Below are 288,358 nucleotides of genomic sequence, written 5' to 3'. Positions count from 1 at the left end.
ATTGGCCCATTGTTGGTGGGAGTAAAAATGGTATAGCTGTTTTGCAAAACTGTTTGGCAGTATATGTAAAACATACAGTTGCCAAATGATCAAGCATTTGCATTCCTACCTATTTGCCCAAGAGAAATGAAAATATTCACACAAAACCCTGTACATAAATGTTTATAGCAGCAAGATTCATAAGAGCACACAACCAGAAACAACCCAAATATCTTTCAACTGGTGACTGACACACTGTGGTACCTGTATATAATGGAATACTTTTCAGCAACAAAAAGGAAAAACTATTGATACAGAAACCAACATGGTTAAATAGCACATGTATTATGCCAAGTGAAAGAAACCATTGGCAAAGGGTTACACACGCTGATTTTATTTAGAAGACATTCTAGATATAGCAAGCTATATATAGGAAGGAAGAACTGAGTAGTCGTTGTGTGGAGTCAGAATTTGGGAGATATAATAAAGAAACTTCTGAGATTTCTATATTCTGATTATATGAGCTTATGCGTATATTGAAACACATAGAAGTGTACTTCAAAAAGGAATTCTGGCTGTATATAAATTTAAAAGAAAACAAACATTTTTTAAAACAGTGAGATTCATTTTATTAGTTTACCCTAAATGATTAAAGTTAGCATAATTTTATTATTAACAAAACAAAACAAAAAGAACACAAATATAATGCTGGCAAGGATGAGGAGAAAAAGGAACTCTTATATAATGAAAATCATTTCTGATATATTATCTCTTTTGTCACTTTAACAGTTAATAAAGTTTAAAAGGAAGGAAATTCTGACATATGCTACAACCTTGAAAATAAACCAAGTTAAGTAGGACAGTCATAGAAAGACAACTGTTATAAAACTCCACTTAGTTGAGGTGTCTGGAGTAGAAAGTACATAGAGACAGAGTGTGGAATGGTGGTTGGGGAAAAAAAGATGGAGAGTCAATGTCTGAAGTGTTTAGAGCTTCTGTTGGAGACAATGGCAAATTCTGAAGATGGATACTGTAATGTCGGCACAACAGTATGCACATTATTAATACCACCAAACCAAACACTTAAAAGTGATTAAATGGTAATTTTGATGTTATATACATTTCATCTCAATTTTTAAATTATTAGGATGCATAATGTTACTTAAACATAGGTCTTGACTTAGAAATGCTGGGGAAAATGTTCAAGTTCATTTTGAATTCTTTGAAGAACAAAAAAGGTTAATCTATTAACTGTTTCAAATAGTCCTATATGATTTCTATATGATATGTTTCCATAGAATTTTTGTTATTCACAAAACAAGTGAAAATAAGCAGTAAAATCAAAAAACTTGCTTCAAATTCTTCCATAAAGCCACAGGAAGCAAGAAAAGCAGTTTCCTCTCATTACTGCAGGGGAATTACAAGGTAATAGCACAACTGCCTTCATTCTCATCCCTTGGTACAGGGGCTGTATGTTCAAGAAAGAGAGCTCTGTGAGACAGTTGCTTTGCCAGGAGTGTACCCACTTGTGTCCTGGGAGAACTAGAATAGAGCTTTAGAAGGGGCAGGTTTTACCCCCAGTTTAAACTAGCTTTTTAATAATAAAATAATTACATTATGATTTTTCCCTCAAGTCCTGTGCGGTTAGGCTGTTGCAGTTGTGCCAGAACTATCCCTCAAGTCAGCTTAACTCTATATAAAATGGAACAGGAGATGTTGAGAGCATAGTTAAAATTCCTTTCCATGCTAAGAAGGGCTTCAACCTGAGGGAGGGAAAGAGAGAAACCAGGAAATGGGATTTTTTAGTGGCTGTTTTAATATCAGTATACTGTTTGTTCTATTGGAAAATTTTAATACAAAAGGCTAATGACACATGATGTTGTACATGGACTTTGTTTTCCAGGCAGAATGTCACCATAGGACAAATGGTAAAAGTCTGCCTGTTGTGCTTTCGGTGACAACAATAAAACGCAAGCAAGACTGCAGTCTTACAGAAGCCTAATTGGTGAGTCACAAATGTGCATGACTTTATCAAAGTGAGTACTGGCTAAATGACACATCCATCTTTTTGGTGTGGTCTCTCCCTGATCATACCTCCAGGGCTGTTAAACATCGGTATGGCAAAAATGGCTTGCTCTGAGCAATAAATTGTAAGCACAAGAGACATATGTCACCTTGGAACAGAAGCATTAAGAACCAGCATCTGGTTAACCATGTCTTTTAGTCCTTTGCCACAAACCCAACAATATCCCAGGCAGAACCTGCTTCATGAACCTGGGTCTGTATGTGGAGCAGAGTTATCACTGATCTGTATAGACATGAAACGTGATGAGTAAATAAGCCTTTGTTTACCTGCAGTTATTTGTTCCTGCAGCATTACCTCAACCTATCCTGATTATTGCATTTTTTCCTAGTAAAATAACAGCAGCATTTTAAATATTTATGTAATTATATAACATTTTGCTTGGGCTTCTTAGTTACATCTTTACCCTTTCCCCAAAGCCAAGTTTACACAATTTTCTTTTTTTCCTCTTGAAAACAGAATCTCAACTTCATTCTAGCTACAACCCTAGCAGTGTGTCCAGCTCCAATTCAAACATTTTTAGTCAATCACTATTCAATTTCCCCCAGAAAGTAATTAGTCTAGGGGTGAACAACTGTCCTGAACAACCAGATCTAAGGGGAATATGCTCAAGAGTTCAGGGGATGTTTTCCTTTTCAAAAAAAAAATTTGTTCTTTTTAGATACACATGATCTTATAGTATATTTTGACATATTAGACATACATGGAGTATAACTTATTAGGATGCCATTCTTGTGGTTGTACATGGAGTTTCACTGCTGGTGTATTTATATGTGAACATATGAAAGTTATGTCTGATTCATTCTACTGTGGATGTTTTCCTTTCTGTTATGCAAAGGTAAAGCCTTTTTAAAATCTACTTCCCTCCACTTTCTGCTTTGCAAACTGTACTATAAGAAGTGATGCTTGAGCTCTGCCATGATGATAGACACTTGTACACCAAGAACAGTGGAGCTGAGGACTGAAACAGCTGCAGTCCTTGATATCACTGAAGCACCAAATCATCCTTGGGACTGCCTAGCTAGACCTCTTAGTGAACTGTCAGTGTCCTAATAGTTCAAGCTATGTGTCTGATTTTTCTCTTTCTTGTTGCCAAAAGCATCCTGCCTGATACATGTGTAGAAAAAGCATTACTCACTTGGTCTGTTTCACAAGGGTTCATTTTTATGACTAGATAAGCCTTGGATTCACCAATTCTTTAAACAGCCAAAATGAAAATCAAGGGAATTGCGGGGGAGGGGGGGTTGTTAGTTAATTTGACTACCCTGGCACAGCTTAGATGGAAGCGCTCAGCTCCTTGTGGTTGTTTGTGGTAAGTTCTTATATCTCTAGGTCGTTCTAGAAGCTCCCTTGGCCTGGGTTTTTCCTTAGGTGTCTATCACCAACTCCAATGTGCATTTTCTCCAACAGAGAACTGTGAGAAGAACTCAAGCCAGAAGAACTGCCAATGCTGTTGTCTTAAGCCTTTTTTTGTTGAACCCTAATGCTGTGGTATAAATGATTGAAGGGCGGCTTCCTGGCTTAAGCTCCAAATGCTGCTTACTATGTGTGTGACTCTTCTGAAGCAAGGGCATCATCCCCACGCTCTCACCCCTACTGTCACGAGCAGCAGCAGCTACCACAGGGAAAATCATGGATTCAGGCAAGGAGCTTTGCATCTAAATGCTCAACATAAATTTGGTCTTTTCATAACTTCTTGGAGCAGTCTCCATTTTGGCATTCTGTTATCATCCATTATTTCCAGATGTTCCTTGTTTTTTTCACACTAGTTTTCTATTTCGCAAATTACGTGTTGCTACTTTTAACCCTTTTTCTTATGTCTGTGCTTGTTGATCCTAGGAAAGAAATCAGAAATGTGATCGGTTTTTAATTTTTCTTGGTATTTTTTCCTTTGTTGTCATAACAGTGTGGTATCTGGACTTCATGCAGGAGCGTTACTTTAATTTCAGGTTTCTGGAAACATACAACAAATACCTCAATGTTCTAGCACGGCTTTCTTTTTACATATATTTTAATTTTGTGAAAATGTTCTTTGGATACTTGGGGTCCCTTTTTATTGTCTATGCCTTTATGTACTTTTTAAAACTTTATCAATGAAAGAGAAATATACAAAACTTGTCTTGCAGAGCATATACTGTTTCTTAAATCAAACTTGGTAGCTGCTACAAATTTCTTTTTCCCCTAAGAACAGTTAAGCTGCTGTTAAGGGAATATGGTGTTTAAATTTTCCAAATTGATCTTCGTCAAAATAACTTCTATCTTTAGTTTGTACTATCCCATCTTAACTTCTTTGGTATAAATTAGGTAGCAATTGATGATGAGGTTTTTGCGTTTTTGTCCACTTTGTCCATTTTATAGTTAGAACATCCCTATGTCAAGTTTTGCTGCTGCTGGACACCTATGAGTTCTTAGCATTCTTTCTTAGATTTATGCCTTGAATTAGAAAAACTTCACTACAAAAACCTGTTTCTGCACATTGCCCCGTAAAATTTTCTTTGGATGGACTAATGCACCAAGCTTTTACAGAGTTTAATAGTTATTTCAACTTGTTGATTTTTTTTGTGGGTTTTTTGGTTGGAGCATTTCCATCCTTCCATCATCTTACAAAAACCTTGAAACATCTGTGCTTGGGAGAAGGGTGGTGGTTACATGGAAGTGAAAAGCACATTTAACTGCTTTGTTGCTGCATATCATGTGGCATAGAAAGTCAGAGGCCCTCAATGTTCCAGGCAGCCCGTGGTGTACAAATAGCTGGATTCTAACAGTCTGTGTGCTAGCTGGTTATTTCAAATGCATTTCCCCATGGAAACAAGGTTAAGAGAAGCACTTAGGTTTCTAGGTTAGTTCATAAAAGCTTATTTCACCCAGAATATAACTAAAATTCTGTGCATTGCAATGAATAAAAGCAGAGTATTGTTGTAATACCCGTAACCCTTAAGTAGTCAAAAAGCAACATGAATAAGAAAGAAGCTTTAAAAAGCATATGTTGATGCTGATTGTCAAGGGAAAACAAATTTAACTAGATGAGGATACAGAGAAATACGTTTCTTACAGGGACAATGGGAGGACAAATGGTTCTAGTTTTATTTATTATATCTTGTTTCTTTTTAAATAAAAATAAGTAGCTTGACATAGTTCTAAACTATTCTTCAATAAGTATTTTTTTAAATAGTTGGGTGAAAGATGTTATTATTAATAAGTTTAAAGAAATGAAAAACATCCTGGTTTTCTTCTTGCTTGAGAAAGTTATATCAAAGACATTTAAATTTTTTTTTCATTTGGCTAGACACAGTACCTTTATTTTATTTTATTTTTTTTAAATTTTTACTGGTGCTGAGGATCAAACCCAGTGCCTCATACATGTGAGGCAAGTGCTCTGCCACTGAGCCACAATCCCAGCCCTCAAATACATTTTTTAATTAATTTATTTATTTTATAGTAGAACACATTTTGACACATTATACACAAATGGAGCACAACTTCTCCTTCCCCTGGCTGTAAGCAGTGCAGAATCACACCAGTAGTGTGCAGAGTCACACCATAGTGTAATCATACAAGTATATAGGGTAATAATGTCTGTTTCATTCCACCATCAAAGATATTTTTTTTAGATCCTTTATCAGCCTTGATGTCATTCTCCTTTGGTCCTTTCATTAATTGGTTGGGTGAATGAATATTGATTGTCTTCCGAGGCAGGTGCTGTTCTAGACTCTTGGTGGGCAAAGAGACCAAAGTCTGGCTGGTTAGTTTGTAGAGAGACTGAGCAACATCTGCGGGAGAGACTTTCCTGTGAAAATGCAGCCAGAAAGAAGATGAAGGAGGAAAGGAATTGCTGAAGAGGTGGATGAGAGAAAGAGTTTGTGAGAAGGAATGAATTGAGCTGGGTCTGGGAGCGGACTCAAGGGAGATAGCAATTCCAAAATGTTGGACTCACCGGGAGGAAGAAAACAGGGAGAATTAGGATCAGAGGTAACCCAAGCCAAAGGATGACTCTCCCCACCCCAAAACAACTTCTTGAGACCTAAGGTAAGACAAGTGAAGACGGGGTGGGGAGCCAACTTCAGCATATGGGAAGGGACCATTTGTCAAGATGGATGTTAGAAGCTACAGACCACAGTGAATGATCAGACTGATTTGGCAGAAATTTTGCTCAGATATATTCCATGCTTTCAAAGATGAAATTATAAGGGATAATTTGGGAAATGTGCAGGGGTTTCAATTCAGACCTATTTTTGCACAATAAAATGGTATTTTCCCAATTCTCTGAAAAGACACAATAAAATGCTATTTAATGTTTATTATAATGTTTATTATAATAATTATAAATTGTCTGATATATTTGGAGACAGAGTTAGGAAAAGCCAAGAAACCAGGACCCTAGAAGAGAGTTAGTAAATTAAGAAGTAGAGGTAGGAGATAGGCAGGAGCTGAGCTCATAATTGATACCTCATGCACTTCATTCCTAGTTTCCTTGAATTGCATGTATTTTCGCTGATATAGTCTCCTTTTTACTTTAAAGAGTTCTTGGCATTTGTTGTAAATGTGTTTAAAGGAATACAGATTCACGTAGTTAAACCTGTGCTCGTCCCTGCACCCCTAAAAAGATGCCCCATCGTGTAAAATTCCCACAATGGTTCAGAGAATCACAGGGATTAAGAACAGAGACTGGGGCTGGGGCTCAGCAGTAGAACACGTGCCTCACTCACACATGTGAGGTGCTGGGTTCAATCTTCAGCACCACACACACAAAATACATGAAGATATTAAAAAATATATATAAAAAAAAGAAAAAAGAAAGAATCAGGACTCCAGTGAAAATACTTAGATTTGAATCCTCGTTCAAATGAGGCTTTCCCTAGCTGTGTTTTGTGATATTGGATGAGTTATTTACCTTCTCTGAGTCCCAAGTTTTCATATTGAATATTATATAATAGTACCTAGATCATTATGTAATTTGAAAATTGAGTAGGTCAATAGATATGAAGCTTTTAGAAAAATGCTTGGCTCCAACTAGTGTTAGCTTTGAAAAGCAAAACAAACACAACAATATCTTTTAGTAAAATTTCTGTACAAGTTGCTCATATTGACAAAAATAGCATATTATATGTTGCCATAGGCATATTCATTTGCCTTCAGAAACTGTTATAGGTTAGATATTAGGTGTTCCCCAAAACTCATGGGTGAGACAATGCATGAGGGTTGAGAGGTGAAATGATTGGGTTATGGGAGTTTTAACCTAATCAGTGCATTAATCCCCTGATAGAGATTAACTGGGTGGGAGCTGTAGATAGGTAGGGTGTGGCTGGAGGAGATGGGTCACCAAGAAAATGCCTAGGGTATAAATTTGTACTTGGTAAGAGGAGAAGCCTTTCTCTTTCTGCTTCCTGGCACCACATTGTCCCCAGCTACTTTCCCTTGCCTCGTTTTTTCGCCATAATGTTCTGTCTCCCTCAGGCCTTGGGGAAAGGAGTTGGCCATGTTTGGATTGAGACCTCTGAAACCATGAGCCCCAAATAAACTCTTCCTCCTTGCAGTTGTTCTTGTCAAGTCTTTTGGACACAGCAGCAAAAAAGCTGATGAAAATAGGAATGTTCTACTAAATGCTTGCTATTTGCAAATGGTCAGAAGCTGGCTCAGCGGCTCTGGCTCAGCCTACTTCTTAGCACCAACTGTCTGAGGAGCTCTAAACCTGGCTCACTTCAAGTCTTTGATGAGACCAAATTTGTTGGTCACACTTTGCAATGGTACTTTTAGAAACTGCCTATGCAAGTGCTCCAGGTCTTCCTACTCCAAGATGGTGATGACTTTTATCTGTATGTGGATGACGCTAATTTTCTTTTAAGTAAGTCCATGGAAGGAGAAAGAAAAAAGGAAGGGAAAAAAAAAAAACTTTCAGAACTTTCTCCTTCTTTGGATGGCTTCCTTCTAGCAGATGTGAAGTGGAGCAAAAAAACTGTCTCTCTAGCCAGGTCTGGCCCTGCACAAGTCAATGATGTAATCAAAGTTCATCCTCGGGGCATTTCCTACCTGAGCTTTAACCTGTAGCCAGATCTCTGTCACTGCAAATACCAGTAACCTCCCTCACCCTCAGCTCTGTCCCAATGACATGTTTTAAACATTTATTATGTTAGAGGGCCAAGGTACAGCTCCCATGCTCTGAATAGTCCTGTCTCTTCCTCTTCTCCCATGGAGGGCTTCCTCTCCTTCCTGTCTTTCTACATTCAGATAAAATAGGCTTAATTTCAGAAGGATTTTTTTTTTGGAGGAGGAGTCCCCAGTAATGTGGCAAACATTAACTGGAATTTTTGAAAAATCAAAGCTGGGAGAGGAACAAAGATGGGAAAAAAAAAACAAGAGCAAAATAGAGGGGGAAGCCACAGTAGAGAAGCCATCAGAAAAGGAGAGGGAATGAGCAGGTGTAGAACAGAGAGCATGAGAAACAAGTTGTAGGACTGAGGGAAGGGTTCACTGGCAGGTTTAGGAAGTCTGGTAGAGAGGGTTCCATAATTTATTAATGTATATTTAATAAACTTATATTTAATTAATTACCAATAATTAATTACTGTGAGAAATAAAGCCAGAATTTAAACCCTTACATTCTTACTCCAGTGTCCTTACTATACTAGTTGTCTACGTGTCATAACAATACCACATAATGCCACCTGTGACAGATATATGTTTATATATATTTATATAGAGAATAGGAGGGACATTTGGGAAATACACTTAAATAAAAACTGGCTTTAGGAACAGGGGAGAAATTCAGGGAAGTCACGTGGCAGAAGTGGCACCTGACTTGAGTCTTGAACCAGGATAAATTAGTCATGGAGTGTGTATGGATGACACCACAAGCTTAATCTTGCAGTGCTAGGGGAGATCTGAGGTGCTCAGATACTTTCCCCTCTATTTCTCAGATTCTAGCAGGTAGATAATGGACTCAAAGATATAAATGAGGACCAGAGCGTGAGGTTTATCTAATTCTTTCCATTGCACAGAGCTTCCTGGTGGAATTTTAGAAAATGCAGTTAGCATGAGAGATCAGTCATGTTGCTTTCACAGTCCTGCATTTCAGAGATGACATTTCAGTTTAGATGCTGGATACAAGATCAATAGTCAATAAAAATACAAAATCTTTGATAAAATCTTTCCAAAATAAATCCACTAATGAATAAAAATACTTTAGAACCAAGAAGAATTTGTTCTAGCAAATTAGCATTTGAAAACTAAGCAATGTAGTTGGCCATGTGAAAAGACAAATAATAAAAACCATATGATAAGACTTGGGGTATAGCTCAGTGGTAGAGCATGTGCCTAGCACACACAAGGATCTGGGTTCAATCCCCAGAAACACCAAAAACACCCATATGATCATCTCAATAGACACTGAAAATCATTTGTCAAAATGAATTTATTCTTTTCTTCTTGCTATTATTTTAATTGTATAAATATATGGGGTATGGTGTGATAATCTGACACAAAGTATACACATATAATGATCAAATCAGGGTGGTTAACATTTTCTTCTTCTTAAGCATTAAAATTTTTTCACTAACACATAATAATTGGAACTATTTATGGCATACAAACAATACATATATACGTATATATATACATTTATATGCTGATCAAATCACATAATTAATTTTTTCACCTTTTTATTGTTATTTCATGTTTGGAGACACAGAACTCCTTTCTCTATATAATAGATTACTATGAACTGTAGTCCACTCATTGTTCTGTAGAACACTGGAACTTAATACTTCGTCCTAATTGTATTTGGGTACTAGTTTTCCAGCCCCCTATTCCATACCATTCCCAGTTACCAGTAATCAGTATTATACAACCCAGTTGAGTTTTTACACAACCACATAAGAGAGAGAATATCTGGTATATGTCTTTCTGCATCTAACTTATTTCACTCAACATATTGTCCTCCAGTTCCACCTGTTTTGCTACAGATCATATCATTCCTTTTTTTCCCCAATGTGTGGCATTTTTTTAATATTTATTTTTTAGGTGTAGAGGGACACAACACAATGCCTTTATTTTTATGTGGTGCTGAGGATTGAACCCAGGTCCCGCCTGTGCTAGGCGAGCGCTAATATTCCATTGTGTATATCTGGGTGTCACATTTTCTTCATTCAGTCATCTGCTGATGGACATCCATGTTTGAACTCTTGTGAATAGTACAGCAACAAACATGGGCACACAGGTGTCTCTTTGATAAACTAACATCATTTCTTTTGGCTTTATACCCAGGAGTGGGATAGCTGGATCATATGATATATCTATTTTTAGCTTTTTGAGGAACCTCCACACTGTTCTTTCTAATAGCTGTACTAATTTACATTCCCACCAACAGTGTGTTAGGGTTCCCTTTCCTCAAACTCTTTGCTAGCATTCATTATTTTTTGTCACTTTGATAATGGTTGTTCTAACTGTGGTGAGATGGAATCTCTTTGTGGTTTTGATTTGCATCACCCTGATGATTAGTGATGTTGATCATTTTTTCATAAACTTTGTGGCCATTTGAATTTCTTATTTTGAACAATTATCTCTTCATACTATTTGCTAATTTATAACTGTATTGCTTGTGGGATTTTTGTTATTAAGTTCTTAAATTTTCGTATATATTTTGGCCGTTAGTCCTCTGTCAACTGAATGGTTTGCAAGGCCTTTCCATTCTGTGGGGTTTTCTTCATCCTATAATGGTTCCTTTTGTTGTGAAGAAGCTTCTTAGTTTGATATAATCTCATTTATCTATTTTTTGCTTTTGCCTCTTATGTTTTGGGGGACTTATCCAAAAACCATTTGTCTATACTGATGCCTCAAAGTATTTCCTCTATGATTTCTATCAGTTATGTTATAGCTTCAGGTCTTACATTTGTATCTTTGATCCATTTTAAGTCTATTCTTTAGTACCAGGGTTTGAACCCAGGGGTACTTAACCACTGGGTCACATCTCCAGTCATTTTTAGTATTTTATTTAGAGACAGGGTCTCTCTGAGTTGTTAAGTGCCTTGATAAGTTGCTGAGGCTGACTTCGAACTTTCTATCCTTCTGCCTCAGCCTCCTGAGTTGCTGGGATTACAGCTGTGCACCACTGGGTGCCCGGCTAGAGTCTACCTTTGTATAGGGTGAGAGGTGGAGATCCAATATTAATCTTCCATACATGACTAACCTGTTTTCCTAACATCTTCAAAATATTTCCCCAACATCATCAAAAATATTTATTATTATTTGTATTCTTAATAATTGCCATTCTGACTTGAGTGAAATGAAATCTCAATGTAATTTTTATTTGCATTTCTCTAATTGTTAGAGATGCACATTTTTATTCATATATTTTTGGCCATTTGTGTTTCTTATTTTGCAAAGTTTCTCCATTTTATTATTTTCCCCATTTATTAATTGGGTTATCTGTGGGGTTTTTGTTTGTTTTGTTTTGTTGTTAAGGTTTTCAAGTTCTTTACATACTCTGGATACTAATGCCCTGAGGAGCAGGTGACAAAGACCTTCTCCCATTTTGTAGGCTTTCTTCATGCTCTTAATTAAGAGCCTGTTCTTTCCACAATATATATTTTTAGCACCTTTGTTGAGAATCACTTGTCTGTAAACAGAGAAGGTTATTTCTGGGCCTTCTATTCCACTGGTTTCTTTGGCTGCTTTTATGCCAATATCATGCTATTTGTAGTATACAGTGAAATCAAGTATCGTGATACCTCCAGCTTTGTTCCCTTTGTTCAAGATCACTTCAGCTATTCAGGTTCTTTTTTGCTTCCTTATGAATTTTAGGATTTTTTTCCTAGTTCTGTGGAAGAATGTAATTTGCATTTTAATGAAGATTGCATCAAATCTGTAAATTGTTTTGGGTAGTATGGACATTTTAAATAATATTAATTCTTCCAATCCATGAACATGGGAGATCTTTTCCTTTGTGAGTGACACAGTGTGTGTGTGTGTGTGTGTGTGTGTGTGTCCTTTTCAATTTCTTTTATCAGAGTTTTATAATTTTCACTGTAGAAGTCTTTCACTTTCTTAGTTAAATTTATTCCTAGGTATTTGAATTTTTATGACTATTATGAATGGGATTCCTTTTGTGACTTGTTTTCCAGTAATAATGATTGGTATATAAAAATGCTACTGGTAGCTGAGTGCAGTGGTGTACTCCTGTAATATCAGTGGCTCAGGAGGCTGAGATAGGAGGATCTTCAGTTCAAAGCCAGCCTCAGGAATTTAGTGAAGCCCTCAGAAACTAAGTGAGACTCTGTATCTAAATAAAATACAAGATAGGGCTGGGGATGTGGCTCAGTGGTTGAGTGCCCCTGAGTTCAATCCCTGGTATCCCACACCGCCCCCCACCCCCCCAAAAAATGCTACCAGTTTTTAATGTTGATTTTGTGTCCTGTAAGTTTACTGAATTTGTGTGTCAGTTCTATCATCTTTTAGTGGGGTCTTTAGGTTTTTCTAAAAATAGAATCATATTCACAAACAGGGATAATTATACTTCCTCTCTTCCTATTTGTGCATTTTTCATTTTTTTTCTCTTGCCTAATTGTTCAGCTAAGACTCCTAGCACCATGTTGAATCTGAGTTTTAAGAGTGCCATCCTTGTCATGTTCCAGATCCTAGCTTTTCCCCACTCAGTAAGATGTCCATAGCCTTTGCTATGTTGAGGTACGACATAACATAATTTAATTTGTTCCGAGTTTTTGTTATAAAAGGATGTTGAATTTTGCCAAATGCTTTTTCTGTATCTATTCAGATAATCCTATTATTTTGTTCTTTGTTTTGTCAGCATGATATATTGCCTTTATTGATTTGTGTACAATGGAACCATCTTTGCCTTCCTAGAATAAATCCCACTTGATCATGATAAAGGATCTTTTTAACATGCTGTTGGATTTGGTGTCTTAGTATTTTATTAAGGATATTTGTATGTATGTTTATTACAGTTTTGGTCTATATTTGTTGTATTCTTGTCTGGTTTTAGTGTCAGGGTAATTCTGGTCTCATAGAACGAAATTTGGAAGAAATATTTGAATCAGTATTATTTTTTCCTTGAAATTTTGATAGAATTGAGTCATGAAGGCATCTGGTCCTGGACTTTTCTTTATGGGGAAACATTTTGTTAGTGATTGAATCTAACTAATTTTTATCATTCTATTTAGAATTTCTACATCTTCAGGTTCAATTTTGGTGGATTATATGTGCCCAGAAATTTATGTATCTTCTAGGTTTTCCAGTTGGAGGTGTGTAGTTGTTTGTAAGAGTCTCTAATGATTCTTTGTGTTTCTGTGGTATCAGTTGTAATGCCTCCTCTTTCATCTCTAACTTTGTTTGGAATTTCTTTCCCCCCATCCTTCAGTTTAGCTAAAGGTTTGTTGATTTTGTTTATCTCGTTTTCTTTTTTATTTGATTCTTTTTAGTTATACATAACACTAAGATTCATTTTGACATAATATAAGGGCATGAAATATAATTTGTGCTAATTTAGTGCCCAGTACTTCCCCTGTTCCTCCTCTGCTCTTTCCGTCTTTTTCCTTCCCTGTACTCTACTGGTCTTTCTGCTACTCAATTTTGGATATACATGATGTTGAGATTCACTGTGGTGTATTCATATATGTACATAGGAAAGCTAGATCAGATTCATTCCACTATTATTCCCTTATCCCATCCCTTCTTCCTCCCTCTCAATCACCTAGTTCACTAATCTTGCTTCTATTTTAATGGAATTCCCCCACCCTTCTTTTCCCTTTCACACCACCCCCTTATTTTGAACCAGCTTCTTCTTTTCAAAGAAAACATTCAGCCTTTGACTTTTTGGATTTGCCTTATTTCACTTAGCATAATCGTCTCCAGTTCAATCCATTTACCAGCAAATGACATAATCTCATTCTTCTTTATAACTGAGTAATATTCCTTTGTGTATAGGTACCACATTTTTTGATCCATTAATCTGTTGAAGGACACCTAGGTTGGTTCCAAAATTTGACTACGGCGTAACTGTAGTATGCTGATTTTAGATCTTTTAGATATATACTGAGGAGTGGGATAGCTGTCATATGGTAGTTCCATTCCTAGTTTTTTGAGGAATCATCATACTGCTTTCTAGAGTGGTTTCATTATTTTTCAGTCTCAACAACAAAGTAAGAGTATACCTTCCCCGCCATATCCTCACCATTTATCATTATTTGTATTAATAATTGCCATTCTGACTTGAGTGAAATGAAATCTCAATGTAATTTTTATTTGCATTTCTCTAATTGTTAGAGATGCACATTTTTTTTCATACATTTTTTTGGCCGTTGTGTTTCTTCTTTTGAAAAGTGTCTCCATAGTTCTTTTCCCCATTTATTAATTGGGTTATCTGTGGGGTTTTTGTTTGTTTGTTATGTTTTTTGTTGTTAAGGTTTTCAAGTTCTTTATATATTCTGGATATTAATGTCCAATCTGAGGAGCAGGTGGCAAAGATCTCCCATTTTGTAGGCTTTCTTCATGCTCTTAATTGTTTTCTCTGCTGTGTAGAAAATTTGTAATTTGATGCCATCTCATTGATTTTTTATTTTATTTCTTGCACATTAAGAATCTTGTTAAGGAAGTTGGTTTCTGTGCCAATATGCTGAAGTGTTGGGCCTACATTTTCTTGTAACAGGTGCAAGGTTTTTTTGTCTAATTCCTAGGTCTTTGATTCACTTTAAGTTGACTTTTGTGCAGGGTGAGAGTTAGGGTTCAAGTTTTATTCTTCTACATATGGATTTCCAGTTTCTTTAGCACCATTTGTTGAAAAGCCTATCTTTTCTCCAACGTGTGTTTTCAGATAACTGCATTGACGTAGGTTTGTCTTGTGTCTCTGATGATCCTTTGTATTTCTGTGGTATCAGTCTAATGTCTCCTTTTTCATCTCTAACTTTGTTTGGGCTCTCTTGCTCCCCACTCCCACCCCACTGCACCCCCATGCACACAGTCTAGCCAAGGGTTTGTTGATTTTGAAAACAAAAACAAACTAACAAAACCCCCTAACTCTGTTTCATTGATCTTTTGTTATTTAAATAGTCTTTATTTGTTTGTTTCTGCTCTGATTTTTGTTATTTATTTCGCCTACTAATTTTGGTCTTGAGATACATTGTTAGTTGTTTGACATCTTTCTACTTTTTTTTTTTTTTGGTCCTGGGAATTAAACTCAGGGGCACTCTACCACTGTGCCACATCCCCAGCCCCCTATTTTGTGTTTTATTCAGAGACAGGATCTCACCGAGTTGCTCAATGCCTCGCTTTTTGCTGAGGCTGACTTTGAACTTGAATTCCTCCTGTCTTAACCTGCTGGGATTACAGGCATGGGCCACGCCTCTCTACTTTTCTAATGTAGGAGTGTAATGCTACAAACTCCTCCTAAGTACTGCTTTTGCTGCATTCCGCTGATCATTTAGTAGCATGTTACATCTGCATGAATTTGTATGATTTCTGAAGTTTCTTTTTTTATTTACTTCTAGCTTTATTCCATTGTGGCCAGCAAAGATACATGATATAGTTTTGATTTTTAAAAATTTGTTGAGAATTGTTTTGTGGCTTAATATATAGTCTATTCTAGAGAATATTCCATGTACTGATGAAAAGGATGTGTAGTTCTACAGCTATAAATGTCTTTTATATCCATTGGATTCATACTGTAGTTTAACTCTGATGTTTCTTTATTGATTTTTTGGTCTGGATATTTTGTCTATCAATAGAAATGGGGTGTTGAAGTTTCCCAATTTTATTATATTGGATTCTTTTTCTTCCTTTAAATCTAATAATGTTTTTTTTTTTTTTAAATTGGAGTGCTCTGGCATTAGGTGCATGTAGAGTTGTAATTGTTATATCTTCTTACTGAATCAATCCCTTGATATCATTATATAGTGAACTACTTTTTTTCAGTTTTTGTCTTTAAGTCGACTTTGTCTGTTATAAGAATAGCTATTCCTTCTCATTTTTGTTTTCCATTTATCTTCTTTCCGTCTTTGTGGAATATCTTCCTCCAGCCTTTCACTTTCAGTCAGCATGTTTCTTAATTGGTGAAGTGACTTTTTAAATTATTAATTTTTTTATTTGTATATGACAGCAGAATGCATTACAACTCTTATTACACATATAGAGCACATTTTTTCATATCTCTGGTTGTATACAAAGTATATTCACACCAATTTGTGTCTTCATACATGTACTTTGGATAATAATGTCCATCATATTGCACTATGATTTCTAACCCTATACCCCCTCCCTTCCCCTCCCACCCCTCTGCCTATCTAGATGAAGTGACTTTCTTGTAGGCAGCATATCACTGATACTCTTTGTGTATCAGTTCAGCCAGTCAGAATTAGGAAATTTGGTCCACTTACATTCAAGGTTATTATTGATAAATAAGAACGTGTTCCTGTCATTTGTTAAAATTGTTGTTTGTTTTGAATATCCTTTGTTCTTATCTTCTGTTGTTCATCTTTGTAGTTTTGTGGTTTATTGTATTGATAAGGTTTGATTCTTTTCTATTTCTCTCTATGTGTCTACTCTTCCAGTGGATTTAATGCTTTCATATGTTTTCATAATGGTAATATCTTTTTTTTTGCTTCTGAATGTAGGATTCTCGTAAGCATTTCTTGCGAAGCTGGCATACTGGTGATGAATTCCCTCAGTTTTTGCTTGTCTTGAAAATTATTTTTCCTCCATTTCTGAAGGATAGCTTTGCTGTGTGTGGTATTGTTGGTTGATAGCTCTTTTCTTTCAGAACTTGGATATGTGATTCCATTTCTTCCTGGATTGTAACGTATCTGCTAAAAATCCATTGTTTGTCTAATGGAAGGTATCCTTTCTATTAGATGTTCTTCTCTTCCAATTTTTGGAATTCTTTCTTTGATTTGTATTTTTAAAAAATATTTTTATTAGTTGTTGATGGACCTTTATTTATTTATATGTGGTGCTGAGAATCAAACCCAGTGCCTCACACATGCTAGGCAAGCTCTCTACCACTGAGAGTTTGACTATAACATGCCATGGAGAGAATATTTTCTGGTCATGTTTATTTGGGGTATTATGGACCTCCTGTACTTGGATGTCTATATCTTCCAAGATTAGGGAAGCTTTTAGTTATTATTTTATTGAGGTTTTCTACTCCTTTACCCTTTACTTTCTCTTTGGATATGTGAATATTTGCTCATTTGATGGTGTCTCTAAGGTTTTCAAAGCTGTCTTCTTTCTTTCTTTCTTTCTTTCTTTCTTTCTTTTCTTTCTTTTTAGTGTGTGTGTGATTGATGTTTTATTTTGTTTTTCTGAGACATTTTTAAAAACCTGTCTTCAGGGCCAGGTTTGTGGTTCAGCGGTCTAGCGCTTGCCTAGCATGTGTGAGGCACTGGGTTTGATCCCTGGCACCACATAAAAATAAAAACAAATGAAAAAAAAAAAACCTGTCTTCAAATTCATATATTCTTTTTTTCTGCTTGGTCTAGTCTGTTTGAGGCTTTTGACAGTGATATTTCTTTATTTGACTTATTGAACTCTTTGTTTCCAATATTTCTGTCTGGTTCTTTTTCAAGATTTCTCTCTCTCTCTCTCTCTCCCCCTCCCTCCCTCCCTCCCTCCCTCATGAATTTCTTATTCATATCATACATTTTTTCCTAATTTTGTTCAACTGTCTTTGTTCCCTTGAATCTCCTTATAATCATTCTTTTTTTTTTTTTTTTTTGGTATTACTGGAGATTGAACCTAAAGCCTCACTCATGTTAAGTAAATGCTCTGCCACTTAACTATATCTCCACTTCATTTAAAATAAATTTTTGTCAATATAATTTAATTCATCAATTTAATCATTTAATCAATATAATTTTCTTTGGCATTTGTAGAGAATTACTGTCATCTTTTGGATGCATATGCTATCTTTTTTTTCATTTTTCTTTGACATATTGAAATTTAAACATTTGATGGATCAGTTATCTCTACCATTTTTTAAAAATATTATTTTTGGTTGTTGATGGACATAATAAAGGTATTTAATACCTTTATTTATTTCATTTTTATGTGGTGCTGGGGATCGAACCCAGTGCCTCACGCATGCTAGGCAAGCGCTGTACCAATGAGCCACAACCCCAGGCCCTCTACCATATTTATAAGGTGGCTTTTGTAACAAATGGCTTTCTTCTGAAGACGATCTTGGGATATGCTGTGTTTCCAGCTGGGCACCATAGCGTAGTTTCCCTATATCTTCCATGGTTTCAACTAGTGGCTTTGGGTACAGTGCATGCTGGGATAGCATCAAAGAGACCCACTGTATCTGAGGGTCATGGGGGCATGGGGATACTCTAGTGGTCCCAGTGGGCGTGGTGCACACAATAGCTGGTTTTCTCTGGCAATGCTGGGGAGACCTCTGCTGCCTGCAAGAGCCTGTGGCACTGACAGCTCCAGCAGTTGTGGGGAGCTGCAACATCTGTCCTCAGTCTTGCCAGTGGCATGGGCTCACACAAAGTGCAGGAGAAGCTCACTCAGAGTGTAGGGGGAGGTGGCAGCAGGAAACGACCATGTCCACTCTACAGGGCTTACTCTCAATCCTGGTAGTTACACAAGCCCACACATGGCTCCAGGTCCCAGAGAATAACTGTCCTGTTCTCTTAGTTCTTAAGAATGACACCACTCATAACCTTCTGGGCTGAAGCACCTGTCTCCTATTGTGCAGGGCACCCTATGGGATTGGGTGCTAGAGTCACAGTTGCTCCTGTGTCAGGTTGGACTCAGGAGGCTGACTGCCCCTGTGCTAATGTGATGGACTCTCTGTGGGCTATCAGGAATGGGGATAGGGTTTCTGATCCCTAGAGCAGTGTGAATTTGTATGATAGTTCCCTCTGAAGATGGCGCCTAATTATAGATGCCTGGGTTTCGAGGTTTGACAGGGAGATAATGTGAATTCCTTCTCCAGAGCAAAGCTACTATGCAGGCTCTAGGTTGCTCCTAATTGGGCTGCAAGCCTGTGATGACCATGAAACTTTCCGGGGGCTAGAATTACCAGAATCTGAGCCAGTGGAATTTGCCTGAACTCTCCCATTCACCCTTTCTAGAGTTCCCCCAGTTGGGGAGCTAAAGTCACAGTTTCCTGGGTACTTTTTCTTCTTCTTTATATCTTGCTGTTCCAGGTCTCTGAGTCTTGCATAGTTCCTGTCTCTCCATTGCTGATTTCCATTATTTTCTCCCAGTTACTGACCACAAAATGCAGGTATCCACCTGCTGCTTTGTTTCTTCTTTGTGAAGAGGTGAGTGCTGGGTGGACTCTTCATCCATCTCTGAATCTCTGCATTTGTCCCAATTCAACATCCATTCATGGTAAAACCTTTCAGCAAACTAGGATTAGAAAGGAACTTCCTAAATCGGACAAAATGTATCTCAAAAAATATATAACTAATATTCTTACTTGTAAAAGATTGAATGCTTTCCCCGTGAAATCAATAACAAGGCAAGAAGGTCTGCTCTTACTACTTCTGTGCAATTTCATATTGAAAAATAAAAGGCATACTTATTACAAAGGAAGAAATTAGTAGGTGATGTAGCTGTCTTTATATAAAACCCAAAGGAATTTAAAAAAAAAAAAAACAAAAAAAACAACCCTAGAGCTAATAAGTTAGTTTTGCGAGTTTTAGGATACAAAGTCAATATACAAAAACCAGTTGTATATAATTTTACACAATTTTTTCATAAAAAGATAAAAAATTAAAGGCTAGTGCAATTTACAATACCACTAAAAATGAAATACTTTGGTACAAATCTAATAAATGTATACAATATATTTATACTGAAACTACTAAACATTTTTGAAAGAAATCAGTGGCCTAAATACATGGAGAGATGCTGTGTACAGGGTTTGAAAGACTCAGTATTGTCAGATGGCATTTCTCTCCAAATTAATCTACAGATTTAACACAATCACAACCAAAATCATACCGAGTCTTCTTGTACATATTGACAAGCTGATTCTAAAATTTACATGAAAAGGCCAATAGAAACTAGAATACCGAAACAAATTTTAAAAAGAACAAAACTGAGTGATTTGATCTTAAGGCTAGCTAGAAAATGACAGTAGTCAAGACAATGTTACTGGCAGAAGGACAGACACAGATCAGTGGAACAAAATGTCCAGGAACAGATGCCACATGAATGTAGTCAATTGATTTTAGACAAAATTACAAAGTCAATTTAATAGGGAAAGGATAATATCTTCAAGAATTTGTGCTGTAAAAATTGTATATTCGTTTTCCAAAAGACAAAAAGAAAAAAGAATTTACAAATACGTTACTCATGTCTTATAGAAAAATTGACTCAAAGTAGATCATAGTCCTAAATGTAAAACATTAAAATTAAAACTTAGAAGAAAACATAGGAGGAAGTCTTACGACTATGAGTTAGGTCAAGAATTCTTAGATATGATATCACAGCATGATCCATGAAAGAAAATTTGGGTAAAATTGGGTAAATTTGCGAGTTTTAGGATACAAAGTCAATATACAAAAACCAGTTGTATATAATTTTACACAATTTTTTCGTAAAAAAATAGAAAACTAAATTAAAGGCTAGTACCATTTATAATACCACTAAAAAGGAAATACTTATGTTCAAATCTAATAAATGTATGCAATATATTTATACTAAAACTACTAAATTTTTACTTCACAAATGAAATGGTTACATTTTACATTCCCACCAACACTATTTGAGGATTCCAATTTCTCTACCATCCTTGCAAATTCTTGTTATTTTCTGTTTTTAGAAAAAGTGTAACCATTGTAATGATGTGAAGTAGTATCTCGTTGTCATTTTGATTTGCATTTCCTAAGGCAAGCACTCTACCAACTGAGCTATATCCTCAGCCCCAGTGTATGTATATATATATATATTTTAAAAAGGTCTATTTTAATCCTTTGACCACTTTTTAATTAGCTCAGCTTTCATTGTTTAGTTATACATGTCATTTATATATTGTAGACATCAGACCCTTAAAAGACATATAATTTGACTGAGGGTATAACTCAGTGGTAGAGCATGTGCAAGAGCCTTGGTTTGATCCTCAGCACAAAAAGAAAGGAAGGGAGTAAGGAAGGGGAGGGAGAGAGGAAAGCATGATGGTGCCTACTTGTTGTCCTAATTATTTGGGAGGCTGAGGAAGGAGGGATCATTTGAATCTGGGAGTTTGAGGCTGGCCTATAACACAAAGAGACCCATCTCAAACAAGAAATAAATAAATTATATATATATATATATATATATATATATATATATATATATATATATATTCTGTAGATTTAGGAGTTTGGCTGGACTTTCCCAAATGATAGGAGATGTCATTGTTATTTATAGGAGGTACCTAAGGTCACACAATAATTTTTGCTCTGGAGATAATTCATGGTAGGCTCCTTAAACTAAAACAGACTGAATCACTTAGATAAAAATCATTGAATCAGATACCTTTATTATTATTAATGGAATTATATTCCTTCCCATTCTACATTCAGGTTCAGAGACACTATAAATTGTGTTTAAATAAAGGTTTATAATTGGCAAATATGGTAAGTTCATCACAGTCTTTTGGAAAAACCCTTTATATATCAAAGACAATTTTTGTCACCTTAGTCCAAGAAAAAGAAGTCAAACTCTAAAGCTCTCTTTCAATTTATTTAACTATTCTGCTATCTATTCTATTTTTGTTTGTGGTACTGGGGATTAAACCCAGGGACTCAGGCATCCAGGCAAGCACTCACTGAGCCATATGCCCAGCCCACGTATGTCCTTTTTTTTTTTTTTTTACAGGAGAAAAAGTTTATTTAGGACTCATGGTTTCAGAGGTGTCAATTTATTTTAAATAGCTGGCTCCATTCTTCAGAGCCCAAAATGAGGTAGAAAGTCATGGAGGAAGAGTATTGCAGAGGAAAGCGGCACACATGATGATCAGGAAGCAGAGAGACATGCCACCACCCACCATATACAAAATATATACCCCAAAGGCATACTCCCAGTGACCCACCTTCTCCAGCCACATCCTACCCACCTTCAGTCACCACTCAGTTAATCTCATCAGGGGACTAATTCACTGATTGGGTTAAGGCTCTTATAGCCCAATCATTTCACCTCTAAACCTTCCTGCGTTGTCTCCCAATGAGTTTTTGGGGGACATCTCACATCCAAATCAAAACAATTTCCCTGTCCTATTTTCTTGTCCCTTTTTTTCTGGAAAACTTTTTTTGGTCTGCTGATATCATCCTTGAAGGATATTAAAAAGAACTTTATAAAATATTTTTCGCCATAGTTTTAAGCTCGGGTAGAATAATATTTTTCTTTTTTGCCACAGTTATAATATTTTCTTTGGCTTTTTTATTACAACATGACTGCAGTGACTCCAAGAGAATCCTCTTTCTTGAATTCTAAAATTTTGTGAGGTTATTTAAAAGAATTTTAATTTGTCTGCCTCATCTGCCTTGGTAGAATAAAAATATTTTATTTTATTTTTTTTATTGTTGGTTGTTCAAAACATTACATAGTTCTTGATCCCCTCCCCTCCCCTCTTCTCTCTCTAACATATGTCCCTTTTTAAGAAAGAGCTTTGATGATTATCTCCTCCTCCTCCTCCTCCTCTTCCTCCTCCTCTTCTTCTTTTTTCTCTTCCCTTTCCCCTTCCCCTTCTCCTCCTTCTTTGCAGTTTTGGGGATTGAACCCGGGTCTCTGCACATTGACTATGTCCTTCTAAATTATAAAGACTGGCTATAATTCATATTATATAGGAATGCCTTAGTTCAGTCTGTTTTGAGAGGCAAAATATGCCTTTTTCATGTAAGGAAAATGTTGGTTTGGATTATAGGTACAATCATCCAATAATATCAGTAGGAAGCATGTATACTTGACCTTCTTCCATTTGCTTGTTAGACACTCAACATTCAGCAGGAATTGCTGTCTATAGAGGAAAAAAGCCTGTGGTTTATCTGGCGAACAGGACAACTTCACTGGGTTTTGAAGGACATTTCCTAGCTTGTGCTAACAGAGCCGTCTTCCTAGCTCTGCACTGCTGTCCACTCTGCCTACCCCCCCCCCCTTATTTTTCTTGTTACCTGGGCAACATGATTACATGGTTTTGAACATTGAGTCTTCCAGATACAAAGAGAGAAACCTTCAGTTTAGGTGCACATGGCAGTTTAGATTGATGATTGCAGTAGATTCTTGTGAATTTCCGATAGTTTGACTTTAATCCCTTTGCCTTCAAAGATCGATGAAACTGAAATAAAAAGATAGCAACAAACTGACCAAAGGAAAAGCCTGTCATTCATATTTAACATCTCTGAGGGATCCCTGTGGAACTATGATAATGTGAAGGAATTTAAGAGGTTTTCAAGTGCTTTATTGGTGCATTATAATTCTGCATAATGATGAGGTTTATTGGGATATGGTCATGCATGCACATAACATAATTTGCTCAGTTTTATTCCCCAGTACTTAACTTTTCCCTCCCATTCTCCCTTCCCTTGATCCTTTTCATCTATTCTACTGGTCTTCCTTCTATGTATTTATATGTAATTTAAGTTGGTGCATTATAATTGAACATAAAGGTGGAATTCATATTATACACTCAAACATGTGAAAGCATAATTTGGTCCGTTTCATTCCCCACTTCCTTCTCTTTCCCTCCCCTCCTCTCTCTCCCTGGAGCCTCCCGCCTCTACTGTACTGATCTCCCTCATAAACAGAAAGGAGTTCTACTCAGCCATAAAGAAGAATGAAATGATGTCATTTGCTGGTAAATGGATGGAAGTAGAGAACATGATGCTAAGTGAAATACACCAGACTCGCAAAGTCAAGGGTTGAATATTTTCTCTCATATGCAGAAGCTAGAGGAAAAAAAAAGAATAAAAGGGAGGGAGGGAGAGAGAGAGACAGACGGAGGATAGAGAGAGACAGGGACACACAGAGGGAGAGAGAGAGAGAGAATATGAGATCTTATGTGTTTTAAAGAGAGCTCTTTATTATTAATCAGTTCTTCCTAGGTAGTAGGTGACTGGAATTTTTATTTTATTCATATTTCTATACAATATTTTTTGTGATGATTTAATTGGGGTAAAATATAATAAACTTTTTTTTAATTAGATAAATTGTTTCAACTCTGGAATAACTGAAATTTTTATCCATAGGATAATCTTTGCTGTGATTTGCAACACATGGGGCGTGATGGAGGAAACACACTCTGGGGATCTTAACTGCTTTTTAAAAAATTGAATATGAAATCATGCTTTGTTTCTGGTTAATGTCCATATAACCTCTCACTCCCCTCAGTGTTTTCTCGGGTTGGTCTCTTAGCCTTTATGGATGTCAGTTTTCTGGTCTGTAAAATGAAGCAATCCGTACTTTGTTGTGAGGTTTAAAGCACTCCATAGGGTGCCTAACACATTACCCTACATTTCTTTTCACTCTTTTTTACTGTTAAAATCAAATCTCAAAATACTTTATTACCATGAAAAATAGACTGCCTTCCATCTCCCCAGTAGATGTTTTCATTTTGAATGGAGGTTGCTCCAATCACAAAAACAAGCATTTGTTGAGAAACTACTGGATTCAAAGGACCAGACATTGTTGGGGAAAGAAGGCACAAAGATGGGTCCTGCCCAGGCAAGATTTTTTTTTTCCTTTGAGAGAGAGAGAGACAGAGAGAGAGAGAGAGAGAGAGAGAGAGAGAGAGAGAGAGAGAGAGAGAGAATTTTTAAAATATTTATGTTTTAGTTTTCAGGGGACACATCTTTATTTTATTTTTTTATGTGGTGCTGAGGATTGAACCCAGCGCCCTGCATGTGCCAGGTGAGCGCGCTACCGCTTGAGCCACATCCCCAGCCCCAGGCAAGATTTTTAATGCAATGGAGACCGCAGCATACCCAAATTTACCTAGATTCAATGTCACTATGTAAAGAATAGATTAATGGATCAGTGTGCTTTCATTTTGTTGTTTTTAAAGGGGACTTAGAGAGCAAAGGGAGACTTGGATTGCTGTTATAGAGATTTTTTAAAAAAAATTCTGCTATCTACAATCACTATCATTTTCTATTAAAAGGATATCTTAATTCCTGGAATAGGAAAAGCAAAAAATGCAGAACAAAGGAGGACTCTTTAATTTTTTTCCCCCCAGTGCTGGAAGTTGAACCCAGGGCCTCACACATGCTAGGCAAGTGCCCTACCACTATACTACATCCCCAGTCCTTATATTTTAATAAGCACAATTATATAACAAACATACTACATCGTCCTTATTTTTCTCATTTCAGAGAGGACTACTGAAATTTTTTATAAACCAATTTTTTGAGAAGCATCATCTAAATGACTTCCTAAATGTCATTCCTGCAAAATGACATATGGTCACATTTTGATATTTTTGAAATAAAAGTACAGAGAAGTGCTACTGCACTTCATTGTCTGAGCAGGGACCCACCAGTCCACCAGTTACTCTAACTGGACTATTCCAAAGGTCCAAGCCTCAGGACAGGCTTAGAATGGTGCCAACTCTGGATCTGGGTGTGGCCCAGAAGTCCATCTATTAAAAATGCCTCTGATACAGAACTTTAAATAGTTTTTCCCCATTTTTTTTCTTGACTATAGAACCATCTAGGAAAGAAAATTCTCAAGGGATAATGTTCTCTGTCATATAGCAAAGTTAGCAAAAAAGTTCCAATAGGGGCTTATTATCTGGAAATTCAAAATTTCCTTACTTCTCAATATCTATTCAACTGTGCTGATCCTAATCAGCAAAACTCCCACTCCAGGGGGCTGTAGCTGTAGCTCAGTTTCAAATGGTAGAGCGCTTGCTTAGCACGTGTGAGGCACTGGGTTCGATCCCCAGCGCCACATACAAATAAGAAATAAAATGAAGGCATTCTGTCCATCTACAACTACAAAAAAGAAAATTAGAAAAACAAAACAAAACAAAACAAAAAAAACCTCCCACTTCAAACACACTGAAGCTCATTCTGTGCAAACTTGCACAAATCCAGCCTTTTCCCACATTTTGATTTCAAAGCAATTTCAATATTAATTTTCATTCTTTAACATAGCAGTGAGTATATTTTAAAAGTTCCCATGATATTTTAACTTATTCCCACATTAATCTGAAAAGCTACAGTAGCAATAGGAAATAAAAACAGAAGAACTAAAAATCAACTCTTTAACTTCATACAACGATATCATTAGAATTGAGAGTGGAGGCAATCATTAGAGTGGGGTATGTCTTAGTTGATTCCTGTTGCTACAACAAAATGCCTGAGACTAGGAAATTTACCAGCATTAGAAATGTTATGTTCCAGAAGCTGGGAAGTCCAGGTTAGCAGATGTGGTATCTGGTGAGATCTGTTCTCTGTTTCTAAGATGGCACTTTGTTGCAGTGTCCTCTGGAGGGGACAAATGTCATATCCTCACATGCTGAAGAAATGGAAGGGCATTAAAGGGTCTGACCAGTTCCTTTCAGCCTTTTTGTAAGGGCATCAGTCTGGTGTAGGGCAGTACCCTCTTGACCCTATCACCTCTTAAAGGCTCCAATTCTCACATTGAAGTTCATGTCTTAACACGTGAATTTTGGAAGGACTATACATTCAAACAAAGCAAGGAAATTTCTCAATTTTCCTTAGATGCTATTTAAAAGTAAGGCTTAAGATATCACCAAGATGTTTTGTTTTCCATAAAAGCAGTCTACAATCCAGCTCCCTTGCTCTTCCACAATTACAGTGCTTGCCAATTTGTATCTGAGATTAAAATAACATAAACATAGATGTACTCTGTGAGTGAAAACCTGCTGGGTTTACCAACATGAGCTAATTTTGTCAAAAAAAGTGATCACAGCGGTAGACATCAGCACCATAAGAGTCATATAAATAAACTCATTGGCGGTTAACTTCACATAACACATGCAAACGAAAAGCAACAAAAGTAACTAAAAATGTATATGTGATGCGGTATAAAAACTTTCAGGTTTGTACTTTCTGAAATTATTTCTTTGAGAAGCCCAGTGAACGTGGATTTCTGAGGCTTGCTTTCTAACTCTGGTTCTCATTGCCTTCTTAATAAAATATCACAAAATTTATAGGCTGGGTCAAGATAGAGAGATTGCTACTACACAGAGACTACCATTTTACAAAATGATGTGCATTTCAGGGCTAATTTTCACATTTGATTCCAGCTCTAAAGGAGAGCAGAGCTGTAATTTGAATGAAATATGACTATTGAATCCTACAAAAGAAAATGAAACACACTCCAGGTGCCAACTGCCAGGCAATGTTTCTGGCTCCAGAGGACAGCCTAGGGCAATGCCAGATGGTCCTTCCCAGGAAATTGAGCTTGTCCCCAGCATTGGGAACTTGAATGACTCTATCCCACAGGAAATGCTTTATTGTCTATTATCACCAACTTGATGAGAAATAAAAGATTGACGGCGGCAATAGCTAGAGAATGATCATAGAAAGAAGTCTGTTAAGAAATGATTGAGGACTTTGCTGCATTTCTTGGCATTTTGGCTAAGACCAGGGTTTGGGGGTGGAATAATGATAGTGAACTAATGTATACATGTTATGTGCCCAGCACTGTGTTAAAAATTTACATTCATTAATCTTTTTGCCAATGCTATGAGGTCAGTATCATTGTTATTATCAGTCTCATCATCGCTACTTGCCTTCAGATATGAACATCAATGGATGCATTTCCACTGAATGGTGAGGTGCCAGCTCACCATTGGTTGTCCAAAGTCTTATATCCAACTTTAAAGTCTGAGATTGATATGGTGAATATTAGCATCAGGACCACCCTAGTTCTTGTCTAAACCAATATGTCTAGGTGTGCCATCTTTACAGTGTTTGGTGGTTCCATTGTGATTTGATCTTGCTCAGATGACATTTGTTGGGAGTTTGTCTAACTTACTTTTTGCTTCTCAGATACTACTGAGGTGTCTCACTTAGGCTTGTCTCCTAAAGGTGCATCTCTATAACAATTCTGCCCACAGCCCTATCAAATTTCCTTGTGTCACTTTCCATAATAATGTATCAGGAATGCTGTCTTTAGGGCACCCCCTCAAATAAGCAAAGGTGAGATTAGAAATTTTAATTATCTGGTGGGCTTTGAGGCAGCTAATTTGGAGCCTAATTTATTAATATGATCAACTCTGAATTTATCTTTATTCTTTCATGTAAGACCTATTTTGATAAGTTCAGAGGCCCCTGGAAATGAGATCACATATCCAGAGTGCTGAGTTAGGAGAACGTGCTGTGGTTCAGCCAGCAGATTCTCTTGGACCCATAATTCCCAGAACATTCCCCTGCCTAGTCATTGGCACATTTTCCACATGCTGAGGGTGCACTTCATTCCCACCATGCTGTGACACTTAAGCTCAGGCAGAGAAACTGACATATCTGGAGTGGACTCACATTCAGGCTCAGGGGAATGTGGATTGTGGCCATATAGAGTTTCATTCACTTAACAGAAAAGGCTAATTTTTCACTGATTTCTAGCACAGAGATGAGGCTTCATTATGGATCATATAGTCAAGACATAAGATTCCTAAAATCTTTGCCAGATCTTTGTCACAAATATTACCCTATCCCAAAGAAGTGAAAATGACGTCCAGTTCAATACCATCACATAAGGAAGGAATTTTAGACTCAAAATCATCAAATTACTACCTGAATAAAAATATAAATGTCAAAGATTTTATTTCTCCTCCTTTGGCCTTCATTTCCCTTCTGACCCGACATCCCACACATGGCTTTAGTTTTGGATCTTCAATTCAAATGATATATGCTTTGTCTCTGCTAACAACAGGATTATGTCCACTTGTCATTTTTTTTCAGTGACTTCAGTGGTGACATTTCTCTTCTGTTGAAAGGGTCTTTTAATTTTCATGCTGCTGTAGAGGAGCCACAGTGAGGCTTGGGAAAATTAAAACATAAAGTGAGCCAAACCCTACAATTTCTAATATTATTTGGGCAACTGAATTCCTACATAAATTCTGAAAGCTGATAGGCAGGGTCAGGTCTATAAGATGCTCAATATGGGGTCTGCAGATGTAAGAACAGGGACTCATTTGAGTCATAGTCCCTCTGCCTTGCACTTTTCCCCAGCAAAGACCCTTTTCTCTCATGTTCAAAATCGGGTTCCTTCTCTGATGGTCTGAGACCTGTGGATTCTGGTGAACTTTAAAAAGCACTCTATAGTTAAAAATAAGAACAGGAAAAATAGTAAGGATAGCTACTATGCATGGTGCACTTAGTATGTTGGACTAAAGGTATGGAAATTATCAATTACTACACTTTCTGGAAAATTCTGTATTCAAGAGCAGTTGAGTAATTCTCTTGAATCACAGCTAGCAAATGGCAGAGGTGGAATTTGAACATGAAGCCTCAAACAAGAGCCATCTGCCCAAATCCATGTGTCTAAAAGTTTCTAAAGACTATGCCTCTGGTCCAGGTCCTATGCAACACCCTGTAAGGACAATAGATTCATCAGCTATGATCACTCTTCAAAATTCCACAATCTGGCTGGTGAGATAAACTATAAATACATAAAAATGATTGAATATTAAAAAGAAAGTTGTCATATTTTGAGATGTCGCTTGGAAAACAAATGGGCTTGTCAAGTACATCTTGCCCTAATTGCAATAGGAGTCCATAGGAGGCTGGGGAGAGGAATCGGGTTCAGGATAGGGATGCTTTGGGGGAAGAAATAGAGTTTCATCCACTTAACAGAAAAGATTCCATTTCTCAGAGTGTCAGGAGGTGGGGCTTCCCAGGTAAGAACAGAGCCAATATCAGGGGTCAGGTCAGTCAGAGCAGCACACTGGTGCACAGGGCTGGGGCTGGACTATAAAGATTCTTGCAAGATAGTTTAAAGAGCTTTAGTCCAGTTTCTGGACTAAAGTCCAGTTTAGTCCAGTTTCTGTTGCTATAATAGAGCTATAATTTATAAGGAAAGAAGTTTATATGGCTCATAGTTCAGGAGGCTGAATTCCAACATTGGGCAACCACATCTCGCAAGGGCTTTGTGCTACATCATAACATGGTAGAAAAGCAGAAGGACAAGCAGGTACAAGTGGAAACACAAAACCTGAGGAGCAGCTTTACTTTATAACCATTAAGTCTTTTTTTAAAATTATTTTTTTAGTTGTCCATGTACCTTTATTCTATTTATATGTGGTGCTGAGAATCGAACCCAGTGTCTCACACATGCTAGGCAAGTGCGCCACCACTGAGCCACCACCCCAGCCCTTATAACTTGTGGTAATGAATCCAATCCTCCAGGGGTGAGAAATCACTCACTCCCTGAGAACAGCATTAACCCTACATGCAGATGGAGCCTCTCTGACCTGAACACTTCTTAAAGGTCCCACTACCTTGAAACACTGCTACATTAGGGACATATTTCAATGGGGGAAAATCATATTCAAACCATAGAAGATATTATCCTTCTGTTTATCAAGGACCACTGAATACTTTGGTCAGGAGACAGAGTATGAACACAATGATTCTTTCGCTCAACTACTTTACAGAGAATGGCAATAAGAACTCAGTTATATTTATCATCTGCGTAGTTATACACACACATTGTAAGTCAATCTTTTATTGAAATATAACATGCATACAAAAAAGTGCACACACCATAAGCAAATAACTTATTGAAGTTTTACACCAAAAAAAATGTGTATGCAGCACCTATATCATTATTTAGAAGAATACCAATACCCTAGAAATCTGTCTCATGTAGCCTCCCAGTTAGTAATTCCCCAAAGGTAACTATTCAGATTCCCATTACCATACATTAGTTTTGCTTGCTCTTGGATCATACAGTACATTCTCTTTGGTGTTGACTAAAACAGGTGTTGGGCTTTTGTTCTTACCATAATGTTTGCCAGATTTATTCATGTTCCATTCATGCTTTCTATAATTATACATACTTCATTTCATTGCTGTATATTATTCCATTGTATGAATATACCATAATAGATTGATCTATCTGTTTTAATGTTGTTTTCTTTCCCTCTCCAAACTGGGGCTAGGATGACTAATGTTGTCATGAACTTTCTGTGCCCAGTGTATTTAGCAAATCCCTCTGCAATGAGGACAGTCCTGGGTTATGAGCATTGCCTCTCTAAACCTAATTGCCCACATGCTTTGCAGCACCAGCATGTGACCTAAGCTCTGCCCTTAAACGTGCTTGCCCATACTTTAGTTTGAAGAGAAAAAAAAAATCATGGGGAAGAGAGATGGAAAATGGCTAGGGGACCTTGCACTGGCTAGGTGTTTTAGTCTTTTTTTTTTTTTTTTGCTGCTGTGACTAAAAGACCCAAACAGCACAATTGTAGAGAGGAACAGTATATTTGGAGGCTCATGGTTTCAGAGGTCTCAGTCCAGGGACAGCAGTCTCCATTCCTTAGGGATCAAGGTGAGGCAGAAAACACAGCAGAAGTGTGCAGCAGACAGAAACAGCTAATCTAATGACCAGGAAGCAGAGAGACTCCACTCTCCAGATACAAAATACACACCCCATAACCACGCCCCCAATGAACCACCTCCTCCAGCCACACCCACCTGCCTGCAGTTTCCACCCAGTGAATCCCATCAGGGATTCATTCACTGGTTAGGTTAAGGCTGTAGCCCAATCATTTCTCCTCCAAACCTTCTTGCATTGTCCCACATGTGAGCTTTCGGGAGACACCACATATCCAAACCATAACACAGGGGTGGAATGGCAGTAGTGGTATCCTCTAGAGGCCAGTAGCAGAGGAGAATGTGCGTCCAGGAAAGCCTGGGAAGGCCCAACCCAGACCCCCAACCTAAAGCCCGATTCTATCACCTTCACCGGGATTCCTTCAGCCCCTTTATTAAATTCCTATTTTGCTAAAAGAACCTCGAGTGAGCTAGGTGCAGTGGAACATGCCTCTAATCCCAGTGACTAGGAAGGCTGAGGCAGGAGGATGGTTAAGTTCGAGGCCTGGTGGGCAACTTAGTGAGACTCTGTCTCAAAAAAAAAAAAAAAAAAAAAAAAAAAAACAAAAAAAAAAATGGCTGGGGATGTAGCTCAGTGGTTAAGCACCATGGGTTCCCCTGGGTTCCATCTCCAGTAAAACAACACACATCTATAGTGGCTCTCTTATTCCTGAAGAGAAGGAACTATGAAAACAGGTAAGCCCCATTTGACAATAAGGGAACAGGAGATGTAGTGTCCTTTCTGAAAGATGAACAAACCCCAGAGAGTACTTGAAAGCATCAGTTCTAGAGCCAGACTGCCTGGGTTCAAATTCTGATTCTATGACTTATGAACTGTGTGCTTCTGGGAAAATTACTCAGTCTCTCTGTGTCTGAGTCTCTTTACAGTAGAAAAGTGATAATAATAAAATGTAAATCCAAAAGGTTGTGAGAATAAAATGAGTTAATTTATGAAAGTGAAAGCTAGTTCTGGACAGCAGTATCTGTTTTCTGTACCTGAAATGAAGAATGGGCAGGGTGTAGCTGAGAGGCTTAAGGTCTTGCCCTATAATCTGGGATTCTTACAGGTTAGTTGAAGACATTATTTTTTGGGTCATTTTAAACACCCAGAGAAGGAAACTTCTTTGAGGGATACAAAAAAATTTGTTTAGCAGATTTTTGCCTCTGAGGCAGGAATGTCCTTAATTTTGTGGGTAGATGAGCTTGCAATAAGAAAAGTCAGAGAAAATATCAGAGACCCCTTGTTGTGAGCCAGGATTGGAACCTCCATGGTAGCGAGGTATGTGCTATGTCTTCAGAGATTTGAACAACAGTTCAGGTCCAGGATTTGGGGAGGAGTCTGTGTACTCCTGTCTCTGAGCTCCTCTCTCTGAAGTGAGCGCCTCTGCTCTGACTCAGACTCTCAGTCGCAAGTGAGTAGTAGAAATTCAATAAATGTTTGTTGAATTGACCTCTTAATGTTCTGGGTCACAGACTATAATCTTATTTCTAGTTTTGGAAGATTGGGTCAGGAATACAAGTTTTGAAGTTCAGGGCTGGAGTACTTCAACAGTCAGAGCTCACCACAGGGGAAGCAGGGCAGCCCTGAATGGGTCATGAAGCAGAGAAACAGTTGCTGGTGTCTGCAGATCTTGGGCTTGCTTGCTCTCAGGTCCGCTTTTTGCCCTCCCCTTGCTCTGGTTCTGTTTTCCAGTCATTGGCTGAGACCAGCCAATGAGAGGCATTGGAGGATAGGAGAGAGAGGCTGATTCTCTCCTCTTCTACATGCCATAGTTTGAATCATGAATGTCCCCCAAAGTTTCATGTATTAAAAGGTTGGCAGTCAGCCTAATGGAGGTGGTGGAACCTTTAAGAGGTAGGGCCTAGTGGGAGGAAGTTAGGTCATTGGGGGTGTGCTCTTGAAGGGGATATTGGGACTTCCCTTCCTCTCTCTGTCTTTGCTTCCTGGTTTCCATGAGAGGAACAGGCCTCCTCTGCCATGCACCCCACCATTATGTACTGGGCAAAAGCAGGCCCAACACAACAGGGCCAAGCAACCATGGAATGAAACCTCTGAAATTGTGCATCAAAATAAATCTTACCTCCTTATAAGTTAACTACCTCAGGTATTTTGTCACAGTAACAGAAAGCTGACTGACACCCCATTTCTACCTTATCTGGTGTCTGCAGCCATGGCCAAGTCTCTCTGTGGCTTCAGCTCCTACCAGACAAGTCTACCACGATTCCACCCTCTATCAGGTGACTCTGAATGCACAGGTATTAACTTTATCCCTTTGTCTCTCCTGTCTACAAGTTGCTGTCACACCTTGCAGTTCCTCATTTCTGAATTCCAACCCCAATTCCTTTTGGCTTCTTTGATCTTCCACCCTTGAATTAAGTTCTGTCTGTTTAAACACTTGACTGTTATCTGACTGCTCAAATTTCTCCTGGTCAATCTCTTCTCCCCCAGATCTCTCAATGACATTATTTTACCTTCATCTACTATTTCTCTGCACCTCTTTCCCTTCTCTCCATACAATTATCCCTGTTTTAGATACAGGGCTTTCATGCTGCTCTGCTCCTCTTGTTAAGAGAAACTTGAGCTGATAAAACCATTCTCACAAAGATGGGCATCCCTATGGTAAGTCTGCACTTAAAAGAATGCACAGCAACAGTGATATGCTTAAAATGGTGACTCCCACATGGTGGGATTTCTCTTTCCCTGGTAGGCTTCAGAGGCCTTCAGAGACTCCCATGCATACTGCCACTTATAGATTTTGTGTGAACCAGTGAGCCTCGCTCTGTGCCTCTATGGTGTTGTCTGGTCCAGATTTCTCTCCATGAAGTGTAGATGTGGCATTAAGTCCTTTTCTTGCACCGGAAAATCAACTCAAGGCATGTATTTTGCTGGAGAGGGTAATTTTCTTCAATTTTAAAATATGTTATCCTTTATACATTTATTTATAATTTGTTCCAAAGCATGCACAAAAAAATAATAATTCACCTTTTTAAAGTATCTTCCCATACTGCTTGAAAACTAAGACCACAGAGAGTTGTATTTTGTTTGCCTCAGGCAAACATATGCTACTCTGTGTGTATATGTGGCTCTGACACACTGCCTCAAAATGTGAAAAGTTTACCGTTCAAAATAAACTAGGGAAAGTTAACTGCATGACAATTTGATATTAAGCTCCAGCATGTAGATCTTAGGTCATCTGGGAACCTGTCACTTCTACCCTCAAGTGTTCAGAGGGATCTAAATCTTGAATGTGCTTGAAAACAGCTCTTGGAAACAAAGAAGTTATGCCTTGACACTCGGGGTTAGGAGTCCAGCTATCCCATTTGTTGGGGAACAAGAGGTTTTCAGGACACAGGATTTTCAATGCTAAAACCTGGGGTTTGCTAGAAGTCCTGGGCAATCTGAGACATGCTGGTTACCCTGTGATGACCAAATGGCAGCAGAGAAGTAAGGCTCTAGATTTCACGGGCGATGCACTATGGATGGCCAGGTGGCCATCTAGGAGTCAAGCATCTCTGATTGGCTGTCCCTGGCTATGGCGGAGTAGCCTTTTAGTCCACAGAGCTGGGGTCAAGTGAAACACCCCAGCCAAAGAGACCAGTGCTCACTTGAAAAGGAGTGGGTACCGAGAGAGGGTCAGAGGAGCAATGGTCACCAGACATCCTGCAGGGGCCCTGGCAGAGGAAGAAAGGAACTGAGGAGGAAGATCAGGAGGAGCAATGTGTACACCCAAGTTAGACAAGTGACTTTTTATAGCTCAGGAGTATATACCTCAAAGGCCTACAGCAGTGGTTCTTAACTCTAGCTGGTCGTTAGAATTACATGGAAACTTTTGAAAATGCAGCTGCCTGGATATACCCTATCTCAGTTTTAGTTGGAATTTTTGTTGGTAGGCACAGCCATCAGTTTTAATTATTTATTTTTTTAAACTCCCAGGTGTTCCTCAGTGGGGAATGCATTTTGATCTCAACCTAAAGGATGGCAATGGGCACACTCAATGGGCCTAAGTGTGTGGGGCTCATGATTGTGTGTATTTGTGTGTGTGTAACTGTATGTCTAGTTACTAACATCCAGGGGTGGTAAATAAGGAAACATGCCTGTTACTATTTGTGTAACTGCCATACTTCCACAGCCCCATCCAGTTGCCTGCAGGAACTTCACCCTCTCTAAGGGTTTCCTGATTATTGTTAAAAGGCCACGGGGTGCTTCCTTATAAGGGCTCTTGTTCCAACCTCCTCACTGAGTTCCCAGCTGCAGGGACTGTTGTCTGTTGCCCCCTTTCAGCTGGAATCACTTCCAAGCAATTCTGGGCCACTGTCCTCCCTCAGGCCAGGGGGAATAGGAATCAGCAATGGGGATCCCCTTCACCACCCCATTGCAAGCATAGAATAGGATTTTTCTTTAATTTCCCTCAGAATAGCAGAGCACTGAGAGTGCAGGAAAAACAGAATGTGGATGCTAAATAGGATGACTAACTCAGGAGTTTCCTACTACTAGAAAGAACTTCCCTCTTTCTTCAACCCAAGGCTTTCCTCTACAGTTCTTATTTCTTGTCAGAGAAGCAGCCACCTTGCAGGAAAATTTTTTGGAAGGAAGATTCATTCTTACTAGGTGAAAATGCATGCCTCACCCCTGGGGCTTGCTTTAAGGTTCCACTGGGACTTGATTATCCAACACGAGCCACCTAAATAACACACCTCAGGTGAGGAAAACATCAGGTGTGTCACAGGTCCTTTGCGGTCTCTCCTCCGTGTGGGCTTAAGGTGCCTGTTATTTACTTTGAAGATATCCCACTTACATTAAGGCAGCCCTTCATCGTCTGTGAGCAATGTCAAATAACTTCTCAAGAATAAAGACAGAAAGATCTCTTCTTCCCTTAAATGACTAAAATACAGGACAAAATATATGAAGTGATGCTGACAGACATGAGATTATTGGCAATAAAGGGACATGATTCTCGAGTGAGGGAAGCATTTGAGTCTTTCCAGGTGCCCCAGTTCACAGCCTGAAGAGAGTTGCCAGGCTGCTGTGCTGAGAGGGAGAACCCAGCAGGCCCTGTTGGCCTCCTTGGATGGAAGAGATTAAGTGTAGAGTCCCAGGAGGCCAGTGGCTGGAACACTCAGAACCGACTGCTGGGGAGGGGAGGGCTCATGCTCCATGGCTACAGAAGGTCCCTTTAGGCTTGGACTGAGTCCTAATCAGCTCATGCATACAAGGAGATGACGAATGCCAGGAAAAGAACCTCCAGAAAGAAGCAGGAGGAAGAATCTCCAGGGTTATATGACTTCCTAGTAGTCAGAATAGAAAGGTCTCCCAACACATGGAGTATGAAGTTGAGTCCTCAGACAGGGGCCAAATGAACCTGGACCACAGGCCGTTTTAATCCACCTAGTGAAGCTTAAAAGCAAAGCTCGAATGGACAAAGCCATTTTCAAGTTACTGAACTGAGTTTCAGAACCAAGTTGAAAATAGTTAACAAAACAAACAATAACACTTAGAAACCCCAAAGATAAAAATTCACAGTGTGTCATCTAATCAAAAGTGGCAAAGAAGCAGGAAATGTGGCTCGGAGTGAGGATAAAATACAATGCAAAAGAGCAAGTCCAGAAATGACACAAATGACAAAATTAGTAGACAAGGACATTAAAACAGCTATCGTAATTATGCCCTGCGTGTTACAGAAAGAAGCCAAAAGCATGAACATTAAGGGAAGAGAAGTGGAAAATAAAAAGACCCATACCAAACTTTTAGGGAGGGAAAAATAATGTATGAAAGAAAAAAGACACTGGATGAGATTAATAGTAGATAATAAACATCATAATGAAACCAAATTTATCCCTAAATTAATAGTTATTACTTCACCATACTGACAGGTGGAAAAAGAAAAACCACATGCACATTGGAGAATGCATTTGTCAAAATTCAATATCCAATCGTGATTAAAAACTACCAGAAAAACCAAGAATAGTAGAGAATATTTTTTTTTTACCTGATCAAAGGGATCTGTAAAGAGTCCACAGCTAACATCACACTTAATCATGGAAAGATTGAATTTTCTCCCACTACAGTCAAGAACAAGCAAGGCTGTGCACTCTCAGTACTTCTACTTAACATTTCCTGTTTTTTTTATTTTATTTTTTATTTTCTGGAGGTCCTAGCTGTAGCAAAAAGCAAGAAATAGAAGTAAAAGGCACACCAGTAAGAAAGGAATAAAGAAAACTATATTAACAAAAAAAAATAATGGTCTAGGTAGAAAATCTTAAATAACCTACAAAAAGATTGATAAGAACTTATAAGTGAATTGAGCAAGGTTGCAGAGTAGAAGATCAGTATATCAAATAAATTTTATTTCTGTATACTATCAAAGAACAACTATAAAATAACTTAAGACATACCATTTACTATTGCATGAAAATACAAAACCACACAGAAATATGTCTTGTAAAAGATAATGTAAGACATGTTTACTGTAAACTATAAAACAGAGCTGAGAACTTAAAGATGACCTAAACAAATGAAGACAGAAACTTGATCATGGATGGGAGGGCTTCCAGATTCAAGCCAACTCTGATCTAAAACCCCAGCCTGATTTTTCACATAGAAATTTACAAGCTGAATCAAAAATATGTGTAGAAACACAAAAGACTTAGAATAGCCAAAACAATTTGAAAATGAAGAACCAAGCTGAAAGTTTTAAACAACTTGATGTTAAGACTTTTTAGAAAGTTAAAATAATCATGGTACCATGATGTTTATATAAAGTAGACATCAAAGGAATGAAATAAAGTCCAGAAATAGATCACACATGTATGGTCCATTGATGCTGGACAAGGATGCCAGGGAGATCCACAGGGAAGGAATGATCTTTTCAACAAATGATGCTGGAATAGTCACATGCAAAAATAGGAACCTAGGAACTCATACCTCATGCCATCAGATAACAGGACTAAATGTAGGGCTAACACCAGAAAATTGAAAAAAAAAAAAAAAAACAAAGGAGAAAATCTGAGCATTCCTGGGTTAACACAAAGGACAAATAGGCATGGTATGCCTGGCTAATATATTACAGTACAATCACATACTATTCACTAGGAAAAGGAATAAACCACCAATATACTCATCAAGTTAAATAAATCTTAAAAATCATCATGCTAAATGAAGGAAGCCAAGCAAAAAGAGTGCATACTAAATATTTAAAAATCTAGAAAATGCAAACTAACTCACAGTGATAAAGTAGACCAGCAATTTCACAGGGTGAAGGGGAAGGAAAGGTAGGAAGGAGAGATTTCAAAGGAGAATGAGATTTTTCTGGGAGTGATGGAAATATTTCTTATTTTGATTGTGGTGATGACTTAGTGGGCATACAAATATGTTGAAACTCATCAAATAGTATTCTTTAAATATGTTAAGTTTATTATAAGACACGTGCACCACAATTAGCTTGTTTTTTTTTTTTTTGTTTGTTTGTTTGTTTTTAAGTGCAAAGAATGTATCAGGGGAGTGTGGCTCATTGGTAAACTGCATGTTTAGCATATACAAAGCCCTGGGTTTAATTTCCACCACCATCATCACACCATCAACAACAAAAACTCCCTAAGATAGAACTTATCATCTCTAATTTTGTGATAAGAAAGCTGAGCCTTGAAGAGATTAAGTAGTGGTTTGGTTAAGGTTCCATAATTAATATGTAACAGAGGAGGAATCTGACTCTACACATCTGATTCCAGAGCCATGATCTTATATACTCTGTCATTCCTATGATTACACATCTGAAAGGAACTCAGGAAGGTCTTCCTGGTCTTTAGTTCAGATCCTAGGGGGCAGCTCATTCTGGTGCAGCTGAATGAGGTGCCCAATCTTAGAACAATCACTGTGGCCATGTTAGTAGGATCTGTAAAAAGATGGCAGCTCCCCTTTGAACCAGGTGGTCTGAAAGGAAGAAACGTCATGGGCAGAAGAAAGAGGGAGGAAGATATGCAAAAATGCAAGACCACTATGCTTTGCTGTTCTAAAACCTTCTGTTGCACCATATTGATGTGATCTTGGTGAGATGGCTCCATCCGGCTAAGGTCAATTTCCAGAAAGGGCTGACTGCCAACAGACATTCTAAGAGCAAAGTTTAGAATGATGGGAGGGTGGGGAAGTGGGGAGACAGAATAAGTCATTCAGTCCCAAAGGAGGATACCTAGGAGTACTCCACAGTCTCTATTATACTCTGGAATCACAGGAACTCCAAGGAATGATCTAGATTCTTCCAGAGGCTAAACTTGGAGTGGAGGAAGATTGTGAAGTGTCCTGAGGAAAAGGGATAAAAGAAAGTCAAAAAGCAGGATAGATAGTATAAGAGCCAGTCCCAGAAAGAATTAATGGAAAAAAAATTTTTGATGTGGAAAAGAAGTTTCTTTTCTCTTCCCTGGAAGTTAAATATCCCCATGGATGTCATTCTGTCTTGATATTCATTCAAAGGATATTCATGGAAAGTTACTATCAGTCAGTGATGTTCTAGGTGCTGTTTGGGAGGCAGGAAATATTAACTATCAGCCTCCGTATTGGAATGTCTGGTGGGGAGGACCTCCAGAGGGAGATGAGGATAAGGCCAAGAGTTAAAGACGTAGAGTGTGCTATTGTGGGTGGGCTGGTGGGGGGCAGGCTACTAAGGAAGGGGTGCTGGACAGGAGCCAGTCATGTGATGGGGAGGGGCATTCCAACTCAGAGAACAACTAGGACAAAGGCCTGGGCTCAGGACAGGGAAAGTGGAATGTGGGGAGGGAGCCACAGGTAGGACTTGCAGTACTGTACAAAGTCTGAGTTTTAGGTGTATATGGTGGGGAGATGTTAGAAGGTGTTGAGCAGAGAAGAGGCTGGCAGCGATTTACATGTTCAAGGGTGCTCACCAGCTGCAGAGTAGAGAACAGACTGTAGGAGAGTAAAAATTAGCATAGGGAAACGAGTAGGACACAGCTCCAGGGGTCCAGAGGAGAGATGGTAATGATGGACTGGGTCAGCGGGTAGCCGTGGAAGTTGTGAGAAGAGGTTAGATTCAGAATATTCTTTGAAGGCAGAACTGAACTGGGTGTGAGAGGATGAAAGGATTTTTAGACGACTTCAAGATTTTTACTTCAGAAGCAGAAGGAAGATGAAGTTGCTGTATCCCGGAAAGGAGAAGACAGTGAGAAGAACAGTTGTTTCTTTACAGACAAGTTCAGTTTTGAATGTGTTGAGCTTGAGATGCCTACTAGATATCCAAGAGGAGACATCGAGGAGGCAGATATACAAGAGGGAGGTGGAGAGACTTAGTTTAACGCCATGGGATTGGGCTGGGGATGTAGCTCAGCAGTAGAGTGCTTGCCTAGCATGAACAAGGCCCTGGGTTTAATTCCCAGCACTGGGAAGGAAAAAAAAAAAGCCATTGAATGAATAATAATAATTTAAAAAAATGTAAAGAGAAGACAGCCCAGGAGAGGGCTCTGGGGCAAACTACAACTCAGAAGTTAGGAAGAGGAGATGAGAAAAGGAAGAGGTGTTAAGAAAGGCAGGAGAGTGTGGTCACCCAGAAGCTAAGGGAATAAAATGTTTCAAGAAAGGAGACAGAAACAGTGATCAGCTGTATCAAATGCTGCTTTGATGTCCAATCAGCGGCAGACTGAGAACTGACCACAGAACCTGGCAACATGGGGACTGTTGGAGACCATGAGAATAGTTGTTTCAGCTGGGTGGTGTGGCTCAGAGGACTGAATAGTGTGGTTCAGGAGGAATGTGGAGAAGGATCTGCATGTACAGATTGTTAATTCAAGGGAGAGTTTTGCTATGAAGGCGGAAGGGTGGTACTTTTACTTACCACTAAATCACATCTTAGGTCTTAAGAATTCCCTGTGTATCATAACTTACTTAACTATTCCTCCATTAGTGAACAGTTGGAGTGTTTCTAAATTTGCTGTCATAAAGACCATTGTAAGGAACATCATATGGTTGAACAAAGTATGGTACCTTTCCTTGACCATCATTAGGGTCAAGATCTTCTCATTTATGTTTAATAAGTTTATGTTTCACAAAGTTCTTTAAGCTGGGTGGTTTGGTCTCTGAGTCTTCAAGAGATCAGAAGATGACAATTAGAAGGTTGGGATGGAGTTAGGGGGAAGGAAAAGACTGTGTTTGTGAACAGGCCTAAAAATCCAGAGAAGACTGCCACTCACAGGCACTTGGAAGGACACAGCATCTGTCACCATGCTCGGTTGTTTAGGTCGGTGACCGCACAGGGCTTCCTGCACAGATCCACACCCATTCGGGGAAGGAGTACCTCTTACTCACACAAAGGCACCATCCACTTACCAGGTTCAGGTTTTCAGGGCTGTGTGTACACACAGGGACAGTCTTGCCCTCATCTATCATCCCAGAGGGTGTGCCTTGTTCTAATTTGCATAAAAGAAACAGGCTAAGGACAGTTCTGCTCTAGATGATAGTGTTAAAAACACTGACCTTAAATTACCAAGGAAATGCTAAATTATCTTAGCTTTTCAGTAAATATACATGACTTATTTATTTTAGTATATGAAAGATAAATTTGGTCTATCCAAAAGGTTAAGTTAGGTGAAACATCGTAGGCACCAGATTAAGTGGTTTTATTGGCTCTGAGTAATTCAGTCGAGTATTTTGTATCTCTGATAAATAAGGGGTTCTGCTTGGTTAAAAGAATACTAGGGACAAGGAATAGCTAATCCTTTTAGGTCATACATATTTAGGGAAGAACCTAGCTTTACAAATAAGTATAATAGACAACACAAAAATGGATCTGCCCGCCAGGCGCTGTGGCGCATGTCTATAATCCCAGCGGCTTGGAAAGATGAGGCAGGAGGGTCACAAGTTCAAAGCCAGCCTCAGCAATGGTGAGGCTCTAAGCAACTCAGTGAGACCCTGTCTCTAAATAAAATACAAAATTGGACTGGGGATGTGGCTCAGTGGTCGAGGGCCCCTGAGTGCAATCCCAGTACCCACCCTGCCCCCGCAAAAAACGTGGATCTGTGCAGAAGATGGCAACATGTAACCTTTAGAATCTGCCTGGTATCCTTAGTGATCCCGCATAACTAAATACCCTGGTTTCCACATTTAAAAGCCATCAAAATGACAATTCTGTAAATGACCTGTCAGGCCAAGAAAAGGATCTTGGTAATACTTTGCCTTTGCTTAATGTTTTGGGGGTGTAGCAAATGATACCTCCAAAAACCTGAAAAGGTCTTAAAAACAGGCTCAGGTCTGTAATCCCAGAAGGCTGAGGCAGTAGAATCCAAGTTCAAAGCCAGCTTCAGCAATTGAGCAGGTCCTTAAGCAACTTAGAGTGACCCTACTTCAAAATAAAAAAATAAAAATGTGTGGGGATATGGCTTAGTGTTTAAGCACCCCTGGGTTCAATCCCAGGAACAACAACAACAACAAAAAAAAAGCTTGCTTTGGAATTTCTGTACATGCATTAACATCTGACTGCAAGAGGAACACAACTGCCTTCCATCTGCACCTGTCTCTGGAGAGAAGCCTGAGGAATGTAACCACACCTGGATAGAATTCCTTTATAAGACAGCATCTGGGGGCTGGGGTTGTAGCTCAGTGATAGAGCACTTGCTTGGCATGTATGAGGCACTGGGTTCAATCCTCAGCACCACAAAAGAATAAATAAATAAAATAAAGGTATGGTGTCCATCTCCAGCTAAATAAATAAATAAAATAAAAAAGAAAGAAAAAGAAAAAAAAAGACTGTCCCTGGGCATATTCAAGTTTTGAAGATTGTTTCTGGAAACATTCATTCTGCTAGTAAATTTAGACCCTTCAAAATTGTCTACATTTCTCATTCTCTCCCTATCCTATAGACAAAGGGGGCACATAAGCTTCTGAAATATTTTGGGCTAGTGGTTAATGACACTATGTCATTGCCTATGTGCACGAAATAAATTTGTATTTTTTCTCCAATTTTTCTTTGTTAATTCCAGTAAAACTTCAGAAGGCAGAGGGGAAATTTCTCTTTGCCTGTAAAACATATTTCCCAAGGAACCCAGTGCTGAAGCATTTATGATTTACAGAAACCATGGGGAAAGGTCATTGCAAAAACTCGTACAGCCCAAAGTTCTACAAATAAAACAGTTTAGGAAAAGCAAAAAAATAAAAAATAAAAATTAAAAAATTAAACCTACCTTCTGTGTCTGAAAGATAAGGCTTGAGTTTGGGATTTTGAAAAGCTGTGGATTAGGTTGTACACTTCTCACCCAGCAACCTGAGAAGCTTTGGACAATTCAGATACAATTTCTCCTTCCTTCCTTTCTCCCTCTCCTTTCCCCTTTCTCACTGTCTTTCTCTCCTTCCTTTTCGTCTTCTTCTTCTTTTTTTTTTTTTTTTAATTTTTATTTTCTGTCAAATTATCTGAATTCTACCTTAATCTACAAGTAGTAATTAGGATTTCCAGACATGGCAACTCATTGCTATTTTCCCCCTTTAATTTACCTAGAAAAGGGTAGAGAGGATACCTTCACTGTTGTCAGTGAGAAATGCTTTGTTGCCCTGAAAAATGCTCTTAAACTGGTCCTCTCAGAAAACAAAACAATGACTTCACAGAGGAGCTTGTTCCCACCTACTTGGAACACTGTACCTTTTACCTACCAGCTTGATTAGCTGAGGGAAATCTCATTTCCATAACCACATGCCCTGTGTGTTTCAGGATGGCCCCATTCCAAGGATGCAGTTTCCATATGAAAGAAGGACAGAGGCCCACCAGACACTGGATATCATTTGTCTAGATTGTCCACAAATTTCTGGTTGTTTTAATCTCTTACCACCTTGCAGAACGATGTAAATTTGCAAATGTTTGTACCCTCTTCAACAATTTAATGACCAAATATTAAATTAATTTAACTACTAATTAAAATTTAATTTAATTTAATTCAACCACACAGGTGCCTACTTTCTTATGGTTGGTTCTCAGAACTGCAATGCACCCAGGAGAAGCGGGGGGGGGGGGGACGGGGGGGAAGGCCCCCTGAGCCCATCACCATCTCCCCTGCAATTGGCTCAAAACATTGTGCAGTCTCTGTAACTTGTCTTTCTTCCACAGAACAATCAATGTCAGATGCCAACTGGGGTAAACCCAAGCCAGCACAGCTCTGTCCTTTAGATATGTAAAAATATGTAAAAAGAATGACCACTGTTCTCACAAAGTCATTTCAAAATGGCAATTTTTCTATTATGCAGTTTTTAATAGTGAAAGTTTTTCTTGACAGTAAGATGCAAAAACCACTCAGCTGCTCAGTGAGGCAGAGTTAAAATATTCTGCAAAGGCAGCCTCTACAGAACAGGCAGAACCCCGCGGCTACCAATTTGTGAACACATAACTAGAGGGACAAGACAGGTGTATTGACACAGAGTCACTGCCCAGAAAAGCATTTTATTATAGTTTACTTTAAAAATAAACACTTTATGGCAAACTGTTTTAATGGTAAGTGACTAAGGGGAATAAAAATTGTGTAGCAGAATCAAACACCAGGCCCTCCTTGGGGTTGCACTAGCTTTCTCTCAAAGCTGTGGGCACATCATTTCTTTTTCCACTTATATATTATAGGGGTGGGGGTGGGGTGTCCTTGGTTCTGTAGCTATAGCTCTGAAATTTGTTAATCAAATGAATTTCTGTCCTAGTATCCAGTGAGCCTGATAGCTTGGCTTCTGGGGATGGATTCTGCCCCGGCCAGTCAGTAATGTCTCCCTTGGTGGTATTTTTTCCTGTTTGAAAACGCTGCACTGAAAATTTAGTTTCTTTTATTTTAATCCTGTAAAAAACAGGATTGCTGTGTCCAAGAGGAAGAAACATATCTGATGACTTTTGGGAACACTGGGCTGCTCTCATTAACTTTGCCGGTTCATTTAAAACACTAAAGTGCAGTTACAAGCAGAAAAGCCCAAGTTGCCATTTATAAAAAGCCACATTGGGACTCCTACTGCCATGGGAACATACCTGTGGGAGTGAGTGTGGGCATGTGGTGTACTAGTGGGTCTGTGTAAATTTATGGATTTGTGTGAATTTGTATTTATCTGCTATGTGTGTGTATAAGAATTTTGGGGTGGACGTGTTGTACATGTGTTTGTATGTGAATGCGTGTATGTGTATTCATTGTATATGTGTTTATGATTGCTTGTGTGAGTCTGTGTATAACAAGGTGATTGTATTGTTTGTGAATAGGTTTATATGTCTGTGTTGTTTATGTTAATGTGTATGACTGCAAATGTGTATATGAGTATATGTTGTGTGTGAGTTTGTGTTTGAGCCAGCATCTCAATGGAGCATGTGTGTTGTTACCTACATAACAGTGTGTATTTGTACTTTTGTAAAAAGAAGTGCACACTGTGGGTGACATTTTCTGTATCTGTATTTTGTGTGTATTCTTGTTTGTATTAGTGTGACCATTGTGTAAATGTGTATTTGTGCAAATGTATGCTGTGAGTGTGCATATGTATGTGTCTGTGCATGAAGGTTCATTTGTATGTGTGTATTTGTGTGTATGTGCGCATTGTGTTTGTGTGAATGTATTGGTCTAAGTGTGCATTTTGTGAGTATGCATTCGTCTGTGTGTATATGTAAGTGTATTTTTTTGTGTGTGCGCTCACGCCTTGTGCCTGTGAGCGGGTGTGTGGTGCCTCCTGGCTCCTCGACCTTGCAGCTTTCTGCCTTATCCGGGGGACGCTGGGGCAGAGGCCTGGGCCAGGGCAGGAAAGGGAAAAGCCCACACTGGGGTGAGCGCGCTGTGCCACCGCCGCCGCCACGCCACTGCGCCGACTTTGCCCTTTAAATCGGTCTCCAAGCCGATTACAGCTGATCTCCCACGTGACGTTTTACCTTCTGTCTCCCGGAGCGCGTTGCCCGAGGACAGTCCTTCTCTGCTGCCGCGCATCGCACCGCCCAGCCCGCCGCGGGGGCTCGGCTCCCGCAACTTTGGGCGAAGCGGCGGCAGGTTCCTCCGGGACCGCTCTCCACCCAGGCGTCCCAGTCTCGGCGACTTTCGTCTCGAGGGTAGGGCGGCGATCTGGGCGGAGAACGTGTCCCGGACCCTGCTCTGCGCCTCTTAGACCCGCGCGCGGCCGCTCCCCGGGGACGGGCAGGGTGCCCTGCGCGCTGTGTCTGGAAAGGGGGCGCCCTACGCCAGCCAGCACTAGAGCGGGCGTGCCCTCGGGGGAGACTGCCGAGCGATGGCCCTGAGGCTGAGGTGAAGCGGGAGGCCACCCGAACCTCCCTAGCCTTCTCACCATGCAGAAGAGTGTGCGCTACAACGAGGGGCACGCCCTGTACCTGGCCTTCCTTGCGCGCAAGGAGGGCACCAAGCGCGGCTTCCTGAGCAAGAAGGCGGCGGAGGCGAGTCGCTGGCACGAGAAGTGGTTTGCTCTTTACCAAAATGTGCTCTTCTACTTCGAGGGCGAGCAGAGCGGCCGCCCGGCGGGCATGTACCTCCTGGAGGGCTGTAGCTGCGAACGGACACCCGCGCCACCCAGGGCCGGCGCCGGACCTGGAGGGGCCCGGGACACTCTGGACAAGCAGGTACTACACACCCTCCCTTCTCAGTCTCCCAGTCTGGAACCTCAGCACTCCCAAGCTGTTCTAACCCTAGGGAAGCATGCATGTGTGTGTGGCTTCGGGGTGAGAGGGGGATTTAACAGAGCTCAGGGATGGTGCTCCAAGATCCCCCTGCAGAGTCTGTGGCAGGACATCTCCTAGCGTCTCCCCACCTGCATGCAGGGATTCTCCCATCTTCATCTCTCCCACCCCACCACCAAGTGATCAGTTGGAACAAGGTCCCGGCTTTTTCCCAATCCTGATGAAGGTCGGGTCGTTTCAGTTTCTCTGCTAACCATCCGGTGCTTTTCTAGAACTTGTTCAGAAGGATTTTGTGTGGTGATGTGTTTTGACACCTGTTGGATTTAGATTGGCAAGACCCAACTAACTTATTTGGGAAAGTTTGGTTTCTCCCTTACCCGCGGGCGCGTGTAGATTTCTTTACCTGCGGAGGATTGACCGCTGGCTGTGCTGGGAACTAACGGTGTTCTCAAAACCAAGAGATACTCCTGTTCGTCATTTTCAGTCAGTCCTTGTGGTTTAGGTCAGTTTACTTTGCTAAACATTTGACCTGATGGGGTCAGTTATGAAAGTAAATGTGTATCCATCCATTCTTCTTAGGGTTAATATTTGGTCGGCCACATTCTTGCTGTGTTTCAAAATGTGGGCATTTAAAAAGGACGCTTCTGTACTTTTAAATGAATGCTTTGAAATTGAGTGCGAGCTTTAAATTCTGGGTCACAATTTTATAAGTTTTGTGGTGTGCGCAGAGGGTGGGGAGGAGGGACCTTCTAGATTTAGTAACCCCTGTCCCCCATTTCTGCAAATACAAAATATTTCTTTTAAATCACCGTTTGGTTATTAAAATAAAAGCAGACTAATTTTGTGCTCCCAAATGTTCTCACTTTGCTTCTAGATCCAAACCTTGTGGGTAGGGGTGCGGGGAGACTGATTGTCTTAGCTGTTGAATAAAAATATTTCGTAGCTGAATTTTCCATGCAAGTCAGACCAAACTGTATCTGCTGCAGACCACAGAGGCTGTGGGAGGCGCTAGCCAGGAAATAATGCAGAAGATACTTACCTAACCTCTTGGGGCTCATAAAACAATGTGTAAAATGAAAAGGAGTTAAAACTAGATCATTCAGAAGTTTCATTTTTTTCCACTTTGATGTCACTGTAAATCATTAATGAACTTAACTGATTACACTTGTTATAACACTTACAAATCCGAAATTTTAAAAATATGCCCTTTGGTGGTTGAGGGCATGTTCAGAGTAATTTGAAAAACTGATTTCCAACTTGGTAGGTATAAGCACTGGAAATATAAACATAAATTTCAAGTTGTGCATTTTAGAATTTAAATTAGAAGAGTTTTTGAGGAAACAGATTTTTTTCTATTGATGAGATTCTTTTTTTTTTTTTAAATCGTGTATACCAATGCCCCACAGAAACCAAAACAAATGGGTTTTTAAGTTAATGTGTCTAAAATAAAATAAGGTACTTTAATTTCTCTTTTTCTTTTTAGCTCTGGGTGGGGAGCTGTTACTTGTTACAACCTATATAGCTCTCTAACCTGTTATCATTATATGTAAACCGGTATTTTTCTACTTGGAAAATACTGGATTCTTATCTTCAGGACAGTTTTTCTTTAAGTCAAACTTTAATAAAGAAATGAAATTCTCAAATAGTTTGACTTTCATGTGGAAGTTCTAAAGAGGTAATGAGAAGTTTTTTCTCTTTTTACAATCATGTGAGTTATGACCATTTCTCAGTCATTTTATGCATCTTTAATATGAAAGGTTCTATGTAAGAAATTAGAAGCTTTCATATTTGAATCTAAAACTAAGATGTAGAGCAGCCACCATTCCAGAATAGATTCAAAGTAGGATTGGGAAGTCTCTTAAATTTTGTCTTATGTTAGACATGCTTTGGTGACTTGGGTCAGCCCAGCAGACTAATGCTTAATCTCTATGTCATAATAAGGCTGTCTATCTGGTCGTGTTTGAAGAATTAATAAGATAATGTTGTGGAAATAAGAAAGAAGGAGAAACACTATATTAAATCTACAGTTTATGCCATTGGTTCCCTTTGGGTTAACTGTGTTTCTGTTATGATTGAATCCTCTCAAACTCTGAGGAGTCGTGGACCTGAGTGACTGGTGAGCTTGAGGGCGGATGTGATCTCAAGGTCATCTTCTCCACATATGTTTCTAGAGCTTTTTGTGTAACTGTATCCTCAACCCTATAACCCTAGTTGGAGGTAAGAACTTGAAATAAGATTTCAAGAGACAGTAGTTTTCCCCCACCATGTTGCCTAGTGACTCTTTTAGGCAAATCTCTTAATGTTTCCTCCGTCCCCACCCTGTGAAATCTCCATGTCGTAATATGTGAAAATTAAGCATTTGGAAATAACATGATTTTTAAACTGCCTTCCAATATTGGCAGTTTCTGTTTCCAAGGTTCAAATGGATGGCATGAGCTTTTTGCCTGTGGGGGATGTGAAAGGCAGTTTCACAGATTTAAAGATTATGGGAATCTGTAATAAACAGTGCATCTGAGAAGCTGAGGACAAGCAGGTGACTGAAACGGACATTCTGAAAAATCAGGTCAGCAGATATGCAGAGTTAGAGTAACATCATTGACAGAGATTTTTTTTTTTTTTTTTTTTTTTGTAGTACTGCAAGACTGAACCTGAGTACTCTACCACCGAACTACTTCTACAGCCCCTTTTATGTTTTGAGATAGGGTCTCTCTGTGTTGCCCAGGCTAGCCTCAAACTTTCAATCTTTTTGCCTCAGCCTCCTTAGTAGCTGGGATTACAGATGTATGCCAGCTGAGAGACATTCTTATCTTTTCCAATGGATGAAGACATATAGTGTCTTCAACAGTTACAATGATTGATGTAATTCCTGGTATACATTGTCTCTAAACATTCTTAAGAGTTTAAATTCTACTTCTAATTTTAAAATTATAATTAATTGTGTTTTTATGGTAATTACATGAAAACAGTCATTATTTTACTTTATTTAAATAATGATTCAAAGTAAATTGGTTGACCAAAGAAAAGAAAAAAATCCAAGGTTTTTTCTTTTTCTTTCTTTTAGCTGTTTGTCTAAAACTGTTTCCAGTTATGTGGGAAAACAAAAACAAAACAAACAAACAAAAAATGAAAGGTATTTGTCACTTTCCAAATATACACTGCTTCATGCATTTCTCAGTGTTTCAAGATTTCCCTTGAGACTCCTTGGCAGATTGCTAGGCTCTCTTATCAGCCTTATACGGTGACTACTTTTTTTGGCATAGTAATAGTGATATAATCACAATGAATTTGGTTTTCTAAGTGGTTCCTTTTCGCCAAAATGATGTTTCTTTTCTCCAAATGTGTCTGGATAGCACTTCTTCTTAAGAAAGCTCCATTTAATGGGAAATGAAAAACTTCCCTCTCATTATAGGTAAGGGTGTTAAGGAGAAAGGGAACATGCATTTCTTAAGTACCTTCTGTATGTCTGAGTTTGTGCTTGAAACATTATCCTCCTTCACTTCATCTAATTTAAACTTCACTTTAGCTCTTGGAGATTGTTGTCATCATCATCATTTTTATTTTTACATATGTTAATACTGAGGCTAGACCAATTCTAGGTAGCTAATTAAAGTCCAACTCCAGATATGAATGCTAACTATGCCATAGAGTGCCTTGCTAAGGAGATTGTATTTAAAACTGATTTTTAATTTTTTTTTTTAGTTGTAGGTGGACACAATACCTTTAATTAATTAATTAATTAATTAATTTTTATGTGGTGCTGAGGCTCAAACCCAGTGCCTCACACGTGCTAGGTGAGCATTCTACCACTGATCTTTAAGAAATGGAAAATGTGGATGAGATGGGAGTCGGGAATGTAATGTATGAATCACTATTTTGTTCATTTATATTGCCCTTTGAAAACTATTTAAATGACTATTGTTAATTCTTGAGAAATACAACTGTAGACCAATATATGTTCATAGAAAAATTTGACTTACTTGAATTTAAAAAAAATGTTTTTTAGTCATTGTAGTTATATATAAAAGTGGGGTTCATTTTAACATATTCATAAATAAATATAACATAGTTTTCCCCATTTCCATCCTGGTACTATTCCCTTCCTTGCCCTCTTCCCTCCCCCTGGGATTTACTTTTAAACAAACAATTTCATTGGGAATTCCTTTACTTCAAAGATGGACCTTTGTAGATACTTGTACTTGGTGTAAAAAGTACACATTCTGTGGCTGTGGCTGTGGCTGTGGCTCGGTGGTAGGGAGCTTGCTTTGCACATGTGAGGCACTGGGTTCTATCCTCAGTATCATATAAAAATAAATGAATAAAGATATTGAAAAATAGATATTATTTTTTTAAAAGCACACATCCCAGTTAGTCTGGTATGTTTAAGTAGTTGTCTTGCCTGCTAGCAAGAGATGTGTACAGAAACAAAGCCTGCTTTCTTTCTTCTTCTAGTGATGTTAAAGTTTCTATAGCCCAATTGCCTTGTTTGGGGTATCTCCTTAGCTCTGCAAGTGTGTCCTGTAGATACTTGTCATATTTGTGATGAATTAAACATATTGATTTAATCTCAAAAGGGATTCACATTTATATTATTTTCCTATCACCTCATTACTATTATTTCCTATCACCTTATTTTAACTTTCCTAACTTGATTACAAGAAAAAGATTTTAATCCTTTTATTGAATTAGACAGAGTTACATGCAAACTCTAAAATATTTGCAGGGGGTATAGAGTGTGGATGGTGGATTTTCATTTTTGTTCATGTTGTTTAATTGATGTTTAATAAACAAATCCATGTTTTCTTTTCAACCTTTCCTTACTAACCACAAATAAAGGGAAAATGGAATAAATTTATACGCTAAGTCATATAAGATGTTTAAAAATACAATCTGGAGAACCAAAATAACTTATTACTTATACTTTGTAATTGTTCCTCCATTAAAATTAAGCAAAGAAAAGAAATTCATTGATTAGTAAAATTTAGTTATTTTAATTTTGACTACACCAGACCTACTGTTTTCAGATTATTGTATTTATATTGAGAATTCAACATAGGAAAATCCATCTTTGATGTGATAGATGTACTCAAAACTATGTTTTTATTTGATAATTATTTTTCTGTGGGTTTATTAAGTAACAACTATTTCAAATTTCAGAGAAAAATTGAGTGCACTATTGAGTGATGAAAAATATGTATGATAACTTTTTTATTTATTTTGTAATTGAATAATAGAGACCTTACATTGGATAATAAACCTAGAGTATTTGTGATGGCCAAATGTTTTGTTGTTAGCAAGAAAATTATTTGTAGCTTATTATAAATGTTTTAAGTTGAAAATTAGAAAAATCATAGTTTACTAAAACAATTGTATTGCTATCTATGTAATACATAGTATATTTTTAAATTGATTTTATCCACATTCTCCAATACTACTTAAAAATGTAGTCAATATTATAGTCAATATAATTTAAATTTTATAGAAAAGAAAATCTTATTCTTTAAGGTTATTTTTTGATAAAATAAAGCAGATTGGCAAATGGATTTATTTGGGTCTTAAATCCTAATTTTTATAACTTTAAAGTTACTTGGTGTTTTTATGCCTATTTATTTATCCTATAAGAAAGGAATGTGTGTGTGTGTGTGTGTGTGTGTATGTTGTTTATTAAGATTTTTACATTTAATCACTGAATATTAAACTGTTTATGCAGTTACATATGATGGGGGTTTGCAGATTTTCTGTGTATCATTGACATTTCAAGAGGTGAGTTCAATCTAATCTGTATAGTTGAGGGAGCTTTATTTTTCAGGACTAAGGACGTGTAATGATTCTGTTATATTAATTACAGAAGTATAAATTCTTCTCTGGAATCTGTTTACCTTAAATAAGGCCCTGTAAATAGCCCTGCACTGCATAAAGACCGTTGAATCAATGATGGACTGCGTACCCCACAGTAACTGTAGCACACAGTGTGGGTTTGCGGTGGGCTATACCATCTAGGTTTGTATAAGCACACTGTAATGTCCACTAAATGAATTCACTGAATGATGTATTTCTCAGTAACATATGATTGTGTAGGTAACATCTTAGTAAATGAAACTAGAAATAATGTTAGGTATGGACGTAGCACTGTGTGAAATATTTGACTCTTTTGTAATATTTGGCCCTTCTAAAAACTCACCAGTCTTCCAGATTATTCATTATATTTCCATTGGTGTAACATTTAAATTTTAGTTGATTGAGTTAAAATACATTAATTTGGCACCACCAAAGGATATATGTTACTATTTTTGCCCAAGGAGTTGAAATATGATTGTGATATATATTTTTTTTGGGGGGAAAATAAAAGAACAGTAGCAGTTTTTGTGTTTTTTTAAAATTGTTTTTGCAGAAAATATTGGCATTGGTAGATGGAACAGAGATGCAGAAAGCACATGTTCTCATAGTTTTCCTTTTTATTGGCACTTTAAAAGCTTATGATTCAATGAAAAATAAAGGTTCAAATAATTTTCCCTGAAACTCCTCACAGTGACTGCAAAATACTCCAAATATAATTTTAAAGAAAAGGCAGAAAAAAACCCCAAATTTGAGTTGATATGTATTTATTTAACTATTAAGCTTTTTGTTGTTGTTCTTGATTTTGAACTGTGAAGGAAGAAACAATAAAGAAAGTTTGGGTTGTCTAGCTGGGTGCAGTGATGCATGCCTGTAATCCCAGTGGCTTGGGAGGCTGAGGCAGGAGGTTTGCAAGTTCAAAGCCAGCCTCAGCAACTTGGCAAGGCCCTAAACAACTTAGTGAGACTCTGTCTCAAAATAAAATATAAAAAGGGCTGGGGACACGGTTCAGTGTTTAAATGCTCCTGGGTTCAATTCCCCCCCCCCAAAATGTTGGGGAGGTTTATATAAAAACAATTATAGCATCAGACTACATTAAATAAAATTATAATCCTCATAAGATTTAAAAAGATACAAATAAAATGAGGTAAAACAATCTATGCTTAAAGATAAAACTTATTGATTATCTTGTACTTCATTTTAAAGAATGTGGTCCACGGTTTCACTTTTCCAATACTTGTGATAGGACATTGCTGAGACTTGTGATAATCATACAGCAGAGATGTGAAGGATTCTAGCTGCTGGTATTTAGCATTATTTTCGGGTTCCTGAGATGTTTTATTCTGTCAGTGTCTGATTTAATTTAGACAATGCCTGAATCATTTCCTGAACTGTGTTTATGAGCCCATGCTATTCTTGTGACTAATGAGAACAGTGGGGTTAGTCCTTGCAAGCCTGTTTGAGAGCTTGGAGCTTTCCTGGGGTTAGCAATGGGGGAACAGGAAGGTGATAACTTGGTCTCCCATTATGTAACAGTGTCACTCATTACAGAAGTATCATGATGAGACAATGCTAGTGATTCACAGGAATTGGAGGCCACTCATATCCAATATGAATTTGCTTTCTTTTACCTTTAAGGATATCCATGTCCAGGTGAGATGGAGGTTTATTCAGGAGTTAAAACCGTGTAGCTTTCAGTCTTGGCTCCACTACTTTCAAGAGACATGATCTTGAACAATTTCTCTTTCTCAGCCTGATTCTCAGCCTGGGGGATGGGGATTATGACCACACTGACCTCACCGGGTTGTTGTGAGGCCGTGGGCAATAATCCAGGCCAGGCTTCTAGCATAGGGCCTGGCACAGGGCAAGCAGTGAGCACATTCGTCAGCTAGCATTTTTGTTACTTACTTTCCAATACAATTCTTCTCTGATTTTCATATTTTTTGCTTTCATTATTAAGAACACTTAGGAAGTTTTTTCCATCCTTCCACTTTAAAAATTTCTTTAATACATACAAAATAGAATAGTTTACAGAATGCCATCATCCAGCTTCCAAACTCTTCAGCTTTCTGTCATTTTTTATTATGTCTGTTTCCCTCCACATGCACTCCCCCTCCCCATTATCTTAAGGCAAGTCCCAGACATTGTGTTATTTCACTTGTACATTATTTTTTTTTTCTTTTCCTCTTTGGCATAGTCTTGTTTGGCAATGAAGATTGCACTAGATGTAGTTCTGAATAGAACTCTCTTGGAAAGAGTTTGTAATGTGTTTCTGTTAGAATGAGTGTTATCATAATGGCAGTCATCTTTTTGTTTCTTTGATGCTATAATAAAGGAACAAACCAAACACAGTTGTTGTGAAGATATAAAATGGTAGAATTAACTTTCCAATAAATTCCAGTGTGTCAAATCCTAAAGAAAAGAAATGAAGAAGTCAGTTGTTTAACCAGGATCACAGTGAAAGGATTTTTCATAATTTGACCCCATTCTATGGGGCAATTAGATTATTGATGATCTCTCATTGAAAGATCTCTTCTTTTAACTGGAGTCTATTCACCAAACTCGTCGAGTTGTCTTCCATTTAGAGTCAAGAATGAGTTTTGGCCACTGTTGCTATGAATGCTGCTTCTCACTCAGTGCTTTGCACAGCTTTGCAACAGTGAGGACATTATCTATAAACCAATGTTTCATTCATTTTTCAGAATCAATCCTGAGGACCAACAGCTAGACAATGTTATTTTAAGGCAATTGCCAAGGCTTCATTTATCAAGAATGGAGTTCATTTTTCTAGTATTGGCACAGATTTTAGGGTTAATTGGTTTCTTGTATATGATGGATTGTGTTATGCCCTTTTGATTGCAAGGGAGAAATATGAACTTAGATTGTCTTAAATAAAGGTCACATCTCAGTGTGGGGGGACAGTGAGAAATATTGTAAAGTAATCTAAAGTGGTTCTCTACCTTATTGGGACTTATCTCTTCTTTGGATGATGCTCCTGATTGATCTGGTTTTCAGTGTATTGATGTCTTGTTAATTCCCGCTGTTTCTGTCTCCCCATAGCTTCTGCTTCCCCAGATTTCAGGTTGCCATACCCGCCATGGTACTGATTTCAACATTTTGATTCCATTTTTCTTGTCTTTTTGTTTTTTTCCTGGATCAGCAAGTTCTTCTTCCTTCAGTGGTGAAGTCAATCCGTCAAACACCTGATATGGCTCATTTCCAGGGAAGAAAATGGCCCTGCTTTTTTTTTTTTTTAATTTCAGTTTTTTACCGTAGCACAACTCTATTTATTTAGTCTCATATTCTTGTGAGATAGAATCTGATTGTTCATTTTATATGTTAAGGTCAGACAAAATCACTGGCCTCTCACCCATCCGTGAATCAACTGCGAGACAGTGGGTGCTGTGGATGAGGGAGTTTCATGGAAAGTTTGGCGGGTTTGATAGACATAAGTATTGACCCATCTAGTTCCTTCATCAAGCTAGTAATTTTATTTTCACCAACCTAATATTTGTTCCTCACGATAAACCACATTGTCTCCTTTCAGTAGCAACCTTACCCTCTCACCTTATCTGCACCACAATATGATTTCTGGCTTCTGGTCATGTAATGCCTCCAGTACTGTTCAAGGCTCATATTTCTAATGATTTTTTACTTTTTAATATTTTAGAGATTATTTAAATACTGTAATTTTAAAGTAAATTAAACAAAACTCTTTTTTTCTGAGTGTAGTATACACGCAGAAAAGTACATAAATCACAAGTGTGACACTTGATGTATTTTCACAAAGTCAATAAATTTTTTGTGATCATCATCTAGACTGAGCAATGGACATGATCAGCCCTCTAGAAACTAACCTCAGGGGTACCCACCATTCTTCCTTGTGACACCATTAGTTATTTTTTCCCAGTTATGAACTTCATATACCCAGGCCCACACTGCATTTTTTCTATGTCAGGCTTCTTTTCCTCAATAAGATTCATCCATATTGTTAGATGTTGCAGTTTGTTCCTTTACATTTCTTTGTTTCTACTGAGTGAGTATACAACACTTTCTTTATCAGTTTTACTGTTGATGGACATTTGGGTTGTCTTTAATATAGAGTTATTACAAATAGTACTATGAAAATTTGTACATAAGTCATTTGGTGTACATATATGTATACCTTTTGTTGATTATGCATACTCAGAAATGAAGTTGTTCAAAGGATATATATATTTATGGGTATATGTGTGTGTGTGTGTGTGTATATATATATATATATATATATATATATATATATATATTCAATTTCAATATTATGGATGAACAATTTTTAGGGTTAATTGGTTTCTTGTATATGATGGATTGTGTTATGACCTACATAGTTCTAAAGGATGCTCCCAGCAGCAGCATGTAAGAATGCCATTCTCTTGAACAAGACAAGGGTGTCCTGTCTCAGTAGTTCTATTCAGTATAGTATAGAAGTTCTAGCCAGAAATTATGCAAGAGAAGGAAATAGAATGGATAAAAATAGGAAAGGAAGAATTCAAATTATCACTGTTTTCAGATAATATGATCCTATACTTAGAAGACCCAAAAAGCTCCACCAAAAGGCTGCTAGAGCTAACAAATTCAGCAAAGCAGCAGGTTACAAAATCAGCAAGCAAAAATCAATAGTTTTCCTATTCACCAATAATGAACCTGCAGAGAAGGAAAACAATCCCATTAATAATAACCTCAAAAAAAATAAAACTGGAAATAAATCTAACCAAGGAGGTGAAAGACCTCTTAATGAAAACTGTAGAAACTTAAGAAATTAAAGAAGGCAGAAGAAGACAGAAAGACCTCCCATGTTTGGGTAGGAAGAATTATTATCATTAAAATGACCATATCACCAAATGCAATATACAGATTAGTATAATTCCCGTCTAAATACAATGGCATTCTTCACAGAACTAGAAAAAAATGGTTCTGTATTTTTTCTAGATGGAACAGTTCTTTTATTAACTTACAACAAAAGGCCCAGAATAGCCAAAGCAATTCTAAACCAAAAAAGTAAAAAAAAAAAAAAAAAACAAATAAACAAATAAAAAAAACCCCAAACAACAATACTTGGAGGTATCACAATTCCTGATCTCAAATTATAACAGAGCTATAATAACAGAAGCTGCATGGTACTGGCATAAAAACAGACACATAAACCAGTGGAACAGAATAGAAGATACAGAGACAAACCTGCATAGGTACAGTGATCTGATCCTTGACAAAGGTATCAAAAAGATATGTTGGAGAAAGGACAGTCTTTTAAAATGGTGCTGGGAAAACTGGTTATCCATAAGAATGAGACTAGATCCTTCTCTGATCCTGCACAAAAGTCAACTCAAAATGGATCAAAGACCCAGGAATTAGACTAGAAGTTTTTAAACTCCTGAAAGAAAATGTGTCTCCTTTCAGTAGCAACTTTACACTTTCACCTTATCTGCACCACAATATGATTACTGGCCTCTGGTCATGCACATACAGGTGCAAACAACAACTTCTTCATCAAGAAGCAACAGCTTAGGAAATAATACCAAGAATTAATAAATTGGATGGCATCAAATTAAAAAAGCTTCTGCACAGTGAAGGAAATAATTTAGAATGTGAAGAGAGAGAATGGGAGAAAAATCTTTGCTAGCTACTCTTCTGACACAGGATTAATATTCAAAATATATAAAAACTTAAAAAACATACCACCCAAAGAAATAACCCAATCAATGAATGAACAAATGAACTAAACACTTCTCACAAGAAATACAAATAACCAACAAATAAATTTTAAAAATTATTCAACTTCTTTAGCAATAAGAGACACAAATCAAAATGACACTGAGATTTTTATCATATTCCAGTTAGAATGACAGAAATCAAGAATACAAATAACCGTAGATGCATGGGTAAGAAGTTTTACTTTTACACTGTTGCTGGGATGGTAAATCAGTACAACCACTATGAAAATAGGTATGGAGGTTCCTCAAAAGATTAGGAATGGGGCCACCATATGACCCAAGTATACCACTCCTCAGTATTTGTCCTGAAGAATTGAAGTCATCATACTGTAGTGGTACATGCATATCCATATTTATAGCATCACAATCCACAATAGCCAGTCTATGGAACCAGCATAGGTGTCCATCAGTGGATGAATGCATAAACAAAGTATGGTAAATATACATAATGTAGTTTTATTCATTCATAAAGAAGAATGAAATTATGTCATTTTTAGGAAAATAGATGGAACTTGAGACTGTTATACTAAGAGAAAGAAGTAGAACTCAGAAAGTCAAAGGTTGTGTTTTTTCCCATATGTGGAAACTGAAGAGGTTAAAGGAAAAGAAAGATGGGAGGATAGGATTTCATGAAAAGCCAAAGGAGATCAGTAAAGAAGAAAAAAGGGACCAGGGGAGGGTGGGGTGGAGGGAAAGGGAAATACTGAGGAACAATTTTAACAGATTGTATTGTTATGTCATGTGCATGTACATATATGTAATGATAAATTAGATTCTACTATTATGTATCCAGTAAAAAAAATATGGAAAAGGGTCTGGGGATGTAGCTCAGTGGCCTAGCATGCTCAAGGCCTTTGGTGCAATGCCCAGCACCTCAAAAAAAAAAAAAAATCCAAATCCTTTACATTCTTTCAACTCTTGGTATTACTTGTTTACTGTTTGGCTATTCTCTGTTTTAAAGTGCTTATTTTTATCTTTATCCACTTTTTATTGAATTGATTTGTAGGAGCTATAAGTGTTAAGGTAATGAATTATTAATTTTGTACATCAGAAATGGTTGAATATTAGAATTTTACACACACACACATACATGCACACAAACACACTCATACACGCATACATATAAAATGAAGATATGAGTCCTTTGTCAATGATGTGTGTTAAAGATGTTTTCTCGTAGCGTCTTTCCTTTCTACCATCTCAGTGGTTGTCTTTGTTGTTGTTGTGTCTGTTTTGAGGGTGGGGGATTGAACCCAGAGTCTCACTTATGCCAGACAAGTGCTCTACCACTGAGACACACCCTTCCTGGTGTCTTTTGATGAATAGAAGTTACGAACTGTATGTAGTCAAGTTGTGTATCTTTTTCTTTGTGGCATTTGTCTGCGCATGAAATGAATGGGGATGAGGACGATGTCAGGAGCTGCCTTGTGTGGAAGATGCAGGAGTGGGTCCTCCCTGCTGCTCTGATATATCCATGTGTTCAAAGCCATCAGATAGGTCCCAGAAGACCCATGTAAATAGCATGTGTATCTTACGGCAGTTTGAGATTGCCACACCAGGGTGGATGTTTTCCTTATGGAGGAAGGCTCTCAGGGCTATTGAAAAAAAAAATTTATAATGCTCTTTCACCTCCAATCTTTTGGTGTTCCTTTCCCAGAGCCTGGGTTGTTGCTTTTTCCTCATCTCCCCCCAAATCCGGGCATTTTGTGGAGGTGGAGGAATGTGGGTATCTAGCTCCAACTTTACCTTCTTCTCTACTTACACCTAGACCTTTCATCTGGAAGGGTCCAGCACAAGAGAAACAAGGAAACTTCATGCAAGTTAACCAGAGTTAAATGTGAACCCCTGAAGCCTCTTTCAGCTATGCTGCCCCCTTGAGGGTGTGCCCACCAGGCTGGTCTGGGCGTGCTGTTAAGGAAAGAAGGTGGTTGGTATCCAGCATTGTTGGAGGCAGAATCCTCAGTTTGCAAAATAGGTCTTTGCAATACTCTGTAATCATCCTATAATCATTCTTCCCACCCCCTTTGTCTTGATCATTATTCAAAAGTGGCCAAGAAGAGGATATCTTCTCAGCGGAATTCAATGATTAAAATGCCTTACTAAAATATGTAGAAACAGATGAAGGAGAAAAAGTAGGGCAATCAGTCTATTGTTAGTTTCAAGGACCACAATGGTATGGCTGGACACAGATGACCAGTCACCTGATAAAGTATCAACAGTAGTGAGACAACCCCGAGAGCCAATCTCAGGAGCAGGAGGGTATTGCTTCTAGCAATATGACCTCTCCCCTTGTAAGACAGATGGTCAGCTTTTGGTAGGAGCCCTCAGTCTGTCACATAGTGGTGGCCCCAGCATTAGAAGGAGAGCCATAATGATCAGCAGCTTGATTTCATTTGGTCCCATCAAAGAATTGGTCCTTACTGGGAACATCTACATATACAGTTAGCAGCCATGATTTGTTTCCAGGATTGTTTTGCCTTGGAAGGGTCTCTTTAATCTGCCAGGCTGCAGTTTTCCACGTGGCAGACCAAACAGCCATGCCAATTGTCAACTACCCCAAAGTCTGAGTTTTGTCCTCTGAATGGAACAACAGCATCTGCTTTTGCTTCTGCATGGCCAGCACTGAGGCTGAATAGCTGTAGCACCCCAGGCAGCATCTCTGGTCTCAGCTTAGCCTAACCATCAGGCCCAGGCATTTAGGGAATCGATCTCCAGGAGTCAAATGGCTTTGCTTCCAGTACCAGAGTAGGGAATCCACTCAGAGGTACTCTTACTACTCTTTTTTTGCAGGGTGAGGGGCTGTTCCTACTAAGTTGCTAGGCTGGCCTCAAACATACAATTTTCCTGCCTCAGTAGCTGGGATTATTGGCATATGCACCATGCCCAGCTTGTTTTATAAAATGTAAAGCTGAAATGCTGCTGGGACCAACCCAGCTATATCCTTGAATATTTATCATTTTCTTTTGACAAGCAAAGTTTGGCCCTCCCACATTTGTAGATCTTTGTAGGAATTTTAGGACAGAGAGTCACAAAGTTTCATCATCAGTTTCAACAAAGGCTTAGCAGCAGACCTATAGTTGCTTGTATGCCCTGTGATTTTGATTGAATGCTGGACATTGTGTATGAACAGTAGAAGTCCTTTGAGGCCCTGGATGATTTTATTTTCCTCCAGAGAAGGTTTACTGTGCTTTCTTGCAAGCATTAGTGTGGGGGTTTATTATATTAATCCATTCTGAGATGAGCTGTCAGCTGGGTGTTGGGCTTTGTGAGAGCTCGTCAGCTGCCAGTTTGCTCCAGTTTCTAAAGTCAAGTCTTTCCAGTGTCCTATCTGGAATTCTAAGATGTTTACACAATTCTTCCTTCTTCCTTTCCTCAGCCCCGCAAGAGTGCCAAACATGCAGTGCTGGTTCCCAGCCTTTTAGCTACACTTTCTGCTTGGCTTTTAGCCTCCTGGCTTTGTAAACCTATAAGTTGGCAAATGCCTTAAGGGGAAGAACTTCCCAGATTGACGACTCAGTAGTTTATCTCCTTTCTCTCAGGTGGCTATTTCTCATGGCTTGGCTGTTAGCCCAGTGATACTTTCAGATACCTTTTTTTTTTTGAGTTGTTTCCAGCTTTTGAAATTATTCTGTGTATGTGTCGGGGGCGGGGAGAGTGGTGGTTTCTGTAACAAGCTACTTGGCCATTTACTACTTAGCAATGAAATTTTTTTACATTTTTTTTTAGTTGTAGAGAGACACATAATGTTTTTGTGTTTTATTAATTTATTTCTTATGTGGTGCTAAGGATCAAACCCAGTGCCTTACACATGCTAAGCAAACGCTCTGCCACTGAGATACAGCCCCAGCCCAGCAATGAGTTTTAATATTGAGTCTAACAATGTGTGAAACTCCTTGCAGAGCAGTGAAGAAATGATCTTTTTATTCCTCTGGAAACTTGTATGTTAATTACATTTAGTTCAATAGTCAAAAATTACTAAGAAGTGATAAATCACTAATCCTTATTTTACCAATTTAATTCAGAACATCTTTGATACTAGATATTTGAACCAAATAAAACAAATATAATTTTGTAGTTATAATATTATTTTTAAAGATGTTTACCTTCATGTTACTCACAGGTGGTGAGGTTTCTAGGTATACAACACATATATGTACACACACACACACATACACACACACACACACACATATATATATCTTTTCTGTGATGCTGTGTGGGGATCCAATCCAGGGCCTCACCCATGCTAGGTAAGTGCTCTACTACTGAGCTACACCTCTAGTCTAGCAAGGTGTCTATTTTGATGGTACCAAGGCACTGTTCCCATTCATTCTTCACACAATGAGTTTAAATTTTGCTTTTAGATAGATTGCTCATATCTGATGGCTGGCTGGCTATGTATATCTATCTGGTTTCTATTTTAGTTGGTGAACATGTATTTTAAAGCCATTATCTTTCTGCAGGTATAAGTCAGCTCTTCTTAGAAAGTAAAATAAAATTAAATGATTTCATTTAGGACACTAGCTTTTAGCTTTTTGTGAACATTGTTTTATATTATACTATTGTAGAAGTCATCGTTAATTTAATGCTAAGTGCTTTGCAAATATTATCTCACTGAATCTTCACAACCTTGAGATGACGCTGACTTGATTATTTTGCAGAAAGACACTGAGCTTGGAGTGGCTTAGTAATTCACCCAGATCAAACCTTTACTAAATGGGAAACCTGGTTAATAGAACCAGATTTAGTAAGTTAGTATTTGTTGAGCTTGAGCCTTAGCTAGCTAGGGGCTGGAAATATATGACCTGAAGAAAGCCTTAGAGCTAGTTTAAAAACCTCTGATTCCTGTGTTTCTGGGCCCCGTATTGAGGCCCTGAGAGTGGGGGCATGACAGGGAGTGGGGTGCTAGTGAATAGTCAGTGTGGAAGTACCCTCTCTGTTCCTCCCTTCCTTTATTTCAGCACTGGGGATTGAACTCAGGGTCTTGTGAACATTAGGCAACTGTTGTACCAATGATCTATATCCCAGCCTGAATCCAGTGCCTTTCTATGGTGCCTCTTGATTTGCAGCTCAGGTTTCTTTCTTGTTGTTTGTCCAGCACCATCGGCACTGAAAATATGGAAGACATAACCTTCTGCTGTTTTGATTTGGATGTTGAGGTATCCCCCAAAAGCTCATGTGTGAAACAATGCAAGAAGGTTTGGAGGAGACGTGACTGGGTTATAGCCTTAACCTAATCGGTGAATGAATCCATGATGGGATTAACTGAGTGGTAACTGGAGGCAGATGGGGTGTTGCTAGAGAAAGTGGTTCATTGCATGTGGGGCTATGGGGTATACATTTTGTATCTGGAGAGTGGAGTCTCTCTGCTTCCTGATCACTGTGTAAGCTGTTTCCCTCTGCCAACACTCTTCCTTTATGATGTCCTACATCACCTAGATTCCATCCCTACCCCCAGTAGAGCCTGCTCTCTATGGACTGAGATCTCTGAAATGGTGAGCCCCCAAATAAATGTTTCCTCCTCTATTAGTTGTTCTGGTTGGGTCTTTCAGTCACAGCAGCAAAAAAGCTGACTAAAACATCTGCCATCTCAGACCTTGCCTATGCCATAGAGCTCTTGACGCTGAACAGAAATTTTCTTACATTTTAATGCCAGTTTATGTCCTCATTGCTTTGATTGATGGTACCACTTTTCGGCCACTAGGGCTAAATAGATTTCCGTCTCCCCAGACCCAGAGCACTGAAGGCTGTTGCCTGGAATGTTGGGGAAAGAGGGATCATGCTTGCAACCTGTGCCTTTAGCGTGCATGAACTTTTGTGATATTGGGCCTTCCTCTGTGCACAGTCTTGCTGTTTTGGACCATAGTATCCTCTTGTATTGGTTTGGTTGGCAAGTTTTACCTTCAGTTTGGACTCATGCATTCAAATGGTTGAACAGTAACATCCTGTTGTTGTAGATCCCCAGGGAACAATTTTTTCCTAAAATTATTATTATTTAAGTCCAGTTTCAGTATGGCAGTTTGGGCTGAGACCATCCTCCTTCCTGCTCCCCTGTCTTATCCTTTGTTTTAACGGTACTGAAGACACACTGCAAATGCCCAGGATATCGAGGCCAAGTTCCTAAGTTCCATTCTAGATCCACCTTTAATAAGCTGTGGATCCTTAAGCTTAGTCAACCTACCAAATAGGGATAATATTTCTACCTCACAAAGAAAGTAAAAATATTAAACTAATTGAGGTAATTTATGTGAAAAGTGTTCTTTCGTAAGCTAGAAAAACCTACAAAAATGTTATTCTAAATATTTATTCTTAAAAATTGCATTTTTTCTTCATTTAAATGAAAACAATTTAAACAGCAAACTAGTTGAAAATTTTGTTACTGGGCATGGGTATTCTCTCATTTTATGAACCACTTGGAGAAGAAGATAGTTTATTTATCTACTTTGTTGGCATATTTTTGAATCTGTGGTTTGTACTTTTTATGGAGAATATTTAGTGGATTGTAAATTCCTTAAGAAAAAGTTGGAAGATTACTTTTACTAATCATAGTTAAATATCAGTGGGTAAAGGATACATCAGTGAAGGTTTTTTTTCTTTGTTTTCTTTTTCTTTGTAAATACTTGCGGTTTTTTAGACCCTTAGTTAATAAATATGTTAAAATGTATTAGAGTCAGAATTCTAGGTAATTTTTTTTTTCAGGAAAAAATGTGGCTAAATTAACGTTTGTGCTTTAGAAGTGCAATTTGTGCCAGTTAGAGTGGCATACGCCTATAACTTAGGAGGCTGAGGTAGGACGATTGCAGGATTGAGGCCAGCCTCAGCAACTTAACAAGACCCTGTCTCAAAATAAAAGATAAAAAGGGCTGGGCTCAATCACCAGTACAAATAAACAAATAAATAAATAAATAGGTGTGGGGGAGGAGATTTAACTTTACAGAGAATGTCTAAAATGTATACTAAAAGGAAAATTAGGTAAGTCCTTGGCTTGCACATGTTTTTCTTTTTTGGTATAGAGTGTTATCTTTAAAGAATCTTGAAAAGCAGTTTTTCATCTGTAAAAGCAGGGTTTATTGTGTAAAATTTGAAAATCACAGAGAACTATTAAAGAAAAATATCAAACTCTCTCTCCTGAAATTCCATCCCTCAGAGAAAACTGAATATTGAATTGTTGGAGAATTTCCTTCAAGTGTTCATTGTTTGTTTGTTTTTCTGTGTATGTGTATAATAAGTAGACATTTCTAAAAAGGCCATAATTGGAATCACATTGTATACTGAGTTTCGATCCTGATTTTTTACTGAACATTATATTGTGAGTATTTTACTTGCCAGTCAGTGAATACTCCCTTGGAAACATGATTTGTAACCACACTGCAGCATTCCCCTGACGTTGAGTGCTTAGGTTGTTTCTGTTTCATAACCTTTCACTTTCACAGGGAGCTGCAGTAAACATCAGGATGGCATTTGTGAGTGAAGTGGCAGGGTAGGTGGGGTGCATGCAGACAAAGGAGCAAACAGAAAAGTGGGAAATGAGAGTTTCTTTTTTATTTATTATTTATTTATGATGCTGGGCATTGAACCCAGGGCCTTGTGCATACTAAGGATGCATCTACCACTGAGCGACACCCCCAGCACAAGTGTCTTCCTTTTAATCACTGTGATAAGGGTAATTTTTCTAACTTCTTCACCTTAATAAGAAACTTTTATTTAATGAACACTCTTTGAATTTCGAAGTAGTTTTCTAACTGATTGAAAACCCAACCTAAAGTACAAATTCCTCCAATGAAAATGTCAGTTAGTCCGTGAACTAATATGCAGAAATAAATATGGCCAAATACAGTAGAGTAGTTTCTGAAAATAAAACTAGGTTATGAAGGCTTTCTGCAGAATTTGCTTTTCTTAAGAAGTAATATTTATTATGATTAAAAGAGTCCACAGTTTTTGAGCTCCATTTCTATGTGGAAAGTAGAAATGCCTAAATTTATCATCTTTCATTGCTAAGAATTCTTGCATTTTAATATTTTACTGGATCATGTCCTTTTTTAATCATTCTGTATGTTTCATGGATACGGTATTTTTTTCCTTAAAAACTTACTAAATATGTTGCATTTTACAAAAGCCTTTTAGAAACAAAGAAATGTGGCAGCTCCAGATAAGAGCTTGACATTTATTTGTGTTTACAAGGTTCATGTATATTTGGAAGGACATACGGGGATAAGACCGTGTATCTTGCTTCATAGGCTATGGGCTTTGACCTTTTGATCATTAAATCCAAAGATGGGAAAAATCATGACCATAAGAGAAAGAGGAAAATTTAGTGCTTGGCTTTTGAAGGGCTTCCTCTGAAAACCTACTTGGCAGATAAAAGTACTAGCCCAGTTTTACCCTGGTTGGTTTTTATCTCTTCAAGTAGCCCCTTTGGGCCTGAGAGCATTACTTGCTAAAAGTCCAGATGCTGCTGCTATTTCTTGATGCAGTTATATTATTTACTCATTTGCAGTGGGTTTTCACTTATTCATATCTTTCATTGTGGTTAGAAAATAGTAAATTTGACAGTTTGGTGAGTTTAGTTAGCCAATGTTTATATTTGGTTATGATACCTTTGTGATTTAAAAAGACCAAAACAATTAAGCTTCCCGGTGTTAGGGACTCATTCTCTCCGACCTTGATGTTGGTAACAGCTGCCTTGACTCCTTGGGCTGTTGTTGTTCTCTCCACCCAGAACATTGGGTCCCAGGGGCCCCACCAGCCCTTCCTTGTCAAGAATTTCCATGCAGCTTGTAATAATGAAGGTAATTTTAGCCACAAATGGGCCCTTGAAAGAATATTGCTGAACTTATGCCTCCACCACACCTCTGATTTTTAAAGCTTCTGCCCCACGATGAATTTGAATAAATGCAATTTCCAAAGTTGATGTTTAGACAAAACTTTTTATTTGAAAATTATTTTGTGCACTAGGATTGTGGCTCAGAGATAGAGCGCTTGTCTAGCACGTGTGAGGCCCTGGGTTTGATCCTTAGCACCACATTAAAAATAAGTAAAATAGGCATTTGCAGGTAAATGGATGGAGTTAGAGAAGATGGTGCTAAGTGAAGTTAGCCAGTCACCAAAAACCAAATGCCGAATGTTTTCTTTGATATAAAAAGGCTGACTCATAGTGGGATAGGGAGCAGGAGCATGGGAGGAATAGATGAAATCTGGATAGGGCAGAGGGGTTGGAGGGGAAGAGAGAGGGCATGGGGTTATTAATGATGGTGGAATGTGATGATCATTATTATCCAAAGTATAGGTATGAAGACATGAAGGTGTGAATATACTATATATAAAACCAGAGATATGAAAAATTGTGCTCTATATATGTAAAAAGAATTATAATGCATTTTGCTGTCATATATAAAGAAAACTTACATAAAAAATAAATAAAATAAAGGTGTTTTTTTTTTTAAAAAAAAAAAGAAAAGAAAAAAATTATTTTGTGATGTTGGAAGGCAGCCTTGTTTGAGGCATCTTTGCATTTCGAGTAAGGAAAGACAGCAAACTGGCTCTTCACCTGGCAGCCTTATTGGCTAGAGAAGCGGGATTTTCCCAGAGCCCACCCAATATACCCTCTGTAAGCCCATTCTCAAACTCCTTAGGATTGCTGCTAATGACATCACAGTGAAATCCAGGCAGGTGTTTTCTATATCCTTTGTGATCTCTTTTCCACATTTGTCTAAGAGCCACTTAAAGTTATGGAGCTGTTACCATAGTTTCAATAAACTAATGCTAATTACTTAGACAGGCTCTGTAAAGCAGTGAAAACCTTTTATTGTAGATATTATTAAGGGGGCTTTGGCCAGCCATTGTTACTATTATTAACATTGTTTGGCTTTTCATTGCTTAATTGATACCATAGCATAGATTCCAAGTTTTTCAGGATGATGTTGGTCTAAAATATCCTGTTTCTACAATCCCATACATTTAGAGTTTTTTGATCATGGTATCATGATTTGCTTTGGAACTTATAGTATATCTCTATTTCCTGATAGCTTTAAAAAAAATTTACAAATCCAGGGTTAGAATTCTAAATGAATTCTCAGTAATCCACTTGGTGCCACTGAGATGCAAAGAGGATTTCTTAAAGCAAAAGTTATTTATTTTGTTGAGGTCTGTGAACATGTGTGTGTGTGTGTGTGTGTGTGTGTGTATGCATGTAGCAGTACTTAAAAACTAAAGTCCTGTTTAGAGGTATTCCATACATTTTCCTTCTCATGCTAATAAGTGTTTTTTTAAAAGACAAAGCATCTAGTTTCATTGGGAAAACTATAGTGTATTAAATTTTCATTTAAAGAAAAATTATATGAATTATGGAAAGAATAGAGTATGTTGTCATTGTTGGTGGGACTGCAAATTGGTGCAACCACTATGGAAAGCAGTATGGAGATTCCTCAGAAAACTTGGAATGGAATCAAAATTTGACCAGTTATCTCCTTCCTTAGCATAAACTCAAAGGACTTAAATCAGCATACTATAGTGACATGGCCATATCAATGTTTATAGCAGCTCAATTCACAAAAAATAAGCTGTGGGACCAACCTAGATGCCCTTTAACAGATGAATGGATAAAGAAAATCTATATACAATGGAATATTATGGTATTTATACATAATGAATATTACTCAGCTTTAAAGAATAATAAAATTTTGGCACTTGTTGGTAAACGGATGGAACTGGAGACTCTCATGCTAAGTGAAATAAGCAAATCCCCTCAAACCAAAGGCTGAATGTTCTCTCTGATATGCAGATGCTACCACACAATAAGTGGAGAGAAGAGAAGTTCATTGGATTAGACAAAGGGAATGAAGGGAAGGGAGAGGAAGGAGATGGGAATACGAAAGACATGGAATGAATTGGACATAACTTTCCTATGTTCATTCATGATTACATGACCAGTGAAACTCTGCATCATGTACAACCACAAGATGGGAAATTATACTCTATGTATGTATAATGTGTCAAAATGCATTCTACTGTCATGTATATCTAAAAAGAACAAATAAAAATACAGAAAAAGAGAATAGAGTATGTTGTAAAAGGAAGCAGAATTTTGAGCATTAATTGATTAATTATCAGTGGAGTGCTACAGTGATGTGTCTCATATCCTAAAATGATGGATGAGCACAGGTATTGCTAGGCTTTTCTGCTCAAGAAGGTTTGAATGAATATCCTTACTTCTGGTGGCTTTTAGTAGGTCTCAATGTGCTCACAAGCTGGACTCACCAGTCAGAGCCTGGGCACTTCATTCCCTCAGGTATTCATTAAGCAAGTTTTCAGCTTTTTCTGAATATTAAGTGCTGTACTGAGGACTATGAAAGAATTTGCAGGTTTCATCTCTGCTGTCCTGAAGGCCTGAATCTGTGGAGATGTTCTCTAGTGACTTGAGAGATCGAGTAAAGCCTGCCCATGGCGCTTCTGGCTTTGTGGTCAGGCAGAGTTTCAGAGGCATTAAGATTATAAGGACCTGAGTTTAACTGAGATGATGAAGGAAGAAGTACACTTAATTTCGGGTTAATTTGGGTTCAAGTTGGAAAATGACATTTGGACAAGGCTGGAGAGGTGGGTAGGACAGCTGTGTGACTCAGGGTAGCTGGTGGGATTGGAATTGGTCCTGTTATCAATAAGGTTCACTGTGGGGAGTATTTTCTAACAACAAGGTTGAATAAAATTTGTAGTCAGTTGGGCCAGGTGTCCCTCAAAATACAGCATGGGTTATGAGGAATATCCACTTATATGTTTTGGTGCTACTTAAAATAGGTCCACTGCCAGAAATGTGTGGGAAAGAGCTGGGTGACACCAGGTAAGGAGGTTTTCTGTAGGGCAGGATTCCATAGAACCTTCACTATGCAAAGGTTTTTGTTGATCTTCTCTTATATGAGAGTCTGTTCTCAAAGCAGGGCCTGTCCTCTAGTGACCATTGATGAGCTGGCACAGGAGTGGTGGGCATGGGGCATCCCTTTGTCCTGATCCCTTTCTGTTCCCAGAGCTGTCCCTCAGGCCAGTGGCCACATCTTACTGCTGCTCACAGTCTGCCGTTGTCACCAACAACACCTTGGGGTCTCTACTCTGGCAACTGCAGGGTGCTGAATGGTGCAATTTCCACCCTGAGTCACAGTTGCCGAGTCACCTCCCTTACAGCCACATGTCCATGTTGTGGACAGTGGGCTCTCAGGAGAAGAGACAGGGTCTCCCTGGGATCCAAGTGACACTGACTGATGTGACTGATGCTTGTGCTTGGTCCAGTCTATCTTCATTCTGAAAACATCTTCATCTAGAGATTGCACACCACCCTGAACCTACATGATATCCTTGATTCTGATTTAGGGCCTGCAAAGCTTGAAACATTCACTGTCTGACCCCTTACAGAAAAGCATTGCCAACCCTTGCTCTAGACCTGTCAGTTCATTACAGTTGCCACTAGCCACATGTGGCTTTTCAGCACTTAAAATGTGGGCTGGTGTTAACAGTTAAAGATGCTAGAATTTGAAGTTTGTACAAAAAACAAAGCAAAACCAAGCCTGAATGAAGAAAAACTAAAACAAAACATAAAAGATCTCAATAATTTTAAAAAGTTTTAATTTCATGTTGAAAAGATATTTCAGATACACAGGGTGAAATAAAATGCCGTTTGAAACTTAATTTCATCTGTTTCTCTTTACTTTTTTTCTTTTGTGTGGCCACTAGCAAATTTAAAATTCCACATGTGGTTTGCAATTGTGGTGCATATTGTATTTCTGTCATCCAGTGCTGAGCCCTAGTACAGGACCCCTATTTATATCCCACTGAGTTCTTGCTTCAGGGAGCCTCTTGAAAAAACCTAGATGGTTCTTCGGGAAACACACGTTTAGTAAATGTGACCAAACCCTAAACATATTATAATTTGGGGTTTGTGTTTTATTGTCAGCTAAGTTATAATTTAATAGATGTAAACTCTTACCTTTAAAGAAGGATATATAATTTCCTTTGTGTTTTTCCACAAACAGATGTACTTGTCTGTTTTATTTATTTTTTTTACTTTTGGTTCTGACAATTGAATCTAGGGTCTTGCACAGTCTTCCCCAGTCCCAGAGCTATACCTCTAGCCTCTGTTTTATTTTAAATCAAGTGTTCCTATATTATGCTTCTATGATTCAAGTTTTTAAAAACCCTAGCAGTTATCTATTTCTGTATTGCAAAAATTGTGACCTTATTGTGTCTGGTCTTTGATCTAGCAACTCTACTTCTAGGATTCTGTCCTAAGGAAACATATGAATGAGTGTGTAGACATATGTCATGATAGCATTGTCCCTGACCACTGAACACCAGATGCAACCTCCATCCTGTCACAGTTTGGACCTCGAATTTCTCCCAAAGGCCTGTGTGTTAAAGGCTTGGTCCTTAGACTGGTGCTGCTGGGAGGTGGTAGAACTTTTAAGAGGTGAGGACTAGTGGGAGGTCTTTAGGCCTTTGGGGGTGTGCCCTTGAACGGGGATTATGAGACCCTGGTCATCTCCTTGTCCTCTTTCGCCTTCTCTTCTTCTCTTTATCCTCATTTTTTAACCTCCTCATCCTCCTCTTCCTGACTTGTGATTAATCAGATTTTGCTCTGCCACATGTTCTTTGTCATTGTCATCTGGAACCTCCACCAAAGACCTAAAAGCAGTGGGTTCACCTGGTCATGGACTGAAACCTCTAAAATCATAGGCTAAAATAAACCATTTTTCTTTTTAAGTGAATGATCTCAGATATTTGTTAGAAAACTGACTAACACAATGTCCAGCTATAAAGATTGGCTATTTAAAATGTGGAATATTTACCTAGATATATTGCCAATAAAAATCACAGCAAAGCATCACTAAGAATATTTATAGGTGATCAGTATTTTAAGGAGAAATATATGAATATATACTTTTAAAAACTGAACAGTTCTAACAATTCATACTAGTGCTCTTGGGAAGTTTTGGGTCTCTTTAATTTTCTTCATGCTTACTTGTGTGACTAAGTTTCTGTAATACACTTGTATATATTATATAATTAATTAAAATAATTATATAATTGTATATATGAAATAGCTACATGAAAAGTTCACAATTCCAAGTGCAGATAATTTTGTGTCATGGGAATTCATAAAAACATATTTTTATTGTCACATAATGAGGAGTGTTAGATGAAGAGTATTTCCCCCAATATTAGTCATATATTGCAGAGAAATTGTTCTGATAGTGATCAGTAAAGAGTAAAGGAGTTTGTAGTATCTAAACGATAAAGTCATTACTTGAAAATCTAAAATCTACCATGAGTTCTCCAGTTCACTACAACTGTGAAGGCTAGTGATTTTTCTACTAAAATAATTTCCTGAACTCTTGAGTACTTTATGGCTGGTTATTTTTAAGTGACCCAGCACAGGAAGGATGGGGTGGAGTACTATGGGAACTTTTGCCAGTTAATGGAAAAATGGTTTGAAAGTGAATAAAGTTATCAAAAAGAGTGTAAACAGCATTATATTTGAACCAAGGTCTTTATTATGGCAAATGAATGGAGATGTGTACTTGACTAAATAGATCTTCGGATTTTTAAAAAAAAAATTATTTATTTTCATGGTGAAATTCAATGCTAGGAATCAAAGTTGAAGCTTTCAAAAGCAAGGCAATGGCTTTCATCATAGTGGAGCAGAGCTCCAAAGAGGGATTCACCTTTAACTTTCATAACATTACACAAAATTTTGTAGAATCCATCTTATGTTCTATATCTGAAATGATATGTTTTTTGACATTTTATGTATAACTTCAGCTAAGCTAATGGGAAACGTCACTGGTAATATGTATACCATTTGAAAAATTAGTGATGGGTCTTCTAGATTGTTAATATTCATAGAGATTCTAGAGATTCTAGATTATTTTAGAGGTTATAGATTATGGTCGTAATGTTCATAGAGATTCTAAGATATTCATAGAGTTGCCTTTCCCATCCTAACCAGGACGATTATAGCCATCCTCTGGCGTCCATCTCCCCATATATACCTCCTGCAACACTGGGATGGTCGTGGGGTTATCTTTCTATGTATCTCTCTGTCTTCCATTAACCTCTGACCTCCTTGACCACCATAACTATATCCCACTTGATTTCATATCCTTAACTGGCAGAGGGCATGTGATTAGTGCTGAATCAAAAAAGGAAATAAGAGAGGACTGTTCTGGATAGTAGAAGTATTAATTGGTCCCTGCACTCAAAAGGCAGTAGACTGAATTGTTCCATGCTAGATGCTTTGTGGATGCAAGAAAATCCAATAATCACAAACTCAGGGACTTTAAGCTATACTTTTCAGAGAGAAATCTGCTAAAGGCTGAGCAGCCCTAATCTGAAACTTCAAAATCTGAATTTTTTTGAGCATTTGACATGGTGCCAGAAGTGAAAAATTCCACAGTACAAAGCTTTGTTTCATACACAATGATGAAAGATATTGTATTACATTATCTTCAGAAGATGTATTCAAAATGTATGTGAAACAAATGAATTTTGTGTTTAGACTTGGGTCCCATCTGTAAGACATCTCATTATGCATATGCAAATATTGCAAAATCTGACAAATTCAGAAACCTGAAATACTTTTGGTTCTAAGTATTTTGGATAAGGTATTCTCAATTTATACAAGTAGTGGATGAAGTTTCTTCTTTCATCTTTCATTTTAATTCCAGTTCTCATCAGCTGAAGTTCTTCTAGACCACCTCTGTGCCTCCTTCCTGTTCATTATCCACATATCTATCATGCTTGTTTCTCTAAATTAGTCTGGTCTTATTATTCTCCTGCTTACTGTCTGTAAACAGCTTCTTGCAATAGCCAGATACTCCATCTACTTTGTAGGACATTGGAGCGCTCAGTGGTCTCCCCCGCTTACTGCTTCTGTCCCCATATCTGGACCCTTGTTACACCACACAGAACCAGTTGGCATCTTTTTTGGTGTGTGTGTGTGTGTGTGTGTGTGTGAGTGTGTGTGTTCAATCTGGGGATTGAACTCAAGGGCACTTGGCCACTGAGCCACATTCGCAGTCCTATTTTGTATTTTATTTAGGGACAGGGTCTCACAGAGTTTCTTAGTGTCTCACTTTTGCTGAGGCTGGCTTTAAACTTGTGATCCTCCTGCCTCAGCCTCCCAAGCAGGTGCCAGTTGTCATCATTCTTTAACAGATCATGTGCTTTGCTATTTTCTTTGCTGGAAATGTTCTCCAGCTTCCTACTTTTGCCAGAAGAGCTCCTCTTCTATAGAAGACCAGCTCTCCAGCCCCTCCAGAGAGTTTGCCTTGCTCTTGAAGTAGTTCCTATCTAGTGCTTACCAGGTCTTTGATTGATAATGGCCTTGTGTGTCTGTCCTTTGCTTCTGGATTTCTGCCTCTCCCAGTTTCCATTGCTCTGTCTCAGTGCTCAAGGAATGGAAGGTCCCCTCTGTTGAGTGCCAGCCAGGTGCCATGCATTTGGTAGACTTGGTTCACACTGGATTAAAAAGTTTTGGGGGCCAGGAATCATGGTTTATCCTGGGCTGAGCATCTGATTTGGTAAGAGCTCTCTAAATAAAACATAATTGGTTGAGTTTGGACCTCTCCATGGCCATTTTAAGATGGACAGGTAGACTAAGTCACTTGAATTCAACACACATACACACATTTTATTCATTTTCATGCAAAGACTTTTTGAAAATAAATGGTGGGTAATCTGTAATGACATGATTTATTTAATTTTCTTGTTTTCTTTCTTTTTTAGCAAATCATCGAACACTAGCAGGAGGGTAGATCAGGGAGAGAACATAGGAAATGGTCTACTTAGTACTTAGAACATTGCAGAGAACACTGAGATGAAAGGCAACAAAATCAGAAGGGAGATGAGTGTAAATGTAGGTTCTTGATGAAAGGAAAGCCACGGTGAAATAGCTCATCAAAGTTTCATAAGACTTAAAATATTTTGTGGAAAACATTCTACTCTAGAGCTGCCATCTCCTTCTCTCCTGTTAGGTTTTGCCTCTGTTTTGATTGCCGTGTGAAATTCCTGTCTCCTGTTATTCTGCTGATCTATAGCAGTGTTTCCTTAGAAAGCTGCCTGGGGATCTCTTCCACTACACCTCCTATTAGAGCTGTCGTCTTTCCCTGTGTTTCAATTACACAACTTCATCAACTCATGTGTAGTTTTGAAATAAATATATTTTATGTATTTTTTTTGTCTCTGTAATTAGTTTTCAAATTCCTTATGGCCAAGGACTCTTATTTTCCTTTTAAATGACCCAGTGTGCTTAGTAACATTCTGCAAAGATTGTTAGCACATACCAGAATATTTCTGCATTAAGTCATTGTTAAGTATTTAAAATCTTAGTTGATGTGTACGGATACTTTTTACACTGTATTCAGCAGCAGTTAAAAGAGAAACACAGATTTGGCTTCAGATATTCACTTTGCTACATATTAGCAATTGAACCTTTAAAGTAACATCTACTTCACAGGGTTGATGTGGAGATGTTGTTGAGAGAAAGCATATGTAAAGGCCAAACCATGTCTGATACATAATAAATACTTGACAGATATTAGCCCTTATGTATAGTGTATACATTAAAACAGAAACTCTACAAAATGTGTATAGTTTGTACATATATAGTTTACTCTAGTGATAGGAAAATTTATTTAGTAAATGGCAGATGTTAGAAAATTAAGGTAATAGTAATTGTGCTAGAAAGTTGAACATTATGACTTTTTTGTTTGCTTATTTTGTTTTGAGTGGGATTGTTCATCCTGGGGATTAAACCCAGGATCTTGTATATGCTAGGCATACCTTCTACCTCCCAAGTGTGATTGTTATTTTTAAAAGAAATAAATCTTTTATTGTGTGTTGATATTCAAAATTATATCAAGTCCTTCAAAAATCCTATTACGTGTGCTATTTAAAGTCTAACTGAAAGACACTACATGTTAAAACAATCAAGCAAAAACATAGTTATGGAAATGCTATTCATGATTCTGTCCATATCTGTGCAGAAGTTTTAGTGTAGATTCCACTATAATGGGGGTTGCTTAAAGACTCCTCTCTGGGACATTCTGTACTGGAACAAGTTTTATCATTGAAACAACTAATAATGTTGTTACAGAGTTTGTAGCAATTATTGTAAAATGGTGAAAAAGTGTTTTCATAAAGTGCCACATGCCATTAGCAAGTGAGATCTGGAAGATGGAGATGGACTCTGAGCAGAGGGTTATCCTACCCCTCCTGTGCTGAGGTAAACCCTTCCACTTCTGAAGCATGGGCTTTATTATACTCTTGGAGTGTGAAATGTATACAGTTTCCGCCAGCATGAGACAGTGTAGTTATACTCTAGTTAATCATGCCATCAGTCAATTTATAAAGCTCAATATAATCATTTCGTGGCAAAATACAATTACAGTAAGAGTTCTAATGAGATGAGAGAGATGGGAGCACCTCTGGGAGACATTTCCTCACTTCCAGAATACTGTTCTTTGGGTTATTTGTTTATTGGATTCTGGGATACTTATGTTTTCTGTTTTTTTTTTTTTTCTTTTTTTAATTCCTCCTTCATCTACTCTCCCACTTACCTCAGAGGCTGCCGAGGTGGGGAGGGCATATGGCTCTGTGCATGAAGGTTGCATACATGTGTACACTGGGGGATGAGTGGGAGCTGTGTCTCCTGGAGAAAGAAGGCCCATTTTCTAGCACACAGGCTTTCATTTGCTTCGTTCAGTGCTCTGTCATCCCAATAAAGGCTTCTTACTGATTTGATTGCCAGTGGGATTATTTTCCTATTCTGCTGAGGGAAAAGAAAAGAAAAGAAAAGAAAAGAAAAAATCCCTCCCAGAGCATCATTGTCTAAATTGCACAAAGGCACACTGTATTAAAATGTGTTGCCTACTGATGGCTTGATTTCCAGGTCGGGTGGGAAGTAGGTGAGCTCCCTCCTGGCTGGAGTTTCATAGCCAAGCTACAGCCAGTTCTTGGAGCCCTGAGACCACTTGGGCGTGCTTAGTCTTTTTGCCAGTGAAAGGAGTAGGGCAGGAGCTCCAGGCAGGTGCAGTCAGGACGCCTGTTGCTGGGCCAAAGGAGTTCTGAGTTGGGACTTCCTGTTTGCTGGGGCATTTTCCCTTCTTTAGCTGGCTGGCACTAAGAGCTCTTTGCTCTCCCTGCCTTCCCTGCCCCCGTCCCTGCTGTCCCACAGCCTAAACTCTGAGCTCCCAGACATTCTGGGCTCCTATTTGGTGTCATCTCTTCATACTTCCTGGGTAGATTTCACATCTCTGGCTGACTGGCTGGCCAGCATTCCTGTCAGTATGGTGGTTTCTAAACTCTGTTCTGTGGGAATGGCTTGATACATATAGGTAAGTAGAGTGAGTTCAGCTTTCTATCAGACATTGAAAGTGCTGACTTCACAGAACATAAAGGTACACAAGTATCAGCTGTGTAACTCAGGTTAGAGATTGTGCTTTTGTGGGGCATAAGAATTTGTAAACCTGTAGGTTGAAGGAGTGTGTAAATTTGTGAGTCATTAAGTGTTTGTAAATTAGACTGGAGCAGGAAAGTTATTTACCTCAAGTCATGGAAAATCTAATTTTCACATTGCTGTGGATGCATAAGATCCCTTGTCTCTCCTGGTACCTCCTCATGTTCTGGGTTCACGGACAGAATAGCTGAACCTCAAGTATCCTCAAGTACTTTAGAACAAGGACTGGTGAACCTTACACGGGTCTATGAGTCACCTGGGGACCTGCGAAAATGCTGACTCAGGCAGGACCTGAGATTCTACATTTCTAATAAGTTCCAGGAAGACCTTATAAGACTTCTGTCACTCAATAGGAGTTTGGTCTTTTATACCTCTTTCCAGTTTTACCTCAAAAGTTCCATCTACACTCTCATTTTTATTTATTTTTTATTTTATTAAGAGTCCTTTCTGGTGTGTCTGTTTGCTTTGATATTATGAAGACGTATATCAATGTACATTTTTAAAAACTTTGCAAACTATTGATGTGTTTCCAAGATAATACACACCTTACAAGTTAGTTGCCTTTATTTTATTTTTTAATATTTTTTGGGGGAGGGTACAAGGGATTGAACTCAGGGGCACTCAACCACTGAGCCATATTCCCAGCCCTATTTTGTATTTTATTTAGAGATAGGGTCTCGCTGAGGTGCTTAGCATCTCACAGTTGCTGAGGTTGGCTTTGAGCTGGGGATTCTCCTGCCTCATCCTCCTGAGCTGCTGGGAGTGGTGTACACCACCGCAATTTTAAAAATTTTCCTGTTTAAGTTGTGAAGCCTTTTAAATTTTACAGAAATGTTTGAGCACCTGCAGTTTACACAGATTCTTTGCCAGGGATGGCTTTTTTTCTTCTTCTTTTTAACTCATTTGATATCATTGGTGTGAATTCTGGAGCCAGAAGGCTCTTAGATAAGTAAATGCTACCATGGCAGGGAATTTCACATGTAGGCAGACTGTATAGACAAGGGAATGACTCTGAAAGAGATGTACTAGGAAAAAAATTCCCAGTAGAATTGTCATAACGTACAACACAGTTTTCCGTCAGTGTCTGCTTCAGTTGTTTCCAATCTGTTCTTGCCCCACCAGGTCCCCACTCTGTACCCATCTTGGACCAGAGAAGTCTGGGAGCTTTGTTGGAAATTCTTTTTAACATAGGGAATGTCACTGCATGTGCGTGCACACACACACACACACACACACACACACACACACAGTGTCAGGGGAGAGGGTCAGAAGACCAAGACTTGTAAATTCTTAACTATTCCTTGGTGGGGTGCTGCCTCCTAAGGTCTGGAAGTTCCCTTTTGTTGCGGCTGCAGCAGGAAATTGAAATTGAAACACACCAGGTTTATCGGGGCCTCAGTGGCCTTCATATCCACACACTGACAGAGGATTGACTTTTTTGAGGGTTTCTGCAAGTTGACCTAATGTAGTCTACTATTTGTTTACACTTTTTTTCCTGATTAATACAGTGAAAATTTAGCATTCTAATTTGCATAGGGCATCAGGAGGGGGATACAGCTAGGATCTCACTAGGGAAGAAACTCTAGGAAGTTTCTCACTAGGAAGGAACTTCAGGATAAGAGTTCCAAGGTTTACTTTCCAGCCTAGACTTGTTTATGTTTTTTTTTTTCAGTTGTAGATGAACACAATACCTCTATTTATTTTTTAAAAGTGGTGCTGAAGATCGAACCCAGTGCCTCACCTGTGCCAGGCAAGCGCTCTGTCACTGAGCCACAACCCAGCCCTTGCTTATGGTTTTAGTGAAGTTTGAAATAGAGATTAAGCTTCACAGAGAAAGACACATGACTTCAATTTCAGTCATTTTTGAGAAGTTAGTTCTGAGTTATCTTTATTCCTTCCCTCTTTCAAAAGGATGATATGGCTCTTAAAGATTAAAAAATAAAATAAAGTATATGAGGAGATGTGGAGGAAGGAAAAGCAGCTCAGGACATTTTCTGGGAGATGCTGTTCCCTTGTTAGAGGTGAGTGGCGAATTTCGTCAAGAGCCTCCAAGTGCCCTGCACCTAGTGATGGGATTCCTGATGTCCAAAAGACCAGCATAAAACCATTTCCCTGTGCTGAGATTTGAAAGAAACACTGGTAAAGGGAGTACTGAGTATTTATGAACCCTGCTCTCAGCGACTCTCCTGAAATAAATACAATAAAGTATGTTGGGGGCTATTATTCAAAAGGATCTTTGATAGAGCCCAATGGTAAAAAGTCTATGAATAATTTAATGAAGGCCTTTTTGCAAGGGCCCCAAATGTTGAAGTCTAAGTAGAGAGCTTTTCAGATGTCTCCAGGGAAAGAGTTACAAAGTCTGAAGGGATGGATACACTGCCATTATGCAATCCTTCATGAGCATTTTTTAGCTTGACTAAGCTGTATTTTGAAATATGTTAAGTTCAGTTGCTCAAACAGAGAAATATTTTCATTTACTCAATGGAATACTGGTGACCAAAACTTTCTTTGCCAAAAGTCATCAGCTTTAATTTCAGGAAAGTTATATGCTGAGTTGATTAAATCCAGCCCTGCAACTCATTGTTTGACTTCCTAATATGCACAGTGAGAAGGTTTAAATAGGTCACTCAGGTCCCTTTTATCTCCAAAGTCCTCTGTAGTAGCCAGAATCTCAAACTAGGTAATTGAGACTATTTGCAAAGGTGAGAATTGGGCTTTGGGAACCACCAAGACATTGGTAGTGTTGAGCCGTGGCTGGAGTAGGAGCCATTTCACATTTAGGACTAAAGGCCAAAGAGGGCAGGGTTACGGGAGTGAGCGATAAGCTTTAGGGAGCTGCTGGACAAAAGCTATGAAGATGTGCAGCCAATCCTGATGAAGAGGGGAGCTGGCAGGATGGCTACTTCAACTTCACCCTTTTCTCCTGTCATCTCCTGGTGGTGGTCTCTGTGGGTCCAATGTGGTGCAATCCAGAGAGTTTCCATACACCTCAGCCTCCAAGGACACAGTGAATAAGGCTGGAGGGGCAAGAGGAAGACATCCAGAACTTTCTTTATCATCATGTTCCCAAACCAATACCTTTTTCCCCCCAAGGTAAACAAATCCTACATCAAAACTAGCTTCCTGGGGCCTTACCTCTGTCACTTACCACTGTGGCTTCAGGGCTCAACCCAGGACCCCTGGTAGAGTTCATTATCAGTCTAAAGCCCTGATGGGCAGTGAGGTGCACCTCACCAAGGGGGGAGTGTGGATCAACTGAAATGGTGCTGAAGCACCCACAGAAATGGTGAACCAATGGCTCTGTCAGGTTTCTTCAAGTTTTTGCTATTCTCAGTCTAGTGAAATCTGTTAAGACAACAGTTTTCAGACTATAGGACAGAACTAAAACCTTAAAATTTCATTTGCTGGGCTGGGGGTGTGGCTCAGTGGTAGAGTGCTTGCCTAGCATGTGTGAGGCACTAGGTTTGATTCTCAGCACTACATAAAAATAAATAAATAAAATAAAGGTATGTGTCCATCTACAACTAAAAAAATGTTTTTTAAAATTTTATATGCATGTGGTAAAAATAATCTGTTTACTATAAAAGGGTTTACAAGGAAAAGATGATTCACTGACTCTCTTAATTTTTTTTTTTCATTTTTTAAAAAGTATTTTTTTATCTGATACTTAGAACTTGTACATTTTATTTTATTTTTTTCCCATATTTATGCCTTTTTATTGGTGCATTATAGTTGTCATAATGATGGGATTTGTTGTCAAGTATTTGTACATGTACACGATAGAATAATATAATTTGACTAATATCACTCCACAGCATTTTTTTCCTCACTTCCTACTCCCCACCCCTTGATTCCTTTCTTCTGCTGATCTCTCTTTGATTTTTACAAGATCCACCACAATCTTTGTTTTCCTTTTTCTTTTTTAGCTCTCACATATGAGAGAAAATATAAGTCCCTTGACTTTCTGAGTTTGACTTATTTCGTTTAACATAATGGTCTCTAGTTCCACCCATTTCCCTGCAAATGACAAAATTTCATTCTTCTTTATGGCTAAATAAAACTCCATTGTGCATATGTATCACATTTTCTTTATCCATTCATCTGTTGATGGACACCTAGGCTGGTTCCATAGTTTGGCTATTGTGAATTGTGCTGTTATAAATGTGGGTATGCATGTATCACTGTAGTATGATGCCTTTAATTCTTCAGGATAAATACCAAAGAGTGGTACAGCTGGGTCTTAGGGTGGTTCCATTGCAGGTTTCCTGAGGAATCTCCATACTTTCCATAGTGGTTGCACTAATTTGCAGTCCCACCAGCAATGTATGAGTGTATCTTTTCCCCCACATCCTCGCCAACATTTATTGTTGCTTATATTCTTGATACTTGCCATTCTGACTGGAGTGAGATGAGATCCCAGTGTAGTTTTAATTTGCATTTCTCTAATTGCTAGTGATGTTGAAGATTTTTTCATATATTGTTGATCATTTGTATTTCTTCTTCTGTGAAGTGTCTGTTCAGTTCCTTTGCTCATTTATCGATTGGGTTATTTGTCTTTTTGGTGTTAAGTTTTTTGAGTTCTTTAGCGATCAGTGCTGTTATCTGAGATGCAGGTGGCAAAGATTTTCTCCCATTCGGTAGGTTCTCTCCTCATGTTCTTGATTATTTCCTTTGCCATGAAGAAGCTTTTTAGTTTGATACCATCCCATTTATTGACTCTTAATTTTACTTCTTATGCTTTTCAAGTCTTGTTGAGGAAGTCATTTCCTAAGCTGACATGTTGGAGAGTTGGGCCTACATTTTCTTCTAGTAGGTGCAGGGTAATTCCTAGGTTTTTAAGCTTGTATATTTTAATGGGATACCATATAATGTTTTAATACATGTATACCTTGCAGAGTGTTTAAATAATTTTAAACATAATTATTTTCTCAAACATTTATCATTTCTTTTTAGTGAAAACTTTCAAAATTCTTCCTTCCAGTTTTTGAAGTATAGTACAATATTCTTATAATTTTTTCTTGTTTCTAATACCATTTCTCACCATCGACAGCATCTCACTGTCCCTGCCAGTAGTTCTTCTGGAAGTTTTAATATACAATCCACAGTTTCTTGCGTTATCTTGATATTGTGAGGGAAGAGGGGATATTTTACTCATTAGGGTTTCTCCTCTACTCTCCCACCTCCCAGCCCCCTCCTCTCTCTAGTTATTAGTTAAATCAGTACATTTATTATTTATATTGCTTGGCTTTTAAACTTTAATATTTATTTTGACCTTTATATCTTAATTTAAATTAACACGTTGAGGAAGATATAATTCTTGGACTCAGTAGAATATCTTTCATGTAAAATAACTCTATAAACTATAAAAATCAGGAATGGGGATTCAATGTGGCCCAATGTTAAGTTACATTGCTATTCTCTGTGTATCTGTGTGCCTGTGTGTTAATTTATGATTAACTTCTGTTTTAGTCAAATATACATATTTCAAAGCAAGTTTCCTTATGACCTTGTGATGTTAAAACTTAATTTTTGTAGGTGTGATGCAGAAAATTCAGAAGAAACTGAAGGATGCTTGGTAAAAGCATTAAGGGTTGGTTTTACTTCTTTGGTTTGGTAAAGGAAAGTCAGAGGAAGTTTTCTCTGTCCAGTGAGAACATGAAGAAATTTAGCCTTCTGTAAAAATTTTATAACTAAAGGACTTTTTTATTTGGCAATTAACTGAATTAAAATATTCCCAGCTGATACTATATGGATAAGACCGTTGGAGGAATATTTATGAACATAAGCCTACTTTCTAGGCTCTTCTGTGAAAAATCATCTTTAGGACTACTGTGGATTTCCTCTGGTATGAGGAGTGGCAGGTGCAAACACGATGGTTCACTAACTGATCTTCTTGAAGCCTTCTTTAGAAGTCATGGGATTCCTCATCCAGCTTTTGGGTCCAGTTTGTGGGTCAGACTTCTCCATGGGCTATGCAAACTAGAATAACTTCACCAAGCCTAGGACCTCTGCTGTGATGGTACTAATGATTCTTATGTGTTTAAGACCTAAGGTGAGTAGGAAGAGACATCTTGATACAAGAACAGCAACTACATCTGTACAGCAACTAGCTCTCAGGAAATTTGTTGAATTAAAGCACAAGGCCATCTTAATGAGGGCCAAACAATAATTTCTCTTTCTCTTCCCCTCCCCCACCCTCTTCTCTGTCTTGTGTGGGTGTGTGCACGTGTGCACATGTGCTGGGAATTGAACCCAGAACCTCACTCATGCTAGGCAAAATATTCCACCACTGAGCTACATCTTCAGCCCCCATTTTCCTTTCTATGTATTTATCTAGCAAGATAATTAAAGTGGAAATTACAGTGCATATCAGGGAACTTATTGTTTTGTCACAAAATGAAAAAGTTTCTGTAGTTCATGTGAAGGTGAAATCAAAAACAGAAAAAAAATCAGCTAACAAATTTACCTTTAAAGTTGTCAAAGTTTCCATCTCTCCATTGACAACAGCTGCATTTTTCAAATGGAAAGAAGATGAGTGACACAAGTTACTGATGCTGAAGGAGGGCTCTGCATGACTAGAACCAGCGCACATTCTGTTCACTCACTGAGCTATTTCTTCCAGAAGCTCAAATGCCCAGGTGCTCACATGTTGGGCACATGTGTAAACTCCCCAAGGTGATTACCATTGTCCCAACTTTATGGCTATTGGTAATATTTGTAAATTTCTATTTCCTGTTTCATCCTCTCTCCATACCTTCATCCATATCTTTCGATTCGCTACTCTCTGTCTTCCTTTCCCCTTTATTGTGACATTATTATGATCATACATTCTGAAATTTAATTGGTCACCTATATTTTATATGTTGGTTGAATTTTGACAATAGCTGAAAAAAAAAATAGGTTTTGTTGCAGTGTACACTCTCAGTGATGTGTTTCTCCATGGTTTCAATGCTACAACTTCTTGCCTTAAATAAGTTTGAATAATTTTTTTCCAAGTGCTGAACCATACTGTGCCACATTTAGTGGGTTTCATATTTGAGCTGTGATTTTCTTTTGCATTTTCTTCCTCCTAAAGTTCCTTATTGTCTCCCCCACCCACCTCCTGCCTCCTTGGGAAGCACAGAAAATACCTTCTGCTGTGCCTCTGCACTTACTCTCTATACTTCTTTACCCTGCTCTCTGCCTCTTGGGTTGCATCAGCAGGCTGCCATGCCTCTTTGCTTCTGGCTGGGCTCAGCTGATGAGGAGCCTGATAGGAGGGGAGAGAATGAGGTCTTGGTATTCATTCTGCTGTGAGGTTGCTTCAGCCTGGCTATGTATTCCTACCAAAGATTACTTTTCTTCTTGTGGATACTTGACCCTTTTGACTTGGATGAATACTCTTCTTGGCTCCTTGGAGTTGGAGAGGGGCGACAGTCCCACTGTTGCTAGTGTTCAGTTATTGTACTTTCTCTCTTGTACTTCTATAAATAAATCAAAAATTTCCCTAATCTGAGAATACTAATGGCTAATGCAGTGGGGTTTGAGGAGGGGTCAAGATTTGCCCAGATGTTGAGGCTTGTTCATGCATTCCTGTTTAAGACAGGAGAACCAGGAAGGCTGACTAGTCCCTCTTGGTACCTGGTTGGGGTGATTTCACTTTGGGGTGATCAGATTTGGGGCTGTTTACCATATACCACATACCCTTCCCCACAAAGCCAAAACAGTTATAATTTTTATTCTGGGAATACCTATATGTCCATAACAGCTGCTTCAGTTCTCAGTTTGATTTCCTTGAAAAACAGCCATGTGCATGTGTGTGTGTGTGTGTGTGTGTGTGTGTGTGGTGTGTTTTATCTTGCTGACAGCCTGCTTGAGCTCTGTGGCCTGGGTGGGATTAGCAGAGAGGGTTGGTATCATAACAAAGTAAATAACTCCCATTTTCCTAAATAATAGCATATATCCATAGTCATTTTTTTATGTTTACAGATTCAGTAGGTTAGGAATTCAGCAAGGACACCATGAGACTGGCTCTTCTCTTGATGTCTGGGGCCTCTGCTGGGATGATTTGGGGTGGAAGCAGCTGGGGCCAAAGGAGCCATTTCCATGATGACTTCTTAATCCATGTGTCTGGTGCCTGTGCTGGCGTAGCTAAAGGAAGTACTTGCTTTTGAACTGCCATGTAAGAAATCCACCTGCTCTGCAGATGACATGTGGGAGAGGCTACATGTTCATGCTTAGCTTGGACATCCCAACATGTATACTCCGTTTTCCCTTTTGGAAAAGGCAGAATCTAGCTCTTACTTTTGAAAAATTTATTTAAAAATAATAATGCTTAGTAAGTGAGGCTCTCATATTAACTCATTAATGATGGTTTATGATTTTTTTTTGCTTAGTAAAAGTTAAGGTATCAAGGGCATATCTGACCTGACCCAGTGCGGCTGTTTGTCAAAATATAGGTATGGTTGAATACAGCGAGTTTCATAGGGTACCTTGCTTTGGTTCTCTACTATGCATCTCTGCATGCCAGTAATTTTAACAACAACAATAAAAAGTCTCTGTTTAATTTGGGTTTCTGCAACAGGATACACAAAATACAGAACAATATGCATAAGTGGATTCAGCAGCTTATTGCTGCATCTGGCCTCTATAACTAAAGTGACATTATTAAGAAATGGAAAAGCATGAATTATAAGGATGAATTGTTGCATAGTGAAATAATACACTAGTGAATGCTATCATGATCATTTTTATATATTTTCTCATTTGCTGTTTAAATAGATTGGTTATATCTACTAGATTCAAGGATGTATGCAACCTTAATTAAGAAAGTTAAGAAGTACTGGTCTCAAAATATTAAGATGATGTTTGTGATCCTAGGGGCCTTTTTTTTTTTCTCCATTGTTGTTATGTCTTCCCTCCTAGTAAATACATTTGTTTCCCAGACAATTATCTTCTAGCAGTAGTTTTTTAAAATTAGATTTACCAGTGAAGCTATTCTTTATTACATGAGTCTTCTCTTGAATAATTTTAATCAAAGATAAGACACTGTAAGCTAATGAAGGTTTGATCAGTGCATTACCTGCCTTTATTGGGCTTCTTTGTTGTCTGAGTTTAAGTTCACTGTCAGGTCTGTGTTCCTGAAGAGTCTCAAAGACTTCAAGTACACTATTTGGTGTCCCTGAAAAATGTGCCTCTGGAGTCTTGGTATGCTCTGTCCTTTCCATACATAGGCATCTCTGTTTTCACTGACATTTTTTAGGGCCTTTGGACCTCATTACTTTTCCCTTGGGATCCTGAAGATGTTTCTCAACTCTGAGGGTCAAGGGTTGTCCTTCTTGAGCACAGACCCTACTCCCAGAAAATTGGAAAAGTCCAGTAAGGATGCTTGGTGGCCAGAGAACTTTCTCACAGATGTACCCACATAGTGTTCTCCTCTTTTGAAACCTCAGAGAAATTCATATCTATCTATATATCTATCTCTATCTCTATCTATTAGTTGTAGATGGACAGAATGCCTTTATTTTATTTTTTATGTGGTGCTAATGATTGAACCCAGTGCCTCACACATGCTAGTGTGCTCTCTCCCTGAGCTACAGTCCCAGCCCAGGAATATCTTAATGGTGCTTAATAGTACCCTGGCTTGTATTTCTTTTGTTTTCTTACTTCTGTTTTACTGTAGGATTATATCCTCCTTGAAGGCTGAGAGGAAGTTTTTCTCATCTGTATAGACAAATAGTGCCCAATATAGTTTCTGCAATATGGTCGAAACCTGGAAATCTTTGTCAAATAGAAGGGAATTCTGGGTTTCTCCTTGTCCACTGGTTTGAATCAGATCTTTGTCTTCTGTGTCCCCTTAAAGGTGATAGAATTGGCAGTCTTTAGGGAATAAAAGAAGCCATATCAGATATTTCAGCTGGGAATGTGTTCATCTAGTCAGTTTATTTATGAAGAAACATCTATATGTAGAATTAGTTTTCTTATCACTGTAGTTTTTTAGCAAATGACTCTGTATCAGTCATTCAGTTGGTTAAATACTGTAAATATTTAGTAGAGTCTGTTTTTGATATGAGTATTAACCAACTTGAATTTCTCCTAATATATATATATATATATATATATATATATTTTTTTTTTTTTTTTCTTCTTATGAAGGGGGTTGTTATTTAGTAATCAATCTTATTGTCAGAGTGTTTTTTCTTCACTGTAATACATCTATTTATTTATTTATTTGTATTTTGGTTATTAAATTTAGTGCCATGTTTTGATCAAAGTACTTACCAGAATATCTAGATGGTAATTATGATGCCATTCAATTACTACCTGTTTTAAATATCAATAAACTGAAAAAACAAAAACAACAAAACCCAGCTATAATTGAGGGATAGTTATGGAGCATCTGGAAAATAGCTTGTGGAAGCCTGTCCATTCTCTCTCTCTTTCTCTCTCTCTCTCTCTCTCTCTCTCTCTCTCTATATATATATATATATATATATATATATATATATATACACACACACACACACACACACACACACGCACACACGCACACACACACACGCACACAAATATATATATATATATATATATATATATATATATATATATTTGTGTATGGGGGGTGTTCAGAAGATGGGATTTTTGTCATTGTAGCCAAGTGATACTAAAGGGAATGATATTTGATTTCTACCAGGTATATCTGCATCTTTGAAAGAAGTTAAAAAAGAAAAATCATCTTCACCATATCTCTACTTAATAATGATCTGGAGTTTAGAATATATTTGTACTTATTGAATAGTAAGACCATTTAAATAAGAGGGTGCATCATGCTGATCTGGAAATTTTTATTATTAAGCCATCATTTTCCAGGATATTGCAAGATGTTATCTTACCAGACAGAGTAAAATGGATTATTTGAAAATAAGATTGTAATTTCTTTGATAATAAATCATCAGTATTATATTATAGCTATTGTGGCAGTTCTGGCTTTGGTCATTGGTCTGTTTATGGAAAAAAATGCCTTTTGGATATCTTCAAACCTGATGTAAACTGTCAATGAGGGTCCTTTGAACTCTTTTGTCTAGTTGACATGAATTTGGTTAAAATAGTTGATTACTTATTTGGAGGGAGTAGCTATTACATATGAACTTTTTTTTAGTATCATAAAGTCAATTCTTTTAAAATGGAAGAAGAGTAAGTTGGCTTGGACTTTAAGATTCATTTGTAAAAACAAAGCTTAAAAAATTTTAGGTGTTAAAGCAGAAATCTATGTAACACAAGTCAAGGCTAAGACTGAACTATGGACCTAAAGAAACAGAATGTATGCTTTTCCTGCGTTATTTTACAACAAAGACTCCTGTATATACCTTTTCCAAACTGGTGATCCACGTTTCTTAAATGTCTACCATTGTGTTAGATCTTGGTTGAGAGTTCTGAAGATTAGAAGTGGCATCTCTGCTACAGAGGTGATCATCTAAATTACATCAGTGATACTAGCAAGGGTGCTGTTCTGTTCTACACATCCCTCCTGTTTAGCAAATCCTGCCTGCATGCAGGGCCCTCACCAGAAGTCTTGGTGAAATGTGCACTGGAAGTTGACTTTGGTACCTTGCTTTTGTGTTAATGTTGCAAGCGTGTCTGATTTGAGGTTCTCTGGAATGATTTGAGATCTGTAGCCAGAATAAAGTCTCACTTGCTTCTGAACTTTAGACACAACGAACAATTTCCTGTCATTTAATGGGATAGCATAATGCTCAGTAACTGATTTTGATGTACTTGGATGATGGTGTCCTTGATTTTGAAATGTGATAGGATGTGGCACATTCTCCCTGTACTTCTTGTTTCTGGGCAGTGGCCTACTTACTGAACTCAGAATTGTGTGTATTTGCCAGTGAGTTTATGGACTTCCTGTGGGTGAGATGTAGGGCTTGCTAACAGAATATTTTGGGTAAGTCAGAGGCCATGAAGCTGCATATCCAATAGCAACATTCCACCAACTTGTCTTGTGAGTGACAATCACCGGATACCTAATTATTTGGTCAAATCTTTTGAAGTGGATTCATTTCTGACATCTTAATAATGCACTGTTCTTTAAAGTACTTGGCTGTCTTGGCCAGTCCTGACTTGTTCCATGAGATGATATACACAGCTATTTAAGCTGGCCCATCAATAGAAATGGCTCTGGAGAATTTACCATCTTGACAGATTGTGGCAGGAGTCCTAGAGCCTGGGTAACAAACCAAATGCAGTGTGGCATATACAGAAAAGGTACAAATGCCCTGCCTGAAATGACCATCTGTGTAGCTGATTGTTTTCCTTTCAATGTGATGTCATCAGTATTGTTTTGCATTTGGCACAGAAATGCAATGCATGTTGATAAGTTTTTGGTATGTGTTTATTTTTAGCTGCACCCATTGCTGCATTGAATTTCAGAATATTTTTATTACCCAAAAAAAGAACTCTTCATCCTCTAGCCATTGTCCCTTTGCCCTTCCAGCTTCTCCCCAGCCCTGGCCATCATCAAGCTACTTTCTGCCTTAATAGATTTGCCTATTCTATAAATAGAGTCATATAGTATGTGATTCTTTGTGACTCAATTGTTTCACTTAGCATTTTGCTTTTAAGATTCACCCTAGTTATTGCATATATCAGTTTTTTATTCCTTTTAATGGCTGGATAATATTCCCTTGTAGGGGCAGACCATGTGTTGTTGATACATTTGGATGGTTCCCACCATCTGGTTTTTGTGAATGTTCACATACAAGTTTGGGGGTGGACATATGTTTTATTTCTCTCAAGTACCTGTTCAGGAGTGGTAATACCTTGTATTTTGCAATGTTTTTTTCCCCCTTTCTATCTGGCAAGTGGAGGAGGAGATTTTCTTGGTGGTATTGCCTCTGTGATGGAGAGGGCATTAATTCGGAGGCAGGAATTGTGGGTTAGAGTTCCAAGGTTGCCTCTGAATAACCATGTGAGGAAGTTCACTCTGTTTCCCCAGCTGCAGAATGAAGTGGTTTTATCAGACAATCTTTAAGGTCCCTTCCAAGTTAAAATTTTTTTCCTGCGTGGTAACCAAGGGCTTTCAAGATATGAAAGGAAACATTTCCAAGGTCTAAATAATAAAACCACACCCGCCTGAGTCCCTCCATGTGAGTTTTTTGTTTCCTAGTTTGAAAACAGATATAGACTTTAATATTTATTTATCTAGCTACATTTTATTGAGTTAAATTTTATGTGCTTTTAAATAAGATAAAGGCTTTAAAAATTGGATGAATATAGAACAAAAATGACTCACATTGGTGTTACCTAAAGATACCTACTTTAAGATTTTGGTGCTTTTCTGTCAAATTTTTCCACTTCACATTACTTATTGTTTACTGAGCTGCAATCAAATCTAACTCACTCCTTGGAATCCTGCTTTGATTGCCCTTCAGTGTCCTCTTGATTTCACTTACATGTTGCTTATGCTGATTGAAAGACCTTTGAGAGTGGAAGGAAGTCTTTGGTTGAAAAGGCTTTGGAAAAGCCACAACAGTTTTGAAAGTGTAAAGTGTTTCCAAAAGTGCATAATGTCTAGTTAATAGGAAGACTTGTGCACAGTAGGCATTGGTGAGACTGAATGAGTTAAAATCTAACCATTTCATATCCAAGAGTAGCTAATCCACTTCCCTCTTTTTTTTATTTGACAGCCATCAAATCGCTCATTCCTTTCCTAGGGTAGTCTGCTTGAAAAGTATCTGATGTGGTTTAAAATTGACCACATCTTCCCAGAAAACACACTCCCAAGATTCTTTCCTGTGTGGGAAGGAAAGTTGACCTGGAGCTTCCTTTGCCTGGTTGGTCGTTTTCAGACTTAGCAACTTGAGAATTTGAAGTGGCCCTTCCAGGTTCTGGAGCGACCATGCCATATGGTGAAACTGACGTTGTAACCCTGGGAAAGGGGTCTGCTCTTCCAAAACGGGTGCTGAGGCTGGAATGACGCCCCCACTGACACCAAATGCCTGCAGGACTCCATTGTCAGTTTCTAGAGTATCCTTGTTTCCTCTCCAGGTAGTAGTTAGCTATATTCCTTTATTTTTTCTTACTTGCATAGACTCTTTTTTTTTTCTTATTTCCATTTTCTTCATGCCATAAACACTTATCACATGGCGGTCCCAGTGGTTTTAGTAAACACTGTTTTGTGTTTATTCAGTCAAAGTTATTGAGTACTTATGTGTCAGGCACTATCAAGCACTGGGATTTAAGAGCTCAGTCTCAGTTTTTGCTTTGGTGACATTCAGCACCATACGTAAAGTCCTTAAAAATCTGGCTGGAAATACAAAACCCCATAAATGCTGGGTTTTTTTTTAACTTTTAAAAAAACTTCATTTAAAAGAATGTAGAGATTTCCTGAAGATGATGTATGGCTGCCAGGTTAATCCTTATAAAATACAGCTATCATTATCTCATGATTCTAGTTCAAGAAAATACAGTGAATCATATTGCCTACAGAATAAAGTTTATTTTACTTTGCAATAATTTTTGCAACTCTTTAAAATCTGATAAATGAATTGAGGCAGATTTATGTTCCTTCTGTTAGGGGTTTGGACACCTTTCTCTTCTGGGGCTATGGACCAGGTGCAGATGAATTGCCAGTAAAATGGGAGACAAAGCTCAATTTATTAATCTGAAATACCTCACTCACCATGCAACTCTGTGGAATTATGTGAGCTGTGCTTCATTTTGAAAAAGGAGCTTCCTATTTTCCTTGAATCTAGAGCTTTGAACCTGTCTACTCAGGCCCTACAAATAGTTAGGCTGAGACAAACCCAAGTTTGTTAGTGAAAATAGCTCTGTGAACATAAATTCTTTTTTTAAAAAAATATTTATTTATTTATTTTAGTTCTTGGCGGACACAACATCTTTGTTTGTATGTGGTGCTGAGGATCGAACCCAGGCCGCATGCATGCCAGGCGAGCACGTTACCACTTGAGTCACATACCAGCCCCAACATAAATTATTTATGTGTAAGAAATCATTTAATTCTCAAAATAACTATGTGGATAGGTATGGCAATTGCCCCATTTTTTTTTAGATGAGAAAACTGAAAAAGAGAATTCAACAACTTATTCAAAGATATATAAGCTAATAAGGAACATTACTGGGATTTGAACCCAGGGAGATTGGTATTAGATCAGGAAACTTAACCATTCGGATCTGCTGCCTCTCCATGATGACTACTTGCCTTGCTCACCTAATTGGGGATGCAACTGAAAGAGAAAGTTGATAACATATTTGGAGGGAAAAATGTATATTCTGCAAAGCAGTAATTCCACCCACAGGGGAAACCACCCAGTGAATGCAGCAATGCTGAGTATGCACATCAGGTTATACCTCCTCATCGACAGGGGTTGAATAAAGGATGGAGAGGTCAGTGGGAGAAGCATCAGAAGTGTTCACGCTCCTTGATCATGGCAGTAATGCAGGGGTTCCAAATGTCTCAAGCTTCCTCATGTCATCAAGAAGCCAACCTCTGCCTCATGCTTGCCCATCTTTTTACACCCACTGTTTTCATGTTCTGGGCCATCCTTCTCATCTGGGATGCTTCAGTCCTCTGGGACTCATGCTTTGGGAGTGACTCAAATGTGTTGTGATTTGTTTAGCAAACTCCTATAGCATTATTGTCTTCATCCATAGCAATCATTTTCTGATGGGACAAAACCAGGATGCATAGACAGATTTATAGGACCAAGTATCTCAAATGTATAAGAATCTGCAACAAAGAACAATGATGGTTACAGTTTTCATACAGCTTATTTTAGCAGGTTGACGCATCTTGTACTGTACTTAATCTTATATTGTCATTTAATTGCTTTATGAGTGCCCGATTTAGCTCTTTAGCTGAATTGCAATCTCCTGAACACGTGTGTGTGTGTGTGTGTGTGTGTGTGTAAAACACACAGCAGGACATTTGTAAAACTAAGGTGGTTGATAAATATTTGATGGATTTGTTGCTTTTTCCTTCTCTTCTTCTCTCCCTTCACCTTTTTTTTTTCCTTTTAATAGTACCTTCTCTTTCTTTAGCTGTTGATGTAAAGGTTAGAAATGATAGAATGACTAGGGTGGCATCTTGGACCATTATCATACTCATGAACAGACTAGAACTGTATAGACTTGATGATTTTTGGAAGTTTATTCAAATATATTTATTGTCTGTATCACTCCCAGCCCATCTATTCCTTCCTTCCACATGGTTCATCCTCTTGTAGATAGTTGGCTCAGCAAAGTAAACTCCTGTAGCAGAGTCTTGGGTTATGGATTCATTACACCTGGTTGGCTTTGCCACATACTATGTATAGCTTTCACAGTAGACCCTGGGGAACAGAATGTGGGTGGACCATGGGAACCCATTACTACTCTTGGGGCAGCAGCTTAGAGCACAGGCCTTGGTGGACTGGAAATTATTATCATGCCTCTGTAAGCCTATTTCTTCATCTGTAGGATGGAAATGAATCATGGAGTCTTTCTGAAAATTAAATGAGAAAATTCAGGATAAATCTTAGAAGAATGCCATGTATATATATTAAGCACTAAATAGATGTTAGCTGTTATTTTTATGGCTAGACATCTAGGTATGAACATCATCCTCTGCTTCCCAGGGTAAAGATGCTCCCTTGAGAGTATAAGCTCCTAGAAGCTAGAAACCTTTAGGGGAAAATGACAAGCTCAAATCTCCAACAATCAAAATGGCTAAGAATACCAAACTTCAGAGCTGAAAAAGAAAACTGACACATACACAAATGTTTTGCTTCTCTGAAAATCCTCAAAAAGCTAAAACTTCCTTTCTCTGGAGAGTATAAGCTCCTGGAGGTTAGAAACCACTCATTTGCTTAAAATGGCCTGTTGTATTATCATATATGCGGCATTTAATTGCTAAGATTGTGAGGAGTGTTTTTCAATAGCTAATTATCATGTCTAAGATGTAGCTTCACATCAACCACACTATTTCTCTTCCTCCTGTCCCTCCTCCTACTCCTCCCCCTCCACCTTCTCCTTCTCCTCCTCTTCCTTCTCCTCCTTCTTCTTCCTGTGGTGAGATTGAACTCAGGACCTCGTGAATGTAAGCTAAACACTGTACCCCTGAGTTACATCCCAGCTTACTACATTTTTCAACCAACAGAAAAGTACTTAAGTTATTATATGATCTGAAAAGCACTGGAATAACATTGCATCTGTAACATGAGCTTAACTATATTCAAGTGGTTTCAGAAAATAGCCTGGGATGACATACATCAAAACTTAACAGTGATTTGCTTTGGATGATGGTGGGATGGTGAATGAATGTTTAAAAATTTTTGCTTCTTTATTTTTCCTATGTATGTATATTATTTTCACAGACAGATAAATTTTTTTATAAGAGGTAGATAGTTTACACTAGGTGGGAGTCAGAAGCTATGGTGTTTGGCTTATATTTTTATGATTGGAAAAAATGTCAAACACATAAGGCACAAAACTGATACTATTTATTATATATTTCCCAGAAAGCAGTGAGAGTGTGACATAAGCAAAATTAAAGACACTATGCTGGAGCTGAGGATATAGTTCAGTTGGTAGAGTGTTTGCCTCAGATGCAGAAAGCCCTGAGTTCAAGCCCCAGCACCACACACACATACACAAAGATACTATGCTGGAGAGTTGAGGGAAGTTTTAGCTTTTAGAGAATTTTCAGAGAAGCAAAACACTTGTATATGTGTCAGTTTTCTTTTCCAGCTCTGAAGTTTGGTATTCTTAGCCATTTGATTATTGGAGATTTGAGCTTGTCATTTTCTTCTAGAGAGAATGGCCTTTGGAAGCTTTCAGCTACCAGTAAATGAGGTGAAAATGTATTTAATATTAAAGGTCTTAGGGAACGAGGCCCAGTAAAACCATCATTAGTAGTTCATGTTCAGATGACATTTTAACCTTCCTTCCTAGTCCTGCTCCTGTGGTGTTTAATAGCCAGGAATGCCCACTGGCTGTGTTCTAAGCCTTTTTATTTGCATGATGTATCCATCAATATATTGTATGTTTTTCTATTTGTAAATAAATACATATCAAATAGTCCTCTGTTACACAATGCTATGCTACAGCATTGTATTTGTTTTAAAGTAGCAAAATGTCTATAGTTCCTGATTATTTTCACATCTTTACCACACACAAAAAAATGCTTATGTTTATATTTTTAAAATGTGCATATGCGGACTGGGGTGGTAGCTCAGTGGTAGACCGCTTGCTTAGCACATGTGAGGTACTGGGTTCCATCCTCAGCACCACATGAAAATAAATAAATACAATAAAGGTATTGTGTTCATCTACAACTATTTTTTTCCTAAAAATGTGCACATAATTATTATGGCTAACTTGAAAAATGCATCAAATGTAAAAATAAGAAGATAAAAATTACCCAGAAGTAACTACTATTAACATTTTGAATGTTTTCCATTATATGAACACACCACACTTCGTTTGTCTGCTCACACTTGGGATTTTGCTAGACAGATTTTGGGACATCCTCTCTGTTGTTTCCACCTTCTCCAGCACATCAGCTGGGTCTTTCCTTCAGGAAAGGAGCTGCTGCCCAGATGGAGTGTGGTTGGCAGACAGCCTCGAGATAGCGCTGTTGATTCCTGCAGAGTGGCTGCAGCTGACCCACCCAGGGCTCCTTCCCAATCATTTCAGCCTGAGGGGGACAGCTCTGGCACAGATTTTACTCCTCACCTCCATGGCATCCACCCCAGTCACAGCAGCACCCCTTTATTCTCAGCCAATGCCTGTGGCTGTGTGGGGCATCCTGCACAACCAGATGAAGGAAGAGGAAAGAGCCCAAGCTTGGGTGATGGATAGTCAGCTCCATATGTTCTGGAAAGACTGTGAGAAGAGGAAGTCTACCAGGCTCTGTACCTGGTCATCTATCATATGTATGCAGAAAAGTGGCCTGAGGTTCAGATACCTACTGACCCCGGGGTGGCAGTGAATGGGTTGGCTGTCAACAAGGAAAGGATTAGAAGTTTGGGAGCAAAAAGCTGGGTAGAAGCATGTGGTTGGACCCTTAGGAGTGGGCCACACATGTGACAATGTCTGCAGCATCCACTGGAGAGATTTAAGAGATTTACATTCTGTTATTTCCCCCCCAAAGAATGGTTTTGTTCTAGCAGGCAGTTTACTCAGCACTACACAACCTAACCCCCACCAGCCTGGTCACCTGATGTTAGCTAACACCATTGTTGACTACCTCAGGCTGACACAGTGGACCTGTGAGGGAAGTGACCACGGTGGCAGAATGGAGGCTACACATTGGCCCAGCAGCATCTATTTCTTCTATTGTCACTGGTGAATGTCCACACGGACAGCAACAGAGATTAACACTGAGTCTTCCTGTGGTACCGCTCAGTAAGGAGGTCCATGGCTTCCTTCCTTCTAGAAGTTTGACTACATTTACTTCCATTTGGAAAAGTTGTTTCTGACCTACTATTAGGCTTCAGGTAGTTTTTTTGTTTTGTTTTGTTTTGTTTTTACATTTCAGATATTATGTTTATCAGGTCTAAAATTTACATCTGGTCTTTTAAAAATAATTTTTATTTCTCTGCCGAGCTTCTCCATCTATTAACTCATTATTAGCATCATCTTTTTTGTTTTTTTGCATATACTTAATAGCTACTTTAAAATCCTATCTACTAATTCCAACAACTGGATCATATTTTATCATAATTTATTATTTATTTTTTATACCAGGGATTTAACCCAGGGACATTTAACCACTGAGCCACATCCCCAGGCGTTTTAATTTTTGGTTTTGAGATCTCTTGCTAAGTTGCTGAGTCTGGCCTCAAACTTGTGATCCTCCTGTCCCAGCCTGCCTCAGATTTTCCTGGTACATTTTATCTTTTTCTGCATGATCAGGAACTTTTTTGTGTATTGGGACACATTGGATGATACATTTTAAAGAGTCTGAATTTTGTTATTTTCCTTTAAAGATTTGTTTTTTTTTTGTTGTTGTTGTTTGTTTGTTTCGTTTCCTTTTTTCCCCCCCTGGCAGCCTGTGTACTTGACTTACTTAGTCTCCGAATTCTCTCTTTTTTTGTAGTGGGCATTAATTTCAATCTTTAATCATTTTTTTTTTTCATTCTTTCAGCCATTGCTTTCCACTAGGCTCCTTAGAACTTAGAAGGGGAAGGGGAAAAGGTGGATATTAGGAACTAAAATTGATTTCCTTGCACAAATGAGTTTGTTAGGATGACTCCAACTACCATGTATAACTACAAGCTTCAAAAAATAAAAATAAAAAGATTTGGGTGCTGTGGTGCATATCTGTAACCCCAGCGGCTCAGTAGGCTGAAGCAGAGGGATCATAAGTTCAAAGCCAGCCTCAGCAACTTAGCAAGTCCTGAGCAACTTAGCAAGACCCTGTCTCAAAATAAAATATAAAAAATAAAAAAATAAAAGGGCTGGGGATGTGGCTCGTGGTAGAGTGCCTCTGAATTCAATCTCTCATACAACAAAACAAACAAACAACAACAACAAATTTGCATGCACAATTCAGGGGCCAACAAAAAAATCGGAACAAAGCTTTTAATGCAAATTTTGGGTCATCTCCTGTGTGGTTCCCATCTGTTTCAGTATTTTCTCCATTAACTACTTGTCTTGTTTGGATACTTCTAAATTCTGTCAGTTACTCCTAAAATCAGTCCTACAGTGGCTTTCTCCTAGATTTGTGACTGCCACACCACCTGGACTGTGGCACACTCTCATGGGAAAAGCTGTACAGACATGAATCTCATGTACCCTTCTCTTCCTTCAAGAATCAAATCCCTGCTTACATTTTTTTGTCAAATAGTTATATATGTTATGCTAAATTTGTTTTATATATGTTATGTTTTACATGTTATACTATATATGTTCTATATGTTATCCCAAATATATTTAAATTGTATATATTCTCTTAAATTTATAATTGTTCTAAGCTGTTAGATTAGTTTGATAAAAGCTAATTTAGAATTTTTGTTGTTTTATTCTAATTTGTTATAAATGACAGTAGAATGTATTACAATTCATATTATACACATAGAGCACAGTTTTTCATATCTCTGGTTGTGCACAAAGTAGAGTCACATACATGTACTTAGGGTAATGATGTCCATCTCATTCCACCGTCTTTCCTACCCCCATGCCCCCTCCTTTCCCCTCCCTCCCCTTTGCTCTCTTTAGAGTTTGTCTATTCCTCCCTTTCCCTCCCCTCCACCCCCCACAACCCTATTATGAATCAGCCTCCTTATATCAGAGGAAACATTCGACATTTGTTTTTTTGTGATTGGCTAACTTCACTTAGCATTATATTCTCCAGCTCCATCCATTTACCTTTAAACGCCATGATGTTATTCTCTTTTAATGCTGAATAGTATTCCATTGTGTTCATTTAGAATTTTAATAAATATTGTCATATGATTCTCCATAGTTGGTTTTATTAATGTTCTCTCACCATGTTGTATCAATGTTCCCATTTCTTCATATTGTCCAATAATTGTATTGTAAAGCTCTTTTCATAGAACCCTATTTGATGGATGAAAATGTTATTTCATTGTTGTCATTGGCATTTCCCCAACTTCTAGTGAGGTTAAGAATATTTTTATATGCATTGGAAAAGTAACTTACCTATTTCTAATTTTGCCCATTTCTGTACGTTTGTCTCTTTCTTATTAATTATATATGTCTGTTAAAATAATCAGTTATCAAATACTTACATTACAAATAGTTTCTCATAGCCTGTTTTCACCTTTGATCCAAGTGTTTTTTTTTATGCTACAGAAGCTTACATCTTTATGTAAAATTTGCCTTTTATGTATGTGAACAGTAGTAACGGATGTGTGCTAATGTGCAATTTTGTAACCTATTTGTAAATTTTAAGTAATATTCCTTGAAACATTCCCCAAAATATTCTTTAGGGACATAATTGTTAGTTTTTCAGAGTGCTCAGGTTTAAATATTCACAAATTCCTAACTTGTTCCATATTGTTGGACATTCTTATTATTATTAATAATAATAATATTTGAATTGGTGTATGTATTTCCAATTATTTCATTGGTATAGGTTCCTGGGGGAAAAAAGAAATATTTAAAAGTGTGTGATACAACATCTTCCCAAAGATTAAAACCATTTTAATTTCAAACAGCACACTAAGCTTTCCAGCTCTGCATTTTAATATTTTTTAGAAGTTGCAATTTGGCAAAATGATCTTAATGTAAAAATACACATTTCTTTTATTTCCAGTGATATTTTTTATATTTTTGTGTGCTTATGTAATTTTTTAGAATTTTGTTTTGGTTTGTGGGCAGTATACATTCTGTTCTTTTCCTCACATTTTCATTGGGATATTTGGCTTTTTCTTACTGATGTAGGAAGTTTAACTGTATCTATTAAGTACCTTAATGAATCCTTTTTAATTACCTACTTGTTTCTTCATGAGCATATGTCATTTTGGATATATATGATCATTCGATTATTACTGTATTATCCTAATGAAAGCTTCCATCTTCAAGGCTTGCTCAATGAATTTAAGTGTTACAAATTCTTGCTCTTAAATTCCTTAAGTAGTTAGCACTTAAGTAGTTAGGATTTTTTTTCATTCACTTTTGTAATAATAATGAACCCAATGCTTCTAGTTAAAAACCTTCAATACACTTGGAATAGAGCCGCCACATGACCCAGCTATTCCATTCCTCATTTTCTATCCAAAAGAACTGCAATCAGTGTATTCCAATGTTTAAAGTGGTACAGTTTACAACAGAGTTATGAAATCAACATAGGTGTCCATCAACAGATGAATGGGTAAAGAAAATGGGCTATGTATTCATGATGGAGTTCTACTTGGCCATAAATAAGAATGAAATTATGTTATTTTTTGGTAAATGGATGGAACTGGAGAACGTCATGCTCAGTGAAATAAGTCATATTCACAAAGTCAAGAGTCAAATGTTTTCTCATATATGGAAGTTAGAGGGAAAAGAAAGGAATTTTAAAAAGGGTGATCTCAAAAAATACAAGGGAGATCAGTAGAGTAGAGGTAGGGGATTGAGTGGGGAAGGAGGAGGAGAGAGAGGGAAGGATTCGGGAATGAAATCCATTAAATTATTCTATATACATGTATGAATATATCACAGTGAACCATCCCACTTTTAGGTATAATTATAATGTACCAACTAAAAAATTCACATAGATGGTAGATCAGCAGAGTAGTAAAAGGTGATCAGGAAGAAGGAGAAAGTGAGGGAAAGTACTTGGGAATAAAATGGAGCAAATTATCTACATATATGAATCTGTCACAATGGCCCCGCTGTTATACATAATTATAGTGCACTAATAAAAACCCCTTCAATATGATAGGATTTTCTAGTTAATTTGACAAGTTTAGCTGATGATTATTGATATAAAGCAGGCAAAACATCATAAAAGACTTTCTTAAAAGGCACTAATTATTTCTTTACAAATGTATATATATTTTTATGTATTTATCTATGCTTACATATGTATGTATGTTTTTAATTCCCATTTTGTTAAGGTCATACTATAAATCTTTCTTACTGAACATCAAAGTCAGAACACTGGTTCTACCATTATTTTCAATTTTTGGATTTTAAATGCATCTTCTATTGCACATCTTAATGGTAAAATTCTAAATTATGATTTGGCTATGGAAGGATTTAGTACTGTGGATCTCAGAGGCCACCTGGTTTTGTTTTCTGAGGGCAGGAGTCCTTTTCCAAACTGAGTCAGAGTCAACTGCTCAACTTGTCCCATTCTGTTTTCAGAAAGGTTTTTCAGATCTCTAACTTTAACCCATTATTCTTCCGATTTGTGAACCACACAGAATAAACCTAAAGTCTATCTCATAACCCACATTTCTGATGCCTACTGTTTTTGGCATCAACATGGTCCCTGTTGAAGGTGCCTCAAGTTTGCTTTCTGCAGTAGAGGAACTATGACTTGCTCAGTGCTTCCCTCAGCTAAGCCTTCTGTAAGTGGTATGAACTACCCTGGATGTTCTCAGCATACATCTTCATTGTAATTTTCTTTCCCCCACAAATGACAATGTGGTTAACAAATGAAAAATAAATAAAACCAATCGTTGAAATAAGAAAGTGGTGAAGATGGCATGAAGTTGAAAAATTTTGGAGGTTTCTTCCTTTAAAACCAGTGGAGTTAGAAATTCTAGATTAGTTCAGGAGAGTCCTGGGTTGACTTGATATTGGAATGGATAGTTTAGTCACCTTAATGTAAGAGAAACTTGAGTCACTGGTGACTGAATTCAATGTAAAAGAAGACTGAAAGCACACGTGTTCTCGGTTAGTGGCACTAGACTGATTAGAATTAAAAGTCTCTCAAGTAATGAGAGGGCTGGGGTGGGGTAAAGTCCATCCTATAGATCAAACATTATTTTCAACAACATCTGTCCCTATTTGGAGTGATAGTAGAAGAGAAAGATGGGGACTTGTTTGAGAACTTAATAAAACATGGAGAGGACCTGTTGCGTTTCCCTATAAGCTGGGGAGAATGAGTTAGACACCATGTAGCACACTTCCCTGTTTGCAAATTTTAATAGGTTTGATGACTTACAGAAGCTCAGATCTTGGTCAATGAAAGTTTCTCTGTTCCAATATTTATACGATGTAACCTTTCAGACACTGAAAGTGCAACCAAATATAGTAAGCTCTTTTAGCCATCCTTAAAATGACAGGTCTTCCAAACCTCTTGCTGTTCTTTTTACTCTCCAATGAGCACAATTTAATTTGATTCAGATTTGTTTGGTTGTTGGTGGTGGTGAGATTTGGAAGCCAGACTCTGTTTTTCCTGTTGTGGTAGAAAAATCACAGAAGGAGGCAATTAAACTCTTACTCCTTGATCTGGATTCTAAGTTAAATTCATGTCCACAAAAATATGTTTAATATTCTAAGGCAGATTGCTAAAGCTAATATTATAACATAGTGTGGATTATTTGTACTCCAGTGTTTTGCTTCATTCATAGTTTCAAATTTCAGCTCTATATGTTGGCTGCTGTTGTGACAAACCATTCAGCAAACTCTTCAAAGTACAAACACCTAAGGCTTTGGGAGAATTAGAAATATTTTCATTATGAATAGGCACCAAAATCTTCACAAAAACAACAAAAATCCCCAACCAACCCCCACCACAAAAGGAACGGTGTGACCTCTTCTTAAGAACCCAGCGTGCCAATCATAACTGTAACATGTCCCTTTCTTCTATCCCCATGCATTAGCTCTTTGTCTGAGGAAAGCAGGGTAACAGAGGAAGGGACACTGCAGTTTCTCTTTTTCAGTCTGAGAAGAGTCCAGTGTCCTTGGCAGCCTGGAAGTGATGGATTCCCAGGTGTGCTTTGGCAGTCCCACTCCCACAACAATGACAAAATACTTCCCGCTTTTCAGGGCACTTTGATGTATGGTACTGCATTTGACCTTCACCTTCTATGTTAGTAGGAGAGGTAGTCTAGTATGCTTTTGGACCAAAAATAAACAACAACAGGAGGTGCTAGAGTTCATACCATGCTCCCTAGGGCAGGAGAGAAGTCCTGATGTCCCCATCTTCTAATCTGGGGCTCCTTCTGCTGAATCACACTCTCTGCTCGGGGGGCAGGTGTGAGTCTGTGAAGCTGGTTTGTACTGAGTATACCCATGGCAAAGCCTCTGAATTGAGATGTTGAAAAAGTGAACTGATAGGGAGAAGACGCCTTCAGCATCTTAGATCATTTTTCTAAGACCTGGAGGAGGCATGTATTAATCTGTTTTTGGTTGTTGTAACTGAATACCACAGACTGGGTAGTTTATACTGAACAAAGGTTTATCAGATCATGGTTCTAGAGACTGGGAGGTCCAAGGTTGAGGGGCCATTTTTGTTGAGGGCTCTCTTGCTTATGGGGACTTTTTGTAGAGCCCCCACACACCATAGGCTGTCACATGGCAAGAGGGGTGCATCCAGGAGACAGAGCCTACTGGTATTTATAACAGAAAACCATTCTCATAACCCATTTGTGTTAGTCAGTTTTCCATGGCTGTGACAAATGCCTGAGAAAACTAACTTAAATGAGGGAAGACTTATTTTTGCTTGAAGTTTCAGTCCTTGGTCAGTGGGCTCCCAGGTTTCTGGGCTTGTGGTGAGGCAGAACATCATGGTGAGTGTGCCAGAACAAAGTTAATCATCTCATGGCAATCAGGAAGCAGAAAGAAAGGGGTCGGGGAGGAAAAGGAGCCAGGGAAAAGATATACCCTTCTATGGGACCCCCCCAGTTACTGACTTCCTCCAAGTATAGTTTCTACCACCTCCCAATAGTGCATTCAATTATGAAGTCATCAATGGATTAATCCATTGAAGAAATCGAATTGAATCCAAAGCCCCACCTCTGAACATTCCTGCATTGGGGACAAGACCATCAACACATGAACCTTTGGGGAATGTTTCAGATCTGAACTACAAAACTTATTAACCCATTAATCCCTGAACAAATTAATCTAGTTTGAGAACTCTGCCTAATCACCAGGTCCTGCCTGATGCCACCTCTTAACTCCTCATAATGGGATTCCATCTCAACGTGAGTTTTGTTGGGGTTATTCAAACCATAGCAAGGCAGTTGTATGATTTGACATCTGTTTTAAATATAAAGAATAAACTTTATATAACCATAATGGGAAAAGATGGTATCTATAAACCAGGTGGAATATCTGTTCCCTTTAATTTGCACAGAATTTTTCTTTGGAGCTAAATGATCTCATGTGATAGAGCTATGGTAAAGAAATAAAATGTTCCCTCTCTAAAGAAGCATGAAACTGTAATATTTTCTCTCTGAGGAACCAGTGAAGCTTGGTCAAGAGTAAAGCTTTAGATTTCTTCTTCTCTTAGTGTCTCACAGCGGGTGCAATTGTGACCACAGGCACAAGGCAAAGAAGCCCCTTGCAGCTAATATTTTCATAGCAGGAATGTGAATGGGTGAGAATGTGAGGAAGAGAAAGGGAGGGAATGGTATTAAGAAGCCCAAAGTCTTTCCCTCATCTTGTGCCCCCCTTATAGTTGCTTTCATTCTGTCCTCTTTTAGCTCTTGCTACATTTGCTCTCTTGCAATGGCTGCAACTCAGATTTAAAGTGAGCTGTTTGTACCCCTAGGGCCCAGGGATGCCATACAATGGACAGCCAGATTTACAAGGAAAGCATTATTTGAGGCTCCCATGAATGTTAAGATAGCTTAGTTGTCAGTTTGGATAAATTTTGAGGTAGGTGAAAGTTAACTCTTCAGGGTCAACATTAGTAAAAGGAACATAAGACTTAGCTTCAGCAATATAGCCCAGGTTTAAAATACATTTAATTTCTGCTCTATAAGTAGCTACAGAAAGAAGAATAAAAGGGGAAATTAGAAAGAAGAGGAGGTAATTAATCATAGGAGGACTAACCCACCCTTATACAGTATTTTATTACCGTTTTTGAACCCGGACTGAAGAATTGCTGTCCGTGGCTTGTGTCCCTCTCCACATCCTGAAGAACTCCAGGTGTCTCCTCTGCGGTGGATTGCCATAGCAACCCATGGGGCTGTTGGGGAGCATATATGCCCTTTCTACAGAGAGCCACTTAATACTTTTGTTCGAATTCTTGGGGAACAGGAGGGGCAGACTGTTGTGGTAGAAAATCAACAGAAGGAGGCAATTAAACTCTTACTCCTTGATCTGGATTCTAAATTAAATTCTTGCCCACAAAAATATGTTTAATATTCTAAGGCAGATTGCTAAAGCTAATATCGTAACACAGTGTGGATTATATGTACTCCAGTGCTTTGCTTCATTCATAGTTTCAAATTTCAGCTCTAGATGTGGGATGGCGAGCTCCACGGCCATGACATTGTCTCAGAGGCACTGCCATCCCAGGCGCTGTGTCACTATGGTACGGTAATAGAAAAACAGAGCCATGAGTATGTTGAAACAAGTCTCAGAACCAAGAGTAATTTGGAAGACACTCATTTCTTAGTCTCTCCAGCATGTGGCTTATAGGGTCAGAAATCTGGCAGCATGAGAGAAGACCACTCATGTTCCTCTGAGGAACTGCACATCTGTGTCTAGCAGGAGCCTCAGTGGCTGCAGGGAGAGGGTTGGTGTTTCTGTGAGAGGCCAGGCTTCAGATCGCTTAAACTAAAACTGAAAAACACAAAGGACGTGTGTCGTGATTGAAAACCCTACAGTATCATCCAAATACAATTAACCTTCCCCACCTTAAAGGGGGAAGTTTAATATATATATAGTATATATACATATATTATATATATATATTCAAAACTCCCATGAATGTTAAGATAGCTCAGTTGTCAGTTTAGAGATAGATGAAATCCTATGATTAATATATATTTACTATATATATTATATAATATATATACTATAATATATATTTACTATATGTATACATATATATAATATATATATATAGAACCTGATATATATATGTGTGTATGTATACAATATAAATATAATATTCTTTCCTATATATGCCTATCTGTGAGAAAGTTTAACTTATAAATTGGCTTATGAGATTAACAACCATGATGTGTTATACATCTTACAACCTCAGCATATGATTTTTCTTCTCTGTTGAGAACTTTTACCTTTTCACTTAAAGGAAACACTTGACAGCTTCTCTTTATTATATCCAAATCGCCATTATCATTACATTTGTCTTTGGGGATATTATTAAATGTTACCAGGCACTGTGATACTGCAAAGTAGATCTGATAATGTAGACAACTACAGAGTGATTTATATAGGTGGGTAGTGTATACAGCATGGATACACTGGACACAGGTATGATTCATGTCTTGGGCATGACTGATCAAGATGGTGTTGGGGGGGCTGGGTTGGTGGCTCAACGGCAAAGCGCTCACCTAGCATGTGCAAGGTCCTGGGTTCAATCCTCAGCACCACATAAAAATAAATAAATAAAGTAAAGATATTGTGTCCAACTAAAAAATAAATATTAAAAAAAAGATGGTGTGGGATTTCATCATGATACACGTAATGGCATGCAATTTAAAGCCTATGAATTGTTTATTTCTGAAATAGCCCATTTATTATTTTCAGATTTTTGCAGGTAACTAAAACCTCAGCAAAAACTGTGAATAAGGGGTGACTACTATAATAATTGTGTAAATAAAATAGCACATGTTTTAGGATTTTCTGCTGTATATTTTAAAGAAAATCGAAAGTGGTTTTTAATTTTAGTTTGAATATCACTATTTTGACTAATATCATTTACTTTCCATGGGTAAGCAACAGTAGACAGACCTAGATAAAGTTTCAAAAATGGGAACATTTCTTTAACACTGATTAGAAACCTGTACACGTTTATTGTAAATGATTGAAACAATATAGAAATGTAGAAAGCAAATGAAATCTGGTAATAACCACCCCCAAGATATTGCCTTTGTTAGCTATGAATTTGTTTCTAGCTTCCAGAAGCTAAAGGGCCAGAGTTTTAAGTGAGCTTGTCTCTTCATATTGGGTTACATTTGTTCTCTCTGTAATGACACATAGTATAAACAGCAGTAAGCACATTATGACAAAAGCCAGAAGACTGAAAATGAAAATTCATATTAAAGTTTTAGACACCAAAAGACCCTAAACCTTTACATTTTGTAGATATGTTCATTTATCATTTTTCTAAGGTCCCTACAGGTAAAATGTAAGATTCTTTTAAGAAATATTTATTATTGACAAATGATGATTATATATATTTATGGGCTACAATGTGATATTTCAATAGATGTTTACATCTGCAGAATGATTAAATCAGGCTAATTAACAAATCCTGCGGCTGTCTCTCTCTCTGGAGATAGCCTGCATTCTCTCGTAGGTGTATTCTCCAAAGGCATAAATCTGAGATTACCCCCGTTCTCCCTTGAATCTACTTTCCTGGGTAAACCTCTGTCTCAACCTTTGGAGAGGAGTTTTAAAAAAAAGCAAATCCATCATCTCACATGTTTATCAATTTTTATGGAGAAAACATTAAAAATCTAGTCTTCTACACTTTTGAAATATATAATGCATTCTTTTTTTGTTTTCTCTGTTTAGATATACATGGTAGTAGAATGTATTTTGACATATCATACATACATGGAGTATAACTTCCCATTCTTGATGTTGTACGTGATGAGGCACTTCACTGGTCTTGTATTCATATATGAATACAGGGAAGTTATGTCTGATTCATTTTACTGTTTTTCCTATTCCCATCCCCTCTTTGTCTACTACAGTGAATTTCTATTCTCTTCCCACTCCCCTTATTATAAGTCAGCATCCATATATCAGATAGAACATTTGACCTTTGGTTTCCTGGGATTGACTTATTTCACTTAGCATGATAGTCTTGAGTTCCATCCATTTATTGGCAAATGCCATAATATTGTTATTCTTTGTGGCTGAGTAGTATTCCATTATGTATATATACCACATTGCATTTTAAAAAATTTAAAATTTGTTCTGAGTAGTTATACATGACAGTCGAATGCATTTTGACACATCATACATAAATGGAGTATAACTTCTCATGTGTCTGGTTGTATATGATGTAGAGTTACACAGGTCATGTAATCATATATGAACATAGGATAATAGTGTCTGATTCACTCTACTATCATTTCTACCCCTTCCCCTCCCTTCACTCACCTTTGTATACTCAAAAATACCTTTATTCTTCCTCCTGGCTTATTGTGAATTAGCATCTGCATATCAGAGAAAACATTCGGCCTTTGGTTCTTTGGGGTTAGCTTATTTTGTTTAGCATAATATTCTCCAGTTCCACTCATTTATCAGCAAATGTCTTCATTTCATTCTTCTTTAAGACTGAGTAATATTCTATTATACATATATATATGTATAATAGAATGTTACTCAGCTTCTTGATCTGATTATCTGTTGAAGAGCACCTAGATTGGTTCCATAGTTTAGCTGTTGTGCTACTATAAACACGTGGCTGTGTCCCTGTAGTATGCTGACTTTAAGTTCTTTGGGTGTAAACTGAGGAGTGAGATGACTGGGTCAAATGGTGGTTCCATTCTCAGTTTTCTGAGGAATCTCCATACTGCTTTCCATAGAGGTTGCACCAACTTGCAGTCCTACCAGCAATGTATGAGAGAACCTTTCTCCCACCTCCTTGCCAACATATATTGTTACTTGTATTCTTAATAATTTCCATTCAGAATGGAGTAAAATTGAATCTCAGTGTAATTTTAATTTGCATTTCTCTAATTGCTAAAGATGTTGAACACTTTTTCATATATTTGTCAGTTGATTGTATTTCTTCTTCTGTGAAGTGTCTGTTCAGTTCCTTTTCCCATTTATTGATTGGGTTATTATTATTTTTTTGGTGTTAAGTATTTTTGAGTTATTTGTATATCCTGGGGATTAATTCTCTGAAGTACAGGTGGCAAAGATTTTCTCCCATTCTGTAGACTCTCTATTCATGCTTTTGATTGTTTCCTCTGCTGTGAAGAAGCTTTTTAGTTTGATATCATCCCATTTATTGATTCTTGATTTCACTTCTTTTGCTTTAGGCATCTTGTTGAGGAAGTCAGTTCCTAAGCCAACATGATGGAGATTTGGACCTACATTTTCTTCTAGTAGGTGAAAAGTCTCTGGTCTAACAAATGCCTTGGACCTTAACTCACTTTGAGTTGAGTTTTGTGCAAGATGAGAGAAAGGGGTTAAATTTCATTCTACTACATATGACCTCCTCAACAAGATCTCCAGTTTTACCAACAGCATTTGTTGAAGAGGCTATCTTTTCTCCAATGTATGTTTATGGAACTTTTGTGTAGTTGTGAGATAACTGTATTTATGTGGGTTTATTTCTTTGCCTTTCTTAAAGAAGAATGAAATGAAAACATTTGCTGATAAATGGGTGGAACTGTAGAATATTATGCTAAATTCCATTGGTATTCATGTCTGTTTTTGTGTCAATATCATGCTTTTTAAGAATTACTATAGCTGTGTAGTATAATTTAAGGTCTGGTATTATGATGCCTTCTGTTAGAATGCATTCTTATGTATTATAGTTGCCATTCTGTGAAACAGATCACTAAAGCTTATTTCTCCTATCTAGCTTGAAAGTTTAAAAAATTTAAAATTAGGTACATTATAATTATACATAGTAGTAGGATCCATAGTGATATGTTTGTGCATGCACATAACATAATTTGATTGATTTCAATTCCCTAGTACCTCCCCTTTCCCAGGTCTCATTCTTTTACTCTACTAGTCTCCTTTTTGTTTCATGGGAACCTCCCTTCCCTGATATTTTTCCTTTTTTCTCTGTAGCTTCTTCATATGAGAGAAATCATATGACCCTTGACTTTCTGAGTTTGGCTTATTTCACTTAACATAATGCTCTAAAGTTACATCCATTTTCCGGCAAAGGTTAGAACTTTGTTCTTCTTTATGGTTAATTAAAACTCCATGGTGTATATATAACTCAATTGTGTTATCCATCTATTGTCAAACATCTAAGCTGGTTTCAAGGTTAGGTTATTATGAATTGTGCTGCTATAAGCATGGGTATAATGTCTGATAACTTTAATTCTCTGGGATAAATACCAAAGAATGATATAGCTGGGTCATATGGTGATTCCATTGCTAGTCTTTTGAGGAATCTCCATAGTGGTTTTAATAATTTACAACCCTACCAACAGTGTAAAAGTGTTCCTTTTCACCCACATCATTTTTAGCATTTATTATTTGCGTTCTTGATGATTGCCATTTTAACTGGAGTGAGATGAAATCTGTGTAGTTTTGATTTTCTAGCTAAAACTCTTTGATCGATATCTCCTCTTTCCCTGTCCATCCCCTCTTCTAGCCATTGGTAATCATCATTCTAGTCTCTGTTTCTATAAACTCTACGTTTTTAGGTTCCACATATGGGTAAGATCATGCAATATTTGTTTCTATGGCTTATTCCACTCAATATGATGTCCTCTAGAGTCGTATAGCTGACAGCATTTCCCCCTCTTTTTATGGCTGAATAACACTCCATTGTGTACATACACACCAAATTTTAAAATACAATATCATCTGATGGTGGACACCTAGGTTGTGTCCCTGGCTTCATTATTACAACTGGTGTCACAATAAATGTGGGAGCACACATGTAAGAGGCCAGGATCTTTGGTGACTCTACCAACCTAGAGTACCTGCTCTTATTGCTCTATTAGAGGTTTATGAGATGATTGTGATGTTCTGTTTTTTTTATAGTTTATAATAAAAATATATTTGATAGCTTAAGTTGTCTTTTTCCTCAGAGCATTTCACCTATGTTAAAATTTTATGTTCAAATCCTTTTTTTCTGGATGACTACCTGGATGTGACTGCATAGTTATAAAACTGGTCATCATAGCTGGCTGTTTGACGTTTATTAGATCAGTTATACCTCATTTTTTTTTTTTTTTTACTGATGATCATTTATTCACCTGATGTTCTTAGGGCCTTTTTGTGTGCCTGGTGCAGTGCTAGCATTGAAGGTAGAATAGAACGAAGCTGACAGGGAAGAAAGACATGTAAACGGACAACTCTAAGATGCTGTGGAAGAAAAAGGTCCATGGGGGTGAATGAAACCCAGAGGAGGGAGTGACTCTTCTTTGCCAGAGGTGCCAAAGAAGGATTCTCTTAGAGGAATTCACATTTCAGAGACACAAGTCCACAAAGTTCAGTAAAAACATGTAGGTTGCAAAGGAGACTGGAGATAAAGGAAGAAACAAAGTATATTAAAGTAAGAGATACACTAATAGAAAAGAGAATTAACATTTGTAGTGCCTTTTGGATACGATTTCCTGGATGTCAGCTAATTCAAGGTGTGCAGTCCCATGTTGCTTAATGATGAGAAATGCATCCTTAGGCAATTTCCTCACCCTGGGAACATCATATAGTGTGTACTTAACACAAAGCTAGCTGGTTTAGCCACCTATACAACTAGGCTATGGATTCTGGCATTTTGCTCTTATGCTGCAAACCTGTATATATGCTACTGTACTGCATACTTCAGGCAGTTACAACATAATGCTATATATGTATGTTTTAAAACATAAAAAATGTACACTAAAAATGCTAGGTGATAGGATTTTTTAAAATTCCATTAGAGTTTTATGGACCACCCTTATATATGTAGTTAATTCTTGACCCAAATATCATGTGGCATGTGACTGGATATCATTGTCCTCATTTTGCCCATGAGGAAACTTGGGCTCTTCAGAAAGGTTAAGGAACTTGAGCAAGGTCTCATAATATGAATCACCCCCAGAGGCATCCGGATTCATACGCAGGTCTGTCAGCTCCAGAGGCTGCGCTCTGTCAGTCACAGCTTGAGGCTGAGGAGAGAGCTCACCTTTTGGGGGAACAGTATGTGGGTGTGGCTGGAAAATGAGGTGCATGAGAAGAAATAGGCAGGAATGAGGTGAAATGTGGAGAATGGGGCCAGGTGTGAAGGGCAAATTCAGTCTCCAGAAGATTTGCTCCTAAAATTGAAAATACCAGTGAAGGTTGGTAAGCAGACATGACAGCTCAGATTTATCTTACAGGGAGAAAACTCTGGCTGCCTTATGGGATACAAAGAGTTGGCAGAGATTGGATTCAGGGTCACCGATTTAGTTTGTTTACACTTACATGTGCAAACAAAACATTTTTCTAAATTGATCTTGCTCTGTAAGACTCCCTCCCTACTGAATAAGTGGGTAAAAGAAGAACCTGCCTTTGGTTGAGAATAATAAACACAGCTCAGTATTGGAGTAGTGAATCCAGTAATGTAAAAGGTTTTTGAGGGAGTTCATTTTTTTCGTCTGGGCCTCACTAAAATGCTGACTTGAGTGAAAAGAGGCTTACGTGTCCTTGAGGGTATGTGTATGTGTGTGTGTATCATGGAGTGGCGGGTCCTTGCTGGTATGCACGGGGGTCTGGTATTGTCTGGTTCTGCCTTGGACATGCTGTTGGCACCTCTGGTTGAAGTGTGTGGCTGCTGTAACTCATGGCACATTCTCTCTCAGGTTCCATTTGGCTTTCTTGATCCCCTGACTCTTTGTTGGGCTGCACGGCCCTGTGTAGTTCCAAGAGTACACGTCCCCTTCAGTCCTCCATAGCATGCTGGGCCATGTCCACACCACAGACAAGCTGGGGAGGCTCCGGGTAGCTAAATTCAGGCCCTTTCTTGACCTAGCTGCAGTGACACCGATTTTACTAATTTATACGATAGACCACACTGTAGAGTCACCACCCATGTTGTCATGAGGGTAGGAGTGGGACACAAAGATGTTCTGTGAGAGAACATCCCCTGGAGCCCTAGAAGGGAAGTGTGGCACAAGCCCCTTGATTCTGTTGTCAACACTTTTTAAATTCTCACCTTCTCTGGGATTTTAGCCTTAGGTGGGGAGAGGCTGCAGTTGAGAAATGCATCCTTAGGCAATTTCCTCATCCTGCCTCCTTATTCGGCCTTTTCTTCCTCCTCAGACCCCTTTGCCTTTCCACACTTCTCATGTTCCCGACTCACTGGGGCTTGCCCTAGGTCACCCTGTCCTCCGTCCTCAGGGCCCATTAGTCTCCCTGTAAGGGGAGGCCCTCACCTTGGGCTGTGCCAGCAGCTGGAGTCCAAGCGTGAGAGACACCAGTCACAAGGTAGGACAACATGAATGGGGAAGCCTTTCACAGCTGTCGTGTGTGTCCCTGTCACACAGCTGAACCACAGTCCAGGTGAGGGGTAATGCTCACCAGAAGAGATGACTGGGCGGGAGCTTTGCTGAAGCCAAACGGTTGGGGCTGAGAAGCAGAGGGAAGCTGAGGTGCCTTTGGGCTCCTACTTGTGGCAACTGCTGGGTACAGATGCACTTGACAGAGGAAAGACAGAAGGAGTGGTGTGAGGGCAGGGAGTGGGAGGAGGGGTGGGAGGCAGGGAGAAAGGGAAAGAGAGAAGTTTAATTTTGGACATAATTGAAATGCTGTCTAATAGTAGAATGTGGGCTGGTGCCGGGGAGAGAATTGGACTGGAGAAATGGATTTGGGAACAGGTGAGAACATTCAGGGATGGAAAAAAGAAGAGACACTCACTCACACAGTTGATGTTAAATTTAAAGAACAAAGTCATTACTCTGCTAATTCTTGCACTTTATGATGATCCAGGACTTTGTAATGTCTCCTCTAAATTCTTGCAGTGGGGCAGGTCAGAGGTCATAGAACACGCACAGATGGTTGGTTTGTTTGTTTTGGGTGCTGGGGATTGCACCCAGGGTCTCACACATTCTAGGCAAGCTGTCTGGGTGCTACCATTGAATCACACCCCCAGCCCCCGTACTGCTATTTTCAACACCCAAAGAGATTAGGAAGCTTCAGTTCTGAGACACAGATCCATGGCACACCAAGTTCATGTCCCAGCAAGGCCAGATGACACTAAAGGAGACTCTCTGATGATTGGCTGAAAATAAATAATTTGCAGGCAAACACAGAGGCAGTGTTTCATTTTTTCTGTGGCCTAGCTGAATTTGTTAAATCAACTTCTGGAAACACAGAATGTACCTCGCATCAGTCTCATCATCATCACGATGCCTGAGACACGGTTTAACCTTTGGATGTACTCTGCTAATGTAATTGCTTTGCTGCCTTTGAAAGGTGGCTTTTAATTGGGTTCTGAGCAGCAGCTGCTGTTGGGGTGCCTCTGCAGCTTGGCGATGTCTCAGGCCAGTTCACTGAGTATTCCTTCCCTTGCCTGGGCAAAGGGCTTGGCTGATCGCCAGCAGTTACTGAAATGCCATCGGTTATAGGATTGCCCTTTAAGCCACTGACTGGGTATTCTATTGAGTTTCCAGTCTTTTTCTCTCAAATGTAAGTGGAGCTTTATTGAATACAATGTTAAATTCAGAGCTTCCCCTTCTCAGCAGCCTTTTTATCAGGTTATCTCCCCCTAGTTTATGGAAGTTGGTCCTCTGCCTGGATTAGGGGTTTAAGAGCTAAAGACAGCTGTCATTTATAGGGTTCAGACTGTCATGGGGAAGTGTGATGGATCATCTCACAGGCTTGTCACAGGGTCCTTAATTTCTGATGACATGTGCAGGTCACCTGAGAAGTCTCAGCTTATTTTTCACTTTTTGGTAAAACTGTGCTGAACATTCTGTCTCTAGGACTAGAGGCGAATAAGATTATTGACCTGAAGATTTTTAATTTGTTTGGAGAAAATGTGTATGTAACGGTCCCACTGAATAAGCAGGTCAGGAGGAGGGGAAGGGAGGGAGGACAACAGAAAGAGCTCTTTTTGTTTTGGGGTGTCCTCTGGGGAGGATGATTCTTTTCATGCGCCAGGGTGAAGTCTTGGGCAGGCCCTGTGCATTTCTGATTGCTGTAATATCCTAAAAAGTTCTCTAGTCCAATTTTCCTCCCAGACCGTCTCAGTTGGTAATTAATATGTGCAGCCTCAGATAGAGCGGCTTAAAGGCCCCTGCCTGGATGGAGCTTGCTACAGAGCAAGACAGGCTCCGGCTGCTGCTCTCTCCCCGGCTCTCCTCTCTGGCTTCCTGGGTTGCTCCCACTTTTCCATGTTGGACCCATCTGGCATGGGTTTGCTCTGTGTGTGGTCAGAGTTTAAAGTTCAGTTTTTGATGATGCTCCTCTGTTTGCCGGGGCCTCTCCATGCTGGGGATTGCCTACCCCGCCAACAGGAAACTTATCTCCTCACCTCACCTCCTGTGCCCTTGGCTACTGGCCCTCCAGGCTGCCCTTGCCCAGCCTGTTTAGCTGGCTCTAAGATGAGCCCAGCCTGGCTCACTTAGGTGTGGCCAATTTCTGGGTCAAAAAAACAACCCTTCCCCCCCCCAAAAAAAAACACTCCTCATTGATTTTGCCCGTGGTGGGACTATTACTTCAAATGCAGCATCTGCTTCTTTGCTTTTATCCTCTGGCAAGCAGTTCCCAGATATTTGCCTCTCAGATTCTTATGCATGGCCAGGTACCAACTTGGGAAAACACAGGAATCTCTATGAGCAAGCTCCTTGGAGCGCCCTTACTATCTTGAGGTCAGGAGAGCACTCCTGCCTCTTCCCTGGGGTTTGCGTGGGGAGCAGGTAGGATGGGGTTGGGAGGCTCAGCACACACAATGCCTGTGAAGAAATCTTCTCTAGTCTCCAGGAGTTTGGCCATTCCACATGTAACCCTTTTACTGAGTGAATAAAAGTCAAATCAATTTTAGTCACCTTCTTCCCAGGTCTGATGTGGTGACCTCCCCTTGTCACCTGGGCATTGATTTTTGTTTGTTGAGTTGAGGTAGTAGCCAAAACACAAACACGATGACCCATCTTAACATTCGGCTACACTGGAAGACCGTTATCATATGATTCTTAGACACAAAATATGGCCTGCTGTTGTCAGCTGTAGCGTGGCCAGTGGGTTGGAAAGTGTCCCCAAAGACTTTTGCCATCTCAGATTAGTTAGAAATGAGGATTTCCCGCTCACCAACCTAGTGTAGCTATTGCTTTCTTTGCAAAATCAAACACACTCTCTCCCTCCCTCACTTCTCCTCATTCTCCTTCTCTCCTCTTCTTTCTCTCAGGCCTCTGCTCTTTCTACTGGCTGAAGAAGGAGACTTTCATGCTTCTGCTCTTTACTTAAACTTCCCTGATGATCTTCCAGGGCCTAGACTCTGCATTGAGTCCCCCTAGAGCCTTTGTCTTCTCATCCAAATCTTTGTGTAGGAAACTCTCGGCTAGACCCAGCAAGGGTGCATACACAAGCGCACACAGGAACATAGTCAAGTATGTTCACTCACTCTTGACACCACAGATACACATACAACTAAAAGATAAATAGACAGCAGTACAGCAGGGACCCGGAGAGAGAAGGCTTAGAGAACCACAGGTGAAGTAATCTCTGGCTGCTGCTGCAACTCCAGGCAGCTCTGCTATGTAGCAAATGTAAACAGGAAACCCAGGTAAGTTAGTTAAAAAGTATGCCTAATTGAATAAGTTGGAAGTGCTGCATATGTCTTTGTAAAGATTTAAAGGCCATTTTCCGAGGGCAGAAGGTAGGCCGGATTAACTTTCTTTATCCTTCACAAGCTTAGCACAGTGGTTTTGGGAGTAGTAGCTGCTAGATCAACAGTTACCAAATAAAGGGCAGATCAGAGCAAACCAGCTTGTGAAAGCTGAAAGATTTGGGGAAAAGATCTCAAAAATGGATAAGAATGACTAGGAACTGGTAATCCAAAGAATTTGCACATAGTTATTTCCCACACCCCCACTGTTTTTTGTTTTTGTACTGGGGCTTGAATCTAGGGGCACTTAACCACTGAACCACCTCCTCAGCCCTTTTTTATATTTTACTTAGAGACGGGGTCTTGCTGAGTTGCTAAGTGCCATCCTAATCTGCTGAAGTTGGCTTTGAACTCATGATCCTCCTGCCTCAGCTTCCTGAATTGCTGTGATTACAGGCGTGCACTACCATGCCAGACTTCCACTGTTTCTTACTGCTTATTTTTTCCCATTTAAAAGAAATTTAGATATAAATCATATCATAATATTCATAATTTTGAAGTATATAATTTAGTGAGTTTTAGTATATTCACAAGGTTGGGAAACCATCACCACTATAAGTGCTGATCATTTTCACTAGGCCCAGAAGGAAACTCAGTAGTGGTCAATACACAACATCATACATTTGTTAAACCCACAGAATGTGCAGCACAGAGTGAACCTGAATATACTTCGGATACACTACATGTATCCATATTTGTTCATCAGCTTTACCAAATATGCCACATACATGCAAATTGTTAATAATAGGAAAAACCATGTGTGGGGTGTGCAGGAGTAGGGGGAGGGACACTCCCTGTACTTCCTGCTCAATATTTTTGTAAACCCAAACTGCTCTAAAAAAATTCTTTTAATTAAAATAAATAAAAAACTCCACACCATTAGCAGTCAGTCCACGTCCTCTCTTCCCCTAAGCTTGTGACAACCACTTATCTCCTTTTCCTTTCATACATAGGTGCTTTAAAGAGGCTTGTAAGTATTTGTTTTGGTAATTACAGTTAATGTTAAGAGTTCATACATTAAAATATCATGTTTTTATAATCCCTTCTGCCCTTGCTCGAAACATCAATGAAATATAGGCTTTACGAAAATTAAAATGGCATAGCTATTTGTAAAAATAGGAAAAAAATCTTGGTGATCTAAAAGTATGACAAAAATACTTTCTGCAGTGGAAAACCTGAAGCTCCAGGTGTGAACTCCATAGAAAGCAGAGGCAGTTGGGAGTTTGAGAATCCCTGAAAAATCATTCCAGGAATGGATCAGAATGAGAATCAGGCTCAAAGCCTTGAGCTGGGACCTTTGGAGGGATCCCCCATGGAGCAACATGTATATGGTGTCTTTGTCTTTAGAATTCAGAGAAAATTAGAAGAAAAATCTGGTGGAGAGGCTCATTGACTATATCAGCAACTTCTGCAACATCACCACAGCAGAGGAAATCTGATATTCTAACCAAAGAGCTGGTTCTGGTCTGGGCATCTTGAGGGGGTCTGAAGATGTAACTGAATGAAAACTCACTAAAGTCCAATATAATGATGCACTTTCAGGATTGCTATACTTCCTAGTAAATTGATTCTTTTATTGATATAGGATCTTCTTTATCACATTTGAGATTATAGTCCAACTTTTGTCTTTTGACTAGAGTTTATCTTTTCTATCATTTTATTTTTAATGTTCACTTTCTGTATTTTAAGAATATCATTTTAAAGGTAACTCAGTTTTTTTTTTTTTTTTTTTTTTTTTTTTTTTTTTTTTTTTTTTACAATTGGTGCATTATGATTGTATATAATGGTGGGATTTGTTGTCAGATGGTTGTACCTGCACACAATATAACAATATAATTGGCCAATAGAATTTTTTTTTCACTGTATTTTAGTTTTTTTCTATAAGCTTAAATAATTTCAAAAACAATTAAAATTTAAGTTAATAAAAAGACCCAGTGTCATATTTTGTAATCCCAGCTACCCTTGAAAGTAAGGCAGGAGGATCAAGAGTTCAATGCCAGCCTCAACAACTTAGCAAGACCCTGTATCAAAATTAAAAATAAATAATGAATAAAGGGGTTGGGATATATCTCAATGGCATAGAACATATGGGTTTAATTCCTAGTGCTTCAAAGTCAACAATAAAAATTGAGTTACTGTATAATTAATACAGTCATGGAAGTTATAAATATTAGGAAATCCATATGAGGAGGCTAAGAAAAACAATCACATGATTATCTTTATACATAAAGGACATTATCACTTTTATATCAATTATACATATATTTCCAGTTTGTTACATGTCTTTATGCATTGTTTGCAGTGGTCTTGTTATGTAGACTTTTTAATGTAATTCAATCATTGGTCTTTTATCTTACTGTTTCAGGATTTTAAACCATAGTTAGGACAATTTTTCCTACTTAGAGGTACAGTTATCAATCATTTAAAAATGTATGTGTTTTGGTTTAATTTTTAAATTATTTTTTTAGTTGTAGATGGACACAATATCTTTATTTATTTTTATGTGGTGCTGAGATTCGAACCCAATGCCTCACACGTGCAAGGCAAGTTATCTACCACTGAGCTACAACCCCAGTCCCTGTTTTGATTTAATTTTTTCACCAAAATTTCTAATGCATTTGGAAATTATCCTGGCATACAGTGGACTTGGGGTGGAGTTTTTCTGGTTTCTGTTGTGCAGAAGTGTCAGCCTCTCATGTGCCCTGGTGTTATGCAGGGTCTTGATTCCACCTTGGTGTCTTGTACAGGCCCAAGACCATGTGTTTCAGCCCTGTGGATGTTAGAACTCTGTCTCTTGGATGAGAAGGTCTAGTGTGTTACCCCTCAGTTCCCATGCTTTCTGCTTGGCTTCGCCTCTTATCTTTGTTTCTGGAATCTGAGGATCCCTCTGTTTTCCTCCCTCCACTTAAGCTTAAATATGTATGTTTGGCTCAGCTTGGAATTTTCCTTTAGCTTGTCTACTACTTCATCCTGGGTCACCAATTTCATGGTGTTCAGGAAATTGGAGAGGACACATTCTAAGGGGCTTGGAAATAAAATGAGGCAGATGAACACTTACTCTAGAAGCACCCCGAGATTTTCTGGACCTCACAGCTATTTTGAAGCATTTCAGAACTTCATAGGCTAGAGCAGATCTTCAAATGTCCAAGTTAGTCAATCACAACAAAGACTTCTGAGATAATACTGATTCATTGTGATCTACTGAGTGTATTCTCACAAGTGCTGTCAAAGGACAATGCATCTTTGACTTAGACATTTGTTACTTTTTCTAATACAGAGCAAACTCAGTGCCAGATATGTATTTCCCATACTAATAGATTATACCAAGATTTTTAAAGAAATCTACTTTAGAACTATGGTCCATGAACTCTGTATATGGTTGTGAGATTCCCCATTTCACATCTGTCTTGGCTGGAGCACAAAGGGGTTTGGTGGCCCAGTGTGAGTTTGGGAGTCTGTAAGACTTATTCGTCTGATTACTTGTATTCTGGAATCCTCATGAGAATCTTGAGTAATCATATATGATTTTTAAAGTCTTTTAATCAACAGCATATGATTAACCTTCTTTGGTGCATGGTTCTATGACCTATTTGGATTTGTGTAACCCTCATAATGATGACACAGAACCATTCTATCAACCCCCAGACTCCCCCACACCATCCCTTTACCATCACACATCCCCACCCTGACTCCCCCAAAACACTGATCTGTTCTCTGACACTACTTTGGAAATATCAAAACAAAAGGAATCATTGCATACATAACCTTTTGAGAATGACTTTTTTGTGACATGACACTTTGAGAGGCATCCAAGTTGCTGGATTTATCAAGGGTTTGTTCCTTTTTACTGCTGAGTAGTATCCATTGTAAAGATGTACCAGCATTATTTAACTACTCACCTACTAAAAGATATGTGGTTGTTTCCAGATTTTAGTGATTATGAATAAAATTCATATGAGAGAAATCATTTTATCCCAATAAATGGCACTATGACTTTTCTCTACTTAATCCCAGTTTCTTTTGTCTGACAGTAACTTAGATTCCACTTCTACCAAAAAAAAAAAAAAAAAAAAATCTGCTCTTAACCCCAAGGATGATGATTAGGGTTCCTTCTTATATCAAGTATAATCTGTCTAGGAAAATAAGGAATAAGCAATGGTGATGTCCACTAAGATTGAAGGATAGGCAAATGGCAATGATTCAATATAATTTTAGATATATTTCTTTCCAGAATGCAGAATAGATGCAGAATAGAATAGATAATAGAACTAGCCAGTGCAGTGGTATGGACTTATGTGCCTGCCACTTTCTCACACCCCACAAAAGGGAAACATTTTTGGAAAAATTTTCATGATAACACTAATATATCTCTAAAGCCAGATTTGGGCAATGTTCTTCTTGTACTCGTATAAAAATACATAGTGCAGTAGGGTTGTGGGTTGACTCTTGCTGAGGGGTGTTAAGACGTGGTCTATGTTGTCTTTTAGCTGCAGTCATTGCTAACTGGGCCAGGAATGATATTTTCACTTTGAAATATGACTTACATAAAATCGATGTATTTTGTAAATACATACTTTGTGTAGGCATATACTGTGTTATTATGCTTTTATGCTCAAAAGATAAAACTAAACTTTTGTGTTTGTTTTTCTTTCCAGTATTACTTTACTGTTCTTTTTGGCCATGAAGGTCAGAAGCCACTGGAGCTGCGCTGTGAGGAGGAGCAGGACGGTAAAGAGTGGATGGAGGCTATTCACCAAGCCAGGTGTGGATGCAACTTCTCCCATGTGTGATACCTGCTTGTCTGGGTCTTGCATTGGGTTATCACTGTTGGCACGAGTTTGGAAGAACTTGCCATTCCAGGATGGGGTTTCCTTTGGACCTCCTCCTTAGCCCTCTGTGAGCTAATTATTTGAGTTTTCTGTGGCTATATTCCAGTTAAAGATTAAAGGTAATAGATAAATAATAAAAATAAATAGTAAATTCCTTTGTGCCCTTCACTAAGTGCTTCTCAATTAAGGAATTTATGAAATGTATGACTCACCTTTCATCAATCTGCCAGAGGCACATTATAATCATCCTCTCTTTTATAGACAAGGAAACAGGCCTGGCAGGTGAGTTTACTTGCCAGAGGTTGCACAGCTAATAAGTGACAGAACTGAGATATGAACCCAGCTGAGCCCACCTTTGTAAACCCTACCTCAGTTATTGAAAAGAGGCAATAGCAACCTCTATCTAGGGAAATAGAAAACTGTAATTTTCTTCCTCTTAGGAAATACCAGAAAGGTGCAGAGGCACCCACAAAATATTAAATGAGAGTGAGGAATCTGAAAGAGGCAAGACAGATCCCTCTTTGTTTTCCCTCTGAGTTCCCTGGTCCTATTCATCTTTGCTTCAGATGGTTCCCATGCTGACTACTTTTTGCCCTGGGTGCAGCTTGCTGTTGTAACTAGCCAGGCACCCTACTTGACTGCCTTTGCTCTGGCTGCTCTCTGTCTGAGGGCTTTGCTCCAGATTCAGGACCAATGTGGAATGAATTGCTATAGAGAGAAGGCCAGGTATTCAAAAATGGCAGATGCATCAGGCTGGCAAGGTAGAGCCTGGGGTCCTTTGCAGACACAGTATTTGTGGTTAATTCTATTCTTTTACATTTGAGAGTTAAAATGCAACACATAATTAAAAACATGTATATATACCTATTTTTTTCCATTCCAGAAGAACAGTCAGTTACCAGGGGTAGTATAAATGGCTTTTTAATTGCCAAGCAAATACATTGGTGAACCAAACTCAGACAGTGTGAATGACTTTGAAGGTGGTTGGATTTCACAGAAGAGGTCCTTCTTTCTTTATCATTTTTTTTTTTTGTCCATGTATGTGGATGTGGTCGGTCACTACTGTTATTTGGCATACGATGAAAACTAGGGCATATAAGATTTTTGTTAGGAGACAGACTTTAGAAGCCACTTGAGTGGATGATAGAATGGTGACACTTCTCTCTTGGATTTGAAGATTTGGTTAGTGATTGATCATTTTTCTTGATGCCTTGAGTCTTTTGTCTGTTAGAATTGTTTTTCCTTTGACTTGAGGTCTGGGATTGGATTCTTTGATGACTCCTTTTAATCTGACTGCTTTATATTTGATTTCTTATATTTGACTTTTTACACTGAGATGTTTCTGGAATCAGGGACAATAATAACTTGGATCTCTGAAATTCACCCTGACTTTTTTCATAGTTAAACAAAGCCAGAAAGTTAACAAAGCTGATTCAGAGAAAAAAAAATTGTTAGCCATTTTTGCTTGACATTGTGCTACTAAAACACAGTTAACAGGGATTGGTAGCTTCCCTTCGAGGACAGCTTGATGGCCTTAATTTGGTACTGCTGTCTGTGTATGGGCAGGAGCAGGGTGCTGGGAATTAACCCAGGGGAGCTCTAATACTGAACCACATACCCTACCCATTTTATTTTAATTTTTAATTTTGAGATGGTGTCTTGCTAAGTTGCTCAGATTGGCTTCAAACTTGTGATCCTCTTGAGTAGCTGGGATTTCAGGTGTGCACCACTGTACCCAGTTGCTGCCTTTTTAATAGAAAACTTTAAAATCCTAATAATTCCTCTCTTATTGATTCCCTTTTCTAAAGTCTGAGATTTTGATTGACTGATAACTATTTGAGCATGAGACTATTCTTTTCTGAGCTGCAGATCTTACTGCAAATTCTATATAGAAACAAAGACTGCTCAGAACTCCCTCTCTTGGTCTCTTCTGTTTTCCTGGGATGGTTTTTCCATACTAGCCTGGGTGTGCTGTCTTTGTCTGCCATGAAAATCACATTGTTGCACTGGCTTTTGCACCTCTGAGCAGAATCTCCTTGTCACGGTTTGCTTTAAGATGATCTTTGGATCATTTTCTGGGAATTCTAGTTGCATCTTTTCTCCTTTAGATCTGGTCCAGGAATCCTTTTTTTCTTTTGGAATTAATGCTCTTCATTTTGAACCTTTGACTTGGTCCAGATAGCCCCATCAGTAAGAAGATGGTCTTGGTATGGAAGAGGACCCAAGTTTTCATCTTCCAGGGTTCTTCCTGTCCCGACCTACTCCTAAGTCCTAGAATACAGTAGTCTGGAAGAGGAAGAGGAAGGTATTCCAGAGATGTTGGGGTAACCGATAAGGATCTTTGGCTATGTGGATATGGGAAATATCAGACCAGGATGGCATCTAAAACATCTCTTGGTCCTTAGCTTGGATGATGTCAACCACTGGGAGAAGAAATAATGGATGAGAGCAAGTTTGACAAGCAAAGTGGTGAGCAGTGACCAGGAAGTGCTCTGCAGGGAATTATTAGAGTGTGATTGATTACTGGGAAGGGACAATGGGAAGCTGTGGGAGAACATGTGGGAGAATGAGTGTACATTGGGCTACTCGAGAGGTAAGCTGTGTCTTAAGGACAGAGCTGGGTTTGGATTTTTACCCAAGGTGAGGTCTGGGGAGGGCTTGAGAATATTATGCCCAGTGTGGAGTACCATTAGCCTGCATAGTTGTACCCACTATGCAAATGTGTGGCTTAAGCTGTTGGCATTGGAGACTCTCCCACTATCTTTTGTTGACTTTCCAATTTCTTTAACTGAAACTCTGTTCCAACCTCATCTCAGTGTATATCTTGTGCAGATGGGTATCAGTATCTCCTCCAAGTGAGGCATTTTCAGGGAAAAAGGAGTTGGACATATGCTTTCATTCAGAAAAATTCATGTCAGATTGAGTTGGAAAGGTTTGACCTAACCTTTCTTTTACCCTGTCAGTCCCTAACATCATGAGCAGAGAGACTTAATCCTTTAATTAAATCTTTCATTTAAGCATTGTTATCTTGTTCGGTTTAAAAAACAAACAAACAAACAAACAAAAAACTCTAATGCAGCCTCTTGGGTTTCTCTTTTTAAAAAATATCTTTATTTATTTATTTTTACGTGGTGCTGAGGATCGAACTCAGTACTTCACACATGCGAGGCAAGCGCTCAACCACTGAGCTACAACCCTGGCCCTCTTGGGTCTCTTTTTTATTTATATATTTTAGATTACGTGTGCCCAAGACAGCCTGTTGTCCATATTCTCTCCCCTCACACCAAACACAAACACACACACACACACATACACACACACAAACACACACACACACACACACACACACACACACCCCATGTTAACTGCATGGAACACCAAATGCCTACTGCCTGCACCCTCGTTCTTCTTCCTTGGTTAAAGCTTAATTTAGAGCAAAGTATATAGAATCAAATCTGTACCACCCCAAAGGCATTGTGTGTTTCTTATCCCTATAAGATCAGCCCTCTATAAAATGTGCATGGAGAAATCCCTAACAAATCAGAAAAGAGTGATTACATAGAATAGCTGAAAATATTTTATGTGTTACAGAAACATCACAGAACTAGAAAATCAAGAATTGGCAGTGATGTTATAGCCTAGAGCAATCCCAAAGCCATATTTTATATTCTTCTTATAACCTTAAAGCTGAAAACATGGATTTTGTCCATCTGCAATATTATGTTTTTGGTAAGAACTTCTGTCTGGGATTTGCCTCCAGATTTGCCACAATGAAAGAGAATTCATTCCCCCTTACAGTGTGTAAAGTGCTAGTGAACTGTGAAAGATTTCACTTGATTTGATGGTTACTTGTTTTCTGTAGGAAAAAGCTGGGCTTTAGTTTCCTTCTTTTCAGCCCTTTGTCAATACCTTCATCTGTCAGTTGTCTTTCCAGCTCCTCACAGAGTCTTGCTTCACATGCTTGCCTTGCCCCTGAAGCACTGGGAGACACCACAGTCTACCTTTGTTTGTTCTTTTAACTGATGTTTATTTACTTCTTTATCCAATGCTAGCTGTGCCCTGCCTTCCCAGACACAGTGAGCCAATCCAGGGATGCCCCTCCTGAGCTCACCTCTGAGAACTTCTCATGCCACCTTTCCCCTTGTAGCTTGAGCTTCAGGTGGAGCGACCCCACCCAGGAATCTCACTGTGCTGGGATGACCCCTCCAGTCTGACTTACACCAACTTGTCTCTCAGAATGCAGCTCTCAGTCATACACATGTCTTCCCTGATGCTCTTCTTCTCTGCAGGAAGGGCTGACCATTCCGTTCTTTGATCCCACTGTCACCTCTTATTTCTCTCAGTGTAACTAAGAGATTATTGCTTGGTTTGCTCCTGTTTCTGTTTCTGTCATCCTGAATTTCTTCAAAGCAAATTACATATTACTTATCTCTTGTTCCCTTTTCCTGACTCAGTGCCCAATTGCTTTTCGAAAACACACATGCCAGTTTAATAACCTTCACTAGAATAAGAGAAAAGCTGGAATCATTTTTTTATAAAAAATCTTTATATATTGATGGATGGATAAAAATTGATATCTTGGGGTAATAAGCATTTTCTTGGTTATTGACCACGTTTTGCAACTGTTAAATATTTGTCTGTATTTCCCATATGAATTGTCATCTCATGTCCTTTCCCCATTTTTTCTACTGGTGTTTTTCTACCTTTCCCCCCCCCCTTCTAAATGAGTTCTCTGTGTGATGGATATACTTTGTTTTTATATTCATTGGATATTGCCTACACCATTTTTTGGTCTTGAAGTTTTATCTATGGAATTTATTTTGACAAAGACTCTTTGAATTATGATGCAATAAAAAATATATTGTTTTGGGGGAAAATTGCTCTACTGCATTTTGTAAAGTTTATCTTTTAATTGAGTTGTATTTCACACACAGAAGTCATCGTCTTTTAGTGTAAAATTCAGTATTTTTTTCTAGTACATTCACAAGGCTGTACAGTCATCACTACTAATTCTAGAATGTTTTCAACACCAAAAAATAAACCTTGTATCAATTAGCAGTCATTCCCTACTCCTACCAGCCCCACCCCTATTCAGCTTCCTGTATCCAGACATTTTATATAATTGGAATCATATAAACTGGCTACTGGCTTCTTTTGCTTAGCATGTTTTCAAAGTTCAAGTTCATCCATGTTGTATCATATAGCGTTACTTTGTTCTTTCTCAAGGAAGAATTATTTTCCATTGTGTGAGTAGATCACATTTTGTTTATCCCTTCATCAACTGATGGATGTTTGGATTATTTCCATTTTTTTCCTCTTATGATTAATTTTGCTATGAATATGTGTTTGGAAGAGGAGTTTTAGTCTTTTGAATTTGTTCCACTTTTTGATCTCTGAGACACTTGGGTTTCCATTCACTATACAGAGGACAATTCAGGAGAAGAGAACCTGTAAGAGATGAAGGAGAGATTGAGGGGGATGTTAGTATTAGAATCTCAAGCTAATGTGATACCTAAAAAATATTGATTAGTCAGTAGAGTGGAGATACTGATATGAGAGAATTTAGGAACCAAAAAAAAAAGTACAGTACTTTCCAAAGTGGCCATGAGCAAAGCTAAGGAGGTGTGTTAGCTTTCATTTACTGTATCAAATACCCGAGAAAATTTACTTCCAAAAAGAAAAGTTCCTATTCTGGCTCATGTTTTTGCTGGGCCCAGTCTGTGATCATTTGACCCTGTTCTGTTTGGCCTGCAGTGAGGTAGCTACATCATGACATGAACATGTGGTAGTCAAAACTGCTCATCTCATGACTGGAATTAAAAAGTGAGGGGACCAGGGTCCCACAAGCTCCTTCAAGGACACACCCCCAAAGACCTAAAGACCTTCTACTAAGCTATATTTCTTAAGGTCTCATCATCTCCCAATAGTGCCACTCTAGGGAACCCAACCTTTACCACATGGGCCTTTGGGGCATTCAAGGTTCAAACTAAAGCAGGAGCCTGGCCTTGCTTAGATACAACTGCTGCTGCCAGTGCTCAAAGGCTTCTTAGGTAGGAACTGTACCATGCTAACCAGGACCGTATTCTCCCCATTCCCAAAGACATTATTCTTTCAACATGAGGAAGCTGGCTCTGAACAGTTCTCCCACCTTCCTTCCTTCCTTCCAACAGTTTTCTTGATAAAACCCAGCATAGCTCTAGAGTTAGTTGGAGTTTTTCTTTAGGTGATCTTTTATATGACTTTTTCATCTTGGGTTTTGCTATGGTTCACTTCAAAATACATATTTAATCAAAATAATTGGAATGAGACTCTGGATCATATAACAACTTCTTTCTAAGCTAATTTTTTTTTTGCCATTCTATAAAAATAGTTAAGAACTATAATTCCAAACTGTGCATCTTCTCTAAATTCCTTCAGGATTTTATTCGAATGTTCCCTTTTCTCCTGTATGGAGTGGTGGTGGTTTGGTTTTGATTATAAATATTACACACTGATATTTGACTCATATATATATATATATATATATATATATATATATATCCGAATCTTGCCATCTGTTGATAGTCAGCAGATGAATTTTGAGTTTTGCTTTCATGATGTTGATTTTTTATGGCTTGATTTTATTATTTCCTTTTTCTTCCTCTGTCTTCCTTTTCACTTTCTCTTTCTCCTTAAAGCTCTCCCCCTTCTTTTGGTAGAAGTCAAATAAAAAACCAAAACCTTTTAAATAGTGGAAATAATGAATAGTACAGATGAGGCAGAAATTCTAAATTTGAGTAGTATCTAGTAAATGGAAAATATAATCAAATAAAACATGTTGAAAACACAGTAAAGAGAAATACTGTTGCTCTGAAGAATTATAGAAAGGAAGCCAACAATCATGGTTGATTTGGTGCTATCTTGGAGTAGACATTCATTCTAGTGGGACCTATAAAAAAGCTTTTTGATACCCCAGGAAGAGTAGAGATGAGTTGTAACTAGAAAACCCAGTGAAGTAAGTTGTGTGGCTTGAAAATTATTACATGAAGAAGAAGAAACTGTGTAAGATAAATCATGTTAGATAACTTTTGTTTTGACAGCAACTCTTCATTTGAGTAACTGTTCTGTGCCAGGTCTCCTGCTGGATACTGGGCTGATTTTTAGCCTTTTTGCGAGGATATTTACCATAGTCTCTGGTTCTACCACCTTCCCTTAGGCCTCACTTCCCCCTGACTTTCCCATCACAGCAACCAAAATGATTTTATTAAAAAGGCAAATAGTGTCACACATTCGATCAAAGTTCTTACCTCACCTGGGGTGGGGGCGGAAACCTGGGGCTCTGAATTGCTTTACGTGCTTTAGAATCCTGTTTCCTCTTTTACCCTCCCCACTGAATTCCCCAGTAAACCTGTTACTCGTCTTGCTCAGCCACACCAGGCTCACGGCTAGTGCCAGGCTTCTGCACTTGGGGTTCCCTTGTTCTTCCCCCAGTCACTGTGGCTCACTTCTGCAGGCCACAGACACCACCTTCTCTATGGGACCCTGTCCTCACACCCTGGCTAAAACTGTGACCTCCTGCTTCCCACTTCCTACTTCCGGGTCTATATCCATCTTTCCCTCTCTGCTGTACTAATCATCAGGTAACACCGTGCATATTTTTCTCATTACTTTTATCTTTCTTGTTCTACTACTGTGTAAGTTTTGCAAGGCCACAGTTGTTGTTGTTGTCATTTTGCTTATGCCTGTGCCGGGTGCTTTGAGCACCTGAGTGAATATACACCAACACTCAGTAAATATTTATTGAATCAAAAAATCAATTTGGATTCATAAGAACATGCAAAGAAGGAAATCAATATTACTTACAATCTTCTACCCACTGATCTTCCCTCTACCCTTGTGATAACCAATCCTTTCCCCCACTGCCTTCTTTCCCTTATTTTGCTCTAGCTTCCACATAGGAGAGAAAACATTTAACCTTTGATTTTTTTGAGTCTGACTTGTTTCACTTAGCATGATTTTGTCCATTTCCATCCATTTACCAGCAAATTCCATTATTTCATTCTTTTTATTTGCCCCATTTTTGTTATTTACATATTTTTAGCTCTCAAATTAGTTGACTTTATGTCCTAAAATAATATAATTAAAACTCTGTTGATTTATCAACTTTAGACAGTATGTATTGACTCTCTACTAGGAAAGATAAGTAAATAAAACATTAAATGTGTTTCATTATTTTTTTTCACCTCTAACCCTGAGATTTTATTGCTTTTATTATCATTTTTCCTCACTTTATAAACTTTTCAGTATTTATATTCTGTTCTCTAAATTTGATTAAGCCTCTGTGTTTTGTTATAGGTTGATTCTAAAAACTAAAAACCAATAAAGGAGGTTGGATAATGAGTACTCAAACACAGTTAGAGGGAAAAAATAAATTCTGGTGTTCCAAAGTACAGTGAGATAACTATCATCCCCAGTAACCTATTATATATTTTATGAAAATCTAGAAGAGAGGAGCTCAAAGACTTCAAACAAAAATGAAAAAGAGAGGGAATGTTGGTTACCCTGATTTGATCAGTAAGTGCTGTACGCATGTGTTGACATATCACACTGTATGCCATTAATATGCATAATTAATATGCTAATAAGTTAAAAATAAAATTAAGAAAAACAGTAAAGGCTATTTACATCGTAGGTATAAAAAATATGTACCAAAGTTTTAAGGTCGGTGTTTGGTCCCACAGAGAATGAGCAATCATGCACAACTGAATATTTGTTCCTTGATTCTCATTTCGTATAGATAAATAGCCTGTTACATTATTATTTTATCTGTCTCTGACCACCTAGCTTAGTTTTTAGCCATGTCTGGTTTATTGTCAGTGCATCCATTGACCTATAAAATTTTAGTCATTATTTTTGTTTTCCAAGAACTGTTCTTGTTATCTGATTACTTCTTTTCCATGGCCGCCTCTTTTTGCTTTATGACCCTAATATCCTTCCCTATCTCTCTGAAGGTAATAAATCTCTGCTGCCTGAATTATCCTTGTTTCCTGTAGTGTCTTTTCTGTTTGCTCATTTGGGGCTCTATTTGTTGTCTGTTACTGCTTAACAATTTCATCCATAATGCTTAACACAATAAGCAACTTGTTGTACTCCCCAAATTTCTGTGGGTCAGGAATTCAGGCATGGCTTAGCTGGATACCTCTGTCCAGAAGTTTCTCACAAGTCACTATCATGGTGATGACCAGGTCTGTGGTTCAACTGGGGGAGGCTCTGCTTCCAAGTTCATTACCATGGTTGTTGGCTAGGTTCACTTCCTTACTGTTGTACTTGGTCCCTAGATGGTTGTTGGAAAGAGGCCTCCCTGGGTCTCTAATTATCATAAGCCTCTGTATAGAGGAGCTCACAATCTGGCAGCTGGCTTCCCTTGGAGCTAACAAAGACTGCTAAAGAAGGCTAGTGATCTGGAAGCCAGAGTCTTCTTGTGAACTAGACTTGGAAATAACATCCGTCCCTTGGCTATACTTCCTAATAAATATGCATTGCTTTAAATCCCTAAGTTTGTGGTGATTTGTTTCATAATAGAAAAGCAACCCAGCATACTTCATGCTTAGGTACTGTGACCTGCTGGCATGTTATTGCTGCCATCCACGCCCTTTATTCCTTTGTTTTGGGGAGTGTGAAGAAGAGGAGCCTAACTTCCAGATGCTCTGCAGGCGCCTGTCACCCCATGTCTACTGCCATCCTTTGTGGTGGCTGGTTCTGAGCTTGGAGCTTCTCTGGACCACTCATGTGCAGAGAGATACTTACGTGTGAAATCTCCATCTCTGATTCCAGTTTTACCACCAAGTTAATTCTGTTTAGTTTTTCTTGTTATGGAATTTCACATAATGCCTGGTCTGTTGATGGTCTGTTTATGGTTTCATTTTTTTTTTTTTAAACAGAAAATGGTTTTCTCAGCTAGGTTTAATTTAATAGGACCTTGTAAATGAAAAGAGGCAGGTCTTGGTGAGGCTTGGAATGAACTCCACCTCATGTCTGGGATGGACTTACCTTTTTATTTCTATAGAGAGAAAATAAAATACCATTCTGCTATCTAACATTGACCTAATATACTTATAATTACTTTGGCATATTTCTAATAAAGCCAGTGAGAAAGGGCAGAATTTTTATCATGATAATTTTTTTCTTATGCTCTATTATTATTTCCTCCCTTTAAACTTTCCCAAAGCATCCTTTTATAAAGATTCTGTCCCTCCTCCCCCCACCACCAACACTTTCACTTACTCACACTTTCTTATACTCTTTTAGGGAGAGTTATCAGAACAAGTGACTTAATATTGCTGATGCTATGTTCCTCTCTAACACCATTAGCACGCATGATGTAAGTGCTGAGGGTGTTGAGATAATTGAATTAAAATTGTGATTTTAGAATTGTCTTAACACTTTTTTAGTTTTAAGTAACACAAAGATATTTCACATAGTTAAGGTTAAGTAGGGAATTTATTAGAAGGAAATTGCAATATCTCACTGACTCTCAGGGTACAACTTATTCAGATGTTATAAGTCTGGTCCTGAAATCAGAAAGCCTACAGGAACCCAGGTAGCCAGTCCTTCTCTATCTCAGACTTTCTGCCTGCTTTTCTGAATACCTGCTTCTCTCTCAGAAGGTTCACATTGACAGGTTGTACATGGATGTGGCCAAACAGGGATGCCTGACTATGGCAACCGGAGTTTCCAAGTTCATAGTGTTTCAGTTCAAGTAAACAGGGCAGAGGCACAATCCTAGCTTCTGAGGAGGAAGAATGTATTTAGCTGGGGCCGGTTCTCTTTTTAGGCTGGTCCAGTGTGGTCATGAAAGTAGGTTTTGTGGCATAAACATGGCTTCTGTGGCTCAAGTTCTAAAGATAAGTAAGTAGCTGGAAGTTTGGGCAGCTATATCAAGATAATCTGATGCTATTTCTTATCTGAGAGAGGGTAGCTTGTGTTTAAGAGCATGGACTTTGGTCAGACAAACCTTGATTTAAATCCTAGCCCTGCTACCTACTAGCTGTGTGTCCTGAGGCCAATATGTGATCAGTGAGAACCAAATTTTTTCTCTGCAATTGGGTTCATAAACCCCATCTCCTGGGATGCTGGGAGGATGACATGAGAAAACATGCTATACCCTCTGCACTCAAAAGTAGTAACTATTATTAATTATTATTATCATTATACCCTTTTGAAAAGATTATATGAAGAGAGGAACATGCATTTTACCACCCTGAATAGTGCAAGGTCTGGAGACAAAATTTCTAATGCTCCAGAACTGCATTGTCGATAAAAATCTAAGAGTGAGTTTTGTTTGAACAATGCTTAGCCAAAGAGATGAATGTGGGTTAGGCTGTTAGAGCTAGGACCAAAAGAATCTAAGCCTATTTCTAGAATGTGTGTTGCTTCTGTTGGTTTTAAAAAGAGACTAGTGAATGGTCTTGAAGTTCTAAAGAGAGCTCAATGGATCTGATGGCCACTAGTACAGTCATAACAGTACTTTCAGCTAGTGCCTATTCTGATGGTTGTGCATTCACTCTGCTTGGTGGCAGGTCTATTTTGATTGACTAGTACTTTACCTGGTGAAATAATTTGAATGGAATCCTGAAAATGCATGTGCCATCAGTTCAAAAGATATCCATTTCTTTGTTAAAGAAACCACACTACTTTCTTTTTAAAATGATTCAGACATCCTTTGCACTTTTCTCACCTGCATGATAAAATTGTGGGTAGCAGGCATCACTAAATGAATTCTTAGTAAAGAATATGTAAAATGATAATGATTCAAAATCTATATCATTGAAGTACATCAATATAAACTGAAAGTTAATATTTACACAAGAAAGAGTTACAATCAAACAGTGTTCAGGGATCTTTGTTTAGTGTCTGCTGTTCTGCATGGAGCTATATAGAAGAACAATGTTTCAATGACTAACTGTGCAATTTTCTCTGCAGTTATGCAGACATTTTGATTGAGAGGGAAGTCTTAATGCAGAAGTACATTCATCTAGTCCAGATCGTAGAAACGGAAAAAATTGCAGCTAACCAACTCCGACATCAACTTGAAGATCAAGATACTGAAATTGAAAGGCTTAAATCAGAGGTATTTCACAGTCAAAGACTCCTCCTTGTTTCCCATCTGCTGTCATCTCCTCATGATCATCTACAGCATATTCAGGGCAAAATATTCACCCCAGGCTGACTTCCTTTGCCGTCAGCAGTGTGGCTGGGCTACTGATCTAGACACGAATCTGTAAGGATTAAGTAAATGTGCTACAGGAACATATCAGGATAATATGCTGTTTTTTTGATTATTTATGCTCCTGATATCCTTCATTAGATCAGAACTTCAAGAGCTGCCCATAGCATTTAACTGTCATCCTCAGATTGGCTTTTGGAATAATAACTGTGAATCTGTCATGGAGTTAATTAAAGTCCATCTGAGAAAGAACCAGAAATTAATTCAGAGATACATTTCTGTTTCAAGATCAAAGAAATCCAACCTTTTCCCCTCCAGAATTTTGAAAAGCACATTTCAGTGAAGCTGTAAGACACTGACCGGCTAAGGTGCATTTCCCCTTGAAGTTGGATTCCTGCCTCTCCTGGCCTTTCCTTTCAGAGTGTGTCTTTCTCAGGCCCTGCACCACCAGAGAAGGTGGTTGATACCTAGGGAGAGCAGAAGGTGTTGGTAGAGGCCACAGCTATGGCGTTATGCCTCCCTCTGTCCTGGGTCTCAGTCTATGTAGAGAAGCCTGACTGTACTCCTTGCCATCCTGTGTGGAAGGTACACAGTGAGATTTTCCTCCTCATTCTAAGCAGAGGTACATTAGTATCTTCTTAGATTCCAAGAAGGGAACAGGACAGCGGGAAACCTACTACTGATTGTCATCCTTGTTGATAGACAGTTCAGGTGCCTTGACCTTGGCAACACTCTTGTCATTTTTACTGTCATCAGACAATAGTTTTCTCTTTTTTCTTCCCACCTTCCCCTGAGACTTACCCTAAATCCTGTGAGGGGTTTTCATCTCCTGCCTCCTGGGTACATGGCCTTCAGTGTGCAGAGCAGACAATCTGATTCCAACTGAAATGGGGTAGTTTCTCGAGATGATACGGTGTTCACCATATCATTAGAATCGTCAGCTTCCCAATCCGACCCTGATATCTGATACAGTGAAAACAGCAACAGAAAACTTAACAAACCTGCATTTTAAAAGACTATATCAGGCACTATAATTTAAAACAAAATTATTGTGTTCTTTCTTTTACCAGAGTAAGCTAGAGCAGATGCTGCTTGTCTGCTAAGTGAAGGAGGTTGGTATTTACTCCATGAGAGAAACTCAGCACAAGCGATGTTCCCCAATATTTATTTATGTGTGCTTGTCTGTCTTCACTATGTTCTATTTTCGTCTGAATATAGATTGCAGCTAAAAACTGTCAGTAGCAGGTATGTCTTCTGTGGCCGCTTGACAGGAACCATAATTTATTTCCTACTCCTTTTTATTTTCCCACTTCCCTGCCAGAAAATGGCAGAGGAATATATTTGGTATTGGAGACAAAGACAGATCAGAGGTAGCAATCTTCTACATGCTTTCTTGTTAATAAGTCTGTATATATTCTTTGCATATAAGAGTCCACAGTTGATGGGTAGTCCAGTGTATTTTACTGCTAGGCATAATTGAGAGGCCTCTTGGTCACAGTTATAGAACTGAGCTGGAGATTCATGGAGAGATATCCCAGGTTGTTTCAATCCCTTTTGTATTTTCTGAGGAATCTTCTTGACTGTCTTAGACCAACTCCAGGCCTCTGAGGTTCCCTTTTTACTTACCACTTTCCAAGGAGGGCTGTGAGTCTGCTGTATCATGTGCATTTGGAGAGGGACACAGGATGATTATGGAAAATGAGCTTTGAGTGTAGTGACCCTGAATTTGGGAAGCACAGTGCATCAGGGGCAGCTGTCTTCAGGCAGAGGGGACAACAGGCACTGAGGTCCCAGGAGGCCTTGGTCTGGTCAGGGAGGGCCAAGTTCTGGGCTAACATGTCTTCCAACACAGACCCTAGTGTTCCCACTTTACATATTCACTTTTGTTAGTAACACCAGGCTAGAGGTAAAATTCATACTTCCCTGCCTCAGCGCCAGAGAAAGAAAGGGTGCAAAGAAGCAGACATTCCCTGAATATCTCAGGGAATGCCTTTGTAGGCAGTACGAACACCCTGTGTGTTATGGCTGTGCTCCACTGTTTCCCAAATCATAAAATGAACTAATTTTGTGTTATAGATTATTGCTCTTAATAAAACCAAGGAACGAATGCGCCCTTACCAAAGCAACCAAGAAGATGAGGATCCAGACATCAAGAAGATTAAAAAGGTAGGGCATTGGAGGCGTCTGGCCCTGCGGGAGCGTGGCCACCACTGTGTGTCCTGTGGTGGTGTCTTTGTTACTGTGTTCCTGAACTGGGAACAGCTTTGGTGTTTCTGTGTTAATGACACCCAGAATGCCCTTCAGAATGGTCCAATCTTGGCTGTTCTGGAGAATTTCAGTGTGCCATTTCTTTCCAGTACTGAGAATCCTATTTTGGACTCTCTGGGAGGGATGCCAAAACTGGACATTAAGAGAATAGTGTTCTCCAGTTGGGTTAATTAAGTGCTATTGAAACTCCTGATTTTGTGCCTCTTGCATATTTGGGGGAAATTTTAAAAATTACATTTCAAAAATATTTCTCTTAACATCGATCCTTAGTGCTTATTTAGAATTTCTTTTATATTTGAGAATGTAAAATAAATCAATACATCTGCTCAGATTTGTCTTACAGTTGTCTCTTGTTGAATATCCACATAAGCAACAGATCTTTCCATCTTACTGTCATTTGTAATTGCACAACTTTTGCGAGGAGCCAGACACTGGCGCACATTCTAGTCCACTGTATTTCGATTTATGTCATTTGGGCTTTGATTCCATGGTCTTAACTGACCTGTGTAAAACACTCAGCTTTGTTAATATCAGGTATGAAGCTTCCTATTTAAAGCTCTTTTCCTGGAATACATTTTGAATCTTAATTTTTTTCTTACTCATATTTTTCTATGTTAAATAATTATTTCCTTTTTTTTTAGCTGTAACAAAATTTTAACCAAGTATTGCTCAGAATTTGGAATAGAAATGATTCTTTGGGCTAAGATGAGAGTTTTTGGTTTTCAAGAAATAAAAAAAGTAAAATAACACCATTTCTTTCTTAGAATTTAAACCTCTTTTTTTTTTTAATCTGGTTTGTTATTCTGTTCTAAGATTAATTCTGTTGCTTTTCTTTTAATAGTATGCAGTTGCATGTAAATAAAGCTATTAATAAAATCTCATTTCAGTTTTCTTGTAGAAATAGGGCTATTGGTAAGTAACAGATCTAGCTGTTTTTCAGCAGAGAACACCTGCCCAAGTAAATAAGACTTTATTTAACACAAAACTCAATTAAGTTGATTTTTGAAAATATATATAATACATGGAAGAATAATGATAAAACACTTTTTTTTTTTTTTTTACATTTTCTATCTTCCCAATTATTATTATTTGGGGGGGCAGTACTAGGCTTCATATATTCTAGGCAAGTGCTCTACCACTGAGCTACATCTTTAGCCCTGATTCTTAATTGTAGTAATTTTTAAACCTACTTGTGAACTTGTTAAATAGTTTGAAATTAACTTCATGTCCTTTATGTTCCAAATGAAACTAATGTCTGTGGAAATGAATGTTTACAAATAAATTGCATCTCTATGCTTGACAAAATGTAATATTTATTTGTTTGTTTATTTTACTTCAAGAGACCATAACTTGAAGAGGAAATACTGGGAAATGATATTGGCCAAATTATACTGTTATATTGTATGTATGTATGAATACGCAACAATGAATCACAGCATTTTGCACAACTATAATGCACCAATTTTTTTAAAAATGGGGAAAAGTGACCACAACTTGAATTGGTTATAATTCACAGAAATTTTCCACTAGATTTCCCCAGATATATGCAATAGCTTCTTCATACAATTCTATTAAAATGTTCTTAAGTTGGGCGTGGTAGCACATGCCTGTAATCCCAGCGGCTTGGGAGGCTGAGGAACAGGAGTTCAAAGCCAGCCTCAGCAACTTAATGAGGTCCTAAGCAACTCAGTTTTAGAGGCTAGCAAGGTTCTACAAAGTACATGGTTCAATCCCCAGCACTGTGAAAATAAAAACCACTAAGTGGAAAATTCCGTTTTTTTTTTTTAATCACAATTTAAACATTATATATATATATATATATATATATATATATATATATATATATATATATATATATATATATATTTCTTTATTATTATAAATAGACATTCCATTAATGATTCGATTAATTTCTTTCTTGAAGAGTTATTAGCTCATATGTAATATTATATTCCAGAGTCCACATAGATAGGTCTATGGAGCTTCAGCTATGGAAGAAAATTTTGAACCTGAGAAAAATGATATTTATAATCCATTGTCCTCCTATTGGAGAAATTCTGCAGTTATTTATTCTACTGGAGGCGCCACTGGGGTGCCAATGAGAGAGCAGAGTTCTACATGACACAGGATGGATACGTCCTGCGTAGAAATCCAGGCTCACATCTCCCTGAGGTTCCTTTTTGTCTTTTTGTTCCGCAGGTTCAGAGCTTCATGAGAGGGTGGTTGTGCAGAAGGAAATGGAAGACCATTGTGCAAGACTACATTTGTTCTCCTCATGCTGAGAGTATGAGGAAGAGAAACCAGATCGTGTTCACCATGGTGGAGGCCGAATCCGAGTACGTGCACCAGCTCTACATCCTGGTCAATGGCTTCCTGCGGCCCCTGCGGATGGCCGCCAGCTCCAAGAAGCCGCCCATCAGCCACGACGACGTCAGCAGTATTTTTCTCAACAGGTTTGTCTTTGCATAAATCTGAGAGTCGTGAGAAGAACCTGCTGATAGCTCATGAAACAATTTGTGCCTTGCTTTAAAAGCAAGATCTCAAAAACTAATCCCTATGATGTTAAAAATAAGAAAGCTATCATTGCATTCATTAGTCCAAATTAGCACATCTTTTGAATCTTGGCATCTCATTTTCTCAGTTTTCTTCTTTGACATACATTTTCTTGTCATTATGTGTGTGGGGGGTGAGGGTGTTGAAAAGAATCCCCCTTGCAACTGAGGGGAACGGACTGATTAATAGGTCTTTACATGCAGTTTACACAAGATATTTTAGGAAGAGTGAAAACTAAGAATCCTTGTTGAATTTATTTGCTCAACAAATATTTATAGTGTTCTTATTGCTGAGGATTAATTAGTGAATAAAGTAGAAAATCCCTGCTTTCACAGAACTTAAATTTTGACGTGAGAAGAAAGACAATGAATAGTGACTAAATAAAACATATAGTAGTAAATTGTATGGTGGCCAATACCAGGAGAAAAATAACCTATCCAACACAAATAGGTTATTCAGGCATGAGGACTAGGGCCCTATGTTGTGTGATGCCTGGTGCCGGGAGCCCATCTTTGTTCTTCCTGTTGAGTGTAGATAATTTACCAGGCACCAAGGGAAACAAGAGGAGGGGGGAAAGGAGTGGTTGGGTGTCTTACTTAAATTTTAATGGCTTATTTGTTTTTGAGTAGATAACACACTCACATGATACAAACATCAAAATAACATGAAAAAAATTCAGAGTTGCACTCTTATCCTGTCTCTCTTCACCCCATTCTGCCAAATTTCTGTATCTATTTTTATTAGTTTCTTATAGCCTTTTATAGTTTCTTGATTTAGATGTAAGCAGATATAAATATACTATCTTATCTCCCCCCTTCTACACAAAAGACAGTGATGGATCACAGAAGAGAAAGGAGCACTAAGCCCTTTAGAAGTTAGGAAGATGAGAGAGAAGGTAGCAAAGAAGAGAAAAGAGGATCAGTTAGCAGCAAGAGAGAATGAACAACTATGACAGAAAGGTCAAATAAAACAACTGAGAACTGACCATGGATATAACAACTTGGAGCTGAGGGTAGCTCTGATGAAGTGTGGGAGCCTGATTAGGGGGCCTTAGGAGAGAATGGCATAGGGCATAGGAATTACAGAGGGTGGGTATAGAAAATTCTTTCAAGGCAGTTTGCTATAAATAGGAGCAGAGAAATAGGGTAGTACCTAGAGGTAATAAAGAGGGGGAAATGATGCAGGAAAGAGAGGGGAGGATTGCTGGAGCAGCAAGCTTATACGGGCAGAACTGTAGAGAACGAGATACACAAGTGGAGAGACTGGCATTAATGGGAACATGAGCAGGGAGGGAATAAAGGAGGGAAGAGGACAAAGACATATGTAACTAGGAAGTAAGGACATCAGCTGGCAGATGGAGAGGAAATTTCATAGTTGGATGAGATAGGAGAAGATGTGAATAGTGGTCAAGTAGAGCAGGGAGTCGGTGGATCAGGGAGCTGTAGTGCAGTTGCTGGGCAGCACTATGAGCCCATGAGAGTTTATGAGGCTCATGGTGGTAACTGAGACCAGTCTGTATAGTTGCATGTTTTTCTTTAGGTACTTTTAGTTGCGTGGATGCAGGTGCATGTGGGTGGAGGGTTGATGTTAGGGGTTGATGTTGTGCAAGGCTAATCTGATGAATTGAGAAAAGTACAACAGAATTGAAAATGTCTGCAAAGAAGAGATATAATGACCCGTGGAATCTAAAGTTTGTAGAAAGGTATTTTGGTCAATGCAAAGGTGGTCAGACCTGTGAAATTAAGTCCTGTCTGTGTGAAAGGCTTTTTGGAGTCAAGAGTCTTAAAGACAGCAGACTGAAACAATAGGAGGTGGTCAGAGAACTGAGATAGGAATAGGATGCAGTTATTAACAGTGACAAAGTCTAGAGTATAATCAATGGGGGCGTTGACTGGTGTCAGCTGGGATCGAGATGTTTGGAGAGGGGGTTCAAAGACCTGAGAGGCCCAGATATTGAAATGTGGTTTGTATGCAGAGTGGAATCACCAAAAACTATGAGAGGAGTTGTGTTGGAGAAAGTGAGCTGGTGGCTAAGATCTCCAGAAGGTAGGAAGAATGACTAGGACTGTGTGGAGGTCTGCAGAAAGGAAGGCTGAGGAGTGGCACATGATCACATTAATGACATTAATAACAATAACAATAATAACATTAATTACAACTAATAATAATAACTTTTAATTTTAAAAAGTTTTAATTAAATTAAAAAGTAAAAAAAAAAAATTTGTTGAAAGGACCGTTGAGTGGCAATGACCACAGCTCTACTCAAGTATGTCAGCTATCCTAAGGGGCCTGAGTCGTAGCTCTTGATCATTGGACAGTACAGCTAGCATTTTGATGATATGTCAGTCACCCAAGCATGCCGTTTTAACAGTTCTGATGGCTGTGGATGGGATGGAAAAACCACACTGCCTGATAGTGATGCTATTAGAGTCTGTGCCATGTCGATTTTGGGTTGCACCTAGTGGTTTGTATCCATTGGTTTGCTTAATCAGAAACGTGAAAGGCTACATATATCATATTGTTTAATTTCAGAATTGAGACATTGTGCCTCTTTTGGGGAGGTGATGCAAAAAAGCTTTTCCTATAGATGTAATGGTTTACCATACCTAGTCCTAGATAGATTAGAAGAGATATGCTTTTAAAGGTGAGACTTAGGGTGTTTCTTGTCGTTAACTGTTGTTTAACTAGATTCCCTTTCCTTGCCTTTGAAATTGAAGCCCCAGGCAAGTCAGTTGTTTTAGATTTCAATGCAGAGTTTATACTTAAGAAAATGTAATCTGCCTAATTCTAGACAGCACTATTTCATCTGTCTTCTAAACATCCAGGTATCAAAATATGAAGCTGGATGTATCAGTTAGTTTTCAAGGTAAGAGAGAATTCTCTGCTTATAGACTTGGAAGGGCTGGAGGAGTAAAGCTGCCCCTGGAGTATTGAATTTAAGGGCAGAGCACCATAGGTGTGACCCAGAGCTTGGGAAACTAATGCCATGACCACTACCATAACAGACCCATGAAACTGTTCCTAGAAATGAAAATATAACAGAAATGTGGTCTCCTTCAGTCTTCCATGTCTTGTCAAGTGCATGCATTGGTGGAAATGCATTTTCATCCAGAGCATAGATTCAAGGAAATCTGAGAAATGCAGTTTTAGCTTGCCATTCTCTCTGCCTAGAATGAGAGTAGAATGCTGATTGAAAGATAATCTATAGGACTTGCCAACTAGATGTGGTTAGAAATCCTTAGATAATAAAAGGATTAATTGAAATTTCTATAAAACAACAACAAAGTCATGATCTTCAAGCTGTATTCATTTTATTTTTGGAAATAGTAAGAACTTTTTTCTTGAGGTTTGTTGTAATAAATTTTGATACAAATCAAGGTATCTCATTGAGATAAATAATTCTGTATTTAATTGTACCAATGTGTTAGTTGAGAAAAGCTGTCATTCAAAGGCTCATTGCAGTGGGTTAATTCTAATGAGGAGAAAGAAAAAGATATTTTGACTTTGGTGCTTACCCTTCTTGGCCATAGTAGGAATTTAGATCCCTAATTTATGCAAAGTCCTCATTTTAGTATCTGTGTGCATTTCTTTTCAGAAGAATTTTACATTTCTGTCTTGAGTAACTTAGGAATGGTTAGAGTCCTGTCAAATTTTTTACTGTGGTTTTTTTCCCTCTACATCCTTCTATAAAAACTAATTTTTGTGAGAGAAACCTTTTCTTGAGTTTTCTAGAATCAAATACGAAAAGAAAAAGGATCATAATTTTAATTTTATGATTATCAGTTGAAGTGCTGCATTCTAACAGCAGAAAGCTCACTTAAAAATGATGAAGAGGGTCATAAGTCAGTGATTTGGTTCTCCAATATTGGAAACATATCTCAGTTTTTGAGGTTGTCTAAAAGAGAAATGCCTTTATAGAGGCTAGTGTAGTCCACATTATTATTGGGTGCACAGTTTGGTGACCCTGTGAGACTGATACATCATATATATAACAGACACTCTATAGTGACTCAATTGTATGATCTTTCTGTTTTTTCATAGTGAAACCATCATGTTTCTTCATGAAATATTTCACCAAGGACTAAAGGCAAGGATTGCAAACTGGCCTACTTTAATTTTAGGTAAGTGCATTCATTATTTTCTCATGGAATGGCAACAGTTAGAGTATAGTAACTTGTATGTCATTTGGCCTTAGCCGTCTGAATGTTCCTGTTGACATTGGGTTTCCTTAGCCACCGGGAGTCCATGTCATTGCACTTTAGGTTCTTTGGGCCCTGCCTTAGCAGTTAGCTTTTGACTCTTTCCCTTTGTCATAGGTAATTTGGGGCTGGAGTCACTGTCTGTCTCTGGTACTTTCTATCCAACACAGATAGGTTATTCAGGCATGAGGACTAGGGCCCTATATTGTGTGATGCCTGGTGCTGGGAGCCCATCTTTGTTCTTCCTGTTGAGTGTAGATAATTTACCAGGCACCAAGGGAAACAGCATGTTCACTTCTCTTTTCCAGCTGATCTGTTTGATATTCTGCTCCCCATGCTGAACATTTATCAAGAATTTGTGCGAAATCACCAGTACAGCCTCCAAGTCCTTGCCAACTGTAAGCAAAACAGGGATTTTGACAAACTCTTAAAACAATATGAAGCCAACCCTGCCTGTGAGGGGAGGATGCTGGAAACGTTCTTGACCTATCCAATGTTTCAGGTAAATTGCTTGGGATGCGTTCTATAAGCCATTGTAACTGATGCCTACTGTGATCAGCACAAGGCATGTCAATACATATAAGTATACACGAAGAGCTATGCATCATCTGGCATTGTCTTAAGCCTAGCCCTGAAACAAACACATCTTCTGTCTAGAGTATAAGAATCCAGGCATTTTTGGTGGTTTCAAATTAATGATTAACTAATTAATTTTGCAGTGCTGGGGATCGAACCCAGTGCCTCTTAAATACTAGGCAAGTGCTCTACCACTAAGCTACATCCCCAGACCAGAAAGTAGGCATTTTTGAAGCAAATAATTCAGGAATGAATTTTTTGAAAAGCAGCACAATTTTCTCTTTATAGAAAGATTCCACACAGACCTCTTTCATTGGAGTCTCCTCCTCCAGCATGTTTAAAAATATTATTAGGTTTACAGAAATAGGATTCTGTGCAAATGTTCCAGTTTGTGCTGGTTGCATAAACGTCTCTTGGGACTGCTCTGAGGGGGGGGAGAAGGCCTCTGTTTGTGGCCCATCCTCCCACCTTGTCTTGGTTGCCATTGAGTTTCCTTTGGCTGCAGCTCTGGGGAAGGAAAGGAGGACCCCCTGGTTAGAGAGGCTCTGGAGACTTCAGAACCAGAGGCCCTCATTCAGATTGCCTTGTTGAGTCGGGGCTCTGACCTGAGATTCATTTTGGGGGTCTAGAGCAAACCAAGGGATCAAGGCCACTTGTGTCTTTCCTGTGTCTAGGGTTTTGCCATTAAGAGCTCTGGAGTGAGAACGGCAGAGGCCAAAATTTGTATTGAATCTCCTGTTCTTTTGAAAACTGTCGATTCTGTTCTTTTGGAAAGGCATTGAGTGTTCCCATTGTGGAATTTATGGGGCTTCTGGTGAGTCCTCCAAATTGTCATGTGGCAAACCAATTCTACTAATCGTGTGTGTTATGGTTACTGTGGGAGTTTTGTCCTCCTGAGCAGGTGGCTCTGACCCAAGGCCCATCATTTCTTAGCCTCAGAAAGAAATGTTACTGTGGTTCTTAATTGTTTATCTTTAAGTGTGTTAGTCCTGCTTGAATTCCCGGAAGTTGCCACAGAAATTTAGTAGTAAGATTTTTTAAAAAACCAGAAAGATGCATTTGAAACCACTTAAGTATAGTGAAATTTTATAATGTTATTTTTGGTTTTTTTTTATAGAACTAAATTGTTTGAACTCTTTGCCTCTCTGAGGAAATATTTCACAAGAAAAATTTTGAACTTCTATTTTATTACATTCATAATTGGAATTTTAGGTTTTATTCACAGTGAAACATTTTTATATAAGGTATAATTCTTCTAATCTGTGATTTTATTTGAATTTTGAATTTGAGGCATTAACCTCTAGTTGTAATTCAATATTCCAAATTTTACCTATTCAACTGTCCCAAGGAGACTGTGCAAAGGTAGACTTATGACAGATACACGGGACATTCAGAGAGAGACCTAGTTTCCTTCTCACAGCCCACTGAAGTATTGCATTTGCTCTCGATTCTTTCAGTGTTTTAAAGTAGCAGAACTGCACCTGCCCTGGAGATGGGGTGCCCAAGTGCAGTTGAATGTGGAGCCTTGGAAAGATCTTTGGGTTTCTTTAAAAAGTGGAGACATTCTCCTCTACTACCTTCCCTTCCTGTCCCTAGATTTTAAAACCAGCAGCAATATTTTGATTGACCATAAGAAATCCCCATTATGTCAGAAAAAGGACATTAGGTTGGGGAATCTCAAGGAGACCTGACATCTCACTCATCCTTTGGTCCTTGCTTTGGGGAAAATAATTGGAAAAAAAACCTTAATCTGTATACACAGCTGAGCTTTAGTTATCTCCGAGCATTCTAGCTCTCTGGCTCTTCAATCCCAGGGGGGCTTTGCTGGTTCTGACAGTTTGGGGGGGGGTAACCGTGTAGTTACTGAAGGGAGCCTGGTGTAGTTTAGGAACCCACCCCCAGACTGTGGTGATCCCCAAGCCCTAGAATCATTAGTTGTAGGCTCAGATATTGAGGTCCTCTGGCTTGTTCCAGGGTTCCAGGGTTCCAGCTTGTAAGAGCATCTGCTCTGGGAGAAGCTTCAAGCATGAGGGATTTAGCCAGACTTAATTCAGCCGCAAGAAAAAGACAGGGGCTGGGGTTGTGGCTCAGTGGTGGAGCGCTTGCCTAGCATAAAAATAAATAAATTAAAACAAAGGCATTGTGTCCACCTACAACTAAAAAAAAAAAAAGAAAGAAAGAAAGAAAGAAAAAAAAAAAGAAATGAGCAAATTGAAAGTGCACTGAATTGTCTTTATTTGCTTCCTCATAAGTATTTTGAATGTACCCAGAGGAGAAATCATCGAAGTTTGCTGCCTGAGGGCTTGCGCCCCTTGTGCCTCTCATCTGTCTTCTTTACTTGGTGTTTTTCCCTGTTGCCTCTTCTCAAAAAGAAGCCATATGAACCAACTGGGACGCTAGGAATCTGAAACTGTTTTCTTACTGGGTCCATTCTATCTTTCTTGTTCCCTTGTGGACCTTTCACTAATGAGGTGAAATAGCCAAGAAGGTGTTGCTAACTCAGAGGTGTCTCCCCTCTGTGTACATTGAATTAGCCATGGTACTTCTGCCTTACTCCCTCATAGGGCTGGACATCTTAGGATGAGGCTAGGGTACTACCCACTTTTAGCTGTAGGGAAACAATGGTAGAGGTGACCCAGATTTATACTGTCCGGGGGGGGGGGTGCTCTGGCCTAAGCTTTTTCTTGAGCCTAGATATATGGGGGCAGAGGGAAGGGGAGAGGCCATTGTAAGCTTTTAGTCCATGTACCTCTGGAAAAGAAAGGGTGATTTGTATTCTACATCCTTCTGTGCCTTTTGTTAAGTAAGTTAGTTATTGCTGTTAATTGAGTCATATTGAACTAGGGAAACAGGGAGGAATTGTAGAATTTGGATGGTGCTGTGAAATTCTTCCCAACTGAACTGTCAGACCAGTAAGTTCAAGTATTGCCAAGGAATTTGTTGTGGAGAATAATGTAGTCATTAACGCGATTTTTATTTAGCCAAATCAGTGGCTTGACTGGTATTGTTTAGATTGGCCTCAGCAGATCATGAAATCTGCTCCTGGTGAGAGGAGCACTGTCGGATGTCCTGTGGAAGGTAGTCACTTGCTGCTCTATCTAGTGATTTACTGAAGAGCGAGCTAATTAATGTCAGTGAAGTGACAAGTACTTGTGCCATTATTGAAAGCAGAGTTATGATTCATTTAGACAGTTACTATGATTCTTAGGCCTTCTTTTGGGGAAGCGATCTGTAATCAGCTCTCCAACACACAGACGAGCTCTTTGCAGAATCTTCTGCTCCTCAGCACAACTTCCTTTGCCTGCTTTTTGGCAGTGTTAGCCCTTCTTTGTTCCTCCACCAGAAAGTAGAAAGGGCCACTTACCAAATTCAGCTCCATCCACTTAATCTTAGCCAGGGAGCTCTTTAAAATATATTTAACTAATGGAGGAGGATCTCCAAGCTATTGACTAAACTTAGTTTTGTGGGGTTTCAGTGCATTCTAAGTAGTCAGGCTCTCCCACTCCTGCCCCTTTGTTATGAAAAATTGAGTACATTGGCATTGATTGACTTGGTTTTCTGTGAAACTGTTAACTTTGTTGCAAACTTTTATTGATCATGGGATTGTACTAATGAAAGGGATATTTACCCCAGGAGACTGCTGTCTGTGGGGCAGCCCTAAAGAAGTCTATAAATGAAGAGGCAGAAGGTCTCCTCTGTATGCCCTACAGTTTCCTGTGTCCTGCCCTCCTGAGACCTAGGGGTCTATCTGTGCTTTCTGAAACTGTCACTTGATCAGCAAGAGCAGTTCAATGTTTGTGCTGATGGGCTCAATGCCAACTGTGCTAGTGCACAAAGACAGCCACTCAGAAGACGTGAGTAAATAACCCCTTAAAGCCACCCCTGCACAAGAGCAGAAGCAGATCCACAGATAGAGCCACCAGCCCCTCAGGACAGAAGAGCTGCACACAGGGCTGTGGCAAGCTGTTTTTCTGTTCTCATTTTCCAAGTTCTTTAAAGTTCTGACTGGGGCTCTGGGGCTCATGGAAGTGATCTAGTGAGAAGGCTCTGTGGGGAGCTGGTGGGTGCCCCACCAGAGCCCAGAGCACAGCTGCAACTGCCATTTACCATGAGGCTGCCTTGGGCAAGTCACCAACCTCCTCACACTTTATTTCCTTCCCTGTGAAGTGGAGAACGAATCCTTATGTTGCTGGAGGACCAGGCCCATGTGTAAAGCCCAGAGCATCCCTGAGCACAGTAGGCAGTGCTACGGGAGCCGTGGCCCATGCCACAGTCTCTGCTTTCTTTTTTCATATCAGAGATTGAACTCAGGGGCACTCAACCACTGAGCCACATCCCCAGCCCTATTTTGTTTTTTATTTAGAGACAGGGTCTCACTGGGTTGTTTAGCACCTTGCTGTTGTTGAGGCTGGCTTTGAACTCAAAATCCTCCTGTCTCAGCCTCCTGAGCCTCTGGGATTACAGGCATGTGCCACTGTGCCTGACCACAGTCTCTGGTTTCTAAAAAAAAACAACTATTTTATAAACCAGTGAAGCATGAGTATGTCAAATTATTATAACCTGATCTCTACTCTGGTCTATAAAAACCCTCACAAGGTTGGTGGAGTTTCTGCCTTTAGGAGAATTCAGATAGCTAGTCTGTTCATAAACAAATGCTTTTTACTGCCAAAGGGTGAATTGAGATAAAGTAGGATCAGAATTTCATAATGTTGAACATATCCTCTCTGAAGTTTAAAAAAAACTTTGCTTTAGGATTACAAACTTTAAAAAAAAATCATGTAAACAGACAAAAAAAATCTAGAATGAAGACATCAGAGACTTCAGATTATGTTTCCTATGAACCAGTTTTTGAAAACTGCTATTTGAAAATTTATGGTTTTATAAAATATGAAAGAAATAATAGTTTCTTTGAGCTACAACACTTTGTTATTTATGATGACCTTTACTTGTGAAGCTTTTATTTTATTTTATTTTTTTGGTGTGTGTTTAAATTTGAAGCATGGTTTGTTTTGTGTGTGTGGGTTTTTTTTTTTTTTTTAACTATTTGAAAAACAGAACTGTAAGAGCAGCAATGAGTTTTTCAGTGTAATGATGGCACTGTAGAGAATGTCCCTATGTCACCCATCCTGACTTTGCTCACGCTGGCCTTGTTTACGTTTAGATTCCCAGGTATATCATCACACTGCATGAACTCCTGGCTCACACACCCCATGAGCATGTGGAAAGGAAGAGTCTGGAGTTTGCTAAATCAAAGCTAGAGGAGCTGTCCAGGTATGCAGAGAACTTACAGTAAAGGCCTGAGATGGGAAAGCAGCAGTTGAGTCTTCTTGTGTGAACCCAGGAACAAGAAAGCAAAACCCAAATCCAGTGGCTCAGATTCACCTCAAAGTTTAATGCGAGCCTGTGAGATAATACTGAATCATCATTCACATTAATTTTAACCAAGGAAAAAAATATATCTTTGAAAAAGCTTTTATAGCATGTGAATTTTATGTAATTGAGATTAGGCGTAATTTGGTTTAAGTTTGGAAATGTTCCCATTCTTTTTCATCATAATAGAAAAATGACTTTCAGTTGCAGTTTTGTATTCAGATTTGACAAAAAGGCGGAGAATGTACAGTTCATTTCCTAATGGCTTGTTATGGTTATGGGCACTTATTTACACCTGTGTTTCTTTGGCTTCTCAGGGATAAATGGTAAAAGGGAATTAAGAGAATTTATTGCACCTCTAGGAAATGCTACTAATTTCAATGAAGGGAGCTATAGGTAAAATGATGTGTTGCTTTCCAGCTGCATTCAAAGCCCAAGTTTTCCAAGGATGCTCATGATCACTGAGCCACTTACCATTTAGAATCTTCATGCACACTGGTCTTGGTTTGGGTCACAACCTGTTGAAGCCTAGAACCTTTTGAGGCCCAGTCTTTTTGCCCCAAAGCCCCAGTTAAATCAATACGAGTTCTAAACCGAGCTTCTCAGGTGCAGCTCTTCCTTGCTTATGTGCTAGGGAGGTCACTGCTGTCTCACTGCCAACCCGTCCGTTTGTGTTGTCTGACAGGGTGATGCACGATGAAGTGAGTGACACAGAAAATATAAGGAAAAACCTTGCCATCGAAAGGATGATAGTAGAGGGCTGCGACATTTTGCTGGACACTAGCCAAACTTTCATCCGCCAAGGTAAGTCCTTGTGAAACAGGCCCATGACTTACATCTATCACAGTGTCACTGGCAGATCCAGGGATGCATTCTGGAGCAGGTCTGGTTTAGGTGTGTGAGTGCTGCAGTTCCCACAGGACACCCTTGTGGCCTCGACCGAGGCTGTGGTTGAGGCCCACCTCTGTGCTGTTTCTTTTCAGGGGCCATGAAACACAGCAACACAATAATAGTAAAGCACCAGTGGGACAGTAAGTTACAATCTGACTGGACTCTCCTCCTCAGTGGACCGGACATTCTCTACAGCTCCAAGGAGGACAGGTCGGTCTGGCCAATTGGAGTGGCAATGCCAGGTGGTGATGATATCCAGGCAAAGGCCCAAGAAAAACTTGAATTCCTCAAAGCCCTTTCACATAAGAGTGGGGACAATGTCCGAAGTGAAAACAGCTGTCTCTTGTTCCCATTTTTCATCAGCACTTCTGGATCAGCCCCACAGGATATAATTTGATTCAACTAGTAATTGAATTCCATTTACCAGATGGAATCTCTCCTGATCGACCCTGACCATGCTTTGGCAATGGTGAAGTTGTCGTGTATGTGGAATGTACTCTGGGGTCATCACCTGATAAATTAAGCTTTTGAAGAATTGAAGATATTTGTGCCAGACGCTGTGGAGAAGTAACAACTGGACAGTGCACACCCTCCTCAGCTCTTATTTCAAAGTGCAAGAAGTCAACCCCGTCAGTTATTTTTAAGTGCTTAGGTATTGCGGGAGGGAGCAATTGACCTAGTATCTTGCACACATTTACAGTTGTGTACTTGGTGAGGAGTGGAGCATAAATTTGGAGCTCAAATTCATTTCTGGTTTTGATGTGCCAGTCTCATTTGAATAGACTTGCATTGCCTTTGCCTACCGTAATAGGCTGCTTAAAATCTTTTATTTTACCTCATCAAACTGGATATTGTGCTGTGCACATTAATTTTCATACAGAATAGTTTAAAAGTTTAATGCATGCCATTCTATTTTCCGTTATTTATTTACAAGGAGGGAAAACACACATATGTTAAAGTTGGTAGCATATTTTGGGAAATGATTCCTTCTCCCATTTTTGGCTTTAGATACTAAGTTTTCTTTAAATAATAGTGGAATACACTACAAAGAACATCAGGCCTCTGCAATTCCCCTTCTACTCCTTTGCACAGACTGTTCCCCGTATTGGCTGCTGCTTGCCCAGCACTTGACGTCTTTGTGCCTTCATCTGTGCTGTCCCCAGCCTGGGGCCAAGAAAATCCTAATCCACCTCTTTTGTGCCTTCAAAAGTCTGCTTGTCTGACCAGGCTCAGATCAGATACCTTTAAGGAGCCTTTTGATGTCCTCCTCCTCCTCACTCTCCAGTTACAACCCCTCAGCCTCCCTCATCCTTTCCAACGCCCTCTGCTGCTGCTGCATGTGTTTTGTCCTTTTGTGTCTGGGTACTGTTTGCATGCCTCTCCCAGGAATTGTAAGCTTTAAAGGGCAGCATTTACAAATTTTTCCTGCCTTACCTTATTTAGTATGATACTTTACAAGATAGCTACCAAGAAAATGGGTATTGAACTAAATCAAACTATTTGTTGAATTGCAATTGTGACTGTAGAATATTTTATGTTTGTCTTTTACTTGGAGACACCGAAAATGCCTACTAATTGACATGTGCTTTATAGTATGCAAGAATGGAAACAAAAGTTTCTGTAACCAGAGGACAGTTTCTGAAAGGACTTTGGATTGAGTGATATTTCTAAAAACGTGATTGTATGGGTGTGAATTTGAAAAAGCACCGATAATAAAAAATGCTGGAAGATCTAATATGTTGACTAGGTCGTATCATTTTTCCTTGTACTTGGAGAAAAAAACCATAATGCACCACTTCTCCCTAGAAATCATGTCCATGTTATTTATTTCTTGTTATGTGCCACATATTTAAGGTAGTTCTGTCAGCTATTACCGTTTGTGATGTTATTATTATATTGATGTTGACATGATGGTTTGCTTTTCGGTGGTATTTTTCTACAATTCTATCTAGTTATTCTGTTTTGAAATTATTCAATAAAGATGGCTTCTGAATATCAGTCCTTAATCTCAAAGTAGAAGGTGGTCGATTAAGACCATTTGGAAAGTGTGCACTGATTTGTTTTGGTTGCTCCTATTCTCATTTTTTTCTAAATACTCTTAACAGGCTTTAAGGCCCATCAGGCTGTTTTTTAGATTTTATATGCCTTAAAATTTCGAGGTATTCTATTTTATGTGAAACAGACTATAATTTATCTCTGACAGTGTGCTAGTATTTGTGTTCATTCTAGTGTGTATGTTTGCACATGTCTGTGCACACTTTGAACCTTCTGTGAATTTTTATTCTAAGAAGTAGAAAAAATAAGTCATCTAGGTCTTCTGAAATTACTTTCTGAAACCTAATAATAAATTTTGTTGAATACATGTATAAATATTAGAGGCAATAAGATGAAGATGGTACAGGTCAAATCTTGCCTCCCTTACTTCCTTGCTGTGTGATATTGGGCAATTTACTCTACCTTTCTTTGCCTCTGTTTCCTCTCCTTACATTGGAGTTAATGGTAGCACCTATCTTTTAGGACCATTGCTGAGATAAAATGAACTGGTGTTCACAAAATCTCCTAAACTAGTGCCTGTGAGATTATGACATTCACTTTAAAAACTAAGATCCAAATTCTAAAATGAGTTTCTATTTCTGACAACATGAAATAAATATGAATATTTGTTAGAAGATAAAGGCTCTCTAAGTTGACATTTTGTACAAACCCATATGCATTGTCAACATTGTCTTGTGGACATGTAAATCAGGAAAATTAAATAAAGGTGACAATACATAGTGAAATGGCTGGGCACAGTGGTGCATGCCTGTAATTACAGTGGCTTGGGAGGCTGAGGCAGGAGGATCATGAGTTCAAAGCCAGCCTTACCAATGGCAAGGCACTAAGCAACTCAATGAGACACTGTCAAATACAAAACAGGGCTGGGGATGTGGCTCAGAGGCTGAGGGCCCCTGAATTCAATTCCTAGTACCTGCCCACTCCTCCCCAAACAAAACCATAGTGAAATAAGTTTTAAGAAGGAGATGTGGACCTGTCTGGCAGTTTAGTCATCCCCAAACTCTAAATTATGTGCTTTCAAAACACCAGTGTTTTTTTGAAATTGTAGCACAGGGTTTAGAAATAATTACATCTTCACAAGAGCCTAATCCAATAACCTGGAACTGCTCTTCATTATTTTTTTTCTTTCCACTACTGAGTGGAATGAAGACTAAGGGTATTAGCCAGTCTAGATGCCATTGCTCAGGAATTCAGTGATTGAAATCACAAAATCTCTGTTGTAAGTTGACCCCAATTAGATAGACTGATGATCAGCATGCTAAGGACTGGGTCATAGCTATGGTGTATTACTGAGGAATTTCAAATTTTTTCTCTCATTTGTATTAACAAGAGAGAAATATTTTCTTTAATTCTCAGGACTATGTCAATCCTAAAATGAAATGTGAAAAAAAAAAAACTACTTAAAATGTTGTTTTTCAAACATTTTACTTTATACAGCAAACTGTTGAAATTTCTGCTTTTAATTCAGATGTGTAAATTTGTGTCCATACCTAATGCACATATTCCCCTGCTTGGGTATGAGGTGAATACTTGGGTATGAGGTGAATACCGATTAAGCATATATCAATGTATGGTTACCAAGGAAACATCCATTTTTCTACTTCAGAGCTGAAATTCACATAATTGCTAATATATGAACTAACAGTGTGCTCTGTCATTTCTAACTTAGAAAGTCATTAAATTGCTAGAAGCATTTATCAATGAACATGTAATTACTGATTTTTCACAGACTTGGTTATAACCTTACTGAAAATGACTTCCCAGCCTCTTTGTCCACCAGGACATATGTCCAAGCCCAGTCTTTGGCTCAGCCCTGACTGATCTCCCTGGGTGACTCCCAGCCACCAGTGGCAAAGGCAGCACCTACCATCTTTTTCCATCCCTTCCTATTACAAGTTTTAGTTTTCATGTTGTCAAATTCATCTTTTGAGTAGGCCCCTCGCTTAGGAGTGACCTTAGGAGAGCTACTTAGTCTCAGGCCTCAGTCTCTGTAAATGTGTATGTGTGGGGGGGGAGGGGTGGAGGGATGGAGTCATGTTCTCTGAAAGGCCTCCTGTGCTCTTATTCTCTCCCCCAATGTTCCAGGAGTACAGCCCTTTTGCGGCCATTACCTGCTCATCCACTTTCCTAACCTTCCTGCCTTCTCTTCTCTCCATTGCTCCTCTACTTTTCAAATTTAATCCTTTGCTGCCTGAGCTGTCTGCAGTTTTCTCCCACCTACCTCAGCTCCTCCATTCGCTTTCCTCTTGCCTAATTCTTTCACTGGAGTCAGGGCTTCTCCTCACCCTTTGATTCTCAATCCCATTCCCTCTCCCAGAACTGGTACCTTGCTATTCTTTAGGCTCCAAATAGCTGCCTATTGTCTTCAAGGAGCCCACTTGAACACTTACCTAAATAGTGGGTGTGAGATCAGGGCATGGAAACATAGGTCCTTTACCATCCTATACATTGTTTCATCTCTGTTAAAAGTTAGGTGCAATTGAGAATATTTATATGTGAATATGAATATTTTGTGATTCACAACCATACTTTTATTGTATTAGGTATGTGTGTTCTTTATGTAAAGAATTTTAGCGGTTTTTCCCCCCCACATGTAGAAGCAATTTGAACTCATTTAAAATATCAAGAAGCCCAGAAAAAATAAAAGAGGAAAACAAGGTTGCTTGCAATCTCCTTACTGTTAATATTTGAATATGCATCTTATTGTTCTTATAAGGCCCATATGAGCCTATGTAGGGCTACATTTGGGGTAGGTGGTGAATTAACCAAAGAGAGAAATATGACTAGCTCAGGGGATTTCAGAAATCAGAACCAAGGTGTTTGCAAGAATCTTGGTTGGCTTTTTGATTTAATATTTGATATATGGACTAGAATATTCTTAGAGTGAGGGAGGTTGTTTTTAGCGTATAATCTAGAAATAATCAGAGGTAATCTCAGTATTATATAAAGTCCATGCAGAGCTTCTCACATTGAGTGGAGGAGAGCTGTGCTCACAGTAGTGTTCTGGGTGGAGATTTTTATGTGGTTTATTTTCTATTTAGATTCCACAAAGAATTTTTATCACACATAATTTAAATGCAGCTTGAAATATCTGCCCTTTAAAACATAGTCCTAAACTAAATTGTACTGAAATACCTAATTTATGTATTTTTATAATGTGCATGCATTCTGTTTTTTAAAATACAAGGTAAATTATATAGATATGCTACTTATCTACCTTCAGAAATTCAGAAAGAATGATTTCTATCATATTATTATATTACCATATGTAATTATATAATTTTTGTACTATTAGTAAGAATAAATTGACTGGAATCAGATCACCGAGGAGAGATAGCAAAAGTGCCTTGTTCTTGGAGTTCAGTTTGACCCTCTTTCCAATGTATGTTCCAGTCACAAAAGTATTAAGAACGGTTCAACCCTTAAAATACAATGCATTGTTTCTTCTTCTCGGAGTGTGGGAGACTTATTTGTTCTGATGATGCATTAAATCTAAGCTTGGTATCTTGGGAAACAGGCCCTTGTGTTTATTGCCAAGAGCATGGTCCTCACCTGACAGAATTTTAATTGCTGTGTATTCTTCACTTTTGTAATCACCAGGTTCTCTTATACAAGTACCTTCTGTTGAGCGGGGGAAACTTAGTAAAGTTCGCCTGGGTTCACTGTCTTTGAAAAAGGAAGGAGAGAGACAGTGCTTCTTATTTACAAAACACTTTTTAATTTGTACAAGAAGTTCAGGAGGAAAACTGCATCTGCTCAAGGTATGGGCTTTCTGTGACTATCCCATTTATGTTCCCAGCACTTAAGAGGTGTTGAGGTTAACTCTATTGTGACTTTCCCATGCCTGCTATTAGCCTAAAACAGATTGTCATGACTGCATAAAGAGGGAAGTACAGTTCACAGCTCTGAAACTTACTTTGTTGACATTTGAATTCAAAGTAATAGAAATGTATTTTAGGTATGCATTATCTTAAATAAGTAAAAAAATAAATAAAATAAAAAACCTAGACAAAATTATTATTAGTGACTGATGAGCTACAAAAATCTGGTCAAATCATTGCAGAGCACCCACGTGATATTTGCTGACTGCTATTTTATCTTCCTGTGGACCAGGAGTCAGCAAACCATGGCCTTCAGCTTGCTGCCTATTTTTGTGAACAGTTTTCTTGGAATACAACTCCACCCGTTTGCTTGTTTATCATCCATCTATGGCTGCTTTCCTGTTAATACAGTAGATTTAAGTAGATGTGATAGAAATGATATGGCTTGCAAAGCTGAAAATATTTGCTATCTGGGACTTTGTAGGAAGTTTGTCTATCTATACCTTCTGTTATTATTGCTTGAAAGTATTATTCAACACCATGATGATGGCTTTCTACTTTCTAAACCACTTACTTCATGCTGGGTGAGTTCAGCCCATTGCTGAACTATAGTTGCTCTCTGAAGTCCCTCTGGTGCTATCTAGTCTCCCATAGATGGAGTCACTAAAGTTTATAAACACTGAGAGCAAGATTGAGGTAGAGGAGAGAATAGACTAAAATTAAATGAATTCAATTTATATGACATATCTAAGTTTAATTTTGGACTCTATGAAAAATTGTTTGATGCTTTCTTCTGCGGCAACTCGAACAGCTTTCCAGCCTATGCAAGACCTTCAGCCTCTAAATGACAAATTGGTTTATTTCCAGACAGGTGGGGTCCTCTCTCTCATAGAATGTACATTGATTGAAGAGCCTGATGCAAGTGATGATGACTGTAAGTCACATTCTATTATTACTTACAATTATTTTAGGTTTTTTAAAAAAGTGTTGTGTTTGTAGATCTTCTGTGGTTGAAGAGGAACTGCCTAGCAAAGCAGAGGAGATGCTGAGGATAAACTCCCTAAAATCATTTACCTGTTGAACCATTTAACCTGTGAGCACTTATAAACTGTCTTTCAGAACTGACATTCTATTGAAATTGACTCATGATAGTGACTCTTCAGTGGCAGGCAGAAAAGAAAGAGGAGTTGAAATAAATGGTTGTATTTCTATTCATTATGGAAATTAAACGTGAAATAAGGAGACTGGGACCCTAGTCTTGAGTAACCTGCTGCCCTCAGCTATCTCATGTGCATATTAGCTTCATGAGGCCTTCCCCATGCCTAGGAGGCAATGTTTTTGCTGAAATGAGATTTGGGCCCTGGATGCACATGGATCATATTAAATTCAACTGTATAAAAGCAGCTATTGCTCATAGTTTGTATTCATTTCTAATTGTTTGATTTCCACATGTTGAAGCCAAAGGTTCTGGGCACATGTTTGGACACCTGGATTTTAAGATAGTGGTGGAGCCTCCTGATGCTGCCCCTTTCACTGTGGTCTTATTAGCACCTTCGCGCCAGGAGAAAGCTGCCTGGATGAGTGACATCAGTCAGGTAAGCAAGTGGCTTTTGCTATGATTTCTTTTTTAAAATTTCAAAACATATACACTTGATGAGTATTCTAAGAATTACTTTATTTTTATTAAAAAATGACCTGCAGGGGCTGGATTCATGTCTCAGTGGTAGAGCACTTGCCTGGCATGTGGGAGGCCCTGGGTTCCATCCTCATATAAATAAATAAAAAGATCCATTGACAACTAAAAAAAAAAAAAAAAATACTAAAAAAAAAAAAAAATTGACCTGCAGCTGCTGTGCTCAGTACTGCCACAACTATGTATCTTGATAGGCTGTTGGTGTTTTTTCTTTTCTTTTCTTCTTCTTAAAGTTAACATTTATTTGAGATGTGGTCATTGCATTTTAGTCCCTGGGTATTTCGTAGCATCTGCAAATGAAGAGTGTTGAAGTTGTCCTGTTAGCAATAAATTCTCCAACGTCTTGCTTATTTGTTTCTGATGTAGGAAAATGGTGAGAAAGTACAAAAACAGCCAACAAGGGCTGAGGCGAGAAATCACAAACCAGAATCAAAAGAGACACCGTAGTATGAAATCAGAAAATGAGCTCCTGTATTTCGTGTAGGAAATTAGGGATCAAAATCACTTACCTTTCCTACATCAGCTAGATCCAGTGAAAGAGTTACAGTGTTTAATTAGGCAATGATATCCTTTGGAAATATTTCAAAACTGGTCATGATTGGATTCCCAAACTCAAGCTCCACTTGAATTTTGGCTCTGTTTGCTAATATGGGGTGAGGGGAGTGATTCTGTGTGAGGAAAGTCCTAAATTCAAGCTTGAACATGGTGAGTACCTGTAGTCCCAGCTACAGGGAGGCTGAGGCAGGAGGATTGCTTAAGCCTGGGAGTTTGCACTCAGCCCACAAAAACGTGAGACTCTGTCTCTCCAAAATAATAAAGGCTTGAGTTAACTCTCAAAGGTGTTAAGATGACTGAGGCAAATGGAAAAGCCATACATTGTAGGTTTCATAATCTTCTTTTTTTCTAAAGAGCTCTAAATAATTTATATATAAAACTGAGGTGGAGATGCACTGTATCATAGTTTTTCAGCTACCTAATTTAAAAAAAAATTCTTTGGGGTGCATTATAATTATTCATAATACTGGGACTTGTTACTGCATATTCATACATTCACAAAATATAACAATATAATTTGGCCAATTATGTTTTCTAGTACTTAACCTTCCTTTCTCTCCCCCCACCATCCCCTGCCTTTACCCCATTGGCCTCTCTTATATTTTCATGATATGTCTCCCTTGCCACCCACCCATTTCTTCCCTTTTCTCTCTAGTGTCCTTATTTTCTGAATTTGATTTATTTTGCTTAATATGATGTTCTCAAGTTTTATCCATTTTCCTGAAAATGACACAATTTAATTCTTCTTTATGGCTAAGTAAAACTGTATGTGTATGAATATGTAAAACTGTATTGTGTATGAATATTCATATATATATGAATATAGATAGATAGATAGATAGATAGATAAAGAAAATGTAATATCTATTCATCCATTGATTGACACCCAGGCTGGTTCCATAACTTTGCCTACTGTGAATTGTGCTGCTATTAACATGGGTATGCAGGAATTGCTATAGTAGGCTGACTTTAATGCTTCAGGCTAAATACTGAGGAGTGGTATAGTTGGGTCATATGGTTGTTTCATTTTTCTGAATGATTGAAAACTGAGGAAGAAATAGAAAACCAATGACAAATACAATGACAAATCGTATTTGTTAAAGAAGTTTTATAGTCCTATTCTCATTTTACCCTCACTATGGGAGTCTGAAGGCAAACAGAAAATTATTAGTCCCACTTCACAAATGAGAAACTTGAGGTTTAGAAAGCTAAATTGTTGTCAAAAGTTATACAATTGCATTGAGATAGGACTCAATTTAACCTAGATCTTCTTTTTAGTGCTTTAAACATCCTGTGTAAGGATTTCTTGTGTGGAATTTTTACCTAATAACCCTATGACTGCTTTGATGGTGAATAAGTAGAACTAATTTCTTTACTGGCTGACAAAGGAATGAAATATGGGATATTTCACAATTTTTCATGCATAATTACATCCTTCTGATAATTTATTAATCCTTTCATTAGTTCTATGCTGCATCAATTAATAGTTCATTAATAGTTCATTAAGTCTCTCCATATTTGTGATGCATCTCTTACCTAATGAGACTGTGGATCATTCATTGATTTAAAGAAAGATACTCAAAGTTTTACCTGCCTCAAGTATCCAGATGAGTCCTTCTTTCTACTTAGACTACACTTTGAGGCAGAAATGTTCAATTTCTTCCTTATTTCTCCAAGTTGCTGTGGCTAAAATATTGCCTAGCCAAAATAAATAAATAAATAAATAAATAAATAAAAGCCACATTTTATCTGCAGTTGTCAGAAACGAGCAGAACATTGTATCTTTTTGATTGACAGTGATATCACTCCATGAAATTTCTATCTTCACAGAGCCTTGACATTATGTGGCTTTGATTCTTGTGGTTTTTTTCTTTTTCATTTAACAAATGTTTTTATGCAGTGATATGATGTGCCAGGTACTATCTGAATACTTGTGATGTATCATGAGCAAAACAACAGAAAATTTCCTGACCTTGTGTAGCTTACAGTCTAGTGTGGGGATCAAACAAGTAGACAATAAATGTAGTAAATGAGTACACACAGTTAGTGATAGGTATGTAAGGATTGGGTTACTGTAAGTAGTGTGGCTTGATATAGATCTAACATGGTGCACTATTGCCTATTGTGAGCATATTTGTAAAGACATGTAAGCCAAGAATGTAGTAGGTGTTGGGGATACCATGTGGACACATATGAATGACTTTTCTGGAAAGTCGTTCCAAAAAAACAGAAGCAGTGATTTCAAAGAGCTGAAAGCTGAAGAATGACACATTTTGAGGGATACTTGAGAGCCAGCTTGGCTGAATTGGAGTGGATGGGAGGGAGAATAGAAATAGTCAAAGAGGTAGCAGGAGCCAGATCACTATAGCTTCTATGCCAGTGAAAAGTTTTTTGCTTCTACTCTGAGTCAGATGAAAGCTATCAAGGAGTGGAAGCATCCCATGATCTGACAGGGTTTTTTTGGGGGGGCGGGGGGCGGGTGGTACTGCGAATTCAGGGATATTCTACCATTGAACTACATCTTTATCCCTTATTTCACTAAGTCGCTGAGGCCAACCTCAAACCTGCAAACCTCTTCCTCAGCCTTCCGAGTGTTTGGGATTACAGGAGTGCAGCCACCATGCCTGGCCTGGCCTGATTTAGATTTTGAAAGGACCACTTTAACTGACTGCAGTGGTGATTGTAGCCTGAGGTATGGGAGCAAGATTGGAAGCAGGGGGCATTCATCCAGAGAGAGATTTGAAAGCTCAGACCAGCATGGCAGAAGTGCAGCTGTAAAGACATGGAAGGGTTCTGGTGCTGGTTTCATTTTGAAGGTAGAACCAGCAGGATTTTACTAGCATTAGATATAGGACATGAGAGAGAAAGAAGAGTCCAGGATGACACCCGAGTTTTTGGACTGAGCAACTGAAAGACTGAAAGTTTCATTAACCAAGATGGGAAAGTCTGCTGGGGAATGAGATTTTGGGATGAAAATCAGCTTATTTTTGGATATGTTGAGTCTGAGAAGTCTATTAGACAAACTGAGTTTTAAATAAGTGGTGCAACATAGAAGCTAGTGTTTAGGGGAGTGGTCCAAGTGGGCGACTTTTCATCATTCATATGGTATTTAAAACTGTGAGATGAGATCACTAAGGAAGGAAGTGTAGGTAGAAATGAGAAGAGGACCAGGAACTGAAAGACAGGTCAGGAAGAACAGCAGATGGAACCTATCCTACTCCAGGATAGAAGGAGGACAGCCAGGAAGGGGTGTTGTCATGGAATCCAAGGGAAGACAACTTGTTGAGAAAGGAGAGGCCACGTATTAATTGCTGCTAAAGGCTAGGTAGGGTGGCCAATGTTCTGGGACACTTGGATTTTGCTGGTGAGGGGTTTGAATGGTGGGTGGTAGGGACAGAATGTTCTGCTATTGACTGAGCCCAGCTTGCTGCCCAGAGGCCTACCTCTCAGCTGACTTGGTCCTCTGCTTAAAGCGTTTCCATATATGGGGGAAATTACAAATATATTCATGGAATTTATAAGCCTCTCAACTATATATCTTTGGACACATTTATTATTAATAAGATGAGCCTACTTAGTGCTTGAAAAATGTACTGTTTAATATTTTATTGTGCATATGCAGAAGTAAGGACACAAAAGTGAATTAGAAATATTCCCCACACGCACCATACTAAAATGTGTACCAAAGTATTTTCCACAGGTAGCCTATTTTAGCTGGACCTGAGAAGTTTTGTTTAAATGCAGTTCCTGAACCCATATGCTAGATGCCATTCTAAACTTCCAAGGTTTACCAAGCTTTATTAGATCACTTTTGCACAATTAAATTAAATAACTTTTGCCCTGAAGAATGATTTCCACCTTTAAGGTCCTCAAAATACTGCCATAAAGAAATAATTTTACAGTGTGGCTCTGAGTTTATATATATATATATATATATATATATATATATATATATATATATATATATATATATATAATTTAAACTTTTTACCTCATTTACTTATTTCTATATTCCCACAAACTTCTTCACAGTGGTTTCTCTCATATAGATATATATCTGTGCATGCATATAAATTTGTGTGTATATACATGTGCACATATATAGTCTACCATGTTAATTTAACACTTTTATAGCTTTTTCCAAATACTTGAAATTTGAAGTATGAGCTGTTTCCAGGTTTTAGAGTTAATATGTACTGTAGTGCTAAACATCTTTGTGCAGGAGTTTTTCTCCTTTCCGAGGTCCCTCGGTATACATTCCCCAAAGAGTATAAGGTTAGCATTGAGGGCATGATCTCTTCCATGATTTCATCATTGAAGATTTCACAGAGTGCTACAATACTTCAGGAAATGTGTAACTCATCATTTCACTACCTCATCAATAAGGTATCTATGTTATTTTCTTCCACATCCTGCCAAAGCTGAGTTGTGTCACATTTATCACATTTTCTTATTTCATAGGAAAACGGATTTTCCTTCTAGTGGTTTTAACTTTCATTTCTGTAAATATTGAGATTAACATTTTCATGATTTCTATTTCTTTTCTGTTCATAAAGATGAATATAAATTGATTAGAAATATTTGTATAGACTGGGGAAATGAATATTTTCTTTCAATTTAAATTATGAATATGGTTTCCATTATTTTATATTTTTAAATTTTTGTCTCTCTTAATTTTTTTAAATCTTAAATTTTGTATCGTACCATATCATACTAATTATACCTGCTTCTGGTTTTTAAAAAATACTTTTAATTGTAGATGGATGCAATGTTTTTATTTTTTAGTGTGTTGCTGAGAATCGAACCCAGTGCTTCACACATGCTGGGCAAGCACTCTACCACTGAGCCACAACCCCAGCCCCACCTTGAACCAGACAATGAAGTGCTTCCTGCATATTGATACAATATCAGTTTCATATAAGGAGCTCTGCAAAATTTAAGACTTCTGACTTGGCCCTTTCTCTTTCTCTCTCTCATTTTAGGAAGGAACAATAACTTGAATGATTAATTACTCCTTTAGTTATACCAGTAAGACCATAATTAACTGTTGGCACCTCCAACAAAATGTGCAAATGGCTAATGGTCTCAACCAGTAGTTCTCTCCCTTTTCATCTATTTATAGGGAAAGATCAGAGGCTGACCATTCATTTCAATACAGTGCATTCATTTGCACTTGTCTTACCATCATAAATAATGGTGTGTTAAACAGATTTTGCTATAATTATGAGTGTTACCTAAAATGTAGAATTAAAATTCACCCCTGAATTTCCTGGTTTGGGCAGGAATTCTATTATTTTGTGCCAAAATTTAGACCTGTGTAGACAAATTTGTAGCATACTGGACATGCTTTCTCCTTTAAAATAGTTGCTCTGGAATGCATAGGGAATTTTTACTTTAACATAAAAATGGTGAGTTAAAAGAAAAATTGAAGTTAAGTTTTTTTGCTGTTACTTAGAGGAATTGAGAAGGCAAAAAATATGGTGACACAGTGGACCACTGACTTTTGGACAGTTACTACCTTATGCAAGACTCTTGAATACCTCAACATTTGTCCAAGGACCAGTTCCATCAAAATCACCTGAGGTTTTTGTGAATACACATATTCTCAAACCTACCATAGTCATTAAAAACTGAGCTATATTATCTATGATCTGGGAATTGGCTTTTATTATGCAATTAATTTTAATGTCTCTTATAATTAACATAAAGTCACTATGGCATTAAAAATATCTGACACCCTGCTTATTTTTATATTTCTTCTTAACTCAATGAACTGTATTCATTTTCCCAGGACTTCATCATTCCTATCCAACAACCAAGGTCCATGCTTATATAATGATGAACACAGCCATCCTTTGGTATCCTTGGGAAATTGGTTTCAGGATACCAAGATACCAAAATCTGAGGATGCTTAAGTCTTTTATGAGAGATCTATAGCATTTACATGTGACCTACATACAGCTTCCTATATACTTAAAATTATCCTTAGATCACTTAAGAATGTAAATGCTGTGAGAAAAATTGTTATACTGTATTACTTATGGAACAATGATAAGTAAAAAGGTCTGTTTATGTTCCCTACAGATACAATTTTTTTACCTGAATATTTCTCATCCACAGTTGGTTGAAACTATGGATGCCAAACCTAAGGATACAGACAGCCAATCACATCTTCCACTATAAGTATATTCACACACACACACACACACACACACACACACACACACGGCATATATGAATTCTATTGTACTATTGTAGTTTAACTTTTTTTCTAGAATGGAACATTTTCTTCAGTGAAGCTTTATGGAGTCCCAAATAAAAGTGAGATAGAGGTAGAATACTCTGGTTGAAATACAGTTGATGAACCCAAAGCCCAGGAACCCATTTTTTAAATTTCATGCTACACTGTCCTTAAAGCCTGTCTGGGGGAAAAGGATAACATTAAAAATCACTCCTCTATTCCAATATCATCTATTTATTACCTATCTGTCTATCTATCCATCCATCCATCCATCCATCCATCCATTGCTCTATCCCATGATTCATTAGAGTTTGTGTGTCAGGTTTCAATGATCTTTTTACATAACTAAAATATGACTTCTCATTGCAAGGTTTTATGGGCTTTGGTTCAGATTGCCTGTATATTTAGTTCTTTCATCCAGAACTTGAATGCAAAAATTTCTTTTTATTTCTGTTGGAAATAATTTTGATGTTTCACACAATGAATTGGATTTGTGAATGAGACCTGACACTGGATATGAGATATACAAAAAGGGTCCCATAAATCAAGTATGCGTGCTCTCTCTCTCTCTCTTTCTCTCTCTCTCTCTCGATATAAAAAATTAATCTCAAGTTATGGCAGTGAGGACAGTTAAGCTGATTTAGGTCTCCTGAAGCCACAAAAAATAGAAATGTTTAACACAGAGAATCAGCAAAATTAAAAAAATTAATACATAGGTAATATTTACCTATGTAAATATTACCTATGTATTAGGAAGGGAATCTCTAGTTATCAGAAACTAAGGAACTTAAAGTCAAATCAGAAAGGTTATAAGCCAAAGACTTAGAGACTTGGGAATCATTTTAGGTTGGAAACTGGCCCCAAGCCCTAGGAGTATTACATATAAAAAGGGCAAGAGAAAGCCTTGGGCCCATTAAAGTAATTGAGAATCTCCATTTAAAGCCTGGACATTGGAAGGATGCTCTTGAGAGTGAAACAAGACTTAAAATTCTACTCTTTGGCCCCAGGAAAGAAATAAGGGTGTTTGTCTTTGTCTTGAGTTCTGAATTTTTAAAAATCTCCTTTTAAAAAATGAATGTATCACTTGCCCGTGGATTTGAAATTCAGATTTACAATATTCACATGGTGTGAAAATTTCAAACTGAGAAATTACTATAAAAAGAACTTTCGACTGTTGAAATCTCAAGAAACTTATAGAAGCAAACAAAAATCCACTCCACTGGGAACGTTTTTGTACACAGGGCTTGTGACTTGAGCTCAGACAGAAACTCAAAAATCCTGTGAGTGAATACCTATCATGAGCAGGATTCAGCAGACACCGAGAACAGATGAATTAGCATGGTAAGAACTTCAGATAATAGGGTGACATTTTCTAGAAGACGGTAGAATAAGAATGCTTAAAATATAATAACATTATGAAAGAAAAGAATTAAGAAAGGAAGAAGCAAACCAAAAGGAAAGCATCCATCACTATGTAGAAAGGACAAGGCTAAGAAAACCAACTAGAAAATCTAAAATTGGTAGCTGGGCAAGATGGCTCACTCCTCTAATCCAGCTACTTGGGAGGAGTGGGAAGATTGTAAATTCAAGGCCAGCCTGGACAACTTGGAAACCATATTTCAAAATAAGATTGAACCCTTCTGGATTCAATCTCTGGATTCAATCTCTGGATTCAATCTCCAGGTGTGTTGGGGGTGTGGACTGGAGATATAGCTGTGTAGCTTGGTGGTATAGTGTTTCATGCACAAAGCCCTGGTTCAATTCCCAGCATTGAAAAAAAAATTAAAAAATGGGAACTATAGACATTAATATCACAAATTCATTGGAAATTCATTAAAAACAGCAGATCAATCACAGCTGTTGAAAAGACAAACAAGCAGGTAATAGGTTTATAATGAAATTACCTACAACAAAACAAAGAGAGATAAAGAGATGATAAATATGATAAAGAGATTCAGGCATAGAGAATAGAGTTAAAAAGCCCAACATACATCTAATGGGAATTCCAGAAAGAGAGACTGGAGAGAAAAGAGAAGATGCAATATTCAAAGTTAAAATGAGTAGGAATTTTCAAAATGGATGAAAAATGAGTCTTCATATGGAAGAAACATAGAATTCCAAGCTGCATATACTCAAATAAAACCTCACCTAGACACATGGAGGTGAAGCTATAGAAGACCAAACACAAAAAGAAAAATCTTAAAAGGTAGAAAGACAGATTACCTACGAAAAAATAATAGAAAGGTAGAAACTTTTTCATAAGGAGAATATATTCATTATATCTTTGAAAGAACAGAAAAATGGAAATCTCTTGAATGTATTTATATAAGATTGAATAAACTGTAATATTTATGTTTAAAATCTATGTTTAAATATGTATATTTAAATCATAGGCTATACAGTAATTAAAATGATGAGTGAATGATATAGATTAAATATGAATAAATCAAAAAGCAATGTTGGGTTAGAAAATACAAATATATATATTGCATGTGTGTGTGTGTGTGCCTGCTGGGGAGAAAATTGATTTCAGGGGTGCTATATCCCCAAACCTTTTTATTTATTTATTTTTTCAATTTTGAGACAAGGCCTTGCTGAGTTGCTGAGGCTGGCCTTGAACTTGCAATCTTCCTGCCTCAGCCCCCTGAGTTGCTAGACTTGACAGGCCTATGTCACTATACTGGCAATTTAAAAAATTTAAATAACATTGTATGTTGCAATGGGCAAATACACACATACATAGTGAAATAAAGAAGGAGATACGAAGGATGAAAAGATACTATCAATTTTAGGATAGTGGTTATTTCTGTGTTGGAAAGAGCCTAGTGGAATAACAAAAGAAAGGGCTTTTAGCTGTGTTAGTAGCATTTTTATATCCTTAGAAGAAAAAGGTGAATCTCTAGCAAATATGGCCAAGTATTAATATTAGTTAAGTCTGTGTGACTGGAATATGCATGCCTCATTCTTTTCTGTATGTTTGAATTATTTCATAATATATAAACATTAAAATGAAGAATAAGTCTGCATTCATTTCTTTGTGTCTATATCTCTTAATTTCCAAATTATGAATCCGTACATTTGTGAAGGGAGAGAGGTAAGGAAAACAATGAAGACCTCTTCCATTCTGTTTCTTAGATGAATAGTGATTTTTACAAAATAAATATCTTTAATAGGATAAAACTTCTTCATTACTCATCATTTTGTGATAGATAATTTTTGATGTTAAGTATTATTTTCCCCTTTCAATTCTCTTCTATGTGATTACATGTTTTTAAAGAAATTGTTATTTCAGCTGAGAAAGCACTCTAAAGTGTATTCATATTAGGTGTAAAAAACGAATGAACTATTTTCTCTCTGCTCTCTCAGATTTCATGTAGTATTCTGCCTGAGCTGCTTCCATGTAATGCTGTATTTGATCAAAAATATCTCCTTGGGTCTCGTCTGTTTCTCCTTTGCAAAGCTTTCCTGGGTCCTGAGTCACTGAGCTCTGGATGGGCACAGTAGTAGGTGAGGGAGGAAAGAGGAAATACTTGCTTCTTTTGTCAGTGATAGAAAAGAAAGATCCCTTTTGGCTTTGTGAAGTGGGCTCATCTCTCAACTCTAGGCATTTGGCATCGCGGCTGCTGTGGTTACTATGGAAGCAAATTGTCTTTGGATAATTGAATGGGCAGACTGGTCTTGAAACGCTTTTCCTCCTGGTTCCCTCTTTCAGAAGCAAGGGCTGGTCCTTGTCTGGTTTCCAGGAGGTGGATGGGCAAGGCCAATTCGTGAAGGATTGTCTTCCTGGCTGTGGATCCACAGCTTTGGTGACTTCAGGAGTGCTTTGTTTTTTTTTCTCCTGTGAACCTGGTACATGAAATGTGAAATACCCTTTGAATTCATATCCAGGGATATATTTGCTGAGTTTCCAGATTCAGTACTCACTCAATTTCCTTTTTCCCTTTTTTTTTTTTTTACTTGTACTCAAGGTATTTTGTTTCACACTGTCAGAGTCTACTCATGGCAAGTTCTTATGTGGTCGTGAACCATCAGTCTGTGTCACGCTCTCAAGCCTGTTGCAGTCCTGTGATTGCTGTCTCAGGACCAGTACCAGGAGGTCTGATACCCTTCTAGTCCCCGACTGCAGCCTCTGTTCACTCCTCCTTTTTCGCTGCTACTTCCAGATGAATCTTAAAACTCCTCTTCTACCACATCCCGGGGCTTGTTGTTAAACATGTGAGCCAATTAAAAGGGTTAGCTTGATTTCAAGGTCCTATTTGGCATCAGGATTTTTCTCTCAACATGCTCATAACTCTTGCAGTACACACTCAATTTCTATGATCCCCAGGGGGTTTGAATCCCTAAGAAATTGGAGTTAATTAAATCTGTCTTCCAAGCTCCTGTCCGGGATGTGGCATTCTTTGTGACCCAATCTCTGCCTCCAGCCACCTCCTATGCTCACCCTCTCTTCACCTGGGCTTCACTTACAGGATGGCTGTCTCTTTGGAGCTGTGTGGGAGCTCTGGGCTGAGTGTGTGTGGACTCAGCAGATTCTCACCTCTGTTCTTGCTTGTGTAGTCATCCTAGGACTGTTGTCTGTGTAATTATGCCATCTGCTTAGAATGTTAAGGGAAACTGAAGGGACGTTGCTCATTTTCTGCAAGTCTCACCAAACATCACCTCTCCACTTATCCAGTTTCTGTGTAGATTACCCAAGTGGCACCTTTATTGTGTCCCAGAGACATTGAGGGTAGAAAGAAGTCTAAGGTATATCTGGAAAGGTCCCTGGAGTGAAGTATCTCTTCCTCTACTCCCTGGCTAGGTACAACCTCTTTTTCCATAAAACCTTTCCTACATTTCCCACCCAGTCATCCTACATAGCTTCATAGAAATAAAAATAATGTTAATCCATTTTTTTCCCATTGGGAATAGGAAAGTGAATGAATTTGAAATGACTTGCTTTATCTTTGAAGCTCCTTCATATATTCTCCCCACCCCCATCTCTCAGAGCTTAACTCAGTGTCTTGCTGCATAAGTCCTTAATAAATGCAAATGTAAGACAATCTCCTCTGCCATATCATGAGTTCATCTTCTTGGTGCTTTTTGAGAATTCAAAAGACAGACTGGTTTTGATTAAACTCTGTGTCATTCAAAAGACAGCTGGCCATAGTATTACTTTTAAACATATTTGCTTCTGAAAAATTTAAAATTGCCTTAGAGCAGTGGGTCATCTTTAGTTTTTACCTTTATTTTTCTTCTTCTCTTGGATTTATTCAGTAACTCACCAGTTTTTGTTATTTATTTCTTCAAAATATTCATCTTCACCTCTTCTTCTTTATTCCCATGATCTGCCTCATGGGAAGCATTTACTGACTCTGATAATCCCAGTTCCCATTCATTCCTCCCCTTTTGCCAATGATTACCTCCGCAAGACCAGTTCAGATCTTTCAAAATAAACCAGGTACTTTGAAACACTCAGTGTCTTCCCAACTTCCAAATTCTAAATTCTCTTTCCCAGAACCTCACTTCTTAAGCCCTCTCTTGCTCTCTTCTCCCTGATACGTGCAGGTATCAGCTGGCCTCATCTCTTCTGTATTCCATTTATGTTTCCCACTGCGCAGTGGGGTCACTGATGTATATTTTCATCAGACCCTGACTGAGTGCTCTCAGATAGAGATGATGTGGCCTTTTTTCAGACCCAAGGATACCCATATACTAGCAGCTTGGCTCCCTGGTGGAAAACTGACTATGTAACTCACTTTCAGGACTTTGGGGAGAATATCATTTTCAACTTCCTGGTCTCAAGACTGACATGAACTAGAATGAGCGAAGCATCATTTATCCAGTCTGCAGAAGACAGTGTGGACCCTTTTCTGAAGCCTGTGCTTGGAAGCAGACCAGCTGAGGAAGGATGGGGCTCTAGATCATACACTCTGGGGCTCACCACTAGGGATGTTCATTTGGAATTTCACATTTCAAGCAATGTTGAGGGATTTTACAAAAATGGTTTTGGTGAATCTTGTACTTTAATGATATTATTGAGGGCCCTGTTCACTACATCATTGAACATTTTCTTTATGAGAATCCATGAGATTTTTTCCCCCTCTGGTCTCAGACTTGGATTAGCTGAATTTGGGGTAAACTGTGACTCTTATAGATAACCATGTGTCCCTCTTTGTGTTGGCTGCTCCATAGTCCAACTGATTTTGAGAATTACTTACCCCAAGTGTTCCCAACGTAAGGAATGTGTGTGGCTGCAGTCCAGGCTTCATCCTACCATTTTCCAGATTTCCTCTGATCTCACCTATCTTGCCTTTTGTTTTGTTATATGTGTTTTTGTAATCTACCTTGTTAGAATAAGATGGGGTATAAATTCACATGTAAGCACATCTAACTAAAGTTGTAGCTAGATACATTTATTATTTGTTTATTTTATTTTAGTGGTACTAGGGATTGAAACCAGGGCCTTGCATTCGCTAGGCAAGTGCTCTATGGGTGAGCTACCTCTTCATTTCTTTTTATTTCGAGTCAGTGTCTTAATAAGTTGCCTCTCGTGAGCCAGCCATCGGCTGTGTGTGTGAGCTATGCACATTTGAGACATGAGGGGACTGAACTGACCTTGCTGCTGTGACTGGGCTGTGTGAACTATGTGTCCTTTTTGCTAGCTCTGCCTGTGTTCCCACACAGCGCCTGAGATGGGTGTGGCTTTCCAAGCTGTCAGTCATTCTGCTTACAAGCAACCCCCTGAAACCCAATCCCTTGCCTTATTTGGGTTGAACTTTCTCTAATGTCTTTCTCCCCTAATAAATGGGGTTTCGGGCATGCTCTCTCTCTTTTGCCTGCCTCTCTTGCCTCCTTTGTGGGAGCTGGGGCCGAGGAACTGTCATGAACCCCCAGAAAGGTATTTTCTCTCTCTTTCTCTGGTTATTTAGTCGCCAGCCCAGTTCACCTGGAGTGACCCTGACTGATTCAGTCACTCCTCGATGCAACTGCCTAGGCTGGCCTCGAACTTGAGATCCTACTGCCTCAACCTCCTGAGTAGCCTGCATCATAGGAGTACATTACCATGTTCAGCAACCATAATTATATAGATAAAAACATAACTCACAATTATTTCTAGATACTATAGTTTGAGGAAATGTATTAAAGGGAGCTTTAAAATATTCTATTTCTATAAGTTAGAATCCTTTATATCTAGTAGTTGAAACACTAGCACAAGATGTGAGGAAAGTGAATTTTAAGGAAAAGCAAATACAAAAATGGTTAATAGACTAAATACACTGACAAGTTTGGAAACACCAAGGATATTCTAATGCACATTCACTCTTTTATGGAACATTGGGTAAAATGTCCTGTGAGGTAACACTGCAATCAGCTTCTTTGTACCATTGAATTGCAATCACAAAGCACTACATGGTATCCTAGTGACTAGAAGCAATTTATGATTTTAAAAATTGTTTACATTTTTTTTCATTTTCCTGTTTTGTTCAAAGGGAATATTTATGATTCAAAACAAATCCTTCTGTAACCCAAAGTCATTGAAGAGGAAAATTGTAAAATTGATTGGGCACAGATATAAATAAAGAAAACAGAAAATTAGCAAAAGTTCCTGATTTCTCCCCTTAGAGAAAAGATGTTACAGGGCTTTAAGCATGCCAGAAACAGTAGAAATTACACACTGCCCCCTCACCAACCCAACATGGTGCCAATAGAAACTGCTAGACAAACTAGTAAAATGTGGGAATTTATTGGCAAAAAGATACCTGAGAAGTGGGCACAGAGCTGGCTGGTGAGACAAGATGACTTCCATCCAAGGAAGGCACCGCTTCTAATCTGACTACTCTATACCGCCTCTGGTGGCAGAAAGTGAATTTAGCAGGGATCATCAGGATCCATCAGAAGGTATAAAAACCTCCCAAGTTGTGTTGTAATTACCAGACACTTGTTAAAATGTGACATTATGGTCAGAACTGTTGGGAAACACACTCTGAGAAAATATATATCTATTCACATATTCACAGTATTTGTCAGGCATTTGGTAGATGCACGGCTTTGAGATATGGATATTGAATCTGTTCATCAATGTGTAATATTTTCCTGCCGTTGCTGCTGGTGTGTGTGTGTGTGTGTGTGTGTGTGTGTGTGAGAGAGAGAGAGAGAGAGAGAGAGAGACATACACAGGTGAAAAATGAAATTGTGTTTTGATTCTAAACATTTTTAGGAATATAAGATCTGTTTAGATTTTCGAGTGGGTTTTAATTGCCTATTTTTAAATTTCACAGTGTGTGGACAATATACGATGTAATGGTTTAATGACTATAGTATTTGAAGAAAATTCCAAAGTTACTGTGCCACATATGATTAAGTAAGTGCAATAATCTTTTCTCTCATGTTTTAATCAAGATCAAATTGGCAGAGAATGTAAAACCTTGAATAAAATAGTCATTTCAATAGAATTCTGCTTCTTATCGAGAATGTTTGCTGACAGTCAGTAATGTGATAATTCATGTTATGCGGTTATAAATAGCAAGGTTATCAAAATGTTTTTTCATTTTCATAGTTTATTGACTTACAGGAAAGAAAAATTGTTTTTCATACTGTTACATACTCCATCACTCAGGACAAAATCCTATCAAGAGGTTCAAGTTTAATATAAAATATCAAAGTAGTGACAGCCAGATGTGTCTAAGGTCAGAGGGTGGACCAAGGTGTGGCTGACTTACATGGCATCCTCCAAGTGGGCATGAATCATATTATGCAGATTTGGCCGTGGAGATACATTTAGACTTTGAACACACTTAGCATGAATCAACTGGCTTGGCCATGGTACCTTCTGTCCCCTGCCTTTATCTGCTTTGGCCCAGAAGCTATTGACATAAGGGCTGCTATCCTTCTGTAAGTGTCTCAGCAATAACTTAGAGGGATCCCGAAGAACACTGTAGTTTATACTGAGAAGTTACATCAATATATGCTAGAGCTCTCTGTATTACATTTCGTCTCCATATACTATTTTGTTTTCAAATTCAAAAATTGTTTTGGGAGTGTTTTGAAAAGGACCAAATTGTTCCTTACTTTCATTTTTTTTTTTTTATAATTTGTTTTCCCAGTTCCAAGAGTAAAGTGCATTTTAAAAAAGCAATTTGGTTATATTTTGCAAAACAAAAGGTTTTTTGAAACCAAGAACATGTTTGACCTTCTTGCCTTCTTGTGTGGATATTTTGAGGTCTGACTTGTTTATTCTAAGCAGTAAATAACATTAACTTTGGAAGGATAACTTTCCTCTTCTGACAGATATTAACTACAGTTAGCATGATCCTTGTGGTACAAGTTTGAGAACTTGTTGATCAGATGAAGGCAGAGTACATAATAGTAGTACAAAAATAGCTATAGAAAAAATATCATTCAATTAAGGAATGATATAATTTAAAATTATTAGTCAAATCTTAAAATATTTTGGGAAGGGCCATTTTAAAACTCTAATGCAAAAGTTACTTTTGCATACAATTTTATAAGTTTTTAATTTAGCATTTTTTAAACACCAGATTATTTAAAAATGTATGATGCTAAGATTAAGAACAGGGCTGAGGTTGTGGCTCAGTGGTAGAGTGCTTGCCTAGCATGTGCGAGGCCCTGGGTTTGATCCTCAGCACCACATAAAAATAAATAAACAAAATAAAGGTATTGTGTCCAACTACAACTAAAAAAATAAATGTATTTTTTAAAAAAGATTAAGAACAAATATGGAGTGTGAAGACAGAAGGTCCAAATCATGACTTAAATTTTGGATTTAGATCATTGGGTTTAGATTTTATTTTCATTTTGTTTTAACCACAGGATTCCAATTTTAATTTTTCACAAAATGATACATATGATTTTTGTTCTTTATGAAAAGTATTGGTTGAAGGTTAGACAGCCATGAAAGTCCAACGGCTTTTGAGACAGATGTGTAAGTCAGACAGCATAGCGTAATTATAACCCCCTACCCTGAGGGCAGCTGAACATCCATTATACATGCATTGTGTTGACCTAAAAAAGGTGTGGTGGCACGCACCTGTAATCCCAGCTACTCTGAGTGGGAGGCTGAGGCAGGAGGATCACAAGCTTGAGACCAGCCTGGGCAACTTAAAAAAATAAATAAATAACAAAAAAGGGCTGGGGATATAACTCAGTGGTAGAGGGCTTGCCTGGCATGCACGAGGCCCAGCCTGCAAAACAATAGAACAATGATGATGGTGATGATGATGATGATGATGGTGATGGAGGAGGAGAGGTGGAAGAAGAAGAATCCTTTAGTTTTGTACCTGACCAGTTGTGGCTTTTGTGCCCACAACAGCAGTTTTACCAACATCCATGTCCATTTGCACCACCACTTTCATACAGACCAAGATTTGCTGCCTTAGAGCATAAGATACTTAAACGAGTAGGAACTGCTCTCCTGCTAAGACGAGATCCTGTCTCTTGGGCTATAAGGATTTTCTTTTTAAAAAATATTTTTATTTTAGTTATTTATTTTTATGTGGTGCTAAGGATTGAACCCAGGGCCTCGCACATGCTAGGTGAGCACTCTACCACTGAGCCCCCTCCCCGCCCCTCCCATAAGGATTTTCTATTAAAGCTAAGAAATCTACACTACACTAGGTGTACTCCTCAAGCAGAGTTAAGTTTCATATATTTACTCTTTCTAGTTCTCCCAGCTTCTTTGAGCCTGCTTGTCCTCAATCAGAGGAAAGAGTGTGATTTTGCCATCTCCATTCCACCTTAAATTCTGTTATTTCTGCTTCCCTGTACATCTGTCTTCCTGGCTACAAGCCATGAAAACAAACAAACAAACAAAAAATGTGTTTCAGAGTTAAAAGAAAAATTATCCTGTTGGAACCATGTCTTGTTATTGACAAGGCAGCACTTTCTAAGCACTTACTTCCTTTTAAAACTTACCAATTATAATAAGTGATTTGGTTTTGATCTCTTACTATTGCTTTTTATGTTTACCAAAATGGAGTTGCTGTGATCCTAGGAGACTTAAGTAATGCATTCTATCTTTCTTGATTGTCCTTTGGGAAATAAAGTAAATTCCAGTTCAGTATAATAAAAGAAAATTAAGTAATTTCATAATATTTAATTTCTTTTCCTTAAAATGAAAACAGTCACAATTTTGAAGGACAATGGCATAATTAGTTTAATTTAATTTTATGCTTCTGGAAACATGTTTTTTTTTCTCCTAGTATTTTGAATAAACTAATTATAGTCAAAAGATGCAAAGCTCAAAACTATGATTAGAAGGCAAAACCACTTATTAGGTGAAAATATCCCTTTAAATGATGTCTAGCTAAGGCTGTTTTTAAAAAATAATATTTGACCTCAACTCTCTTAGAAAATTGAGGTTTTAGGTGGAAAACAATCAGAGAAAAATTGGTTATTTTCATTAAACCATCTTTGGAATCGATTGATGGATTCAAAAACATCACTCAGGTCTTTTTACAAATAAGAACATTAAGAACCAGAAAAATAAACTTGACTGAAGGTTACATAGTGAGTGGCAGAAAGAGCCACACTATTTTCAACAATCTTAAAAAAAAATGCACTTGTATATTTCTAAGATCAATAATATGACTCATGCTAACAGGCTACCCTTAGTCAGTTCCTCAGCAGGAGTTGGTTGGTCATTTAAAATGCTCTTTCAGGCCTTCAGAAGAAGTATTCCCACCTGCACTGAGCATCCTTTGGACTGGGAAGTTTCCAGGAGCAAGCTAAGAAAGCTATTGATTCCTCTCTAGTCAAAGGAAATAAATATATAATTTAACATCCCTCGAAGTGCCAAAAGGGCTAATTAAAAGTGCTCACAACAAGCCAACTGATTCTTAGCAGGCAGTTGGCTCACTGAAAGTCACTGGTGCCATATCATATCCTTTTAATTAAATGGTGAAATCCAGGACTTTGCTGATTGCTTGTTACATGCAGCAATGAAGGGGAACAAGGGACCTCAGAAGGGGAAGTGAAGGCTACTGGCAGTCTTCATGGTCCACTAGAGAGGCTGCCAGAGCAGTGCCCTAGGGTGAGGAATGGGGGACCTCCAGGTGGGAGGTTCCACAGAATGATAGAAGCAGGGTATTGCATGGTGGCAGTGGTAGGTATTGTTTAGGGGAATCTGTCTCAGACGCTATTTTTTAAATGAGAACATTTTTAGTATTGCAGAATATTGAAAACATGATGAAAATGTAACATTTTCACTTATAATTTATGATTTAAATTGCATTTTGAAATTTTAAATACACTAATAAGCCAGGAAGAATGAAATGAATGAATTAGGCTTTCAATTCAAGAAGTTAGGAAAAAGAATGAGACTAACCTGGAGGAAAGTGTAGGAAGGAAACAATTAAGAACAGACAGTAATCAGTTAATACAAAGAACCAAGGTAGAATTGATAAATTAAAGAGCCAATTAGAGAGGCCAAATGCCAAATCATATAGCAGTAATATCTATGTCTTTTCCTCCTTAGCGTGTGTTTGGGGTGTCAACTGCTATTTTTTAAGCATGCTTCTGATATTTTTAAGCACAATTCTCTTTTTAGGGCATACGAGATGCTTTTCCCCTCCTTAAAGAGGACTTTTCATTTTCCTAATAAAATATGGTTCAACTAGAAAGAGAAGGAAGCCACATAGTGAAATGAGTTATTATTACATCCTCCATAGTTAATTCTAGCCTTCTTCAATTATAATGCCATAAAAATATTCCTAAACATACCTGATGTTTTTGTGGCCTGCTTTTATGCCTATGTGTCATATCTGCATATACATCTGTCCATCTTCTTTTGAATGCAGTGGGAAGCCCACACAGGAGTGAGTTTATAAATGCTGGAGGACTCAGTGGCCGAGAAGGGAGCCTTATCCTGGTTTGGTTAACATGTCCCTGCTTTGCACGTAGGTCTGATGCCCGTCTTCATAAAGATGATACAGACATTTGCTTCAGTAAAACCCTTAACTCCTGCAAAGTGCCCCAGATCCGTTACGCCAGCGTGGAGCGTCTCCTGGAGCGGCTGACTGATTTGCGGTTTCTGAGCATCGATTTCCTCAACACCTTCCTGCATACATATCGCATTTTCACCACGGCCACTGTGGTGCTGGCGAAGCTCTCTGACATATACAAGAGGCCCTTCACCTCCATCCCTGTCAGGTACACCGGGGTTTGCCCTCTCAGTTCCTGTGTCACTGTCCACATGAACAGCCCAGGTCCTCAGAGTAGCTCCTAGGGCACTCACTGGCTTGCTTTTGATCTCACCATGTCCCCTGCCCCAGTGGAAGGTGGTAAGTAAAGATCACACATAGGGGAAGAAGTTGAAAACCCTGAAGTTTCCAAGTAGCTTTTGCTTGCTTTTTAAAAAATATTTTTATTAGTTATCAATGGACCTTTATTTATATGTGGAGCTGAGAATCGAACCCAGTGGCTCACACATGCCAAGCAAGTGCTCTACCACTGAGCCACAACCCCAGCCCCTTTTGCTTACTATTAACTATTTGGAAGCAGTCTATACATTAGACTATTCTATTTTTTTTTGATGATGTACTTTTCATACTTTAATATACATAAGAATCAGCTGGAGGGACTGTCTTATCAAATTACAGGTGATTCAGTGGATCTAGAGTAGAGCCTGAGTTCTGATAAGCGCCCCAGACACTAGCTGCTGGTCTTTGCAACCTCAGTTTAGTAGTAAGAGTTAGATGATGACTAAAAGGTGCCTGTGTTCCTTTGGCAGGTGCATGGCACACATGTGGCATTTAGATTAAGGAAAATGCAGTAGTAGAAGTGTGATGGTATCGTAGTCTTTAAATATAAGGAGTATGTTTTTGGATAACAGTTGGGACATCATCATCACTAGGCTGCAATCTGTTAATAGTGTTTCCTGTTATTTTCAGGTCACTGGAATTGTTTTTTGCTACCAGTCAGAACAACAGAGGTGAACATTTGGTGGATGGAAAATCCCCACGTTTGTGTCGCAAATTCTCTTCCCCACCACCGCTGGCAGTGTCCAGGACATCCTCCCCAGTGAGGGCCAGAAAGCTGTCCTTGACTTCTCCCTTGAACTCAAGAATAGGAGCCTTGGACCTGACCACCTCCTCGACATCCAGCAGTCCTACCACCACCCACAGCCCCACAGCATCCCCACCGCCGCACACTGGTAAAGTACCGTTGGATCTTAGCAGAGGCCTCTCTTCGCCAGAGCAAAGCCCGGGATCCGTAGAAGAGAATGTAGATAACCCCCGTGTGGATCTGTGTAACAAGCTAAAACGAAGTATTCAAAAAGGTATTATGCAGCACATTGACTTAATCACACCCACTTTTGCTGCCACCTGCTTCCACACCATTCCTTCTGGAACCTTCCCTCCCTTTCTTTACAGCATTTCTACTTCCGCATAGAAAGTAGAATGCATACAATGGCTAGTTAGAAGAGAACATTCCTGTAGCTTCCTCTAGCCCTTGTGGAACCGGGAGCAGAGTTAGTTCTCCTCATTCCCTACAGTCAAAAGGCTCGCTGTAGGCAGTTGTCAAGGGAGAAATAGTACATCTGGGTGATATTAGTGGAGAGTTCTTGGACTTTGGGGTGAGGCTGGCTGGCTAAAGAGCCTACCAGGCTACTTTGTGGAGAGGCAGGATGTGGGCACCCCCATCCGTGACCTTGGCCCTCAGCTCCTCCTCCACCTCCATTTCTGCCCTAAGCACCTGTATTGCTCCCAGCCTTTTCCCTGCTGAGCATGACCTAGACGGGAAGCACAAAGATGGCTTCAGTTTAGTCAAGAGGGCAATGATCCATACCATAGTATAGGTATTGGGAGAAAAATCAAAGTGAAGATAGTCTCATTTATCCTTGACATGGCCAAATGGTTTTTTAAAATCTGGATCAGAGCATATGATTTTAAATTCTCTAACGGCAATCCATTGCTCTTAGAGGAACGTTCTTCCTCCAAGGCTTTCAGATCTTATGAGATTTCAGTGCTCTCTCCCTCTCCAATCCCCGCTCTTGCCAGTGCCCCTCATCTAGTGGGCTTCAGTCACGTTGATTTCCCTTTTGTGTCTTGGGAACGTCTTGCCATTCTGGCCCAGGCCTCTGCCTGGGCAGCCTTTCCCCACTTGAGCTCCATGACCTCTGCAGCCTCGTCTGTCTTGTTCACTCCTGCTTCCTCAGTGCCTCGGCCACTGCCTGGCAGGAAGTAAATTTTTGTTAGATAAGGGAATGAAGTAAACACTCTGGGAACTAACTCAGGGTGCTTGGTGTGTCACCATATCGTCCTCAGCCTGGTACAAGTGGGGGTTGTAGGCGGCGATCCTTACAGCTTTTAAAATTCAATGTTTCTGTGATGCATATCCACATTGTTTCACAGCCAAATTAACAAAGAACTTTTTTTTCTCACTGTCTAATATCTGATTTATTTGTTGATAACATAAGAATCAGACAACAAATCAGACAAAGTGTTCAGATTTCAAGGAGGATCACCAGATGGGCCCTTGCTTTTCTACCTGCTGGAAACATCTATGTGCTTTCTCACTTGGATCATTTGAATAAGCTTTCCCTTTAGTGAAGTATCTGATGGAATTTTAACTGGAGTGGTTGTCATCATCAACAGTAGCACCCTTTTAAACAAGAAATTCTTTAAATTGACAAGTTAGAAACTATGGAGGAGGAAAGGGGGAAGATAATTAAAAAGTCATTAGAACAACAAGCTTCAGCAAAATCACCATGGATTCTTCTCAGAAATAATGAGGCGACGGCAAGCTGATGAGAGCGTCAGCTGCCTCATCCTGCACCAGGGCTTGAACAACACTGTGGAGGGATGGCTTACTCCCACCTTCCCCGGGGCCAAGTGGCCTGGGGAGTGTGGGGGTTTCCCAAAGTGTGGAAAGTTCTTTCTCCTCCTTTATGGGATTGCAATAAAGAGAAGGAGAAATCTCCAGGTAAATGTGGATCCTCATGTTCTTTTGAGTTAAGGGAGCTTTAGGGACAAGCAGGTTGGTGTCAGATGTTAGTAACTCTGAGGCTGTGGTGAGATAGCCTCTGGGGCTGGGATGAGATCTGTTGTTCCATGTGGCAAAGTCGTTAAGAGTCTCTGTGCCAAGTACTGTGTGTGCTGGAGTTCATAAAGGTAGTGTGTGGTAAACAGGATGGCACCCCGACCCCTCCTACTCTACTTATGTGGATAATATAGACACAACTATAAGGGTAAATGATGCAAGGGGTGTAGACAGAGTGCTCTAGAAGTGGAAAAGCAGGGAGAGCATACCTGGCTAAGCAGAATTGGGATGTGTCTTTGTCCAGAAGATGGCCCATCTCCTCCCTCCAACATCCATGTCTATTTTTCTTGGCTCACGTCAAAGAGCACAATGGTCACCCCAACCACATTTCCAAGTGCCAGAGATATCACTGCTCCTGAAGGGGTAGCTTTTGCCCTGTTTTGATGTCATGGTCAGCCTTGTAGAGCAGGCCCTGTTATTAGTCTTTTTAGAGCTTCCTAGTATCAAGCAAACTTAAACATATCAATAAAAATGCACCTAAGAGATTTCCTTGACCTTTTTCTCCTTCTTAATATCTCAGCTATTTTCAAATTAAGGTTGTTTAGTAAAGTACATTCACATTACTTTCTCATTTTGTAAAACTGAAAGTAAACCCACTGAATAATATCTCATTTCTTTGTCTTCAGGCCCCTGGAAATGACAATTCTCTCTACTTTTATGAGTTCAACTACTTTAAGTAGCTCATATGAATGGAATCACACAGTATTTGCCTCAAATGATTTAGAGTTAAGTTTTTCAAGAGTTAATTCATGCAAATTTTCATAGCTCAGAAATGTCATTTTGCAGTTCCAGGTCATGTTTAATGCTGAGCTTCTCCTACTCTGGGTAATGGGGAAAACACCAAGATTGTGCACAGGTGGGGGTCCATGGTCTTTGATGAAGACCACATAGCCAAACTCTACTCCAGAGACACCAGCTTCTCTGCTTCCTGGGCTTCTTAGGCACATCTACCCACTAACACATCTCCCTTTAGCTCTCATTTTTACCATCACCTTCCCCCAGAACCCCCACTAATTCTTCCATTAAGCTCTTCATTCCTGTCTACTTTGATCTTTATTTCTGTAGCTGTCTTTCAATTTCTTTTTAATGCATTTATTTCCCAACATACCTAGGAATATTAAAGGTGGTAGTACAAAGAGACACATGGTACAACTGGATTAAAATAAAATAGGTAAGAAAATCAGGCAATGGGGGGAAAAAAAGAAAAGTTATGTGAGGACAGGGATATGGCTAGTGGCCCTCAACAGCCACTGGAGCCCCCCTAAGTTTGGTTCTGAGCTTCTCAGCTGACAGAATAGAGACAGGAATGTAATCAGTTACACAATTCATACCAAAACCAGGAATAGATTGGTTGTGCAGGCACATCTTTCCTTGCTATTGAGACTTGGAAAAGAAAACACTGTGAGTGAAAAAACAAAAATGCTTAGAATGAAGACTAGATTATGGTAGATCTTTGGCATTCTCCTTAATAGGTAAACAATGGAATTATAGACTTAGTTTTTTCTTTCATTCTGCATTGGCATAAGGGCAATACTGGCCATGAATAGAATTAGGGAGATCATGGATGACCTCTTCAGCATGTCTGAAAAGTGTGTGTGTGTCTGTGTGTCTGTGTACACAACTGTGCTGTCTGTGGGAGTCAAGAGTGCAGCTCTGTTAACCCTGTTGTCTAATCCTGAAAATTCCAGTTGGCAAAGAAAAGGGTGACACTGATCTGTCTTTAATTTGAAAGATGTTCGCGAGTGCTTTGCATAATGTTAACAGTTAAAAGTTGGCGAACTTGAGTAAGAATCCTGTGCCAAGAGTTGATACATTTTCTGCTCTTCATTTCAGGATACAGCCCCACACAATCTCATTGTCTAATACCTATGTTCCCATGAGGTCCATCCAAGTCCATTGGTCTTTCTCGCCGCTATCCACCACTAGACAGTTCAGAGCATGCGCTTTAAGGAAGGCTAATTTCAGTTTTATTGTCACGGCAATGATAGCGCCAGCATTGTAATATTTCTGGCAAGAAATGGCATGAAGGAAAAGCAGAGAAGTAGTACATTTCCCTCAAAATGAGACAGGTAATAAACATTTTAGGTTAAAAAAAATACAATTTAGTTTTCCCCCAACCTAGTTCCTAAATCTGTTGCAGGTTCACCCAACATTCATTAGTGCCCTACCTTCCTAATACCAGGCATTCCCCCCCCCCACCTTCTTCTAACTCAGGTGTTTCTAAAAAGCTAATCTCAGCCTGACTCAAATTCCACCCAATGATGGATTCTCAATGAAAGACCAATGGCAGGCAAGAAAGCAGAGCCAAAGGGCCACTTGCTGTATGGGGGCCCCACACACCCTGGCATGCACTCAGACCACGGCTGAGCAACTTGTCCATAGCCCACGGCACCAGTGTCTGTTTCTGTGTTCTCAGTTTGAAAATTGCCTGCCTGTGGGCTGAACGTGCTCCCGATTTTAGCATTTGTTTGGAGCTCACATCTGCCCACTCATCTTGCAGGCAAAGCTGTTTGCATGGAGCTGATTGAAAGTGAACAAGCCAGAAGGAAATGCTTCCCCACCCCACTATGCTAGCATGGTTTCTTCTCCCTGTAGGTGCCTGTTAGCTAGCTTTATTATTCTCTGCTTTCCTGCTCTTTCAGGGAATTGGGGTTCTGTTTGGTTGTCTCACTGGCAAGTTTTTTGGGTTCAGCATATTGCCGACTAAAGATTTTCTCATTGGCCTAAGAAGAATGAATGAATGGTTGGATCAGACCAAGGACATGCATTTGGTATTCTGCTTGCTCTTACAGAGCAGATGCCTTCCATTACTGAGTTTTGATGGAGCTATTTAGAAAATAATAAAACTAACAGCTAAGCACTGATTTTTTTGTCTGCATCTTGCATCTTTGCCAGCTTTCCTATAATTATGTCATTCAAGGAAAGATTCTAACCATTTCCCTTCCCCAGCTCCTTTGAGTTGCTAAAGATTGAAATTGTGGCCATATTTCTAAGGGAGTAAATTATATGCAAGTGTAAAAATGTCTTTATATGAAGTCATTAGGGATTTTGTACAGTTAGTTAGTGAAATCTTGAATGGGATGAAAAGAGAAGTAGTTCAGCTGACCAGGGTAATGAAGATTAGTGGAGGCGAAAATTAAATTAGATCAGTGGGAGTTAATGAACAGCCTACGGAAAAAGAAATGGAAGAATTGTTAGCCCTTTGTTAACTTTTTGGTAATATATTTCCTTGGAAGAATATACATGGAGTTATAGTCAACAAACCAGTGGAAGGGGTAAAGAAATGTCATTAGCAGTAGCGTAAGGGTGACCTCAGAATGATGGGACTTTTATTCTAGGGATATTAGCTACAGTAAAGAAGCTCAACAGTTCACTTAAAAAACTTCCACATGCTCTTGTTGATCTGTAGCTGTAGCTCAGAGCTACCCAGTAGAACTTTCTGGTAGGATGGAAATGTTCTGTACCTGTGCTGTTCAATAGTGTAGTTGCTAGCCACAGGTGGCATTGAATGGCATTGAATGTGGCTAGTCCAAATGGACAACTAAAATATTTCTTTAATTTTAGTTAAAATAAATTTACATAGTTATATTTGGTGAGTCCTGCCATTTTGGACAGTTCAGCTCTAGATCTCTTAAGAGCTCCCAGAATTTCCTTGGGCAGGCATATTGCTAGAAATTTGAACTCTGGTTCCCTTAAGAGTGTGACCAAGGCAAAGAAGTAATGAAGTCCTAATTTGAATCCCATTCTGGTTTATAATCTGAAAAAAGACCCTCTTTCTCCACTCCAAGAAAGCCAAACATTCTAGAGGGCAGGTGATCCATCGCTTAGCCCCCTGTTCTTTTTAACATCTGTTGTTGATTGGACGGAAGGGACTGGCCAGGGTCAGCTAGGGTCAGCCAAGGCTCAACAAGGCCAGATGGATACCATTAGAGAAGTTCCATGTTTAGTTTTAGTGTCATTAGCATTCTGTTGTGAAGAATGCCCTGATTTAATATTAAAGTCCTTTAAAATGTAGACTAATATGAAACGCTCATTTCCATAATGGACTTTTCCATTTCCATGCATGATACTAAAAAGAAGCTCTGGAATTCATGGCCTGGTTGTTGAAATCTCTGCTGTTTTACAGCAGCTGTCTTGGAGTCTGCCCCAGCAGACCGAGCAGGAATGGAAAGCTCCCCAGCAGCAGACGCCACAGAACTTTCACCTTGCAGGTCCCCGTCGACTCCCCGGCACCTCCGCTACCGCCAACCTGGAGGTAAGAGCTCAGAAAGGCACTCAAACAGAAAAGTTGGTTCTGGTTCTGAATCTCTGCTTTGCCTTACTGTTTTACTCCTCCAGTACATTTTAGTATAAGTTGTAAAAACTAATTGGAAACAAATAATGTAACTGTAGGACCAAAGAGTGGGAAAATAAATGATTAGAGAATGTATCTTCAGTTTGATGAATATTTGTTTGTTCTCATGATTGCTTCGCATTTTGTGTGGAATAACATGAATCAGAAGGCCTGTCTAGCTGATGACTAGGAATATCAGTGCCATTTTACCAAAACATGGTCAGATTCTGATTCCTTAACATGAGTTCAAGTGTAGTCTATATAAATAGGCTCATCTGGGATATCATGATTTGGGGAAATCTTATTAATGACACTCTTACATCTAAAATAAAGTTTATTTGCATGGGAACCCAACATTATTACTGCAGGAAAAAAATGGTATGTTTTGTTTATATACAGTTATGAAATTTGTAAAGCATGATCCTATAATTTGAAAAATAAGAGAAAAAAGTAGGAATCTTTCATATTCTCATTTTCCCCACTCACTGCTCCAATAAATATATCTAAATAACAGTTGTTTTGAAAATCTTTTTATCCTTAATCCAATTATTTCAAATCAGAAGAGAAAATTATACAATTATGAAACAAGATTCACCCCAAGGTAACTCTAGTAAAATGCAGAGGTATTTTTTGACTTTCATATTCATGCTTCAAGAGCATTTTGGCCAAAGATAAAGTGCATGACTCCAAGTGGGCATTTCATTTGTGGCCTATTCCATTGGTAGAATTTGACTCCAAAAACAGCTAGAAAGGTCAGGGATAGGTGTTTGTCAGAAGATTTACCTTGATGGATGTCAGCTTCCAGGGCTTTCAGGCTCCTGGTCAATTATGGATCATTCTGCCATTTAGGTGTTTCTGGTAAATGAAGGTGACAAGCTAGACCTTCCTGGCATGTCATGAGACTACTATGGAGTTAGCCAAATCCCTCTACTATTCTTAGAACCTTGGTCAATCCAGGTTTTGGCAGCTTCTTGACCATTGCCATAGAGGACAAGTCCCTTAGGTTCACTGCAACCTAGAACAATTGTGATCAAAGCCCAGGGTAGCAAGACTCTACCAAAGCAAGAGTTAAATGCTGTTCACTTTGTTACTCTTATGAGAGCTGTTTTATATTCTTATTATGTGTTTGTATTCACAAATAAAATTTTCATTTACATAAAGATTATTTGAAATTATTATCCTTTTCATGGCTTAACTGAACTCCCCTTTTTGGGGATTCTGGGAATTGAACCCAGGGATGCTCTACCACTGAGACAGGGTCTCACTAAGTTTCTGAGGCTGACCTTGAATTTGACATCCTCTTGCCTCAGTCTCCCAAATTGCTAGGCTTACGGGTGTGCACCCACCCCACCCCCCTACACCTGGCTAAGTAAGCCCTTTGTTTCTTCCCCAATATGACTAAATTATATAGACAGGAATTTAGGAAGGAGGCTGAAATCTGTGATAATGTGGTAAACCAAATGGGAGAGAATAGCACCTGTTTCCTCATTGTCTAGCCAATATTTTGTCTCTTTACCTATCAACTTGCCACTTGCTTTTGTGCTTTCATTAAGCAGTACTTTGCTTCTTTCTTTATTTAAAGCATGCCTGTATAACTTCAGGATCAAACTAATAAAAATTCTTCAGATCAGAATCATAGCAGAGTGTTTCCACTAAAAGCCTAGGGGAGGTTGGATCAGCATTATCAGAAACAGATTCAGAAATGAAAGGGGCTGCGAAGACTGCTCAGGCCACCCTTTTGATGTTAGAAGAGCTACACTTAACACTTCCCTACTTTTAAAGGTGTTTTGGAAAGGTAATACTATCAATAAATGATGTAGAATCTTTTAAAAAATATTTCTTTATTGAGATATAAGTCACATACCATAAAATTCACCCCATGAAAGTGGATAGTTTAGCAGTTTTTGTGTATTCACAGGGTTAGGCAAATGTAACTACTGGTTAAATCCAAAACATTTTCATCACCCAAAGAGAAACTCTGGACCCATCAGCACCCACTCTTTATTCCTGTCTCCCTCCAGTCCTGGCAACCATGAATCTACTTTCTGTATGGACTCACTTGTTCTGGACATTTAATATGAAGGCAATCGTATAATATGGGATCCTTTGTGATTGGCTTCTTTCCCGCAGAATAATACTTTTTGGATTCGTTCATGTTGTAGCATGTATTAGAACTTCATTCCTTTATTATGACTGAGTCATATTTCCTTTTTGTTTATCTGTCTGTCAGCTGATGGATGTTTGGTTGTTTATATTTTTTTGCTACTGTGAATAATGCTGCTATGGATCACGCACAAGTTTTTGTGTGGATGCATGTTTTCCTCCCCTTGGTTATATACCTACAGTGGAATTGCTGATGTACAGTACTACTGTTTGCCTATTAGTGGGGACAGAACAGGGCTTTTGGCCCAACCCTTCATCCAGTGTAGGAATAAAAATGAGAATTTTTCATTATAGAATAGTGTCCACCTGCCTCATCTTTTCTATTCCTTTCTTTTAAAATAACCAGGACAGACAGCTGACAATGCCCACTGCTCTGTTTCGCCAGCTTCTGCTTTTGCAATTGCCACAGCAGCGGCAGGACATGGGAGTCCGCCAGGTGAGTAGAGGGAGCACCTGCTTATAGACATATGGCAATTTATATTAAATCAGTGGCTCCTGACTGCCAGAATTCTATTAATGATGGGAGCTTCCAGTTCCTACTCTGAATCAGTGTGCTTGGGTTAAGACTCATTTAAATAAACACCTTCAGAAATCCTGTGTTTTGCAATGACATGGATGAACCTGGAGAACATGGTGTTTAATGAACTAAACCAGTCACAGAAAGACAAGTACTGCATGATCTCATTCACATGTGGAATCTAAAGAAGTCAAACTCACAGGAGCAGAGAATAGAATGTAGCTCCCAGGGTCTGGGGTGACGGTGCTGGATGAGTGGGGAGATGTTGTATAAAGCTCACAGAGTCTCAGATCAAATGGAAGAGTAGTTTCGAGAGATCCATTTTACAATGTGGTGAATACAGTTAATAATCATGTACTGTATATTTGGAAATTGCTGAGTGTAGATTTTAAATGCTTTCACCACAGAAAAAGGTGAGTGATAGATGTTAATCAGCTTGATTTACTGATTCCACAGTGCATGCACATATCAAAACATCATGTTGGACCCAATAAATATGTACAATAAAATTGAACAACTACGTTAATAAACAAGCATCTTCAAGTGAGTGTCCCAAGGGTGGTTGGTGGGCCACACTTCTGAGAAATCCTGTATAGCAGAAGGATTTGTCACTACTCCCCTGTTCTTTTATGGTGTTCTTCAGCCATTTTAGCCAAGTGACCGAGAACAAGTTGCATTTTAACTGAGTCCGATGCCAAAAGCCTGTGCTGAGTGGGGGGGGGGGGGGGAGACTGGTGAAGGGGGAGCACTGCTGGAGCTGACTCACGGCTCATTTCCTCTAGCTCCACGGTTCCTTCTGAGTTTCTGTCAGTTAATGTTCAGGGTAAAGAAGAGGCACTTAAAATAAAAGCGCAGTGTTTTAATAGATGAAAATTATATTCATTATCACTGTCCTCTTCTCTCATAGGCAAGGAGGACATTATGTTAAAGTGAACCTGTAAATGTTAAACCAGACCTGTTTTCATCTGCACTAATCCTGAGGGTTCCAGTCGAGGTGGGTGGGCTCTTGAGAGGTGGTATATTTTGTTCTTTAGGCATTTCACCTACCATGGAAGAGTCCTTTTCCAAAGCCCATGAACCTGTGTTCCAACAGAAACTAGAAGGGATTATCTGTGTGATTTATTAGAAATTGCAGAAAAAAAAAGAGGTGCTCATAATGAACACAAATTACCACACTAATTTTATATAACCCATCTAAATAGAAATTTTGCAGATTTACCACATTTCACTTCTTAAACACTTTGCTACACACACTTCATTGGATGCGGTCAAGCAAATTGGGGTATTCTTTGCTCCAAATATTCCTGAAGGCTTCTTCCACCAATTCCATCAGCATGACACAAAGTAGCCTATAGTGATTATATCGCATCACTGATATCTTGTCAATCCAGTTGACTTCTATTGTTAATTGCATTTTATAATAATAAACACTTTTCTGGTGAAATAATAGGGGACTCTGATACACTTTCATCAGAATAAGTCACCAGTTGTGGTCTTTGAAGACCTGTTCCTGTCTTGCATTCTCACAAGCTAGTCTGTCCTTGGCAAAAGTCAAGTACAGGAGCATCCTTGCAGTTTTCCTCATTTAAGTGTAGGTTGTAAGGGAAAATAGTTTCTGATCTAATTTGAGATGAGCCCAACTCCTAAGTGGGGAAGGTCCCTTTCTACTTGAGATTGCAGTGAAGACGACCATTCTTACCAGCTTTAGAGAATGGCTTCTCACCTGTCCATGCAATTGCATCTAAAAGAAAAAGAAACATAAACAATCAGGTCTATCTTTCTTTCTGAACCTCGGCTGCTTCTGCCACTGCCTTTTGTTCTCTTTCTGCCCTGCAGCTGGAGTAGCCTTAGGAAGATGCTCTTCAATAAGCTGCCCACTGGGAGGGCCCCCCGATTTGCTAAGCTATCATAGCTACCTTGCTCTGTGCAAGACAGCCTGAGTTCTGGGTGAGCAGACTGCTTTGTCATTAGAATGCTATTAAATGTTGCCAATCATGCAGTTGGAGCCAAATGATTTGATTATAGAAGTAAAAGCAATAAGGGATTGGATTCTACAGTGCCTGTGGCTCTACTGTAAAGGCAGCAGGTTGCATGTGAATTGATTTTTGACTGCCATGGTAAGAAAGGGGATCTCTTTGGTAGTAGGACCAGTATGTTCCTGGTGCTCAGCCACTTGGCAGAGCTGGCCCCACAGGCAATTCCACCTGCCTGAGAGAACTGGGCAGAAATGTTTTACTGGTCCTGAAGAACAGGACTCATAGCAGATCCAAAGAAGTGCTAGGAAAGTGGTCTGGTCTCATGAGCTGGCCAGGGAGAACATGGTGTTGCCCAGGGTGAGGCAGGACCTGGGTGCACAGACAGATATTCCAAGGGAAATAATGTTACAAAAAAGCCAGGTCTCTACAGACTTGTATCTACTCTCTGAATCAAGAATTGCAGACCCAAAGTCACCCTAGAACCTAGTGAGTTGCACAGGGAGCAGGAAGAAGGTTGATGTCAACACCTTATGCTTTCATCAGCCTCTGTAGGCTTCCTGTCTGCTGGGCTGGCACACTCGGTGGTGCAGCTCTGCTGTGTTCTGGCCACTTGCCAGAAACAAGGCACGGCCTGCCCAAGCCATGGGGGCTGCAGGGTGAGTTCCCATGATGCAGGTTCCTCTTGCTTTACTCCTCTCCAACAAAATAGACTGGACCCTGGCAACCCTGGGTTATAACTGACGATTAATGACTATGCTTTCAAACATTCTCTCCAGACATTGCGTGGTAAGCCATTTCTCTTTAGTTACTGTTTGGAAGGCTTTCTTATTGCATCAGAAAGAATTTCAGATTTGGCAAGAGTTTGGGTATCACATTTCCTTCACAAAGAAGGCAGACCAGAGGCTCCTGCTTGGCCCTGGAATCAGGGGAGAATGATTTTATTTGTGGACAGTGGCTCTGTTTATTTGTGGGTCTGTTCAGAATCACCTGCTCTGCCAACAGAAACAGCCTGCCTAATTTCTACATGCATGGAAAAGTCTGGGCTGTGGTTTTTTTTTTTTTTTTTTTTTTGTGTGTGTGTGTCTATTTGTTTGTTTGTTTATTATAGCATAAACCCACCCTTTCCAAAAATGGGTAGAACACTGTCTTCCATATCATGCCTCCTTTGCTTACCTTAGTCTACCTCTCCCATCCAGAGGACATATGCTTTCTGCAAAGGTGGCAACCTTTTTGGGGAGATCCTGATGGCTTTTTTGGGGGAGAATGGATGGCCAGTCTTAGGATTTTGTAGCATTATGCTTCCCAAATTACTCCTCCCTGTTTATCATGCTCCTCTGACACAGGCTCACGTCCCAGGAGCACAAGTGTCATTCATTGTCTCAGCTTTCCCGATTCATTTCAGCTACCTACATGCAGCCTATCTTTGCTCTGTTTTCTTTCCTCCATACTTTTCAGTATTAGGCATACTAGATAAATTTTACTAATTTATCTGGCTTATTTCTATTTCTCTAACAGAATAAAAGATACACAGGGGCAAGGATTTTTGTTCATTTTATTTCCCACAGTCGTCTCAATGTCTAGAGTAGTATTGTACACATAGTAGACAATCAATGAATGTTTATGAAAAGAGATATGAATCAATGAATAGATCACACCTTGTAATAAAGTAGATTTAGTGCAGAAAAGAAAAACCTGTACCTGCCTGTGTGTTTATTGTGCTGGAGTGTTTTAAATCACTGGATGTTGTTGTTATTCTTGTTTTTTTGTAAGGCAAAATAATTTTGTCTATTTCTCCAAATGACTTGGGAAGCGATGTCAGTCACTGCAACCAGCAAGAGGCTTCTGAGTGACTCTTGGGCTTAGTACCACTTCTCTGAATACCCACAGCCCTGAGCTGAGCCCGTGGGTAAACCTTGCTGCCTCATTCTTGGTGGGATATAAGATTTTCCTCTCACACACAGGATTGGAAAGGGCTTGAATGTTTGCTGCCAGTCAGAGGCAAACACTAACCAAACAGTCAAAGCTTCATACTCTGTGTTAATAAGAACTGATTTTGTATTACAAACGTATCCACCAAACCAGGCATTGCTTTCTTTCCCAAAAAGGTCCCGTTGTTACTCTCCAGGCTATATTAGGCCCAGTTACAGTTGGATCCAGAATCTGTGGGCCTAATGCTTATGAAAGAATATGAAATTACAGATATAAACCTTTGGGGTATCTCCCAAGACTTTGGAAGAGACCCAAACCAACTGAGAGGTCCTAACCCTGAGCTGATGACCTGGTACATATACTTTTGAATCTGCTATGGTTTGAATTTGGGTGATCACCCAAAGGTCCAGGTGTTACAGGTTTGGTTCTTGGTGGTGCTATGGGGAGGGGGTGCCTTATGGGAGGTATGTAGGTCACGGGTGGCCCTCGAAAGGGATTGTGACCCCATCAGTCCTCTTGGCCTCTCTGCTCCCTGGCTCATGATAGCAAGTGGCTTGCTCTGCCACACTCTCCTCCCCATTGCCATCCAGTGCCCTCCTCAGACACCCAGAGCAGTGGGGCAAACCAGTCTTGGACCAGAACCATGAGCCAAATAAACTTTTTCTCATTATAAAGTAATTGGCTCTGGTGTTTGTAACCCAAAGCTGACCGATATGGAGTCCAATTCAGATAATTCTTGGAATCACAACAGCTACAGGCAATTTTGTACGTTGGGTAATGGAGCTGGGGGTACGGATGATCATCAACCAGTCATTAGCAGTCTTTCTTCTGAGTTCATCCAAAGGTACATGGTATAATGAAAACAGCAGCAAATGTCATCGATTAAAAATGAGCTGTTGACTAGGTATTAATAATATACAGACCCTTGTGGAGACTAGTTGGGTTAGTTTTGGGTAATGGTGAGTAGACCATAATACTGTATGATTTACCACTCTGATTTTCTCCCCTAATGTCAAACAAGCCTCCTTTTCTGTGGTGTGGCTTTAAATCTATAAGATTAGGACAAAGGACAATTGGTAGGGTTCTTGTATGCTGCCACACTGATGTATTTTCAGGCATCGGCTCAAATTTCGTAGCTCTGCATAAAGTAGAAATTAAGATGTGTGCATTTCAGATGGCTGCTGATACAGGGAACTTGCAGGTGCAGTTTGGATATAGTTATGATATGAATAGAAATGCAAATTCAATGAATAAATATACCAGGGCACATCATGATACTTACTATAAACCTGAAGCTACGGCATTAATTACAGTTTATGAAATGATCTAAAATGAAGTATGAAAGTATGAGGTGGGTTATTTTTATGGGAGTAGCATTAATGGCAGTGGAGGTATTATAAGAAACTCTTGATTATCTGTAAGCAGATTATATAGTTTATAGTTCTATGCAAGTCAAAGTAAATTAGCAAAGTAGAGGATTGGTTGAATGCACTTATAGGAAAATTAATGGCACAGTTACAATTGCTTAGTGAAGTAGTGAATTCTTTATTGATGGTTACTTGGTAGTTGATTATTATAGTCTATTTTTCTTCCTTTAAACCAGTCATTGCTTGCATAATCAAGCCTGTAGATCTGAATTTGGTGTGAGTTGGGCTTAGACCGTATTTTAAAAATACTGATACCTGGTCCCAGATCCAGACATTCTGATGGATTGGTCTGGGAGACAATCAGGAATCAAGATTTTAAAAAATACTACAGGTGATGCTAATGTGGATGCAAGGTGGAAAACGGCGGAACTAGATGAAGCAAGTGTATGTATGAGTGTATGTATACACACATGGATGTGTGTATGTATACATGTACGTGTGTGTATGTATGTATATACTAATATTTCACTGAGTCAGGTAAGGCTAAAATTTGGTTATTTCCAAATTCTATAAATAGATTTGGAGATAGACTGATTTTATGATTATTCAGTTAATTTGGTTGAAGCACACGGTTGAAATGGTTGGGTCACCCTAACATACTCTCCTACCAGCCCACTACTCCACCTAGATGTCATTCCACAGTGTGGTATTATTTTATGTATTTGGTCTTTGGGTGTAGAATCATGGGAAGGCTGGTGTGTACGTGGAGCAGATTGAGTCCTATCTGAATCACTGTGACACCTGACTTCCTCTCTGTGGTCCTGGGATTTCTCATGGTTGAAGCCTGAGCGTTGAACTAGTCTACTGATTGTCTAGATGCCATCCCTGTACAAGCAACATCCATATCACCTGGAAAATACAGATTTCTAGACCACACACCATCCTACTCAGTCAGATGGCTGGGCATTTTAACATGTGCTTCAGTTGATTCTGATTCGTGCCAAGGTTTGAGAACCACTGAACAGTATAATGTCTGAGCTCCTTTCCCTGTTTAAAAGTTTATGACTTTATTATTTGTGGTGATATATACATGAAAAGTCTACATTTTTATCTCCTCCCAAGCCTTAAGTATAATTCTACCTTTATCTTTTGGTAATTTCTGCATAGTACAGATAGTTGGTGTTGTCTAAGTTGTGATTTAAAGACTCACTTTTCTTCATAGTTTAAAGATGGAAGGTAGCCTAGAGTTTTGCACCAAGTTACAAATCACTTTTTAAATCTCTAGGTAATAGAAACTGTTGTGGTCATTTTTCAGCAATTACATTTCTAGAACAGCTTTATGGAGAGATAACTCATGTACCATGCAATTAACCTATTTGAAATCTGCAGATTAATAGATTTTAATATGTTCCCAGAATTGTGCAACAACCATCACAATTGGTTTTAGAACATTTCTGTCACCCCCAAATAAGCTCTGTACCTATTAGAATTGCTCCCCATCTATTTCTTCCATCACCCTCTTGAAAACTCTAATCTCTTTTCTGCCTCTATAGATTTGCATATTCTGAACATTTAATGTAAACAAAAGCATGCAATATATGGCCTTTTGTTTCTGACCTTTTTTATTTAGCATGATGTTTTTGAGGTTTCTCCATTTTTGTAGCATGTACAGTCACTTGATCCTTTTCATTGCAGAATAGTATTCCACTGTATGTATATACTATATACTATGTTTCATTTATTCATTCACAATTGAAGACATTTGGGTTATTTCTATGCTTTGTAATGATGCTGCTAACAATATTTGTATGCAAGTTTTTGTATTGATGTTTGTTTTTGTTTTTTTCAGCACATACTAGAAGTTGAATTGCTGGGTTGTATGATCAGTTTATGTTTAACTGTTTCATAAATTGTCAAAATGATTTTGAAAGTGAATACAGCATTTTACATATCCATCAGCAATGTATTAGATAGCATTCCAGTTCATCCACTCCAATGACACTATACTGTGCCAGAGTGGTGCCTGTAGTGTATGACAGAGTAGCCCCAATTCTTCCATTGTAATATTGCTGTCATTTACTTCATTTGTCCATATGCTATAATCACACAATATGCTGTTGCTATTATTACTTTAAACAGTTATCTTTTAGATCAATTGTATAAAGAAGAAAACTTAGAGATTTTCTTTTCTTTTCTTCCTTCTCCAAGTTTCTGACCTATATCATTTCCCTCTGCCTGAAGAACATTTCTTGTAGGACAAGTTGACCAACAAGGAATTCCTTTAGAATTTTTTTGCCCGCCCAGAAAATTTTTGCATTTTTCATCCCTTTGAAAGGATAATTTAACTGAATATAGAATTCTATCTTGATGGGTTTTTTCTTTAAACATTATATTTTTCACCTCACTGTTTGCTTGACTGGTTTCTGCTGAGGTGCTATAATTCTTATCTGCATTCCTATGTGGCTGAAGTGTTTTTTTCTCCAATTTCATTTATGAATTTCTCTCTTCCTTTGGTTTGCTCCAGCTGGAATATGATATGCCTAGGTGTGATTATGTTGGTCTTGATTCTGCTTCTCATTCTCTGGATTTTATGGATTTCATGTCTTATTTATTTTTGGAAAGCTCTTACCATTATGACTGCAAAGATTTCTTCTGTTCCAGCCTCTGATATTTCTAATCTGTGGAATATCCATTCTCTGATATTCTAATTATGAATGCTTTATACCTTTTGAATTTATCCCAAAGTTCTTATGCATTGTGGTCTTTCTTTCCTTTCTTTCTTTCTTTCTTTTTTTCTTTTTCTTTTTTTTTTTTTTTTTTTTTTTTTTTTTTTGATGCAGGGAGGTGATGGTTTCTTTGCTTCAATTCTTTTTTCACTTTGCATTTCAGTTTGGAGATTTCTACTGATCTGTCCAAGCTTACTTTTCTTTTTTCTTTTTCTTTTCTTTTTTCTTTCTTTCTTTTTCTTTTTTTGGACTGGGGATTGAACTCAGGAACACTCAACCACTGAGCCATATCCCCAGCCTGATTTTGTGTTTTATTTAGAGACAGTGAAAATCTCACTGAGTTGCTTAGGATCTTGCTAAATTGTTGAGGCTGGCTTTGAACTCGTGATCCTCCTGCCTCAGCTTCCTGAGCCACTGGGATTACAGGTGTGTGCCACCAAGCCCAGCTTTTCTTCTCTTGGCTGTGTTGAGTCTACTGATGAATCAGTGAAGGCATTCTTCATTTCTATATTAGTGTTTTTGATTTCCAGAATTTTCCTTTGATTCTTAGATTCTATCTATTTCCTTACATTACCCATCTGCTCTTTATGTTGTCTATTTTTTCCTTAGAGCACTTGACATATCAATCATAATTATTTTAAATTCCCTGATGAATAATTCCAAGATCTATATCATAACTGAGTCAGATTCTGATGCTAATTTTGTGCCCCCTTTTTATATTGAAGTCCTGACCCCTGAACATGACTGTATTTGGAGATAGGGTCTTTGAAGAGGTAATTTAGGTTAAATAGGGTCAGATGGGTGGCCCTAATCCAATATGATTGGTGTCCTTATAAGAAGAGAAGATTAGGACACACACAAAGTGGTGATCAGAGGAGGACATAGCCAGAATCTGACTGTCTTCAAGTCAAAGGAGAGAGGCCTCAGAAAAAAACAAAGCTGACAGTATCCTGATCTTTGATTTCTAGACTCCAGAACTGTGAGAAAATAATTATCTTTTGTATAAATCATCCAGTGTCTGATATTTTTTTTATGGCAGCTGGGGGAACTAATAAAATCTCTCCAAACTGTGTTTCTGCCTTTTGGTATACCATGTGTGTATGTGTGTGTGTGTGTGTGTGTGTGTGTGTACATGCATGCACATGTGTTGAGTTCCAGACAGGTTCTATGAAGTAATAGGGATTGATTGAGATAAATTGGTCTGTAAGTGTGAAGATTTATGTTAATCTGGTTATGTCCATGTTTTCTGTAGTTATAATAATAGGAGGTTTCAACTTCCTTCTTTTTCTCCCCTCTCTTTGGACTTCGGACTCCCTAAGTACTCCTCAGAGAGAGTGTATATCTTCCAGCACTTTCTGCTCTAATCTACCATTATCATACTGAATCTCTGTTGGTGCGTGGTGTCGGGTAGGGAGGAGGAATGTTCTATATCATGCAGTGAATTTCCAAATTCACAAATGTTTCTCAAGTGAGAGTGTTTCTTTTCCCGCTTGCCCCATACTTTCCTGGCTGCAATATTCCCAACTTATTTCCTTGCATCCTGACCCCTGTAAGACTATTTTATTTTCTCCATAGGTAAGACAGAAAACCTAAAAGGGACTGGAAAGGGAGGAATGCCCTTCTCCAAGCTGAGACTAGACTCAGGGCAAAACTTTTCCCCTGGAGAGCAGGACTTTGCTATGGAGAAGGTACTGAGTGCAGTTCACAGTGGTACTCTTCACCTCTCTCCACAAGAGCCACAGAGAGATTGTCTCCAATCTTTCTGGTGAGGATCTGAGGTGATCTCTATAAGTAAAGCCCGTAAAAGTATGGGAGCTTCCTAAGAATGTGGGCCTTAAGAGCTTCTCAACTCATGCTGGCCAACACTCTGGCTCCAGCCAATCATCAAAATGACCATTTGAGTATTAATACCATTTTATGGCTCTAGTGACTTTTGCTTGAGCTAAGCAGATCTTGGCTTTGTCTCTCTGGATATACCTATCTGTCCAGATTTTGGGGGAACTATTTTCCCTGCAACCTCAGTGTTTTACAGTGTCCAAGCAAAATTGTTGACTTTTCAGTTTTTTTCTCATAATAAGCACAGATGTGATCAATTCCAAGTTCCTCACACACTGGAATTTAAATTGAAAGTCTTACGTGGTGGGATGTTTTACTAGTGATGCTATTGATTCTGTAGGTCATTTGGGAGAGAATTACCCTCTTTAACAATATTCAGGTTTTCAATCCATGAATTTGCAATATCTCTTCATTTATTTAGATCTCTTATTTCTCTCAACAACATTCCATGTTTTTCAGCATACAAATCTTACATATTTTGTTACACTTATTCCTAAGCACTTGATTCTTTTCAGTTTTACTGTGAATAGAATCGTTTCTTTAATTTTGGATTTTTATTTTTTGATAACTTATTGATGATATATAGACATACAGTTGATTATTAAAACAGTTGTACTTATTCCTATTCAATCTATATGACTTTTATTTCTTTTCTAGCTTTATTGCACTTGTGAGAACCAACGTTAACTTTTTTATAAGCCTGTTTTTATTTTGTTTTGTCTTGTTTTTGAGATGGGGGGGTCTCACTATGTCACCCAGGCTGGTCTCCAGCTCCTGGGCTCAAGCCCTCCTCCCACCTCAGCAAGGCTGGCTTAAGCCTGTGTCTGAGCTGTAAGTGTTCCTTTTAGTGCTTATTAGGCATAGGAACTATACAATGATGATGATATAGATGGTGCTTTTTTTTTTTACAGTAATAAATATGATCATGTAAACATTATAACTGGCTCACAAAAATCACCCAACAAAATTATCTCACAAAGCCATTGGCATTCAGACTTTGAAACAGAAACAAAATCAGCTATAGCTTTATAGGGTTTGTTGTTCATAGTCATGGAGTATTTTTTTTTTTTTTGGTTTTGGTCATTGAGTAATTTTGAAATGAAAGCATCTAGAGGGTTGCTGCTGTTGTCATTGTATTTTGTTGTTGTTGTTGTTGTTATTTGGTTTTTGTTTTTCCTTTGTACGTACCTGCTCTCTCACACAGTCCTTGACAGATGTACAATGTCTTTTTGTTTGTCTCTTTCCTGCTGGAGATATTCTAGTATGGGACATGTTTTCTATTTTTTTTATATTAAGGCTTTTTTCCCCATTATTTCATCAAAAACAGTTATTTAAAATTTTGGGGATAAGACACTGGATACATTTATTTATATTTTTAAAGAAAACTGTTATCCCCATTGTTAGTGGAAAATTAAGAACTTTGGCAATCCAAGTTTAAATGATCAATGATCCCAAGCTTTTTTTTTTTTTTTTTTTAACTACCCCCACCCACCCTCCACACTTCCCGGAATTAGAGTTGTGGAACTGAAAAGCTACATCTTTCACTGGTGTGAATGCAAAGCAGCTAAGAATGCTCAGGGAAGGTGGTCCTTGCATTCTCTTTCTTGAGAGATACTTACACTGGCAGCTTGATCAAATAGAGCACCTGTTCTGCTGATCATGTCTTCACTGTCCCTCTCAAGCAGACCCGAAGTTCTCCTCCATCTGGCTTGGACACCCTCGTCCCTGGCTGAGCTGTTCCGCCATGTTCTCTTTCTTTGCACTGCCCTGTCCTGGGCTCTGTGCAGACCATCCTCCTCTTCCTGTCTCTCCTAGGTAAAAATACAATGCAAGCTGATTGTGCCTCATCTTGCTGAATTGCTGCTTGATTGCGTTTTAGTTCCCTCCATCCAGTGCCAGGCAGGTAGCCTAAGTGGGAAAAGGGGCCAGCACTCCAGTTATAGGGGATGGCCACTGCTCCACTCCCACTGGCCCTTGCCAGGAAGAAATACAAGACTAGCACTTTCAGATGTGTTTTCTCTATTTCCTCCTCCTCCTCCTCCTCCTCCTCCTCCTCCTCCTCCTCCTCCTCCTCTTCCTCCTCCTCCTCTTCTTCTCCTTCTCCTTCTCCTTCTCTCTCTTCCTCCCCCTCCCCTCCCCCCCTCCTCCTCCTCCTCCTCCTCCTCCTTCTTCTTCTTCTTTTCCAAAGAAAAGCCAGAAATTTGGATATTTTATGTGAAATTTTCTGTTTTTAAATTTTGGAAGTGAATACATACTCTTTATAAACACTTTCCAGGCCAAAAAAAAAAAAAAAAAAATACTCCTGTGGGCCAGATTTGGCTGTGGGCTACCCGTGGTTGACCTCAGATTTACTGTAATTGCTTTCAGCTGGAGTTGTGAGTGGATACAACCAAGATTTCTGGAGACACCCCTAAATATTAACAATGGGCTTCTGAATCTCCTTATTGCCCCTGCTCCCATCTTTTTATTCCTGCAGCTGGGCTGTTTTGTGGAAGGCAGATATCTCTCATCCCTTGAGTTTGACCACTTTGCTTGGAGTGGGTAATCTTATGTCAAAGATCTGAGGGCACCTGGTTATCACCCCTTGTTTTGGAAGAAGATGGCAGAGGCTTTTTCCATCACCTCATTTTTTTGAATTCTAAAGCAAGTGTGAGACAGGTGAAGGGCTTGCCCAGGTTCTCACCGTTGCTGAGAAGGACACCATGATCCATTCACCACCAAATTGCTGCTTTCTTTGCCCTGATGTTGCCTCTAACCCCATATTAACTTCAAAAAGAGCAAGGGTTTTCAAAATTTGGATTACTTAATTTAGTTATTGAGTCTTGCTCATATTTATTTATTTATTTATTTCCATCTTCTTCCCACCTCTGCAGCCACCGAACATTCCCCTAAATAGCAAATACAGCAGCTTGGGGACTCCAGAAAGATGGACCCCAAGTGCAATTAGTAGTCTTTGGGGGTCTTCTCAGTTGGCCAACAGTTGTGCCGAGGGATCTGTGATTCCTTTCCTAAAATTGCAGAACCAGAGCCGTAAAGCAATGATGTGATCTAGTTACAGGAAGCATGTGTCACTCTATTGAGAATTGGATTAAATTTGCAGTAAGATACTGATTTCTGTGGATTAAGTTGTGTCACATATGTACCCCAACATGTGTGGTTGTTTTGAGGATTTTGTGAGAACATTCAGCCCTGTTTAAATAGCTTATCTCCGCTGGTAAACCTAAAAGAAAGGCAAAGAATCTGGCCTTTTGCCAATATCCATGTTACAAGTTAAAATGGAAACTCCAGGCAGGAATCACAAATTGATTTTCTGTTTCAAAAGCAAAGCTTAATATCAAGTAGATGTTTTAGTAGAGAGATTGCCAATGGAGTGTGGGAAGGGTGCGATAAGACTCTTTTCTTCATTATCCCATCAAAAACAGCTATTTGAAGTTTGGGGGATAAGACATTGGGTGTCTCTAAATACACTGACCCTCTGCGGATTCTGAGCAGCATCTGAGAAGCAAGCACTCCAAGAAGGAGAGACGCTGCTGATGGGAATGTGCCGCACACGTGAATGCTGTGAAAACAGATATAAGGCTAAGAGTCACTGCTCTGCTACCTGCCAACCGGAGATTAGGCTTGTTCTCTCCATTGAATTCACTATTGCCTGGTTACTCAGGGCAGAGTGGGAAACAGGCTGTCTGTGTCTGACTGATTTAGTGCTGGCATTTAGGAGTCTAAGGTCAAAATGTTGGCTGCATGTAATGTGTCTTGTGTCTGGGCTCCTCTCCATCTTTTCATTTTCTGTACAGTCGGCCCTTGCCTTATTTCTTACACGTGTCCCCCTTCACTGTATCCTACTGTCTTTTTTCATCGGTATGTACTCAGCTTTTGGAATTCTATATCATTTCATGGAGGTATGTCTTCTTGTTAGGACTGATCACACACTTTGCAGAGCCCAGTGCAGAAAGAAAATGCAGATCCTCTTGTTGGAAAATTTCAAGATGGTGACAGCAGAGGATGAAACCACATGTGAGTCCTTCTGAGTGTGTGACATATGACAGACGAGTTGGCCCTGCCTCTTGCAACTTAGCCAGGAGCCCAGTAATTTTCTGACGCATCCTACTAGGTCCTATAGGAAATTGCTTTCTGGATGTAGCCTTCAGTGCATTTCTAGAATTAGATCCTGATTCTGTAGAACTTTTCCTCAGTGAAAAATTTAATAGAAGACAAGCCTCCTTATTTCAACAGTGAAAAATATTAGGCAGAGATAGATCAATTAGAGAAAACAAATCTAAATACAGCACTCCTGATTTTGTGAGGAGAATATACATTTTTAAAAATTAACATACAAGCTGGGTGCAGTGGCACATGCCTGTAATCTCGGTGGCTTTGGGAGGCTGAGACAAGAAGATCCTGAGTTCAAAGCCAGCCTCAGCAACAGTGAGGCACTAAGCAACTCAGTGAGACGCTGCTCTAAATAAAATACAAAATAGGGTTGGGATGTGGCTCTATGGTCAAGTGCCCCTAAGTTCAATCCCCAGTACCAAAAAAATAAAATAAAATAAAAATAATTAAATTAACATAAATAAAAAACTTTCAAGAGGTGAGAATGCTGAACATAATCTCTGGATCTCAGTATTCAATAATGATTCAGAGTAATCAAAAAACACATCTTGTCTTCATGTAAGATTTTTAAAGTCCCGATTCCCTGAATTTTTCAGCTCTTTGAACCTTAAGGATAAGTGCACACAAAAAAATAGACACATGAATATTATAAAAAAGCTGAAAATCATTATCCTGAAAAGTTAGAAATTATAGATAATTTCAGCAGTATATAAGGAGAAGTAAAATTTTTCAGTGATTTTCAGTTGGGAAAATAACCAATGATAATATTGTGATTGTGTAGCATTACATCAACCTGATCTCTTAAGTTGATGTGATAAACCTTTTAGTTGCAAAAATCTTTCTAAATTAGCATATCAAAAATGAAATATGGTAGTCAAAGTAAGCTATGAAAATGTACTGTTTTGACATGGAAGTGATAGAAGTCACTCAGCACCGTTGAACTAACTGAGCCTTAAAACTTCCAGGGTTTATAAGCAAGAATGAGGCTCTTCATCTGCCGGGTGAATATCTCCTGCCAGTTCTTTGTGTGCTCCTTATTTATTCAACAGGCACTTGTACCAGTTGTACACTTTCTGGCACAACATATCGCCCATGGCTGGGATACCTGAGGAGGCACCTTGATAATATGAAATTTGCCTGTTTATTTGTTTATTTTTTAACAGTATGATTTGGTCAATTTCATTCCCCAGTACATCCCCTTTCCCTCTCCCCTCTCCCCCTGATCCTCTTCTTCTATTCTACTGGTATCCCTTCTATTTTTGTTTTTTAATTTGTTCTAATTAGTGATACATGACAGTTGAATGCATTTTGACACATTGTACAAGGCTGTACCTGGTGCAGATCACACCAGTAGTGTAATCATATATATATTAATGATTACTCTCATTCTACTGTCCTTCCCATCCCATCTCCACAGCCCCACTCCTCCCCTCACTCCCCTCTGCACAATCAAATTTCCTTCATTCTTCCCTACCTGCTCCCCAACTATGGATCAGCACCTTCTTATTAGAGAAAACATTTAGCCTTTGGATTTTTGGGGACTGGCTTATTTCACCTAGCATGATATTCTCCAGCTGCATCTATTTACCTGCAAATGCCGTAATTTCATTCTTCTTTAAGGCTCAGAATTATTCCGTTGTGTATATGCACCACATTTTCTTTAACCATTCATCTGTTGAAGGGCATCTAGATTGGTTCCATAGTGTAGCTATTGTTAATTAAGCTGCTATAAACATTGATGTTGCCTGTTTAATTGATTATGAATACACAATAATTGTGTGTAGTCTTTGCAGAAGACCTCCCAAAGTGTTAGCTACATCCTAGAAATTCTTATCCCATGCTTCCCAATTGGACATTGAGTGAATACACTTATTATCAAAAAAGTAACAACAATAACTTGAGTTGCATACTTTAATAGGTATACTATATTTTAAGCACTGTTATAAGCTTTATATAGGTCAACTTATATTGAAGTAGTTATTAGACTCGATTTCTAGTAGAGGACACATGGAGTATAATGAACCACCTAAGGTCACATAGGTAGTAAGTAGCAGATTTGAATCCTGTCATCCGTCTCCTAATCTCCACCGTGCCCTACTTGGATTTCACCAGTACTTTATTGTCTTGGCCCAATGGGTCCTTAAGACTTAAAAAAATATATGAAGAAAGATCCTATAGTATCTGTCACCACTCCTAACCTCTGCCTTACGTACCTGAGGCACAACTTGAATTTGATCTTTCAGGATTCTGTAGTGTTGCCATTTTGTTTACAGACGGGCATGAATATTTCTGTTGGGTTGCCTGATGATTTTAATACTATGACCACAAATTATTTCATACTCCTCCTTTAAAGAGATTATGCTTATTTTCCCTGATTATTTAGAATGGCTGCACTTAGTAACTTGCTTCTAATTAATAAAATAAGGCAGAAATGATTGTGTGTGGCTTTGATCTGTGTCTTGGCCTATCTTTCTTGGATCACTTGCTATCGGGAAACCAGTAGCCGTGTCACGAGAGGTCCACTAGGTAAGAACTGGGAACTAGGCCCCTTGCACAGCCACATCTGTGAGCTTGGAAGTGTACCCTTCAGTTCTAGGGTGGCCTCCATGTGACTACAGGCCTGGTGGACTTTTGGACTAGGAGTTCATGTGAAACCCTGAGTCATTGCCACCCCATCAAGCCCCTGAATTCTTCTCCTGTGGAGACTGTGAGATAATGAATGTTTGTGGGTTTAAGTTTCTTAAGTGTTAGGGCAATATATTATACAGGAATAGTAACCAGTACAGATGGTATTACAGTAGCCAGTAAGCTTTGGTCAAATTATTCATGATCAAATTGAGTTGAAAGAGCATATTTTTATTTTGGAAAGAGAAGCAAGTCTGTGTTTTTCCCTATGAAATGAAGTACCTTGGGCTTATACTCACCCGAATATTTTGAAATCAAAGGAATGTAACTGAAATTGCCACATAGCTTATATCTACCTTATATTCAAGGTCTCTGAACAGTCTTTCTCTTCTCTCTTCACCTATAGTGTTCTGAATTGAATAGACTCATTTTTGCACTGTTGCAGAGCCAAGAGTCATTTGATTTTACCACAACTGTTGCTTAGCAATAGGAAGGAACTTAATGGCTCCACTCTCTTCTGCAAATTGAGAGGAGCCTCCCTGTGTGGTTGTTGTCTGTCGGAAATGCCGAATTTAAAATTGTAATTATCATTTTAAGATAAAATTGAAGCTGGCCTCTGTAACATACTGCACTTACCCTAGCATCTCTGTTGGCCAGGACGCTGGCTGACCCAGTTTGAGGCCCTCTTGCAAAAAGTTGGACTCTTGGATTTATGAGATATTTAGAAGTCTTGAGACAAAGCTGGAAAGAGACTAACAAATTCCTCACTGGTAGCAAAACAGGTGGTTTGTATTCACTATATACTTACTTTGAGATTCTGGAACTGAAAACTTGGCTTTTGCAATGTTGTGACTAGAAATTGGGCCAATGATTTTAGGGCTGTAGAGAAGTGGGAATTTCAGGAAAAATGGGGCTGAGTGACCTCCATACCCTCTGCTAGAAAGGCTCCTAGGAAAGTCAGCTGCTGAGAATTTTTAATCACAAGGTCTAAATCCAGTTTTTCATCAGGGAGGCTAATATCAGGATTCAGAAATCTCTGCCTGAAATTATTTTCCCACTCTGTGGACTCAATTATGCACAGGTTTATTTGATTTTGTTTACTCTTTAATCTGTTATGTAATTTTTGTTGTTGTTGTTCATACCCAGTGCTATTCAAGTAAGTTTTCTGAGCAAATGAATGAAAGAAGGTCAAGTTTGAAAGTCACTAGAGGGATTGAGGATGTAGCTCCGTTGTAGAGCACTTGCCTAGCCTGTGTGAGACCCAGGAAAGAAAGGAAAGGAGGCAGGAAGAAAAGAAGAAGGAGGGGAGGAAGGGAAGGGAGGGGGAAAGAGGGAAGGGAGGGGGAGGAAGGGAAGGGAGGGAAGGAAGAGAGGAAGGAAGGAAGGATTGATCAAAGGCATTGTTTCTCCTCTCTAAAAAATAATAATCCACTTACAGAGATTAGGTGACTAGTCATAAAGTAAATACCAAATGATCAAGATGTAAACTCCAATAAGCTGTTTATAATCAGTATCATTACTGGCCATGTTGTTAAACTCTGGACTTGAAAACTAAGAGAAAATGTCATATTAGCAAAATAATAAGACTTCAGTGCATAACCCTGAAAGAAAAGGTTAATATAGTTTCAAAGTATTTCAGAAATTCTCCCAATTAGCTCTCTTGCAGCAGATTTTTTTTATTATTATTTTAAAACACTTTCATCCTCTGCATCTACAAGTTATACTTTGTGCCTGCATACTTCCTGGTTTATGTAGCAATCTGAGGAATTTAGCTGGTATTAGATAAAGGTGAGAGAGTATCTGTCATACTGGGCTAAATTAACATTTCCAAGATTTCTACACATGCATCTTAATGAGATGTTATGAAAGACTGACGTTGAAGCAAATTATATTCACTGGCTTCAAAAATCAGGAGTTAAAAAGCCACAAAAATTCGAAAATAATGTAGTTTCAGAGTAAAATAGTATTATTGTGCTGTATACTTTTGTATGTGTATATTTGTGTTTGTGTTTTTAATAAATGTAACAAATCGCCACTGGGAACCAAATGTATCATTGTTCAGATGGTATTGGATCATCAGCTCTATAGACCCAGGCTGGATGTTTAATTATATGTAGCGTTTGAGTGGCAACAGCACAGATGTTATTTGCCTTCAACATACCTCCTTTGTACAGATTTTTCTTTGTGTTTGCTTCTAACTTCCAAAATCCTGTACACAATTCAGAATTAATTTGAAAAAGTAGAACATCTTAGTCTGGATGAACTTTCATTTGGCAAATAATGTTTCACTGCCAGAGATTTCCCTGCCAAAGTTGGTTATCTTAATTCCTGCAGATTGTATATAAATCAAGCCACAGTCCCCTTTGGAGACAGGCGCTGAATACAGTCTCCGCAAAGGCTCGAGTACTCCTCCACTTTCTTCACCTTCCTGGCTGCAGAGTTAAAGATTCACAACTGATCTCCTCATTGCCTTTTTCCATACAAGCATTATGCACTTAACAAAGCGTTGATCATATACCTTACATGTATCAACTGCCTTTTGGTTAATAAGCAATGACAGGGTGTCCATCTCTGTAAGTCTGAGAAGTGGGAAGAAACACATTATCCTCCTCTTCCTGGTACATGAAGAAACAGGTCCAATGAGGTAAGGAGCCTTACTCAAGGACAGTTAAAAATCACAAACTTGAACTTGTCGTCTAGTGCTCTTGGTTACTTTTGTTAAGTGGTATTTCAGAGCCCTGTGCCTCTGATATTTTGAGTGACAATTGAGCAGTTAATTGCTCTCTATTTCCTATCTAATGATTTTCATGATGGACCATGCTTCAAATATGAATCTCAACTTCCTTTCAGATTCAATCCCTTCCTGTATTTAAGGAAGCCGTCTTAATTTCTGCAGACTGTGCAGGAATTTTTAAATACTGCCTTTCATTTCTGGCTTCCTTTGTGTGTGCCACAGTTTGGCTTTAATTTCCTAGTAGGGCTCAAAGCTCAGCACCACATTGTGAGTGTTCTCACAATGTTGATTGACATACTTGGAAGACATCTTTAGAGATGTTGAGTCTTTCTTTGTTCTCATAGACATTTATTCAGATAAACATATAAGAGAACAATCACAGCAAATAGAAGAAAACGTTGAACTCACCAGCCAGATTTATTCATTTAAAAACCCACCCACTATAAATTTCTTTGGAATATATCCTGCAGTCCAACATCCTTTGATGGTGACCTAAAGACAGAAGTCTTTCATTTTCCAAGTTTGGCAGCCCTGTCATATATTTATTTTCAAACATCTTTATGGGGATATATTTCAAATACGATACAAATCACCCGCTAAAAGTGTATGATCAGTGGTATGGCACCATCATTATTAGTGGATTTCTAACCTTGATTTTTGAAAACTATTATGGAAAACGATTCACCCAGGCCCTGTGATAGAGTCTGAATATCTACTCTTGCTCTTGGCATTGTTGGTGGGAGAAGGATACGGTTAAGAATCCCTTGCCCTTGGGAGTTACCAGTCTAGTCCTGAAGATTGGTACTCCTATTTTTCTTGCATTGAGGGTACAAAAGAGGCTGTGTGCCTCTTCTTAAGGGCGGGGCTTGCTGGACAAGACACCTCTGATGGCTGGTGTCTTGTGGTCTTACTGTGCAAAAGGAAGTTAATTAGGGAGTGTGGGCCAGGAGGGCCTTAGAGTGGGAAATCAGCGAGAGTACTTAAGAATGACTCTCCAAGGAGTCAGGTTTAAAGAGTAGTTGTGAGAGTGAATTTTGGTGTCAAATAGACCTCATCTGAGTTCTGCTGCTTAGTAGTGACTCAGGGCTGCCTGACTACATCTCATTATCTCATCTTTGAAGTGAGGATAATGGTTGTACCAAGCTTGTAGCACTGCCATGAGGATTAAATGAGATGATCCATGTGCCACTCTTCACTCAATATTTGTCGAGTTTTAGAGATGTCGAGTCTTTCTTAAGTGTTCAATGAATGTTTCCTGCTGTTATTATTTTCTATTGTTTTTTTTAAAATAGATTTATAAGTTTCTTGAGAATAGAAACTGTTGTATTCATCATGGATCTCCAGCCACTGTCAGACCAGTGTTCAACTGAAATAAATGCAAGCCCCCTTCATCCATTTATTCCTTCCATCTCCTCCTGACTCCCATGTGCATACATGTATGTGCATGCATATATGCATATATGTGTAGGTCACAGGGGCAAGAATTAATAAAATAACTTCAAAAAAGAGAAGATTAGCTGTGTGTTATCCTATGGTAATCTAATGAAGGTAGTGTGATTTCTGGATACCATTAAGAGACCTGGAAATCACTTTGTTAAATGAATCTATATAACTGTATTCACCACAGATGACTCTGTATATGATGACACATAATTGGGGAGAGAAGAGCCAAGAAGCACAGCAGTAGGTTTTTGCAGTAGTAATGGTGGGAAATATTCAGGATCTGCAGTGAGATATTTGAGAAGGGGAAGGAGTCTGAGAAATGTTAATACAGACATTTTTTTTATAGATTGTATATAGGCTATGGTGAAGAAGAAGCAATAAAAACGATTAAATTGTGATTCCAAGGCTTGAAAGACTAAGTTAATAATACATTCATGATCTCAGTTCACAATTAGCTAAGTGTTAGATGTCAGCAGGAAGTCTAAGTGGGAAGAATCAAAGACAGGGAATTAGATGTACTCTGGAGATGAGACTGTCCAGCCTTCTCACCTCTGGAGAAGCATTTTCTGAGCTTGGTGATGCCTCCTGTCATTTTGGAAAAGTCTTTTGAAGCAGATTGCTGGTTGCACTGCAAGTTAGAATACCTCATTTAGGCTCCATTCTAGACAGAGTCCAAAGGAGACTAAGGTTTGGGTCCACTGGGAAACTGAATTGGTTTCTTTTCTTTTTCTTCTTCTTTCTTTTCTTTTTTCTTTATTTATTTTTTTTGTACTGGGGATTGAACTCAGGGGCACTCAACCACTGAGCCACATCCCCAGCCCAATTTTGTATTTTATTTAGAGACAGAACTGAGTTGTTTACTGCTCACTTTTGCTGAGGCTGGCTTTGAACTTGCGATTCTCCTGCCTCAGCCTCCCAAGCAGCTGGGATTACAAGCATACGCCACTGCACCCTGCTCTGGCTTCTTGATAATAAAAATTATATTTGCAGTCTTCTATCCTGAAAGTGTCACACTTCTCAGGGGATGTGTACAGATCATGTGTACTTTTCAGTGGATCAAGGGACAGGCTCTCATTGCCAGTGATATATGGCTTCCAGTTCCAGTTTAAGCCAGTTATAAGCTCATTTGGACACCAGTTTCTTCATCAACAAGAAAGGAATGATAGTGTCTAGTATATCAGAGATCTTATAATTGTTTTTTCAACAGTGATAATCACAGAGGAAAGGCGCTATGTAAAGACACATTTGCAGTATGAGTTGCAGGGTGGCAGATGGATTAAGCTCCATTTCCTATGCTCAGAACTTAAAGTAGCTTTCTTCCCATTGATACTCTTTTTGGGTTGACTGACCTGTACAAATAAGTGTTTCTGTTTATACCGAGAATTCTGGGAATAGAAAAGCAGGAAGGTTAGGATCAAGGGAAGCATTTTTGAGAGGCCTCAATAGCTTCTTAGTTGCTTTATTTCTCCAACTATGGTCAGTTCTTTTTTGTTGGTTTTTTGTTCCCCAGGAGTTCCTTGAGAATTCCCGTGACAGTGCTCCAGCCTTGCAGGACTGCTTAGACTTGCCAGCTGCTTGGACTGACGTTCCAGGGTTAGGTTTTGTAAGAAGCATCTCGGAACATATCCAGGGCTAAACTCATTTGTGAGCCTGTGATCGCATATGTGTTTCAGAATAATTTCCAATGCAATTCAACTCAGTTTATGATATTTTAGTCCTGGGTTCTTTTTTATATGCAATGATTATATTTATTTTCAGTACTCAACGCGCTGGATTTTTCCTTAGTCGGAAGGGTTTTGAGAACTAGTGCTAGATCTGTGGAAAGAATAGATATTCTGCTCAAATTCAAATAAAGATTATGGGTATTAACCTCAGTCTTTGGAAAATTATTGCTGATAGCTTGAGGTTGCTATCTGTTACTTCAATGCTATTTTTGCCAAAGTATGGTTTAACATATTTAAGAAGAGAAGGAGACCCAAATTTGAGTACTCTTTATTTATTCACTATAAGTAGAGTTTTAGATGGTGTACTTTCTACTCCCTTTCTACTCTAAAACTATCAGATTTACAAACATGGATGACATTATTTACCCCGGATAAACATTCTGAGATGTATAATTTGCTAAAATTTTTTTGTGCTTAAAAATAACATGGGGATGGTGGAATGGAGGTCTTGGCAATTTTTTCCCCAAAAGCAATGATAAAATTGGACAAAATTACCCCAACCAACCATTTTTGGTCTCCTGGAATCAACCAATGAGAGGCATACAGGAGTATGGGATTCAGGTAAGAAAAGTGGGCATCGATGACATTTAAGCCTGAGTCTGCTCTCATCCCCTTACTCCCAGCTCCTTTGGTGTGGGGCAAACTGTGAAAACCAGCAGCTTTGTTGTCGGAGGGTGCTGACTTAATTTGGATTACAACAGAATGTGGAAAAACACTTGTGCTGTTGGGTGTTGTCAGAAACATTAGCAATCTCAGTGACAAACACAGGAAATACCAACATTGTAGGTATCCTGAGGTTGTGATACCAGTTGGGGCATGAGAGTAAAATATCAACAAAGGAATTAGAGTTACAGCACATTAGAAAAGTCTTATTTAATACAAAAAGATTGTAAAGGGTAAACAAAGGGGGAAAAAGCATTAGACGTTGTAGTAGGAAAATACATCTAATGTCCCCCAAATACATCTGTAACCCAATTGATGTAAATTTTGAAGATGCTGTCTTACATGGTGAAGGGAATTAAGATAGCAGTTGGAGCTGAGCTTGCTAATCAGCTGACTTTCAGATAGTAAGATTATCCTGGATTATTCAAGTATGCCCAATATACTCACAGAGTCTCTATGTGTAGAAGAGGTGGCAGAACAGTCGGTGCCGTAGGGGTGCACTGTGAGAAAGACCTAACTAGTCATGTCTGGTTTTGAAGGAGACCATGAGCCAAGGAATGAGGGCATCTAGAAAAGGCAAGAAAATGGATTCTCCCTTAGAGCCTGCAGAAAGTAACACAAGTCCACCCCGTGCTTTCAACCCAGTGAAATCTGCATGGGACTTTGACCTCTAGGACTATTGGATAATAAGCGTATGTCGTTTCAAGCTGCTGAGTTTGTGATAGTCTGTTATAGCAGCAACAGGAAGACAGTAGCAATAAAAAAGAAAACAATAACAAAATGTCAGATACAAATCCAACCATATAAAATCCCATTGAATATGAAATGATGAAGCACGTACCTCAAAAGGTAGACATTGTCAAATATCATCAAAAAAGTATGAACTAGTCAGGTGTTGTATATGAAACCCATTTATTAAAAGACACAAATAAATTGAAAGTAAAAGAGTAGAAAAAATATTCCATACAAAGACCAGTCATAAGAAACTGAAATGGCTCTACCAATATCAGACAGAATGAAGGGTAAAACCAAAGTTGCTTTGACAAAACAGGGATGAAATGAAAACAGGAAATTCTTCAGGAATACATAATAATTACCAGTGTGTATGCACCTAACGACAGAGCCCCAAATACATGAAGCTAAAACTGACAGAATTGAAAGGACAAATAGACATTTCAATAATAGTAATAGTTAACTTTAATACAAGTTGAATATCCCTCATCCAACATCCCTGTGACCAGAAGTATTTCAGATTTCATATTTTTCAAACTTGGGAATTTTTCAGACTTAGGAATATTTGCATAGACTTTACCAATTGAGCATCTGTGATCCAATAAAACTAAAATCTGAAACTTTTTTAGTGTTATGTTGACACTCAAAATTTTTCTGATTTTGGAGTATTTCAGACTTTGGATTTTTGCCTCCCACTCTAAATAATTGATAATATACACAGAAAATCAAAAGAATATAAAAGACTTGAACAACACTGTTAACTGTTTGACCTGATAGACACTGATAGACTACCTAATGAAAGAATGTCTTTAAGGAAGACATGAACATATCTCCATACTTTAAGCCACAAAACAATTTTTAATAGATTCTAAAACTTACAAAAGTAACTTTTGTGCATTTGCATCTTACTAGAAATTTATCTGCTTCACCTCATTTGTTGTTGTCTCCAATTCTCTCCACTTTCTTTCTTTCTTGACCCTGACGGAGATACAGTGGCTGGACTGCTCTAAGAGCTGACCAGCTGCCAGGCTGAACCCACGTTGGGGCCTTGAAGATCCCCAGGTGTTGATCAAGTTATTTGGTCTACTGCCCCAAGGATTATCTGTGTTCTTAAACGTTTAGAAACTAGCATCAGCCCTGAGATGAATTCCTTAAACTCCCACAACTTAACCCTTTAATTACAACCTACCTGGGTAGAATATCTCCTGCCTATCTGTTTAAAGGACTCTAAAGCCCTCTCTATGCAAGTTTACCTAATAAATGCTTTGGACTGATCACCCTAGCATTTTGTCCTTCTTTCTTTGGAATTCAAATCAGTCCTCATCACAGGATGTTTTGGAGCAATTCTTTGTAGGGACTCTACTGCTGCCACATTTGGGGTGACTCCAGCACAAGTTCACCTGGATAGATTTGTTGGCATACATTTTTTTTCATATAATTTTCTTACAATTGTTTTAATTTCTGTGGGTTGGTTGTGTGTTTCTCTTCCATTCCTGATTTTGGCCAACCAAGTCCAAGAATTTGTGAAAGTGATTAAACACTATGTGGGATTTATCCCAGGAATGAAAAGTTAGTTTAACTTTATACTAACTAATTAATATAACAATATACCACATAAAAAAAAGATTTAAACCATGTGATGATTTTTTAATAGATGTAAATAAAATATTTCATGAAACTTAACACCCATCCAAAAAATTAGGAATAGAAAGGGAATTCCTTAATCTGATGAAATGCATCCAGGGAAACACACAGCTAACGTACATAATGGTGAAAGACTAGATGTTTTCCTGTAGTAGCAAGAACAATACCAAAGATGCCTACTCCTGCCTCTTCTATTCAACACTATACTGAGTTATGATTCCAGTGCAAAAGTAAAAAAAAAAAAAAATGTATAAAAGCATCCTGATTAGAAAAGAGGAGATAAAATTCATTATTCATGAATGATATGATCCTGTTTTTAGATAATAATAAGGAATCCACCAAAAAAATCCCCCCTGGAGTTAACAAAAAAACCAAGTTCAGTAAGGTTGTAGGACACAAGATCTATATATAATAATCAGTTGTATTTTATATGCTACCAGTGAATGATCTAAAAATGAAACTAATATAACAATTCTATTCACAGTATCATCAAAAAAGAATCAAATACGTAGGAATAAGTGTAACAAAAATTTGAGTATCTAGGGGCTGGGGATGTGGCTCAAGCAGTAGCACACTCGCCTGGCATGTGTGCGGCCCGGTTTGATCCTCAGCACCACATACAAAGATGTTGTGTCCGCCGAAAACTAAAAAATAAATATTAAAAAAATTCTCTTTCTCTTTATAAAAAAATTGAGTATCTAGTATACTGAAGAGAGATATGCTCATTGTTTGAAAGATTCAAATACTTATTAACAAACATAAATCAGTTTCTCAAAAACTGATCTAAGGATATAATACAATTTCTATCAAAATATGAATAGGTATTTTGATATAGGCAGAAATTGATGAGCTAATCTTTAAAAATGCATAACTTTATATATATATATAATTTCATATATATGAAATTTATATATACACATGAAATTTCAGCAAGATCCCTCTGCCCCCTTTGGTGGCAAAATACTAATATTTTGATGGAAATGCAGAGGACTCAGAATAGTCTTGAAAAATAACTATGTTGGAGGACTTGTACTTTTTGATTTCAAACTTACTGTAAGACTAGAGTTAGGAAGATAATACGGTGTAAGTATAGTAAAACATATCAATGGAACAGAAGCGGAAATCTAGGATAAAATTCTTACATTTCTGGTCACTGATTTTCTATAAAGGTACAAAAGCAATTCAATAGGAGAAAGGATAGTTCTTTTAACAAATTATGCTGAAGCATTTGGATGGGTACAAAAAGAAAGATTAATCTTAAATATAAAGGCTGAAATTATAAAACTTAAATAACAAACATCTTAGTGCATACGGTTAGGGAGTGATTCTTACATATAACACCAAAAGCAAGCTCTATAAATGAATAAAAATTGATAAATTGGGCTTCATCAAAATTAAAAACTTTTGATTAAGTTAAAACCATCAAGAAAGTATGAAGCCAACCCCAGATATAAATGAAAGAAAATATTTGTAAGTTATATAAGATATGATATGAAATATATATCTGATAAAGGCCTTCTATAGAAAATATATATAAAGAAATCTTACAGCTCAATAATTAGACAAGCCAAGCAAAACTGAGTGGAAGATTTATATAGACAGCTCATCAAAAAAGATGAATTTGTAGAGTTTACAAGTTTACTAAAAAAAAAGCATATAAAAAGATACTTACCACATTAGTGATTAGGGAAAATACAAATTAAATCCATACTGAGGTACTGTTTCACAATCATTAGAATACCTATGATAAAATTGACAGACAATAATAGAAAGAGGCAGTGAAAATGTGAAAAAATAGGAACCCCATACATTGATGGTAGGATTATAAACTAGTACAATCACTTGGAAATGGTTTGGTAGTTTCTTAAAAGTTTCAACACGTGATTACCATATAATCTAGCCATTCCACTCCTGGGTACTAGGTATCTACCATGAGAAATGAAGCTAGGCTTGTACATGAAAATTTTAGGTTTTTGTTTGTTTGTTTTTGCAGTGCTGGGTCTCAAACCCAGGTCTTCACGCATGCTAGGCAAGCACTCTACCATTGAACTACACCCCCAACCCCTGTATACAGCAGCAATATTTATAGTAACTCTGAATTAGAAACAATCTAAATGTCCAAGACAAATGAATAAACAAATGTGATGTAAAATTAGTATAGTTCTGTAAATGTGATGTTTTAATATGTGAATGAAACTGTTATATACTAAATATTATTTTGCAATACAAAGAAATATATGGCTGAAACAGGATGGAACTTGAAAGTATTATCCTAAGCTGGCATTTGGCAAAAAGATATGTAAAGGCAAGATGTTAAATATTTCAGGCTTTTGGACCAATAGTCATTATCACAACTTCTAATCTCTGCCCTTGTAGTGCTAAATCATCGACAGACAATGTAGAAATGAATGAGTGTGGCTATGTGCCAATAAAACTTCATTTTCAAAAATAGCAGGTAGTTAAGTGAAGGAGGCCAGAGGCAAAACCCACATACTATGGGATTCCTTTATATTAAATATTCAGAAAGAATAAATCTATAAAGACAGCTTAGTAGTTGTTTTGGGGTAGAAATAGATTGGCACTAGTCATACTATTGAGGTGGTAAAAATGTTCTATAATTGAATTATGACTGCAATTGCAACAACTCTGCAAGTTTAGTAAATGTCAGTGAATAATACATTTTCGATAAGTGAATTTCATGGCATGTAAATTACACCTCAGTAAACCTATTTAATAATATGTACTTCGCGATTTATTCTTGTTTCTGTTGTTTTACTGGCTTAGCCGTTTTATATCATATGTTATCCTCATCATTTGTATCAGAGCAGTGCTTAGAGAGTTTTACAAGTACCTTGAAGCATTGACTCTTTTCTGTAAAAGGTTGATATGAGACAGGTGGGTTCTTTTTGAACTCCTTCCCAGGGATCTTGTTAAAAGGAAAACCCTCGTTAGGGCTCTTAAGGACATTTGTAGCATTCTCAGTGCTGCGGTACCTGGAATTCAGGATACCACATGGCCAGGGTCTTTGAGCCTGGAGGTAGGTAAGAACTTTAAATCGTGTGTATTCTCTTCCTGACTTCTGTAAAAATTCTTATTATATCCAACTGAGACTAGAGTAGGTTGATTTATGTGATACTCAAGGAGTAGTCCATGCCTCGTGAGGATGGTTTTGTGTGATGAAGGGCATTTATGGTTGCTGGTTGTCAGTTGTGATCACTGCTGTGTGATCTGAGCCTCAGACAGGTCAAGGACTCAATTCAAATTCCATCCTGGGATCATTTGTGCAATTTCCCAAGATGCATGGCATCTTACTGAGTTAGTAAAACAGAATGATTGGTGTTTCTGAATCACAGGCAAGCTCTCATAGAGCTGAAAATTGTTGGGCTGCTGACAGAATTGGTCACACCAAGTGTAAGGGAGCGTCATGATGACTGGTATCAGAGTCTGCTGTTTGGGTTTTATTTCCCACATCAGAGAGCATCTCCGGAGCATTATCTTAAAAAAAAAAAAAAAAAAAAAGATAGCATTTTTTATCATCTGGGATGATTGTCGAGAATAAGATCTAGTGTGTGCCCTCACTGTATGATTGAGATACTGGTGCATCCTGGACCTTAGACCTGAGGAGAGAAAGCAGTTCTTAGAATCATCATGAGTATGTGCTGCTTACCAATCCTAGATCTTTATCATGGCTAAGTTTGAGCAGTCTGTAGCTGGAGAAGACTTCATAGGCAGCATATGAAGACTGTTTTGTCCCTGCTGTCACTTGTCACCACTTCTACACCAAGAGTCCCATGTATAGATGTAAAAATGATTTGATGTCTTATGGAGAACCTCATAATGAAGATATGCCAACGACATTGTCAGCACCTATGTAAACATTGCCACTGTCTTATTCCTATGTGCCTCATCCTCTTCTATTTAAATTCCTTCTTTTGGTCAGTCAGTCATTTATAGAATGATCCTTTGCAGTGTTTGATTCTCAATTAAATGGGAGGTTAGATTCTGCCAGACAAATATTGACTGAGACAAGCTTGTAAAAACTCTTACAGTCTATTATTACGAGTTTGAGGCCAGCCTCAGCAATGTAGCAAGACCCTAAGCAACTTAGCAAGACCCTGTAGCTCAGGGTTAAGCATGTCTAGTTTCAATCCCCAGTACCTAAACCCCCAAAACCAAAATTCTTACAGGCTAATGTGCTTTTCTAAAGATGGGATTAAGGCTGTCTAACTCACCAAGGATTGTCTTCAAAGTGAAGAGAGAACTTCTAAGCAGACTCTTTACCTCTACTGGGATTTCTTTCTTTCTTTCTCCCTTTCCCTTCTTTCCTTCTTTTCTTGAGCAAGGGTGTCAGTGGTGGAAGTTTGATTGTGAGAAGTCTGAGAGTTTAAGTAGAAATCGTGCAGCTCTGTTAGATGTCTGGCTTTAGCATAGCCGAACTGAAGAGCCTTCTGGGGCTAGTGCCTCTGGATGTGGAATGTGCTGGGTTTTTTCTATTATTATTATTATTTGTTCTACTTAGTTGTACATGACAGCAGAATGCATTTCAATTCATCGTATATGAATGGAGTGCAACATTTCAATTTTCTGGTTGCACACAATGAAGAGACGCACCATTTGTGCAATCATACATGTACCTAGGGTAATGATGTCCATCTCATTCCACCATCTTTTCCACCCCCATAACCACTTCCCACTCTCCCCTTTGCCAAATTAAAAGATCCTCCATTCTTCCCATTCCCCCTCATCATAGTTCAGCATCCACTAATCAGAGAAAACATTTGACTTTAGTTTTTTGGAATTGGCTTACTTTGCCTAGCATGATATTCTCCAACTCCATCCATTTGTCTTCAAATGCCATAATTTTATTCTCTTAATGTTGAATAATATTCCATTGTGTAAACATACCATGGTTTCTTTATCCATTTATTTATTGATGGGCATCTAGGTTGGTTCCACAGTTTAGCTATTGTGAATTCAGCTGCTATAAACATTGGTGTGGCTGCGTTACTATAGTATGCTGATTTTAAGGCCTTTGGGTATAGACTGAGAAGTGGAATGGCTGGGTCAAATGGTAGTTCCATTCCAAATTTTCTGAGGAATCTCCACACTGCTTTCCAAAGTGAATGCTCCATTTTGCAGTCCCACCAGCAATGTATAAGTGTACCTTTCCCCCACATCCTCGCCAACACTTATTATTGCTTTTGAAATGTGCTGTTTTAGTTGAAGGTCAGGACTTGCTGGGGTGCTGCCTTCCTCATCTTCCTCAGACATCTGACAGGAAAGACAGCTCTTGGTTTTAGAGTGCAAATATTGAGTGCTGTGGGCCAATTCCTGAGCATTTGGCATTGGGCTCTTTCTAACTGTTGTCCACTACAGTTAGATTTCAGAGAACCAACTAGCTGATTTCCTTGGGAAGAAATTTGTTACAGGTAATTAGGTACCTAGGAAGAATGGGCTGGAGAAGTAGGCTCCAGACAGGGATTCCAGGAACACCATGTAGAGCTGGCCCACTGACAGGGCCACTGCCCCTGCTGCAGGACACACTGGAGAAGCAGAGTGTCCCTGTTGGAACCGTTGACCCCAATAAGACATTGACTTAACTGCAGTTGGGATCAGGAAATGGTGGTGGCCTTGTAAAGGCTGCCTGTGTGACACCTATGCAAGGATTCCATGGCACTGCTGCAGAAAAGTCCTGGCCTCTGTGACCATGCCTGCCAGGAAAATTGCCTAGAACTCGCTAATTTGCTCTAATTTCCAGGAAAGCCCGGGAAATGCAATGTTCTATATTTGGGCCCTCAAGCTCCAGGGTGCAGAGAGGAGCACCTCTGTCCTGGCCCTGTAATGTGTCATTAGTTATGCAGAGGAAGGAAGATGTCCGTTTTTAACCACATTAATTCGAATGCAGATATAAATATATTGGGAGGATGTGCAAAAGTGAACTAGTCCAATAGGCACATCAGGTTCTCTCACAGATTTCAGTGCAACTCTGTTCACCCCCAGCTCACTAATTTAGAATATGTTCAGGAAGAGCAATTTTTGTGCAGTATGTGGTCTGTCTACAAAAGAAACATGCAATTAGAGAGTTTTTGTGGGATCCAAGTTTATGTGCATATGAATGTACATCAAGTCCTGTGCTTAGAATAAGTGTCCCTTTATTTTTTCTGACCTGGGAAAAGTGCAGATGAGCTGTGTGACCTGGGAAGAGATGCTGTGTGATCAGAGAGTTAGACTGGCTGACAGCACCAGAAGGTGTTTGCTCATTTGAGGTTGCATGGAAGGAGGGGAAGTGAGAACCTGTGACTGCTGTAGTCCCATGTTCAGTCAATGTGAAGGGCACCTCATGACGCTGTGTGCTGCAAAAACTACTACCTCATGGGGTTATTGTGGGGGTTAAATAAGTAAGTATAAATAAAGTGCTTATAACAGTGCTTAATATATAATAAATAAAATATAAGTATTACTATTATTATATTATTAGTATTTTCTCAAAGGGGGATCAATTCTGATTTACAGGGTTCTTGTAGAGCTTAGATGAGCTTACTCCCTGACATAAAGAAGCACTGGATTATGTTAGTTCTAAAATAATAATTATAATGCTAGAATACTAAAGTTGATGCCTTCAATGTAGTATATTTCTTGGGCCTTTAGCCTGCTTCTGAAGAGTAAGATAGGGCTGCTGGTTTAAATTTGGAAGAAGAACTAAATGTCATTTCTTCAGGACGGGGCATTTTCTCAGCTACATGCATGTTTACAGATTTTCCAGAGAAACTCAGGTCCAAGAGGCTAGCTTACTTTTAGGTTAGTTTTCTATGACACTATTCACTGTGGTTATTGATGCCAAAATTGGGGAAAAAAACTTAATGGGGGGAAAAAAAAGGACCAACTGTCATGAAGTTTAGGAATCGATATTAACCAAATACTTTGACTCAAATTGTTAGAAAATAATTTTTGTACAAGTATCTGGTGAACTGTTGAATCATTTCTAGATTGTTGAGTCATTTCTTGGGGGAAATTAAATAGAAAATACTTTCCGAATTTGTGTTTTTCAAAAAGAACTCTCTCTCTCCTAACAAAAAGTGATGGTAACACAGATTTAGGAAATAGAACTCTTGGGGAGCTTCTGGTGCCAATTGCAAGCCTTGGTTTGATGGGCAGAGAATAGACTCTGGAGAAAGAATGACGAATTCCCTCCTCGGGAGTTCAAGTTCTGTGTAGCTGCGGTTAAGGTGCCTGGGCAGGGCAAAAGAGGAGCTGGAAGGCTCTCAAATACGCGTGAAAAATTTTTAGTGATCTATGTTGAAAGTCTTCAGTGTTGAACACTGAGCAGCCATTTTCCATTGAAATGACATAAGTTGACTGTGTCTGTAACACTGAAGAGATGTGGAGGACAGCCAGTGCCAATCCCCCAGTCGCCCCGGCTGAGGGTGCCCCAAGGACAGGGTCCCTGTGGCCCTGCCCTTAATGAAGGGCGTTTTCCTGGAGCTGAAGATTTCACAGCTGTGTCTGCGGGTCTCTTCTGAGTCCTCCGTTGCTAAACTGAAAGCACTCTACAATACCTCAAGTCTTGTGGTTACAGACCCAGGGGAGAAGGGGATGGGAGGAGAAGTGTGGTAAATTCCAAAGCAGGGAGGTTCAGGAACCTTCTGACTCAGGAAATACCAAATCTTCCAATAAATGGAACCAGTCTGTGTTAGCATATTTATCTGCAAATGACAAAATGAATAAAACATTTGGGGTTTTAAAAAAGAAAACAATGAAACAGATTGACAAAGTACCCACTGTGTGCAAAGCCCTTTGTATAAAGGAAGGTATAAATGAAACCCAGTGTCCTAGGCTTCAAGTGTTGGACCTCCACGGGAGACCTGGTATTTCCCCCTATACTTGAATTGCAATAGTTTCATAACTGCTTTCTCCATTGCAATTAATATGGATCATCATGGGAAAGTTCATCTTTTCAGAGAATTCCTTGGGAATATTTCAGAGAATTTCCAGGACTGCTTTTACCTCTCCTTGCCTGGTTGCTGAGGGCCTCCGGACCAGATGCCATGTCCTAACTACATCTGCAGCCCCACCACTGGTTCTAGGGGCCTCTTTTTACTGATGCTGAAGCTTTGTCTGATCTCCAGCGATGCTCCTGCGAAGCCCACCCTTCGTGGCCACCCCAGGGCTCAAATAGATTTCTGCTATCTTGTTGGGCCACACAACTTAAAGTTTCCCTGTACCCTGTATCTTACCCAGGAAACCAGTTCAGATTCCTTCTATGAAGAGGAAATTGAGCCTCTGAGACAGGAAGGGACTGGTCTCAGTGAGATAAACTTATTGACATTCACCAATCCACACCTAGATGATCTTCCCATCACATCTTGCTCTTCAGGAACGAAGGGAGAGAGTGAGGATGAAATTGCGGAGAGCTTTTGAAGGAAGTGGGAGTTAGGGTGTCTCCTGCTCTTCTTCAGGAGATGACTTCAGTCCTCACGTCACAGGTTGGCAAGGTCTTCTGAGGGTGATGGAATAGGATGCTCCCTTTGCAACTTGATACACATTTACAATGTACTTTCACTAATAAACTGTCATTCACACCTCCCACCCCATTCCCATGGGAAGGCAACATTGCTAGGTGTGTGTGCACAGTTTTGTAGAATGAAAAGTAGAAGTTTTATTAATTTTTAATTATTTAAATATTCTTTTATTTTAAATAATTATAATGACATACATTATTATTTTGGTTTGTGGGGAAAGAGTGCCTAATGCCAAGAGTGTGACTCTAGTTCTACATCAGGCTTATCTTACATCCAGAGGAGATCATCAGTGCCCACCAGGAAATTCCAGCTAATGCACCGGAAAAATCTTCCTTCCTTCCTCTTTGAGATAAAAATTGACTATCAAGTGGAGCAGAAAAGAAAATGGCCAGGAAATTTAGAGTTTGTTCCTCTTTTGGGTGTTCTTCATTTAACCATTTCTAGAGAATTATTGTATTTCCAAAGTCCTCTCTTGGCGATATTGATTTTGCTGTCAAGAAACTCTGACCAAACATCTTCTATTTCTTGTATTTTTAGAAGATGCTGTGGGTTAGTGTTTTCCATCTGGTTCTAGTTCTTGTCTCCTACAAACCTGTGTCACCTTTCAGTTTCTGGCCTTTTTCCTTCTTGCCAGCTAATTTTCTTGAAGTTACTTCACCTTGTTCACTCTGTGTCTTGACTTCTCACCGTCCCCTCAGATGCCCCCATCCTGTTCTGGCAGAAGCCATGGCACTCTTCACCCTGGCAGTATGTCCTTGTTAGGTTTCTGCATGAGCACAGCAGCCACCAGGCGAGGCCTGAGGACCACTCAGCGATCAACAGGAGCATCTTGCTGTTCCTCCAAACAGACACTTCCACAGGAAGAGCCTGAATCTTAGGATCAATATGACTCTAAATCCCGGCTCTGATTTTACTGTCCATGACCTTAGGTGGCTACTGGACTTCTTTGAGCCTTGGTTTCCTCATCTGTAAAAGCAAGGAATATGTTTTCTGGGATTGTAAGCATTAAAAGAAGTTATGCACAAAGGTTCTCCATCTGTTTTATTCCAAACTCAACCTATATTCATCCCTTTAAGAATCTTACAGCACATATTTTTAAGAGCAATTCAGTTGACAGTCTTAGTTACCAATTTTCTTAAAAGATGAAAGCATAGATATTGACTTTACCATTCTCCCATGTATTTTTAATCACAAATAATGATAGACCTGCTAAGCTATTTTTCCTCAGTCTATAAGGAGGTGTTTTGTTTATTGCTACAGTTAATTGCACTTAGAGAAAATCTCAGGTTTACCTAAGTAAGAAGAATTTAAAAACTGAAAGATAAGAACACACTTATAAAAAAGGTGAAAACAGACAAACAAAAAGCCCACTCTGCCACATCTGCTCAATAGCATGTTGAGCTATTATTATTGCCCCAATAGCATGTTGCTCATATCCCCTCTCAAAACTGCCTCTTCACATCTTGGCTGTGTGCTCCAAGTGACAGCTGGCCTCCCCCATCCCTGCCGTCATCTTATGGTTCATAGAAGAGAGGTTGCAGTTTGCAAGCAAAATGCGAAGAGTTTGTTGGCGGGGGGTGGGGGGGTGGGGGGGTGGGGGAGTGGGGGGGTTAGACTTCCTCTTTCTTTAGTGAAAGTTACAGAAAGAATGTCCTCTCATTCTCTGGATGGTATGAGGTGAGTTTATAAGATCAACATGGCCTTCCTTGTTTTCTTACCTGGAAGTGAGAGCAGAATCAGAGCATTGAAAAGAACCAGACAGAAATGTTATCAATAAATCAATGTCTAATACAGCAAATGGGATATGAATGGAGATCTCTCTCTCTCTCTCTCTCTCTGGATAATATTATTCCTTTTCTACTGTAAACCCATTGGAATTGAGTTTTCTGTCCCTTGCAAAAGAAAAGTTTCTGATATTCCATGAAAAGGGCAGCAGTTATAAATCTTCCACTAGGTTACTACACCAAATGTCCCCCCCACATACAGACTATCCTCTCTCAAGAAAGAGTGTGTCAATTCATAAACTCACTTAGCCACGATGTTCAGCATAGTGCGTGTGCAAATTTCTTCCTTGTCTGCGTTGACCTGTTGTTATTGTTTTTTTTTTTTTTAACTTCCCAACTATGTGACCTTGAACAAGTTACTTCATCTCTTTGTGTCTAGGAAAATATTTTAGACTTATTTAGTGGGCAATAAAGGACATGAGTACTGTCCTTTAAATACCACAGCTGGTGGTATTTAAGAAGATTATTTGAAAGACACAGGCACCTGGCTTATTTCCAGGGTTTTGACTTTTCCCTTCTTGGTGTTTTACTTGTTTTAAGACTGTCCTCTTCCCTTTTTAGAGTAAGGAGTGCATCTTTGTTCACCCAGCACTGTGCAATACCTGAAATATAGCAGGTGCTCCACGGATATTGTAATCAAATGATGGATGGAGGAAGACCAGCAGGGCAGACAGAATGGAGAAGAATATCGAGGTGGTGATAGCTGTGTGCAGCATCTAGGCTTAGGATAGTGGCAGAAGAATGGGGGAAAGGGGAGAAATATGACAGGTGTTACTAAGTGTTAACAGAATTTGTTGGCTGAAAAGCAGGGAAAGACAGAGAGAAGTGAGGTTTCTTTCTGAGAGACAGAAACCATGACAGCCCAGTAGATCAATGGAAAGTGAAGCTGGGGTAGGAGCTGGAGAGAAAGATCATGAACTTGAGTTTTGGATGTGTGTCTTGGGAGAGGAGACTATATCATCAATATGGAAGTGTCTCATGGGAAACTTGAAATTTGGAGGTCTTGAGGGGAAATTTGAACTGAATGTATATAAAAACAAGAAAGAGGGTTGTATCCACAAGTGAGTGAAAATTGAATGGGGTCAGTTTGAGAAGAAAAGAGGAAGTAAGGGATGAGCTGGAGGAGGACAGATGGGAGGATCAGCTGGAGAAAGAGGAGAGGGTTTGTTGACCGAGCATAGTGAGAATGAAGACAAGAGATGGATGGTCTCTGCTCATTTGTCAACAGGTGTGAATATGGTGTGGACCTAGTTACCCAAGGATGTTCAAGCAGAGTGCCAATAATTAGACTATTGATGTCAGTGACTTTTAGACTTTTTAAAATTGCAACTCACTCTAAGAAATACATTGTACGTTATGACCCAGGACACACACACATGCACACAGATGTACACACACCCACTCATGTGCACACAGGAAGTTTCCTAAAAAATCACTCACCATCAATATGGAAAATTCACTCAGATAGTCTTCATCTATTTCATTTTTTAATTCTGTTCACTATACACTAAATTGATTTAATGTAGTTCCCATTAATAGGCAGGTCACAATCAGCCATTTAAAAAACAGTGGTCTATATAACACGCATATAAGAAATCAATGCATTTTGGAAAAGAACATCTTTTGAGGAAATTTGAATTCTGGCTATCTAAGTAAAATATTTTGGTTTGAATTCATTACAGTATGAAACCTCTCTCTTTTTTTAATATTTTTTTGTTGTTGTAAACACAATATCCTTACTTATTTTTATGTGGTGCTGAGGAGGGAACCCAGTGCCTCACAAGTGCAAAGCAAGTGCTCTACCACTGAGCTACAGCCTCAGCCCAAAGCCTCTCTTTTATAGTGGTGTTATTCTCTCACACTTCAAAATTTAAAAGAGACAGAATTAAAAGGAAAGCATTTGCTTTCCCAGATATCCAAATAGCATCTCTCTTTTAGCTTTTAAGTGTTTATAAGAGAAACAATGCTTAAACTCTAGATCCACACAGTGGGGTATGATCAAGGGTGTTTCAGTTTCAAAAATGGACAGACCGGGACTCAAAACCTGATTCTGACCCTTACTAGCTCTGTGGCCTTTGCCACCCTTCTTAATATCTTTGGTTTTCTGTGTGTTTGTCCATTAGTAGAAGTGCCAATATTTCCCCTGTGCAGTTGCTGTTACTGTGGAAGAAGACACATTCCTATGGTACAATATTCAACATTTGGTGGTCATAAAATGAATGACAATTGTTATTGTCCTTGATTGTGAATATTAAATTATAGACCACTTGTAAAGCTCCAGTGTAGTGGCTGGCTCAAACAGCAATAAATAATGATCTTTACAGTTGTCAAATAAATGTACACAATTGTACAAAACAATTATTATAATTTTATCTTGCACACATTTCTTGGAAGAATATCTACTTTATAAAGAAAAGCATATTGATAACATTCATGCTGTTGGACAGATTGCATCCCATTTGCATGAAGTGAAAATGATGCATCACTGTAGTGACATTATTCTTAATTCCTGCATGACAGAACCATGAAAGTGATCTCATTGCATTCATTCTCCAAGCCCAAGTTTATTAAGCCCCTACCATGCCAGACATGGGGGATGAAAGAGTAACAAGAAAGAATTCTCCAAGTGCAACTAAAGTTACCAAGAGTCCACATGCACTTCTCCTTCCAGGGAGCCCACCACAGTGGACCATGGTATCAGTTTTATCCCTGTGTGTTTTGGCTCTTCTCAATTCTCTCTGATTTTCTTCACCAAGTTAAAACAATGGTTTAAAGATGCTTGTTAGCATTAATAACAAAGGACAACTTCCTGGGGGTCAGCTGTTAATGTTGAAGTACTTGTCAAGTTCAAGAATCCCTTGCCTTTTATAGTTTTTCCTCAAGTATCCTCAGATTGGCTTTAACTGGACTAGTCCATATTTTGCCTGTGTGTGATCTTATTTACATCTCACCATTATTTTTACTTGCCTCTTACAAAGTAGGCTGTGACTTTGGCTGCCTGGCACAAAACAACAATAAATAATTATTTTTTCCTATGGCAACAATAAAATGAAATTTTCTCTTCTTTTCTCTATTTTTTTTGTGGGGGGGGGCAGTGTGAGCACTGAAGTTGAAACCAGGGGCATTTAACAACTTAGATATATCTTGAATCTCTTTTACCTTTTATTTTGAGGCAGGATCTCACTAAGTTGCTTAGGGTCTCTATAAATTGCTGAGACTGGCCTCAAACTAGCAATCCTCCTATCCCAGCCTCCTGAACCACTGGGATTACAGGCACACTACCACACCCATCCCTTTTCTCTATTTTTCAACCCTCCTTGCCTCCCTTCCTGATTTTTCTGCTTATGATGGTTTTAAATAGTCATCATGATAACAACATGGTGAAAGAACGATCTTTATTCAAATATGTTACATCTTCAGAAACATTTGAAGAGATTCCATTAGGAGTAATGCATTTTTTGTTAAGAAAAGTACCTGCTGAGTGTCAGCTATATGTAAAGCTGAGGTACCTCCAAAGATGCCTGAGATAAGAGCTCTTCACAGAGGAATGTGTAGTCTGATTAGAGAGATGAAATGATGCACCAGGTATCCGGGAAAAGGAATATAAAGTTATATCTCAATCTTAAATTTACACGTGTGGTGATTTGGTTCTTAGCACTTTTCCAGGTGGCTTGGTTTGCCCAATTTATCCAATGTTCAAAACTGGAAAGGTTTTTGCATAATTGGGAAAGACAGACATCTTAGAGTGACAGTATTCCAGATATGTAAAATGTTAGCAGAATAGATTCTCCTGGTACATGTAGAGTTTGGTTGTGCTGGTCACACTTGAAAAGTAAGATACTTAAAGCTTAAAGAGTTGCTATTTACTTTTCAAAAATTGGCACAAAAACTCCTTGGAGGGTGATTTATAATCCTGGGACAGAAGGACCTCCATATGGATATCACCACTGTGTTAGCTTTCTGTTGCTGTGACAAAATACCTGATAAAATCAACTTAAAAAAGGAAAGATTTATTTTGGCCCATGGTTTCAAAGGTTTTAGTTTGTCAACTGATTCCATTGTTTTTAAGCCTGTAGCAGGGTTCACCATGGCAGAAACACAGGGAGGAGCAAAACTGCTTACCTCATGGTGGCCACGAAGCAGAGAGAGGAGAGAGAGCTGGGGAGGAAGGGACCAAAGGAAAAATATACAGTCTTCAAGTTTATTCCCTCAAGGACCTATTTCCTCTAACTAGACCCTGCCTCCTAAGTTTTCATCACTGGCTAATAACCCATTAAATTATGAATCCATCAGTGGATTAATCCATTTGATGAGGTTAGCATCATCTCCCAAAAGCCCTATCTCTGAAATTGCTGTAGGGGACCAAGCCTTTAACACATAAGCTTTTGGGAGACATTCAAGATCCAAACCAGAAGAGAGCAGTTTATATTTTAATAGAGCAGTTTATATTTAAATATTTAAATTGATAAATTTAAATTCAGAAATAAATATGGTCCAAGCAGTGCTCAATGGAGATAGTGAAGGAAATCAGGCGAGTTATGGAAAGTCATTACTCTGCCCACATAGCCTTAAAGACTGGGAGAATGGGGAGTCAGGCATGTCTTACTGGAAGCATGTTGGCATGGACTGTGATGTCTGTGTGATAGCATGAACATATGGGTCAACTTTTCACAGGAAAGCATGTTAAAAAGCATTATATTCACAGTGTACCTCATAGTCCCTTTTATAAAACGTATCTGTCAGGACCTGTTACAGGTATGCCCCTCAGATAGAGTGATCGTATGTAGAGTTTAGGGCATTTCTAAATTGTCAGCCCTCCAAAGAGTTGAGAGCCTGTTTGCCTTTAAGATTGGCGACCTCCATGGTAAGTAGTGCAAAAGATCCTTCAGGAAGGAAATGAAGAGCTTGATGTCCATTATACCTGCTGTTTCCACATATCCTTATAATTAGCATACCATCAAGTGTATCAGGCAGGCCTCTGGGCCAAGGGAATGGGTGGATGACACCAGCCACAGGCGGAACATAATTATAATAAATGTTCTTTTACTGAATTCCAGAACAGGTTTCTGTTTTGTGGGAATTATTTAATCTTTAAAATGACTCTAGGTGGTAGCGCCATTCTCATTTCATGAGTGAAGAAACTGAGTCACAGAGAAGTTAGGTAGTTTGCCCCAGAGTGTACTTCTGGCCTGTCCTGCAACCTCGTTGGGTGGCCCACATGTGAGGGGTGAGGTGGAAGGAGCGTCTCTGGAGCTTTCCTTGACTGGCCTCCTGCTGGACCTGCCTGTGGTTGGCCTTTCACTGTGGCATCTTTACCACCACATGTGAACTGTTCCTTACAACTAGATGTGAATTGCTCCAGTCCTGCTGATGAGCCAGCATCATTGAAGACCATTTCAGTGCTTGCTTGTTTTCCAAGAGAATTTTGAACCCTGCAAGTGGCAGTCATGAGCTCTAAGTAGCAAAGAGAAGTCTGTGAATGTGCGAAGCCGTCATCTAAACAATAACAACAAAAAACACAAATGGCACATTTATTAGAGGCAGTGATGAGGAACATCCAAGCAGTATAATCAAATCCCAACCTAAATGGTAATAGAGGTCAAGATTTGAATCTATGAAAATATTGGAAACTTGATTAGGAAAACCCTTTACACGGTCTTTAAGCCTGTGATATTAAATCATTTGGAGAGCAGTAGAAAGTTCCTTTTTTTTGTTTGCCAGCCTCTCAAAGGAAACCCCTTTCTCTACCCACCCATGACCTATATGCAGAAGGACCAAAGGAGGTAGTTGCTTTTTCTAAAATACATTTGAATAAGTAACAGCTCTCTTGAGATGATTTTCCCGCTTAACATGTCATGATGACTGATTTCCATCTTTCTGTTCCTTCCTCAATCCCGTCTCCCGCATTCTGTTCTCTTCTCATCAAGAAGCTATCTTCATACTTATTTATGTGGGAGAGGGATCCTCTGCCTCACTTACCTTTTCAGTGTTTCAAGAACATTCTACTTTCCTCCTTTAACAAAATACTGGCTTCTTATCAGTTACCAGCTCTCTTTACTTGAGGCCTCTGCTCTACTTCGACCAACTCACTTTGCAATATGCTCCCTCCATGCACCACACCATTTCCCAACCCCATCCTCTGATTTTGCATTAGGGATAACCTGTACATTCTCAATGGTTGTTTCAAAGCTACTTTTTTTATGGGTTGCTGACATTTCAGGTTGTATAGGTGTGGTTTTCATTTTATTTTCCTGCTTGGGATTCATTGTGATTCCTGCACCTGAAGATCCATGTCTTTCACCAAGTCTTGATAAACCTTTTTCTTTACTGTGTATGTTTATTTTTTCTCTCCTTCTGACAACCTTACTAGACATAAGTTGAAAATTTTTATTATTTCTTTCATATCTTTTTTTTGGGGGGGTGGGTTACTAGGGATTGAACTTGGAGGCACTCAACCACTGAGCCAATCTCCAGCCCTATTTTGTATTTTTACTTAGAGACAGGTCTCACTGAGTTGCTTAGCACCTAACTGTTGCTGAGACTGGCTTTGAACCCGTGATCTTCCTGTCTCAGCCTCCAGAGCTGCTGGGATTACAGGTGTGCACCACCATGCCTGGCTTATGTTATTCTTATAAAACATTGAACATTTAAAAAAATTATTTTGTCATATTTTCAACACCCACTTTTATTTCTTTGGTCTTCTTAAATATCCCAACTTTGGGATGTTTAAACTAGAGAAATCTAATAGTTCCAATATTTGAAATTCTTGGTAATAGAAGAGACGTCAGATGGGGAGTGGTGGATTTCTCATCCCTGTGTCTCCTGATCCTTGCTCATGGTAGACAGTTTTTGTGTTTTGGAATTTTGGATTGTGAGTTTTTCTTCTTTGCTGGTGGCTGTTCAGTACAGGCTGAGATTGAGCACTTGTTTTTCTGGAGAGGTATTGTGAGGACTATTGTAGGGGTTGCCAGGATAATCGCTGGGCTGGGTCCTTCATGATAACTTCTCATCCAGGAGGACAAGTTGCCCAGTGGTGGCTCAGTCTGAGCATCACTCCTGCCTTTATGAGTTCTCAGGCGTTTCCCTACTCCTGCTGAAATCCAGGCAAGGCTCACACGTTGCTTTCTTTTTGGGGAGTGTTGGTGTGGGGACCCACACAGGGCCTTGCCCCTACTGGGAAAGTGCTCTACAATGAGCTACATCTCCAGCCTCAGACAAGTTTCTTAATTGCCCCATTTGTACATAAAATAATTTTTCCTGGTTCACTCTTTCACACAAGGGTAGTTCTTCGAGAGTCCATCTTTATGTGGCTGTCTTAGTTCTTATCCTGCTACTTATTCCTCATGCAGATCCTGGGGTTTCTTCCCCTGACAACATGGATGTTTTAATTCCCATCCCAAGTCACCATAACTGACAAACAGCCATCGTGGTTTCCAGATCACACTGTGTGTTTGACCCTGAAGAATCCCTTACTTTCTTGAGAACTCAGCTTTCCATTTAGAATATTTCTTATATTTTATTAGGATTTCTAAGTTTTCAATAAAGAAAGATTTTTATTTAGAGCTATCTATCCTGCCAAGAGCACATCATCACCATTCTCTGCTAGAACTGAAAAGTTTGCTGGTGGGTGGGCAGAAGATGCCTGTCTACATTCAAAGTGTTGAGAGCCACAGCCGAAGGGGCCCCATCAAACTTTCAGACTGCCAGCTGATGATTGGCTCACAGCAGCCCCAGCAACATCTAGCTGATTGGCTCCTCTGTGGTGATGCTCATTGGAGATGCTCATTGAGCTGTTTCCCCGCCCTTTCAGACTACCAACTGATGATTGGCTCACAGCGGCCCCAGCAACATCTAGCTGATTGGCTCCTCTGCAGTGATGCTCATTGGGCTGTTTCCCTGCCCTTTCAGGCCACAGAGCTGCTCATTGGGGGACTTTTTTGGCTCCACCCACGCGACACAGCCAATCGACCTCAAGAGCAGGAGGATTGTGGGAGGTGGAAAGGCTGGTGGTTGGGGGAGTGGCTTGTGGGAAGCCGGTGGTGGCAGTTGGGCTCTGAGGGTTTTTCCTGAGGAGCTGTTTTGTTTGGCGTGTGTGGTTCTAAAAATAAAGTTAGTTATTTTGACAAGTGGCCCCTGAATTGTGCCCAGCCAGACTGCGGCATTTGGTGGCCCATATGGGGAACGAACCCGCGACCTTGGCGTTATCAGCACCAACACTGGAGAGAAGGGCCCTCTGCCCTTTAGTAGCTTATAGACATTTTTTCCTGTCTCACTCATAAGCTCTGAGGACTGTTCTTTCAGTCATTCACTCAATCATCCTCACATTCATGTCTCATTGAATAAAATTAAGTTCTTACTATCCAGGCTTTTATTCATTCCTTTAGCAAATATATATTGTGTGCAGCATTTGCTATGTGCCAGGCAGGTGCTCAGAGGCTCAGCAAAATCAAACCAGATCTCTTTCTTCATGGAGGACACAAATAGTGATCAGATAGTCACATATATAAGTATAAAACTACTAATGTAATACATGCCAAAAATCAAATGTATATCACATTATGAGATATGTAATGGCCCAGAAGGGCTTATCTGGGGAAGTAAAAAGGAGCAAGACTGAGTGGCTTTCACTGAGTAAAAATGGATTCAATAATTGTTCCAGGTACAGGACAATATGTACAAAGGCCCTCTTGTCATGTTGAATTAAAATATGGGTGGGGAGATGGATGTGGAAATAGAAGAATATTATTCCAGAAAAGCGGAGAAGAGATAGGAACCAGACCATGAAAGACCTTCTGTGTTAAGGAGTTTTGTATTTATCATAAGAAACACCCAAAGGCCTTAAAGATTGGAATCCTTTGAAATCGTACTTCTAGTAATTTTGAAGTACACATTCTTAAATACTATCGTATACAGCTAGTCGATATATGGATGCATAATCAAGTATTTGTATCCTCTGCAAGCCAAGATATGGGCTCATCCATCTACAAATATTCAAAATGCCATTGGTTATATAATTGCCTTTGCCCTTTGAAAAGGTCTTTCTGACTCCAGTGAGGAAAACAGATTTGAGGAGGCAAGAGTGAGATTGGAGACCAGCTGGGGTGCTATTACAGTGGAACAAATGAGAGCTGCTGGTAGCACAACCCCGATTTTGACTGTGTACATAGGAAAAGAATGGGCAGATTTGAGACGTACTGAACAGGTAAAATTATTAGGAAGCAATGGAGAGATGAGAGGAGAAACATTACAAAATTCAGGCTCACCTAACTGGATGAATGGTGATGCTTCCTTACCCAGATAAAGAGCTTAAAGTTGGTGGAAAGGCCATGGATTTTTCCTTTTGAACATATGGAGTTTGAGGTGTATTTGAAAAATCCAAGAGGGAAAGTATAAAGAGGAATTGGATATAGGGATCTGGAACTCAGTGAAGAGATCTGGGGATACAAATATGTGAGCAACTTGCTTAAAGATGACTATATAAGTATCGGAGCTGGATGAGACTAGGGAGAGATTAAAGATGACCCCTTGGATATGGGCACATGGAGGTCTATTGATGTCTTTAATGGGACCTGTCTTGATGGTGAGATGGGGTTAGATGCTTGGAGTAAGTTGTAGAGGGAGAATCCCAGTGACTATCATTGAGTATAGACAACTCTTTATTATTATTTGCAGTGTTGAGGATTGACCCCAGGGGTACTTAATCACTGAGCCACATCCCCAGCCTTTTAAAATTTTTTTTACTTTGAGACAGGGTCTCACTAAGTTGCTGAGGTTGGCCTTAAATTCATGATCCTCCTGTCTCAGCCTTCTGAGTTGCTAGGTTATAGGTCTGCACCACAGTGCCCAGCAGAAATATTAATTTTTAAAGGAAATGTATGACATAATTATGTCTGGATGTCAGAATCTTTTAAAATAGGGAGTCAGTGGGTATGTATTAAAATAGCTTCCTGATAATGAAAAGGTGGCTAAGATAGAGATATAAGCTGGCACAGAGAAGATTCATACCCTGGACCAGGTCTGGGGAGGTAGCTGAGTGGTAGAGCACTTGCCTAACATATGTGAGGGTATAATCCACAGTGACACAAAAATAATAATAATAAAAGACAATGGACCAACTATCGAATTGTAATTATAGCTAGCATTTACTTAAGTCTTGCCACTGCCATTCTCAATGCTTAGCATGCGTTACCAAACATAATCCTACAATAGTTCATGAAATGGGTGCTTATAATCTCATGAAAGTCTTAAAGAACTGGGCTCTAGAGAAATGATGTAATTTGCTAGCGTGGGAGAACAATGATTTGAACCCAGATAGTCTGTCTTTTTAAAAGAAATTACATTATTATTAATTGATAAATAACAGTTGTATGTATTATAGATTTATGGGGTATGATGTGATGTTTTGGTATATGTTTACATTGTGAAATGATTAAATCGAAAGTAACAGATTCATCACCTCTCACAGATTTTTGAAATCTACATGTTTAGTCATTTGGAAATACATGTTCTTAAACCCTCTCCCCTACTGCTTGTCAATCAATATATGGTTGCACAACAAAGTATTTGCATCATCTACAAGCCAAGATATGGATTTCTTCATCTACAAATATGCAAAATGTTATTGGTTATGTAATTGCTTTAGGGCAAAAGTAGAAATTAATGCTGACTCAAAGTCTTTTGTTAATATTCCTTCTTGGCTTTGTAGTATAGAACAAGACAGGCATAAATGGAAATGTCATTAGAGCAGCATTAGCTTTCATCAGTGGCCTTTAATAAATAGGTGCACATTATTCACATAATTGCGCCTGTGACTCCGCAGCGGTGGACGTGCTACTCAGAGTATAATAGGTGAGCAGAATTCATGATTCTGGAGCCTCTTGCACCTCTCTGCCAAGATGAACCACTTTGTAGTTTTATTAACCAATGTCCTAAAATAAGTGACCTTTTCCAAGTCCCAGGGGCTTGGCTCTAATGACAGCATGTGCTTCTTTTCCTCCTCAGGGTTTAACAACACCGAGAGAACATGTGACAAAGAGTTTATCATACGGAGAACAGCCACCAACAGAGTCCTGAATGTCCTCCGTCACTGGGTCTCAAAGCATGCACAGGTAATTCGGGAGTTTGGGTAATGACACTCAAGGACTTTATGCTTAAATTTTTTAAGTCCTTTCACATGTAAAGCATCTCTTGATTCTTTGCAGTTAGAGTTTGAAACCTCAAAATTGGAAACTAGGAAAGGAAGAAATAGGGTAGACATGTGGATGGGAGCAGACATATCTTTTGCCAACATCTACTGTTCCATCTCTACAAATCAGGGTGAGGCAGGGCTCCCCTCTTCCCTCATCTCCCAGGCAACAGCACGCACTGTGCCCCATCTATGGAAGGGCCACTGCACTGGGCCACCTGGGAGCACCCTTCCCAGAGTCTCCTCTGTAAGTGGAGTCATGCTGCAGTGCCGCCCCTCACTCCCAGAGGGGAACATCTGGTACCTGGAGGTAAACTGCAGGGACCCCTTAAGGTAGATGACACTTAGGTGCCTGAGAGGCTCTGGCATCATGGTCAGGGAGTTTTATCAGCCTGATTGAAGAGAGATTTGCCTCATTTCCTTTGATATTTTGGTTCTTAGTACTCACTTTTTAAATTGCCACACTGATAGGACACCCACTTACTTGTCTATGTTTTCAATGCAGTTTGTAGAATTTATACCCCTTTTGTAAAATAAAGCCAGGCCCCACCCTCCCTCATTGGCTTGAGGCACACGTAGTGCTTTTCTTACTCACTGCCAACACTGGGCAGGTCCTCCTAGACATGGGGCTGGCTGACAATCTGCAACGACATAGTGGGAAAGAGAGGATGGAGCCCTGCACGACTCAGACCAGGACCCGTGGAATATATGAGCTGAGTCACCTGATGAGAATCACACCCAACAGGGAAAGAGGGATGCAGTACCTGGGTCTGTATTCTCAGAGGCCCCAGTGGGTAATGACAGTCCACTCAGGAAGCTCATTCTGGGACACAAGCTCCTGAAATCCCTGTGGTAACAGAATTTACTGAGAAAAGTGGAATTGGGGCCTCACCAGCAATAAGCTGATAAAAAGTCTTTAAAAATAGAGCCAGGTCCAGTGGTATATGCCTGTAATCCCTGCAGCTTAGGAGGCTGAGGCAGGAGGACTGAGAGTTCGAAGCTAGCCGCAGCAAAAGCAAGGCACTAAGCAGCTCAGTGAGACCCTGTCTCTAAATAAAATACTAAAAAAGAGCTGGGGATGTGGTTCAGTGGTTAATTGCCCCTGGGTTCAACTCTCATCCTTAGACTCATTAAAAATACGTAACTCCTCTTCTCCATAATTTCAGGGAGCCATTTGTAACTCTGTGTTGCCTTGTTGCAGGTAAATCATGATACTGAAGGTCCTGCCCTGTCTGATTGTCATCCATTCCTTGGTGGCTTTTTAACTCAGGGTCTTGGCATCTAATTGCTGGGACCCATGGTGACTTCTGGGATGCCAAGTAGCTTCGATATACAATACTGAACAGGTTCTCTTCCTGGGCCTTAGTTTGGCCCATGGCAAATTCATGCCAAGACTCACCTGGTCACCAGTAGAGGTCAGAGTCTGGAGGTACCTAGCCTTAGTTGCCCTCCTCTATTCAGATCTTTCCTTAAGAACTCTCTAGACTTGCTTTCCTTTTCTCAGTCCCCAGTGTCCTCTTTATCTAATTACTTCAAGCAGGAATCCCTCACATTTCACATGTAACTTTTATACTGGCTACAGAAGTACCACAGAGCAAATGACACTATGCTGGGATTATTTTATTTCTGGTACAGAGAATTCACAGATGGGGAGAGAAGTTCTGGAATGTTTGTGGCCAAAATGACATCAGCTGTGCTAGTGCATGGACAAGCTCTTCTGCCTCGGATCCCAGGGGCCACACTGGGATGCCAGTTCCTCTGACTCACGTTATGGGAATATGTGAATGGTATCATGTCAGAGGTAGAGAGAGCTCAGTTGTTTTCAGTCTTTTCTTCTGACCGACCACTGAATAAAGCACAGACCCTGGCTCTCCTGTTGACTGAGGTGCCTGGGGGCATCCTCACCATGAGCTCATTTGTCTTGGCACCTTCCCTCCTGCAGATGAAGGACTTTATCTGTGGTTGGTTCCAATGCCCTAGTGTGAATTCAGCACATACTTATCCTGTCACCTTCCTTTCCCATGAATTCTCAATCATCCTTCCTGTCCAAGTACATGACAACATGCAGGAGATTTCTGTTGCAATTCAGCTTATTGACAACTCCATTTTCTACTGACTTGAGAGTCCAGGTTTCCTTTCTTCCCTTCATGGGGTCACTTCTGTCCGCCTGGTAGTTTCTGGGCTTCCAAAGTGCGCGGTTTGAGCAAATCGAGGCAGGCTGTTGGTACTAGCTTGGTGAATGTCAGCGGCTCTTGGCTCCTGCTTCTGGAGGCTCCATGGTATGCCTACCTCCTCCTCTAACTGACTGCGGACAACACGTGAGCCATTTCTGTTCAGGGGGAGATGTAAGTGTGGGTTCTGACCTCACAGACCTCAAGCAAGCTCACCATTATGTCCCACATGCCTTGTCTGGATCCACAGAAGAGCATCCCAGAGTCAGGGTCCCCATGTTCTTACTGCAACTCTGCCTCCCTCTCCCTTGCGGACCCTGAGCTGGTCTCCTGACCTTTCCGGATGTGAGTTTTCTCTTTTGAAAATGAGAACAGCCATCCCTGCTTCACCTCCCCCAGGGATGTGATGAAAATTAAAGACAGTGTTGAATTAAGCATAAAGTGCAGTGTAGATATGTCTTCCATTTAAGGACAGGAGAGAAGCACTTTTCATCTCCCTGCTACTAGCCCATGAGCATGCCTCCAGGACATTCTTCTCTCACTCATTCATCATCATATGTCCTTCCTCCTAGTTATGCATGCTGAGCATGTGGCAGATGCCTGGTAAATAGTTGTCAAGTGGAGTTTACATTTCAACACTGCTCTTGTTCATTCTCTCCAGGAGATCATTCTCTGGCCTTTATAAAGTTTCCAAAGTCAGCCACAACAGACTGTAACCACAAATGGACCTGGAAGCCAGGCCAAGCAGAGACATCCATAATAGAATAAATGTTTTCATGAGGCTCACACACACACTTCTCCAGCTCTTTCTGATGGGATGCCTCGTGTGGCAATTGCACAATTTCCAGCTCTCTGCAAGTGTTAGAGCCCACAGAGCTTTTAATCAGATGTTCCTGTGGTTGCTTTTGTCTTCTCTGGACAGATGGGTGAGGGGCCTCCAGGCAGGCTACAGTCGCTCAGAACCATGGTTGTTTGGCACAGGTCTTGTATGTACAGTCTGTAGCAATTTTTACATTCTTGAGTTGCCTCTTTGGTCTCCCATTCTGAAGAGATGCTCTGACCACCTACTTGAGGGATTTTGTAGGTCAGGGAGTGACTCTGAAGGAGCTTGTGGTTTTTTCTGCAGGTTGCAATTGGCTTTCTCCGGCCCTGGGCACTGTCTGAATGACAAGTGGCCAAGAAGGCAGCAGTCATACATTTTGTTCATCATGGGCTTGGGAGAATGCTTGTAAAGCATGACATCAGACAAGAATGACCCACTTACATAAAAATCTCTTTTCCAAAGGAATTTATGGAGGAGAAACTTGCTATTCCCTTTTCTGTATTCTCACTTCCCTCATCCACTAATGTGAACTGAGCAGCTCTAATAAGCACTGAGCGCTGGGAAGGGTGTGAGTGAGCAAGGTCTATGTGGACTCTAAACTCAGCAAGCTTCCGATTATGAGAAAGATGGCTGCTTTCGCCATTACACTTACTGTCATTACTTGTGTGACAGGTTGTTAAATCTAATTCTTCTCATTGCCTCAGACTTGCTGGCAGGGACCAAAGGTTCAGAAGGAGGTGCAATAGGTGGCAAAAGCCTATGTGGTTCTTAAGGGTGTTTCTGGACCACCTCAGCAGAACTAGTGATGACCTCTTGAATTGAATTCTGCCAGCAGTTGTAATCACCCACCTGTAGGACATTGAAGCAGGAGCCGTCAGAGAGGGTAATTTCCAGAAAGAGTTGTCTGTGTCATTTCCCTCCCACCACGGAGAGAGGGAAGAGATACCTCCCTCTTACATCAAGCTACAGGAGAGATGCTTCAAGGAAACCACCCAGCCAGCCTGACCTGCGTAAATGTGAAAAGGGTTTGGAGGCAAAGTGAAGAGAGGTGGATGCCCAGGGACCACTGCGGAACACTGTGATCCAGGTGGACCTGTGGGAACCGGGAGTGAGGGGTCTTATTTCTTACCAAGAGGACAACCCCATCAAAAAGGTCTGGGTGAAATGGGCCCCTGACAGCGTGGGGCTTGGTGGAGTTATAGTGACTCACAAGAGTATAGACATTGCCTGGGTCAGGGGAGGTGGCCTAAGTGCCCTGCAGAGAGGTCTCCAAAAATCCCACCCAAGTGCCCCACAAGAGGCAGGCCAGCCACTGTCCTTCTGTCACATCCAGAAGGAGCTCGGGTCAGGTTCCACCTGCATCATTTTGGCAAACTTGGCTCTTTCCCCTGGGTCTCAACCAAAGTGTCCAGAGCCATGGCCAGCAAGTGAAAAAGGTGGTGGAGAGAGCAGATGGGGCTTCCCGTGCAGCTTCTGGACTTGAAATAGGCCAAGCGAGGGCAGAAGAACTCATCTTGTTTGAAACGAATTAAAGTTTTGATTAACATACCAGACCACGCACTTTGTTGCAATAAGACCATTCTTGTAACTGAAAGGGCCTGGGAGACTTTAACACACCTGCCCAGACCAACAAAATGGGAACGGATGGCCAACAGAGCACTTTAATGGGACTGGAAAGAAGTAGAAATGCTGTTGGATGATTTCACTATCGTTTTTGATACAGTGAGTATAGGTTCCCTTGGGAGCACAATTTTACAAACTACATCAAAATAGCTCATCTGTTGTATTTCTAACTCTCGTTCCCTTGCATTCCCTTTGTGACAAACACAGAGATAGGTACTTAGCTGATAATAAAGAGCTCTTGAATATGTGTTTTAAACTTTACATACTTTGCATTTTTATTGAGATATTCACATACTTCACATAAAGGCACTAAGCTGAACTATATAGATCAATGCCCTGAATACTCACCCATATGGCTCCCACCCAGCACAAGATGTGGACCATTCTAGTACCCCGAGGGACCTTCCAAGAAAATGCTTCTCTTCCTGAGCATTGCCCAGTTTTCTAATCATTTTAGTTTTGTGTCATTGACATTATATATCCCTTCATATATTCAGGATGAACTATTTGCTAGATCATGTTCATTTCCACCAGTCTCTTCTTTTACCTTTAACATTGCTTCTGATACTTTTCACATACGTACACCCCTTTCCCATTATGTTTTAGATATATTTTATCCTATAAATACACACAGAGTGTACCTATCAGTCTTCTGATAAAATATGTATTTTTTATCACTTCTTGACCACAATTAACATGTAAGCGTAGTCTGAGGGATCAGTCAGGATTTGGCAACTCCTGCAACTTCCATCTGTGGACTTATGGCTGAGGTGAAAGCTCTTATATCTCCAAAAACCACATGGGATGGGGGTTGAACTCAAGTCTGCTGCTGTCTGGTAGCAAGAATCTCAAAACTAGAGGGAGCTTGGGATCTGCTGTCAAAGTAATGTGAGTGTGGAGTTAGGGGATGCACTAGAGTCCCTGCTCTGGAATTTATTGTTTGTGTGGCTGAGCAAACTACTTAGCTCCTCCAGGCCTCCATTTCTTCTTCTATAAAAATGGGGATGATACCACTTATTCCTTCAAGTGACTGGGAGGATTACATGAGGTGAAGTGTAGGAAGTAGCCATTACAGGTGGATGCTCAAGGAGGTGCAGAGGGCTGCTCTTGGTGGAAAGAAAGTTCTCTCTAGTCCAAACCCAGACCTTCAGGCAGGCAAAATGTTGTCCCAAGGTTTGATGTTTTAGTTGTACTTTGTGGTCTTTCATAGGTGACTTGATCATATATTTATTTATTTATTTTGTCCTGGGGATTGAGGTGAGTGGTGCTCTACCAAGGAGCTATATGACCTGGTTAAGTCTTGGAGGGCTTCTGAAAGTGGGCACTGCCCAGCTGGAATTTTTGAGGTGATGGAGATAGTCTTTATCTGTCCTGTCCAGTACAGTCGCCTCCAGGCATATCTGGATGATTCCATGAAAGCCATCATAGCTGAAGAACTGAAATTTTAATTTAAAGTTACACATGACTAATGGTCACAGTTTAAAATACCAGTTCTAAACTCCCCAGAGTTCCATAGGGAATCAGCCCCAGCCCCCAGAACTGAGTTCCTTGGATTCTCCTACGATACCTGGCCCCTCTGTAGCAGCAGACAGATGAGGTAGGCTCTAAGAGAGGGCACCTTTGTGGAAGGAGAGCACCTCCACTTAACGTTGGTGTTGGAGCCACACATCTTAAAGAGAGGATGGCTCTTTCCCAGGAAGAGAAAGAACTAATGAGCTCCTTATTCCCATGGCTGGGCTTGGAGCCTTCAGCCCGGGTCAGTGGTCAGTGGACGGAGGGGTGGGAGAGTGGCCACCAGTGTGATGGCCTGTACTGAGTGTGTTCAAGGATCTTGGGGCTCAGAGGGGCCAAAGTGTGAGTTTACACAGTTCCTCTCTTTTGTTTCTTATTTTGACAGTTGCCAGGAGCTTCTTTTTATTTCTTGGCATTGCTTAGCAAAGCCCAGAATCCAGTGTCACATTAGAGCCCAGAGTTCAGATGTCTTCTTTGTTTCAAATCTGAAACAGAGGTTGTACCAGGACAAGTGCAGCACAAGGTTCTTGGTGTGGGTGGGAGAATGAAATGTGTAAGAAACAAGGCACTCCTGAAAAGGCAGCTCCTGTCCCCTCCCCTGACTGCTCTTGGCCAGCTGCCAGCTCTGTCCTATCCTCGGGCTCAGCCCCCTCCTGTCTGTGCCCTGCTTCTGCCCACCTGCCATAGGTACTTTTCCATCCTCACACCCCGCCCAGTCCCAGATCCTGACCAGTGGGTCTTCTCTTTCTCTTGCAAGGAAGCCCAGTGCATGGGTGCCCAACTTTGAGCTGTTTGCAGAACAAAGAATGCCTCTCTGGGTATCAGCACTCTGCTGTGTTTGGGCATCTCCTGAGACATTCGGGACTTTACAATCCCTCTCCACAAGTGTTCGCCACTGCTGGAAGCAGGGAGATGTGTCTCTAGTGCCCCGAGATATGAGGAAGAACCACTGGATCATATAGAATAATCTTTGAGCCAGCCAAGGTTTGATGTTTTAGTTAGAATATGTGTGTTGTGGTCTTTCACAGGTGACTTGATTATTTATTTATTCATTTAGTACTGGGGAGTGAATTGAGTGGTGCTCTACCTCTGAGTTACATCCCCAACTCTTTTTATTTTAGTTGGAGGTAGGGTCTCTCTGAGTTGTCTGGGCTGGCTTTGAACTTGCCATTCTTTTTTCTCAGCCTCCTGAGTAGCTGGGATTATGGCTGAATACCACCATGCCTGGCTTTATAAATTACTTGAGAACCTATTCTTCACTGAAGCGGTTTCTTTTCTGAGGAGGCATTCTGAATGAAAGACTGCTAATTTTTAAAAATTGAATAAATATTGTATGACTTACTTGGTGTCATGCACTATTATAGGCAGTTTTCAAATGATATGTACTTTATTCCTGACCAGAGGTGGTACCCAAAATACCTCGAGGCTCTGGGGCCTGTTCTCAGCCAGTGGGAGCTGATGAGCATAATGGGAACAAGAAGATAAAAATCTGGTCTGAACATGAGATGCTGGCAGCTATGAAGTATTTATTTTAATGAAAAATTAGTTGCCTATCACTTTAATCTTGCAAATGGTTTTATGCAGTCTCTGAAGGAGGAAGGCAAATATTGTCATGATCCTGGTTTTGCAGATGGGGGAATGAGACTCAGAGAAACTTAGTGGTTTCCCTGAGATGATATGGACAGCCAAGGACACTGCTACCTGGCTGCACAATTTGTGCTCACAGTTCCTAATCAATTGCACAGCCTCTCCATTTTGCCAGCCAACTCTTGGGGTACAGAGAGCTCAAGACGTAATGTGTAAAAATCCATTTCTGATTCAGAATAGTGAGAATATCACATGCGAACACTGCCAGCGTATTCCCACTCTGTTTCTAAATCTTTCCTTAAAATGTTACTTTCATGCCTGAATCTATTTTGTGTTGCTTCAACACAGGATTTTTATCTACTAAAGACAGGCGTGGGGCAGAGCACTCACAGTGTCCCTTCTGATAACTGCCATAGCCCCTCTCAACTCAGATGCTGCCAGCAGACTCTGGAGCAAGCCAGGTGGTACTGCTAGAGCTGTCCATGGTAAAGGTCAGGCCACGCCTGCTCTTCTTGAGGCCTCAAAACCCCAGATATCCCACCCTAACAGGTAGATTAGAGGCTGTCCCTGCTTGGGGACCCCAAAGTACCATGAGGCTCCCTTCAGCCAATGGGAACAAAACAAAATTTAGTCTGAATATGAGATGCTGTCAGCTATGAAATATTTATTTTTAGTGAAAAATTAGTTGCCTACCACTTTAATCTTGCAAATGGTCTTCTGCAGTCTCTGAATTGGAAGATGATCAATGCCCACGCACTTTTGATGTTGATCCCACCCTTATTAATCAGTGCTCATTCACTTCTGGTTGTTCTCACCAGTTCCTGTGGAGCTTTGTGTATCTCAACTAAAAGATCCCAGATACTTACCAGGTTTGATGTTTTAGTTAGTTTGTTTACAAACTTTAGGTTTGCCACTGTGACAGCCAAAATGACAGAGGATTAAGTAGGACAGCAACTTTCAATCTTCTGGCCTCATAGGCTGATACCTGTCTTCACCACAGCAGCTCCTGGTCCTACCAGGTATTCTCCTGATGTCTACCCTCTTCTGCTTCCCTCCCAGCAGATGCCTTGGGCATCACATTTCCTTCAAGTTCTTCAAAGATTCCCAGATCAAAAAAGGACTCTTAGGGGAAAGAATTCTGGAACCCCGAGTAAGAGTCTGCATTCCAATGTCAGCTTGCTAGATTCCTCTTGTAGAAATTGGCAAGATTGGGGTTCTTATGCACAACTGAACTGTTTGTTAGAGGGGAATATAAACTGTTATCTGATAAGTATAAATCTTACTTTTTGTAATCCTGAAGATCTATTTTCATTGTCTCTTTTCATCTGGTCCAGACAACCAACTAACCAAGAAAGAAAATCCTAGTTCCTTTAACCACTTACCAAAGTTTTTTTTTTTTTTTCCTTATCTTTTATATATTTCTCTTGTTGTACTCTTTAAATCCCCCTTAAGCTTTCCAAGCTTTTCTTATTACTTGGTGAGACATTTACAACAGGATTTATTAAGTCAGAGTGAACTAGATTTAAGCATTTAAGAAGCCAGGGTTTTCGATGGAATTTATTTTCAGTTTCTGTTAGGTGCCAAGAAAGAAACTGCATTTCCCCTGTAGAACTAGAGGGATTCTTTAACCTTTTGTGGATGGATTTTGTTGACAGAGAAATGGTGGAGAAGTTCCACATGGAACTGATGTGCATCTACCAGTTCTGACCTCTGTGAGAGTGTTCTGATGCATCTTGCATCCCTCATAACCGTGGCACACAGCCATGTCCTAGTCAGCGGGACAGTGGCAAGGCCCTGCACCGTGGTGTCACCATTGCCATCTTGGTGGCCTGGGCAGGTGCTCTCACCATTACCAAGCTGCTCAGGATGCCAAGAGCCAGCTTCACACTGGAGAGAGCTAGTTTGCTCAGGGCCCACAGTTCTGCCTCCCCCACGGCCCTTCTCTTTGTGCTCCTCTCCTCCTCTCTCTTACCACAGAGGTCACCAACTTGTAGTTCCCAGTCTCTGCAAAAAGTCTCTCCTGGATTAATGTCAAAGTGCTATTTCTACCACGTGCCTATGCCTGAGGGCATCTCCTCCACACAAAGGGATGATATACATTTGTTTACCAGCTTTCTACATATTTTCCCCCTTGATAGACCACTTTCTAGTACTTTCTGAAGGTTTTTATTGGAGATAAACTCAAAGATAATTTTACTGACAGGTGGCATTATTTAAGGAAATTTTAAATATCAGGATTAAAAAAGGCCCTTCCAGACTCTTCTTTTTTCCTTGAGTCTTTGTCATTGTCTTGGAAGCTATGAACCATGTACATTAACAACCTATCTAGAAACCTAATGGAAAACACAGTCTCTAGAAAAATTCTTTTTCCCCCGATCCATGCTTTTTAACCTGGTGATTCCCTTTTGAGATTTGAAGAGGTAAGCTTGGGAGCACTCTGATTTCAGGGATGTGGGGCAGTATTTCAAAATTCTTACAAGCACAGCTGTTCAGGAACAGAGGCTGCATTTTAGTGAGTCATTCAAACGCAGTCATTCATCAGAAAATGATTGAATAACTGTTTTTCTGGATGGTGTTTTCCTTCCTGCTGAACTGGTGGTGTTCTCTGTCATTTGCCTCCTCCCAGTTATTTCTGTTTTAACATATCTTCCATATTTTGCACAGTGCCTTCTCCTACAGCCTCCCACTCCACAGCTGCTAATTTCTGAAACTACCAGCTTAAGAATTAGGTAGCTCATCTCAAATTCGAGCACCCCTCTCATGGACTTTTGCCCATTCAGTCAAACAAGTATTACCAAGAACAAGGTGCTGCCCTTACCAAATTGGGGGGTTAACAGTCTCTGGAGTTTAATACCTGAAGTGCAAGTTCTAGATGACTGTCAGTGTACGTTTCCTACATATTCTATTTCTCATTGTAGGTTCAAAATCATGATGAGTAATTAATGACTAGCAAGTGTTGAACATTCACTGAAAAGCTGAGAATCACTCCGGTATTGCTTTGTAGGGCTTAGTTCCAAACTTACTGCCCTTCCTTATGTTTCTCACTTAGGATGTTCTTTTTCGTAATGTGAGCAAGGAGGCCTTTGTGATATTTTTGTAGTCAGGCAATGGGAGATGCTGGAATACCTGCCATTCTACTCTTCCAGTGAGAGCCCTGATACAGAGTCACTGTTGCCCTAAGTGATGAGGACACTCCAGGCCAGAGGTGATGGGGGTGAACAAGGTGAGCAGTGCCCCATGGGGTCTCTCATATTAGTTTTTAGCCAGCGCAATCTCCCCTGGGATTGAATTTCAAAATTACAGTTCTAGACAAAGGTTCCTTTCCTTGAAAGAGCTGAAAAAATCACACAGGCCTAAAGGCTTGTGATCTCTAGTTCATTAAGATGAGGAATCTAGAGCCTGGGGCTATAGCTCAGTGGTGGAGTGCTTGCCTACCATGTGTGAGGCACTGGCTTGGAGCCTTAGCACTGCATAAAAATAAACAAATAAAATAAAGGTACGCTGTCCATCTACAACTACAAAAAAATTAATTTAAAAAAATGAGGAGTCTAGAGGTGTATCTCCCAGGCCCCTGAAGGTTAATTTGCATGTATCCTGAGCTGATCATTCACCATCTTTGCCTCAGCTTCCAATTTGCAAAATGGACTGAATCTAACTTAAATCTATATCACAATTTAAATTCTTCATCTGTGTAGTCAAAGAAGACAGAAAACATTATCTTGAAAGTCATGTTAACCCAATTTTTTATTTTTGAGCCTATACATCCTAAGCCTCTTCTTTATGAGTCTTTTGTTCCAGGCTTTAAAATTATTTGGGACGATTTACTCCACTCTCTACTATTTCCACTTTCCTTTTAAAATCTCTGCTACTGTAAGGAATATACTGTTCTGATTACAGTGAGAAAATTACACTCATAATTCTCTATCTTCCAACTGTGTTTATTGCATCAGATTTTCCCAATGTCCTAGAGTTACCCTGGCTATGTGTGGTAGATTCCAAATCATTACCCTACTATCCTGAAAAAATATGAATATAATTTCAAGAATACCTAAGCTATCAAAAGGGATTAGTTTTAAGTGCAGGAGAATCTGAGTTATTGCATCACAAATTAGTTTTCCATTGTAGGATCAAGTCTGACTAATGTAAACTACTTTGTTCCGACTGGAAACCAAGTCTAAAGATCCCTGGGTACCGTGACAAACAGTTCAAACAGCTGATGACTTACTCAGTGTTTGACATTTTGGCCCACCATTTCCCACACCTGCTACACTAGCAGTGCGCTGATAGACACTTTTTTTTTTTTTTTCTGGAAGGGTCTCGTGGTGCAGCAGTTAAAAGCTCAGGTTTGGGCCAAGAATGTCTGTGTCCAAATTCTGGGTATGCCATTTGCCACTTGTGTGACTTTGGAAAAGACACTTAGTCTCAATACCTGGACTTTCTCATATGTAAAATGGGAACAATGATGATTACTATGTTGCAGGATTGTTTCTTAGAGTCAGTTAGTTAACAGTGAGATATTACCTCAGGAGTTACTCACCAACCTAAGGGAAAACCGAACTTTCCTAATCTTTTGGTAACAGCCACAGCTCACAACAGCGCCTCTCTCTAGAATCTAGAGGATTCTAATGTCATCGGTTGATAACTTGCCCCTAAGTATTTGCTGGGTGTCACCATCCTTCCTTGACAGTTTTGTCCTGCTCTCTCCTGGAGCTGTGGCCTGTTTGCAAGTAGTTCCCAGAGAAAGTTTCCAGGCCCGCCCTCCCCTGAGGTTCCCCAGGGTTAGTTATAGTGTCCCCTCAAGCCTGTTCCCCAGGTTTCCATGATTGACGGTTCCTTCATCTGCCCATCCACCCGGACTTGTCTCTGCCTCTTCCCCAGAGCCTTATCTATTGACTTAGTAATTGTCATTGAAAGGATGAGAGCTATCTATCCTTTTATAAGAGTTGGAAATGTAGATGGCTGACATTTCCTGGGCTCTCCACCTTTGAAAACAGGGCAGTTTCTTTTTTCCAATCCTGTCTCTTCACCATTGTTTCATGAGTTGGGAAATAAAAACAAAACTAAATTGTTGCTGTAATAACTTCAGCGACTACCTCCGGGTTCTTGGGTGCCTCAGGTTCGTTCTCTTGGTGCATGAAGTTTAGTGGGGCCCCCTGGTGCAGGCCTCCTTCCCGCTGCGCTCTTCTGGCTGCGCACCCGACCAGCGGCGCCAGAGGTGCCCAGGTTCCTGCGAGCACCGCCGGCCCGCGAGCGCCACCTTGTGGGCATCTACGCTGCCTCTGAAAAAGCGTCCTGCTATCCTGACACCAGGCTCTGGGAAACGTAGCCAAAATTACATTCTGGATAATTATGAAATGGCTGTCAGCCAGACTTATTATGAATAATTTATCTCTGAATTTAAATAGGGCAGGCGTCTTTTTCCTGATTCAGATTCTTTTTTATTGAGAAGCAGCTACTATATTTTTAAGAGGGACTTTTGAATGACTGATTCTGTATTTTCCATGTATTTGTGTGAAAAAGAATAATTATACATTCTGTGTAGTACATCAGAGGATTCAGTTATTTTTTACCCCTATTTTTTTTTCTTTTTTCGCATGACTTTTTTCATAATAAACAAAGTCAGTATAAAGTCTTACTACACAGAATTGGTCCCTGAACCAGCAGCATCAACACCACCTGGAAGCTTGTTAGAAACAGGGATTCTCAGTCCTTGCTCCAAACGTGCTGCATCAGAATCTGCATTTTAGCCAGATCCCCCAGCAATTCCTGCATATGACAGTTTTGGAAGCCCAGGTGACAGGATTCAGATGGAAGACCTATGTTCTACTCCCACCTCTGCTATCTCTCTACACATCTAATCTGAGCTCCTGAGTCACATCTTGGCTAATTGCAATGGATCCTGTTATGGGAGAGGGTGAGATCATGGCTCCTGTCGTTTGACACTGGCTCTGCTGAGGAGGAACTGAAAGTATATGGGAGGTTACTTTGTACATTGCAAAAATACTGTGAAAATGAAAGGGACATCAGAAGAGAAAATTCTCATGTTTCGTTGTCAGCTATCAAAGAATTGGTTTTAATCAGCTGTATTAGCAGTAGAGGAAATATTCAACTGTAATCTGTTCATCATGCTTCAAATGGTGTCTCAGTTGATTGCACTAACTCTTTCAAAGGTCTCTCTCAGGCCAGTCTTCCCAGAGCTCTGAATAATAAAATTACAATCTGCTTTCCTTAACAAGACCTTTCACACTTTGACACACTTGCCATCCTGGGGCCCTAGAAGCATTCCTCCTGTGGAGCCCAGTGTGGGGCACAGCAGGTGCTCAATGATGCTTGTTGATTAAACCACTAATTAGCCCTCAGCAAGGCCTGAACAGTAACCTGATGTCCTTCACACTAATCGTGCCGTTTATGATAATAAGATTATTTGCATCATTAGAGACTCGACATAGCTACATGAGGACTCGGTTGTCTCACTAATATATGTCAAATATTCATTAAGGAAATAGACTCCTGATGGCTGAGAAACCCTTTGGTAGTACATACAGGTTGAAGCAGGTGGGATCCTTAACTGTTTACAAACACCATTTCCTTTACTGTAAAATGAAAGAGGGGAACAAACAAAAAACCGGAAGCAAAATACTACCCTCTTCTCCTTGCATACATTTTTAAAGAAAAATTAATAGTGAGAAGCTGTTGAACAATAAGTAGGTGAAATTTTAGGAAAACATATTTTCTAAAGTCCTAAGATTGATAAGAGATAATAACATTTGTGTTGCCCTGTGCCCCGGGGTCTCTTACTCTCTGATGCTATTGTCAAACCGTGAAAGTGAATTTTTTTTGGGGGGGGTGGGGTGGGTAACCAGAAATTGAACCCAGGAGTGCTTAACCACAGAGCCACATACCCAGTCCTTTTTATCTTTTAATTTTGAAACATGGTCTCACTAAGTTGTTTAGGGCCTTGCTGAGTTGCTGAGGTGGCTTTGAACTTGTAATCCTCCTACCTTAGCCTCCCAAGTCTCCGAGACTGTAGGCATGCACCACCACACCCAGCATGAAAGTGAAATATTGAGAATAATATTATACAGTTTTCCGTCAAACTAAGATGTAAAAATACTTAATTCAAATTAGGTTAGACTCTTGTGTTGTCTACAATTTGTGAAATTATGGACATTTTGCCCCTAATTACAAAATGTAGTAAAATTACACTGTTTTTAAAAATCTGATTCATTGCAATTAGCAATGTTCTCTCCGACCTTTTAAAAGAATTCAGAATGTCAGTGTTTCAAAATTACTTTTCTTCACATTAAGATGTAATTATAATAACTTGTAATAAGTCAATATAATAATGTAATTATATAATAAGTGTATTATAATATCTATGGCAAATTTTATATGAGGGAACATAAACAGTCATGCCTGTACATATGAAGACGGTCATCTATCAGAGTCTGATCCTGGGATGCAAGATGCGGAACTCACTCATCCCTGAATATGTTATGGTCCAATATGATACCTGGCGATGCTTCATAAGAATATGTTTAATTAAAGTTGTGGCAAGAGCTACAACACTACCTTTTTAGTTTTCCCCAACATTTTAACTTAAATAATTTCAAACCAAGAGAAAAATTGCCATAAAAAAATCAAGTACACTGCAACACATCAAGAATCGCTGTTCACTGATACGTTTACATTTATTCTCTTTCTCCTTCCCACCTCTGCCAGTCCACATGACCAAGTCAAGACTTGCACATAGCTGACAGCAAAATGATCAAATCCAGGAAACTTTGACATTGGTACATGCTCTCAACTAGTGAAGTCCCAATTCAATTTTGTCAGTTGTCACAGTCCTGCCTTTGGGTAATATTTCCACCTTGACCCTAGGTCTAACTCAGGTTCACCCATTGCATTTAACTATTGAACTTTGATGTCTTTTTAAGGGCAATAGTTCCTTAGTTTTTCCTATAGTTCCTTAGTTTTTCCTATAGTTCCTTAGTTTTTCCTATAGTTCCTTAGTTTTTCCTCATCTTTAAAGACACTAACAGTTTTGAAAAATACAGCCAGTGCTTGCTCCCAATTAGATTGAGATTATGCATTTTTGGTAGAAATACCAAGTATTTTGTATTTGTAATACTACATATTTTGGTAGAAATACAACACTAAGGACGTGATGTAAGATATTAAGCATTACATCGGTAGGCACATAATATCAGTCTGTTCCACAGTTGGGGTTGGTAACATTGATCTTCTGGTTAAGGCAAAATCTGCCAGACTATCCCTTTGTAGTTAATAATTGATCTCTGGGGCGATCTTAAGACTCTCAGTTCTATTCCTCAGTGCATTTATCCAGCCATTTTAGCATCCATTCATGGTCCTTGCCAGAATCAGTTATTACTGATTTGGTTGAAAATGGTGTTTTATTCCTTTGCATTTATTACTTGGAATTCTATTATAAAGAATAGTTTTACCTTCTGCCCTTTTAGGTACGTGTGTGCGTGTGTGTGTGTGTGTGTGTGTGTGTTTAATCTATTTATGAATTTATTTTGTAAGTTTCAGTAAGGGTTTGGAAGCTTTTTTATTCACTTGGTTATCATCATTCTCATTATTTACTTTGATGCTCACATTGTTGCAACTCTGCCCATTGAGTGCCCCTTCCATCTCACTCCTGTGTTTGTTTGACATAGCCTCATTGGCTTGTGAGTATCATTTATCATTTATTCTTTAAATTTAGCATATCTGGATGGATACAGACATAGATACAGATATTGATAGCCTTAGCATATCTTCATTCAGTAATCACCCAAACGACAGATGTAATTCTCACAACAAATTCTTGCTTTTCTTTTTGTTTCTTTTTGTTGTTGTTTGTTTGTCTGTTTTTAGTTACAGCTATGTCTTAGCTGCTGACCTTACAATGCATGATGATAAATTATAAGTAACATGTTCCATGGGAGCAAAACAGAAAAGCTCCCAACCCCTCTGGGTCATTTAAAGAAGATTCCAGGAAGAATGTGTATTACCTCCGAGGCCTGAAAGATGCACCCATGTGGAGTGTGTTCCAGACTAGGAAAGCACATATCTTTCTGAGGAGCTGAGGGAGTTTTTAAGGTCTAGAATAGTGAGTGCGAGTGCATGTGTGCTGCGTTTGAGTAGGTGTCGGAGACCCTGGGGAGAGACAGGGCCAGGGTAGTTGGTTGGGTCTCAGTCGCTGTCCCAAGAGCTGTGGTTCTCAGCCTTGGGTTGCACATTTGCATCCCCTGGGGAGCTCTTCAGAAATACCAGCAAGGTGCCCCATCCCAAACCACTTCAGCGGGGATCTTTGGGGTTAGGTGGGGGTGGGGACTCCAGGGTCCCTACATTTTAACCTCCATACCTAGCTTCTAGAGGACTTATCATGAGGAATGGTGCCAAACACCACAGAGCTAACTAAACCCTTCAAAACTGAAATTTAAAAAGATTCATTTTATTTTATAGGATTTTGAACTCAACAACGAACTAAAGATGAATGTCCTAAATTTGCTAGAAGAAGTCTTACGAGACCCAGACCTTCTTCCCCAGGAAAGGAAAGCCACAGCCAATATCCTGAGGTAAAGGCAATTGCAGGCGCTGACTGAAGTACATTGGCTGATTCGTGCTATGTTCATAGAAAATAAGATTCTGCCAAACCAGAAGCATGAATCGTAGAATCCTGGGGGCAGCAGGGATTGTGTCCTTACTGGTAAAGTATTACCTATCATCTTCTCTTTCTTGGGGACAAGTCCGGGGCCTGCTGTCTCAGGGCGATTGTGGGTGGGCGACATAACCCATGTGGAGTGCTGTTGCTCTTCTTTGTGTGGGCAGATGGTTCACTGTAGACCCAAACCTGGAAGGAAGGAAGCCTTGAGGATCCCCACTGGACTTGTGAGTCCAGGACGTGTTGCAGAGAGAGAGTTTTCTGTGGGTTCTAACTCTTTGGTGTTAGCACCCACTTATTGGTACAGTGGTGGTGTTTCTGGGGGAGCCTTGGGCACCTGTGTTGTGGATGAGCCACCACGGAGTAGATACATGTTTTATTTCAGCTTATTCCACTGGTCCTAGGACAATTTTCTGCCACCTTCTTGGATTAGGATTTCCACATCAGGTGGGTTGTAGAGCCATGTGAGTTTGTGTAGAGCATGAAGTCACACGTCTATGTGATCAAGGCTGGAGTCGCACTAGAGACTTGGGGGTCTATAGTGGTTACACTCAGAGTCCAAGGGGCTGACAAGCTTTCTAATGGCTTCTTGAGTGAGTAGGTGGTTTCCTTCTAGTCTTCTCTACCTTAAGAGTGCAGCCATCAATGGCTTTGTGCAGACATTTCAGTTACAGCCTCCCAGAGACTCTTGGCTACGTCTCCCATCCCTCCTTTAGAGTGGGAAGTCTGCCATCTATCTTCTAGCACCTGGTATTCCTTTACCGTTCTGATTTCTAGTTCCTTCTTACAGTCTCTGGAAATGGTCTTTTCTCTCTTCTCTCTTCAAAGTATGGCTTTGGTACAGTGGTGGTGTTTCTGGGGGAGCCTACATTGTCTACTTTTTTTGTTTGTTTGTTTTTGTTTTTATTGTTGACATATTATCTGGAAAGCTGGTGTGTGGAGGAGAGCCCATCTTAGCTCATCCCACCATGTTTTTGCAAGTCCCTCCTTGATGTAGCAATGCCAGATTTTGATTTGTGATGTGTTTGCAACCAGCCTCTAAATTATTCTTGGTTCCCATTAGCTGAAGATCCCATAGTCAGACAATTCTTTGGTGCAGGGGATGTTGTGCCTCCCCACCCAAAAAAAAAAAAAAGGTATGTTGAATTTCTAATCTCTGATACATCAAGATGTGACTCTATGTGGTGATAAGACCACGGCAGAAGTGATCAGTTAATTCAAAGTCATAGGGCAGTAGTGTGGGCCCCTGATTTACTATGACCATTGTCCTTATAAGAAGACAGCCATGGAAGACTGAGAGACACAGGGAGAGCACTGTGTGTAGATGGAGGTTACGGTGGAACCGTGCAACTGAAGATTGCTGGCAGACCACCCGAAGCCTGGACAAGGAGAGGAAGGACAGACTCCCCTACAGGTTTCAGAGACAGCACGTCCTGGCACTCAGGCTTCTATCCAGAACTGTGAGACTAGGCTGTCCACGTCTGCCATTTTAAGCCAACCACTTTAAGATAGTTTGTTAGGACAGCTCTAGAAAACTCTAAGATGTCTATGCATCACAGTTATGTATCAGTGAGTTGTAAACACAAAGCATGTACTTAAGCATATACTTAAAGACTTCCTTAGTTTTTTTCATGTTATGAAAGCATCCAGGTAAGCTTAGGGGTTCAGTTACTGAGTCGATGTTCAGATTTTTAAATTATACACATGTATTTAGGTAAGTCTGGTCTCTGAGGGTAGTGACTGTGTCTGGGAGTGATTGTTCTTTCTTTACCCTTCATGTTAACAATTGGTTATGCCCTTTGTTTTTTTAAAACACTGGCATTTTAAAATTACCTTCTGGAAGTTTATGCTCCTAGAGACATTCGACTAAATAGCTGTCAGGGAAATGAAGGTGTTTGGACTGGGAACAACTGTCAGGATTGCCAACATGAGCACTCCTGTCCTCAGTCCCTGGAGATACTGCTACCAAGTGCCAGGCATTACTAATTGATCCTGGGAGTTTTCTCTCTACTCCCAGAGGCAACCTCAGAAACCAGTGAACTGGGGTTAGTAGTAGAGATGAATCCTATTTACCAACCCAGTTCATTGTTATTCATCAAGCCTAGTATGCACTAGTTCTCTTTGCTGAATAACAAACTGAGAACTAGAAGTGTAAAGCCAGAGGGAATAGACAGTTTAGCAGATCTACAGTCTGGGAGTACAACACTGAGCAGAGCCTAATTCTGACTTTTGTGGGATCTTTCAGTGTTAAATCTTGGCTTAGGCCCTTAACGGTTTCAAGTTTCTTAACTAGTCTGAACCCCGGTTTCCTCATTTATAAAATAGGGCTAGTAATAATTATCCCGTTGGGTTGTTGTGAAGACTACATGGCGTAAAAGGTTAACTCATTTTACAGCAATTATTATTGTTACTATTTGTTATTGTTGTTGTTGTTGTTGTTATTATTATTATTATTAGAAACGCTGAGAGCAATTAGAAGAAATACTTTTTGTCATGCAGGTGGGATAGCCCAAGTGAAATATCACTAAATCTTAGTCAGACTCAACTTTCCTTAGGTTTCATCACCTTGTCTACACAAAGAGAGAGTGGACTCATATCAGGACACTCTTGGCTCTGTTTTGGACTACCTATATTTTCATCCTTGAAGAATGGATTTTTCATGCATTTCTTTCTGAGTTTATTTGGTGTTTCATCTTAAATGCACAATTCTTAGACTAATCATACTGCTGATAGATGTGGGGGAACCCAGGATCCTGGATGTTGATCAAAACCCAAAGATAGTCAGGAGCTGAGCTGTGTCTCCTCTGTAGGGCCTGGACCATAGATGTAGAGGCAAAAGCAAAATCAGTTGGAACAAAAGCAAAATCAGTTTATGCTGTGAGAGGTAAAAGCATAACACGTTGTAGTTGAATGTAGCACTCACATTAGAGATGTATATCCATCACAGTCGTGTATCAGTGAGTTGTAAACACAAAGCATGTACTTAAACATTTTGCATCAGTACTCTGACATAAGCCATCCCTTACTCTCAGTCTCTTGGGGCTTACTTAATGGCGAGTGAACATAATTTCTATAAGTCTGTCTCCCTGTTTGAGAATGAAAACATCTGCTTAAGACTTTTGCATTTCAAAGTTGTCTAGCTAACCATTTATTCAAAAATCTTCCAAATGTATTCAATGTAGAGTTTTTCAGACACCTAACATGCCACCAAATGAGATGATGATAAACATCCTGGAAGGTCAACCATGATAAGCTCAGGTCATGAAAAGATCACCCCCAAACCTTAGCATCCCAAATAGCACCCATAGGAAGACAGAAAATTTCAAATAGCTTAATGAACCAAAATGTGTCTTAGATATCAGCATAAGATCATGGAGAAGAGCAACACTAGAGAGGAGGTAACTTACTGACCATTTTTTTTTTTCCCCAAAAGGAGGATGGTCCAGGCTCATAAAAATGTCTTTCCCACTGTCACATGTAGTGGGTCCACAGACCTCCCTCCAGAATCTAACATATAGTGGAAAGAATGATGTGTACCTTGGGAAAGAGTCACATTCGTCTCCTCTGTGTAACCTTAAAATGCAATTGAATAGTTTTTGGAGAAAGAACCATGTTTAATTCAGTTTTTCCTCATGGCCTGCCTTTTACTTTACAGTGATTCTTTCTGCTCACAAATATATGGCTCATTGCTGAGACTCTTGTAATCTAGGATTCTCTGTGAAGGGTTTTGAAAGAGGAAATGAAGGTAGAGGGACAGGATTGGCATTTATTGGTTATCCTCTTTGTGGGATGCTTGGAGGAGGCCTTCCGTGAGCCTGAGTATGGGAATCATTGAGTAAGAGGAGAACACAGCTGGACTGGAGCCCTGGGTCAGTAAGTTTCTTTGGCTTTTGTTTCCTCATCTGTAAAATGGAGATACTGCCTGGTTAGAAGGGATTGATTATGGTGTAGCACATCAAACACTTGGCATGTGTCTGGCATGTCGTGGGCATACAGTAAACCATCTCTGTTGACTTGGTATAGTTGAGGATTGGTGGATTTTATTTCTATCAACTATGAACAAGCAGAATATCACATCATTATTTCTTTTAAAACTTGCATCTTCCAAGGAAATCAGGCAGCCTCTAAAGCTGGAAACAAGCACTTGGGTTCTTCTCTCTCTGGAGGGATGCAGCTTGCTTGACCTGGTTTAGACTTCTGACTCCATATCTGAAAAATAATAACGTGTCTGTGGTTTTTTAAGCTCTCCTCTCCTCTCCCAAAAAACCTAGCATGCTCCAGTAGACAGGCTGCATGGTTTGGGACTGCTTAAATATTTTAATACTTTTTATATGTGCTTATACTTTCATTTTGGAAAACTGAAAATTCTTGGCCCCAGATGACCTATTAGAGAATTGGATGCCCACTTGGTATGATTATCCTGGATTCTGAACCTTTTTTTAAAAATGTTTTTTAGATGTTGGTGGACCTTTATTTTACTCATTTATTTATATGTGGTGCTGAGGATCAAACCCAGTGCCTTACACATGCTGGACAAGTGCTGTACCACTGAGCCACAACCCCAGCCCTGATTCTGAACTTCTGTTGGACATAAAGTATCCACCCACTTTGGTATCTTAGGTATTAACTTATGTATTAGTTATTAATTCATTCATCATTTACTAACAAAAATAAAGATATGTAAGAGAGCTGAATAACACTGTGCGGGGATATGGATCTGGAAAGTAAAAGTAAAGAGTCATCTGCCTGCTCTTGCCCCATGTTGTTCCAAGTATTGCCAAACAGAAACTCTCCTGTAAGTCCTAAGTTGAGGGGGGGCTCTGCATTTCCTGCCTCAGTACCAGCAAGGAGTTCAGGGCGGGTGCTGCGGAGTGTGGATGGGGTGCTCAGGCTAATAGCACACTTCCCTCTGTCATTACAGCATGCCTGGATTCACATCCTAGATAATCTGGTAATTATCCAACCCAACTTACCTTAGGTTCACTTTGATAGTTGTTTAGGACAAGTTGGCTCCTATTCTTTTTTTATGTTATTAGTTTATTTACAACATATCTAGTATGCTATGAATCCAAGAGTTTGATCCATTTTTCAGAGATTGCATTGCATTAAAACATTCTTCATATCTTGTTAAATGGATGGATTAGGAGTCCTTATTTCGTAAGCAGTTGGCCCAAAGTATAGGGTCATCATAACCATAAGCATCACTTGGTTTCCACTGGAAAAATGGCAAATTCTTCCTGCCCCCCCTCCCATGGTAGCTCAAATGGACCACCCAAGTGGTGAATTCACCAAGTGGTGAATCTCCAAATGCTCTGTCCCAATATGGCGCTGATGGGGCCTCTGCCGATTGGTTCCTATTCTAAATCACCTCTCCCAATACTTCTCTTGTACGTTTCGTAAGTGTCTTTCTGTTTCTGCCATCATTTCCTCCACTCAGCAGCCTGTTGTACTGCACAGCCTTGCAGACCCAAACCTGACTTCCCACCCAGGGAAAACTAACCTGCATTTTACAGTTTCATTCCTAGCATGCCTATTTTCTTCTTTTTCATGGGGGATGTTTTGATTTTTTTAGGGCCCTTTCACAAGATGATCAAGATGACATTCACCTAAAATTAGAAGACATAATTCAAATGGTAAGTTCAGCCACAATTTATTGAACTTAGGCATATGCACAGTGCCTCTCAAAGGTAAGCAATGCACTTGCAGCTGATCACCATGTTTGACCATGCGTCTATCTGTGAAGCTCTGTGCGGTGCACCATTTTCTACAGAGCGGCTAGCAATTGGTCGGTGAGATTAATGTTGGCTTTGCTATTCCTTTTTTAGCTAGAATCTAGTGCTGGAATTCATACTTCCACAGATGGGGCTGTCCACAGTGAGATGGTGAGTGCCTTGTTCCCACCCATGTTTGACTTCTCTCCTTCATGTTTTTCAGACTGACTGTCCCAAGGCCGAGTGCTTTGAGAGCTTATCAGCCATGGAGCTGGCTGAGCAGATCACCCTCCTAGACCACGTCATTTTCAGAAGCATTCCTTATGAGTGAGTGGCACCCCTTGCAGCACCAAGTGTCAGTTGCAGTGTCTGGCCTAGAAGCTGAATTGTCCTAAGGCAGATGTGTGTGTGTGTGTGTGTGTGTGTGTGTGTGTGTGTATGCAGAGGTGTGAGTCTTAAGGTTCAGATTATTTGGCCCCATTTGAATGTATCTTGGTTCCAGTTTTATTGGGTATAGTGATTTGGGGAGGCTCCAGATGGTTAGTCTTGTGTTTCTGTATGTACTGGGGTTACCGTAGAATGTGAATTGCTGTGTTCTAGCCTTGAGTTACAGAAACCTCAATACAATTACAAGGACAGTTCTCAGACTTTGGGCCTAGAATCATTGAGCTTGTTAAAAATGAATATTCTTAAATATTTCCCTCAGAAATTCTGATTCTACTAGTTATTTATTTATTAATTAATTCTGATTCTACTAGGTATTTATTTATTAATTAATTCTGATTCTACTAGGTATTTATCACCCTCCTAGACCACGTCATTTTCAGAAGCATTCCTTGTTGTGGTGGTGGTGATGGTTATTTTGAGACCCAGGAAACTGTCTTTTCAATGAGAATCCCATATGAATCTGAGTGGTCCGAGGCCCTACTTTGAGAAACAGTGATCTAGTAACCATTTTAAATTCTGCTATAGTTCTCTCACTTCCATAAATCAACAAGTATTGTGAGCCTTATGGCCACGGACCCACACAACAGTTTCCTCCTGTGTAGAACAGGAGAGGCTCTTGAAGCCCCTTCCAGCTGTTATACTCAGTATCCCCCAAAGCAAGGCCTTTGTCTAAACAAACGGACACTATTGGCACTTGTGCTCCATGAATTAGTAACTGTGTTGGAGATGATAGGAGCCAGGAATGTGACCCATGTCGTATGTGGAAGAGAGGACATCTGTGCTGGTGGTGGGTTGGGTGTGGACAGGGTAGATGGGCTAGAGGCATGAAGGAAAGAGCAAATGGATGTCCCAAAGACTTTTCCTTAATGCATGTTATCTTTTTCCCCTCCCTGCTCCAGTACATAGACCTATGCATGAGTATGAAAAAATAAAAATAAAACAGGAATGTAGCTCACTGGCTGTTTAAATGAATCTGATGGCAAGCTGAAAACCGGGTGTAGGAACCACAGTGTCACTTCCTGTGCTGCCCCCTCACTTCTTCACTACACTCCAGTGCATCGAGGCAGGGGACATGACTTCTGTGGAGGAAGAGAATAATCAATGCCAAAACTTTGGTGGTGGCTCTTGGTGTGTCTCCTCTGTGTGAATGTCTACCAATTATTTCCATCCATGGGCCTGGCACACCTTTATAACCAACACTACAGGACAGGAGTAGTATCAACAACAGCAAGGATTGCACAAGGATTCAGTCAACATTTCTGTACTGGGAATGTGTCCTAGTTTATTTTTTAATGCCCATACAAAATAATTCCCTGGGCTCCATCTTGATTATTCCTGCCCATTCATTGTTCCTGAATGCAGTGAATGAGCAGGGACGCTGTCCAGAAACCAGACTGAGCTTTCATGCAACTGAACTGCCTTGATCAGGCAACTGTGCTGCAAAAATGGCAACAGGGAGAATTTATTTGGCTCCTCGTAGGTGTGCTGTTCTGAGTTCTTGGGAGGACAAAATAAAGTCCCTGCCTTTGGAACCTGTATTCTTCAGAGAATTTCAGAGCAAAGGAAAAGAAGAAGTTCTGTCCTTGATTAACATTTTTGGCAGTGATAGATTTATTTTTATTTTTTTGGTGCCTCTGCTAAGGCTTAACATTTTGAGAAGCTAATCCAGGGAAAACAGTGTTGGTTTCTGAGTTAGTACTTAACTTCTTTATATCTCTCATGTTGGTGGTAATTTTCCAACTTCAGAAAAGCCTTTACAGGAACAAAGTTCCAAACATTTGCAAGAGAAAACGGGAGACTGAAAAACCTGTTTCGTTTTTGTCATGGAGTAGTGAAATACTGGAGTTGACCTACAATTCATTAGAGATGGTCGGTAGCAGCAGGTGGGCCTCAAGGAATGTTCCAGGCAATGTCAATGGAGTGTATCTCATATTCATGATAATTATGCAGGATCATAGCCATTGTCTCTTAAAAAACTTAAATTGGTTTTGTGTTTTGTTTTGAACTTTCAGAGAGTTTCTTGGGCAGGGATGGATGAAGCTGGATAAAAATGAAAGAACACCTTTCATTATGAAAAACAGCCAACACTTTAATGATGTGAGTAACCATGAAAGTAAAACCTTGGGCACGTTACAGGAAGATGAGTACCGGGGTCTTCAGACTCCTTCTCTAAAAACAAACTCTGCCACTGACTTTTAAAACAGAACTGATGGACTTTAAAGACAAACTTAAATATCCCCTAACATCTCATAGTGATGTGATGATTTCTAGTAATCTCCTGGCATAGCAGGTTCAATTTTGATGGGAAGCGGTCAATATTGTTTAAGTTGTTGTTATTATTTTTATGGTAATCCTTGTAGCTTCCAGATCATATATTGACTGACAAAACCAGCAGTGCCTGTGTCACTGGTCCCTGGTGGTGATGGTGACAGTAAGATTGGATTGTGTAACTCCTCCTCCTCGTCATCTTGGAACATTCAGCCCAAATCGCATTCCAGCATGGGAAATGCCGTCTTAGAACGCGATCACATTGCTGCTGGGCTCTGTGCAGTGGTGCCAGCTGCTGCTCTCAGCTCAGCCTTTCTCCAGCTGTATGACTGGGAGTGGCTTTTGTGCCCACCAACTCTTAGTTGGTTCTGTTCTAATAGCCCTTAGTCCTGTGGGAAAAGAAGTAACAGATATGGAAGTGTCTTTCATCCTGTTCAAACAAAGGGAAAACTTCCTTTCCAGTTGCACTGAACTACGGTAAAAGGAATAATGATGGTGTTTAAAAACACAAAGGAACCCCACAGGTATATTAATAAGTCATCCAAAATTAAAATATAAAAATAGTATAGATTCCCAAGGCAGCGCTCTGCCCAAGGTGTACTCAGAGAGCACTGATACTAAGGGAATGCTGTCACATAATGGGCTTCCCTGCCACTGGTGCTAAGGGGCAGGATGCCTGACTGATCTGGGTCACTTTGAGAAGCAGAGTCTGGCTATGGAAAATAAAGCTTCGTTACCTGAGTTGTACATACATCTGCAATATACCTGACACTCCTATCAGAGGCTCATCTCAGGCTCCAGACCCACATACCTCTTCCTCCTGGACCACCTCTGCATGGTGCAGATGGAACCCGCCATATGCACCCCCTCCCCCATGCCAAGCCTGCCTCTGTAGCTTCTTCTCAGTGTTGGGTGATGGCCTCTCCATGTATTTGCTCCCCCAAACTCTGGATCTAGAGGTCGCCTCTGTCTCTTTTTCCTTCCCTTACCTCTCTCTTACCATCTCCCCCAACATCTTCCTGAGCCCTAAATCTACCTGCGTCTCAGACCCTTCCTCACCCCTCCTCCCCCATTGCCACAACCTGGATTTGACTTCATCCTTTTGCTCCTGGAGCTTCTGGCTCTTCTCTTCCCGCTTGAGTCACGTGCCCCGATGTATTCCATGTGCCATGCCCCTAGGAATGACTCCTCTGAAAGGTCAATCTAATTATGTTGATCTCTTTTGAAAATCTGTGAGGGGCTTCCCCTCACCTTCAGGAGATGGTCTCAACTCCTCAACCTGGTGTGCAAGAGCCTGCCCGTCTGTCATCCTTGTGTCTCCAGCCCCCTAAGCTCCTCAGAGGGCAGCCAGGTCCTCAGTGATGTCATGCCTTCCACTACTGGCCCTTTGCTCTTCTATTTTGATGGGAAGTAGAGGATAGTCATCCTCATCTTTCAAGATGCAATGTAGACATGACCTGTTTCCAGAATCCTCCCCTGGACTAGACCAGATCCCCATTCTGTCTCCATGTTCCCAATCCCCTCCATGCCTAGACATAGCTTCTTCGTATTTCTCTTTGTGGCATTTACTTGTCCACACATCTCCCTCTCCTCCCCCTCCCACCTAACTAGGCTCAGAGCACCTTAAGGTTGGTGTGTTAGTCAGATATTTCTATAATAAAATACTCAAGATAATTAACTCATAATGGAAAAAAAGGTTTACTTTGTCTCACAGTTTTGGAGCCTGTAATCCAAGGTCAGGCAGTCCCATTGCTTTGGACCTCTGGTGCACATTTCAGATAGCAATGGCAGGGAGCATGTGTCAGAGCAAGTGGCTGTCTCATGGCCAGGATGCAAATGAATGGAGGAGGGAGGGGCTTGGTTACTGTATCCCTTTTCAAAGGTAGGCCCCCAGCAACGTAGGGACCTCACACAAGGCCCTTCCTCCTGGAGGTCCACAGCACTGTCCAACAGCACCACCCTAGGGACCAAACCCTTAACATCTGGGTCAGTTAGGGACACTTAGTTCTTCTTCTTCCTGTTCTCAACACCTAAGACTACTTCCATCCATTTGCTCAGTAATAACTGCAATGATTTCTTCACCCAAACTACTGATTAACAAAATCACTGTTCCCTCTGCAGACTCGATTCCAGACTACCCTCTCACCACTCTGAGGATGAACAGATGCTTAATAAGTTGCACCACAGTAGGTTCTTTAGTGAATGTCACAGTGATGACTCTGGGGCACTGGTAGAGCTTACAGACCTTCGGAATCATGCAAGAATGGAGTCCCCACCAGATTTAGTGTATCAATGCAGCCCATGTTCCCTTTGTTAGTAATCCTATTTTTCCCTTTTCCTCTCCATATTGCAACAGTTGAGCTTCTTAAGCTGGCTTTCACTAACAGAATGACAATATTTAGCCCCGAGGCCATAAGCTCTTTAAAATGCCAGTGAAAAATTATAAGAAGGAGAAAATGTTCTCTCTTCCTCTGCAACTAAGAGTTTCTGGTTGGAGAGTTGATCAGTTCAGAATTTGGTCTGACTAGGGGTGAGTGTTTTTCATTTCCCTGTAAAAACTGAGGCATCTCGCTGTTGGGGACAAGGAGTATGTGTTTCCAAGGAGTGACGTCCCTGGTCTACAAACATTGCCTTAGATTATTCTCTCCTTCATCAAAATTCCTGATTCATAAAATCACCTTTTCCCCCAACAAACTAGATTCTAAAGAATCCTTCTGCACACTCTAAGGGTGACTGGATGCTCAGCAGTTTAATGTTATTATTGTCACAGACATCAGTTTCCTTAGAAATAGGGTGACCCCTATTGGATGTGTGCATTCTTAGAAAGTCAGTATCCAAAGATGGAATGAATCTCCACACCATAGGACACCCTCCTTTCCTATATGCACTTCTCTGGTTCTTAGACAGCCTTTCTGGCTTTTTGCTTGTCTCAGATGAGTAACCTGGTGGCCTCCCAGATAATGAATTACGCTGATGTCAGCTCCCGTGCCAACGCCATCGAGAAGTGGGTGGCGGTGGCGGACATTTGCAGATGCTTGCACAACTACAATGGCGTGCTGGAGATCACCTCGGCCTTAAACAGAAGTGCCATCTACAGGCTGAAGAAAACCTGGGCCAAGGTGTCCAAGCAGGTGAGCATCCGAGTGCGACACAGACTGCTGCTGAGAGGAGGAGAGGCTGGGAGACGAGAGCCAAGATAAATATTACTAATTAGGAAATCATTAGCTGAGATGAGCGGCATAGTTGCCAAAGAAAGGTGCCAACATGGGTAATTACCATGCTCTTACCACTTAATTAATTCCACTCATGTGCATTTCCAAAACATTCATTAAAACATTTGGGGTGGGGGTACAGCCTCAAACTATGTGAGAATCAAGAGTTGCTTCCCCAATGATTTCGGGAGGGCACACTGATTTCAGGCAATGACCAATGGATTCATTCTTTTCTCCCCAAGGTAGGGACACAGATGTCTTAGGGCCAAAAGACCTCAGGGTTCACCTTTTTCTTTATAATTCATGTAGCAGACTTAAAATTTTGGCAAAATGACTTAGATGTGCACAAACATAACTTTCTTAAATTTTTTTATTGGATTCTACTTGCCTCTGACCTGTTGTTTTCATTCAGATAATTTCAAGATTCAAACCAAATCACAATTCTTCCCTGCTTTTTTTTCATCTGGGCTTCTGCCTGAATATTGATAGGTATTGGGAGGGCTTCTCTGGGCTTCTGGAAGGCTTTCTGTACCCCTGCCTTCCTATTAGTCCTTTTCTGATTGGTCCCTGGGTACTTGCTCACCCTGCCCAGAAACCACTGCACTGACCCCACCCTGCTTCATCTCTCATTGACTCTGCTGATGCTGTGAGCCTCTGTCTCTCAGGCTGGCTGCCCCTTGGTGACCCCTATAGGATTTGTGCATTCTTCATTAGATGACTACCAAAGAGCCTTGGGGGAATTTTCCAGGCTCCTCCATTGGTGCCCATGGGTAGGAGGGTCTTTGTCAGGTGCTCTCTGCCTCACCGCCCCCAACATCCCACCTACCTGGATGTGCCCAGCCACATTGGTGAAGGGCATCTACATGGTGCCATCTCTAGGGGACCAGACTAGAAGAAGAGCATCACTACATTCTGCTGAGATGTCCTCAGGACTTTCAGTCCAGAGTTGTTTTCTGAATTATTTAGGCATGTAAAAAGAAGCTTCCTGACGATTTAAGCCCCTCTTTAAGACGTGTTATTTCTCACTCCTCTCTCTTTTGGCTTCTCTCTCCAAGCCTTTCCCTTTAGTGTAGGAGCTGCTGCAACTTCTCCACATGGCAGGACACCAAGCCTAAGTCAGAGTCTTCATCCACCCTTGCTTATTCCTTAGGAAAAGCACAGTGCTCTGAGAATCTTGATTTCTTAGAGCTCACAAGTCTGTTTTATTAGAGCAAAGACTGTACTTTGTGAAATAAAAGCCATGGTTTTAAAATACTATTTTTAAAGTTTCTTATTTGGAGCTGATTGTAACTTCACTCGCAGTTGTAAGATAATATAGATATGTCCTACACATTGCTCCCACTTTCCCCCAGTGACAACCTTTTTATATCTGTAGACAAAATCACAACCAGGAAATGAATGAACATTGGTACAATCCACAAATTTTACTTGGGACTCACCAGCTTTTCATGTCTTTGTATGTGGATTGTGGAGGGGTATTTAATCCTATGTACTTTATTACAAGGGTAGATTAGCATGACCACAACTCTAGTCAGGATACAGTGTATATAGTTCCATTACAAAGGTCTCTGTGCCATGCTTCAGTAGCCATAGCCACCGTCCTTCCAGCCCCATTCCCTGACTGGTAAGAATCACTAATCTGTTTTCCATCTCTATAATTCTGTCATTTCAAGAACTGTATATAAATGGAATCATAGAGTATGTGACATTTTGAGATTTGCTTTTTTAACTCAGCGTAATTCTCTTGAACTATTTTTAAGTTATTATCTGTATTAATACTGTATTGTCTTTTATTGCTAAGTAGTATTCTATGGTATGGATATAAATATACCACAATTTGTTTCACCATTCACTCCTAGAAGGACACTTGGGTAGTTTCTAGATCAGGGCTATTATGAATAGAACTACTATGAACATTCATGTGAAGGTTTAGTGTGAACATCAGTTTTCATTTCTCTGGGATAAATGTCCAAGAGTGCAATTTCTGGTTAGTGTATGTTTAGTTTTATAAGAAGCTGCCAAACTTTTCCAGAGTGGCTGTATCAGAAATGTATGAGTGATCCAAGTTCTCCACATTCTTGCCAGCATTTGATATTATCATTTTTTAAAATTTAGTCTCGCTGATAGCTCACTGTGACAAAAATGTGCACTTTTTAATGGTTCATGATGTCAAACTTCTTTTCATGTGCTTTTTTGCCATCTGTATATCCTTTTCAATGAAAGTTAGTATATAGAAATGTAATTTGATTTTGTACATTGATCTTCTTTCTATAAACTTGCTGACCTCACCTAATAGTTCCAGAAGTTTGTTTGTAGACTTCTTGGAATTTTTTATGTAGACAATTATGTTATTTATAAATAGGAGCAGTCATTTCTTTCTTTCTTAATTTATATGCCTTTTATTTTCTTTTTTGCCTTGTTGTTCTGATACTTCTAATACTGCATTGACTAGAGAGGCAAGAAAGGAAATACTTACCTTGTTCTCAATCTTAGGGGCAAAGTTTTCAGTCTTTCACCATCCAACCTGGTCGTCAGTTTTTTGTTTTTTGGCTTTTTTTTTTTTTTTTGGTAAATGCTCTTCATAAATGAAGGAAGCAGTCATGTTTCCCTAGTTTTCTGAGAGTTTTTATAATTAGTGGGTCTCAGAATGCTATTTTTAAGTGGACTTTAAACACTTGTCCCAGTGGCTCAGGTGGCTGAAGTAGGAGAATCACATGTTCAAAGCCAGCCTCCGCAACAGTGAGACACTAAGCAACTCAGTGAGACCCTGTCTTTAAACAAAAAAAAATATAAAATAGGGCTGGGGATGTGGCTCAGTAGTTGAGTGCTCCTGAGTTCAATGCTCAGTACCAAAGGAGGGAAAAAAAAAAAAAACATTTATGTGAGAATCCAAAAGCTGGACACCAACCCCTGTGTAGTGGCTGTTTTGCCCTCAAGGATCAGGTGCTGGCTGAACAGAGCATATTGTCCTGTCACACACTTGGCAGCACTTCATTAGGGCCAGTAAGTCACACCTCAGCCTTCTTTTTCATTCTCTTCCCTGTTTCTTTATTCCTTTGAAACTGGCACCAAGGAATCACCAAACTTTAAGAAAGCTTCCAGGCTTCTCTATAGTTGACTTTGAGAGGATGCAAATTTAGGGATAACCAAGGGATAGGGATGATAGGCTAATATTAAATCTGTTTCAAATTTTGATGTAACACCTGAGGAGGCATTAAATAGATTACACTATTTCAACCACATGCATGAGTCACCCTGGGGACCTTAGCACGAGCTGATGTACTGTCCTCCCAAGAGGCTGGGTCTGTGGCCGAGCACCTCACTCTGGGCCTAGTTGCGGATATGTCTGCTTCAGGCAATCTGGGTTGCACCATCTGTTCTGCAGCTGTCCCTTCAGATCTGTCCAGGGGATCCAGAAGGCCTGGTAGAATCTGCAGTCTGGAGCCCTCTACGTGGCTGTGGAACAGACTGTACTTCTACAACTTCTTTGAGCTAAGGCCATCCTTGGGCCACGAAAGAGGACTCCCAGAGCCTTCAGAAACCAAGATGGGGAACTGTTGGCATTATTCTAAAAGCTATCAGGAACTGTGTAACTCCTTTCTAGGCTGAGACACAGCGGGAGAGCAGCTTTGCTTTGGGCTGGACAGGTACTTTACCCAGTAGGATCTGAGGCATCAGGGCTCAGCCAGGCAGCCTGGGTGTGAGTATCACCAGAAACAGGTTCTTATCCCCAAAGGCCACCTTACCATGGAAGAAACTCCAGACCAATGTCAACAACCATGTGCTTCCTTAGTAAATATCTGTTATACTTTTTTAACAAATTTATGATCACTATCATAAAAGAAAGAATTTAGAGCATAAGATATTGCTCAGTCAATGCCAAAGCAACCAAATATGCCCTTTGATTGTTTAGAGATTAATACAAAAAGATTCATGGTGAAAACTCCCTGACATGAGACCTTTCCTTTAATATGCTGTTCTACACATGCCTTTCCAGTTCTTCAAGTTCTTTAATTTTCAGTGCATTACAATTTTTTTCTTTTCTAAACACTTTTCTTTCTTTTCTTTTTTTTTATTGGTTGTTCAAAACCTTACAAAGCTCTTGACATATCATATTTCATACACACACTTTTCTTTATGGCTAAATGTGTGCAGAGAAGCACTTGCTCTTCTCCCCAAGTTGTTGTTCTTTTTTTTTTTTTTTTTTAAATCATGCTAACATTGTGCCCTGCCTTTCATTGAAATCATATCACACAATGACCTTTGTTCTGGTGAAGGTTTCAGCACCTGCCTCTGTAGAAGAGAGCTGGCAGCTCACTATCTGTTGTGGTTTAAATATTAGGTGCCTCCCAAAAGTTCATGTGTGAGACAATGCAAGAAAGTTTAGAGGTTAAATGAGTGGGTTAGGAGAGCCTTAACCTAGTCAATGCATTAATCTGCTGATAGGGATTAACTGGGCGGTAACTATGCAGGTGGGGTGTGGCTAGAGGAGGTGGGTCATTGAGCGCTCATTGGGGGTTTGTATTTTGTCCATGGTGAGGGGAGTCTCTCTCTGCTCCTGGTGTGATGTCCTGAGCTGCCTTCCTCTGCCACACTGTTTCTGCCATGATGTTCTGCCTCACTTTGGGCCCTAAGTAGTGGAGTCGGCCATCTATGGACTGAGACCTCTGAAACTATGAGCCCCCAAATAAACTTTTCCTCCTCTAAAATTGTTCTCAGGTATTTTGGTCACAGAAGTGAAAAGGCTGACTAAAAATAGTATCTTATGAAGCCATGAGATTCTCATGACAAACTAAGTTTTTTCTTTCTGTTTTAGACGAAAGCTCTAATGGACAAACTTCAGAAGACTGTTTCATCTGAAGGAAGGTTTAAAAATCTCAGAGAAACCCTTAAAAAGTATGTCTATCTTAAGTCATTCACAATTTATAAATATGTTTACCTAATTTTTGAAAGTTTATGAGTGGTGACCCATCTCCTTCATTGCTGGAAGAGAAAAGCAAATAGAAAATGACTTCCATTGTCTTCAGTATTTTGGATTTTTCCTCCTCACTTGGAACACTGTGGATATAGTGAGGATCTTACAGATGTACTCATGGTATGCAGATTGTTCCAAGTAAGAAGAAAATGTTACTGTAAAAAGTTTCTTGAGTCAGTATTTTCTAATCTAAGTACAACGATTTCCTGTGATTTTTTTTTAAATTTAAATATTCCAGCACATGTGATTATTGTTATTTATTTTGGGCCCTTTATTTCTGGATCTCTCTCTCTCTTTCTCTCTCTTTACACACACACACACACACACACACACACACACAGCATAGAATATATTCTCTTGCAACTAGTTTTCTCAAGATGTAGCACATGAACTTGACACTCCGGAAAAACATTAGTCTTGTGATGGTATGAGTGAAAGAAAGCTTATTAGTGATAACAACAAAAATAGTAATGCAACAATAATAAGATACGAATTATTTATTGGATGTTTACTGAAAGACAGGCTCCATGCTAAGTACTTGATGCATCTTTTTTAAAAAATAGTTTTTAACTGTAGATAGACACAGTAACTTTATTTTATTTTATTTATTTTTATGTGGTGCTGAGGATCAAACCCAGTTCCTCCCATATACTAAGCTAGTGCTCTACCACTGAGCTACAGCCCCAGCCCCTTGATGCATCTTATTTAAATTTCACAACAAATTTCAGAGGTCAGCTTTTCTGTCTTCATCTTACAGATGAGGGCACTACAGTTCAGAGAGTTTTCCCACTGCCACTGAGTAACTGGTCAGCTGGGATCAAAGCCCAGTTCTTTCTGCACCAAAAGTCCATGTGCCTCAGACCTCTTCCAGGAAACCAAGTATTCCACTCCCCACCAAAAACAAAACAGGTGACTCCCTTTAGTGAGTAGCTATAATGTTGGTGAAGTCTCTACCTTCTGAAATATTGAAGTACTAACTTAAACAGAGAACAAGTTTACTATAGTGTGAGGCTCTGACCACATTGATTTTCCCACCCATTTCTTTATGATGTTCATCCGCTAGGAAGGTGAGAGCAAAGGGGTTTGTTTTCCCACATGCTTCTGCCCCTCCAAGAAGTATGGACAACTTACAAGTACTGCAAACAATTCCTGCTAGCAAACATCTTATATTTGTCCCTAAGTCGTCCTGTTGTTGGGATATGCCATTGTCTCACATTTGTAAAGCATGGGCTGTAATTTTGTATTCTATTGTGAAATTTGTTTAAAATGTGCGTATCATGAGTGTGCATCTGACAATGCAATAAAAAGTCTTTGTTCTTCAGGATGGAAGCAGCTTAGTTGCTTCCTGTTTAAATTGGGGAGGGAAATATGGATAGTCATGCAAATGAGTGAGAGAACAAATACTTCTTGGTCTTGCAGTTGTAACCCCCCAGCAGTTCCTTACCTTGGAATGTACTTGACAGACTTGGCATTTATTGAAGAAGGAACACCCAACTTTACCGAAGAAGGCCTTGTCAATTTTTCCAAAATGAGAATGGTAGGTGACAATTTCATAACTGGCTTGTGTTTATGACTTTAGTGGCTTACAGAGTAGAGGTTGGTAACAAAGTCAATGTTTGCTTTTTAATCTCAAGGGAGAAGAGGTGGGGAGACTAGGGCTAATATTTGCTTGTTGGCTAATTGAGATTTTTAGCAGTCTTTTCCACTTGCTATCTGGGTCAAGGGGATAAGGAATACAATTTCAAAGATGATTTTCTAAGACTGACCCATGGTAGACAGGTGCTGAAGGCTTCTTGTTGGACATTCAGATTCTGAGCACCAAGTTAGAAGCCCATGGGCAGTAGCACCCAACATGTCCCTCTCCCAAACTTGTGGCCACCTGGTGCCAGCTGCTCCTCCAGTTTTGGATTCAGTATCTTCTTGCTGTTGGAATCTCGTACAGTTCCTAGGATAAGAAAATCCCACGCATAGAAAATCATCAAATGGGCTTCACCTACTGGAGGAAGGGCCCTTGGGAAGAAGCCCCAGAAGAGTGCTTTGCGCTGCAGGGAAATAACTTTGCTCTGCTTCTGTTACTGTTGCTGTTTTTCTCTCCTCCTGTTAGATATCACACATTATCCGAGAGATACGACAGTTCCAGCAGACTGCCTACCGAATAGACCATCAGCCAAAGGTAAAACACTGCCGTTGTGAGGGAATTAAGAAAGAAAAAAAGTGGCAATTAATGAATTAGAAAACAACAATAGAGTTGATCAGTTATACCAAAACTGACTCATAGAAAGGACCAATAAACTAGAAAATCTTCAATAAGCCTGAAAGAAAAAATAAATAAATAAAGCAAGGCAAAAAGAACATCAGTTATCATCAAAGTTCTGTTGATTTTTACATCTTGTATTTCACGTGAATCTTCCCCTCTTCTTCTATTTCCCACATCAAACATTCTACTTGTGTGTGTGTGTGTGTGTGTGTGTGTGTGTATGTGTGTGTGCGACTGGGGATCAATCCAGGGCCTCACATACTAAACAAGTGCTCTATCTCTGAGCTACATCCCTAGCCCTGCAAGCACTCTAGAGTGCAAAATCTGTATTGCAAATTACAGCTCTCTGAAATACAAAGTGGCTTATGCCCCCTGCCCCACACAAAACATTTCATTGTTTTCCCATTACTCTTAGGATTGGAAAAAAAAAAAAAAAAAGGAAAATTCCTAACATTACTAAGAAGTCTTGCTTTACATGGCCAATGAAGATTTGAAAAATGCTCAACTTCACCAATAAAATTTGCAAATTATAATATCATTCTCACCTGCCAGATTAGGAAAAATTCAATAGATTGATAATATAAACAGTAGTCAGGATATGGGAAAACAGGTAGGATTAGTAACTTTGAAAGTCATATTACATCATCCTTTAAAATTAAAAGTTTTACACTGAGCAGCTGGAACTTTTATATGCATTGCTGGTGAGAGTAAGATCACCCACCCATTTTGGAAAACTGCCATTGGAGTTTTCTTAGAATGTTAAGTATGTATTATGACTCAACCATTTCTCTCCAAGGGAGAAATGAAGATATGCCCATTAAAAAAACTCATGTAAAATACCCATAACATTTTTAAAAAATAGCCTCAAGTTGGAAACAGTCCCAGTGTCCATCAACAGATAAATGGGTAAGTGAACTGTGGTATATTTCTACAATGGCACACTGCTCAACAATCAGTAATATTTATGGATACATACCACAGCATGCATGAATCTCAAAACGTTAACACTCAAGTGAAGTAAGCCAGACAGGAATGAGCTTATGCTGTATGTCCATTTATATGAAGTTCCTGGGTAGACAAAATTAATGTGTGATAGGAATCAGAACAGCAGCTGCTTCTGTGAGCAGATTGGGAAGTGCATGGAGGAGCTTCTGTGTATGTATGTATGTAACTTACATGGGTGCATACAACTGTCAAAACTGATCAAACTTTTCATATCACTTATGTATATCTCAATAAAAATAAGAAAATATTTTCACGGAGAACACCCTATCCCTCCAAATCTTTATTTCTAGTGTCATTTCCTTTCATTTCATTGCTGGTGCCTACCCAAGCAAAGTGTCCATATACGAGCATCAGGAAGCTTGCTAATAAGGATTTTCCTGTAACTGTGTAATGGTGAAATATAGACAGCAACTCAATGTCTATCGATGTAGAGAAACTTTAGTATATTGCACTATCAATACTGTACCACAGTTAGAGCTCTCTGTATTGACATGGGAGCGCTCCATAAGTTACAATTAAGAGAGGAAAGCAGAATACAATGTAGGTCATAATGTCATCTATGAGAACAGAGGAAATGGTTTCTGTAAGTGCACGTAATGTCTGTAAAAATACAGTAACACATCTGGGAGAGAATACATGCCAAATGGTAACAGTGGTGCCTCTTGGGGAAGCTACCTGGGACAGAGGTGGGAAATGACTAGAGATGTTTGATTAAAATAAAAGAGAATATATTCACAACAATTTTTAGTAATACAAAAATTTTAAATGTTTAAGAGAAAATGCTGAGTGTGTCAGATTCCATTCAGAAAGGTCTTTAGTGGTGTTCTGAAAGAAATGCAAGTTTCAATGTCTTTTTTTTTTCAGGTCACACAGTACTTGCTTGACAAAGCCCTCATCATAGATGAAGATACGCTTTATGAGCTGTCACTAAAAATTGAACCTCGACTCCCTGCTTGAAGATCTGGCCTTGCCCCGAGACCTCGGCGTTTCCATGGACAGGGAACAGTCAGAACTGTGCATGCCATGCCTCACACGGTGCATCGGGGACTGGGGAAAGGTGAAGCCAGTCTCCTGTCTCCACTGAAGAAGATGGAACTGGACTGAGCCAACCCCAGCTGTGTGGGTCAAAGTCAGCTGCTTCAGCCCTGGGTGGGAAGATGAAAAGACTGATACTGTAAAGCGGATGGTGCATTTTATGTAAGGGAATGTAAGATGGGAGAGGCTTGTAGCCACTTTCACGAAGCTGGTAAGAAGGTAAATTTCCCTCTGCCCCATGTTCTGTTAGAACTTGGGGACAAGGGCCCTCAGAAAAGACCTGTGATGTTTCTCTGGCACTTCACTGGCCTGGGCACACCTGCCAATCTTCTCCTAGGATTTAACTGCTTCCATGACACTTCTTTCCATTACAAGCGTCACAGGAAAGCCGAAGCCTCCTTTCTAGGGCCAACACATCAGCAGTGCCAGTCTACAGCATGTGCATGGTTCTCAGTGCATTATAAATATTTATATTTGAGGAATGGTATGTTCTGAAACTGCCTTTTCAGTCTGTAGGCAACAGGACAGGAAAAAAAAAAAAAAGATAAAACTCTAGTGGATTTGTTGGTAACATTTCCTTAATTAAAAACATTAGGCTGTGCCCCAGAGGATTTCAGCCTGTGGCCATCTTGGGGTGAGGGTGGGGGCTTCTTCCTGAGATTGGTGGTCCCAAGAAGCTACCCCCTTGGAGAGGCAGCTGCAGAATTTGCAGAAAGGTGCATGCCACCTCACCGACAAAACTGTGGAGCAAGATCAAAGGCCACCAAGTGCTATGGGGAATAATGGGTTTCATTGCTACGTGAAAATATATACCTAAAAACCATCTTTGTACCTCGTTTGCTTGTTTCCTTTTCTCTGATAGTATGATAGGAATCTTCTGATTTACACAAACCTTTTTTTTTTTTTTTTTTTTTTTAAGGCTCACGGTGAGCATGGATTGTATTTTTTAAAAACTGTTTCTTGGGATTTTCTTTTGAAAACCCACACTTCCAAGTGCTGTTGGTAGACAGTCCTTCTCCACCCCAGCCATCTTTGTTTAAAAATGATTTTGATATCTTTCTGAGTGAGAATTCTGTAACTGCATGGGAAATGGGCCCAATCACCCAACAGCTCTCACAGCAGAAAGCCAATTTCAGAGGTTAGCCCTGCTGCCCATGGCTGGGAACGTGGCCTCAGTTTTATGGAGATTGTCAGTTGTAGAGGAAACAGGGCTATTTCATCGTTTACCTCCCTCTTCTCTTCTCAGGGAGACTACTGCTTTAAAAGAAGAAAACACGACAGAGTTATTATTACCTGAGCCTGTTGTACCTGACATTTGCTCTTGAAAGCATGAAGCTTATTGATGCTAACAATGAAAAATTGATCTCTCTGGCTGTTTTCCCTCTTCTTTGCACTTTAATTTTTTGGTAGAGCTAACAGCTGATTAATAAATTTCCGTTAGCTCTTAAGACCCCATGGAAGAGCTGGCATTGATAACGTATCATAGAAGTAAAGAGCTGACATTGATAATGTATAAAGAAGGTACCTTTTTTTTTTTTTTGCACAGTAAGGGCCATCTCTGTACATACTACATAGTGAAATATCAAATAAGGAAAAGAAAGTATTTATAATATATGAAAACCATTCCAAAAATATTTTCTGTAGCTCATATCAGCCAACAGTGTAGCATTAGGCCCAAGGAGGGTTCAGTACGGATGCTTTACTTTTCTTTTTCTTTTTTAAAAATTGCTTGTTTGTTCTGTTTAGTTTCAGACAAGAGATTGACTGCATCTTGATGCATGATGAGAAGCATGGCTCTTGGATTCTAACCATGCACACCTTGTGATTTATTTCTCAGTGTTCAGAAACCGAGGGTTTGAAAAAATATGTGTCAATTGCATCAAACACCTCATGTTCTTGCAAAAGAAAAGCTAGGCAAAGGTTAGCTTTCTTGATTCAAAAAGAAAAAAAAAATGTTGGAAGGTGAAAAAAAAAAAAACAGGAAAAATTCATGAGAGGACCACGCACATACCTGGTACCTAGCTTCAGGCAAAGCACCACATGGAAAAGTCAATGAGTTGTACCCTGCTCTGGAGTCCCATGGCCTTCTGAAGGGGAAGGGATGCCTCCATGTGCACTTTCCTTGGAAGTTTGAACCCCGTTTCTCTGACCCAGCTGTTCCAGAGGCACTGCCATTTTTATGTTAAAAAAAAAAAATGAGAGGAGTTTCAAATGCTCCTCCTCTTTTGCAATGCAGCTTTTCCTCACAGTGACAAAACTTTTGAGCTAATTTCTGTAGCATGTTGGAAGTGCCTCCCAGTGGTCAGACGTGACTTTTAGCATTTTATTGAGTTCAGTGCTGACTTTTAGTGTTATCTTGAGTCACATGGCCCTCCTGTTTCGTTTCCTACAGCTAGAGAGAGAGAACTCCACCTCCAAGAGAGTTCCCTTTGACAAGCTGCACTATTTGTGAGTCAGCTAAGATAGAAACACATGTTTAAAATAAGAACCAACAACACAACAACAACAAAAATTGGCCACACTTAAAATTCTCCAGAGCAATTTATGTCGTCTCTTCTGACTGTTAAAGTCTTGATCCTCCTCTCCTCCCAAGCTTTGTGTGTATTGTTGCACACAGCGAATGCTTGCCAGGCTCAGTCCCCCTATATTCTATTCCGGGAGACCGGTTCTAGGAGTAGGAGGTCAGCCTCTATGAGCCAAGTAACAAACATGTATACTACAAACTTAACCCAGAAACTCAGAAGTAAAATCCAATTTTATGCTTTCAAATGAAGACTCACATTTTATGCTGTCAATAGAGTCATCTTGAGGTTTTTAGGGGATGCCTTTGGTTATTAACTAAGACATTCAGTTTTGCCACAGGGAGAAAGAAGTCTTTTACCTAAGCTGATATACTTTCTGATAGAGTCAGGCATGAAATAGAACATTGTCACTTTTCCTTAGTGTTTCTGTGAAGGAATTTAAAGAGGAAACTTTAAACTGCTCTTGCAGCATTTTCAAGCTGCTCTCACAATATCTCCATTGCTGGCAAATTTCAGTGGACCTTAGGGCACTGCTTATAGACAAGTGAAATTTATGGCTACTGGATAATTTGGAAAAGAAAATCCATTATGTCCCTATTTGGAAGGTGTGGTGAATCAGCAGCTCTTCTCTCACATTGTGAGACAAGACCTTGGGCCATCGAGGAGTTGGCAGCTTTTAAGTTCTTTAAAGAAGTAATGCAGTAAAGAAGTTATTCCTAATAAAGTTAATTTTTATTTGTAAGCAAAGGATTTCCTTGCTTTTCAAGGTTTCATTTTATTCTCTCTGAAAAAAAGAATCTCTCTTTTTATTTTGAATGCAAGTGCAAGTTGTTTTAAACACCTGCAAAAAACTTTACTACTAATTGAAATGCCATAAAAAATAAAATGTCACTGGGTGTGGTGGCATACATCTGTATTTCCTGCTACTCAGGAAGCTGAGGATGGAGGTCTACAAGTTTGAGCCCAGTGTAGGTAACTTAGTAAGATCCTGTCTCAAAATAAAAAGGGCTGGGGATGTGGCTCTGTTGGTGATCATTTGCTTTGCATGAGTAAAACCCTGGTCTCAATCTCCAGTACTGAAAAAATAAATAAATAAATAAAAGAAAAAGATAATCTCTTGTTTATGGCCAGATTACATGTCCTCTGGCAGAAGGAATCAGTAAATGAGATTCATTTTCATTTATGTAAGAAATTTTGTAAGTTTAAATATTGGCTAATTTACAGATACCACTGTATGATTCCTGGTAATAAATCTAATCAAAATGTCAGTTCTCAGTGCCCACTGGTGACTTAAAATTAAGAAGGGCAGAGTGAAAGTGGGACACAGTCTTCTTGTACTAGGTGTAAACACATGAATGATTCCAAAAATTATTCATCTCAGGTGCCACACAGCATGACATTAACATTAGGATTGATTGTACTGATCTAATCTGCTTGAGAAAAATGATAGTTCTACTTAATGATGTTGAACCACTGTCTTTCACACAATCCATTTCAACTTTCATTAGAAAGCTGGTTGTGAAAGGGCACTGGACGAGGCATCCCTGCCCTGAGTCCTAGCCCAAATCTGCATCCACTAGCTGGAAAACCTTAGGCCAGTGTTTACACCTCTCTGAGCCTCAGTTTCCTCATCTGTAAAATGGGGTTTATCGTAATTTCTGTGCTGTCTACCTCACAGGGCTGTCGTGAGGACAAAATGGCTTAGAATGTAAACTGTAAAGTGCTGTCCAAATGTGAGGTAACCTGATTACCATCCTCAGCTCTCTTTTGCAGAGAAATTAAATGTATTTCTTTATTATTTGTGTGTGTGTGTGTGTGTGTGCGCGCGCGTGCGTGTGATGGAGAAACACATGTCAGTTGGAGAAGCATATTGTGTCCAGTACTTAGCAAATCTGCTGATATTTGTGATTCCGACAGAGGAGTTTGTGCTGTGGCCTAACATTTGCCAAGTGAGGTGTAAGTTATGCCTATATGCAAATTAAACTGCGCCTTTCTTGAATACTTGGAAATCTCATCAGTTTCTTTATTCTTGCCCTATTTTTCTACATTGTCTCCTTGATAGAAATGAGCTTTTTCAGTTATTCTTTTAAAGTTCAAGGTGGAAAACTGATCAGAAAAAGCACATGTTGCTGACACCAAAGTATCAGAGAACGGGGGGACTTCAGAAAAAATATGGAGACTCATTTAGTCCCACTCACTGTCTAGTCTTTCACTGGTCTTGTGAGATCCACAGCACATGCTTGACTACTGCCCAGAACAGCTCAGCTCATCCAGGGCAGCTCCATGCTCCTGATAGGTTGCGGAGACGGAGAAGCTGCAGCAGTGGGATCCTGGCTCAGCCATTACTAGTTCTGACCTTGATGGGCTCCTGAGCTGTCTGAAGTTGTCCTTATCCATAAAACAAGACTCATGTCTATTCCTACAATTACTGCAATGGTTACATGGAGTGATATATATATTTTTTTTCGTAATATTATATTATTAATATATATATACATATGTCTACTATCATTTCTGTCAAGTAGATGAAGTTGTCCTCACATTTAGAACTGAAGGAACCAGGATACAGTTGTTGAGCACAAAAGGGAACAGAGCAGAGGGATCCCTGCTGCCCAATTAACTTCTTTCTAATTCTGGCATGAGCGGTCCAGGCTGATGGGGTTGCAGGGAACCAGGTTCCCTTCATCCTATTACTTGGCCAAACCACAGACCTGCATGGTCAGATCTGAGTTTTATGCACACTCCAGCTTGATTTGGGAATAGAAAAGAGAATAAGCCCAGGACAGGATATTTCTTTTAAAGCAAGGGATATGGTAAAAGCCAGCCACTGGTCACACTGGGCACTAGAGCCATGGAGCTTTGAAGGGAGTGGGCAGTGATAAAAAAAGGAAGAAAGGGCATGTCACAGGGCTTGTGGTTGAAGGATTTTCAGACATTTTGGAATTTCTGCTGTGAGTCGCTTGTGCTAGTTGCCAGTCCCTCCTAATAACCTTGAAAGTGACCAGGCCCCGACAGAAGGATGGCAGCCTCTCTTTTCAACAACATCTCAGCTTCTACCTTGACCCATTCATGTGCAAACTTAGTATAGAATATAAGCAGTTGAGGTAAGAGATGGGGTGGAGGCCCTAAATGCCCATTAGTAAAGAATTATAGGAAAAAGAAAAAGAGGGATTTTCACCGTAACTACCATTCTTAAAAATTTGCACATCTGTGCCTTCAAGAGCCTCACAGTTGGGCTTGGGGATGTGGCTCAAGCGGTAGCGTGCTCGCCTGGCATGCATGCGGCCCGAGTTCAATCCTCAGCACCACATACAGACAAAGATGTTGTGTCTGCCATAAACTAAAAGATAAATATTAAAAAATTCTCTCTCTCTCTCTCTTAAAAAAAAAAAAAAAAAAAAAAAAAAAAAAAGAGCCTCACAGTTTTCCTGGATCTCAGAACTGGGCTATTACAGGGTGACTGGAACTGACTTTGAAATAAGTGTGTCCACAAAAGACCTCACTGTCCCCCTCCACCCCTACCAGCCAGCAGAGCCCAGTCTCTGGAGCAGCTCTTGAGCCCCACAGCCCTCCAGCTCACTGCCTGTGCCCCCCAGGGGAAGCCTACAGAATATGCACACTGGAACCCTGACTCTGCAGGATCATGAAATCTGCTTGGTTAATCCCAATCTGTGATTATTTTCATGAAGCAACATAGAAGAACCTAGAAAATACATGAGTATATATCATTTGAAGGGTATCACTCTGTTAGGACACAGTGATGACATATGTGTACTAACTGAGGAAACCAATATACAAAAAAGTGCTTGAATTCCAGGTTTCAACATGAGGGATTTTTACATGTGGGTCCATTCATATAACCCCCTCCAGTCGAGAACCTTTCCAGATCACGAGAAGACCTCCTCTTGTGCTCTCCTGATCAGTCTCTTGTGCGGTGTTTACATTTTTGCCATGGTCATATTGAAAAGAATTGAAACTCTGACAGAGCCTTGCTAGGAATAATTCCTGAGTCTCCATTCCCCAGCTCCATAATCCCCTCTGAGGCTGGCTGAGCCCTAAGAAGGGAGAGAGAGGAATCAGCTGGCCATGTTCACGTGGTCACAGAAACTAGGTACGTGACTGTCACCAGAAGCCTAGGCAGGCTCCCTTGAAATGGCAGGGCTGCTGTCCAGAATCCTGGTGGGTCATTGCTATTTACAGGCCACCTTTCCGGTTCATGGTGGATGTCCCAAGGAGGGCTATTTTTAAGCAGGGATATGGCCTGCAGGGCCTTCTGGGTGGTAGATTAAGCTCACAGAAGGCAAGACAGTGTAGCCATCTACTTCAGATGGCCTGATCCTGAACAGAAATGTGATTGCTATTATCTCTGAATCCAGGCCTCAGACAATAAGCTGGAAGGAGGTCCCCCTAGCCTCTGGCTGAGGTCCTGATTAGCAGCTGGAGAGAAGCAGCTATAGACAGCTTCCCTCTCAACCTTGGCTTAAGAAGTGCATTCTCCAGAGCTAGCAGGGTCCCCAGGATGGTGCTCCTGACAGAGGGGAGAAGCAAGTCACCCAACAGGTACACAGCTTCTCCTGCTGGCCCTTTCACCCTGAGGCCAGGTCCTACAGGCCTGAGTAGCTTGCAGACCCAAGAATCCCTCTGAGAGCCTCAAGGGGAGCAGTCTGAGGAACTGGGTAGGAGGGGGCAGACACGACTCTGCTTTTTCTCGTTATGGGGGAGAGAACCATTTCAGAGAAAGGGCAGGAGCCAGAAAAGGCCCAGGGCCCAGTGGAAGAAGAGTCAGTGGCTGGCTGTCAAGGGCACAGCTTGGGGAGCCAGTGCTTCCGGAGTCTGAGACAGGATTGGCCAGGATGGACTCCTCAGGCCCCGCCCAGCACCAGAGCCTCTTCAAGGCCAGACTCTGCCTAGAGCTCCTGTTACACTTCTTGGCTGTGTGCAGGCAGCAGGACAGGACGTGGCAGACTCCCGCTTCAAGGTCAGTGAGGCTATGAAACTCTGCTTTATTTCTCCAAAGAGGGAGAATTGCTAGAGCCAGTGTGAGGGGGGTTTGGAAGTGTAGACTCAGGGCTGTGGACCAGGAGCAGGTATAGGTCAGTTGCTGTGGGCACTGCACATGTGTGAAGAAATAATGGTACCTGGTTAAAGAAGCCAGCAGAGTGTCTGTCCTTGACTCAAGCCCCCTCTTCCCTGTACAAAGGCAGGGACAGCTCAGCAGGAGATGCCAGAACTAGAGTAGCACCCTGCTCAAAGTGCCTCTATCTGATAATGAATCAGAAGTTTTCGTTGGGAAAAAAGCTATAAATGTGGAATTTTTATGCTGCACTTAGGAAGTTAAACGTCAGGTTTCTTTTCCTTGTAATTTATAGAGACGACTCCACTTATTTCTGGGAAAGTTTTTGCTTGACAGCATCAAAAGAGGTACAAAATCAATGACTCAAACTACCTAGAAAATTAAAATTTTTGAAGATTTCAAAAAGAGCTGATTAATTACCAATAAGCTGAACCTAATTTAAACTGTTTGTATCATTGCTAGAGATCCATTTTTTAATTCATGAATGTACTGAAAAAAAAATGAGTCAAGGAATTGTTTTACCACCCTCCTCCCTACCAAAACCAAAGCCAAAAAAAAAAAAAAAAAAAGGCTTTATACTTGGGCTAAATGTATTTCATCTCTCGCAAAGGCCTGCTCTTTGCTTACTGGCTTGCTTGGCTCTCAGGGGTCACTTCTCTTTCACTGTGTGTGGGTGGCATCTCTACCTTCAGATGCTCTGCTTTAAGGTGTGGAGAGTGACAGTTGCCAAACCATCCACAAACTTTTGCTCTTCTCAGTGCTGCCCTTCCCCACAAGCCTTGCCACAAACACTGTGGATTGCTCTGCGACCCTTCACAGAGGCAGCTGGAGTCGGCCAGGTGGCAGCAGAGCCCTCATGGCAAGGCCTCGCTAGTGGAGAGCTGTTTCCAGAAGAGCGGCTCTTCCTGCTACAGCTCTCATACTTTCTGTTTCTGAACTTGTGTCCTTGATCTGCTTCCTCTGTTCTCTCCTGGAGAACTTGACCACCAGATGGTGGCAGGAGGCTGTTTGAGGACCATTAGAGGACCTCTTTGAGTGTCATTACGCTGTTGGAACACTTCATTTGTCCTCTGCATTGTCAGGCACCTCTTCCAAAGACCCAGACTCTGGAGTTACTTCTGACCATGGGCTAAGGCACAGGAGTCCCTACATCCCTCTGTCAGTTTCACAATCAAATCACACCCTCAGGGAAAAGGCCATGGGCCAGATTTTATGCAAAGGATGATTGAAGAAAGTGCAGGAAACCATGCACGGTGGGATGGTATGGATGGGGAGTCCTGGGCTTTCAGGGGGAAGAGGAGCTGACTCTGAAACAGACTTTGCCCCTAGCTCTGAAGCTCTGGGTTTCCATTTCGGTCACAGTCTAGAAAGAGACCCACTTGTCTCCCTGAGGACTCTTGGGAGCCTATGTCCAGCATTCTGGGAGGTCCTGCCCACTGAGCCAGGAATCCTAACGGGAGTCCTGAAGGTGACTGATAGAGGTCACACCCACTCCTGCCTGGGAGGCCTCTGAGACAAGGAAGACTCCCTTCAGTGGAGAAGAAGGCACCCTATTGTTACAGCTGTGTGGAAGGCAAGGTGGCTTCTAGTTCTCTTTTCTTGAAGATTTACCCTTGAGAAACAAGTCTGGTAATAATCCGACATCTTTATCACAAGGGGGGCCCAGAAAAGGCCTCTGTTTCGCAGGACAGGAAAATAAACTGTTCTTGCCTATGAATTTCTACTTGCTGAGTAGGACTGAGAAGTCTGAGGGTGCTCCGTAAGGTGGACTGTGCTTAGTGGTTGTGAGGTAACTTGATCCCTTTGCTCTCTTAGATCTGGGAGGGGACAGCCATTTTCTGCTGGCCTAGGACACCTGGCATCATGGGAATTTGCTCAGAGTGTCCTGTGGAGCTGGTCCAACCCCAAGGACGTCCTCGTTTGGGGGTGACTCTCTGGAAGGAAAGCTGACACACGGTCCTTCCCCTGCCTTCCACCTGTCCTGCGGCCCCGAGGAGCTCAGACACATGGACGTTGTGAACAGCAGGACCAGAAATAACTCTGAGTCAGCAGAAAGGCACACACGGCATCTCCATCCAGGATATGCAGACGACCAGAAGGCTGGGACTGGGCAGTGACATCTCAGGGCCTCCATGTTCTGGGATGTCATAGATCCAGAGAAAACCTTAGGCCAGGACCCAGGCTCCAAGTACACCTACCTGGGACAGAGAGATGTACACCTCTTGGGCACTCAGCCCACAGGGCTTAATGAGGCTGTCCTTGTCTTTCAATGGAGAGGGCAAGTGTGGGAACAAGCATGATACTGCTGCTTGCACCAGGCCATGCTCCTGCAACCCCCCACAAAAATCTCCCCGCTTCCAGCCCAGGAATTCTCCCCTTTTTAGCCCAGATGCTGCAAACAATGTTTTTAAAATCAAGATTCATAGAGGCATTCTGTATTAGGAAAATTGAGGTAGACAGTTTCTAAAGCACGAGAGCTGAAGACTACACCCCTTCCCACTTCCTGAAATCTCACATTTCTGTATGAGGGAGAGAGAAGAGGGAAGGAGCAAGAAAGAAAGTCTGTGTGCCCTCTCCTCAGAGAAAGGCAGACTTGCCCAGCATCCCCAGCATGGCTTGGCAGGCCCCTTGTGTCAGAGTGGAACAGGCAGAGATATCCCTGGCATCCTGGCCACTTCAGCAGAAGCCTGAGGACAGGGGAAGGGAACAGGCTTGTAATATTCTGGGACTGTAGGAGGAGTCACATGCTCTGAGGTGATAATCCTGTGCCCAGAGCTGCTATGGTAGATGCATTTCTATGTATTGGGGGCTAAGCCCGTGGAGTGACCTGGGGCACTCCTAGGTCCTAAGCCACAAGAGTGGTTCTCCTTCCATTGCTGGCTGGTACAGGGCTGTATGTGGGGTCCACAAGTAGCCTGAGTCCAGGCTAAGGGCAAACCTGGGCTGAATTCTGAGCTTTCCTACTGGGCTGGCAAGTGAAACCAGAGCATGACACTTCTGATCTAAAATAATGCCTACTTAGCAGGACAGTTGCAAAGCCTGAAGATAATGTTAAGCCCCTTGCACAACTCATAGTTCATGGTAGGAGCTCAATAATTGTTATTTTAAAAAGAGAGAGAGAGAGAGAGAGAGAGAGAGAGAGAGAGGCTTGACTGGATGTGCAGGGATGGGACAATATTCCAGGTAAAAAGAGATACCAGCAAAAGAACAGCAGGGTACAGGGAGGACCTGTCCTATGAAGCCAGGAAGCCTCTGGAGACAGCATCAAGAGGGAGGTCTGGAAGAAAGGGGGCGCTTAACTGGTTAAACCCACGCTGTGAACCCTCCTGTGGTTTCCAGGGTATGAGCACCAGATCTGGAAGTACATGATAGGAGCATTCTGGATAGTCTCGTCTCCAGAGAGATCCCAGAATAAAGCGATTAACTGAAATAATTCAAATGCTGGGGGTAGGGAGAGACACAAGCTAAAGTTGATAAACATTCAGAGAGGAGCAGACGAGCACTGGCTGGGATCACCAGGGTTGTCTTTCAGGAGCGAATGAAGGCCATCGGGGCCATTTGGGGAAGGGACTTACAGTTACTTGGTATCTCCTGTAGCCTGTCCTTTCTTCCTGCCACACCCAGGGAGAGGACTCATCATGCCCATCACAGAGAAGCTGCTGAGGCTCAGGAAGGTGACATTTGGGTTCCCACACCAGCAGGGCTTTTTCACAATATATATGTGACAGCCCCATTGTTGCAGATTTGCAAAAGGCAGTATCTGAATTTTTAGCACACTTCACAGTTGATATTTTTAGCATCTTACTCTTTAAAATCACAAATGTAAACATGTTTGAGTGATGCAATAGAGTTCTATTGAGAGAAGAATTGGTAAGTGGCCTCCTCCAAGTCCATTGCTCTGAAGTAACTCTTTTAGCAGTTTGATAAATAACCTTTACTAATTTTATGTTCATACAAATAAAACAAATATGTACACATAGTTACCCAACATCAAAGTAGGTAGCTCTAGGAAGCACTGTATTTAAGGATGGCTGTAGGAAAGGGATCCCTATACTTGATCTTAACTAAATGACATCTAAAGTCCTTTCCAATTATTCACTCCCCTTAGGCTTTTAGAGAGACCTTATCATGCATGGGTCAGTTGGCTTGAGAACCAACGCAGGCCTACCTTCACTAGGTCTCATCCTTTTGAAGTATAAGACTGGTATTGAGTAATTGTCTACCTTGAACAGAGCCCTTCTGAGCCTGCAACTGTGCCCTGTGCCCCCCTACACATGGGGGAGTGGAGGGAACAAAATTAATGTTTCCTAGATCAAAAAGGGAAAGAGCCCCCTCCTTTTCTTAGAGCATTTCCTTTGAAAACTTGTCACTGTAAACTCTTTCTTTGCCCCTTTGAAATGTATGTAAATATTAACAGAAAGAAATGTTAGCCAAGCCTGAGTATGGTAGTGCACGTCTGGAATCCTAGCTACTTGGGAAGCTGAGGGAGGAGGATCATGAGTTCAAGGCCAATCTAGGCTACATGGTGAGAACTTGTCTCAGAAAAACCAATCAAACAAAAACAAAACAATACAAGTAAGCCTGCAGCCAGTTTGATGACTCAGCAGCCATTTCTTTGAAAGGTAAGTACTGAGGAAAGTGGTACCAGCCTGCACCCCCACTCTCTGTGGAAAGGTAGTAATCTAACTTAGGCACCGGGCTCCATATTATAAAGCTACCTGTTGTCATATAGATGTGAGGATATTTATTTGTCCTTTGAATCAAGGCAATTTACTGACACAAATGACCACCCCAACACTTAGAATGAATGATGTGGGACAAATGGTGCTGTCAAGCCATCTTATTTGAGTGAGTGTCCTTGAGAACATGTATGTTATGGGTCCTATCTGCTTAGCTATATGAAAGCATAAGAATTCTGTTACTGAGATTTCTTTAGCCGACACCTGCATCACCAGTTTAATACTTGCTTATTCGATAATAAAACTGTTTTTTTTTTTACCTATATTTTGTGGAAAAGAATTTCTGGGATGGCAAGCCAGAAGGCTGCTTTTCACTAACAAAAGCCATGAGAAAAATGAGATGAAGTTTCTCAATGTAACACATCTTGGCTATGGAAACCACAAGCAATAGTCAGATGTCAGTGCCTGCCTCACATATTAACAAACTGCGGTTCCCACCAAGTCCTGGGCTTCCCTGATGTGGGCCTCGGTAATCTAGGTAGGGATGAATGTCATCCAGGCAAATCTTTTCTATATGTTTGCCTTGTCCTTGAGCAGGTCTGCACAGTCTGATGATGCTAAAGTTCTTCTGGTTGTAAGACAAAGCAGAATCAGGCACCGACATCATCTGCCCAGGAATTCCAGAAAGAGCTCTCAAACTGCCTTGGAAACACAAGTCTTTGTATCACATATACCATATACTCTACAGTCATATAAGGCAACTCTACTTTAGGTTTGTCCAAAGGAAACAAAACAAAGCCAAATATTGACAACCTTGGTGGGCGCATATATCCTCTTACCACAAACATCCTCCCAGGATTTTACTATTTTTTCACCTGTGTAAATAACAAATGGAGACTCTTCTGAGCAGGGGCTTTAGCTATAAATACTGCTTCTATAATGTTTGGGGCCTGCTACGTGGCAGGGAAAGGTATAAGACAAAGCAATGTTTTGCTTGTGCAGCTTTTAAAAGACTAACATGCTATAGAGATTTAGTTTAGCTGTAAGGAAAAGTCATTTCATTGCAAGACAGTCTCTGGGTCTCAGGAGAGCATAGAGAAGCCATTTCCAGATCATAGACCTTATTTCAATTTCACATTGAAGTTTATCCACTAGGACATTAATATTGAAATTCAATGTCTTTGTGAACCTTGGCAAGAGAAAATATAATCAAGGAAGCAGGCATTCTTCACTTCACCAAAACTTGAACTGTGTTAATTCTTTACAAAGAATTGAAGCAGTGGTACTTGAAAATTTCAAGTTGGGTGCTGTAATTCCCAACTATTTGAGAAGCTGAGGAAGAAGGATTCCAAGTCCAAGGTCAACCTGGGTAACTCAGCAAGACTCTGTCTCAAAATAAAAAAAATAAATAGGGGTGCAGATGTAGCTCATTGGTAGAATGGTTTTTTAACCTGTGAAAGGCCCTGGGTTCATCCTCATTAACACACACACATACCAAAAAAAAAATAATAATTCAATTCCAAGACCAAAGACTAGCCAAAATTATTCACACTGATGGTACCTCATTTAGACACTAATGCAATGTTGGAATTGTTAAAAGCAAACTAATATTGTTATTTACACAAACTAAAATATGGATATGATGATAGTTCAAACATTAATTCTTTGAGCCAAATGCTCACTCACACATCACTCTAACAGGGAGGATGATCTTTGAAGACCACTAGTCATGAGTTGTACATGGAGATCACTCCCTCCTCTTTCTCCTCTTTAAAAAAAATCTTTTTGCACAGAATTTTAATGTAATTACATATCAGTACATAAACAATTAAAGGAAAGAAACAAAGATCAAGATATTTGGGTCAGCCTCATAAATTATTGCACTTTTTATTAGCTTAGGGAGACCATGTTCCAACTCACTTTTAGGCCCCTACTGCCTAGAGCATTTGGGCAAAGTTTATAGTACTTTTCTGAGTTTACAGTAAATCTCAGAGTGCCTCTCTGCTCAAAGAGCAGATTTATGGGTGTGGAAGTAGATGAGACAGCCCAAAGGCTATGTGTTAATATTGCCTGATGGACCAGAAAGCATTGGTGTAGCTCTTTGAGGAGCCATTGCCCATTCTTGGAAGGACACTAACAACACCTGAAGTCTAATAGGCAGCAAAGAAGTATATGTGAAGAGTTAAGTTGGTCATTGCAGGTCCCCAGGACAACTTCAAGAAATGGCTGACTTATCTTGTCTGGTTTTAGCAACTCCTGCTGTCCTTAGGACAGAGAGAATTGTTTGTAAAGACATTAGCACAGAAGAAAAGAACTGTCTGATAATCCTGGACCAATATAAAAAAACAAGTTCTTAAAAAAAAAAGTTCTTAAACGTTTTCTAAGTCTTTGATGCTTTCAGTTGAAACATTCAAGCTTTAGTAGACTTCTAGGTGGGATCCTGGTAAAAGGAAGCTGATGGACTGATCAGTTCCCAAAATTTAATCAAGGTAGAAAGCGGACCCTAGAAAGATAGTCTTGTCAATGCTGTACCCTGTGATGATTCCCCTTAAGGGTTCATCCTTCCCTGAGTGGCTCAGGTTATCAATCACAGCCACACACATCAAGTTCTTTGAAGCAATCAATCCACATAGCCTCTAGCAGCAGAGTTTTAGGAGCCTTCCAAATGTTAGGAAAGTCCACACACTGTATTTATTTAGGAATCATGGAGACCCAAATGGTGAGAGAGTACTGAGAGCTAACCACTCTTTTGTTCTCTACTCAAACACTCATGTTATATAGCTCCTTGATATTGCAGGCTAATAGACCCTTCTCATCTTGAGCAGTAGCAGGTTCTGTAGGGTATCTGTCTGTACTTGTTTATCCTGAATTTCATCATTCATTGATAATTATATAGCACATATTAGTATTTGCACATATCTTTTCCACTATTAGCATTTGAGACTATCTTCCCTGCTGCCATTTTTAATCAAGTATATATTTTAATAGTTCCTTTGTTAATAATCAGTTCTTTATCTATGTTTGTCTTCTTTTTTAGTGATGGGGGAAACATAATATCTGTTATATTACTTTTTGGCTATGTAGAAATATTAATATAATTTAAGAAGTTATTCTAGTCAACAACACAGTGTTATACTAGTGAGGAGG

At 39.4% G+C, this 288,358-nt stretch overlaps 2 protein-coding genes across 5 annotated transcripts in view; both read left to right on the top strand.

Annotated features, from left to right (window-relative positions):
• Positions 1-46,549: 46,549 nt before the first annotated feature.
• Positions 46,550-277,459, top strand: Rasgrf2 (Ras protein specific guanine nucleotide releasing factor 2). Of its 3 annotated transcripts, none has more exons than XM_076857069.2 (27): positions 46,551-47,117; positions 121,989-122,095; positions 134,124-134,271; positions 136,444-136,533; positions 138,835-139,088; positions 143,230-143,309; positions 143,696-143,889; positions 149,125-149,234; positions 150,019-150,137; positions 155,880-156,040; positions 156,968-157,034; positions 157,565-157,695; positions 172,851-172,933; positions 177,490-177,738; positions 178,479-178,867; positions 184,757-184,885; positions 187,473-187,562; positions 234,457-234,563; positions 251,828-251,940; positions 257,599-257,659; positions 257,961-258,064; positions 260,197-260,281; positions 263,386-263,583; positions 268,481-268,560; positions 270,059-270,176; positions 270,744-270,812; positions 272,766-277,459. In XM_076857069.2, the coding sequence occupies exons 1-27, from the start codon at positions 46,830-46,832 to the stop codon at positions 272,856-272,858; spliced, it is 3,717 nt and encodes a 1,238-aa protein (XP_076713184.1). In that variant the 5' UTR covers positions 46,551-46,829; the 3' UTR covers positions 272,859-277,459. The 3 variants fall into 3 exon arrangements, with proteins under 3 accessions (XP_076713185.1, XP_076713184.1, XP_076713183.1); XM_076857068.2 differs by having other exon boundaries at positions 157,559-157,695; XM_076857070.2 differs by lacking the exon at positions 187,473-187,562 and having other exon boundaries at positions 46,550-47,117; positions 157,559-157,695.
• Positions 277,460-280,353: 2,894 nt separating this feature from the next.
• Positions 280,354-288,358, top strand: part of Ckmt2 (creatine kinase, mitochondrial 2) — a 23,566-nt gene continuing 15,561 nt past the window's right edge. For both annotated transcript variants that reach the window (XM_076857065.2, XM_076857067.2), the window contains exon 1: positions 280,354-280,436. The gene's annotated coding sequence lies outside the window, so the exon portion shown is untranslated. The remainder of the gene's footprint in view (positions 280,437-288,358) is intronic.

The sequence above is a fragment of the Callospermophilus lateralis genome, chromosome 5 (genome assembly GCF_048772815.1).
Source record: "Callospermophilus lateralis isolate mCalLat2 chromosome 5, mCalLat2.hap1, whole genome shotgun sequence".
Classification (NCBI taxonomy): domain Eukaryota; kingdom Metazoa; phylum Chordata; class Mammalia; order Rodentia; family Sciuridae; genus Callospermophilus; species Callospermophilus lateralis.
This window is presented reverse-complemented; position numbering and strand designations above follow the sequence as displayed.

What these genes read in the sequence shown, in the direction of transcription:
- Rasgrf2 (XM_076857068.2), top strand. Translation starts at nt 46,830, where the DNA reads ATGCAGAAGAGTGTGCGCTACAACGAGGGGCACGCCCTGTACCTGGCC. An exon ending in GAAAACTGCATCTGCTCAAG is followed by an intron (nt 156,041 to 156,967) that starts GTATGGGCTTTC and finishes GTTTATTTCCAG; the next exon opens with ACAGGTGGGGTCCTCTCTCT. An exon ending in GGATGAGTGACATCAGTCAG is followed by an intron (nt 157,696 to 172,850) that starts GTAAGCAAGTGG and finishes TAAATTTCACAG; the next exon opens with TGTGTGGACAATATACGATG.